At 41.0% G+C, this 243,130-nt stretch overlaps 8 protein-coding genes, 1 long non-coding RNA gene and 7 other non-coding genes across 37 annotated transcripts; 6 read left to right on the top strand and 10 right to left on the bottom strand.

Annotated features, from left to right (window-relative positions):
• Window positions 1-37,157: 37,157 nt before the first annotated feature.
• Window positions 37,158-91,393, bottom strand: LOC102077211 (inter-alpha-trypsin inhibitor heavy chain H3). 10 transcript variants are annotated; one of them, XM_025907439.1, is made up of 42 exons: window positions 90,947-91,051; window positions 90,269-90,806; window positions 90,036-90,065; window positions 89,757-89,780; window positions 88,825-88,979; window positions 88,568-88,672; window positions 88,307-88,469; window positions 86,622-86,732; window positions 86,375-86,503; window positions 86,156-86,269; window positions 57,313-57,481; window positions 57,076-57,201; window positions 56,782-56,963; window positions 53,797-53,982; window positions 53,537-53,676; window positions 53,205-53,365; window positions 52,845-52,871; window positions 52,681-52,743; window positions 52,364-52,390; window positions 52,208-52,261; window positions 51,012-51,148; window positions 50,295-50,330; window positions 50,130-50,153; window positions 47,965-48,119; window positions 47,777-47,881; window positions 47,519-47,681; window positions 47,256-47,366; window positions 47,021-47,146; window positions 46,683-46,799; window positions 46,431-46,599; window positions 42,160-42,285; window positions 41,473-41,654; window positions 41,161-41,343; window positions 40,453-40,592; window positions 40,156-40,316; window positions 40,027-40,056; window positions 39,830-39,874; window positions 39,126-39,254; window positions 38,441-38,642; window positions 38,094-38,269; window positions 37,861-37,972; window positions 37,158-37,745 (listed from the first exon to the last, which is right to left on the bottom strand). In XM_025907439.1, the coding sequence occupies exons 2-42, from the start codon at window positions 90,380-90,382 to the stop codon at window positions 37,607-37,609; spliced, it is 4,848 nt and encodes a 1,615-aa protein (XP_025763224.1). In that variant the 5' UTR covers window positions 90,383-90,806; window positions 90,947-91,051; the 3' UTR covers window positions 37,158-37,606. The 10 variants fall into 10 exon arrangements, with proteins under 10 accessions (XP_025763224.1, XP_025763225.1, XP_025763226.1 ...); XM_025907440.1 differs by lacking the exons at window positions 86,156-86,269; window positions 86,375-86,503; window positions 86,622-86,732; window positions 88,307-88,469; window positions 88,568-88,672 and adding exons at window positions 57,564-57,677; window positions 57,789-57,917; window positions 58,036-58,146; window positions 58,390-58,552; window positions 58,651-58,755; XM_025907441.1 differs by lacking the exon at window positions 89,757-89,780.
• LOC112846964 (uncharacterized) lies at window positions 68,976-73,089 on the bottom strand. The gene has a single exon (XM_025907444.1). The coding sequence runs from the start codon at window positions 73,075-73,077 to the stop codon at window positions 69,061-69,063; it is 4,017 nt and encodes a 1,338-aa protein (XP_025763229.1). The 5' UTR covers window positions 73,078-73,089; the 3' UTR covers window positions 68,976-69,060.
• A 5,094-nt stretch (window positions 91,394-96,487) lies between the features above and the next one.
• On the top strand, window positions 96,488-97,771 carry LOC112846965 (uncharacterized). Its single transcript, XR_003220199.1, has 2 exons — window positions 96,488-97,427; window positions 97,462-97,771. It is a non-coding gene; the product is annotated as an uncharacterized LOC112846965 (long non-coding RNA).
• Window positions 97,504-107,044, bottom strand: itih3a.1 (inter-alpha-trypsin inhibitor heavy chain 3a, tandem duplicate 1). The gene is made up of 22 exons (XM_019358679.2): window positions 106,860-107,044; window positions 106,625-106,654; window positions 106,350-106,373; window positions 106,055-106,209; window positions 105,798-105,902; window positions 105,537-105,699; window positions 104,905-105,015; window positions 104,658-104,786; window positions 104,441-104,554; window positions 104,190-104,358; window positions 103,954-104,079; window positions 103,660-103,841; window positions 101,450-101,635; window positions 101,190-101,329; window positions 100,857-101,017; window positions 100,009-100,035; window positions 99,854-99,916; window positions 99,295-99,408; window positions 98,907-99,108; window positions 98,357-98,529; window positions 98,003-98,114; window positions 97,504-97,884 (listed from the first exon to the last, which is right to left on the bottom strand). The coding sequence occupies exons 1-22, from the start codon at window positions 106,971-106,973 to the stop codon at window positions 97,746-97,748; spliced, it is 2,739 nt and encodes a 912-aa protein (XP_019214224.1). The 5' UTR covers window positions 106,974-107,044; the 3' UTR covers window positions 97,504-97,745.
• Window positions 107,045-108,271: 1,227 nt separating this feature from the next.
• stimate (STIM activating enhance) lies at window positions 108,272-124,614 on the bottom strand. The gene is given in 11 exon segments (XM_013270001.3): window positions 108,272-108,631; window positions 109,356-109,479; window positions 113,314-113,421; window positions 116,126-116,269; window positions 116,655-116,732; window positions 120,558-120,572; window positions 120,574-120,671; window positions 120,876-120,997; window positions 121,103-121,198; window positions 121,297-121,345; window positions 123,672-124,614. Coding segments are annotated over 11 exon segments (1,176 nt in total). The 5' UTR covers window positions 123,898-124,614; the 3' UTR covers window positions 108,272-108,515.
• Window positions 109,104-109,175, top strand: trnae-cuc (transfer RNA glutamic acid (anticodon CUC)). The gene has a single exon. It is a non-coding gene; the product is annotated as a tRNA-Glu (tRNA).
• Window positions 111,137-111,208, top strand: trnae-cuc (transfer RNA glutamic acid (anticodon CUC)). The gene has a single exon. It is a non-coding gene; the product is annotated as a tRNA-Glu (tRNA).
• On the bottom strand, window positions 113,895-113,967 carry trnar-acg (transfer RNA arginine (anticodon ACG)). The gene has a single exon. It is a non-coding gene; the product is annotated as a tRNA-Arg (tRNA).
• trnar-acg (transfer RNA arginine (anticodon ACG)) lies at window positions 114,850-114,922 on the bottom strand. The gene has a single exon. It is a non-coding gene; the product is annotated as a tRNA-Arg (tRNA).
• On the bottom strand, window positions 115,623-115,695 carry trnar-acg (transfer RNA arginine (anticodon ACG)). Its single transcript has one exon. It is a non-coding gene; the product is annotated as a tRNA-Arg (tRNA).
• An 852-nt stretch (window positions 124,615-125,466) lies between the features above and the next one.
• sfmbt1 (Scm like with four mbt domains 1) lies at window positions 125,467-146,608 on the bottom strand. 5 transcript variants are annotated; one of them, XM_013269998.3, is made up of 21 exons: window positions 146,440-146,608; window positions 141,283-141,343; window positions 139,845-139,939; window positions 138,723-138,966; window positions 137,954-138,042; window positions 135,828-136,080; window positions 134,997-135,094; window positions 134,714-134,815; window positions 133,115-133,274; window positions 132,889-132,971; window positions 132,108-132,255; window positions 131,514-131,627; window positions 131,286-131,328; window positions 131,121-131,185; window positions 130,874-131,013; window positions 129,586-129,695; window positions 129,044-129,234; window positions 127,449-127,627; window positions 127,137-127,361; window positions 126,584-126,712; window positions 125,467-126,398 (listed from the first exon to the last, which is right to left on the bottom strand). In XM_013269998.3, exons 2-21 carry the CDS (start codon window positions 141,305-141,307, stop codon window positions 126,258-126,260), a joined length of 2,634 nt encoding a protein of 877 aa, XP_013125452.1. In that variant the 5' UTR covers window positions 141,308-141,343; window positions 146,440-146,608; the 3' UTR covers window positions 125,467-126,257. The 5 variants fall into 5 exon arrangements, with proteins under 5 accessions (XP_013125452.1, XP_013125451.1, XP_013125454.1 ...); XM_013269997.3 differs by having other exon boundaries at window positions 131,121-131,188; window positions 146,440-146,606; XM_013270000.3 differs by having other exon boundaries at window positions 131,121-131,188; window positions 132,108-132,234; window positions 146,440-146,605.
• A 1,751-nt stretch (window positions 146,609-148,359) lies between these two features.
• On the bottom strand, window positions 148,360-168,251 carry LOC100706106 (protein kinase C delta type). 3 transcript variants are annotated; one of them, XM_005450256.4, is made up of 17 exons: window positions 168,154-168,251; window positions 158,073-158,203; window positions 157,601-157,876; window positions 155,439-155,607; window positions 154,564-154,595; window positions 154,309-154,394; window positions 153,775-153,904; window positions 153,530-153,630; window positions 153,348-153,432; window positions 152,607-152,743; window positions 151,647-151,820; window positions 150,959-151,050; window positions 150,760-150,822; window positions 150,461-150,599; window positions 150,061-150,249; window positions 149,838-149,966; window positions 148,360-149,679 (listed from the first exon to the last, which is right to left on the bottom strand). In XM_005450256.4, the coding sequence occupies exons 2-17, from the start codon at window positions 158,179-158,181 to the stop codon at window positions 149,521-149,523; spliced, it is 2,070 nt and encodes a 689-aa protein (XP_005450313.1). In that variant the 5' UTR covers window positions 158,182-158,203; window positions 168,154-168,251; the 3' UTR covers window positions 148,360-149,520. The 3 variants fall into 3 exon arrangements, with proteins under 3 accessions (XP_005450313.1, XP_005450312.1, XP_005450314.1); XM_005450255.4 differs by lacking the exon at window positions 168,154-168,251 and adding an exon at window positions 167,534-167,893; XM_005450257.4 differs by lacking the exon at window positions 168,154-168,251 and adding an exon at window positions 166,572-166,735.
• trnae-cuc (transfer RNA glutamic acid (anticodon CUC)) lies at window positions 157,174-157,245 on the top strand. Its single transcript has one exon. It is a non-coding gene; the product is annotated as a tRNA-Glu (tRNA).
• Window positions 168,252-176,016: 7,765 nt separating the features above from the next.
• Window positions 176,017-191,164, top strand: LOC109202191 (uncharacterized). 6 transcript variants are annotated; one of them, XM_025907438.1, is made up of 5 exons: window positions 177,204-177,606; window positions 177,774-177,941; window positions 178,057-178,152; window positions 178,605-178,722; window positions 189,849-191,164. In XM_025907438.1, exons 1-5 carry the CDS (start codon window positions 177,505-177,507, stop codon window positions 189,866-189,868), a joined length of 504 nt encoding a protein of 167 aa, XP_025763223.1. In that variant the 5' UTR covers window positions 177,204-177,504; the 3' UTR covers window positions 189,869-191,164. The 6 variants fall into 6 exon arrangements, 4 of the variants coding, with proteins under 4 accessions (XP_025763223.1, XP_019214227.1, XP_019214228.1 ...); XM_019358682.2 differs by lacking the exon at window positions 189,849-191,164 and adding an exon at window positions 181,860-181,922; XR_003220196.1 differs by lacking the exons at window positions 177,204-177,606; window positions 189,849-191,164 and adding an exon at window positions 176,017-176,485 and having other exon boundaries at window positions 178,605-178,868.
• Window positions 191,165-192,988: 1,824 nt separating this feature from the next.
• fgd5a (FYVE, RhoGEF and PH domain containing 5a) lies at window positions 192,989-228,830 on the bottom strand. Of its 2 annotated transcripts, none has more exons than XM_003442674.5 (21): window positions 228,497-228,830; window positions 223,999-226,768; window positions 215,963-216,077; window positions 215,018-215,076; window positions 214,573-214,603; window positions 211,647-211,798; window positions 210,962-211,118; window positions 202,915-203,005; window positions 202,460-202,510; window positions 202,263-202,321; window positions 201,453-201,524; window positions 201,182-201,250; window positions 198,676-198,759; window positions 198,504-198,583; window positions 198,286-198,382; window positions 197,791-197,928; window positions 197,528-197,630; window positions 197,282-197,418; window positions 196,687-196,815; window positions 196,210-196,364; window positions 192,989-194,471 (listed from the first exon to the last, which is right to left on the bottom strand). In XM_003442674.5, the coding sequence occupies exons 1-21, from the start codon at window positions 228,504-228,506 to the stop codon at window positions 194,435-194,437; spliced, it is 4,596 nt and encodes a 1,531-aa protein (XP_003442722.2). In that variant the 5' UTR covers window positions 228,507-228,830; the 3' UTR covers window positions 192,989-194,434. The 2 variants fall into 2 exon arrangements, with proteins under 2 accessions (XP_003442722.2, XP_005450316.1); XM_005450259.4 differs by having other exon boundaries at window positions 196,714-196,815; window positions 228,497-228,829.
• trnae-cuc (transfer RNA glutamic acid (anticodon CUC)) lies at window positions 197,022-197,093 on the top strand. Its single transcript has one exon. It is a non-coding gene; the product is annotated as a tRNA-Glu (tRNA).
• Window positions 228,831-243,130: the final 14,300 nt, after the last annotated feature.

Here is a 243,130-nt window from a genome sequence, read left to right as displayed (position 1 = left end):
TTACTAAGGTAATAACACAATGAAAATAAAATAATCTTGTATTATTGTCACAAAAAGTTGTGGATTGTTTCTTTATGCCCTGCTCGAGCTCCTTCTGCTGGTTCAGCTGGTTTTTCTCTTTGTGGCGTTCCAAACATGCATTGCCAGCAGGGAAGTTGTAGAGTCCCCTCTTACACACACTTTTTTCTACTTTATCTATCAGCTGTTATATTTTCAGATACTGATATATCCGAAACAACAACTAACCAATAGCTAATAATGCCCGACATATTGGTAGTTAGGCTCTACTTGTACTTATGTTAACCTTCTTAACATGAGTATCCAAATCTAACAGTATGTATATGACACAAATGAACAAAACATATAATTTCTCCCATTTAATTTAAGGCTGTAGCAACACCCTTCTGAGAACGATGTTATACATGTATTATCTCAACATATTCTCCATTTCTACTGCAAAGAGACAAACAGGAACAGAAACAGATTCATCCATCCATCTATTTATTTCCCTAACCGTTTGAATGAGTACATTTGAATCTAAGTTTAAGCAAGGAGATGCTCCTCATACATAAGCAGTCAAAGAAACCCATTTAGCATTCACGAGAAGCAAAAAGTAAGTTTTAAAACTGCTCAAACATCATTCAAATGAGCAGTAAATATTCAGCTTGTCAAATATTTCAAAACAGGAAGTGCGATTTGCTCTAATAATGTTAAATGATGCAACCGACACAAAAATATATCAGGGAATTCCCTGGTACTCTCTGTGTTCGCTGAGCAGAAAACTGACTCCCCTGCTATTTTTCAGCCTTTCATCTCACTCAAGCATCAGGTGCCAAATATCATGCAAGAAATGAGGCAGATCCCAATAAAGTGTCACATCTTCTCTGAATAAACCTGTAAGAAAGAGTAATGGAAACCCCACTCCAGCAGGAAGATGAAGGCGACATGTTTAAAGAGAACATGGTTTATCAAAATTAGCCAAGATGTGCACCCCTTCAAATCAAGTCTTACTAAAAATGATCATTAATTTACTTCTTATTTGGGAGTACTCAGGACTGACAAGTGCCATGCTCCACAGTGTTTATTGTGATTCTTTTTCAAGGATGGGCTTTTATAAAAAAAACAAAGAAAGAAAGAAAAAAAAGCAACAACAACAACAGAACATTAAAATATGTACCGCAAAAGCAGAAAATATCTCAGTAAATGGCTCCCATGACAATATGGTGGGTCATTCTTCAAAAACTGGGAACTCCCCTAATTCACAAAGGCAGCCATCACATCACTAAACCGCACTAAACCACCGTGTCCCACAGTGGCCCTGTTTGGTGATGAGTGAAGTATAGTAGCTTCTTAGATGAGCTTTTAAATGCAATAAACAGCCATCTGAAACCCATCAAACTCGAGTACTGACAGGTTTCTTACAGTAAAAAAAATGTTTTCCTGGAATATACGCCTGAAAAACTCAAAGTCAGGTGGTCATTTGGCCAGTTAGAACATGCTAGGTCAAATAAACAGACCCTGAGGCTGCCACAATGTCAGAGGGCAAAGCAGGAGTGCAGGAAATCCCTCCCACACTGACTAAATATATATTCTGCAAATATGTTTTTTCATGCATAAAATCACCAACGTGCAAAACACTAAACATATAGAACAGTGCGAAAGCCAGCATGCATATATGTGTAGAGTTTAATACTACTACTACTACTACTAATAATAATAGTAATAATAATGATGATGATGAATCTAAATCAAAAACTGAATATATGGTGACGTGGATAACCAAAGCACAGATGTAAACACACACCCGTGCACTCCCACAGTGAATCAGAATCTTTCTCACAGAGGTGGGACTGTGGGAACCATGCTGTCACTTCCTGTGCCCGCGGGCCTCAGCCAATCCCCATCAGATAAGAACCACATCTCTACCAATCAGAGCTGGTCCTCATCTTTACATGGCGGGACAGGGGACGCGATAAGGACATAACTTGCCAGGGAAAAAGTCTTGATCTCAATTGTACCCCTCCTTCCTCCTGACCCTCTCCCCCTCCGCTTCCCACCAAAATAGTTGTTTGGAGACAAGGTTTCTTTTTGTCTTTTGCTCATAATTACGCTCCCTTTCATCTGCCCCCCTGTTCCCCTTGACCCCTACACTGGGGTCAGTGGCCAGGATATCCCACTCTCCTCGGGCCAATAATGTGCCTTTTAGGGTGGATGAAGAGGGGCATTCATGCCAGGGCAGACAGGAGAGCAGCAAGGAGAGTAATCACTCCATCACATTCTGCCCTCGTCTGTCCCAGCTCCTGCCCAAACACCCAAACAGCCCGCCTCACCCCTTACATCAAAGACCTGGACCCAAACTGCACCCTCAGCTCCAGCACAGAGAGTGACTGTGTCACCAGGGAGAAACACAGCGGTTTAAAATGCAGTTGTGATCATCATGGAAAACCCCGTGAGATGTTTCACAAACACATCTGACGATACAGTTAGAAGATTGCTGCGATTCCAAGAATTAAACTCACATTCGCCTACATGGAAGAAAATCTTGCGTATACATACTGAAAGATAAACCTGCATAACAACACCGTCAGACAGATGTTTAATCAATAGATATCTTGGGGACTTTTCCATATGCTATGACTGGGGCAGTCACACAGAGCTTACGTCCATCTGCGCAGTTCCTGAGCAACTATCACAGGTGGTGGTCTGGCTTATGAGCTAGCCCCTAGATGCTGTCTGAGCCACACTAAACATAGTCAGGTTATGTCAACATTATGAATAAATCTAAAAGTAGAGTACGCCAAAGGAGTGTCACAGCGTCTGTCTGGTTCTACTTTACTGTAAAATGTTGGAGGGCCTTTCTTGACCCTGCATGCAAAGAATAATAATCAAAGCGTGGGGCAGTATCTTAAAACACGCCTCAAAAAGAGGCGAAGAATGACTGGAATTTTGCCAAAATGGTCCACTCAGTCAAAATCCCTGCAGCCTCTCTGACACAGATCAACTGCTACAATATGGCAGAGCTGACAAGTAATAGAGCTCAGACGTGAAAAACAAAGTTTGCTTGTCCCTACACTCTGGAGAACTGAAGCCAGTGTGTTAAATTCAATCTTTTAACGATTATATTTTTTTTAAATTTAAAGTTAGCAATTGAGATAGGCCATGAAGCTCTAACGTCATTCTCAGTGTGGCCTTATGTAGCCACAGGCCTGAATGGGCCTCAACTAGTCTTTCCACTGCCTCCCAGCCTTTAGACTTTTACTGTGATCAATAGCTGGATTAATTGCTGAAAGGGTGAGGGGAGGAGGAGACTGAGAAGAAGGAGGGGGAGGACTTCAGAGCCCCGGGCAAGGGAGGGTTTCAGAAAGTGGGGGTTAAGATGGTGCTGACAGGCAGGGAAAGCTGAAGAGATTTAAAAGGCAAGCAGAGGGGAGCTGAAGCTGGGAGCTGAAGAGGGAGCTTCTGCCTCCCCTCCACCCTACCCCACCCCAGGTCACCTGGCAGCGCGCAGGGCGGCGGGCGGTCAGATTAGGATCTGAGAAGGGGAGATAACGAGTTTATTGCCCCCTGGACGGGGCTGTTGGAGCCAAGGAAGGAGGAGGGCAGGCCAAGCAGGCTGGGCAGAATGCTGGTGGAGGCTGTTTCTGTTTGTTTTAACCTGGGGAGATAGATGCAGCCATGCAGGCTCTATATGAAAGCAGGGCAATAAAACACACAGTCGGCATGGTTAGAATACCAGCAGCAGCCCTCAAACAACAGTTACAGCAGCTCATCCATCACAGCCTCGACACAGATACTTGCATATGCACAACTGCTGGGAGACACACACACACACAAAATATAAGCTCTGTGTAAATCTCAAATCTTTTTCAGTGTGTTAGAAAATAAATACACAAATTGACTCAGTGGTCAGTGAATAAATGAGACTGGAAATAATTAACTGATGTCATAATTTGGGAATGCTGAGGGCCTGTTAGGACTTTCACCTCCTCATTGATCACCGGTGTGTACTTTTATCTTATCTCTTGACTTATTGGAAATGGGATAAGCCTGATCCTATTACAAGCAAACACAGAATAACATGTGAAATCTATATGTATTTCACACCGCTGTAATCTTTGGTCACTGAATTCTGCGCACGTACTGGGAGCCTGTATTAGCTTTGCGTGTCTGGCCCAGGCACTGGAGGAGAGATAAGGGGAGCGGATATGAGAAATATGAAAAATAGCACTGTGATAGGATGATCAGTGGGAATGAGCAATACGGGCTGCGGTGACAAATGGGACAGGGAGCCAAAGAGGAGAGCGATGCAAAACGGCGTCAGAGCCAAGGACAGAGTGATGTTCCAAGAGGAGTGGAGACAAAACATTTCAGCGTCTTAGTGCGAGCGGGTCAACAATAACCTCCTGATATCTGTCATTCAGTCATTTTCTCCGGGTTCTTATATTATTTAGCATTGAGTCATTTAGGAGAAAAAACACGGTAACGCAGGTGCTTCACAGACCACAATCTAAGAAAGTTTTCATTTTTTAATGAACACAAAATAGCTTTTTAATTAAACCACATTTAGCTGAGCAGTTTATTTCACCTTTTATGGACACTGTAAGATGTTTGAATTGCTTTAGGAAACAATCTAATTAGACAATTGAGGATGGACAGACATCCGCAGCATCAAGAGCAACGGGATGAATGGCGCTGATCTTCCTAAAATACACAACCACCCCCCCCCCCCCCCAAAAAAGCCCCCAAAGTTTCTCGCCGGCACTTGCTCACACTCGAAAGGATTTTGGGGCCCTGCGGAGCGGCACGTGAGCAGCCCTCTGTCAGCTGTGTTTGCAGTAAGGCAGGCGAGGGGCGCCCTGCATCTTCGAAAGAGAGTGGCGACCCAGGGAAATGGGAGAAAAGGGGGGTGGGGGGGGCGCTCTGTGGAAAGGCCAAGGCCCAGAGAGGAGAGAAAAGAGCAGCCACAAAACAGTTTCCCTCCAGAGAGACAGAGAAAGAGAGAGCAAGGGGCAGATAGACAGAGAGAGAGAGGAGGGGGTTGCTGGAACAATGCCCCTTCAGCTGCAGGTGCAATGGCTAAGGCGGTGCGTGTGTGACTGTGTGCGCAGGGAGCACTTTCTTTTTTGTGTTAATTGAGCTGATCTGTTGTCTTTTCTCTGCTGCAAGTTTAACTCACAGCTGATTAACATGTGGCCTTTCAGAGGATCTGTGTGTGCAGTGTGTGTGTGTCTGCATGTGTGCAGACACAGAGAATCAGCTGCACCGGCAGTAGGAGCGGAGTAATGACGCAGGGAGTGCAAACACAGGCGAACACGGAGCGTTAACTCGATTTGCACTTGTATGGAGCAAAGCGCAATGGTTAACACATCTGAATAAAGGCTTTATGCGCTACGTGTCACAATTGAAAGTGCGCATAGGCGTCGCCCAACCATTAGATTAAAAAGCATCCTCGCAGGATTAACAGGCTTTATACTTAAGAACAGTGAAACAAGAAGAGTGTATGAGGCAGTCAAGAGTGTGCTCACCTACACTAACTGCTACCAGTGCGTTTAACAGATATGTTACTATTATGAGAGTGTTTCACTTCCAACTTAAACAGAGGTTAAATAAAGCTTAAATAAAGAACTCCTCAATATTTTTGAGTTTGACTTGTAAACACGTTGGCGACTCAACTTAATGAGGCCTGTGGTCCTGACGCCGAGGCTCTCCCCCCGACGGCTGCCCCATGGTGAGAGATCCTCATATTCAGAGCCAACCACACTGGACGACCCTGTTTAGACAAGTGGTTCCTATCCTACGAGGTTTCGCAGCCTGAGGGCACGCCGGGGCCGGGCCTCAGTGCTAACGCTGTGCTCGAGAGGTGCCCGCTACCACCCACCAGCTTTCGAGATGGCCCTCACCCACAAAGTGAGAGCCCCAGGGCATGTAAGACAGCCCGATGAGGAAGAAACACAGAAACACATGTATGACCTTCAAGAAGACACTTGCTTCACAGCAGAGTGTGTCCCTTGCCCCCCCACCCCATCCCACACCTTGGCCCATCCTTTTCACAGGAGATTATTTGGGGAGAGAGAGGAGCAGAGGCTAAAGATGGGGGACTGCGATATGAAAGTGAGTGAACAAGGATGTTGAAGACAGAAACGGAGAGATTTTGCTCTCCACCCCTCTCTGCAGATATTACTGCTTAATTAAAAGGGCAGCATGTGCTAAGTATTATTCCAGCTGAGATCACTATCTCCAGCCTGTGTAATAAGATCTTCAGCAGGCTTACAGCTAAATTTTCAAGCAAATTTCCTTCCTATTCTTTGCCCTTATTTCCTCTTAGCCTATGTCTGTTTTGTGCTGTCGCTGCAGTCTTTTTTGCGTGCTTGTAGTACGCGTGTGTGTGTGTGTGTGTGTGTGTGCGCGCATGTGCCGAGCAGGGCTGTTTTGCATGTTAATTAATGTAATATTTTGTATACCACTCGGGAGCATGTAAGTGTTCTCTTGAATGTGTTCCAATTAAGAAACATCCCTCAGGCGCAAATCGGTTTGGACGCACTGAAACCGTATTTTTTACATATTTGGGAGACAGTTAAGAACGTGAAGAAAATACAGAGTTAGCTACGTGCCTCTAAAGTGTTGAGAAAGATGTTCGGTCCCTGCGGAGCGTTAAAGAGAAGCCTCCTTCTCCCTGACTGTCAGTCCCAAAGCCATGTCTCCCCGTCTCCATCTGCTCTATATCCTGATGATGATTCACGTCTGCTGCTAATGCTGTAAATCCAGAGATGGAGCCTGGCTTGGGTGTCAGGCTGCCTGCTTTTAAATGATCATCTCCAAAACCTTAAGAGTGAAACAGCATTTTGCAGCGCGATCAAAAACCTGCTCCTAACTCTACACTAAATAAACTATGAATTCTGTGTGCACAGAAATTTACGATAATATTAAGGGAGAACATACTGTGCCCTGATATTTTACACACACTCATATATAGACACACATGTAAACATGACTGCCAAGTCATTCGTGTATCATGGCCACTGGAGTGGTGGCCATGAGTCCCTTTTTTGCATTTATTTCCAAAAGAGTGGCTTTGGACTCGCATTCAATCATCTGGTAAATTAGTTTAATCCTGCAGCAAATCTGTCCCTCTCCTGGGACATTTCCAGAGGTGTCAATCGGAGATAAGGCCTGTGTGACAATAAAGCCAGGAGAGGAGGGGGTGTGTGTGTGCAGGTTTTTAAGTCTTCCATACATTTGGTGCTATTTGGTTTATGAGAGCAAAGAGGAGGATGGCATATTTTTCTTCTTTAAACTGTTAAAAATAACGAAAGCAATGTTGCTGAGAGTCACTGTACTGGATACATGGGCTAATTAAGTACTACAAACAGCTGCCACAAAGTAAAGACGTAAAGTTAATGTTTTTATGAAAACATTCATAGTTATTTGAAAATCTCAGATTGTGGCACAATACTCAGACACATTTCCACTTACAATAATTTAGGGCTTCTATTAAGGGTTTCTCATGCTTTAGTGTCCAGTGCTAACAGCTGGATCAGTGTTACATAGATGTTCATCAAAGGTATAAACTCACACACAAGTGCGTGCACACAAACTCTCTGTATGTCTCGTTTCCTTACACATGCAGACATACCTCTGCAGATCACTTCTGCCCTCTATTGACTGCAAACAGGACTGCAGCTGCACAAAGACGGTACAGACTTCTGTGGCTACCATATCCAAAAGTCAGGCAATAAAAAAAACCTATAAATGGGTGATTTTGGGAGCATGGAAAAATACTAGTAAAAAGAGAAAACTAGAATCTCTCTACAAATCTATGATTTATAGAGAGATTAGCTTTACAGCATTGAGATTTGTTGTTGGGAAATGATACTATCTTTACGAGACAGACAGGCAGCACACAAATTAATCTGTGAAATTAACTCGAAGACGGAGAAGTCTGAGGACACATTTTAAACAATTAAATAATATTATAATAAACATCAGAATCAGAAACAATGAACAATAATTTCACCATTTATTATACATTAATTACAGTAACACTCTAACTCATGCGGTCTCCAAAAAAGCCCCAAAAGTACTTCATTTTTTCATCACAACAAATAAGTACTCTGTGCAGTACCTGAATAGTCTTGGATAAATTAAAAATGTAGCAGCCCCTGAATTTCTCTTAAAAACAATCACATTTTCTGTAACTGAATTTTCCGTGGTAAAAAAAACCCCTCATTGGCTTTGACTTAAGTTTTATATAAAAGTGCACATCTAAACCATAAAAATACTTTGGATTCAGTTATTTGAATGTACTCTCTAAAACTGCGAGTTTCCACAAACGGTGGAAAGAGAGCTAATGTGCTGCAGCATGGCATAACACGGAGCACTGAGAGATTTAATGTGAGTCATTTTAACTTAAAAAAAAAGTGGGAAAGGAAACAAAAAGAGCAAAAGAGGAAACTTCAAAATGTTCTTTGAGGAAAATGAGATCACAGACTGCAATTATATAATTCTTGTCAAGTGATGGTGGCGATAGCCTAAGAGGAATGCGCGCACACACACACACACACACACGGATAAATTCCAGTGGGAGAATAGCCTTCTTGACTGCATTTTTAAATGCTGAAAAGTTAGGGAGGTCACATGGGGGTCAGGTACAGGAAGAGTATGTGTGTGTGTGTGTGTGTGTGTGTCAGGCCCTGAAAATCAGGGGGCCACCCCTGATAAAAGCACTTATTCTGATTTCCTCTTTTGGGTTTTGTTTTTGTCCATTTGGTCGCTCTCTTTCTAGTTCTGATGAAAGTCAAAAACCGAAGCGTTCCCAAGTTCCCTGATGGCAAGTTGAGATTTGAAGAGTGTGCCGTGCGTATGTGCTTGTGTGAGCTTTTTTCATGAGTGTGCAAATGTGTTTCGCTGTCTCGAGGCTTTACAAAAAAAAAATAAAAATGGGGGACAATCTTGATTTGGCTCCTTCACATGAATTACAACGCAACCGCATGATGAACACAAACATATATTAGAAGATGTCAGTAACGTGCTATAAACCGAGCATTCATGCTTTGGCCTAAATATCCCGCATGCTATGAATCTCCACATCTCCCAGTTTGCAAAACCCATTTACAGTGCTGGGATTGGAGTACAAAGGTTCTACTCTGAGCCCTTGTTATTCATCCACACAGACACTCACATACATATACTGTATACACACACACACAGACACACACACACACACAGAGTAGTGATGGGGCCTCGGGGTCTGCTACTATGTTCCCAGGGAGCCTCACTGGTCTGATGGAGGCACTTTGTCTGAAGCCGGGGCAGACTGCAGCAGACTCCAGAGGAGATGCCTATCAGCTTCTAGCTATGCTACGGCCTCGAGGAGAGAGGGAGGGTGAGAAAGAGGGAGAGAGAGACAAAGAGCGAGAAAGAAAGAGAGAGAGGGGTGGATACAGCAAAATGCACTGTATAAAAAAAGAACCAGCATCAGTCTGGAAGTTGGGTTGAAATAGTGCTCATTTAAATACCCCAGCATGACATTTTAAAAGCCGGCGTTTTTTTTGTTGTTTTTTTTTTTGCATGGGCCAGATATTGACATGGATGTTTTACTGCAGCAGGCAAACGATTGGAACGAATCCTCAATGGGCAAAGGAAGTTCAGGAGCTCAAATGCCCTCCATTGACAAAACTATAACAGCAGTGTGTGAGATGTTTCCGATAACAGCGGCAGTGGAGGCCATACGAGAGTGTTGGCAGGTAGAGTGATGTATGGTGAAGCTTTGGGAGACTCACCCCAGTGACACGCCAAAGGTCAACAAGGAGCAAGACCTCTCCAGGTGTGGCCGCTCGCCTCAGTGCCAAAGCAGACTCCATGCTTTCTTCATGCCCAACCCCCGCTTTTTTTATCCTCAGAAATGATCTCTGACAGTTTAAAATTATATGCAATTCACACGTCATCTTTCACACTGACAGGTATTGTAAGGTGGTGAGCGATGATAGGAACAACAAAAAGTGGATACAAGGATAAATGTAATTCCTTTCTGCCGTCTTTTTCCCCTAATCTCTTGCTCTCTCTCTGATTACCGAGGCGGTGCAGGGTTATGAATCGGGTGGGTTAGCTGACGTAGTGGTAGACAGATCTAATGCGTGCTGTCTGCTGCATGGCGACTTCTTAGTTAGAGCGTGAGGGTGAGGAGGGGAGAGCTGGAGGGACTCGCACCGTGACCCAAGGATCTCCACGGCCTCTGTCAGCGGAAAATTAGATTACAACGGTCGTACTAGGGGGTGACTGAGGTGGGGGCGTCAAGAAGTCTAAATATGGAGGGCTCAGTATGTCCATAATCACTTTATACAAGTTAGATGAACAAAAACGACTTATCTCCTCCTCGCTGTCCAGATTGCCTGTGCTGTGTATGTGTGAGTGTTAACCTCTGTGGTATCCAGACCAAAAAAAAAAAAAAAAGAGCACAGTGGAGCACAAATGTTAGTGATATGTCTGAATGGATGGTTTTGACACAGTAGCAGCCAAAACAGACCAATTTAGATGGTGCCATTCAAAATGTAGCCTTTTCTAAGAAACAAGTGCCAACACATGAAGCAGCATGTCTGCTTGAATTACCATTGGACACAATGAAATCATTAAAACCAAAGTGGAAAATTGATTTTGTGTTTCACAGAACTTTTCATAAACTTTTTTTTTTTTTTTTACCAGGTCACAGGATAGGTAGGGTTATGTGGCGGCATATGTGATGAAGGGGAGTAACAGCCTTCGCTTTGATAAGAATCATTTACATCCACAGTCAGGACCTGAAGATAATAGTCGACTCTATAAGAGAGAAAAAGAGAGAAATAAAAGGGGGGAAAAGGCAGGAAGGAAGAAGTCTGGTGGGCAGACACTGGGAGCAATCGAGGATGAATGGTGGCAGCAGACGGTGGCAGTGACAAGAAAAGAAAGGGAAAAAAACACAGGAGGGGCGTGATGGACAGAGACAGAGCAGAAAATTGAAGTACATGTAACATGACACAAATGGACAAAAGTATTTAGCTAATGATTTATTATGAAACAGGGCAGGCAGCCTTCCCCAGCTCAATCCCCCAGCATAGCCCAGGCCCTATTGTAGGGAGATGGAGAGGCAGATAAGCAGGGCTGTAATGGTAGTCAGATGGCAGGTGGGCTGGCCGAATCCGGGGTTAATCACTGCTAAGTGCTGTGGAGAAGGGAGGACATGGGGCCTGGCTGAAACACTGTATCCTGGGGGGCATTGGGAGGCCAGGTAAGTCAGCCCAGGTAACTCACCTCGACGGCTCAGGGAGACAGCTGGACCCTTGCGCTGGTTGGCTAATGGTGTTAACTCAGGAGACTCGCCACAATGATACGTTACATCAACACGCTCCCCTCCATCTCACTCTCTGTCTTGCTCTTTCAAACCATGTTAGGCTCTTTTGTACGTGCTCCATCCTGCCTTATTGCTTGGAGCATTTCCGAGTAACACAAGTGATTTAATCTGTCTGAGAGGAAGGAGGGAATTCTGGGTACCAGAGTAACAAAACAGAGAGGCCTGTGGGCCTTTAAATGGCAGCCTTCTGAAGTAAAGAGGAACAACTTTTAGCTGTTTTTATTTCACAGATGAATGAGTATCAAAGGATAACTTGATGCATATTACATTTTTATTTAAAACACGATGCAGACGATTGCAAATAGCGAAGACAGGCCAAAACCGGCATCACTATCTAAACCGTTAAATTTGGCCCCTCCAAAGTTATTTTCATTCATGTTTTTACTTAAAGTGCCCCCTGTTGGTAGATGTCGCCACGCTGAGCAGCACTAGCCTCGGGCATATATCAGCATAAATGAAAAAAAACAACAAGCAGACTCGACTGACACACCATGAAATGCAGGCCACAGTGCGTCTAAGCAGCAGATGACAAACTCATAATGAAGGCGGTAATTGGAACAACATTTCAGATCCATCGTGCACGTTTTGTTCTGATATCCCTGCCGCCATCGGGACCGTCTCCCAAATCATTCCCAAACGTCCGGCAAATCAAAACAAAACACTGGGAAAGGAACACAACTTTACAGAGCAGTGACTTCTGATGGGCCATTTCTGCTGGAGACTGAAGTCTGTGCGGAGGTGGGCCTCCTCACTAAGGCCTTAACATGAAACAGGCTGCTTACTCTGGGCTATGCTGAGCTGGAAACATTGAAGGCATCGGTGCACTGTTACTACAGCACACGAGCTGTTGTGTTTAGAAATAAAAGCTGCACAAAGGGAGTCCTTGCTGCATGCAATCTATCCTGGCGAAACAGGGATGTGAGGCGAACATGGACCTCCTCGATTTCCAGTCCGACACACACACACACACACACACAGTTCATTCTAAAACACAACTATCACTTGTGCAGCTTATTTCACAACCTCCTCCAATAAAATGGAGTCATCGTAAACAATAAATGAAGTCATCTTGTTTTAGACGAAGGAAAGAGGAGAGGTCAAGTTGAACAGAAAGCCTTAGTTAAATCATCTGCTTGTAGTAAACAGTTGAGAGGAACATCTATCAGCCAGGCACGTGCTGCTGACAGTATAATAATAAGGTAGCAAGAGCTGGAGCGTGCACTGAAAACAGATAAAGAAAGCCACTTCTCTCCAGAGACAGATGGAGAGAGAGAGGGAGAGAGAGATAGAGTGAATAAAGAAAGAGAGGACAAACAAAAAGAGAAAAGTAGCTCATCACCTTTTCTATCAGCATGGCGGGTGGTGTTGGCACGAGCGCACACAGTTTCACTGCACACCCTGTTCATAATCACAAGGTTACTGTTCATTGTTCCACACGACCCAGTGGACATGAGTGACAAGGTGGGCAGCCGGACTCTGCGCTACTGTGGGGATAATTACCTCATGACGACAAAGTGAACTTTGATGTAGAGTCTCCTGCTGTAATGCTTTAATGACCTTAGAGCTGGTATTTCTGTACTTCTCTGTATGTGTTTGCGTGGAAAAAGCATGCACATGCTCCACACACATACATAGGTGCTGTAAAAGAGGACACACACACACAGGGTCTCTCACGCACACACTCATACACACATACTAAGCTTGAGCTGCCAGTAGGCTTGATGTCAATCAAGTGGGTGTCTAATTAAAAGTAACAGGAGGAAGCTGCTGGGGACAGCAATCGCTATCGGACTCCCATTTTCATATGAATGGCCTTTTTTAATTAAACTCAACAGCTAATAAGCCTCAGTATCCAGACCATGTAGCAGTTTAACAGACAAAGAGCCACAAAGAAACACACACACACACAGAGGAGAATGGGGAATGAGAGGTAAAGACAGTAGGATGAATAATGAAGAGTCAGAAGCAGAGTGATGCATTGCCTTTGAACCTGTTGGCTCTCCTTTGTTTGTGGAGGCGCTTTGCCAGCAGCTATTGTTGTCAACAAAGTTTATTTAGCGCTGATGGTATTAAAGAACACAGTCCAACAGAATTTGTCTTTGCCATTAGACAGGAAGAAATGAAAGAGGGGTAAAAGCAAGAGCGCAGAGCACTATCACGTTCTCAGATGAAAAGGAGAGTCTACAAACAATTTGGGCACGTGTGTGTGAGTTATTCTGCCTCACAGCTGAAGGCTAATTCTAACCGTGTTTGAGTTAGGGTGACTGGATCAAACATAAAGCAGCATTAAAACGAAAACAGCTGTCTTTATTTAAGACGAGAGAGGCAAAACAATAAAGTGTTTCACTAAATTAATTTGGTCGTGATAAAACGAAACATTACAGAAGTAAACTGTCACAATAAAACACAATCGTATCCATCGGTGGATTTAGCAGCTATTGAAATAAAATGAAAAGCGTACGATTCAGCGGCGTGGTTTTATTCCTTACCATTGTAATGTTGGGATTTGCGCTGCCAAGCTCCTACAGTAACATTTACCAGCTCTAAATAACGCTTTGTTCATGGCCCAGACATAATTAATGCACTGATCCTCTTCTATAATATAATTAGCAAGCCACTCAAATCTGCAATTTTTGAAAAAAAAAAGACAGATTTACTTCTTCAGCATCCCTCGCTCTCACATCAACAACATGCCAGCAATCGTAGATAATCGCGCCAGGTTGCCAAGACGTGTATGAAGAGAGAATGGGGACAAAGGGCTAAATAAACGCGGCGTATGATTCCCATACTCCTAAGATTTCTCTGTGCAGGAGATTATGGTTTGGTTTTAACAAACACGACAAATCTCCATTTTCCCAACCTTTTACAGCAGATAAAGGGTCTTGGATCCCTTTTCCACACTAAATCCCAGATCAACTTCTCCTTAGCTATTCAAACCACCCAGCAGGTTGTTTCTAAAAAGGCTTGAAAGTGAGCAGAGAGATAGCCAGCCCTGGCATCTCAAATGAGCTCTCTCTGCGCCGCCGTGACGTACGCGCGACTCGCTAATTCTCCCTCTTTCTCACTTCTTCAGAAACTTTTAACATCATGACCCCGAGAAACATTTGCAAACTATAACAATAAAATTAACATGTAATGAGCAAAATAATTGCACATCAAACGCTGCTCGACGGTGGAGCGCGAGCTCGGAAGAAAGGGCCCAATTTACAGATTACATGGCTCATGACTACCGAAGTTCAAAACACAGAGAAATTGGTTGTGAAGTGAGAAAAAAGGGCCCTTCCAAAACGACTCCGAAGCATTCTTTAAACTTGTGTAATGGATACGCTGCGGGCAACTGGGCGAATTTACCATGCAAAGAATCTCCATTCTGCACGCAGCACTTCAAAGGAGAAAGGAACTGAGTTTCAGGGAGCCAGTGGGCACGGGGAGAGGGGGGAATGAACTCGGCGATGCACATTTGTCTCCTGGAGTGACAGAAATTGGCGGGGGGTGTTCAAAATGAGAGATTTAGCTGATCTAGGGCAGAGTAGTAGTTCAGTCAACACCACAGTGCTTCCCCAATCTTCAAAAACAGAAGAAAATCATAATACAGAGAACAAGAAATGCTGAGAAAGTTAAAATGGAAGGCAAATCAAAAGTCAGAGAGGATGGGAGAAATTTTTCTCTCCGCTGCTAGCAAGAAAAAGCAAGGGAGAGAGGGAGAGCGCAAACGAAAGACGGAGAGATAGAAGATAAAACGAAAGATGGCTCGGGCGTTGTATTTTTCTCTATCGGGCAGCGCTCTTTTATGTAGTGTTGGTAGAGGAAATAGAGGGGAGCGAGAGATTACATTAGCAATGATAAAGTGACCAACGCCATGCCGTGTCTTACCATCAGATACACACCACCACAGACTGCACCAAAAAACAGTGCAGAGATAAACCCTGGACTGCGGTGGACAGCTGATATCGCATACACATGTCTGATTTTGCCAAAATAAAAACCTGGTGTGAAAGGCTGGGGCTAAATTGTGTCAACGTGACTTTATACGTGTATACAGACACATACAGCTGTATTTTTTTTGTTGCTGTTAAAGGTTCTTGTCACTAAAAAATGCTGAAAGTAGGCCAAAAAAGCTGCATGCTAAAATTCTGAAAGGTCAAAAAGTAAAGAGCTTCCTCAACCAAACCAAACGTACCAAACCAAAGCGCTCAGAAGAGAAACTTCCCTCGGTCACAATGTTTCGTGCTCAGTTCTCCCATCGCCTCCACTTTCACCCCTCACTCGCTCCGTCTCTCCTCCATCCCCCCCTCTCTGTCTCACAAGGCTGTATCCTTCTCCCTTTCCTGGAGTCTTATCTGATGGGAGCTCTGCCACTGTTTGCATAAAACACTGTTTATAAGGGGTTGCATATGTTAAAACATTAAAGCGCACACTAGAGCACATGCGCACACACACACAACTAGTGCTGCGCGCAGACGAGTCGCGCTGTTATGAGCTTGCTAAAAAGCTGTGCCGCTGACATGGAAGGGATTTGTTCTTTGTACATATTATGGAGTACACAAAACAAAAATTACACTGAGCACAAAAGTTTAACAGCAGGCCATGCGAGTTACTAAACTCTCACCCGAATGCATTAATGATGTCATATCAGCTGTTTTGCTAATTTTGGAAGCAAATGCTCACTTTTTTTCTCAAATCAAAATCTTAATCGTGCAAGCATGGTTTAAATGTAACAAGTACACCAAGTTTACCTGAATACTAACATGGAAATCTGGGCTCTTAATTGATTTATCAATTATCAACATAAGGTTTTCTATTGATCAGCTAACGGGTTCAGCACTAAATGATCAATCCCAGAAATGGTTACTATATATGAAATAAATTCAGTATTTGTGTGTGCAATGTCATTTTTAAACAAAGACAGACGTATATGCGCGGCAAAGATGCCCATAATGCAACTGCTGTTCACTAATGATGATAGCAGCAATTCACGCCACTGTTAGGTCTTTCATGAGATTGGATGATCCATTCACACGATCATTATATCGAGCTTATTCTGCTCTCTTTGATAAAGTAGAGGCCAGTGATAATTGCTGTGGCTGCAGCTTACACAAACCATTAGTCTTTCCATCAGTCTCGCTTCATTTTCCATATTTTGCCCAGTGTGTCGGTCACTCGCCTATTGCACTCAATTAAAATTCCGCCATTTGTTTTCCCTCAAAATTAGGTTACTTCTGCAAATTTACACTAATTTACTTAACTTGCGCAAACGTCAGGCTCCAGCCGTTCAAAAAGCCCCGCTGTTTGTTTAACATGCAACTTGAACTCTGTGACTTTTTACGTCAGCCCTTCCTCCACCGGTTGCCTCTCTGTCTCCATCCCGCTCCCTTAAACCCACAAATGACCCATTAATGCTTCATGTAGCTTAAGCCAGAGGCACCTTCCCCTTGGTTTGAAACTGTGAACTAGAGGAGGTTTGATCAGTGAGTTGTATCAAAATATCGAGATGTGGTTTTGACTGATCCGCCACAGAACTTCTTGGGGAAGTTTTCTTCTCAGATCGCACCTCTAGAAAATGTCTCCCTGATCTCCCCGATGCCAACAATGGCTCTCTATGCTTCTCTCGGTCGTGTCAACACGTCTTTTCCTGTGTGGACAGAGCCCTTTAAACTGAACAACCAGGGAGTAAGGTTCCCAGGAAGCCGAGGAGTGAGAGTTGTGTATAGATTGGAAAGGGTGCTGTCAACAAAGTCGAGCCTTCTGCCCTGACTCGTGACCCGACTACTTCCGGGTCATGTCGCAATCGCCCTCCTGAAGGTTATTCAGAGTGCCAGCGGTGTTTCACATGACCTCCAACACATAACATTCCTCAGCACTAAAATCATGAAAAGCTTTTCCTTTCCCTCTCTCTCCTCTCTCTCACATATTGCACTTGTCCACTCTCTGTCTGCTTGTGTCACATCCGATCATGTCAGTCTAGCCACCAGACTGACTGAGATGTCAGCAATGCCTGTGTGATGTATGAACTTTAAGCTATGGGGGGGGGGTCTTAGTGTTAGCAGCTGAGTCATTGGGGTTAATGAAGATCGTAGCAAGCCTAAGGATCTTTCTTTGGGCACGCGTGACTGAAGATCATCATCATTAGAGCTGAGAGTTATCCAGCTATGAACTCATGATGAAGCAATGATCATGCTCATTTGTCATGTCTATGGGGTGTGTAACTCATTCACTCAATGAAAGTGTCATGCTTTGACACTAATAAATCTGATTACTTTGCTTTACAAGTGATATGCACTCAAACCACTTCACGATGGGCATAGAATGCACTCCTATAAACTGTGCCCTCAATAAAATTCTACTTTCACCAAATTCTGCTTTTATTTTTAAAGTGGTGGTTATGATGGTGCATTCATCCACTCCATTAACAAACATGATGTAAAAAAAAAAATTACAAAATTATAAAAAATGTAATGCAACACAGTACAGCAACCTTGATAGGTTGAATTTATTAGGTTTTCCAGGAGGTATTTTAAGCAAATTGAACCCAGACACTTCATATATAAGAGAAACAGATGCAAACATCTGCTACTGCCTTATTCAGTTAATCAAACAAAAACAAAATACTTCATCATCAGGTTTGAGTTGCTGGACTTCAGTACCAGCACCCAATGACATTTTTCTTCGTAACTTTTAGTCACTCTGAAATTAATTTTCTGTAACAAAATAAATGCATAATTCTGAATTGGAATGTTTAAAACAATTTAAATACCACACAAAAGTAAACTTTTCCTACCATTGTTGTCACAGCCAACTTTTTATTTCTGTATTTAGGTTGCTTTTTAAAAGTGTAGTCTTTTCAAGCTGCTGACAATTAACAAAAAACTCATTAGAAATCATTTTGATAATTAGGAGTGTGTGATATAGCCACAGAATTATATCACAAAATTTCAAGTAAGTTTTGGATAATTGTATTTTTGACAATATCGAAACAGCTACTGACTTTTTTTTTTGTTATTGTTGTGTGTTGATTTTATTGTTTGCACCAATAAATGCTGCATGTCGGTGCAAACAAACAAAGGCCGTCGTCTATCCTTTTTTTCCAGTGGGCTACTGTCGTTGACAATAGACTGGCTAATCTACTGCCACAGGCTGCTAGCAGCAGCATTATGGTGCAACAGTAACACAGCATAAGTTAAATTGCAGAACAAAAGTAGACTAAGTAGTGTTTTCTCTGGAAATTTTAATGAAAAATATCACATACATGCTCAGCGCTTCATCATGATAATGACATAAACTAAAGTAATGTAACTTTGTAACTCTTATTAGCCTGCACAATATTGTTATATAATAAAACTGAAAGTGAAAAATATTTTCCAACTGGGATATTTTATCTTGGGATGAGTTTTTTTTTACCTTTACACCTTTAGCAGGAGCAGTTTATCGCATATTTTTGTAAATGTCTATTTTTTTTACTAAATCATCATCAGGCTGACACAGGCTCTCGCTGTCAGACGTGTCTGGGCTTGTCTCGTGTGCTAGGGAACGTAACGTCATGGCAACTCTATCATCAGTACTGTGAAATGACACGTCTTATGACAGTATCGTGGCTGATATGATATGACACAGCCCTGCTAATAATAAATTCAATCTTTTAGTTAATTTTCAAGCAGAAATTCCAAACATCGTCTGGTCATAGTGACTTCAACAACAGATTTTTTATCTGCTTCATATCATTGGGTTTTGAACAGTGGTTCAGAAGGGCTTTCCAGGGCTTGTTAATATAATGATCAAAGCGTCCAAACAAAAATAAACCAATTTCTAACATCTGTGTCTTTAAAAAAAGCGTTGATTATAAATCCCAACTTTTTGATTTTTGTATATATTATGTAAATTCCATCATCCCCCTTGTGAATGCAATGTTCTGTTCTCTGTTTGTGTTTCTTTCACAGGTCACTTTCAATACACTTTGCTCGTATGCAACTTAACAGGCACCATAATTTGCTTCCATGTTGAAATACAGAGCAGGTTGCTGCTAGTGTTTTAAAAATATTCAGTATTCATACAACAGTACATATGCATGAAAACTAATTAAAGAGTAATAATAAACCTTGTATCAGCAGGTTAGGTGTGTACAAGCGTCTTCATTCTTAAAATCTAACTTTTTTCATTCTCATTTTATTGCAAACATGTCATAATATTATACTACATTTCATTCTATAAAATAGCCCACTTTGTCATTTACTGTAGTTTGAGACTCACAGAAAGCCTTTAAAGTTCTCAGTGAACCCCACGTTCTCATGCACAGGGAGTCATGTCTGGACCCTTAGGGCAGATCAGAGGTATTGAGGGTGGACTGAGGTCACGTGATGTGTTCCCACAATTTAGAAATTCTGCATCAACAACAGGAAGTAGACTTTAGCGATGGCCTAATGGACAGTCATTATGCTTTCTGGCCCTGTTCACTCTCATTTGTTCTTCTAGTGTGAGAACATAGAGCTTCTAGCCCCCCGGCATATAAAGACAGTGATATCTGCACTTTGTTCATTATGCTGCACAAGTGATAGCCCATTTTCTCATTTCTTGGCTTTTATTCATTTTAATTCATCCGCTAGTTGAGCCATTTCCCCGACCGTGCTGCTCTGCTCAGTCTCCAGGTCTCTACTCTATCTCTTAATTCCCCTGTGATTGGTGGAACTGAATGAAGCACCAAAGAAATAAAAAATGCATCTGCAAAGTTTCTACCGCTGCAAACTATTACTAAATTGTCCGTGTCTTTAAAGCCAAAAAAAAAAGAAAAAAGGAAAAAAAAAGCCATTCATTGTGTAAGGCTACACTGTGTTAAAGAATTTGGAGAAATGTGGAGAGGTGGCAGTGATGAAGGCGGGTAATCAAAGCACGCCTTTCCTCAAACACAAGACAACTTTTAATTCCTCCATTGTCTTTCTTCCAAAGTTAGATAACCCAGTATTGTTTGTTACAGCTGCTGACAGCGTTCTGTCTTCCTGTCTCAGCACCTGTCCACATGACTAAAATGGTCATGGATGGATAGAAGAAAGGCTGAAGCGCAGGCAATACGGCCGCAATTGTTAAAGTACGCTTGAGAGACAGCCAAAAGAGACAGACCCACCAAAGTGGGCCAAAAGAAAGCTAACTGAATGGTGTGCGCATGATGTGTGTGTGTTTAGGGGGCAGCGTGGATGGGAGATGTCAACATTTTCCTTCAGAGTGCCCATCTCCATTTGCATAATTTCCATTCCCCGCGGGCCACAAAGAAAGGACGGAGATGCTCATACAAAACCCAAATTGACGAGGGAACAATGGTGGCCTGAAGGGTCATTTTGCGGGGGGCTAAAATTTTCTAAATCAAGGTTTAATATTTTGTCAGGCTAATATTGGAAAGGCACTACTTTGCCAAAGCTCAATCATACCTCGGCTTTGTCTGATTCGACGAGCAAAATACTCTGAAGGTGAACAGTCGTCAAATATTCAAGAAATAAATAAAAAAAGAAAACAAAGCCTTTCATTTTTTTAATGTGACAGAATCGTACGATAGTGCTGCAAGACAAATATGAAAAGCATGTGAGAGCGCTCAGAGGATGGTGGGATGGTGGACGTATCAGTGATTAATGCTCATCCTTCCAAACTTGGGTTTCAAATGCATAATTCAGCAGAGAGGATCCCTGAAATCATGTAAAACGTTAGTTTGTATGGACAAATGTTCAACAAAGGTTTGGTTTAACTGAAAACAAAAAAATTGTTGCAGTTGCTCTATTGAAAGTTTTCTCCATTGGGTAAAAGGGTACATACAGCTGGCAGAGGGGCAGGTGTAGGGAGTGAGAGTGGATGATGTGAGGGCGAATGCGAGGGAGGGCAAGCAGGCAAAGATGGATGATGGATGGTGTTGATACAGAAGGCAGCAGCACTGCTTTATCTAGGCAGCACAAGGCAGACTTGCCGAGGTGATGGGTGGGCTGTCAGCCCTTTGTTTATGGACCACCGCCCATCTCCCATCTCCAATATGCCCCAAAAACTAAGATCATTCAAAAATACGCTACTACCTACCGCCTTTTGTCTCTCCATCTCCAACTGTCACCCTTTTTCATTTTATGTTCTGATAAATGGCGTGAGGGAAGTTTGTTTCAGACGTACAGAAAGAAAAAGAAGGACTCTATAACCGAGTCCATTCAATTTCTCTCCTTTGATTGGCAAATGTGGGGGGAGGAATAGAAATATTACATTCATTACGATCATTTTAACTTTTGATTATGGACTGTGTCCTCACACGTTTGAGTCGATGGAGGAGGGCAGAGAATAAAGAGAGACGGAGAGCAAAGGGAAGAAGTGAATCTAATCCAACCACATCCCCACGAGTTGCACGCTTCCAATTAACAACTGCTTGGTTTATCAGTCTCCAACGGGTGATTGCTGTTTTTAATCATTTTCTTTCTCTACACGTTTTTTCCCCTCCCTCCACTCTATCAGTTCTTCCCACTCTTATCATCTAACCCCCTCCCCGTGCTGTCTCGCTTCCCACCCCATCTCCGTTGAGCGCTGCCTCTATTTCATCGTTGTTCTCGGGGAGCTGCTCTCTCACGCTGAGTCCAACATTAAAGCCGCATCTGACTATAAAATAAAAACTTTGATGTGTGACTTAAAAACCTGCCTGCAGTTATTTCTCGACCACTGACGCAGCACCTTCCACTGTGAATTATCGCACAAAAGTGAATGAAACTCCGAAGCTATTGTGTGATGGAGACACAACACCTGAATAACAGGAAAAAAGAGCAGAGACCCGTGCACTGACCCACGGTATTAGGTAAAGTTTGAGTCTCGCCTGTTCTCCTGACTCATCTGGAAATGTAAGGCGCCTGTGGCCCTTTACAAACATCTCCCCTTTCAACTGCCTTTGTTAGTCTGATTGATTTGAAGACCTGAAATGTGCCTGTCACCCTGATCGATCTGTCCATTTCACATAGGGAGGGTGGGGTTATCCCTCCACCCGTTGGCATGGTAATAAATGGGGGCTGACAGGCAGGTGACGGAGCAGCAGTTATGGCTTCTTTAATTTACCCGACGCCTCACACTGACAGAGACTCATAACAAGGTGACACGGCGCGGTAATGGTTACGCTCAGTCACCTCTTGTCGGGCAGAGAGATGGGAGCCGGGGCGGAGGTGTATGATTTGTGTGGATTTGGTTCGTGTGGCGCTCGCTGATTCGACGCCGCTGCCTCTCCTCCCTCTGGTCAAGGTGTTATTGAGAGCGGAGCCGTTATCTCTGTCGATGAGGTCGCCCGCTGCCTCACTAACGGGAGCAGAGCAGCCACACCAATCCCCGCGAGCTCAGCAGTGTGTCTGGGTGGGTCGTTGCTAGCCACATCCTCCTGGGTGGGCCATAACTCATCCTCATATGGGGATAGGGCCTTATCTCAGTCCCCCTCCGCAGGCCTGCCCCTCGCCTGCTCTGTCTTGGGGAAAAGATTTTCTGGTGCCCCGGTGTGTGAGTTATAGTTGGGGTTAAGGTGACTGAATGGGCCTGTCTTTCTGGGTTGTCTCCGTGAATTTATGTCTGTGTGGGCAGAGGAATGTGGAGCTGCACGCGTGCACGGTGATCCTAAGATTTATTCATCATGCAAACACCCCTAAGTTGTGTATGCCTCTATTCTATGAGGTAAAACATTATTGTCACAAGTTATTCAATCATGTGAAGGGCATTGTTACAGTTACATCTGAGGGTCGTACCCCACCACCACCACCTCTGCATGCACATGCACACTCCCCTCACCCACCTACCCTATCCCCACCGCTTCTCTCTGTCATCTGGGCCTATCAATCAAAAATGTATTAAGTCCGGAGTCGGGGCCGATCAAAGGCAGAATTCCTGGGAGGAGAGCAGATAAGGCCTATCTCATTAATAAGTGCTTTACCATCGTAGGGGCCTGCGCGCCTCGCCACACCCAGCCTGCCTTCCTTTGATATCTAATTATCCATCCGTTTCATTCTGTCAGAGAGGGAGGAGAGGGACGACTCAGTGTCATCACAAGCAAAATACTGTTGCGCGCGCGTGTGTCTGCATGTATCAAGATACGGGCAAGGGGCTGCACCAAAACACTGTGACATGCGGCAAATCCAAACGTGCAGAGAGTGGCACATGTAAACAAATGCAAATAAGATGTTCTTGCAGAAGCGGCTGGGCCCGTGTTTGTACGGCACCCCTCCTGAAAAGCTGTCACGCATACAGTGTGAGCCTGAGATGGAGAGAGGGATCTGTTTTTCAAACTGTTATTCCAAGAGCCAATCGCTGCTTAGAAGTGGCTTACAGGCCTACCTTTTAACAATCTCTAGGAGCAATGGCTTCTCCAAAGAGCTGAGGAGGGATAAGGTTGTTGTGGGTGAGGAGAGAAACAAGACATTAAAACATCAAGGTAAGATATGGAGGGGAGGGGACAATGGGAGGAGGTTCAGGGGTTAAGAGGATTTTTTAAGAAACACTGGGTAAAGACCAATGGACAAAAGAAGAAGAAGAAATGAAGAAGGAAGGGAGAGGCAGACAGGAGAAATGAGAGAATGGGAATTGGGAGGGAGAGAAAGAGCAGGGCATTCTTTTCCCTCCTCTCCTTGGTTTTCTGTAAGAGTAGCTCAGGAAGATAAGGCTAAAAGGTCCGTCAGTCTGTTGTGGAACAATTCGTTCTGTGTCTCTCTCTCAAGATACTGCCTTTCTCTCTGTCTAATGGCACAACTCAGATTTCTAGCGATGCCTCTTGTGATATGGCTCATCTCTGGTGGCACGGTTTACTGACATCACTTGTCCAATACAATATAGTCCCCTGCAATAAAAGAACAAACCAGCCTGGAGTCTAATGTGACAGAAAAATTCTTAAAACACTTTGGGCTGTATCTCTTTAAAGAACAGCCCTTTGTTATAGCTAATATTCAAACCAGTGTCATTTATTGATATAAAGAAAGACTATTCAAAGCCACAATAAAGGGCTGAAATTATGTCTTCATTCAACCAAGCTGTTTAAACCCTCGTCCCTAATCGCTCAAAGCAGAGCTCGGAGACAAACACAAACCAAGGAGGATTTAGAAGAACAAAACCAACACAAAACACAGGCCCACGTGCCTAACAAAGACTCCAAAGTCTGCCTCCCATCCCATGTCCTGTTTTAAAAAGAGACCTTCATCTCTTGCTGTTCCTGTTATGAAGAGACTTTCTTCAAGGAGGCATGTCAAAGACATGGGTCACAATGTTTACAAAGACGACTTTTAATCCAGTCAGAGCATCCCCACAGCTTTTATTTCCTGTTTCATGGGATTAAAATTAAATGAAATATATTAAAACAAAATTAATTTATGGCTGAAAAACATTTTTTTTCCCAGTTTTAAGGTTTTAAAGACTGAGCGGAAATCTACAAAGGTAATAATTAGCCAAAGAAGTACATTAGTTTCAATTTTATTTTGCATTTTTCCAAAGAATTTCTAATGCGAGTCCAGAAAACAATGTAAGACAGTCTTTGAATATTATTCAAAAAGACTTCAAAAACTCTCAGTTTTTGGTTTTCTCTGTTTAACAGAAGTGACTTTCCCCATGCGATGTTAACACACCACTTTAAAAAAAATCAGTGTTTTTATATGGAACAAACCAAGAGCAAAGGAACAAACAAAAACTACAAAAAAAGATAAAAAGCCCCCCCTCCACACACAACCACACACACACACACACACACACACACACACACACACTCACCCTGCATCAGTAGACCTATGCCTTATGCATTACTTAAAAAAATGTATATTTATATAAGGTTCCCAAAGCTAGATGAAGTCTTTACGCTTGCCTCTATCAATGAAAGTTAGTGTCTCCAGACCAACAAGGAATAAATGGATTCACCATCATATTGTCAGTAATGGCGAATCTGAATTCTTTCAACACAACAGTTTGGTCTTTGAATTCTTTTTTGTTTTTTTTTAAATACTCCAAGAACATAGAGTTTGGGGCATAAAGGGATTTTCATATATGTATATTTACATGTACCTTTTTCATCCAGGCACTTAGCATACATCTCTGGAATATTAACAGGACACATAGCTCGACAGCAGTCATATACATTTGCATCAACCACTTGTACTGACACAGTTTAAATATTTTGTGTATCATCTGCTTTTTATTTTTTGCCTTTACTACATAGTCAAGTGAAGAAGAAACAAGAAAAAAGGGAAACAAACGGGCAGCACAGAGCTTTGGGTGAGGCGCAAACCGGGGCAGCTGCATTTAGCCTTGTAGCATATGGTCGCCTACTCAACCTGTGAGCCAAACCAGGACCTTGTTTTTTTATTTTAAAACAGGCATATGTCTGTGAAGGTTCTCAGTCATCCAGGTCATTGTAGTCCAAGTAGCTTGGAAAGAAAAGCATCAGGACTTCTTTAAATTTCCTTGAAGACGTTTCACATCTCATCCGAGAAGCTTCTTCAGTTCTAAGAGCAACAGGTGGAGAATCCTAGATTTTGCTCTCCACCAGTTGCTCTTAGAACTGAAGAAGCTTCTCGGATGAGATGTGAAACGTCTTCAAGGAAACTTAAAGAAGTCCAGATGCTTTTCTTTCCAAGCTACTTAGACTAAAACAGCCATAATTCCACTTTGTCCAAGTGATAGCTTCTCCCATATCTATCTTCCAATCACTTAATTATCCTGTGATTATTTATTAGGATACATAACTAATATCCCATAATACTTACACATATGTCCTCTCCGTAATTTCCTTAAGTGCTGATGATGGAATGCACATTACGTGTTTATTCTTTAAGAGCAGAATGAGAACATTATTTTAGCTGTAAATACTTGAAGAAGTGTTTCTTTTGAATTTTATATCTCTGAGACAATTGTCAAAGTTGTCTTAGAAAACTACCTAAAGGTGCATTTTGTGCCAGGTATAAACTGTTTATCACCCCAGATAGGTGTAAATTGGGACAATGAAGGTCTGTCAACTATATGTTTCTGTGCAGCATGCCAGACTGTAAATGTATTTTTAAAGAAAGGATCCATGGTAGATTTTAATTCTAGTCTTACCCAGGCTGCGGTAGTGTTGTACGGAAATAGTATCATGCTGAAGTCAGCTGGGCAGCCATTTAGCTCTCACAGGGCAAGTATAATAACCTAAGGTTGAGTCCAGGTTTCCTAATGCTCCATATGAACCAACTAAATAATCTTTTATAGTTACTATAAAACATTTTTAGTAGCAGCAATGGGATTGTTTGAAAATAATGCGGGAATTTAGACATAATAGTCATTTTTAATATATTTATACATTCATTAATGGAAATACAAGTATTTGTCCCGTTACAATTTCCTTTTTGCATATTTGTCCCACTTGACATGTTTCACATCATGAAACAAATGTTAATATTAGACAATGACAGCCTGAGTCAATGCAAAATGCAGTTTTAAATGAAAAACGAATCGCCCCTAAACTGGTTGTGCCGCTCTTGGCAGTGAGAAGGGTTCTATCAATAACAGCAAGTTATCCATGTCCTGAAGCTGCAAAGCAGCCAGATATAAAGGGGCTCAAACCTTCCAAGAAGTTCACCTTTTATCTCGTCAGTCCACAGAAGTTTTCACCAAAAGTCTTCGGGATTATCAAGATGTTTTCTGGCAAATGTTAAACCAGCCTGTTCTTTTTGGTAAGCAGTGGTTTTCATGGATGCCATTTTTGCCCAGTGTCTTTCTATTCATTGAATCATGAATGCTGACCTTAAATGAGGCAAGCTACGCCTGCAGTTTTTTAGACTTTGTTCTCCTGGATGAGTCATCGGTGTGCTTTTGGAGCCATTTTGTTAGGCTGGCCACTTGTGGGAAGGTTCATTATTCCATGTTCATTTGTAGATAATGGCTCTCATCAAAGCCTTAGAAATGGCTTTGTAACTTTTTCGAGACAGATCGATGTCAATGACTTTGTTTCACAGCTGGTTCTTCAGAATATGTCATGATGTGCTGTGTTTTGAGGTCTTTTAGATCTGTTTCTCACCTGGGTTTTCTTTTGTTGTCAGACTGTAGCATAGCGTGTTACTTTCCGAGATCTTTTGATCTACCTTACAGTTGAATCAGGATTTCCCTCTTGTCATCATTTAAAAACTACATTTTTTTAATTTAATTGTGTTATCTTTGCTAATATTAAATTTTTTTTGAATGGTCTTAAACATTTAAGTGTGACAGAAAATAACAGATCAGTAAACGCCCAATTATTTTTGCATTTTTTTAGATTAGTCAGAAAAGATATGACATAATCTGCAAATAAAGAAATGTGCCCTAAAATTGTGGAATTCTCGCCTTTTTGCACAAAGCTTTGTTGATCATCGTTTATTAGCTGGGGAGCTTCTGTGTAGATTACTACAAAGTATTCTAAGGATTTTTGTGTCAAATCCAATTTAAACTAATTGGTCTATATGATGAACATTCAGTTGGGGATTTATTTGGTTTTAATATGAGAGTTATTAAAGCTAATCTTAATGAATCTCAAAGAGTTGCTCTATCAAGGAACTCCTCATACGTATCAAGATAAGAGCTAGTGTATCATATTTGATCCATACAAATATTTCAATATAAACATTATGTTTTTTTAATTTGTCAAACGGTTCCATAAATGCTTTATTATTTTCTTTAAATATTTTCTGTTCTTTATTTCATGGTACAGGCTTTAAAGGGTTACATTTTTTTTTATAAAACTCTATCAGGTAGCCATTGTACTATCCAGTACTTCTTGTTCCTCCTCTGATAATGATGGCAGCTGTAGCTGGTCAAGAAATGCATTCTGATTTATATAATGACATATGAAAATATGTAAATGTATCATTTATCTATCCAGGATCCATCCCAAACTACCAGACACAGTTGTTATACTACTTACTGTTAGCTCAGCTTGGATTTCCTTTAACATCAAAGCGAACAATTTTCCAGCCTCTTCCCCCTTGCTCATAGAAGGCTTGATTGACCCACATTAAACTTTTAGCCACTTCGTCAGCTGTTAGTTTGTCATAACTGTCTCTGAGAATTAACACACCAGTTAATCAGTGGATAATCAGCTGCTCTCTGTCTCACTCACTCTCTCACTAACCCTCTCTGTTTCTGACCTGTTGTGAATCTGCCTGAGGGTTTGAATAACTGTCTGGTGCCAGGCTGCCTCACCCCAAAGGCCTTGTGGGAGATGAAGACGAGGTCAGCAGAGGTGTGGGGGAGCGTTTTTGGTGTGTGTTAATGTGTGCATGTGAAAGTGCATGTGCTTGACTGATGCAGTTCATATAGCCCGGACAGATAGAGAGAAGGAACGGAAGAAATGGGTAGTGTTTCACTGACAAGACATGGGAATAGGTGGAAAATGAGATGACTGTACACAGTCATGGAAGCTAGAACGTTTCATAAGCAGTAAAAAAATAGGTACCAAATCATTATTATATACTCATATTTGTTCTGAAAGCTAAGCAAAGCTAAAAGGAGTTTTGATAATTATTAATTATTACATAACACACTCAAGACACAAATGTGGCTGCAACCACAGCTAATCCTTTCACCTTGAATGGTGACTGGGTGTGAGAGAACACATCTGACCCACATGCACATGAAAGCGAGGTCAGCTCACTGGGATGAACCTCTGATAGAGCTCCAGGGTTGCCTACCTGGGTGGCAGTGTGCCTTGCCTATATCCGCGAATAAAAAAGTCTGGTTGTGATTTGGTTCCGCAGACACGAAGAGAGAGCAGAATCTTCCTTCACTTTCTTTTCATTTTTTTTTTTGTTCCCAGGATGCCTTGGCTAACGTGGGGTAGGAAGGGGTGACAGAGAGGTCAGGGGGGCTCCAGTCAACTGTGCCCGGAGGGGGAATCCTGGGGAGGGATAGTAGAATAGTAGGTGGGTGGATGGGTGCAGGGTGGAGAGATGGAGGGGTGGGGGTATCCCTCAGGAGCTTGGCCCCTCCCAAAACAAAACAAATAAACAGAGTGGTCCTCTGATCTAATCTGGCTCTAAATCTGCCCTCCAAACAGACTGCCTGGAAAGGCTGCTACGTGGGACAGCGGCTTGTCGTATCTTTTACAGCAACTTTAAAGTAGCACGACCACAGTGCTTTACAGGCTCTTATCACTGTGATTTTACAGTAAAGCCGAGGAAAACACGTTTACACTGATGCAGTTATGTAACCAGTGTAAACGTGAAGGGTACCTGCAATATTCTCCAAAGACGCGCTGTATGTTTGACTCAACTATTACCGCAGACACCTAGAGTGAATTCACTGACATTCAGTCATGTAGGATTACTTCCTGAGCTACTGCCTGAGAAAGCTCAGTGTTTGGCTCTTTAAATTCCTGCTCCAAACACTGCTTGTTTTTCTGTGTTTTGAAGCTTTGCTACAGTTTAGACTGTGGACTAAACTTCTCACTGTCTAACTGCTACCCCAACACAGCGTTAAACAAATTCCTCCTCCTTAGCCGAGCGCCTACCAATCCCAGCGTGGCGTTCTGTCAGCTGACCAGTGAGAAAAGATAAGGGTGAGATTAGACCAATCAGGGGTCAGGCTGAGGTTATCACAACCACTCCAAAACTAAAACAGATGGAGAACGGAGCGCAGCACAACTCAACATCTACTGTCAGACTCATATTTGTAGGCCATGTATTCTCTCGCTCTGCTGGACTGGAAGAATGTCAGGCTTAGTTTTGGTTTTGAATTCTGGGTCATGTTGCTTTAGCAAAAGTCAGAGGCATACGATACGACACATGATAAGATTTGTAAGTCCTACACAGTAGTTAAACCTCTGCATAGCTGCACTTACATACAGATGCACATAGATGCAAGGTTTCATCAAGTAAAATGTTAAAAGTAATCAATTGCTGTGACCCTGTGATGTCCACAACTCCCCTCAAGGGAGCAGAAATAAAAACGTGTCCAGTTTGGCTTGAACATCTCTTCTGTCGTCTGTCAGTCTGCTTGTGCCTTTTCCCCCTACTTTGTCTATTTTTGCATAATTGTTTGCTTATTTTCTTCATTATCTCAGCATCTGGAATTCAACTCCCTGCAGTGATAAACATTAGGCCCCTCTCAGTCTCTTTCTCCTTCCTTCTCTCTCCAAATCCTTGCACCTAGATCAGATGTAATTGTGATTAACAACGCTGTGACAAGAGGACACAAGACTTTCGTCACGATGGAAAAGCAAGCAAACAAACAAACACGATGAGATAAAATGGCGAAAATATGTTCGACATCTTATCACAGATGCTAACTGTTTCCGTATGCGAGGAGGAGGAGGGGAGGTGGCGGCCATGGAGAGGAGCGGAGCGGTGCACGTGAGGGAGTGAAAGAGGAACTTGAGAATATCCTCCCTGTGCCTTTGGCCTGCGCCTGACTTCAGAGCTAAGCCCGCTCTCAAGAGAAGGTCAACACCAGGTTCAACTTTTCACCTCGGCAGCCTGAGAGAACACACTAAATACCAAGGATTACACCAAGGTGCGCCGCAATATCGCCCAGCCTTCCAGGGCAATTCAGAACTGACCTTCCAGCCCATTTACAGAAAGAAAATGCATTTTGAGTATAAAATGTCTACTGCTATATGGTTAGATGCCCTTAAGCATATGAGCTCAAACAGCATTCATAAAAGCCGTAAAAATAAGCACAGAAATAAAAGTATTATTTCATTACATATGTCACATTCAGCCATGTAGACAGTCTACAGTCAGGAGTCAAGTCTTGTCCTTTATGATCTATATGTGAATGTGCACGTGTGTGCTGGTACAGCAATGTCAGCGCAAGTCAGGTGTAACCGAACCGACAGACAGACGGGCAGTCGGCCGGCTGGCGTCAGCAGCCACACGCCTGTCACGACACACCGCGCGGCAAGAAGTCACATACCGCAGCGCCCACACTGCGTGCACACAATAAGCTCTCAGTCTCTCGCATCACGCACCAGCGGCAGCAGCAATGTGAAATATTCACACGGGGACAAAAGGTGGAGAGACGGGTGGGCGAGGGGGGAAGACCTGCGAGGGGAGGATGGAGAAAATAGTTTAAGAAGATCAAGTTCAGAATGGAAAGAAGTGACAAGAAGTAATAACGTGACAAACACGGGAGATTTCAGAGAGATGCCATGTTGTGTGACTGAGGGCAGGCATTCTTATGTCTTCATGGTTTGTGTACAGTGAGGAAGAAAGGTTCATGAGGGAGAGATGCTTAACAGTAAAAGAAGTGAGATGTACATTGATGAGTAAAGAAAAGGACAATGCCACTATTTTTACTTCCATGATTTTCAGTAATAATCAACTTCTGCCTGAAGCAATTAGTCACAAGTCGTATAGAACACACAGAACACAAATCTAGCCTCGTATATGTGAGGATTTCCTGCTAGTCTCTCTTTTGCAGAGAGTTAACTGAATGTTTTCTTGATGGGAATTAATTATTTTATTTACACTCTTAGTTTAGGCTCTGTCAGTATAGGACAGGTGTGTGACAATTAACAGATTAATCAAAATCCCAATCAACAGATTAGGCATCACCAATCAAAATAAAAACTTTTTTTCTATTTTGCATGGAAAATTAGCCTTCTTCTTTAAAATATAATATCTATGCTACAATAAAATATGAAAATAATTGTACTGCTGTACATGAGAAACTGCAAAGATCACTCAGGAAACTGCTGTATGCAAGCCTGAGTACAGGGCCTGAATTTACAGATACTACATGTTTGAAGCTCTCCTGCACTCTAGTGGAGGACCAGGAGATCTACACTTTAACCCTGCTGCTGCTACCCAAACTCCTTGTTAAAACCGCCTTTAATTCAGATTGACCTGATGTTAGTGACCTCGTGGGGATCTGTGGGCCGAATGGCAAAGATATTAATATCAGCCATGTGTGAAGAAGTCACTCTGGCATTTTCTGCAACAACGGCCAAATAAAGTACTGGAGTGGGGCCCTCTGAAGCTATTGCCCACACTATGAGCCGTGGACATCTGGTGTTGATCAGCAAAGCTTACACTAACACATACATACAAAGAGATGGACACACATAGGCAAACACTTCTGCAAAGAACCCCCTTCAGAAAATCCCTCTCAACTCCTGAACTTCCGACATGACCTGAGTCAACACACTTGCCCTGGACCTGTTGGTGCACACACTGTGTAATAGGAGCTGGAGAGTTGTAACAGTACAAGGAGTTCTCACATCCTTCATACAAGTTTGCACAGCTATTCTTGTTAGTATATCACTTTGACTTCTATTCTCTGTGGCTAGCCAAACCCCAGTCCTAACCACCGGGGTTTTTCCCTGCTCAGAGTGTGCCTTTGGGGGGGGTCGAGTATGCATGTACGCACAACTGGTCAGTGTACTGTAAAGGTAATCAGTCTGTGTTAGCGTATTTAACTAAAATCCATGCATTTTTCTGTTATTTCTGACCACTTTATAAACAAAATTGTCTGTAATGCTTGAGTAAATGAAACCCCAATTAAAAATAATTTTATTATAATGCTGGAAATTTTACTTTGGCTCTGGCTGAAACTTATTTGAAGGACAATTAAAATAAAAATCCTTTACGCTAGAAAGACCCCGACCAGGACCCTAAATTACAGTTGGCCTCATTAGGAGCAGGGATTGGTCCCCAAGAGGACCACTGGCTCTGACGAGATCTGTTTTTATACTGGATAAGGTCCCAAAGACACAAACAAAACAAAACCGCGTAGACACACAAACACAATATATTTCAGGCTCACGGTGTCGGGGCAACTACAGCACCAAACCACCAATGCATGCAAAAACATACGACGAAACTGTGTGTGCAAGACTGTTAATAAGACAACTGTTGGAGTCACTACATTTCAAAGTGAACATCCTGATAGCTCAACATGTCCTGCAGCTTTTTACTAAAAATGTGTCCACTGTGTAGTAAATGCCATGCAGTGAAAGTTTCATTTTTCTTTTCCATCTTTGTTGCATGTACATATTTCAGATAAACAAACATTTCAATATTAGACACATAACCAGAGTAAATACAAATTGCTGTTTATAAATGATGATGTCATTTATTAAGGGATAAAAGCTATGAAACCTATGTGTGAAAAAGCAAATCCCCCCTAAACCTAATAACTGGTTGTGCCACTTTTGGAACTAAGAACTGCAATCAAGCATTTGTGATAACTGGCCAAAGGTCTTTCACATCACTGTTGAGGAATTTTGGACCACTCTTCTTTGCAGGATTATTTAATTGAGCCACATTAGGAGAGTCAAGTCTAAAAGGCCCGTTTAAGGTCATGCTAAAACATCTTAGTGCTGCTGCTTAAGCCACGGGTGCTTGAACTTCAGCACATGAACTGATTCCAGACATTTTCCATTGAGATTTTCTTGCAGAGAACAAAATTCATGGTTCCATCAATTACAGCAAGTAGTCCAGGTCTTGAAGCTGAAAAAAGCCCCATTCTATCACACTACCGTCACCATCTTTGACTGTTGGCTAGTTTTACACAAGATTCAACAGGACTTAAACCAGAAAGTTGAACTTCAAGGTGCCTTTAGGCAAATGTGAGCCATGCCTTTGTGTTCTCTTTGGTCAGGAGTGGTTTTCTCCTTGGACCTCTCCCATGGATGACATTTTTGTCCAGTCTCTTTCTTATTTGTGGATAATGGCTCTCACCATGGTTCACTGGAGTCCCAGAGCCTTAAAAATGGCCTCGTAACCTTTTCCTGACTGATAGATGTCAATGACTCTGGCATTATGTAATGGTTTTTGAGATCTTTATGCCTACTTTACTTTGTCAGACTGGTTCTATTTAAGTAATTTCTTGATTCAACAAGTCTGAATGTAATCAGGCCTGGGTGTGGCACACTTTTCTTTTGAACACACCTCTGCTCAGGTGAAGTTCTGTATGGAATTAAATAATATTGCCAAAGAAATTGTATTTCTATCCACCGGCTACCTAGATTAGGCCGACTAAAAATCACATTTACATTCAGTTTTGTCCAAACAAACAAACACAAGGTTTTCTAATTATGTGTCAGTGACCACAGGTATGTTCACTGTATCTGCGCTGTAAAGTCTTTCTAAAGGATATAGTTTTGATTATTTATGACAAAATAATACTAACTAAAGAAAAATCTGTAGTCATTGAGAGGTGATACAATTTTGAACTGATATTGTTACTGCATCCTTTGTGTTTTTTTCTGTTAGATGTCTGTCTCTCTCTCTCTCACACACACACACACACACACACACTATACAGCGTGATAACCATTTTGCAGTTTTGCTCGCTGAAGGTGTTTGTAAGGGTGGCCTACACCGCAGGGCTCTGGCCTACACACATAAGGCAATATTTATTTAAAAGTGAGGTCGTTATAATCTCTCCTAAAACAATTCAAAACTGAGTAAACATAAAGTGATTCTGGGTATTTATGAGGTGTGATATTAAGCATATAAAACACGTAAAGAAGACGTTCGTGCATTAGCATCTTATAAGCTAGTGACCAATTTGACCGTTCGCTTTTTTCTTTGTAACTGAAGGTACAGGTTTACCTGTTTGCCACCGTCTCTCCATGTTTGTTCATTTCAAAGTATTTCCACTGCACCTCATCTCTCTCTGTAGTAGCTCACTATTACACGATTGTCCCATTGTGAGTGGTGTATATATCTTTGACTTCCAGTTGGTGGCGCAGTCGCACGTTTATATGAGCCACTAATGATGAGTTGAACATGTTGCTGCGCTGATTTACTGACAGATGTAAATGATCAGCTCTCATTAATGTTAGTGCGTCCATCAGGACTTTGCTTACAATCACAGGTTGTGTTGAGGCTGAAAGTTTTTACTGAGGATGCATGACGTCAACGAATTTAGAAAAGTTATATAGATAGTGGTTTTTATCAAATGTGAAAACCTGAAGTCACTGAAATACAGTTATTGAAATGACGAGTTAGTCATCGTTTAATAAAAAAAATGTTTTTAAGTGCGTGAGCAGTTACAATGATGCATCTACTACTTACCAAGCACAACTCTGAATAATAATAATATTAATAATAATAATTTGCACGTACATAAACACATCCTTTCACGAAAAGTTAAGTTTCGCAATTTAACATCGTCAAGTTTAGTTTGAACTTACCAAAGACCATGTTGATCCTTTTTGCCATATTCAATAATCAGAGCCATAAAACATGAAAATCCTGATCGTGCCAGATGTGTGTGACACATTTCATAACTTTTCAAGCTTTCCAAACCCCACCACTTCACATTGCAGCCAGCCACAGAGGCAAAGATTCAGGATTTTATTTAATAAATTTTACACCAATATACATTTTCTTATAGAAACTGTATCACAAACTCTTTATTACTGGCTGAATAAAGGGAATTAGTGTAGACAGCTTGAGCTAGGAAATTAATAAAGCAATTAAGGTAATGTTATTCAACCAACAGCAGCCTTTTAAAGGAACGTTTTAAAAAGATTAAAAGATTTAATAATTGATAAAATTATAATGTTAATTATATTATGATAAAAAACTGGAGGATGTGCCCTCTGAAGTCTGAGAACTACTGCTTTAAAGTCATAACTAACTTTCCAAATATTTCTAAAAGGACAATCTGAACCAGTGGTCCTGTTACACGTATAACCCCAGACGATCACAATTTATCTGAGTTCTACACTGAAATGGAAAATCCCAACAAACACATAACAGAAACTCACATTAAAACACAACAGTGCCCCAAATCTTAACTAACCATCATTTATATTGTATATCTACATGTACAGCATTTTCAGGAAAATGTGTGTACTATTGCAAAGCAGTTACAAAAATAAAGCACATCGTTTTTTCAATAAGGAGAGATGACTTAGAAGAACTGAACATGATTTATTGAGATAGAGAAATTAATGTATTTTGTAACTCTGATGACCCATCAAGTAAGGAATCCCAGCAGATGACAGGATTTAGGACAGAGCCCCCTGGTGTCTACATGCTGGTGGTGGTGAAGATAAAGACTCAGGCTCGGACGGAGCTCTGACTAAGGTGTCTGTGAGGTGGAAATAGGACGAGGTAAACTTAGATTTGTGAAGCGCCTTTCAAGAAACCAAAGGATGCTTTACAAAAGAGTATCAAAAGACAAAAGTATATAAACGAGAGGTTAATGAGTTCCAGGAGGTGGGGGGCTGTCAAATTGTGGGGGACAGAAAGCGCACTCATGGTTGAAGACTTCAGAAACTATGTGTGGGCAGCAGGTCAGACAGGTACTGCAGGGCCAGGGCATTGAGGGATTTTTAAGTGAGAAAAATGATATCATAAGTAATGTGTGATGTGACCAGGAATCAATGGAAATTTATGAGGGTGGGGGTGATGTGTTCCCACAGCTTGGTGCATGTTAGAAGCCTAGCAGCTGAGTTTCTGGACATACTGGAGCCTGTCCAGGACTCCAGGACCTCACTGCAATAATCCAGCCAGGTGGTGAAAAAATCATGGATGAGGGTCTCTGCTACAGGTGCTCATCAGGTGACATTTCATTTATATGAGCCTGGAATGGAAGTGTGAAGCTCAAATTGTCACCCAGATTGTGAACTTCTGGGGATAGTAGGATGTGGCGACCGACTATGTCAGTGAGTAGATCACCAATCTTCGGGAGTACGGCTTTGAAGGCCACAACAATAAGTTCTGTTTTATTACTGTTGAGCTTGACTAGGTTAGATGACATCTGTGTTTTAATTGCAGCTGACATGACCAAACTCAGCCTGCTAACCGTGTGCCGTTCTCAAGTCCAATCTCTTTTTTTTTTTTATGCTGTCAGGGAGCACTTTTTTAAAAAGCAAAATATTTATTTAATTCCAAAAAAGCATAGAGAAATTAATGCAGTATGTCATATATGCAGACTATTCAGAAAGCTTTACCTGCCATGTTATTTGTGTCATCATTAAATCTGTCTTGACTCACACACTGTCATTGTGTGAGTCAAGCAAACTATCTCACTGATGCTGTTTGACTAAATAATATTTAGCAGGAGAGGTTCAGTTCGATTACACTCTGTAATGCCAGATGGACACAAACATACACTCAAAATATACTGTAGCGTGATATGCTTGCCTTGATATAAACATGCACTTGCTTTCAGTTTTTGCATGTGTGTCATTGTGAAATAGAAAACACCCAGTGACTCACTACAATGCTTTCTCATCACACACCACCCAGAGCATGTAAATCTACCCTGCAGCTCCCAGTGCAATGCTGATTGCACTTTGCGTTTTCAAATAGCTGTAAAAAGGTCTGACACGGTGTAGTCTGAGGCTGCTCCATCGATCAGGCCTCTTCCCTCGTTGTCAACAAACCAGCAGGCGATGCTTTCTCCATTCTTCAAATCCTTGTTGAAGTCCTTTTGCCAGTGTCTACAGAATATATAGATGGTTTTTTCAAAGATGATTTGCGCATACATGAAAGGAAACTCATTTTAAGCCTAAGTGAATATTATGCACACGTCTAAAATTTAAGGAGTCGCCTCGCCTTGTCACATTCAGCCTTTGCCCCTTCACGTACATGGTGGCATCCAGTTTCTCCTGGCCTTCACCTGGACGCAGGTCTGTCAGCTCAAACACAACCCCATGGTAGAACTGACCTGTAGGAAAATAGCTTATGTGACATCTTTTGTTTCTGTTTTAAGAATTAGTTTTTAGTAAAAACAAAAAAAGCTACACAGTCACTTTATTACTACATCAAAGCTTCTTGCAGTTTAATACCTAGCAGACCATGAACTGAAGCAGACAAGTGGTGGCTGTCCAGAGTGTAGAAACCCAGGTAGTCCTGGTGGTCGTGGCGTCTCTTCCAAACCTTTGTGTGTCGGATGACCCTGAATTTCACTGAGTGCCTTAGCGTCACTGTCAGACTGCAGTTTTTAACTAGCTTGAGCTCCATACTTGGTCAGAGGCATCCAAGTTGGAAAACACATGAAAAAAGGAAGGAAAAAACTAATGTCATTTGTAAACGTGTATCAAGTACATATAGTAATTAGTGGGACTGAAAAATGGTTTAAAATATTTAATAATTTCACCTTTACGCGTGTGTTTTGCCTGGGGATTTTACTCACTTGGCATCTCTGAGTGCGGTGGCATCAGACCACAGCAGCTTGACCTGCTTGTCACTGTAGAAAACAGAGATTTCCTGAACGCTCACATCCAGTCTCACCCCCAGTTTCTGATGTGTGATACCAAAATGGCCAAAGTAGGTGTTCATGTTACCATCCAGAGCAACTTTCTTCTTGCTAATTATTTGGCCATTCACCACAAAGCCTGAAATGAGGGAGGATAATGAATTTGGAAAATTTGAAAAAAGAAAATTCTCCCATTAGAACAAGTCCTTCAGTATCCTCTTGATGCATGCTCAATCATCCAGGTAAGTAAATCCCCAAAGTTTGATTCTGTTCATCTGGACGTTTTCAGTGAGAGAAATGTTTCGTCACTTATCCAAGTGACTTCTTCAGTCTCAGCTGACTGCAGGTTTCCCCAACCTTATAAACAGTACATTTGCATAATGACTGAAACCAGCCCACTGAAGGAACAATGGGCTGGGAGGTCAGTTCCTTGATCATTACAGTAGTGCTAGTTTTAGTCATTATGCAAATGCACCATTTATAAGATTGGGGAAACCTGCAGTCAGCTGAGACTGAAGAAGTCACTTGGATGAGTGACGAAACGTTTCTCCCACTGAAAACGTTACGTCCAGATGAACAGAATCAAACTTTGGGGAGTCCTTCAGTAAGACTCAAGACAGACCTGATTTGGGGTCTCTGACCAGACTGAAAATGGTTCCTGGTTTGTCGTTGATGTTGAAGCACAGAGCGTCGTTTTTATCTGGAAGCTCTATCATAAAATGAGGATCTCCATCAACTGCAGCAAGTAAGTCTGAAAAAAAGTATATCTGAGTAAAAAGCTAATTTAATTATTGAGCTGACAGGTGTGTTATAATAAAACCGAGTCTGCACCAACAGTAAAACTATCCTACCTGCCCTTATGACACCAGTGTACAGTCTGGTTTTTCAGAATTAAATGTTTTGAGTTAAATACACTTACTTGACATTTTATTAGGTACATCTTGGTAGTACGAGGTTGAACCCCACTTACCTTGAAAGCAGCCCTAATTCTTTGTGAAACATGTTAAACAAGGCTCTGGTAACAGTTCTCAGACATTTTGGCCCAAATTGACATACCATCACCCCATTAATACATTAGTATTACTAATATTGTAACATTGTATTTGATATGGCAGACCTCTTAAATAATGACGGTCAAAACATTCACAACTCCTGAGTTTCTTGAGTCTTCTATGAATGTTTTCATTAACTGTATAAGGAAGCTGTAATGCTTGCTTATTATAACAGCATGAAATGAAACCAACCTTACTTAAGCAAAAAAACAAGAAAAGAAAACCACCTGTCAACTGTTTAAGTCAGTAAAAATGTTACATATGAAACACTTACCATCAATTACAGGTGAGCCGACAGCAGGCGATGCATGGGCACCTGCTAAAAGCACAGTTTCCTTCATATGCATTGTGTAAGTCAGATAAGATAAGAAAGGCTTTACTTAACCCAGATTTGGGAAATTCTTCTCCTATAGCAGTTTAACAAAAAAGTAAATGAAAACACATTAAATTACATTCAAAGACTTCCCATACCCATGTGTCTTTCTGCTTGCTGTCGCTGGCCTGTAAAATAGGAAAGAAATGAAAAAGAAAAAGTTATTTTTGCCAAAGTGATGGGAGAAGAATGTTTCTGCTAATTTAATAAGCAGTGGATTCTCCTACTTTCAGTCATTTTATCAGCAATTAAAGAGCGATTAGCTCCATTCTCGTTTTCAGGCTTGGTGACCACCAAGGATGTGAGAGGGGTGACAAAGTTATACTTCAGAGACAGGTTCAGAGCCTTGGCTTCTATATTTCCTCTCTCCTCTTTAGTACTGAGGGCACTGGAAGAGAGACAGAGGACAAGAAGGACATGACTTTAATAATTTATTATGATGTATAACATAATGTTTAACAAAAAAAAAATCACCATCAATAAATTATCTGCACGGTAACAGAAAAATTTCCCCACGAACCAACCTGTTCTCCAGCTGCTGCTGGATGGTGAGGTAGGCCCACATACGCTCAATGAAATCCCCAAAAATGTACCCCTTTTCTGGGTACACTGTCTGCCAGTCAGTCACACTGGCCTTTCCCTGTGCCACAAAGTTCTCTTCAGACTTGATAAAAAGGAAAGATTAAATGACAGACATTATTCTGTGCAGCCACTCAACTTTTTTTTTTTTGCAAGCTGACATCAGCATGTTAATATTGTTTCAGATAATTACGTTTCTTTAAGGTAGGCTCTTTACCATACAATATAAAGTCTCTTGAACTGACTATTGTTGTGATTTGTTTGTGTTTGTGTTTCAGCAAAATTTAATTCATTAATTGAATTGAACACCACACACAGATTTGTTTTCATTTTAGTTTAAAGATGTTGATGTTCATGAAGCACTTACAGTTGGTAAAGTGGGTAGATATATGGTGGTAGGAACTTAGTACTAACTTTGTCATAGTTGTTTAAAGTATTTAAACAGATCTAATCTTATAAGCATAAGTGTTGTGCTTCACATAAGTATAAAGATGGATAAAAGCCACTAGCTTCATTTACAGTTCTTGAAATTCCATTTTCAGCCACAGTAAGACTGGATAATAAGGCTCATTTGTATGAGCACTATCATAGATCTGAAGTCAAACTCATGTTGTAAAGGAAATACTTTAATAATTTGCTCTCCCTTTTCTCACCCCGTGGGCAAACACTTCCACCGAGAAGTTGTCCATGTCATTTTCCTTCAGCTGACCAGCGACCACGATCTCTGAGCCGTTGAACAGCTGGCTGTAGTGGGTTTTGGTTAAGAAGTCTGTATTCTCTGAATAACGCAGATCCACCTCCAAGAGCAGAGGGCTGGACACTTCCTCATAGAAACCCTGCAACAAAGACACACAATGAAATTCTTGAACTAATTGTTGCCATTTATGTAAGGCACAAACTAGCATTTCTACGCTTGCATTAATTTTCATGTTACAGTCCTTAATGTTCTTATTTTCTTGCCTTACCTTGAGTTGAATGGCAGCATCTGAACCGTCAAAAATTCTACGGGCCACTCCTTTATTTTGCCTGCACATGACATCCAGGAAGGAGTAATCCACATCATTTCCAAATCCAAGACAGAACAGAGACATGCTTCCTCCAATAGCAGAAAACACATTCTGCTGGATTAGCTGGGGGCTGGTCACCCCTGCAGTCACAAACACAGTTACATATGAGCATGTATTAAAAAGCTTCCATTTCCAATGAAATTGTCGAGTTGGGTGTCAGCTTTACATAACAAATCAGTTCCATCTTACTCCCTAACATTGTTAATATTCATTTATCTGCTCTTATAAATGAGTAAATAAAATGCTGCAGGAGGCAGGTTCCTCCCGCGCTCTTAGCTCAGGGTGAGCTGGTGGTGGGCCCAGCAGTTGCTTCGCGGCCCTCCTCCTCCGGTGAGCAACTGCCGGGCACAAGCCGCTCCCACCCAAGGAGTTGGGATGGGTGCGGCAGCAGGCTGCGTCCTGGCTGGTCACAGGCCACGCCCCGCCACCTACCCCCATCGCCCGACTGAGGCCGCTGAGCCTGGCGGCCCTCACCCTGAGAGCCGGCACGGGCGCCGGAGCAGCCTGGACCCCTGTCTCTCCCTGCTGTCCCAGTCGTGGATCCACCACAATTTTCAACACACAGAATGTTTAAGATTGTCTCACCACTGTTTGGCATCCCGTCAGTCAGTAGAAAAATCATATCCATACTCCTCTCTGGAACTTTCTTTTCTTTCCTTTCTTTCTTCAGCAAACTAACCGCATCCAGTATAGCACTGTTGATGTTGGTGCCTGAAAAGCAATGATGCTTTGAGTAGAGTAACATGAAAATCTCATCATGTTCAAACTTTTACTTTAATCTTTTACTTGTTAAGCCTTGACCCAAAGATAATCTCATTTCTATTCTCTATGCAGTATGTCTTTCCATGAAGATTGGATTCAGTTTAGTTAGACTATAGCTCTGTACAAAAGTTCTCAAGACTTTTATTAACTCCTCTAAAGTTCTGAAATGAAAACACCACCTTGATTGTTTAATCTACACCAGTGGTTCCCAAACTTTTTCCAGCCACGTACCCCTTGAGACATGTCAGCCTCAGCCGCATACCCGCTGCTACCAGCGACTCTTAATTAGTGTCTATAAATACATTGCAATACCGCATGCATAAAATTAAATACTGCAGTCGATTATTTCTCACCACCAAATGAATTTATTAATATATTTTAGTAATGACAGAATTTAGTGTGTGTATAGTGTATCAAAAGATTTATTAGAATTCACCGTTTTGTTGAGAGCATAAAGGCCAGATATGAACTTTCATTAAACAGAACTTTATTTAATGTGATGGATGTGCTTGAGCAGAGGCACACAGCTCTTCAGTGTTTGGCTCAATTTGGGAAAGGCTGAGTCTTAAATCGTTTTCCACACAAAGTCTTGCTCTGTATTTTGTTTTCATGTTTGTTAAAGCAGAAAATCCCCTTTCGCATAAGTATGTGGTGGCGAAAGGCATCAGAGTCTTGACAGCGCGCTTAGCCAGCGCGGGCTGTTCAGTGCGCAGTCCTATCCAGAAATCCGCCAGGGTCTTTTGAGCGTGTTCAACTTTTAGAGATCCATCTGTGGCGATCTCAATCAGGCTCTCCTGGTCAGACGGTGATAACGAAGTAGGCACGGCGATGAACGGGTGACGTATCCAATCATTTGAGCCGTCCGTCTCTGGAAAGTATCGGCGTAACTGTGCCGCCAGCTCCTTAAGGTGCACGTTACATTCACGCTTTACACTTTTTGATAGTGTGAGATCATTTGAGCACAGAAAATCATGCAGCACGGGAAAGACTTAAGTGTTGTTTGTGTCCATGCAGTTCTTCCAAAGGTTTAACTTCTTTATCATGGCCTCAACTTTATCTTGAACATTGAATATAGTTGCAGAAACGCCTTGCAATCCGAGATTGAGCTCGTTCAGACGAGAAAATATATCACACAGATAAGCCAGGCACGTAAGGTACTCTTCATCATGCAAATGTTCAGACAGCTCAAAGGGATGGTTACTGAAGAAAACTTTAAGTTCATCCCTCAGCTCAAAGAAACGGGTCAGCACTTTCCCTCTAGATAGCCAGCGAACCTCTGTGTGGAGTAATAATGTCTCATGCTCGCTGCCCATCTCATGGCACAACGCAGCAAATAAGTGGGAGTTCAGCGGCCTGGCTTTCACAAAGTTAACCATTTTTACACTCGTGTCCAAAACATGTTTCAAACGGACAGGTATTCCCTTTACAGCAAGAGCCTCTCGGTAGATGCTGCAGTGTACCCAGGAGGCATCTGGCGCGACTGCTTGCACACGCGAAACCACACCTCCGTGTCTCCCAGTCATGGCCCGTGCGCCATCAGTACAGATGGCGACATATCTTTCCCACACGAGTCCGTGTGTTCATGAACGTCTCCAGCTTTTGAAAAATACCTGCGGCAGTTGTCCTTTCTTCCAGCGGTTTACAGAACCGCATGTCCTCCTTGATAGTTCCTTCATGAATGTAGCGCAAATATACGAGGAGATGCGCCAGGCCAGCCACATCCGTGGATTCATCCAGCTGTATTGCATAAAATTCACTGTGGCGTATGCGCAGAAGTAGCTGCTGTAAAACATTTTCTGATATTGCATTGATGCGCCGTAAGACAGTATTGTTTGAAATGGACTGTATCATCTTTTTTGCCTATTCCCCCAACATTGTCCCTACCATATCTAATGCAGCAGGGAGAATGAAGTCCTCCACAATGGTGTGGGGTTTGTTGGTTTTAGCCACTCTGTAACTGACCATGTAAGATGCTTGTAGTCTGTTTTTATTCATAAGATCTGGCACTTGAATACAGGTTTTACTTGTTGAAAGTGATTTTAGCTGTCCCTCAAAATATTCTCTTGGTTTATTTTTCAAACGGGGATGATTTGTCTCTAAATGTCTGTGCAAAAGTGAAGGTTTCATTGAGTTCTGAGACAATACTTTTGCACAAATAACACATTGTGGCCGGGAAAATCCACCAATATTTATACACGTGAACCCCAGCGAAATATAATTGTCATCATATTTGCGCTTCTTTCATGAGGTTGTATTACAGTCCAAGCTGACATGCTTTCTCCCACTTTGACGCTCCGCATCAGACACTTCATCACTTTCCACATGACTGGCTCCAGCTATGCTAGCCACTTGGCTAGGAACCACAGATACATCCGTGCTAGCATCCAAATCTGACGAACACATTGTTGTTGAACAATCACCTGTGCGGTCACTGGAAAATGTATCTTCAGATATGAGCTGATTGGTTGTTGTGGCCGGTGTCTCTGTGGTAGGGCCTTTTTTTCTTGTTAACCACTTGTCCATTTTCGTGCTGCACTGAATGCTTGGAGGCAACTTCAACTGTTAGGTGTCAGTCATTTGGGCAAGTCACGCCCATGTATTTTGTCAGAGCTATTTTTTTGCTGAACACCAGAGGGTGGCATATGGTCCATGTATTTAATAGCCACACAAAACTGCATTAGCCCAAATTTCAGCTTTTTAAATTTGTGATCCCCACTCCAACCCCGACCCTCGCGTACCCCCTACAGCCACTTGCGTACCCCCGAGGGTACGCGTACGCTAGTTTGGGAACTACTGGTTTAGAGGCATAAACCTTTAAAATGTAGCTCACAGATTTTCAATAGGGTTTAGGCTGGGGCTTTAGAAAGTTAGAAAGTTAATTTCAGAAGGTCATTGTTGGCCTGCTTCAAATATTTTCCTGTTGGAACACCCGATTGTGTCCAAGTTCAATCATTTAGCAGCTGATCTGAGGTGAAGTTGAAGAGTTTGGAGGTAATCCTGCTTCTTCATTATTTCACCGATGTTGTGCAATGCACATTTAGCAGCAACACAAAGAACATGATCACCATGCTTGACAGCCTGTTCGGTGTTCTTAGGTTTGAAAGCCTCACCTTTACTTCTCCAAATATTCTTCTCGTCATTGATATCAGATAGCTCAATCTTTGTCTTGTTTGACCATAAAACTTTTCCCCAAAGAACATCTGACTCGTCCATGTGGACTGCTGCCAATTTCATTTGAGATTAAAGATGTCGATTTTGGAGCTGGGGCGTCTTTCTTGGTCGGCACCCTCTCAGTCCTTGATAGTGACGGTGGTGTTCCAGCAGTCTCCAGTTCATTGTAGCCTTGCGCCTTTGTGGCTTCTGTGACGTTCCTCAATATCCTGATGAATTTCCTCCCATCTGAAGATGACAGTTTGGGTCTTCTTACAGACCTTGGCAAAAAACTTGTGCAATTGAAGTGATGATCTTGGAATCTGCAGTCGCTTAGAAATTGGTTCGAGAGACCTTCCCAATTTGTGTAACTCTACACAATCTTCGCTGAGTTCCTTGGATTTTTCCATTGTTCTGAGTATTGCTCAATCCAGTGAGGGATAGCAAACTTTTTTTTTTTTAATACTGGCAAAGAACTAATCAGTCATGATGACTAACAAGAAGTTAAAAGGTCTTGGCCTTGTCAAAACAAGATTTAAATGGGTGTATGTATACTTTTGCCCCAGTGTGGACTAAAGAAATTCATAAATAAATTAAAACTTGTCTATTTTTTTCATTAAAGTATGCCATACAATCAATCCACTCTGGAAAAAGAATAGTTCAGAGAAGTCATTAAAAGCCCAAAATTACCATGAAATTCATGCCCGTGATGACTATGTAAACGTCTGATTACAACTGTACATGTTTAGTGGCAACCTCACACTCAAAACTTGACAAAGTTGCTTGTTTTAGCTCCATAACAGTAACACAGCAGAATGATGCCAGTCTTGTTGTGCAGTTGTCAATGACCCAGAATTTTGCCATTTTTCACTCATTCAATAATGCAGATAATAAGCAGAATAAAGAAAAAAAAATCACTGTACATAAAATTCAGCAATACTTACTTCCACTGTCCTGTATTTTCTTTACATAGTCAATGGCGTCAGAAACATTTCTCTTTGTTGCTTTGGTAAGATAATCCTTCCAGTAACTAATCTTACGCTCAAACAGGAGGATACCAAAGTGGTCCTCTTCGTGAAGGTCTTGCAGAATGGCAACCATTGATTCTCGGGTCTTTATATGTTTACAAAACATATATGGAGATGAACACACTGTCATGCATATGGTATGTAATTTGCCTCTAATTAGTCCCCTACCTGTTCAATCTTTGCTCCATGCATCGATCCACTAGTGTCAATTACATACACCACATTCTTTGGGACTCTGGCCAGGTCAGGGGGAGAAAAGAAGTGCACAAAGTATCCATTTACTGCCTGAAGGGAAAGAGTACTTTGGGTTAAGATGAGCAAGGAAATGTATAGCAGACAAATACAGCTAGGGAAGTAAACGTAAGACTAAAAGCAAAATAATGATTGCAGCTTTCCGTTCTATAAATAAAACTGCTGTCTACAAGAGTGTGTTTGAGATCAGTCTGTGCTTTAGCTGAGATAAAGGCTGCTTGTGTGCTGCTTTAAGTTCTGTCTCATCAGCTGACCTGAACTTCCCCCAGGCTTGTTGCTCGTTTCACATCATACTTGATGATGAAATCTCCATTAATTAATGAGCCCTTACAACCTGGACATTTCTGTTGCTCCACTGTTGGTGAGAATGAGATGTGTGCCTGAGAAACAGAAAAGTTTAATTTCACTTTACATTATTGTACATATATCCTTTATACTTAAATACTACATTGTAAAAACACAAGGACATACATCTTGCCAAAATATCACCTTTGTGTCTGTGACAGTTTTCTCTACCAGAGGGATCAGCTCATTGGTGAGGAACGTTGCAGACGCCTCAACAAAAGCAATGCCTTGAGGCTCATAGATATCTGCCTCAATCTGTCACAACATCCATGGAAGTACATGAAGCATAAAAAAATATGAGGTCATTATGGCGTAAAGACTCACTATGTCAACGCAAGTTCCTTACAGAAACTACTTCAGACAGCCCATCATTAATCATCATGAAGAAAAATAAAAGTGAGTCCTACCTGAAACTCCTGCGCTGGTTGTTCTACTTTGACTCGGATCAAGATCTCATAACTGCCCAGTGTTCTCTGAAGGAGCTCCTCGTAGATCAGAATGAAAGACACACTGCTCTGGGCAGCAATGTTTACAGATACAGAAAACTTTTCCATCTTTCTTCCAGAAGCCCTGCAATGATAGATATGGATTACATTATTGCAGGTTGAGGGCGGAGGTTGGGATGTTTAATCTTATAACATTTTGAACATCTTATTCCAGTATACTTGACAAGTCCAGCAGTCTTCCCAGAGGAAACAGCCTTCTCATACTGCTCCTTGGCGCTCTCTTTCTCCTTCACCTCTCCAACATACACCTGACCATCAATTTCCCTGTGACCCACGAGGATATGTGTCAAAATTAAAGGAGGATGCGCTCTATGATCATTGTCAAAAATGCTGTACTATTGACTGACATGCTAAAGTTGGTGATGAAGGCCATCTTGGGCAACTCTACTTCAAAAAAGATTTCCTGGGATGAGTTCTCTTTGTTTAGCGCCTTGGAAGACATGACCGTGTGTGCAAAACGAGACGACACGGTGCAGGTGATTCGAATGCTTTGCACCTCCACCTTTTGAATAAATGGAAAATGTAATGTGCTGACAGAAAAAGATTTTTAGTGTAGTTCAAGAGAATTATTGTTGGGTCTGTCTGGCACAGACCCACCGCTGGAACGAGACAATTCTACTACAACAGCAAAAAGCATTGGACACCAAGCAGAGCTCTTTGTTTGATCTCTGGCACTGCTCTTTATTGTGGTTACATGAATATGCATAAGTTCATTAACATATGACATCTTACACAGGTATACATGTGAACAAAGAGTACCTTGTGTGTGTGTGTGTGTGTGTGTGTGTGTGTGTGTGTGTGTGTGTGTGTGTGTGTGTGTGTGTGTGTGTGTGGTCAAGATGTGACCCTGTGAAGACTCCCCAATGCTGGTTCCAGGAGTCCAGCGGTCCACCTAAACAAAGGGCTCTTATACTTAAACAGATATAGAGTAGGTGTCCTCCTATACCATAAATCAGTAAGAGAAGGTACGACCTCTCTCATGACCTTAAGATATGTGTGTATACCAGAGTGCTCTGGGAGGCACACAGAGTCTTTGCAGACTGCTAAGGATCAGACCTCTATCATTATGCAATCGATTATAAAACTCTAAGTATATATGAGTATATATTTCTAAGCATAAATGAACACCCACAATGTAAACCCAACAATTATAAATTTTACAACATCAACCAATTTAATAAAAGTACAAGAAAAATGAAAAAGTATTTGCCTCTTTTTTTCATATTTCTCACACTTACATGCTTCAGATCATGCAGTTTATAAATGATGATTTCATTTATTAAGGGAGAAAAAGTTATCAAAGTTATTAAATCCATTTGGCTCCCTACTCTGTCGCTCCTAATCCTAATAACTGGTTGCACCACCCTTGGCAGCACAAACTGGAATCAAGCATTTGTAATAAGTGGCAACGAGTCTCAAATCACCTCGCATGTGGAGGAATTTGGCCCACTCTTTTCTGAATTATTTTCATTCAGCCACACTGGAGGGTTTTTGAGCATGATCGGCCTGTATTGCTTTTTTTTGTTTGTTTGTTTGGTTTGGGTTTTTTTGAGCCATTTGGACTTGCTAATATATTTCAGATCATTGTCCTGCTGCATAACCCAGCTGTGCTTGAGCTCCACAGAATGAACTTTGTGATCTTCTGGATGAGTTGTTGATGGCTTTCGGGGTAAATTTGGTCAATTTGTGGATTTTGGCTCTCGCCATGGTTCACTGGAGTCCCAAAGCTTTAGAAATAGCTTTGTAACCCTTTCCAAACTGATAGATGTCACTGACTTTATTTCCCAGCCATTTCTTCAGATTATGGCATGATAATGTCATGGTTGTTTTTAAACTTTTTGCCTGCTTCACTTTGTCAGACCGGTTATACTTTTAGCGATTCCCTGATTCAACAGGTTTGATAGTAATCACACTTGGGTGTGGCTAGTGAAATTGAATACAGCTTTCCAACTAATGTAGTTAATTCATGATTTTACTTTTTCACATAAGGCCAAATAAGTTTGGTTACTTTTTACATTAATAAATTAAATCCTCATTTAAAAATTGGATGTTGTATTTATTCTTTTTCTAATAATAAAATTGGTTTGATGATCTGAAACATTTAAGAGTGACAAATATGCCAAAAAAGAAATTAGGAAGAGGCAAATACTTTAAATAAATAGAATAGAATAGAATAGAATAGAATTCAACTTTATTGTCATTGCACATGCACAGGTACAGGGCAACGAAATGCAGTTTGCATCCATCCAGAAAGTGCTTTAGTCGTGATATAGATATATTACAATATAATTTAGCAATAATAGAGATGTGTAAGACCTAAATGCATGTGTAAATGCATCCCAGTGGGCACCAGGGGGAGGGACAAGTGGGACAAGTGCAGCTGGAAGCGATAAACTTTACTGGAAGTATGGACTTAATTTTGGAAAAAGCTGGTAACACTACTGTAAGTTAGAAGCTATAAGTCATATTGACCAGAGTCTATTTTTGAAAATTGTCCGCCTCTGTTTCTTACATTTGCAGAGCTTGAACTTCTTTTCTGTAAAAAGAAAATTGATAAATATTTTCATGAACGTGTTTAGCAGGGTCAAAACATAAATGAATGACATATAAACAATGCACAGAATAAAGTATCAGCAAATGTGTCTACTTTCATAATTAGACACTGTGACATGAGTACCTTCATCGACCTGATGCCCACGGTTTCTTTGGTTTCCTGGAACACAGCACAGAACGACTGTAATGTTACTAAAAATTTAAAAAGATGACTGTAAAAAGATAAGTATAAAAAGTATGACCGTTTGTATCACCTACAGCATGCAATGACACCTCCGCATTGAATTCTCAGAGCTTTATTTTAAACCATGTACCAATTATGCCAATGTGAAAAATTGGTGCTTTTGAAATATTTAATCTCAACTAAAACAGCCTTCTCTACGCTCTGTAGAGGTTTTCCAGACACCGCGCTTCTAAAAGATTCTCAGATGTAAATGCAATAGTCACTCCCTGAGTTGTGACTCATGCTCTGTCCTGTATAAACTGAAGAAGTATTGTGCAATACTCAAGTGTATTTATTTTCAAAAATGAAAGTTGACATTGACTGGTTTTGCAGCCTAACTCCAGACTACAAGTCTCTGGAAAAACGTGAAAGCATGAAAGAAAACAAGACAATAAGCAAAGTTTGTAACGCTCACAATTTGAGTTACAGGTTAGAGTTATGTCTTTAAATAACTATGCCACTTCTTTCAAAAGAAATGTTTAGATATGACACCACAGTTTTTCCCAATTTTACTCTATTAAGGAATAATGGAAAAAAAAAAAGTATGGACTGAAAAAGAAAACAATAAAACAGGAGTCTCTTTACATCCAAAAAGTGTACATAGCTTATTTAAGATACCTGTGTTGGAGCATCTCTCCTGGAAATAACCAGAGCTCCATAGGTCTGAGCTAGAAGACTGATGTAGACACAAGCAGACAGTAGCAGGACTCTCCACACCACAGGCATGTCTGAGAATGCAACAGCGTTTCCCATAGCTGAAAACAAATGTGGAAGGAATTCTTAGCATTTGAGGAGTTTGTTCCTTCAATGAGACTCCACCCACACTATGGTTGAAGAAGAGGAGGGTTACTCTGCTCCCACAACTGTTTACTGGAATATTGTCCTGTAAATTAGTGTGTGTGACTTGCTTAAAATAGTGTGTGCCAGGGAGATTAGGAACACAAGGAAGCGAGTTAAAATGATCCAGTTCCAACTTGCCTATCCAGTGCCTGACTTGTGTGTGGGTGTGAAATTCATATTTTTTACGAAACCTTTACTTTTACAGTACTTACTCGCAGTTGTCTTTTAAATATGGAAATATGACCCATGAAAAAAGAAAGTAAATGTCAATAGCATGATGCTTGATAACATTTTAACCATGATTTTTAAGAAACTGGGGTTTTCACTTTTTAAGAATCATACAATTTTTAAAAAGTATTTTCATTTTGTGAAAAACCCTGTAAAACAAACTAAGCTATAACTTTGATTTGGCGCTATATTAATAAAATTAGCTTGTTTTGAATTATGGGAGAGTTCAGGTAGAAGAAGGTGGAGGAATTATACTCTTAAAGTTATTTACAACAGACAGACGGTTACATCAGAAAATCATTTACAATGAAATGTATTCCCCACTTCTGTGTAATCCTTTATTGTAAATGTAAATGTTATTATGAAGTGATCAGACAAAAGAGGGTTTTCAGGGAATACTGTTATGTTCAATGTCTATGCCATATGTCAGAACAAGATCTTGAGTGTGATTACAGTGATGGGTGGGTTCTTTTACATTTTGTGGGAAGACAATTGATTCTAATAATAGGTTACATACATTTTTGAGGTTGTCATTTTTAGCATCTATTTAGGGAAATAAAATAAAATAAATAAAAGAAAAGAGGCCTATAAACCACATAAAATATGAGTAAATCCATTTGCAATCTGAAGAAAAACAAAATAAATAATAAATATTGAAAAACAGCGTAATAAATCAATAAAGAGCCATCTTGAAGATAGAAATTGAGTATAGATAACTCTATATGAACTGTATATGATGTACTTACTAAAATTTATCGATCTTGACCGTGGATACGACTGCTCAAGTATATAACCATAATCTTTGAACAGGGAGAATAAAATCCAAATCAACACGAATACAACAAATTGACTTTGTCCCATAAATCTTTTTTGTGATTTATCGTAAAAAACATATAACTTACCCATTTCTTCATCCTGCCATTCTTGCTCTGTGAGAAAAAACAGACAGATATTCATTATCTGAGAGCAATGAAGAGCATTTCCACACATCTTTGGACCAGTTAGTGCAGTAGGACTTGAAATAATAATTAGCAATAATTTAAAGTGGCACCAAATTTAAAGTGAAGCAGTCACCAAGTCCTCCTATGTTTGTGAAAGATGCCATAGCATTTTATCTAATTAACTGTGCCTCTTAATGCAGATCTGTAAATATCAGCAAAGTCAGACGTCATAGCTGGAGCACAATCTATCCTATCTGAACTGTATATGATGTACTTACCAAAATAATCGTGTGCTGGCTGGTAATGCCGTGGATACGACTGCACGGATATATAATTATATGCTTTGAACAGGGAGAATAAAATACAAATCAACATGAATACAACAAATTGACTTTGTCTCATCAATCTCTTTTGTGATTTATTGTAAAAAAAAATCACTTACTAATTTTTTCAGCCTGCTGTCTTTCCTCTGTGAAAAAAAAACCAGACAGATAACCGTTTTAAACTGGAGCTCCAGGTTCTGCTGGTATACTTCACTAAAGAGGAATAATATGTGGAAAATGTAAACTCAGTCACCAGTTCTCTTTATGAATGAGCTGCAGCCATGCTTTGCTTTTCTGGTAAAGCTTGACTGCAGCCATTTCAAAGTGACACTTGACACACACACACAACCACACACACACACACAACCACACATAAACACATACACACCCCTCCGATTCATCATTCAATATAGTTTTTGTCTCTTTAAGAAAAGCCAGCCCAGTATTTTGCATTTTTAAACTCTGTTTTCTCCAGGTACCTTCAGTCAGCTTGTCAGCAATAAGAGTGCTGCTTGGTGAGTCTTCGGTTTCGGGCTTGGTAACAACCATGGATGTGAGAGGGGTGACAAAGCTGTACTGCAGGGACATATCCAGGGCCTTGGCTGTTGTGCTGGCTTTCTCATCTGGTGTACCGCTCTTGCTGCCAGAAGGAAAATATATGTATTACTACAGGGAAATCTATAAAAGAACATCAAATCATTAAAATGAGCGTCCTGGTAAAAGAACAAGTGTCATCAAGGACTAAATATCATACCATATTTCTTATGAGAACAATGTGCCTTAGCAGCCGAACTGATTGATTTAAACTGACCTCTTGTCCAGTAACTGCTGGATAGTGAGGTAGGCCCACAACCGCTCGGTAAAATCTCCAAAGATGTACTCCTCGTCTGGGTAAAAAACATCCCAGTCTGCGGCACTGACCTGACCCTGGACTCTGAAGTCTTCTTCGAGCTACAGGGGAAACAAAAGATAAAATGCATATAAATCAGAGTAAAACAAATAAAGAGAGGCTATATCTACTCAATATCTCAATGTTTCTGCCATTTCTTTTGTTTTTCTTATTTTCCTCACCCCCCGTCCAACCACTTCCACCAGGAAGTTGTCAAGGTCGTTGTCCATTAAATGACCAGCCACAACAATCTCTGTGCCATTAAAAAACTGGCTAAAGTGGCTGATGGTCAGAGAATCCACTGCATTGTCAGGATAGTGCATGTCCACCTCTAAAAGTAGAGGGCTGGCCACTTCATCATAGAAACCCTGAAATAAAAGCATACACACACTTTATCACTTTTGCTTATTCCAATTTTCTGTTATAAATTTAGAATGAAATAGTGACTACATATAATTCATAGGAATATGGCATAACTGCAGTGCTTTAAATGCAGATGTACCAAACATGAAATCAAAGAAAAAATGACAATGTCTGTCTGGCGCCGGAAATCAACCCACAGAAGAGGGGCCTGAAAGCAGAAGGTTCAGCCTCCCATTCTACTTTTAAATAACCCAGGAACCACAAGTAAGAGAGCTCTAAGTGCTCTACTGAGGTGCTAAATTACTATGAGGTCTTTAAGAGAAGGCGGGGCCTGAGTTTTAAGAACTTGTATGTGATGTAACAGGGAGCCAATAAAGAGAAGCCAGTACTGGAGAAACAGACTCTCTTTTTAGTCAGTACTCTCACTGCAACATTTTGGATCAACTGAAGTCTTTTAGAGAATTTTTTTAGAAGTTAGAAATGCATGAACTAGTTTTTCAACATTATTCTGAAACAGGATTTTTGAAATTTCAGAGATATTGCACAGATGCAAGAAAACAGTCCTGCATATTTGTTCAATATGGCTTTCAGACTTTTCTGCAGTTTAAGTAATTAGTGTGTGTTATCTGGCTTCACTGATAGATAAAGCTGGGTATCATCTGCATGGAAATGAAAAAGTATGCTATGCCTTCTTATTTTACTGCCTAAGGGAAGCATGTATAATGTAAACAAAATTGGTCCTAGCACAGAACCCTGGGGAACTCCATAATGAATCTTTGTTTGTGAAGAGGAGTCCCCATTTACATGACCAAATTAGAGTCTATTAGATAGACTTAATTTGAACCACTGCAGTGCAGTACGTTTAATGCCTACAGCATACTCTAATCACTGTAATAAAATATGGTCAACAGTGTCAAACATTGCACTGAGGTCTAGCAAGACACACATGAAGATTAGTCCAATGTCAAAGGGCATAAGAAGGTCACTTGTAGCCTTCACTAATGCCATTTCTGTACAGTGATGAGCTCTTAAAGCTGACCAATTTCGCTGCAGATGATCAGTTTTCATGTTTTTTGACAACTACTATTTCAAGAGTTTTTGAGATAAAAATAAGGTTGGAGATTGGCCTGTAATTTGCTTAGACATCTGGGTCAAGAGATGGCTTTTTGACCAATGGCTTCATTACTGCCAGCTTCAAAGTCTGCGCCTATCAATAGATAACTTGACCATATTTAAGATTGAAGCCTTAATTGATGGTAGAATTTCTTTAAGGAGTCTTTTAGAAATGGGGTCTAAGAGACACGCTGATGGTTTGGAGGAAGTGATTACTGAAGTCAAAAGATCAATTAGAGAGAAAGAGTAAATTAATATCAACAGTATTGTAATCGTTTTTCTGTAATTGTTACATTTGTATTTGTAAAGAAATTCATGAAGTTATGCCTGGTTACATTTAAAGCAATGCTTTGTTCAACAGAGCTCTGACTCTTTGTCATCCCTTCTAGAGTGCTGAAGAGAAATCTGAGGTTGTTCTTGTTTCCTGCAATCACCCATGAATAGTAAGATATTCTAGGTTTATGGAGAGCTTCTTTTTAAGAGCAACAAACTCTTTTTCCAGGCTAAATGAAGAACTTCTAAATTAGTGTTTAGCCATATTCCTCTCCTCTTCAGTTGGGTATGCATTTGTGAATTATACTAGGGTGTCAAGTATGTCTGTTTGAAGCCATTTTCAGGGGAGCCACAGTAGTCATATGCTATTAGAATCTAACACCATTAACGAGATGATCAACCTCTGTGAGAGTAGAGTTTGGGTAGCTGCTCTGCATTGTGTTGGTTAAAAGTCAGGCTTTCAAATGAAATTGAACTGTCTGTGTTGTTGTGGGCTGTATATATTATCTGAATGATTTTATATAATTTATAAGCAATCCTTTCACCACTATATGTGCTACCAGGTTAAGCTTTGCCTCACTGAAAGGACTGTGACAGTGGGTTCTGTCTCTGTGCGATGGGTCTCTCAGACGAATTTAAAAATAGAAAAACAGACACTGCTCTCTTTTTCATGTTGTTTTTTTATACGTTGGTGTTGCTGCCACAATAGAGGATTTCCTTGAAACACACATCACTGTTTGTAGTGTTACCCTCTACAACTGTAAAGTACTTGTATACGATGCTACGGTTTCTCACTCACTGCAGCATGTAGCTGCTTGTCGCTCACAGGCCAACTAAACACAGCAGGGCAAGGAAGAGGAGGGGTGGAGCAAAGTGCGCTGCAGGACAGGAGGGTGTTTGCTTTCAGATGCAACACACTTGACGTAAAGTGAAGAAACAAAGTAAAACATCAATCTGATAACACCACTGGTGTTTGTATCAATATTATCAATATTTGGATCAATCCACCCACCCAATATTTTTCTCGTCAACAAAGGAAAAGTAATTTAAACTATGGCTTGATGAACAAGACATTATGGACTTCCTGCTTACTGTTACTCAGCTGGCCTGATTTATTGGCTGCTCTGTACAATCTGCTGGGGGGCTGTTAACGATGGCCAAGCTATCGTTGCCCACATGGACTACTGGGCTCTGGCTAGCTGCAGGATTTTCAAGGGTCTGGAGCTGGGACTCCAACTCAGTGATCCTGGCTTCCAAAGCTACAAACAGGCTGCATTTATTATAAATATAATTTGCAGGTGATTTAGCAGAAATTATGCTTGGATAAAGCACACGAGGTTACACTGTGGAAGAAGTTATTATCTAAAGGTTTCTAAATAAGGGAGCTACACATATTAGTGTGGAAGAGGAACTCGCACCTGGAGCTGAACAACAGCATCTGAAGCTTCAAAGATTCTGCGGGCCAGGCCTTTGTTTTGTCTGCTCATCACATCCAGGAAGGAATAATCCACATCATTTCCAAATCCAAGACAGTACAGAGACATGTTTCCCCCAATAGCTGTACGCACATTCTCCTGGATCTTACCAATGTCTCTCTCTCCTACAAATGCATGCATGCAACACACAAAGATAAAAATGCTAAATGCAATGTAATGTTAAATGCTGAACAAACATAATCTGTCCTACAGTATGTTTGCACTCTACATACTTACCCACACTTGGCATTCCATCAGTCAGTAATATAATCATATCTGCACTTCTCTCTGGTAGCCTCTCCATCTGTCTGTCTTTGACCAGCATGTTTACAGCTTTCAACACTGCATCATTAATGTTGGTCCCTAAAAGGAAAACACAATTCATGTTTTAAAATGCATAAACTATTAATGTTTTTGTGCTGTTAGTTGTTTGGTTTTTTTTGTTTTGTTTGCTTGTTTTTTTGTATTTCTTACACCCTCTGCTATCTATTCTTCTGATGTAATCCATGGCTTCAATTATGTTTTCCTTTGTTGCTTTGGTAAGTGAATCCTTCCAGGTTTCAATAACAGAATCAAACCTGACGATGGCAAAGTGGTCGTCTTCATGGACTTGTTGAAGAATGGCCAGCATAGCTTCTCTTGTCTACAAAGAGTCAGAGAATGACGTGTGTCCACGTGAACTTTGACATATTAGAAGCACATCAGGGGTCAGAACAACTTCTTACCTGCACAATCTTTCTTCCACTCATTGATGTACTTGTATCAATCACAAAGACCACATTCTTTGGGAGTTTGGGTAATTCAGGAGCAAAGAAGTGCACAAAGTATCCATTTACAATCTGAAGAAGAGACACATTCCAAAAAGTAATGAATTTTAAAACAATAGCGTAAAAAATAAAAAAGAATTTGATTAAATTTGATGTTATTCAGCACTTGAAGCTTTCACTGACCTGTATGTCCCCAAGGTTCTTCTCTCGCTTCACATCATAGCTCACAATAAAATCTCCATCAATAAGTGTTCCATCACAACCTGGACACTTCCTCTGCTGCTCCATGGTTGGTGAGAAGGAGATATGCGCCTAAAAAGGGAATAATACATACACAATTATGATCCCAACTGAGATTCAACCATGCAATAAAATGCAGCGCAATAATCAGAAAGTTCATTATAGATGATCATCAATTGTATGAACGTACCTTTCTGTCTGTGACAGTTTTCTCCACCAGAGGGAGCAGCTCATTCGAGAGGAAGGTTGCATGGGCGTCAACATAAGAAATGCCCTGAGGCTCATAGATGTTTGTCACAATCTGTTTCCACAAAGGCAAACATGGAGACAGGAGATCATTTCTAATGTAAATCAGAAAATCAACCTAAGAGGGTTAAAATGTCTTAATGCATGCTCAATCATCCAGGTAAGGAAATCCCAAAAAGTTGATTTGTGGATTCTGTTCATGTGGACATAGCGTTTTTAGAGGGAGAAATGTTTCGTCACTCATCCAAGTGACTTCTTCAATCTCAGCTGACTACATGTTTGTCCAACCTGGATTCACCTGAAAGTCCTGAACCAGTGTTTTGGGTTTGACTCTGGTCAAAAGCTCATATCGGCCCAGTTTCCTCTGAAGGAGCTCCTCATATGTCAGGACAAAGGTCACGTTGCTTTCAGCTGCAATATTGACAGAGACTGAAAACTTCTCCATCTTTCTTCCAGAAGCCCTGGAAAAAACAACAACAAGAAAACAGCACAGAGACATCTGACAGCTGCTCCAGTGAATTTACACCACCTGTGTTTATGGTTCATTTGGACGACTCACTTGACGAGTCCAGCAGTCTGTCCAGAGGAAACAGCCTTCTCGTACTGTTTCTTAGCTTTTTCTTTCTCCTTCACCTCTCCGACATACACCTGACCCTCGATTTCCCTGTCAGGCACAAAGATGGAGATAGACATGAGGGATGTAAAGCACATAAATTGACACCATGATAGTGACAAATTCAGCTTTGGAGCACAGCTGTAAAATGAAGGACTGTCCTATAAAAACTGTCAGAATGATTAGAGAGGAAACAGACTAACATGCTGAAGTTTGTGATGAAAGCAGTCTTGGGCAGCTCCACTTCAAACAAGATTTCCTGTGACGAGCTTGCTTTGTTGAACGCCTTGGAGGTCATGACAGTGTGGGCAAAACAAGAGGTCACAGTGCAGTCCACTGTCACACTGTACACCTCCACCTGAGACAGAGAGACAGAAGGAAATGTAAGAAGATAAAAATGAGTTTCTCTCCACAAATCTGATTTTTTAATCTGAATTAAATCAACTATCACATGCCATGTGTAATGAATCAGCATACAAGAAAAGAGCTTTTATTTTCTGTTTAAAACACAATTGTTACTCTGCTCAGATCTTCACAACAGCAGCAGGTGTTGCATAAATGTACAATTTATAATCTCTCGACACTTTTTTAACACTCCTTGTTAGTATCACATCACTAAATTGAGCTGAGAGTATTTTACAAATTTTACCTGTGTGCTGTTCATCTGGATGGACTAGCTTAATATGTCCACCTGCTGTTTAAAGCAGTTTGCTTTCTCCTTTCATGGTGCAGCGTTGTTTTGGGGGGATTTTTTTTGCCAAACTGACCTTTGGTAACTCACATATTTGTTTATACGTTAATGAGCTCTAGTTTATATCAAGTTTAGTGTTTGAATTAAAAAAGCCTTTCAGAGTAATGAGAGGCTGTTATAACGAGTTTGCTCATTTGGGGAAAGTAAGAAGAAGACAGGAGAAATCTTTGCAGGTTAATCAGCAGCTTGGACACTACACTTTGATCACACTGCTTGTTTGGCAGCCATCACTTGAGGTCCCTGTGAGCTTATCCACACATCCCATAGAGAACAACAAGCAGGTTTCTCTCCATGAATCTGATCTGTTAATCTGAATTAAATCAATGATCTCCCATCACCATTATCATCACTGGGAATATGAATGGATACTTTTCTTACCATTGCTTCATTTGTACTTCTTCTCTGTAAGAAAAAAGGGCGATAGATTCAGTTCACACATAGTCTCTTTGTCTTAGTGAAAACACCTCATTAGGTTTAAATCACTGTTAAACTGCAGTTTCTGGTACTGCGTCATATCAGCTCAATTTCAACATAACACAGATCCCACCATTTTTAAGACATATCTACTGGTAAACTGATAAATACATAAATATATGGTGGAAATGTAGATCTTAGTGCTGCCTTATTATTTTTTAATGTGAATCGTTTGCAAAGTACCTGCAGTGATCTGGCAGCGCCTCTTCTTTCCTGAAATACACACACAGGATATTACAGAGATTACATGAAGCAAGTTGTAAGAAAAAGCTTACAAAAATCTCAGACACAGTTTGTGATTAAGTTTTGCTTTTTTGTTTTAAATTAAATTACAGGACTACTTTCTGAGGTCAGCGCTGTCAAAATCATACCACAATGTTTTTTCAGTTTCATATCACAAAAGTGTTTGACGTTACCTGTATGGCTTCATTGTGCCTGGAGATGACCAGAGCTCCCGAGGCTGAGCTGCTCAGCCAGAGGCAGACGCAGCCCCACAGCAGCAGCAGGCAAACACCCAACAGTCCAGACATGACCAAACCATTGACTGTAGAAAACATGGACGACGCGACCCCGCGTCCTACCATTGTGCAAAAATGAAGCCAAAGTACCCCGCTTGTGGAGGCTGCCATCTTGCAAATTTGGAGCCAGAGTCTGCGCAGTAGTGACTTGAGGTGGAGCGACTGTGTAACGCTCCCGCCCACACACCCGCTGGACGTCACCGCAAACACGCCCCCCTACACTTTTTACGTAGCCCGGCTGCTCGAGTTTTTTTGCTGGTTTACCGCGACTGACGACTCGTTTAATTAAGGTAAATACAACCATGTCACTGTTATAAAAAAGACACACAGCTTATCATCTTATAGTTCTAAAATCACTCTGTTGTTAATTCGTTAGTTAGATTAGCCGCTAGCATACGCACTGTGTTGGAGGCTTGTTGCTTGCTAGTTAGCGATGCTACACACCTGCTACTCTTAATAGTAGTGATGGGTAGATGGGGCCTCGTGAAGCGTTTCAGCACATTCCCCAAACTGTATCGACACTGTGTCGACACAGTTTTGCTGTTTTGCTCCATACTGACACCTGCTGGACCTTAAATATCATTGCAGGCAACTTACTTGAGACTCACAACAGACACTGATTCAATGACCTAGTCATACTTGTACACTGTAAGGTATTGTACTTTCCATGGAATCATTTTATATCTTTTATATTGCAAATATTGTAGACATCTTTAAAATATATTGTGAATGACATTAAGTGAAAATTAAAATGAAAGTATTGTGAATGTAATATTACCCATTTGACTCAGTTTATTATAAATTTCTATTCAGAAAAATAGGTTTATCCAATGTTTTTGCATTCAGTCTGTTGCGGGGGTTTTTTGGACACCATTTCCCCAGCTTTGGAAAACTCACAGGGACAGATGAAGCTGGGGTACACAAAAGCTGTAAAGCCAGGTGGAAAAGGTTCTGATAAGATGTCTTCCTATTCCCCCAGTACGTTAAAGGATCCTCTGATCTTGGAATGTTTCTCTCCGACACTCTCCACAATACTAAGGGGTTGGCAGTCCTTTATAATAAAATTCAGGACTGCCTGGTCCAGAGCAGTCTTCCTAGATGCTTGATTTGAAAATAATAAAACACATATTAATAAAAAAAATGATGATAAAGCTGTTCGGTGTCTATATAGGCCTACCAGTGTTCATTCTCGGTGAGTTTGTCTCCTCATTTTCATGTTTGGCTCTGTAATGCCTAAACACGGAGGAGGTGCTTTTGTTTGTGTAAGAAAGCAGAACAGATGCGACATTTGACCTGCATAAAATGAAATAAAAATTTACACTTCAAGTCACATTGCTGTTTTTCCTATTCTGATAGATTACACTGAAACAAAGACAGACAAACTATTACCTTATTTGCAGTTAAAAGATCAAAATGATCCCACACAGCAGAAACATTTCTTTTTCTTTCAGGCTCCATTTTATTATAGAGAGATGTGTATTTTTTTTTTTTTAATCTTTGCGAGAGTAATTTTGTGGGTTTTTTTGGTGGCGACTCATTCCGTTGGCAGATGCGGATGCGGTACCTTTTAAACACAGTTTGGTGCGTTGGCAATGAGCGATACAGCAGCTGTATCGATCACGTGACTTTTTCTTAAAGCGACGCACGCACCGATACAGGCATCGCTAGGTGAGCTTGATACATGCGTCGGTGCGTCAGTGTTGCAGGACCCATCACTACTTAATAGTCTTCAACACTTATGTTTTTTTTATCCATTTTTAGACAGCGATGAGATCAGCTGCACACTCTACAGAGGCCCAGAGTTACTGTTAATATCAAAAATATAATGCTGTCCTTTGAGATTTTAACATAAGACTGTGAGTGTAATGGATCTAAAACTGTTTAAATCTTCAGAGCCCTCTACAGCCTGGTAACATGGAGACTTTAAAAACATCAGCAGAACGTTTCAGTAGTGTAGTCTAATTTGTTCTTTTCATTTAATAATAGAGTCCATATAGCTAGGTTTCATTTGACGTAGACGTGACGTCGACGTAAAGCGCGAAATTTGACTGGCGGTCGGAAGTGAAAAAGATAAGCGCAAAATCACAGACAGACAGTACGCAAAATGCCTATGTCCTGTTGTGTTTACGGATGCTCCAGTAGGTCGACCAGAGAAACCGATAAACGGTATTTTAGGGTACCAAAAATAGCCCAACGAAGAGGAGAAAAATGGAAAATTCTAACCGAAAAACGTAGGAAAAAATGGATTTTAAATTTACGTTTACAGTCGGGAGGAGCAGAGTCTGCCAATGCCCGTGTCTGCAGCGACCACTTCGTCAGAGGTAATGTTATGTTTGCAAACGAACTTATTAGCATTAGGTTGTCGTTAAATTCTCGTTTACTTAGTGCTTTTAAGTTAGTAGTCTAATATTGACTTGATTGGGACTATAGGCTGCCCAAGTGCTTTGGATGACGAAGAGTCGGAGGACTGGGCTCCGACGGTCAATCTCGGCTACGAACGAAAACCCAGATCGGAATCAGTTCTCAAACGAGAGAAAAGAATGAAGCTTAAGGCAGAACAGCATCGATGTGCAGAGGCGATTTTGGATATGCAACAGACGGCTGAGAGCCCGGATTTGAGCCTAGTGACAGTGGAGAACCCCGAACTGCAGCTTCCAGCTGAGAATCCACAACCAGAAGACTTCAGTGTGAATGAGACATTCACTTATCCAGGTAAGATATTGTGCTGAGATGTAAAACAAACAAGAATCATGTCAAAGAGAAAAAGATGCCATTATCTGTAATGATTATGGTCCAAGTTACATATTACATGTTTGTGATTTTTTTAATCACAGAGTAAATCCATACCATTTTATTCAGAAAAAAAGAAAAAGTGGCACTTATTACCGTCAGGCACACACCACAGGTTTTTGTACACTGCTATGGTTCTTATATTGCCAGATTCCAGACAGTCTCCTTTCACAGATAAGTAAAGATATCCGTAATGTAAGGTTTCTGTGGTGAGAAACATATAAATATATTTTTTGTTTAGACGCAACATGTTTTTTTGTTGATTAAAAAAAATAATTACATTAAATTAACATAGTGAATTAAACACATTACACCAGATTCTAATAGCCCACTAAAAAACGGGGTCTAAAGTTGCACAATAGCTGCTCTCCTGACTCTCCACAGTGTCCTCCATGTTTACTTCCGCCCTCCACTCAAAAATCGCGCTGCCTCCGCACGTCATCAGAACCACGTGACCGCAACCCAACTATTGTATCAACAGCTACATTCACCCTGGAGAGAAACTAGTGAGGGAGACCATCAGGACCAAGCTGGGTTTCCTGGGTCCAGAGGTTTGGAGAAACTTCTTCCCTTTCTTTCATCACAGATGTCCTCTGCCAGATGTTCTGTTGACCCGCTGTAAGAGGCATCATTTAAGAAACACCAGGAAGACTGAAGCTCATCGCATTGATCAAGCAGGACTCATGATCTTCACCAGCAGCTCCCTCACAGGGAAATCTTCAGCACTCCTCCGTAGGCCCGCCCCAGGAGATGGATAAACCCAGCATTTCATGAACACTGTGATGGAGACCTTTGGTTTGTGTAATGTTATAAATACTCAAGATACTCCCCAGAGGCTCCGGACTTTTACATAAAGATATTATATTCAGTCCTGTAGAAAGTTATATATTTAAAAATATATGATCCTCTCTGGTTACTCTGGTATGAATAACTCTGAATCACTTTATGGTAAATAACACACTATGTGTAAAAAAACTGTGAAAAAATTCCAGATGACAAGTTTGTAGTTCAACATACAAGTGACGACCTTTGACCTTCATCAGGTTTTATTTAATTGTGTTAGAGAAAATTTCATATGCTCTTCATGCAGCTGAGTACATCAAGTGTTTAAAACGGAAGCTGTGCAGGTCTGAGATCAGCAGCTTTATGAAACACCAAACTGAGGTCCTGTTAATACTGATGTATAGTGACACAGTTACATGAGTGATTAATCCTTTTGTTTTTTTGTCTTTAACTTTATCAATAAAGCTGCAGCTTTCACTATAGTACGTGTGGTACTTTAACCTTTGCACTGTTTTCATCAGTTCATTTTACAGTTAACATGTTGGATGATCTGTCTGCTGTCACTGGGTGGTGCTGAGGTCTGAATCTGAGGGCAGCTCCTGTAATCACAAAGAGAACAGAACCATCAAACTCGGATATAAATTTTATCCCTCAAAATTGAAATAAAGCTGATTCTTCTGTCCTCACACACTCAGGATCTGAAGTTCTTCTCTTACATTTTTTTTCAGTATTACAGTACACTACATTACTTTAATCCATATTTCCTGATTAATGAGGAGTTACTGAAATACAAGCTTTTAAAAAAAATGTTACTGTCTTTACAGATGTGGCAAGAGACTGAAAACATGCTGTTGTTTGCACATATTTAATATTCAGCTCTGCACAAGAGCTGAAGCAGGGTGCAGCCTGTTGCTTTTACAGTATAATACTTGTAATAAAAGTACAGTAACAGTAATTAGTGACTGAGCAGCCCGGGGCGTTTCTCTTGATTTCTTTAGTAAATTCATTCACCTGCACAGCTAAACGAACCCTGACAGCCGAGTGCTCATCTTAACTAGCTAGGTCTCAGGACTGAGCTAAGGACGGTAGTTACGGATTAGCTTACAAACACGTTTAACTTACCGAAAAAGTGCAGCGGGGCCTCGGGTCCTTCTGTCGGGTAGTCCAGTTTTCTGAAGAACACCTCAGGCTGTCAGGTTAAAACACTCGGTCGTGTTTTCGTAGCGTAAACGCTGGGCGTCCTCTCAGAGCCTACGCTCTATCTGCTATTCGCGAACAGAGATACGCAAGTTTCTCCGTGACTGCAGCTGTCAGTCAAAGCTGTTATGATGACGTTTCACCCCAATTTAACATCACCGCGGTAGGAATTAGAATCAAACTTATGGGAAAGGAGACCTCTTGGACATCAATCAGCATGATGAGAACTATTGATAACAAAAGAAAGAATCTTTGGAAAAAAATTATCTAAGGAGAATTAATTTATTTTAGTCTGACCCCAGTCCCATCCGCTAACATGGAGGAGGCGGGGTTTATAACCTATACTGCAGCCAGACACCAGGGGGCGATAGAGACGTTTTGGCTTCATTTTTGGGGAGCTGTCGCGTCGTCCATGTTTTCTACAGTCAATAAATGTGAACGACGCGAGACCGCTCCCAATGGATTTTTTTTTTTCTTTTTCTCACCCTCTCTCTCGCACTTTTTTTTTCAGCTTCACTCTGCACGCGAGCCTTGTGCTTCGCGCTGGGCAGAGGGGGGAGGGGCGGTAGTTACACTCGCAGTAGCAGGAACAGAGCGGGAGAGAGAGAGAGAGAAAGAGAGCCAGGGACAACAACGTCACATCAGAAAGGTATAGTAATCATCCACAACTATTTTCAGTTGCGGATGATAAAGGATTCAGAAAGTGTATTCATGCAGGCCCACATGACAGAGAATATGCATGTTCTTTTTGTTTTCATATTTTAATTTATATTTAATTGTGTTGTGGTTTGCAGTGTTTTGTGTTGTTTCACTTTAAATTTGTTTGAAAGGAAAAAGCTGAAAATTGAAATAGTTAAAAGTTGAAATGTAAATAGTTGTTTTTTCTATTTATTTATTACATTTTATTTGGAGTGAATAAATAAAAGTTTATTTACGGTGGCCGCTAGAGACAAAGCACGTACAAACTCCAAAACACGTCCGAACTCCAGAACACGTAAAAACTCCGAAGCACGTACAAAACACAACATAAGTGCTCCAGGATGCTAAGCGCAGTGTTGAGCTTTTGTTCCCTAGTGGCTACGCAAGCCAGGAAGTACCAACGACCCGATTTGGTGTGTGGTAGTAACAGGTAAATTAACATTTTTTTTATTTATTTGAATATATATGAGTGCTTGTGTATAAATACACAAACAATACACAAATGCTTTCAATTGTGTAATTTAAGTGATCTAGGTCTTGATGCATTCTCAATCATCCAAGAAAGTAAATCTCCAAAAGTTGAATCTGTTCATCTGGACGTAGCGTTTTGTGGGAGAAACGTTTCGTCACTCATCCAAGTGACTTCTTCAGTCTCAGCTGGCTGCAGGTGTCTCCAATCTTATAAACAGTACATTTCTATAATGACTGAAACCAGCCCACTGAAGTGATCTAGGTAGCTCTGTTTTGGAAGGTCAGTTAACGCTGGAAATGTGTTTTGGAGTTTGTACATGCTTTGTCTCTAGGGGCCACCGTATATATTTATATATAAATAAAACAATTTTTTTACATTAGTAACTCCTTTTGTGCATAATATTATATTGTTGTTAATAATAAATTAATTAAAGCAACAAAACAACCTAAAGAGCCGGTTGTGAGCCGAAAGAGTCGGCTCTTTTTAGTGAGCCAAGCCGAAAGAGCCAGTTCTCTAAAAAGAGCCGGAAATCCCATCACTAGTATTGAGTGAAGCAGAAGGCGCATATAAATTTACTGCATGACAGTGACAAATTCAGCTTTGGAGCACAGTTGTGAAATGAAGGACTGTCCTATAAAAACTGTCAGAACGATTAGAGAGGAAACAGACTAACATGCTGAAGTTTGTGATGAAAGCAGTCTTGGGCAGCTCCACCTGAGACAGAGAGACAGAAAGATAGAAAACACCTCAGCATATGTCCATAAAGGACAGAGTCACTGTTTTTCAAGTCAGGCATATGTGAATATTGAAATGTGTTTTTCTGGATGCACTCATCCCTAAGCTTTATTTCTGTTGTTCGGCACTTTGGTCGGCCTTGTGCATTTTTAAAGTGCTGTATAAATAAACTATGATGATGAAGCTTCATAATGGTCCAGAAATGTTTGTGATGCCTCAAAGGCATTTATGTCATGTATTATTTATTTTTGCTTTAAAATAATTCATTTACATACATTTAAGTTATAAAGAACAGTAAAAAGGTTAAAAAATGTTAAATGAGAAGACTTTATTTTGAAGGCCAACTTGCCAATAACCGCACTTCCTGCTGGGGTTGATTTTTCTGTTTTTGACTCTTCCTGATTGCTCTGAGAGGGAGAGTGACATGCTGGTTATGCTCTGAGGCTTACCCACAGCCATCTTTGAAACATTGTTCAGGCAACGCCATAATTATATATATTTCATGACAAAGATGTTAAAAAAGCATAAATAACAGTAGTTGTTAAAAAAAAATACATTTTATTTGTAGCTCATTAAGGTCGATTGGTACGTGTTAAAAAGAGGCATTTGCTTTGATGATTATTACTGCTGCTCAAGTTAATACAAAGATGCAAAATCATATTTTGAGTTATTTCATAATGCAGCATTTATGTAAATCAGATTAGTTTTTCTATTTTGTATTTCTTTTCATCCACAGTTTTTACCACTTGTCAAATGAAGATTCTGAGAGTAAAAAGTCAGCTCTACAAACACCAAGCTAAACCTTTGTATTCATTGACAAAGGTTCCAAACATTGTGGAGGGCAGTGTGTGTGAACAAACATCCACAGTGATTAAATAAAAAATCAAATCCAGACACACATCTTCTCTCACTGACTCTCGCCTGACTGTAATGTGCTCGTTCAAGCCCAAAACACACTAGATTTTTACATTTTAGTTTTTAACTTCATGCGTCAGCATTGTTTTGGGAAATATTGATTAGATAGAAACAAAATGTTGGCATGTTTACGATGCCTGTTTCACATTTTCATTGCCCAGTTATAGCTCCCACTTTTACCAGTAGCTGAGATTACAGTTATAAAGAGAACTGATTTCATCTTATTGGTGCGGCCCTCAACAACAGTCCCAGTTTCTCATGTGCCCCGTTGGGAAAATTAATTGCCCATCCCTGTTTTGAAAGCGAAACACGAACAGTGTTTGAAACCATGAAAAAGGGACACATATTGGCCAATCTTGAGCACATCTTTAATGACTGTTTTGCACATATTTTAATACAAGGAAACACTGAGACAGTCTCCAAGTACTTGACACTGTTAAGTTTATTATGTATACAGCACTATTGTAACTCCCTCCAAGTTGAAAAACGAACACAAGGCGTTCTTGATTTTACTGGCATTTATTGCACACAGGTGCCACCAACGATGCCGTGAGAACTCATTGGCCGCATTAACTTGCAGGGGTTAATGAAAACACATCTTACAGTGTCACTTCTTTCCACAGCTGGAAAACTTCGTTGCATGCGTCTGCATAGCTCTACCACCGAGTGACAGAAGAAAGCATGCTGCCCTCTATCAAGTGTGGCGTGCAACTGAAAATACTGTCAACCCCAAAACAACAGACTGAACATTGGTTCCACCCTGGAAACATTCTGTAAACCATTTAAATGTGTATTTTTAAACCCAACAATGTATACATTAAATCTGATATATTAAAATTAAGTATTTTTAACTTATTTATTGCAACTTAAACCAATTATCTTAAACTGCATGACTGCTGCTGACGGCAGCCACACTCCCACCAAATCACTGGTGATTTTCAACTGAACCTCATTGCAAAGGAAAAAATAAGTGTAGATAGTCTCTTGGGCCAAACACAAGTTACAAAGACAGGAGTTCTGAACTATTCAGCTTCAAGTAGGGTAACTGTTTTGTGGATGGGTCTCTCAAGATACACTGGCTTATTAACTCTTTTTCCTTGGTCATCCAATGTCGCATCACTGATTAGCAGCTCGAGTTTCCTAATGATTCCATCCTCACTAGGGTACACCTTGGTTACCTTGGCCAACTTCCACTCATTTCTGGGTAGACTATTATCCATCAGCATCACAATGTCATTGATCTTGGCATTTCTCTGTGTTTTGCACCATTTTCCTCTCTGCTGAAGATTCAGCAAATATTCCCTTTTCCATCTGGTCCAAAATTCATTGGCCAGGTATTGCACCTTGCGCCATCTTTTTCGAAGATAAAGGTCTTCCTTCACAAACTCACCAGGTGGTGGTAAAACCACTGAAGACTTCATGGTCAGGATGTGATTTGGCGTAAGAGGCTGTGGACCAGTGGGATCATTCAACAGGTGAGTTGTTAAGGGCCTACTATTTATGATCGCCATGACTTCATAAAGGAAGGTACGCAAGGATGAAGTGTCAAGTCTTTTAGATGAATGATCCAGAATGGATGTCAAAACACTTCTAATCGTCCTGATCTGCCTTTCCCAGGCCCCACCCATATGGCTGGCAGATGCTGGGTTCATGACAAACTCACAACCTAGTTGTCTTAGGCTTTCTTGGTCCATTTTCTTTGCAGACTCCAAGAACTCTCGTCTTGCTCCAACAAAGTTGGTGCCCTGATCTGACCGAAGCTGTCGGACACTTCCACGTATGGCGATAAAGGTTCGAAGAGCATTAATAAAGGCATCACTGGTCATGTCGTCGAGAAGCTCTATATGCACAGCACGAGAGCACAGACATGTGAATAGCAGACCGTAGCGTTTAAGTTCCTTTCTTCCCTCCTTAACGTAAAACGGGCCAAAGCAGTCCATTCCACAATAGGAAAAGGGAGGCGATGTTTCAACTCTTTCACGCGGTAAATCTGCCATTCTTTGTACTTCAGCATTCCTTCTGAATTTCCTACATTTGACACACTTGTAGATGTAGGAAGACACTGCGTGACTACATCCTAATAGCCAAATGCCATTTGATCGCAGCTCATTCATAGTCATCCCACGTCCCTGGTGATGAACCTTTTGATGGAAGTGTTCAATCAGTAACCTTGATATGTGGGTTTTGCTCGGCAAGATCGCTGGATGTTTGATGTGTGGGTGTAAATCTGCATGCTTCAGCCGACCTCCCACTCTTAGCACACCCTTTTCATCCAAGAAGGGATTCAGTTTGTGCAGCCTATTTGCACGATCTCTTGTTATTGTCTCCTTCGATTTCAGATATTTGATTTCTTCGAAAAACAGCTCGCTTTGGACAGTAGCTATGATGAAAAGCTCTGCCTCTTTCCTCTCCTCAAGACTGGTGACTTCGTTTGTTCTGCACATCAGACCCTTGAGCTCTTTGACACATCGCATGAGTGGTGCAATGGCTTTAACTAGCCTTAACCAGTTTGAGAACCTTGAGAAATGATTGAGCAACGAATCTTCTGTGGTCAGTGTCTTATGGACAACAGTCTTACGAAGTTCTGGATCTTCAGCTCCCAACTCTCCCACCTTAATGTCATCAGCAGGAAGTTTATCCTGCCAGAGAAAATCTGGACCGGTGAACCAGTTGGAAGTAATTAGTCCCTTTGCTGTCAGACCCCGTGATGCATGGTCAGCAGGATTGTTCTCAGAAGTCACATATCTCCATTGGTCTGGATTGGAACCTTCTTGGATACGCTGAATGCGATTTGCCACAAATATGTGAAACCTTCTAGCATCGTTGTTGATGTATCCAAGAACAACCTTCGAATCTGTCCAGAAGAATTCTTTGGCTTGAACTTCCAACTCCCTTTTAAGCAGCTCACTCATTCGCACGGCAATAACTGCTGCTGATAGCTCAAGCCTGGGTACTGTGGTGACCTTTGTAGGAGTCACCCTGGCTTTGCCAATAACTAGAGAGCAGTGGACTTGGTTTGAGACACTGATTGCTCTCAAGTAAGAACATTCACCGTACCCTTTAACACTCGCATCTGAGAAATGATGCAGCTCATATCTTTCAACTTTCTCAAAACCTTCTGGAAGATGACAGCTCTGAATTTTGATGTCCGCCAGGTTCTTTAAATCTAACAGCCAAGACTCCCACCGTGGTTTGAGCTCTTCTGACAGTGGCTCATCCCATCCAACCTTGTCTTGACACATCTGTTGGAGTATTTGCTTTCCAACCAGAACAAATGGTGCCACAAAGCCAAGAGGGTCATAGATGGATGCCACAGTTGATAAGACTCCTCTTCTAGAAAGTGGGCGTTCTTCCACAATCACTCTAAAATGGAACTGGTCTGAAACAATGCACCATTTGATTCCCAGAGCTCTCTCAATTTGGGACTCACCAAGATCCAAGTCATGATTTCGTACTGAATCTGCACGTTCACTCTCTGGAATGGATGCAAGTACTTCATGATTGTTGGAAATGAATTTGTGAATTCGCAGTTTGCCAGCACTGCAGAGTTGCCTTGCTTCCTTTACTAACTTGATGGCTTCCTCCTTGGTTGCGACACTTGTGAGCCCATCGTCCACGTAAAAGTTTCGTTCAATGAACTGAATCGTGGTTTCACTGTAGTGACCATGTCCTTGGGCAGCAACATGTTTCAAGCCAAAGTTTGCACAACCAGGGGAAGAGGCAGCTCCAAATAGGTGCACTCGCATGCGATAGACTGATGATTGAGCCTGGAAGTTTCCATCGTCCCACCAGAGAAATCTCAAGTAGTCCTGGTCCTCTGCTTTGACGTGAAACTGATGGAACATACGCTCAATATCACACATTATAGCAACTTGTCCCTTGCGAAAGCGGCAGAGAACACCTATCAGGCTGTTCGTTAATTCTGGTCCAGTGAGAAGGTAATCATTTAATGACACGCCTTCATATCTTGCTGAACAGTCGAACACAACCCGTATTTTTCCTGGCTTGTGTGGGTGATACACCCCGTGATGAGGAATGTACCACACAGGACTGTTGTTAATTTCTCCTATTGGGACCTTTTCTGCATCCCCATTTGTTATGATTTCACTCATAAAGGTCGTGTAGTCCTTTTGGTATTGTTTGTCTTTTTCAAATCTTCCTTTCAAGCATCGAAGCCTGTGAACTGCACATACCTTATTGTCTGGGAGATTTGGTCGATCTTTCTTGAAGGGAAGTGGCATTTCACAGTGACCATCTGCTTTAATTTTGATTCCTTCTTCCATTATGGTTAGGAAACGCAAATCTTCCTGGGATAAATTAGCATCCTCCACTCTTCTCTCACTGAAGTCAGACTCAAGCATCCTCAGCACATCTGGTGGTGAAATGAACTCCTTAACTTGGGTTCGACATATGTATTTCACTTCATTTGTGAGCTTCTTAGATGTCTGGAGATGAGGTTTCACTGACTTCATGACAATCTTGTGACTGCTTCCTATAGCATCACCATAGTCGACACATGGGCTAACACAACCAACTATGCTCCAACCAAGATCTGTCCTTTGAGCAAATGGCTCATTGTCTTTACCTGGGACAACCTCTCGGGGTAGCAAAGCCTGTGGACAGTTGTATCCTATGAGAAGTCCTACATCACACTCAATCAATGGAGCAATTTCCTCAGCAAGATGCTCTAGGTGTGACCAAGCTCTTGCAGTTTTTGGTGTAGGAATGTGACTTAGATTGGCAGGGATGAACTCTCTTGAATAGGTTACAGGGAGAGAAATCTTCTTTGATGAATAGAAACCTCTCACCTGCAGTCCAACTAACCTTTGACTTGGGATGATTGTATTTCTGGATGAAAGTGTGGAGAGTTTTAACTGCACAGCTTCCCCTTTCATGTCCAGAGCTTCTGCCTTATCTTGCATAATGAATGTGGTATCGCTTTGGTTGTCAAGTAGTGCATATACAAGAATTTCATTCTCTGGGTTACTCGATGCAGATAACCAAACTGGGACAACTGTGGAGGAGTACATGCTGTCCATGCCTTGGACTACTCTGATGTAGCTTCATTTGATGGTTCAGGGGTGTGTTTGCACTCTGTTCTTTCCGTTGACATAGCATATTTTGAGTTTTTTTACATTTTCCCCATGCTCATCACTGCTTTTCTCTCTTCTGGTTGCTCTTTCGCGATCTTCATGTAAACATGTTGGGTGTTTTTCCTTACATGTTTCACAAACACACCTCCTTTTGCAGGTCCTTGAATGATGTCCTGGTTGTAAACATCCAAAACACAACTTCTTTGTCTGAACAAATTTAACACGTTCTGCAACTGGTTTTTCCTTGAATTTCCAGCATGTCTGAATACCATGATTGCATTTTTCACAAAAGGTGCATCTCTTGGGTTCTACATTCTCTTCCGATTTGCTCACAAACACCTTTGCACCAATGTTTTGTGTCTTTGTTGTCTTTATTTTTTCAACATCATTGGACTTCAGGGCATGAAGAGAGGTTACTGGATTGCAAGCTATTTTTGCTTCCTTTGTGATGAATTCCACAAACTGACTGAAAGTAGGAAACGCATTACACGTTTCTTCTATCTCAATCACCTTCCTATTCCAACTGGCCACCAGCCAATCTGGCAGTTTTGTTAGAAGTTTTTGATTTTCATCACAATCATTCAATACTTCCAGACTCTTAATCTGGGACATTGCAGCCTGGCAGCCTCTAAGAAAGTCTGAAAAATCCCTCAGCTCAACACTGTCTTTGGATCCAATTTTGGGCCATGCTGCAAGCTTATCCTTGAAAGCTTTAGCTATCACAAATGAGCTTCCAAATCTTTCTTCCAGGATATCCCATGCTGAGTTGTAAGCTGCATCCGTTCCTAATAGGAAATAACTTTCAATGGCCCTTTTTGCAGGTCCACCAACATATTTACGAAGGTAATAGACCCTTTCATTTACTGGAATGTTTTTCCTGCCTATTAGGGTTTGAAATGACATCTTCCAATCATTGTATCTTAGTGGATCTCCCATAAAGACAGACGGTTCAGGTGCTGGGAGACGGCTTACATTAATAGACTCTGCTATTGCTTCAGCGAGGACTGTGACACTATCTGCTTGGTGTATCACAGGATGCTCACGTGGACTCCTTATAGCTCCTGGAGATCTATGTTGCTGAGCTGCGTGGTTATGAAGTAACTCTGTTATTTCCTCATCTGAGCTTGCATCTTGTTCATAAACTTGGAACCGTGCTTTTGCCGCACTTAGCTTCTTAACAGTCTGTAAGCGCTCTATTTGTCTGCGCTTCTCTTCCAGTGCTTTCTTTCTTGCCACATTCTCTTCCTCTTGTAATGCAATCCTCTTTCTATCTTCTTCTTCAAGGCTTTCAAGTTCTTGTTGTTCACATTCTATCTCCTGCAGGACCTTTAGTGCAGCTTGTGTGGCAGCCAGCTCTGCTACGGCCTCTTGTCTCTTAATGGAGAAAAGGCTTGACTTTCGTGACTTTATGCTGGAACTGCTTGCAGAGCTTAAACTTCTTTGAGAGCCCTTACCTTTGCCTTGAGAAGCTGAAGATGAAAACACTGAACTAGACTTAGGCCAGACTAAATCCTCTGTCTGAACATCTTCGTTATCTTTATTCTGAAGATAAGTGGTTGCATTGTCCAAGATTATTTTAGATACCGCGTCACAGGTGTCTACTCTACGACGGATCTCACTGTCTGGGGAAGCACATTTGCGCAAATCTTCATATGTGTGTTTCACATTTGCTGATGCACAACTTAACTTACACATCAAATCCTTAACAACCTCAACAGAGGGGGCTCCCTTTATCATTTTCTTAGCTTGCTTGGTGGTTACTTTCCACTTATCATAGGTTGTAGTGAAACGATGCTGAAGTTTTCTTGACTTATCATCATGCAGTTGCTGAGCCTTTTCAGTAAGCTTTCGAGATCTCTGACCTCTTCGTGGCTCCTCTTCACGTGACTGCTGTACATTTGTGGCACTACTACCCTCAAGTAAGTCGCTATTCTTAGTTTCATATTCACTCATTTGATCCATTTTGCAATGTTTACTTATTACTTGGCACAAAATAAATTATAGCTATACCTTTAACAGACATGCGGTTTAACAACAGACCAGCTCAATTGCCTGAAATATTAATAGCTACAAGCTTAACCTTGCCTTTAGATGAACTTGTCCAAAACATTAACAATGGATAATACCTTCAAGATTTACAACACCTTAAACCTTAATAAAATATCTAAATGAATACCATCTTGAGTCGTATAAATATGGTGAACTTTTTCCAAAAACCAACAACACATACGACGCAGCACTTAATTCTACAACACTTCTAGCATCCAAATAGCACAAATAGGTAAAATGACTTCACCTATAAAAAATCTTAATTGGACAGAACCATGAACTTAGAAAGAAAATATGCAGAGCACCAGATTACTTAAAGTTTCAGTTCTTACAGTGTTCCTTTAAAGCAGTTGACAAAATTGATCCACTTCTTAACATTTAACTTGTTTTAAATGTATCACTTAAAGGATCATCCACGTAAACTTCAACTGCTTGCTGCTTAGGTTACTGGCGTATGCACAGTCTTATCTGTCTGATGCTAGAGTGCGATGAATTTCTTCTTACTCAGTGGATGAAAGGCACAGCTCCTCGTCTCCTCGCCTCATGTCGAGCAGACTGAATTCTCACTGTAACTCCCTCCAAGTTGAAAAACGAACACAAGGCGTTCTTGATTTTACTAGCATTTATTGCACACAGGTGCCACCAACGATGCCGTGAGAACTCATTGGCCGCATTAACTTGCAGGGGTTAATGAAAACACATCTTACAGTGTCACTTCTTTCCACAGCTGGAAAACTTCGTTGCATGCGTCTGCATAGCTCTACCACCGAGTGACAGAAGAAAGCATGCTGCCCTCTATCAAGTGTGGCGTGCAACTGAAAATACTGTCAACCCCAAAACAACAGACTGAACATTGGTTCCACCCTGGAAACATTCTGTAAACCATTTAAATGTGTATTTTTAAACCCAACAATGTATACATTAAATCTGATATATTAAAATTAAGTATTTTTAACTTATTTATTGCAACTTAAACCAATTATCTTAAACTGCATGACTGCTGCTGACGGCAGCCACAACTATGAATGAAAGCTGTCTTGTGTTGGTTGCTGGTTATTGGTGCTGTAAGTGTCTGCGGATTTGAATATTTATTTAAACGAATTGCATTGTGATGATTTCAGCAGCTGGTGCGGCTGTGTGGCCTCTTCTTAAACAGATTTAAAAAGGCCGGAAACAATGTAGTCTGTCACATGTCCGTCAATGAGGCCAGTCCCATTATTGTGAATGAACCAGCACGGAACATTTTCTCCGTTCTTCACATCGCCCCTGAAATCCCTCTGCCAGCCTCTGTGACAGAGAGAGATGTTTCATTTAGAAAATTCACACTGCGAGAGCACAGACACAGCAACAACACATTTAAAATTTATTTTGCATGCAAACACTTCCAGACTGAAGTCTTTAGTGTACCTGGTTACATTGAGCTCCTGTCCTTTCACATACATGGTGGCATCTGGTTTCTCTGGGACTTTTCCTGGATGCAAGTCTGCCACCTCATAGTTAATCCCATGATAGAACTGACCTGGAGGATGGTAAACCATTTAAATTATAAAAATATTTGAATTTGGACCCTTTCCAATACTGGGAATTTTAAATTATACCTAAATATTTTGAGTTTTGCTGTATTTGTTTTGCTCACACAAGAGATTATTGGTCCCATATTGTTGTTAAATATTATTTATTAATAATTGCATTAACATAGAAATATCTTAAAAATATCAGTGATAAACCACAAATTTAGAGAAGAAATGTGTCATGTTGTACCTAGCAGGCCATGAACACCAGGGGACAGGAGGTGACTGTCCAGGGTGTAGAAACCCAAGTAGTCCCGGTGGTACGGGTGCTTCTTCCACACTTTGTGAAGCAAAATCACAAACTTAACTGAATCTCTTAGTGTTACTGTTAGGCTGCGATCCTTGGTCACAAGAAGATCCACACTGTAGGAGAAAGAATAAAAATCAATCATAAGAGCTTGAAAAGAAGGCAGCCTGACTTCTTTAAGTTTCATGGAGACGTTTCATCTCACATCTAAGAAACGTCTTTGATTCAAAAACCAAAAGATGGAGAGTCCCAGGTATTTAAACCATAGTGAGGGCTGTGCCTTAGGAGGTGATCGTTGGCTCATGATTAATCATGCACATAGTCACATGAGCCAAAGTGTGAAAAAGGCCGTGGATCATTACCACCAGACCTGTTGACAGAAACCACTGTGAGACCTTGCCTCACCTGTAATGTGGCATATTGAGGTTACCTGACACAAGATGTTTTATATGGGGGGGTTGGTTGCTGTGACTTTAACAATGTAATCACTCACTTGGATCCTTTAATGGAGGCCGCGTCAGACCAATGCAGTTTGACCCATTTGCCGTCCTGGAACAGCGAGATGTCCTCAGTGCTCACCTCTAGCCTGACCCCAAGGGTCTGGTGGACAATGCCAAAACGCCAAAAATAGGTGTTTATTTTCCCATCAGGGGGAGTTTTCTTGTCTCCAATAATCTCACCATTCACCAAAATACCTGGAGACAGTGGGATCCAGTCAGTCACATGATGTCCGGACTTTCTGGCACATATTGCATAACTCATGTGTAAACTGAGGAAAAAATATCAGTACAAGTTTGGAGCTATAAAATTAGAAAAAGAACAAGGACGACACTAAGACTGCATTTCCTAAGTCTTAAGACATTTGTGTACACGGGTCTGACCTGAATTTGAGTCTCTGACCAGGTTGAAAATGGTTCCTGGTTTGTCATTGATGTTGAAACACAAAGCATCACCTCGGTCTGGTAGCTCTATCATGAAGTGAGGATCTCCATCCACTGCAGGGGCCCCAGAATACAGTGACAGGAATAAGTACATATTGCAGAAAAACACACAAGCAACATGACGTTCATGACGTTCCACCCATGAGAAGTCCACACTCATGGGTGGAACCACATCCATCTACTTCATTTTAGTTCCAGCTACATAATCTTAAGTGTTGTTGTCAGTGTTTTGAAACATTGATACTGTTTTGAGAAAAACAAATCTGTCCATCACAGGCTCTATATTAAAGATGGAGATAGTTTCTGGATCCAAAAAGAGAAGCAAATCTGGAGATGTCTTAAATCTGCTGTCACTCTTATGGCCAGCAGGGGGAGGCTTGTCAGGGTTTCAAAAATACAGTTATATGTATGAATATCTTTGGGAAATGGCACACGGTTTCAGTAATCTATTTCCTGACAAATTTATGATCTTAGTCATAATTTTAAGTCTAACTGAAAAAACATGGGGTTCATTTTGTAAACTGCCCCCATTAGAATAAAAAAGAATTCAAAAGCAGCATATTAAGAAAGGACTACAAGTGAGCCTTTCCTTACTCAGAGTCAATAACATTGCTCTCCTTAATGTTTCATCTGCATCTATCCATTTTTAAACAGAGTCTAAACATGTCCTCAAATTCAAAGAAATGGCATCTTTCTGGCATGCTGTTGAAAACATGCCAACAAAGCTAAAATTTAGATGAAGCCAAAATTATTCATTATCTGAGAGCAATGAAGAGCATTTCCACACATCTTTGGACCAGTTAGTGCAGTAGGACTTGAAATAATAATTAGCAATAATTTAAAGTGGCACCAAATTTAAAGTGAAGCAATCACCAAGTCCTCCTATGTTTGTAAAAGATGCCATAGCATTTTATCGAATTAACTGTGCCTCTTAATGCAGATCTGTAAATATCAGCAAAGTCAGACATCATACCTGGAGCACAATCTATCCTATCTGAACTGTATATGATGTACTTACCAAAATATGTGGGTGCTGGCTGGTAATGCCGTGGATACGACTGTGCGGGTATATAATTATATGCTTTGAACAGGGAGAATAAAATACAAATCAACATGAATACAACAAATTGACTTTGTCCCATAAATCTTTTTTGTGATTTATCGTAAAAATAAAAAAAAATCACTTACTCGTTTTTTCAGCCTGCTGTCTTTGCTCTGTGAGAAAAAACAGACAGGTAACAGTTTTAAACTGGAGCTCCAGGTTCTGCTGGTATACTTCACATTGTAAAAAAAAATCCTAATATAAAAGTATTTTACTGTGTATTTTACAGTTTTGTTCTGTTCTTCTAGAATATCATTAAATTTACATAAATAGACTGTGATTTCACATTTCAAATGTAAATTAACGTAAAATCACTGTAATGCAATAAAACATTATTTTCTTGTTTTTTAAATGTATTTGTCTGTACATATGCATATTTAGATTGTTAAAATACATTCACAAATGTATCATGATTTCATAAATATTTGTCCGTTATTTGAAAGATTGAACTGTTAAATTCAAATGTAATGCTATGGAAAAATATATAAAATGATTCACATGAACTTTTTTTTACATCAAATAATAATTATTATTATTGCTATTTAGGGCGATCGTGGCTCAAGAGTTGGCAGGTCGCCTTGTAATCAGAAGGTTGCCGGTTCGAGTCCCGGCTCGGACACTCTCGGTCGTTGTGTCCTTGGTCAAGACTCTTCACCTACCGCCTACTGGTGATGGCCAGAGGGGCCGATGGTGCGATATGGCAGCCTCGCTTCTGTCAGCCTGTCCCAGGGCATGCAACCCATTATTATTTAAACCAACTGTTAACTGTATATTTCTGTACATTTAAGTATTATTATTCATATTGCCACATTCATTGACCTTGTTTATAGGTAATTTCATTGTTTAATCACATTAACATGTTCCTAATTTAATGTTTAAAAGCACTTGGAAAAGGCAGAATCCCATGTAAAATTAGGGCAACAAACTGTATTGTCAGTACTGAAAATAACCGTATTTTTATGAGAAAGTTATTTTCTGGTATTATTTTGGCGCCCCAGCTGCCGGAATATTACTGTTTTTCTAGGATTTTTTTTAACAGTGCACTAAAGAGGAATAATATGTGGAAAATGTAAACTCAGTCACCAGTTCTCTTTATGAATGACCTGCAGCCATGCTTTGCTTTTCTGGTAAAGCTTAACTGCAGCCATTTCAAAGTGACACACACACACACACACACACACACACACACCTCCAATTCATCAATCAATATAGTTTTTGTCTCTTTAAGAAAAACCAGCCCCATATTTAAAATTTTTAAACTCTGTTTTCTCCAGGTACCTTCAGTCAGCTTGTCAGCAATAAGAGGGCTGCTTGTTGAGTCTTCGGTTTCGGGCTTGGTAACAACCATGGATGTGAGAGGGGTGACAAAGCTGTACTGCAGGGACATATCCAGGGCCTTGGCTGTTGTGTTGGCTTTCTCATCTGGTGTACCGCTCTTGCTGCCAGAAGGAAAATATATGTATTACTACAGGGAAATCTATAAAAGAACATCAAATCATTAAAATGAGCATCCTGGTAAAAGAACAAGTGTCATCAAAGACTATATATCATACCATATTTCTTATGAGAACAATGTGCCTTAGCAGCCGAACTGAACTGATTTAAACTGACCTCTTCTCCAGTAACTGCTGGATAGTGAGGTAGGCCCACAACCGCTCGGTAAAATCTCCAAAGATGTACTCCTCGTCTGGGTAAAAAACATCCCAGTCTGCGGCACTGACCTGACCCTGGACTCTGAAGTCTTCTTCGAGCTACAGGGGAAACAAAAGATAAAATCCATATAAATCAGAGTAAAACAAATAAATATAGGCTATATCTACTCAATATCTCAATGTTTCTGCCATTTCTTTTGTTTTTCCTTTTTTCCTCACCCCCTGTCCAACCACTTCCACCAAGAAGTTGTCAAGGTCGTTGTCCATTAAATGACCAGCCACAACAATCTCTGTGCCATTAAACAACTGGCTAAAGTGGCTGGTGGTCAGAGAATCCACTGCATTGTCAGGATAATGCATGTCCACCTCTAAAAGTAGAGGGCTGGCCACTTCGTCGTAGAAACCCTGAAATAAATACACACACTTTATCACATTTGCATGTTCCAATTTTCTATTGTAAACTCAGCATGAAATAGTGACAGCATATAATTCATAGGAATAGGACATAACTGCAGTGCTTTAAATGAAAATCTAAGAAATCATGACAATGTCTGTCTGGCGCCGGAAATCGAACCCACAGAAGAGAAGCCTGAAAACTGAAGGCGAGAGAGCGAGGGATATGAAGGTTTTGCCTCCCACTCTACTTTTAAATAACCTGGGAACCACAAGTAAGAGAGCAAAGTGCTGTTGAGGTGCTACATTACTTCTTTTATGCTCTTTAAGAGAAGGTGGGACCTGAGTATTTAACACCATGTATGTGAAGATAGAATTTGATTTGGGATGCAACTCTGGTAATTGGTGATTCTGTTCTCAGACATGTGAAGCTAGAGACACCGGCAACCATAGTCAATTGTCTTCCCGGGTCCAGAGCAGGCGACATTGAAATTTAAGGGTAAACGTAAATACAGTAAGATCATAATTCACGTCGGCAGTAATGACACCCGGTTACGCCAATCGGAGGTCACTAAAATCAATATTGAATCGGTGTGTAACTTTGCCAAAACAATGTCGGACTCTGTAGTTTTCTCTGGTCCCCTCCCCAATCAGACCAGGAGTGACATGTTTAGCCGCATGTTCTCCTTAAATTGCTGGCTGTCTGAGTGGTGTCCCAGAAACGATGTGGGCTTCATAGATAATTGGCAAACCTTCTGGAGGAAACCTGGTCTTGTTAGGAGAGACGGCATCCATCCCACTTTGGATGGAGCAGCTCTCATTTCTAGAAATATGGACAAATTTATTAAACCCCCCAAAATATGACTATCCAGAGTTGGGACCAGGAAGCAGAGTTGCAGTCTTACACGCCTCTCTGCAGCTTCTCTCCTCCTGCTACCCCCCCAAAAACCCATCTCCATAGAGACTGTGTCAGCTCCCAAAAAGACAAAAAATAAACTAAAAACCAGCAATAAACAATTTAAACATAAAAAATCAAAAAGAAAGAACGATACAGTATCCACATCTGAACCAAAGAGTAAAACAGTGAAATGTGGATTATTAAATATTAGGTCTCTCTCCTCCAAGTCTCTGTTAGTACATGACTTAATAATTGATCAACAAATCGATTTACTCTGCCTTACAGAAACCTGGTTGCAGCCGGATGATTATGTTAGTTTAAATGAATCAACACCCCCGAGTCATTCTAACTATCAGAAACCTCGAAGCACAGGCCAAGGGGGCGGTGTGGCAGCAATTTTTCACACCAGCCTATTAATCAACCAAAGACCAAGACAGACTTTTAATTCATTTGAAAGCCTGATGCTTAGCCTCGTCCACCCCAGCTGTAAAACTCAGAAACCAGTCTTACTTGTTATCATCTATCGTCCACCTGGGCCTTACACAGAGTTTCTCTCTGATTTCTCAGACTTTTTATCTGATTTAGTGCTCAGCTCAGATAAAATAATTATTGTGGGTGATTTTAACATCCATGTAGATGCTAAAAATGACAGCCTCAACATCGCATTTAATCTGTTATTAGACTCAATTGGCTTCTCTCAAAATGTAAAAGAACCCACCCACCACTTTAACCACACTCTAGATCTTGTTTTAACGTATGGCATAGAAACTGAACATTTAACAGTGTTTCCTGAAAACCCTCTGCTGTCTGATCATTTCCTGATAACATTTACATTTACAATAATTGATTACACAGCAGTGGAGAGTCGACTTTATCACAGTAGATGTCTTTCTGAAAGTGCTGTAACTAAGTTTAAGAATATAATCCACCCACTGTTATCATCTTCAATGCCCTGTACCAACATAGAGCAGAGCAGCTATCTGAACGCTACTCCAACAGAGGTCGATTATCTTGTTAATAATTTTACCTCCTCACTACGTACGACTCTGGATACTGTAGCTCCTGTGAAAACTAAGGCCTCAAATCCGAAGTACCTGACTCCGTGGTATAATTCTCAAACACGTAGCCTAAAGCAGATAACTCGTAAGCTGGAGAGGAAATGGCGTGTCACAAATTTAGAGGATCATCATTTAGCCTGGAGAAATAGTTTGCTGCTTTATAAGAAAGCCCTCCGCAAAGCCAGAACATCTTACTATTCGTCACTGATTGAAGAAAATAAGAACAACCCCAGGTTTCTCTTCAGCACTGTAGCCAGGCTGACAAAAAGTCAGAGCTCTACTGAGCAAACAATCCCTTTAACATTAACTAGTAATGACTTCATGAACTTCTTCACAAATAAAATTTTTATCATTAGAGAAAAAATTACCAATAATCATCCCACAGATGTAATATTATCTACAGCTACCTTTAGTACCATCGATGTTAAGTTAGACTCTTTTTCTCCAATTGATCTTTCTGAGTTAACTTCAATAATTAATTCCTCCAAACCATCAACGTGTCTTTTAGACCCCATTCCTACAAAACTGCTCAAAGAAGTCCTGCCATTAATTAATGCTTCAATCTTAAATATGATCAACCTATCTCTAATAATCGGTTATGTACCACAGGCCTTCAAGGTGGCTGTAGTTAAACCTTTACTTAAAAAGCCATCTCTAGACCCAGCTGTCTTAGCTAATTATAGGCCAATCTCCAACCTTCCTTTCATATCAAACATCCTTGAAAGAGTAGTTGTCAAACAGCTAACAGATCATCTGCAGAGGAATGGCTTATTTGAAGAGTTTCAGTCAGGTTTCAGAGCTCATCACAGCACAGAAACAGCTTTAGTGAAGGTTACAAATGATCTTCTTATGGCCTCTGACAGTGGACTCATCTCTGTGCTTGTCCTGCTAGACCTCAGTGCTGCGTTCGATACTGTTGACCATAATATCCTATTAGAGCGATTAGAACATGCTGTAGGTATTACAGGTACTGCACTGCAGTGGTTTGTATCATATCTATCTAATAGACTCCAATTTGTACATGTAAATGGAGAGTCCTCTTCAGACACTAAGGTCAATTATGGAGTTCCACAGGGTTCGGTGCTAGGACCAATTCTATTTACATTATACATGCTTCCCTTAGGCAGCATCATTAGAAGACATAGCATAAATTTTCACTGCTATGCAGATGACACGCAGCTCTATCTATCCATGAAGCCAGATAACACACACCAATTAGTTAAACTGCAGGAATGCCTTAAAGACATAAAGACCTGGATGGCCGCTAACTTTCTGCTTCTTAATTCAGATAAAACTGAGGTTATTGTACTCGGCCCTGAAAATCTTAGAAATATGGTATCTAACCAGATTCTTACTCTGGATGGCATTACCTTGGCCTCCAGCAATGCTGTGAGGAACCTTGGAGTCATTTTTGACCAGGATATATCCTTCAACGCACATATTAAACAAATATGTAAGACTGCTTTCTTCCATTTGCGCAACATCTCTAAAATTAAAAATATCCTGTCTCAGAGTGATGCTGAAAAACTAGTTCATGCATTCATTACTTCCAGGCTGGACTACTGTAATTCATTATTATCAGGATGTCCTAAACACTCGCTGAAAAGCCTTCAGCTAATCCAAAATGCTGCAGCAAGAGTCCTGACAGGGACTAGAAAGAGAGAGCAGATTTCTCCTGTTTTGGCTTCCCTTCATTGGCTTCCTGTTAAATCCAGAATTGAATTCAAAATCCTGCTCCTCACATACAAGGTCTTAAATAATCAGGCCCCATCTTATCTTAATGACCTTGTAGTACCATATCACCCTATTAGAGCACTTCACTCTCGCTCTGCAGGCCTACTTGCTGTTCCTAGAGTATTTAAAAGTAGAATGGGAGGCAGAGCCTTCAGTTTTCAGGCACCTCTTCTGTGGAACCAGCTTCCAGTTTGGATTCGGGAGACAGACACTATCTCTACTTTCAAGATTAGGCTTAAAACTTTCCTTTTTGCTAAAGCATACAGTTAGGGCTGGACCTGATTTATTGGCTACTCTGTACAAACCGCCCGGGGAGGCAGTTAACGATGGCTAAGCCCACATGGACTACAGGGCTCTGGCTAGCTGCAGGATTTTCAAGGGTCTGGAGCTGGGACTCCAACTCAGTGATCCAGACTTCTAAAGCTACAAACAGGCTGCATTTATTATAATTATAATTTGCAGGTGATTAAGCAGAAAGTGTGCTTTGAATAAAGCACACGAGGTTACACTGTGGAAGAAGTTATTATCTAAAGGTTTCTAAATAAGGGAGCTACACAGATTAGTGTGGAAGAGGAACTCGCACCTGGAGCTGAACAACAGCATCTGAAGCTTCAAAGATTCTGCGGGCCAGGCCTTTGTTTTGTCTGCTCATCACATCCAGGAAGGAATAATCCACATCATTTCCAAATCCAAGACAGTACAGAGACATGTTTCCCCCAATAGCTGTACGCACATTCTCCTGGATCTTACCAATGTTACTCTCTCCTACAAATGCATGCATGCAACACACAAAGATAAAAATGCTAAATGCAATGTAATGTTAAATGTTAAATGCTGAACAAACATAATCTGTCCTACAGCATGTTTGCACTCTACATACTTACCCTCATTTGGCATTCCATCAGTCAGTAATATAATCATATCTGCACTTCTCTCTGGTAGCCTCTCCATCTGTCTGTCTTTGACCAGCATGTTTACAGCTTTCAACACTGCATCATTAACATTGGTCACTAAAAGTAAAATACAACTGATTTTTTAAAATGCATAAACTATTAATGTTATTTGTGCTGTTAGTTGTTTGTTTGTTTGTTTTTTTGCTTTGTTTGCTTGTTTTTTTGTATTTCTTACTTCCTCTGCTATTTATTCTTCTGATGTAATCCATGGCTTCAGTTATGTTTTCCTTTGTTGCTTTGGTAAGTGAATCCTTCCAGGTTTCAATAACAGAATCAAACAGGATGATGGCAAAATGGTCGTCTTCATGGACTTGTTGAAGAATGGCCAGCATAGCTTCTCTTGTCTACAAAGAGTCAGAGAATGACGTGTGTCCACGTGAACTTTGACATATTAGAAGCACATCAGGGGTCAGAACAACTTCTTACCTGCACAATCTTTCTTCCACTCATTGATCCACTTATATCAATCACAAAGACCACATTCTTTGGGAGTTTGGGTAATTCAGGAGCAAAGAAGTGCACAAAGTATCCATTTACAATCTGAAGAAGAGACACATTCCAAAAAGTAATGAATTTTAAAACAATAGCGTAAAAAATAAAAAAGATTAAATTTGATCTTCTTCAGCACTTGGAGCTTTCACTGACCTGTATGTCCCCAAGGTTCTTCTCTCGCTTCACATCATAGCTGACAATAAAATCTCCATCAATAAGTGTTCCATCACAACCTGGACACTTCCTCTGCTGCTCCATGGTTGGTGAGAAGGAGATATGTGCCTAAAAAGGGAATAATACATACACAATTATGATCCCAACTGAGATTCAACCATGCAATAAAATGCAGCGCAATAATCAGAAAGTTCATTATAGATGATCATCAATTGTATGAAGGTACCTTTCTGTCTGTGACAGTTTTCTCCACCAGAGGGAGCAGCTCATTCGAGAGGAAGGTTGCATGGGCGTCAACATAAGAAATGCCCTGAGGCTCATAGATGTTTGTCACAATCTGTTTCCACAAAGGCAAACATGGAGAGAGGAGATCATTTCTAATGTAAATCAGGAAATCAACCTAAGAGGGTTAAAATGTCTTGATGCATGCTTAATCATCCAGGTAAGGAAATCCCAAAAAGTTGATTCTGTTCATCTGGATGTACTGTTTTCAGTGCAAGAAACATTTTGTCACTCATCCAAGTCACTTCTTCAGTCTCAGCTGACTGCATGTTTGTCCAACCTTATAAACAGTACCTTTGCACAATAACTGAAAGTAGCCAAAGGAGTTTGCAAAGAAGAGCGTCTGGACTTCTTTAAGTTGCTTGAAGACGTTTCACCTCTCATCCGAGAAGCTTCTTCAGTTCTAAGGTCAAATGGCCGAGAGTCCCAGATTTAAACCCAGTGGGAGTATCCCCCCAAGGAGGGACAAAGGACCCCCTGGTGATCCTCTAATCACATGCGCCAAGGTGTGAAAGCGGGTGTGGGACCTAATCAGCCAAGGTTTCGGGTGAGCTCATTGTGAAACCTGGCCCCACCTTGTCATGTGAATTCCTGAGGTCAGATGGCCCAGGATGTGAGTGGGCGTTAAGTCGTCTGGGGAGGGAACTCAAAACTGGATTATAGATGGCAGACAGTTGGTGTCGTAAACCACCGCCTCTGTTCAAAGATGGTCGCTCACAGTGGACATAGATGGCCTCTTTCACTCCTCTTTCAAACCATCTGTCCTCTCTGTCCAATATGTGAACATTGGCATCCTCGAAAGAGTGACCTTTATCCTTAAGATGCAGGTGGACTGCTGAGTCTTGTCCTGTGGAGGTGGCTCTTCTATGTTGTGCCATGCGCTTGTGAAGTGGCTGTTTGGTCTCTCCAATGTAGAGGTCTGGGCATTCCTCGCTGCACTGTACAGCATACACCACGTTGTTCAGTCTGTGTTTTGGAGTTTTGTCTTTCGGGTGAACCAGTTTCTGTCTGAGTGTGTTGCTGGGTCTGAAGTACACTGGGATGTCGTGCTTGGAGAAAACTCTCCTGAGTTTCTCTGATACACCGGCTACATAGGGGATGACAATGTTGTTGCGTCTGTCTTTCTTATCCTCCCTCGCTGGTGTCTGATCTTCTTTTCTGTGCCTCTTTGCTGACTTTATGAACGCCCAGTTAGGATAACCACATGTTTTCAGTGCTTCCTTTACGTGTGTGTGTTCCTTCTTTATCCCTTCAGGCTTAGAGGGAACATGTTCTGCCCGGTGGTGTAGGGTCCTAATTACTCCAAGTTTGTGTTCCAGAGGGTGATGGGAGTACTGAAAGTAGCCCACTGAATGAACAACGGGCTGTGAGGTCAGTTCCTTGATCATTAATATGCAAATTGTCATGACCATTGATCAGCAACCACTTATCAAAGACCATTGATCACTGATCAGTGAATGACCTCACAGCCTCACATTGTTCATTCAGTGGGCTAATTTCAGTTATTGTGCAAAGATACATTTTGATGAGTGACAAAATGTTTCTCCCACTGAAAGCACTACAGCCAGATACAAAGAATACATTTTTTGGGACACCCTAAGTAGAAAATCTAATCAAACATGGATTCACCTGAAAGTCCTGAACCAGTGTTTTGGGTTTGACTCTGGTCAAAAGCTCATATCGGCCCAGTTTCCTCTGAAGGAGCTCCTCATATGTCAGGACAAAGGTCACGTTGCTTTCAGCTGCAATATTGACAGAGACTGAAAACTTCTCCATCTTTCTTCCAGAAGCCCTGGGAAAAACAACAACAAGAAAACAGCACAGAGACATCTGACAGCTGCTCCAGTGAATTTACACCATCTGTGTTTGTGGTTCATTTGGACGACTCACTTGACGAGTCCAGCAGTCTGTCCAGAGGAAACAGCCTTCTCGTACTGTTTCTTAGCTTTCTCTTTCTCCTTCACCTCTCCAACATAAACCTGACCCTCAATTTCCCTGTGAGGCACAAAGATGGTGATAGACATGAGGGATGTAAAGCACATGAATTGACTGCATGATAGTGACAAATTCAGCTTTGGAGCACAGCTGTAAAATGAAGGACTGTCCTATATAAACTGTCAGAACGATTAGAGAGGAAACAGACTAACATGCTGAAGTTTGTGATGAAAGCAGTTTTGGGCAGCTCCACTTCAAACAAGATTTCCTGTGACGAGTTTGCTTTGTTGAACGCCTTGGAGGTCATGACAGTGTGGGCAAAACGAGAGGTCACAGTGCAGTCCACTGTCACACTGTACACCTCCACCTGAGACAGAGAGACAGAAGGAAATGTAAGAAGATAAAAATGAGTTTCTCTGCATGAATCTGATTTTTTAATCTGAATTAAATCAACTATCACATGCCATGTGTAATGAATCAGCATATAAGAAAAGAGCTGCCCTTTTATTTTCTGTTTAAAACACAATTGTTACTCTGCTCAGATCTTCACAACAGCAGCAGGTGTTGCATAAATGTACAATTTATAATCTCTCGACACTTTTTTAACACTCCTTCTTAGTATCACATCACTAAATTGAGCTGAGAGTATTTTACAAATTTTACCTGTGTGCTGTTCATCTGGATGGACTAGCTTAATATGTCCACCTGCTGTTTAAAGGAGTTTGCTTTCTCCTTTCATGGTGCAGCGTTGTTTTGGGGGGATTTTTTTTTGCCAAACTGACCTTTGGTAACTCACATATTTGTTTATACGTTAATGATCTCTAGTTTATATCAAGTGTAGTGTTTGAATTAAAAAAGCCTTTCAGAGTAATGAGAGGCTGTTATAACGAGTTTGCTCATTTGGGGAAAGTAAGAAGAAGACAGGAGAAATCTTTGCAGGTTAATCAGCAGCTTGGACACTACACTTTGATCACACTGCTTGTTTGGCAGCCATCACTTGAGGTCCCTGTGAGCTTATCCACACATCCCATAGAGAACAACAAGCAGGTTTCTCTCCATGAATCTGATCTGTTAATCTGAATTAAATCAATGATCTCCCATCACCATTATCATCACCGGGAATATGAATGGATACTTTTCTTACCATTGCTTCATTTGTACTTCTTCTCTGTAAGAAAAAAGGGCGATAGATTCAGTTCACACATAGTCTCTTTGTCTTAGTGAAAACACCTCATTAGGTTTAAATCACTGTTAAACTGCAGTTTCTGGTACTGCGTCATATCAGCTCAATTTCAACATAACACAGATCCCACCATTTTTAAGACATATCTACTGGTAAACTGATAAATACATAAATATATGGTGGAAATGTAGATCTTAGTGCTGCCTTATTATTTTTTAATGTGAATCGTTTGCAAAGTACCTGCAGTGATCTGGCAGCGCCTCTTCTTTCCTGAAATACACACACAGGATATTACAGAGATTACATGAAGCAAGTTGTAAGAAAAAGCTTACAAAAAACTCAGACACAGTTTGTGATTAAGTTTTGCTTTTTTGTTTTAAATTAAATTACAGGACTACTTTCTGAGGTCAGCGCTGTCAAAATCATACCACAATGTTTTTTCAGTTTCATATCACAAAAATGTTTGACGTTACCTGTATGGCTTCATTGTGCCTGGAGATGACCAGAGCTCCCGAGGCTGAGCTGCTCAGCCAGAGGCAGGCGCAGCCCCACAGCAGCAGCAGGCGAACACCCAACAGTCCAGACATGCCCAAACTCTGACTGAACACTGGCTGACTTCAGTGCAGAGCAAAACTCTCAGTGCCCTGTGGGAGGGACACGTATGTGTGTATTTTCCTATATTGACCAGCTGCCCTGAGCTCAGTGTCCAGGAGGCTGTGAGGTGGCTGTGAACCACAAAGATAATATTTGCTAGATTGTGGATGTTTGGAAGAGTGAAACCAATCAATACTTATTTAAACACTTAGCAAAGTGACAATAAAATCGACACCAGTGGTTTCAAGATTAAGAAAGAAATCTGAAAAAGTTGATTCTGTTCATCTGGACGTAACGTTTTCAGTGGGAGAAACGTTTCATCACTCATCCAAGTGACTTCTTCAGTCTCAGCTGACTGCAGGTTTGTCCAACCATATTGACAGAGACTGAAAACTACAGTGCTTTCTTCCAGAAGCCCTGTAAACAAATAAAAACAAATAAAAAAAAATAAAAACACAACAACAACAACAACAACAAAAAGACTATCACACTGTCACACATTAACAGCTCCAGTTAATTTGTACAGTCTGTGTTTGTGGTTCATTTGGACGGCTCACTTGACGAGTCCAGCTGTCTGTCCAGAGGAAACAGCCTTCTCGTACTGTTTCTTAGCTTTCTCTTTCTCCTTCACCTCTCCCACATACACCTGACCCTCAATTTCCCTGTGAGGCACAAAGATGGTGACAGACATGAGGGATGTAAAGCACATAAATTTACTGCATGACAGTGACAAATTCAGCTTTGGAGCACAGTAGTGAAATGAAGGACTGTCCTATATAAACTGTCAGAACGATTAGAGAGGAAACAGACTAACATGCTGAAGTTTGTGATGAAAGCAGTTTTGGGCAGCTCCACTTCAAAAAAGATTTCCTGTGACGAGTTTGCTTTGTTGAACGCCTTGGAGGTCATGACAGTGTGGGCAAAACGAGAGGTCACAGTGCAGTCCACTGTCACACTGTACACCTCCACCTGAGACAGAGAGACAGAAAACACCTTAGCAGATGTACATAAAGGACAGAGTCACTGTCCTTTATCCTCTTAAGCCCCAAGCCTACCTGATCTCCTGCTGTTTGCCCCCGTATCAGGGGGCGTTGGGGCTTAACATCTGCACAGGCATATGTGAATACTGAAAATGTGTTTTTCTGGATGCACTCATCCCTAAGCTTTATTTCTGTTGTTTGGCACTTTGGTCAGCCTTGTGCGTTTTTAAAGTGCTACAGTGGCTTGCAAAAGTATTCGGCCCCCTTGAACTTTTCCACATTTTGTCACATTACAGCCACAAACATGGATCAATTTTATTGGAATTCCACATGAAAGACCAATACAAATTGGTGTACACGTGAGAAGTGGAACGAAAATCATACATGATTTCAAACATTTTTTACAAATAAATAACTGAAAAGTGGGGTGTGCGTAATTATTCACCCCCCTTTGATCTGAGTGCAGTCAGTTGCCCATAGACATTGCCTGATGAGTGCTAATGACTAAATAGAGTGCACCTGTGTGTAATCTAATGTCAGTACGAGTACAGCTGCTCTGTGACGGCCTCAGAGGTTGACCGGATTGAAACCAAATGCAAAAAAGTTGTTAATGTTATGAGGTGAGTAGCTGGGAGGGGTTGGGGAGCGAGCTCTTCTGCTTTGAAAAGACTTTACCAGGCATTAATTAGATCTCAAAGTCAAGTCAAAGTCAACTTTATTTGTCAATTCTGCCATATGTACAGGACATACAGAGAATAGAAATTTCGTTACTCTCAAACCCTAGATGAACATTTAAATATAAGAGAGTGATTAAAAATGCAAGTAAAATAATTAAAATAATTTAAAAAAGTAAAATTTGAATAAATACAGTACAATTTTACATATACCAAAAAAGCTATACAATATACCATATACAATATTCAGGTAACGGTAAATGACATTGAGTGTAAACCAGGCAAGGTAGTGCAAATAGGCAAATAGTGCAAATGGAGATTTGGTAATGTACGGTAGGAGATAGTGTAACAACAAAGTCTTATGAGGTAGTGGCAGTCCAATGCTCCACAAGGTGACTAATAACTGGTGCAGGCCAGTGAGTGAGTCAGAGAGTGTGTGTGTGTGTGTGTGTGTGTGACAGAGTTCAGTGAGACCGTGGAGGAGAGAGGGGAGAGGGGGCAGAATCGGGAGGGAGTTAAGCTTCCTGACAGCCTGATGGATGAAGCTGTCCTTCAGTCTGCTGGTCCTGGCCTGGAGACTCCGCAGTCTCCTCCCTGACGGCAGCAGCTTGAAGAAGCTTTGCATTGGGTGCGTGGGATCAGCCGCTATGCAGAGGGCTTTTTTAGTGAGACGGGTGCTGTAAATGTCCTGGAGGGAGGGGAGAGAGACACCAATGATCCTCTCTGCAGCTCTCACTATGCGTTGGAGGGTTCTATGACAGGACGCATTGCAGGCTCCAAACCACACAGTGATGCAGCTCGACAGGATGCTCTCGATGGTGCCTCTGTAGAAAGTGTACATGATGGGGGCTGGTGCTCCTGCTCTTCTTAGTTTGCGGAGAAAGAAGAGACGCTGCTGTGATTTCTTGGCCAGTGCTGTGGTGTTGTACGTCCAGGAGAGATCTGTCTTCAATTATGGGTGTGTGGCATATGGTTCAGCAGCTCCTTCTGTGTTGAGACGTTTGGATGTTCTGCAATCGGAGATTAGAGTGTGCTGTAGAACTTTTAAAATGTCTCCTGTCAGTGCCCTACAGGTGGAGATGGGAGAAATGCCCCTAGATCTTAGGAGGAAGCAAGTATCGGTGAATTAATGGGTTCGTCTTGGTGGTCATGGTGACGCACATCCCACAAAGGAGGTACTTTTGGAATGCTGGGAGTATGGAAGGAGTCAGAAGGATCATGGGCTAAGGAGTGTCATGTGTATGACCTTAAAATCTGTCCTGCAGTAGTGTTCCCTGTGGTTCCTCCATGGTTATTGGAGACCCCTCCTGTGGACTGGTACTTGCTGGATCTGAAGAGAAAATTGAAAGGAAGAGTCGATCTTGTTTCAGCATTTCATTTTCAAAGCTCGAATGAATACCCTGAGTGTATTCATGTGTTCACGGATGGTGCTAAAAGTCCAGATACTGGAATTACAGGGTTTGGAATAGCAGTTCCGTCAAAAAATATTGAAATAAACAGACGCACTTCGGATGGACTGGCAGTGTACACGGTTGAAATGGTAGCAATTTTGGTGGCATTGAAATGGGTAGAGTGTTCAAAAATCAGGCAGGTGGTAGTATGTTCTGACTCGGCAGCTGTTCTTTCAAGTCTACAATCATTTTGTTCGAAGACAAGGCAGGGTATGCTGTATACTATTCTGGAGACTATAAGCAGAATAAGGTGTTGTGGTGGCAATATTCACTTTCTTTGGGTGCCAGCTCATGTAGGAATCAGTGGAAATGAAAAGGTGGATAGGTTGGCAAAAGGAGCGTTGACTAAAAATAGGACTGAGATGGAAATTAAAAGCAGCGGATCTGAAGCCAAAGGTATTGTTTGGAGGCAGGTTGTTCAGGAGTGGCAGAAGCGGTGGGATTCAGGGAGTAAGGGCAGGCACTTGTATCATTTTAGGAAGGAGGTGGCAGGGTGTAGGTTGTATAGGGGTAATAGGAGAGAAGAGGTGGTCACTGCCAGGCTTAGACTGGGACATTGTGCATTAAATAAAACACTACAGATGATAGGAGAACATGAGACGGGGCTTTGTGGAGTGTGCCAGGAGGAGGAGGAGACAGTAGAGCATGTAATACTGCAGTGCAAGGGTTATGATGTGGAGAGGAAAGTTCTGCAGAATAGATTGAAGGAGCGGGGAATTGGGGAATTTAATCTGAAGAGTGTGTTGGAGGGTAGTAGGGCACAGGTGAGGGAACTGGTGGGGTTTCTGAAGGTTATAGGTGTTTATGAAAGAGTGTAAGGTGGGGGTTTTTGGGGGGTTTTTTTTTGGTTTTTTTGGATACAGATAGTAATCTCACTGTCTGACCCATACTCCGGAACAGTAGGAGGCGGTAATGCTCCTTTACGTTGGTTGCCAACCGCCGTTAAACACAAAGAAGAAGAAGAAGAAGAAGGCCTCAGAGGTTGTCTAAGAGAATATTGGGAGCAACAACACCATGAAGTCCAAAGAACACACCAGACAGGTCAGGGATAAAGTTATTGAGAAATTTAAAGCAGGCTTAGGCTACAAAAAGATTTCCCAAGCCTTGAACATCCCACGGAGCACTGTTCAAGCGATCATTCAGAAATGGAAGGAGTATGGCACAACTGTAAACCTACCAAGACAAGGCCGTCCACCTAAACTCACAGGCCGAACAAGGAGAGCGCTGATCAGAAATGCAGCCAAGAGTCCCATGGTGACTCTGGACGAGCTGCAGAGATCTACAGCTCAGGTGGGGGAATCTGTCCATAGGACAACTATTAGTCATGCACTGCACAAAGTTGGCCTTTATGGAAGAGTGGCAAGAAGAAAGCCATTGTTAACAGAAAACCATAAGAAGTCCTGTTTGCAGTTTGCCACAAGCCATGTGGGGGACACAGCAAACATGTGGAAGAAGGTGCTCTGCTCAGATGTGACCAAAATGGAACTTTTTGGCCAAAATGCAAAACGCTATGTGTGGCGGAAAACTAACACTGCACATCACTCTGAACACACCATCCCCACTGTCAAATATGGTGGTGGCAGCATCATGCTCTGGGGGTGCTTCTCTTCAGCAGGGACAGGGAAGCTGGTCAGAGTTGATGGGAAGATGGATGGAGCCAAATACAGGGCAATCTTGGAAGAAAACCTCTTGGAGTCTGCAAAAGACTTGAGACTGGGGCGGAGGTTCACCTTCCAGCAGGACAACGACCTTAAACATAAAGCCAGGGCAACAATGGAATGGATTAAAACAAAACATATCCATGTGTTAGAATGGCCCAGTCAAAGTCCAGATCTAAATCCAATCGAGAATCTGTGGCAAGATCTGAAAACTGCTGTTCACAAACACTGTCCATCTAATCTGACTGAGCTGGAGCTGTTTTGCAAAGAAGAATGGGCAAGGATTTCAGTCTCTAGATGTGCAAAGCTGGTAGAGACATACCCTAAAAGACTGGCAGCTGAAATTGCAGCAAAAGGTGGTTCTACAAAGTATTGACTCAGGGGGCTGAATAATTACGCACACCCCACTTTTCAGTTATTTATTTGTAAAAAATGTTTGGAATCATGTATGATTTTCATTCCACTTCTCATGTGTGCACCACTTTGTATTGGTCTTTCACGTGGAATTCCAATAAAATTGATTCATGTTTGTGGCTGTAATGTGACAAAATGTGGAAAATACTCGAATACTTTTGCAAGCCACTGTATATAAATAAACTATGATGATGAAGCTTCATACCGGTCCAAAAATGTTTGTGATGCCTCAAAGGCATTTATGTCATTTATCTTTTATTTTTGCTTTAAAATAATTCATTTACATACATTTAAGTAATAAAGAACAGTGAAAAGGTTAAAAAATGTTAAATGAGAAGACTTTATTTTGAAGGCCAACTTGCCAATAACCGCACTTCCTGCTGGGTTACCTGTATTGGTTGATTTTTCTGTTTTTGACTCTTCCTGGTTGCTCTGAGAGGGAGAGTGACATGCTGGTTATGCTCTGAGGCTTACCCACAGCCATCTTTGAAACAATGTTCAGGCAACGCCATAAGTGTATATATTTCATGACAAAGATGTTAACACAGCATAAATAACAGTAGTTGTTAAAAAAAAAAAAAACTACATTTTATTTGTAGTTCATACAGGTCGATTTGTACGTGTTAAAAAGAGGCATTTGCTTTGATGATCATTACTGCTGCTCAAGTTAACACAAAGATGCAAAATCATATTTTGAGTTATTTCATAATGCAGCATTTATGTAAATCAGATTAGTTTTTCTATTTTGTATTTCTTTTCAACTACAGTTTTTACCACTTGTCAAATGAAGATTCTGAGAGTAAAAAGTCAACTCTACAAACACCAAGCTAATCCTTTGTATTCATTGACAAAGGTTTAGCTTGGTGTTTAATCAGAGTTGCTACACTCTGCAACAGAACACTATAATGATTATTTCTTAATGGGACTTTCAGAAGAAGTCGTGACAAAAAAAACCCATACATTTCTCCACATTTTTTGTGACACTTTTATTCATACTCTGCTTTTCTACTTTTTATCATGCCAAAAGTAACTTGTACCTGAGTGGTGGACATGGTGAAGGCCGCATTATAACATGGGCATGCATGGCTGCCAGTGGAACCAGGCCACTAGTGTTTATTGATGATGTGACTGCAAAAGTAACCACACCTGACTTTCTAAAGAAATTGTACATTCTTCAATGGCCAAGTCAGTCACCTGATCTCAAGTCCACCCAATGTTAAATACAAACCATAATGCAGAGAGACCCACAAACAAGCAGCAACTGTAGGTGGCAACAGTAAAGGCCTAGCAGAGCATCTTAAGGGAGGAAGCACAACATTTAGTGATGTCCATGGTTTAATCAAATATTACATTTTTTTACATTCACATTTAAATTGATGTAAACGTTTTTTCATTAATTTTGATCTTCTCAGACTTGGGGACTATGTATAAAAACTAGATGTAATCCTTAAACAGTGTACTTAGGCAAAATTGCAAAAAATGTTTCTTTGTTCCAAACATCGTGGAGGGCAGTGTGTGTGAACAAACATCCTTAAATAAAAAATCAAATCCAGGCACACATCTTCTCTCACTGACTCTCGCCTGACTGTAATGCGCTTCTTCAAGCCCAAAACACACTAGATTTTTAAATATATGTTTTTAAAATTTTCTTCAGCATCGTTTTGAGAAATATGGATTAGATAGAAACAAAATGTTGGCATGTTTACGATGCCTGTTTCACATTTTCATTGCCCACTTATAACACCCACTTTTACCAGTAGCTGAGATTACAGTTATAAAGAGAACTGCGGCCCTCAACAGCAGTCCCAGTTTCTCATGTACCCCGTTGGGAAAATTAATTGCCCATCCCTGTTTTGAAAGTGTCAAAGTTAAATACATTTTCCAGTAAATAGGAGGAAACACGAACAGTGTTTGAAACCATGAAAAAGGGACACATATTGGCCAATCTTGAGCACATCTTTAATGACTGTTTTGCACATATTTTAATGCAAGGAAACACTGAGACAGTCTCCAAGTACTTGACACTGTTAAGTTTATTATGTATACAGCACTATGAATGAAAGCTGTCTTGTGTTGGTTGCTGGTTATTGGTGCTGTAAGTGTCTGCGGATTTGAATATTTATTTAAACGAATTGCATTGTGATGATTTCAGCAGCTGGTGCGGCTGTGTGGCCTCTTCTTAAACAGATTTAAAAAGGCCGGAAACAATGTAGTCTGTCACATGTCCGTCAATGAGGCCAGTCCCATTATTGTGAATGAACCAGCACGGAACATTTTCTCCGTTCTTCACATCGCCCCTGAAATCCCTCTGCCAGCCTCTGTGACAGAGAGATGTTTCATTTAGAAAATTCACACTGCGAGAGCACAGACACAGCAACAACACATTTAAAATTCATTTTGCATGCAAACACTTCCAGACTGAAGTCTTTAGTGTACCTGGTTACATTGAGCTCCTGTCCTTTCACGTACATGGTGGCATCTGGTTTCTCTGGGACTTTTCCTGGATGCAAGTCTGCCACCTCATAGTTAATCCCATGATAGAACTGACCTGGAGGATGGTAAACCATTTAAATTATAAAAATATTTGAATTTGGACCCTTTCTAACAAAGGTAATTTTAAATTATACCTAAATATTTTGAGTTTTGCTGTATTTGTTTTGCTCACACAAGAGATTATTGGTCCCATATTGTTGTTAAATATTATTTATTAATAATTGCATTAACATAGAAATATCTTAAAAATATCAGTGATAAACCACAAATTTAGAGAAGAAATGTGTCATGTTGTACCTAGCAGGCCATGAACACCAGGGGACAGGAGGTGACTGTCCAGGGTGTAGAAACCCAAGTAGTCCCGGTGGTACGGGTGCTTCTTCCACACTTTGTGAAGCAAAATCACAAACTTAACTGAATCTCTTAGTGTTACTGTTAGGCTGCGATCCTTGGTCACAAGAAGATCCACACTGTAGGAGAAAGAATAAAAATCAATCATAAGAGCTTGAAAAGAAGGCAGCCTGACTTCTTTAAGTTTCATGGAGACGTTTCATCTCACATCTAAGAAACGTCTTTGATTCAAAAACCAAAAGATGGAGAGTCCCAGGTATTTAAACCACAGTGAGGGCTGTGCCTTAGGAGGTGATCGTTGGCTCATGATTAATCATGCACATAATCACATGAGCCAAAGTGTGAAAAAGGCCGTGGATCATTACCACCAGACCTGTTGAGAGAAACCACTGTGAGACCTTGCCTCACCTGTAATGTGGCATATTGAGGTTACCTGACACAAGATGTTTTATATGGGGGGGTTGGTTGCTGTGACTTTAACAATGTAATCACTCACTTGGATCCTTTAATGGAGGCCGCGTCAGACCAAAGCAGTTTGACCCATTTGCCGTCCTGGAACAGCGAGATGTCCTCAGTGCTCACCTCTAGCCTGACCCCAAGGGTCTGGTGGACAATGCCAAAACGCCAAAAATAGGTGTTTATTTTCCCATCAGGGGGAGTTTTCTTGTCTCCAATAATCTCACCATTCACCAAAATACCTGGAGACAGTGGGATCCAGTCAGTCACATGATGTCCGGACTTTCTGGCACATATTGCATAACTCATGTGTAAACTGAGGAAAAAATATCAGTACAAGTTTGGAGCTATAAAATTAGAAAAAGAACAAGGACGACACTAAGACTGCATTTCCTAAGTCTTAAGACATTTGTGTACACGGGTCTGACCTGAATTTGAGTCTCTGACCAGGTTGAAAATGGTTCCTGGTTTGTCATTGATGTTGAAACACAAAGCATCACCTCGGTCTGGTAGCTCTATCATGAAGTGAGGATCTCCATCCACTGCAGGGGCCCCAGAATACAGTGACAGGAATAAATACATATTGCAGAAAAACACACAAGCAACATGACGTTCATGACGTTCCACCCATGAGAAGTCCACACTCATGGGTGGAACCACATCCATCTACTTCATTTTAGTTCCAGCTACATAATCTTAAGTGTTGTTGTCAGTGTTTTGAAACACTGATACTGTTTTGAGAAAAACAAATCTGTCCATCACAGGCTCTATATTAAAGATGGAGATAGTTTCTGGGTCCAAAAAGAGAAGCAAATGGAGATATCTTAAATCTGCTGTCACTCTTATGGCCAGCAGGGGGAGGCTTGTCAGGGTTTCAAAAATACAATTATATGTATGAATATCTTTGGGAAATGGCAATATCAGCAAAGTCAGACATCATACCTGGAGCACAATCTATCCTATCTGAACTGTATATGATGTACTTACCAAAATATGTGGGTCGTGGCTGGTAATGCTGTGGATACGACTGCGCGGGTATATAATTATATCCTTTGAACAGGGAGAATAAAATACAAATCAACAAATTGACTGTATCCCATAAATCTTTTTTGTGATTTATCGTAAAAAAAAAAATCACTTACCCATTTTTTCAGCCTGCTGTCTTTGCTCTGTAAGAAAAAACAGACAGATAACTGTTTTAAACTGGAGCTCCAGCTTCTGCTGGTATACTTCACTAAAGAGGAATAATATGTGGAAAATGTAAACTCAGTCACCAGTTCTCTTTATGAATGAGCTGCAGCCATGCTTTGCTTTTGTGGTAAAGCTTGACTGCAGCCATTTCAAAGTGACACTTGACACACACACACACACACACACACACACACACACACACACACACACACACACACAAGGTACATGTGCTTGAAGACGTTTCACCTCTCATCCGAGAAGCTTCTTCAGTTCTAAGGGTCAATGGTGGAGAGTCCCAAATAGGGACAAAAGGACCCCCTGATGATCCTCTACCTAATCACATGAGCCAAGGTGTGAAAGCGGGTGTGGGTCCCAATCAGCCAGGGTTTCGGGTGAGCTCGTTGTGAAACCTGGCCCCACCCTATCATGTGAATTCCTGAGGTCAGATGGCCCAGGATGTGAGTGGGCGTTAAGGCGTCTGGGAAGGGATCTCAAAACTGGATTATAGATGGCAGACAGTTGGTGTCATAAACCACCACCTCTGTTCAAAGATGGTCGCTCACAGTGGACGTAAATGGCTTCTCCCACTGGGTTTAAATCTGGGACTCTCCACCATTGACCCTTAGAACTGAAGAAGCTTCTCGGATGAGAGGTGAAACGTCTTCAAGCAACTTAAAGAAGTCCAGACGCTTTTCTTTCCAAGCTCCTTAGACTACGATGACCTGGATGACTGAGAACCTTCACAGACATACAACCAGTCCAGTGTTTTACATTTTTAAACTCTGTTTTCTCCAGGTACCTTCAGTCAGCTTGTCAGCAATAAGAGGGCTGCTTGTTGAGTCTTCGGTTTCGGGCTTGGTAACAACCATGGATGTGAGAGGGGTGACAAAGCTGTACTGCAGGGACATATCCAGGGCCTTGGCTGTTGTGTTGGCTTTCTCATCTGGTGTACCGCTCTTGCTGCCAGAAGGAAAATATATGTATTACTACAGGGAAATCTATAAAAGAACATCAAATCATTAAAATGAGCGTCCTGGTAAAAGAACAAGTGTCATCAAGGACTATATATCATACCATATTTCTTATGAGAACAATGTGCCTTAGCAATCGAACTGAACTGATTTAAACTGACCTCTTCTCCAGTAACTGCTGGATAGTGAGGTAGGCCCACAACCGCTCAGTAAAATCTCCAAAGATGTACTCCTCGTCTGGGTAAAAAACATCCCAGTCTGCGGCACTGACCTGACCCTGGACTCTGAAGTCTTCTTCGAGCTACAGGGGAAACAAAAGATAAAATCCATATAAATCAGAGTAAAACAAATAAATATAGGCTATATCTACTCAATATCTCAATGTTTCTGCCATTTCTTTTGTTTTTCCTTTTTTCCTCACCCCCTGTCCAACCACTTCCACCAAGAAGTTGTCAAGGTCGTTGTCCATTAAATGACCAGCCACAACAATCTCTGTGCCATTAAACAACTGGCTAAAGTGGCTGGTGGTCAGAGAATCCACTGCATTGTCAGGATAATGCATGTCCACCTCTAAAAGTAGAGGGCTGGCCACTTCGTCGTAGAAACCCTGAAATAAATACACACACTTTATCACATTTGCATGTTCCAATTTTCTATTGTAAACTCAGCATGAAATAGTGACAGCATATAATTCATAGGAATAGGACATAACTGCAGTGCTTTAAATGAAAATCTAAGAAATCATGACAATGTCTGTCTGGCTCCTGAAATCGAACCCACAGAAGAGAAGCCTGAAAACTGAAGGTTTTGCCTCCCACTCTACTTTTAAATAACCTGGGAACCACAAGTAAGAGAGCAAAGTGCTGTTGAGGTGCTACATTACTTCTTTTATGCTCTTTAAGAGAAGGTGGGACCTGAGTATTTAACACCTTGTATGTGAAGATTGAATTTGATTTGGGATGCAACAGGGAGCCAATAAAGAAAAGCCAGTATGGGAGAAATACATTCTCTGTTTTTAGTCAGTACTCTCAGTGCAACATTTTGGATTAACTGAAGGCTTTTAGTGAGATTTTTTAGAAGTTAGAAATCCATGAACTCGTTTTTCAACATCATTCTGAAACACGATAGTTGTAATTTCAGAGATATTGCGAAGATGCAAGAAAACAGTCCTACATGTTTGTTGAATATGCACATTTAAGGACATATCCTGGTCAAAAACAACTATGGGTTTAGGTTTTTTTCTGCAGCTGAAGTAATTAGTGTGTGTTATCTGGCTTCACTAATAGATAAAGCTTGCTATCATCTGCATAGAACTGAAAATGTATGCTATGCCTTCTTATTTTACTGCCTAAGGGAAGCATGTATAATGTAAACAGAAATGGTCCGAGCACAGAACCCTGTGGAACTCCATAATTAATCTTTGTGAAGAGGATTCCCCATTTACATGGCCAAATTAGAGTCTTTTAGATAGACTTAATTTAAATCATTCCAGTGCAGTACATATGAAACCCAAAGCTTCTTTCAAAAGCAACAAACTCGTTTTGAGTTATAATGGGGTGTGAGGTACTTCTGATTGGAGGCTATTTTCAGGGGAGCAGTCAGTGGCGGTTTTTGATATGGGCGACATGGGCCGTTGCCCAGAGCAGTAGTTTAAGATGACATAGAAACAAGATGCTATACACCATATAGCATCTTATATAATGCTATAATGCTATATAAATTGTGTTGATAGGCCAAGTAAAACCAGAGTCAGGATTAAAAAATGATAAAAGTCATGATAAGAAAAAAAATACTGTAGTGTAGTCAATAGTTTTGTTTTGTGTGTCAGAACAATGAGGCGACTGGTGAATGTCATAGTTGCTGCCAAAAAGCCACCAAAGGCAGACTGCAGTGTAAACGCTGTCTCCAGGTGGAAAATAGGAGTGATACATCTCCTGCTGTCATGCCTGCATGTATCAGGCTTGTGATGTGCTCCTTTATCTTATAGTGGATATGATTATTCTTTGGAGTGGCACAAATAATTTGTGCTGAAAAGAATGATACCAAACAAGGCAAGATAAATAATTTTTAAAGGTGAACTGTAGAGGTAAAATAACAACAATTATACCCTCGACCCAAGGGGTTAGACATTTTTTTTCAAAGTTACACAATAGTTACTTTTCCCAGCAATTAGTTACTTCTATAATATTGTAACTCAGTTAGTAACTCAGTTACTTTTGAAGAAGTAACTAGTAACTATAACTAATTACTTTTTGAAAGTAACTTGCCCAACACTGCAGGGGAGCCAGAAACAGGGTGCAGGGGACCAAACTCTACTCTCAACCTCTGTGAGAGTAGAGTTTAGGTAGCTGCTCTGCATTGTGTTGGCTAAGAGTCAGGCTTTCAAATGAATTCAAACTGTCTGGGTTGTTGTGGGCTGTTGTGGGCTGTATATATTATCTGAATGGGACACCTAAGAGGAGAAGGGGGTAGAGCAAAGTGCACCGCAGGAGAGGAGAGGTGTTTGCATAGATATATTTGTTTTCAGATGAAACACACTCAACCTTTTAATGAAGAAACAAATTATTATTATTATCTAAAGGTTTCTAAATAAGGAAGCTACACAGATTAGTGTGGAAGAGGAACTCGCACCTGGAGCTGAGCAACAGCATCTGAAGCTTCAAAGATTCTGCGAGCCAGGCCTTTGTTTTGTCTGCTCATCACATCCAGGAAGGAATAATCCACATCATTTCCAAATCCAAGACAGTACAGAGACATGTTTCCCCCAATAGCTGTAAGCACATTCTCCTGGATCTTACCAATGTTGCTCACTCCTACAAATGCATGCATGCAACACACAAAGATAAAAATGCTAAATGCAATGTAATGTTAAATGCTGAACAAACATAATCTGTCCTACAGTATGTTTGCACTCTACATACTTACCCACACTTGGCATTCCATCAGTCAGTAATATAATCATATCTGCACTTCTCTCTGGTAGCCTCTCCATCTGTCTGTCTTTGACCAGCATGTTTACAGCGGTCAACACTGCATCATTAATATTGGTCCCTAAAAGGAAAACACAATTCATGTTTTAAAATGCATAAACTATTAATGTTTTTGTGCTGTTAGTTGTTTGGTTTTTTTGTTTTGTTTGCTTGTTTTTTTGTATTTCTTACACCCTCTGCTATATAATCTTCTGATGTAATCCATGGCTTCAGTTATGTTTTCCTTTGTTGCTTTGGTAAGTGAATCCTTCCAGGTTTCAATAACAGTATCAAACCTGACGATGGCAAAGTGGTCGTCTTCATGGACTTGTTGAAGAATGGCCAGCATAGCGTCTCTTGTCTACAAAGAGTCAGAGAATGATGTGTGTCCACGTGAACTTTGACATATTAGAAGCACATCAGGGGTCAGAACAACTTCTTACCTGCTCCATCTTTCTTCCTCTCATTGATGAACTTGTATCAATCACAAAGACCACATTCTTTGGGAGTTTGGGTAATTCAGGAGCAAAGAAGTGCACAAAGTATCCATTTACAATCTGAAGAAGAGACACATTCCAAAAAGTAATGAATTTTAAAACAACAGTGTAATAAATCACTTTTTCAATTTGATCTTCTTCAGCACTTGGAGCTTTCACTGACCTGTATGTCCCCAAGGTTCTTCTCTCGCTTCACATCATAGCTGACAATAAAATCTCCATCAATAAGTGTTCCATCACAACCTGGACACTTCCTCTGCTGCTCCATGGTTGGTGAGAAGGAAATATGCGCCTAAAAAGGGAATAATACATACACAATTATGATCCCAACTGAGATTCAACCATGCAATAAAATGCAGCGCAATAATCAGAAAGTTCATTATAGATGATCATCAATTGTATGAAGGTACCTTTCTGTCTGTGACAGTTTTCTCCACCAGAGGGAGCAGCTCATTCGAGAGGAAGGTTGCATGGGCGTCAACATAAGAAATGCCCTGAGGCTCATAGATGTTTGTCACAATCTGTTTCCACAAAGGCAAACATAGAGAGAGGAGATCATTTCTAATGTAAATCAGGAAATCAACCTAAGAGGGTTAAAATGTCTTAATGCATGCTGAATCATCCAGGTAAGGAAATCCCAAAAAGTTGATTCTCTTCATCTGGATGTACTGTTTTCAGTGCAAGAAACATTTTGTCACTCATCCAAGTCACTTCTTCAGTCTCAGCTGACTGCATGTTTGTCCAACCTTATAAACAGTACCTTTGCACAATAACTGAAAGTAGCCCACTGAATGAACAACGGGCTGTGAGGTCAGTTCCTTGATCATTAATATGCAAATTGTCATGACCATTGATCAGCAACCACTTATCAAAGACCATTGATCACTGATCAGTGAATGACCTCACAGCCCATTGTTCATTCAGTGGGCTAATTTCAGTTATTGTGCAAAGATACTTTTTGATGAGTGACAAAATGTTTCTCCCACTGAAAGCACTACAGCCAGATACAAGGAATAGAAAATCTAATCAAACATGGATTCACCTGAAAGTCCTGAACCAGTGTTTTGGGTTTGACTCTGGTCAAAAGCTCATATCGGCCCAGTTTCCTCTGAAGGAGCTCCTCATATGTCAGGACAAAGGTCACGTTGCTTTCAGCTGCAATATTGACAGAGACTGAAAACTTCTCCATCTTTCTTCCAGAAGCCCTGGGAAAAACAACAACAAGAAAACAGCACAGAGACATCTGACAGCTGCTCCAGTGAATTTACACCATCTGTGTTTATGGTTCATCTGGACGACTCACTTGACGAGTCCAGCAGTCTGTCCAGAGGAAACAGCCTTCTCGTACTGTTTCTTAGCTTTCTCTTTCTCCTTCACCTCTCCCACATACACCTGACCCTCGATTTCCCTGTGAGGCACAAAGATGGAGATAGACATGAGGGATGTAAAGCACATAAATTGACACCATGATAGTGACAAATTCAGCTTTGGAGCACAGCTGTGAAATGAAGGACTGTCCTATAAAAACAGTTAGAACGATTAGAGAGGAAACAGACTAACATGCTGAAGTTTGTGATGAAAGCAGTCTTGGGCAGCTCCACTTCAAAAAAGATTTCCTGTGACGAGTTTGCTTTGTTGAACGCCTTGGAGGTCATGACAGTGTGGGCAAAACGAGAGGTCACAGTGCAGTCCACTGTCACACTGTACACCTCCACCTGAGACAGAGAGACAGAAGGAAATGTAAGAAGATAAAAATGGGTTTCTCTCTATGAATCTGATTTTTTAATCTGAATTAAATCAATTATCTCTCATCACCATTATCATCACCAGGAATATGAATGGATACATTTCTTACCATTACTTCATTTGTACTTCTTTTCTGTTGGAAAAAAAAGGGGTTGATTTACATTAAAAAATTATAAGGCTGCACTAAGCTCTTAATTTCCACTGCATATTTATATTGTTATTGGTTTACCAGCAGATATATCTTTAAATATAGTGTGATTTGTGTTATGTTGAAGTTGAGCTGTTATGACGCAGTATCAGAAACTGATGTTTAGCAGTGATTAAAAACTAATGAGCTGTTTTCACTAAGACAAAGAGACTATGTGTGAATAATTTGCCAAGTACCTGCAGTGATCTGGCAGCGCCTCTTCTTTCCTGAAATACACACACAGGATATTACAGAGATTACATGAAGTAAGTTGTAAGAAAAAGCTTACAAAAAACTCAGACACAGTTTGTGTTTAAGGGTTTTGGGTTTAAAAAAAAAGAAAATCATAGGACTACTTTTCTGAGGTCAGTGCTGTCAAAATCATGCCACAAAGTTATTTCAATTTCATATCACAAGAATGTTTGACGTTACCTGTATGGCTTCATTGTGCCTGAAGATGACCAGAGCTCCCGAGGCTGAGCTGCTCAGCCAGAGGCAGGCGCAGCCCCACAGCAGCAGCAGGCGAACACCCAACAGTCCAGACATGACCAAACTCTGACTGAACACTGGCTGACTTCAGTGCAGAGCAAAACTCTCAGTGCCCTGTGGGAGGGACACGTATGTGTGTGTTTTCTTATATTGGTCAACTGCCCTGAGCTCAATGTCCAGGAAGCTGTGAGTACTGTGAACCACAAAGATAATATTTGCTAGCTTGTGGAAATTTGGGAGAGTGAGTCCAATCGACACTTATTTAAACACTTAGCAAAGTGACAATAAAATTGACACCCATCGTTTCAAGATCAAGAAAGTAATCCGAAAAAGTTGATTCTGTTCATCTGGACGTAATGTTTTCAGTGGGGAAACGTTTCGTTACTCATCCAAGTGACTTCTTCAGTCTCAGCTGACTGCATGTTCGTCCAAACTTTATTTTTTACAGGCCTGAGGTCTGGAGACTGGCTAGGCCACTCCAAGATCTTCCACATCCCATCTTCATTGTTTTGGCTGAAGGAAGGAAGTACTTGTGTGGGACTTTACTTGTCCATTGGCTCTTCAGTGCCATGATATCGTCCTGTATCCATAGCAAAAAAACAGCCCCACATCATAATGGTTTACTGTTGTTTGGGTTATCTGTCATAAAGCTCCAGACTGAGGAAGCCAATATTCAGACTGGGTTGGAAGGGATCAAATACATATTTCTAAAGTAAGTGTAGGGCGGTGATATAGGAGACTGATATTTTTAATATTGGTCTACAGTCTTTTTATGCTCTTGGAATTAAAAAGTGAAGACCTGTCAGAAACTACAAGAGGCTTTTTATCATTTCTCATCATCAGCATTTATGTAAAGATGTGTTTGTCATTAAGCCCAGAAACATAAGTAGACATAATCTCCACAGACAGCAAACTAGATTTTTGTCTGCTTATTTGTTGTGTTGCAATTTTGGCAAACAACTATTGATGTTGGCTGTTCTCTACTCCAGACCTAGCTAGATCTGGTAACTCATTTTGTGGCACTATGTTGACCAACCCCCACATTTCTATTTGTTCACTAGTTAGGGATCAGTGTTTAAAATACAACAAATGAACATTTATTTTTTTTGATATTTAGGGAAGGCCTCTGAAAATCTAGAGATTTGTTAACACATAACTTTAAAAGAAAGAGATTTACAGTCCTGTACAATAATAAAACATCGGGACTTATCACACATTTCTATTTTGGTGCAGATGTGGACATTTGCATTAAAAACATTTGTTCATGTGGAGGGTTTTTTTTACTTTTACAATCAATCCTAAATAATTGGGTTACAATAAGCAGATTATAACATGTTGAAATAAAAGTCTTAAGGTTGCTTGTCACAGTGAGAGTTTATTTCGGAAAATGCTGAACACGAGTAAAAAAAAAACAACATTTTTTCACAATATATAATCATAGCAATGAACCACATTCATCTGTCTTCAATTAATCTTTCTTAAATTTTTCATTAAAGCAGGAAGAAGCACACACTTAAAAGTCTCTGAGTCTGAAGCACAAAGCCAACAGTGTGCATGTTTATCCTGTGCTATTTGTTTGGTTTTAGGTTGCAGTGTGCTTCACTTGCTGAACACACTGGCTCCAGGAGCTTTGGCAGCTGTGGGCTGGTCCAGCACGGTCTCCTTTCCTGTCCTCACACCACTGAACACAGATGGAGCAACTTTGCCCGCGCGTTCTGATCGCAGAATGAGACAGAGACACAGGACATATGTCAGAAAAACACTCTGTTTGTGGCACTTCTTCGATTCATAGTTGAGAATTTGACATTCATAATTTTAATCAGGCACTTCTTAGTAACAGGCACCAACCCCAAAGGAGCACTAATCATTCAACGTCATGTCCAAGTAAGCTGCTGTTAAACCATATCAGACTCTGCGGTGTTTGGAGTGTGGACATCTAGTACACTTATATGGATGTGAATGTGTGCAATGTTTGTGAGATAGTGCTGTCGTAGGACTTGGGGTTTTCTCTGTACTTACTTCTTCATAGAGTCCAATGTCAGTGTTTGAAGAGGCTATAAAAATGTCCCTCCACTCACTCCGACACACACCATTGGTGAATTATTATCAAGAAAACTACCCGAAACACGGGGAAGTCATCGGCACTGTGTCCTTTAAAAATCATATGTGTTTTTGTAGTTGTAGTTCTCCCTGGTGGTCTAGTGGTTAGGATTCGGCGCTCTCACCGCCGCGGCCCGGGTTCGATTCCCGGTCAGGGAACGAGTCTTTTTAGTTTTTTTTTTTTTTTTTTTAAAGAATCGGACACGAATACAACACAAATCAGCTAGTCTGTTTTTACTAGAGATACATAGTCATGTTTACAGTCTATGCGCCCATGACTTCATACTTGTAAGTCCAGGAAGACATAATGTCTTTGCAGATAGCAAAGACTTTACTCACCACACTCCACCATGACCTCATAGGTCTTACTCTTAACCTCGCCCTTCAGTCCCAGTTTACTGCGGGCTCCTTTCAGGTCCTCCTCCTTCATCGGTGGGCGCTTCTTCTTTTTTACCTCGCCTGGCTACAGTAAAGAAAATAAGGGCAAATAAAACGTATGTGGCTCTTTGGTTAAGCGTGGATTCATTGTGTATTCATTTGCTGTATGTGAGGTGATGTAACGTACCTGTGACATGGCTGTTATTGGTGCTCTGATCCCGCAGACAGTGTAATTGATTTGTTGGTTGTTATTCTGTTGTGTGTGTGTCTCTGTCCCCCAGACATTATATATAGTCCCGTGTCAGACTGCAGTGAGTCAGTCAGGCCCCCCCCTGCCATCGGTTCCACTGCCTGTTGTCACAGTGTATTATTAGGTGTGACGTGAAGGATAGTACAGCTGGAATGGGGCTCCCATCGTTAACGATAAGCTTACAGGCCAACAGCTGACAATTTTAGGACACAACACGAGTGGCAGAAGGCTACACCTCCTCCTCCGGTTAACCCTGCGCTCACATCCTCTTTTGAAAATGTCTCTGTAGGGCTTTGCACTACATTAAACTAGTGTTCACCACCCAGCAGTACCGCCTTGTAGAGGCAGTTCTTGGGAATCTGCTTACTCAGTTCTATAACTTGATTTAGGCAAGAGGGTGTTTCTTGTTGGGATGTCGTAAAAAGCATTTTCAGCCAGTTAACAAATTAACCATCAAAATAAGGGCTGGACCAGTAAGAGCCGCCCAAATGTCAATCTGGACCAGTTGTGTTTTCAGTACGCATTCTTAACTTAATATCTTAATATCTTGACTTAATATCATATTACTTTATGCACTCGATCCGGATTGTTTTAAATGCGTTTACACTTTTCTTTTAGCCTGAAACAAGTAAGCAAACAGTTCAGGCACTATTACTCATTAGACTTGGCATCAGTGTTTAAATTCAAGGTGTGAGCTGTGGGATGATGGAAACACCGACTCATCACTGTTTTAACTCAGTGACACAGAGTAAGACTCGTTACTGTTTGTATGTGATTGTTACCCATTTAGAGCAGTCAAAGCAGTTATAGGACTTTTAGCCATCATTTGGATTACCCATTTGTGCAGATGATGATTATAATGATTATTAAGACTTTCCCCATCTCATTACGCATGTATGTTTATGTTGGCCCGTTAAATATATCCTTCACCCTTAAACATTTTGGAGCTCCATCATTAGCATTTAAAACCACAACACTTAAAATATCAAATGATGTGTTTTTGAGCAGAACATGGTACTTACGGTGAAAGCAATAAATAGACAAAAAGACAAAAGGTGCCTTTTAAATCAAGCTGTTGATCCAACATGTCGGGAACTTTAAAGAGCCCCTAAGAATGGCTCCTGATGCTTAATTACTGCATGTGTATTTGCTGAAAGCAGATCTATTTCTGGGAACACAATCATTACCGGTCAACTCTGATAAGGAATGCGCTACCCCTAGTGGTAAACAGCAAGCAATCCCCACAATTAAAGAGATGCTGAAATCATCCTATGAATCACAGTGTTGTAATTTTGTTGTATAAACACGGCATTAAAAAAACAAATGCAGATATCAATGAATATCTTTGAATCTCACTTTTATAAAATAAATACAAAGTTTGAAAGTCAAGGTATGAAAAAACACTCTTGGGATGAACATCATTTCCCCCCTTTGTTTTTTTAACATAAATGCGTTTACACATGTTATGACGTCACATCATACTCCCTTTCAATCCCTGGTGGTCTAGTGGTTAGGATTCGGCGCTCTCACCGCCGCGGCCCGGGTTCGATTCCCGGTCAGGGAACACCTTTTCTCTGCCACAACAGAAAGTTAATTCACTACTTTCACTCTGTATCATACCGTTTATTTGAAAAGCATTTATATGATAACTTATTTCCATCAGATGTTTTTCATCAAGTAGCTCTGTAAAATACTAAAGCCCTCTTTGTCCTAGTTCAGCTGACAGTTACCATGACTTCTGCACTGTCCTGTACTTTCTCCTTTTTAAAAATGTTCCTTACCAACATGCCAAAAACATCAGAATGAAATCATCAGCAGCACCGTAATCATTGTAGTTTAAGTCACGCCTTTTACTTTAAACAGGACCAGCAGTCACACATATATTCAGCACATGCCAGTTTATATACACACTAGAGTGTGTGTGTGTGTGTTAAATCACACACACAAACACGCCCTTTCTCTCAGCTGCCTGGTCTGCACTTACTGTTTACAGTTTAGAGGTCTATGTACGTCACATTCTTAACATTAGAGCCTACTGGATGGTGCTTCATGCCTGAGGGGTGTACTACAAAGTGAGATTAGTGGCTTAGAAAGCTATGTTGAGCTTAAACTCAGAGTTTTGTGTCACAAATGTGTCGCCTTTTTTAGCTTGCAAAATTGCCATAGTAACTTATGCTCAACACATAAACTGGACAGGAGCAGGTTATGTTCCGAGTTTCAGTTTAAAATCAGCCGAAGTCTCACATTTTCAGTTACAGCATGTGTTAAGTGCAATGTAGATTCTATGCTAGGGGAATGTATTTAATTTGTGCAAGTTGTTAAGCTGTATCTTAATAAACCACTGAATGAAGTGCAAACTGCACCACATTTTTACTGGAATTTGCATGTACTAATAAGATGATACTAACACAAGGAAAGCCTGGCTGTGTTAAAACTGTCTTCGTAGTATACCCCTCTGGAGATCTCCAGCTCTGCTTAAAATAGTCAAAACCAAACCAAACCAAAACAAAAAATAAAATGACTGCTGGTAATTTAACTGAGGCACATTGCTGGAACTACAAAACAAAAACACAACAATAACAAAATAAAAAAACAACAACAAAAAAACCCACACATTAGAACGGGGAAAGGCGAAAGCTGAGAAAAATGGGAAATTGTGCAAGAACCTGTTCCCATATTTACTTTCTCCATTTAAGTCAAAGTATGAAAAAACACTTTTGGGATGAGCATACTCACCTTTTTTGGCCCGAAAGTAAAACACTCAAAACTTTAAAAAAAAAAAAAAAAGTACATTCAAAGACTAAAACATAAAGTCAGAGCACATCAGTAAAAGAGTCAGACATGTTGCAGTCGTTTGCTTACAGAAAAAACAGTGGCTGAGCTGACATTAGAAGGATGCTGCAGTGCAGCGCTTGCAGTCTTACAGGTTCAACAGTTCAAAAGAGACTTCAGATGTCTTTGTTAAAAGAAATGGAAGATTGCTGCAAGAGTTAATGTGCTCCATTCGACTAAAGTAACATCACATACAAGATATACGGTAGTTAAGTGTGTTGCAAAGTTTTGAGAGTCAATACAGTGATTCAAAACCTGACGTAATGCTCCTCTTAAAGTTGAAGGGTGTGCAATTGTACACACCGTCACAGACACACGTATAACACGGGCCATGGTGGGGCATCTACATGTGACGACAACAGGACAGACGTTCACGTGGAATGAACACAAGGAATACATCTTTTTTTTTGTTTGCTCAGTTTTGGGGGTTTTTTGGGGGGAGGGGGGACGACACTTAGGAAGGATATGAAATGTAACCCACTACATCATATCTGGCTCTGCTGGAGCCAGTTCAGTTTCCCCATTACATTAAAGATTTAACAGTAAGTTTACTGTTTTTGCCAGTGTCCTGAAACACAAAAATCACATCGTGAGAGTCATGTTTAAAATGAAACAATGATTAAAAAAAAAAAAGAAAGAAAAGAAAAATGGTCAACTGCTAAAAAACGTTCATATAGCTGTCCTCCAGGAGCCAATGGTAAAGGGGCTTCAGATACAGTGTATTATTTTGTAATTGAAGGTCACTGATTGAAGGCAACATCACACAATCTGTAGGGGAATGGGGAATGTATGCGGACTTTTTGATCCTAACAGTAAAGCTAGGCACGCAGGTCAGACAGGGATCCCCATGCGAAGCTTCTTCTTTTTCACCATCTTCACACCAGTGAGTCGACGGACATCGTCTTCATCAGACTCATCCATTTCATCATCTGCTGAGAAAAGGATCTGAGGAAGACGAAGGAGAGACAGAGACATATCAGACCTCAAAGGTTAGACGGGGTTAACGGTTACATTTTAAAAAAAGACAAACAAAAAAAACAAGAAAAAAAAAGATCCACGATGACTGCCATCATCATTATCATGTTGACTCCCAGGTGCACTGTTTACTCTAAAGTGCTTGATCACAGAATAGAGATAAACACAGAAATATTTCTTTTTATATTTGCCCTCCAGATGTTTTACAGCTCGTTCCCATAAAAGCACAGTCACAACTAAACAACTGTTTTTTAAACAACTTTTAAACAACTGTTTAAAATGCCAATGCCTGTCTGCACCATTTCATAATCAACCCCTGCAAATTTTGTATTTTAACATGTGGAAAAGGAAACAACAACAACAAAAAAAAGAGACTTTACTCTCCCAACAAAGTCACTCAGTACTAGTGTCAATCTAACCCCAGAAAGAAAAATGAAAAGTTACGAGCCAGCCAGGAGTCGAACCTAGAATCTTCTGATCCGTAGTCAGACGCGTTATCCATTGCGCCACTGGCCCCATGGTTCAACTACTTGTGCCCTGCGTGCAAGGTCCAGGTGTTTCTCAGAAAGCTAAACTGCACTGCTGTGACCTTTGACGCTTTCAAAATCCACTTGATGTTGTTTCACAATGTAAACACATCCTAACAGAAGCTGGAGTAAACACTACAACACTACAAATAAACTTGAGGGCAAAGATGACTGCGTTAAAGGGGACAAGAAACGCTACACATTAACAGCCAATTACTGCTAAAGAGACAGACAGTGAAAGTGGACAGTATATTCTCGGTTTCGTAACATAAAACTCATTGTTGCAGCCATTCACAAATGTGAATCCCCTTAAAATGATTTTTGGTTTTAGTGTCTGTATTTTCCTCTGAGTTATTGATTCTGTTACCTCCATGTCAGTGGTTGAGAGCAGTACTCTATCGTGTAAATTAGCCTTTATATGGGCAGTGTTTCATGTCCCCTTTAAGGAGATTTGTTGTATTTTACATAAAGAGGATTCTGGAGAGTGATTAAATACTGGACTTGTGGAGGTCTGTGCAACCTCATAAATATAACTATAGTTATTAATAATTACATCTGTGACTGTTAACTCAACTGCACTGTTGCTCATTTTCACACCATGTAGTAACTGTTATACTAAAGGCCCACATATGTTCATGTCGGTCACAAAATGCCCTAAAATCTCTCCATAGAAAAGGTTACAAACCTCTGAATCCTAAAAGCTAGTTATTGTAGCTTTATTTAATGAAGTTATGCTGTAATTCTACTATAGCGTTAAGTAGGTCAGAGAAAATGTATTCATAGTATGACTGTTCTCATCTTATGCAAGAATAACAATAATTGCTTCTATTATTTCAACCAAATCAAGGCAACCCAGAAAATAAAACATATACGAGCCAGCCAGGAGTCGAACCTAGAATCTTCTGATCCGTAGTCAGACGCGTTATCCATTGCGCCACTGGCCCGCAGTGGAATGCAGTGCCCCCCTACAGGAATACATGCGTCTTACTACAGCTCAGCCCATCCCCCACAGTCTATTGCTCTGCTGACTGCATGTTGTACTCAAGAAGGAAGTAACACAAAGCTGGCGTTTGTCAACGCTGCATGACTGCTACAGTGTTAAATTGCCTCAAAAGATAAGCCTGATATTGCTTTGAGATCAAATACACATACATCAAATACATACAAATCTGTGACAATGCACATGAACTTATAAACAACCACCAATTTTACAGGCCAAAAGTCATTTCAAAGGATAATAATATGTGTATTGATTTCTGAGTCCTTGCTAAGATAATATGAAAATAATCTTCTTTTATTGTCACAACAAGTTGTGTTTTACTCATTTATACTCTGCCCTACTGTTCTTGGACCAGCTGGTTGTTGACTTTGTGGCATGTTTCTAATAGCAAAGTTGCTGAGTGCCCTCTGATGAACAAACATTGCAAAGACTATTTCTCCCATGTACCCTTTACTTTTAAATTTCCATTTAACAACTGTTTAAAATGCTACTACCTGTCTGCATCATTTCATTTTCCTAATCAACACCTGCTAAAGAAAACAAGAACCCCCCCCCTCAAAAAAAAAGAATAACTTCCAGCAAAGGACAACAGTCACTGAGTACTACTGTCAATCTAACCCCGGAAAGAAAAAAAAATAAAGTGACGAGCCAGCCAGGAGTCGAACCTAGAATCTTCTGATCCGTAGTCAGACGCGTTATCCATTGCGCCACTGGCCCGCTGCAGAATGAAGTGGCCGCCTACACATATGTGCGTCTCCAAAAAGGTTAACCCATCCCCCACAACTCTGTGGTATAGTAACAGCATGCGCTCCAAAGGTAGCAGCACACAAAAAGAGGCCATGAAAAAACTGCTGCCACTATACTTCAGGACTAGAAAGACAAAGGTGTGTGTATGTGTATGTGTATATACGTATATACACACACACACACACACACACACACACACACACACACACACACACACACACACACATATATATATATAAAATATAAAATGTGCTGTACCACTTTTTATTAGGTTTGAGCTCAAAAGAGGATTACTGGGTTAAAAAAAAAGAGAGAGACACACAGATGGACTGAAGAAATGAAAATGGTATGTGTCAGTTGAATCTGTCTCCTTTAGCATTAGCTTTCCAGTTAGACTTACCTCTGACTCAGAGTCATCATGGGAAAGAGCTCTTCTGTATCGCACCTTGCCGTTCCCCCGTGAGTCCTCTTCCCTCTCTTCAAGCTTTGCTTTTGTCCTGTGCTTCTTCATTAGGAAATTATCTACTACCCAGAACATTAGGGCCTAAATGACACAGAAAATACAGGTGAATGATTTCTCTACAGAACTGATTCAACCAAAACTAGAGAAACAGCTTTTACCTTTGTGTGCAAGCAATACAATGGACACTGATGATTTTGGTAACCAATGACAATGTCTCACTGCACGTTAGTGACACAATATTATCCCAATACTTCACTCACTTCATTCATGTTATTGTGACTTGTAACATTTTTTGATCTGCTGAGTAACATATATTGTGATTTATCACATTGTTTCAACTACAAACTAGGTCCTCAAAATTAAACCATTTTTCTCCCACCCCTGCTAGACATGTAATATTGGTTTTGCAGGAGATGTAAAAATCAGACAAGAAAAGAAAAGAAAGATAAGATAAAAGCAGACTTACATTTACGAAAAATGGAACGATGAGCATAACGATGGCCAGTTCCAGGGCAGGATTGTGTATAGGCTTGAGGAGTGCCAGCTGCCACACAAACAAACACAACAAGCACAAATATAATGTTGCACTTAGTGACAGCATTAACTTTTGATGGTTAAACATGCAGCCCATAATATTATTGTACACTGACATTATTATAGTGTTAAGTGCACAAAACAGTATTCAGTGGACCTGTAAATGTGTCATATGTTTTCAGCATGATGTAAACCGTGTACAGTTAATAAAGCCCACCTCTCACTATTCAGTGTGAAAAGTGGCCAAGAAAATATTCAATCAGTCCAGTGTGGCCTTCCACACACGTTATTCTGGGTATAACATGTGGCTCAGGGGGGGTTGAGAAGCGTATCCGCAACCGGAAGGTTGCCGGTTTGATCCCCGGGCTCTCTGTCCTGGTCGTTGTGTCCTTGGGCAAGACACTTTACCCTACCGCCTACTGGTGTTGGCCAGAGGGGCCGATGGCGCGATACGGCAGCCGCGCTTCTGTCAGCCTGCCCCAGGGCAGCTGTGGCTACAACAGTAGCTTGCCTCCACCAGTGTGTGAATGTGAGAGTGAATGAATAGTGGTGTTGAAAAGCGCTATATGAAATCCAATCCATTATTATATTGGTATTTTAAAAAAAAAAAAAAAAAAAAAAAAAAAAAATCATACCACATGGGACATTTAGACAAACAAAACAACAACAAACAAGCTTTATTTGTCACATCATACAGAGTACAACATATCATGAAATGCTTGTGTCTGAGCTGCGGACAGGCTGCAGACGTAGCCACACCATTCCAGGGCTTGGTTTTAGCATGGGGGGTATAGCCAGGACTCTTACTGGATACCGGGCGGGAATCGCAAGTTCAATTCCCGCCCGGTATCCTGATTTATATCAGTATACTGGTACATCTGGCACCACTACAGGTTTTAGACAGTTAAAAAAAAAGAAAGAATAAACGTGAGATCCATAGCAAACTCTGGCAGGTAAATCTAACATGTCACAGGTTGACCACAAGTGGCACAGTCTTATGAGATGCAGTCAAGAGCAACCTTAGTGTTGTTGTAAACAGTACATCTTTAAATATAACATGAATAATATCAATAAAGAAATGGCCTTGTAACTTGCATTATGTGGTGATATATTAATTAATAATGAGCTCATGTTGCTTATTTGAGTGAGTCATGTGGAGCTGGTATGGCCAGTTAAAGGATGCTGGTCAAAAGAAACCTTCAAAGAGAAAGCAGAGGTTTTGTACACCATCGATCCTTATAAAGACTATGCAAAGAAACAAAGCGATTTGAAATACTTCCACCACATGCCTCTGTTAAAGTCCAAGTTAAAAAAACAAAAACAAAAACAAAAGAAAACAGCCCTAGTGGTCTTGTGGTCCGAATTTGGCACTAACTGGTGTGGCACAGGTTCAAATCCTGGTAAAGGAATGCCCCTACAGGTGTTTTGAGATTTAAGCAAAAGTCATATTCTCTGCCTTATAACATAAAACTGTGTGTAGGCAGTGTATTATCCTGAGGAAATCAGGAGCCCGGTTCAGAAAACCTCAGTTTCTGGTCACATAAAGTTGACTTTAAAAATGTGCAAATAAAAAAATTAAAAAAATATTTAAAAAAAGCTGTACTTTTTGTGCACAGTCCTGCAGAATATTAATATGGACAAACCGAGTAAATCTGTAGAAAAAGGGTCCATGCCACAGCATCTGGAAACTGCCCCCCCCAATTAAAATCGTGTCAATTAAACTTTGTTTCATTCAAAGTCAACCTGGGTTTATCCAGCCTGGATACGAATAAGTTCACATTAAAGAAACAGTGACCTATTACAAAAGGACGGGTCTGTTATACTCAAGCGAAATATAAGCAAATGTGTGGAATTTAAGAAAATAACAGGCTGAATGGAAAACAGCTGCTGCAAATAGAAAGGAAAGAAAGAGAGGAAAGCTGGCAAATCTGCAGACTGCATAGTATGCATGGTTAGGCATCAATGAGGCATAACTATGCCTCGGTTATATCTGACTACAATAACAGCAGTATTACCGTTAAATTAACGTGTTGCAGATAAACAACCTTTTATTTTTATTTTTTAGCTGTAACCCCGTGGTTTTAGACCATTATTTCATGCACAGGCTAAAGTTAAAATTACTGTTACTTTAATCGGACACAAAACCACAGAACAACTAAATCTTTTAAATAAAAGAGGCAAAGACACCGAAAGATGCTCTCCCACCTTGGAGATGTGCTCTGCTAGCTAGCACATTAACGCTGCTGTTATTCGGTGAAAACTGGAGGAGAGGCCACATTTTTACCTCACTGCCGTAACGACACTTTACTCTGAAGGCTGTGTTTTTTCTTTCCCGACAAGAACAACTTTTCTACCCATGTATCGAAGTTGTCAACGACCGACACCCACGCTAACACGAGGGAAAGGCGGATCCCGCACGTAATTTGCGTAGCTTACGTAGTCACCGCATGGCCTGAGGTGCGTTCATTCCCCCCCAACACTGAGGTCTCAAATAATCAGTGCGCCACAATTGCTAAAGTACAACACAACATGAAAAATTGTCTCTGGAGGCCCAGTGGTTAGGAATGAATGCTTTCAGTGCCCCTGGGTCAAGTCCAGCAGGGGAATGAATGCAATAGTTTCTCAAATAAATGCAAGCTGCACCCTGGGCCAGGAACAACTGCTGCTCACACCACACAGACTCTTTGAAAACATCTGCAGAGCCAACAAAGGTAGTACTGAAGAACCCAGAGTGAAGTTAAACCCAAGTGTACACTAACCCCAGTCAAGCTGCCAGAGGCTGGCCTTCAGCAGGTAACAAACACAGTGATGAATTACAGACTCTGTTTCTAATGTTGCAATATTAAAAATCACAGTTAAGTGCTCACTGGACAACTTGCTTGGCTCTCAGCTTTGTGCTCATACTGAAACACTCAAAGAAAGATGCTGTGTGTCCTCATCATTTGTGAGATTAATTTAATTATTAAATGGTAATTATGTAAGTGTATTTCTCAATGTGAAAGTAAAACTGTTACTAGCGTAACAAAATACTTTCTCCAGGGAGTACTTAAAAATATAAATCATTAGTTACAAATGCCTTTGATTTATGACTCAGAAAATGCTGTTTCAGTGTGCCTTATTGTATACACAGTGATGTAGGACCAAGGTTATTATTGTTAAATATAACTAAATAAAACCTGAAACTAGATCTGAAAAAAAAAAAAAAAAAAAAAAAAAACAATTTAGTTAATTTGAAAAAACTTAAAACAATTTTGTGAACTTGGAAAACTTAACTAAACTAAAATAAAATATAGCACAAAATTTGTATTTGTTAGATTGGTTAAAAAAAAATAATTAAAAATTAAAAGTTGCTTCATGAGGTTTAATATATTTACTGAGACTTGATGTCGACAACACTGTGAGTGAACTGCTTTCAAAAAGTTTTTTTTTTAAATATCTGTACTGATTTTCCTAGATCTTACCACTGACATATGCCCTCCAAGACTGAAATTAACATTAATTAAACTAAAACATTTTCAAAAAACTAAACTGAAACAAGCAAACTCACTCTGGAAACTAGCTGAACCTAAACTGAATTCTAGAAATTACAAAAATATAATAACTCTCTATAACCATGCTTTACTGTATTTACACAAGTTCTCTGGGCATCATCTTTGTGTACTAAACTTCCCAAATTACTCTTAAACAAACTAGCACAACGCCCACCAAAACGTTCAGTTGTAGAAAACAAGACCAGAGCAGCATGCTGAGTGAGAGGCAGGGCTGACCCGTGTAAAGTGAATTTACCTCACATGTATAGTGTGGTCATGTACGAAAAACACACTCTTCTACTGACCTGCTTCCACTGGGGGGATGAGGAGGACCAACATGATAAGGACTTTCTCAAACATCATGATGAGAATGTAGAGGATACACTGCCCCAGCCACGCTGTGCACTGCACTGGCTCTCCTGGGGAGACAGATGATTGTTTAAAACCATGATTATGTATTTCACATGTATATAGTACAGAAATATTAGATGTCACTGCTTTGGTGTTACATAATTGCCAAAAGAACAAAGTAAAGCATTGAAAGGGTAGGAAATGGCACTGCAGCACTATAATAGCAAGGGCAGCTACTGCCCTCCACTGGACATCGCAGGCACTGTCCTCACCGTATTCTCCAAAACGCAGAGAGTCCCATTGCCTCCATTCTACAATAGCACTGACGGCTCTTACCCCTGCATAGATCAGCAACATGCCCAGAGAAGCATCTAACAAGAAATTAATGAGGTATCTGGAGGGAAAAGGGAAAATTAATGTGAACTGAATGTCTACAAAGTTAAATGATCTTCATTTTAAAAAGATTACTCTGATTTATCAGAGACATCCAAATACTCACAATGAGCAGGGATCCTCCTCTGTGAGGTCCGACAAATAGACATTAGCAAAGTGGATGAAGAGCATCCCAATTGCCTGTTTTGAGGTGTCCAGAAACCTGCAGATACACGCTTACGTTACTTCCAAGGCACTCCAGTGGGTCTCATGCGGTTTCTTTGCACAGAAATTAATTTGGCGCTGGCTCCATTCCCTTACCAGATCTTCCAGGGTCTCCTCTCATGTTTGGGCTCCCTGAAGCGCTTCACTGAAGAGGAAAGAGAGTGCCACACAGATAGTGGGATTTTACAACAAATCACTCTTGCAAATAGAGTTGCACACATTCAAACATTCTCTCTTGTTTTCATTAAACCAAGTTACAACCCTGCTCTCAGCCATCAAAGCTCCAGTGAGCATTTTATTGCTTTCGTAGATGGATACTGGTTCATTCTAACTAAGACTCTTGCCTTCGTTGCCCTGATATCAGTCAATTAAGTGAACAAGCGAGAAATCAAAGAGTTTCTAATCAAGCTGACATGAAACTACTAGCTATGAGAGTTTAAGTGAAAGGGAATGGATGCTTCTTTCAAAATGATGAAAAGGGAGAGAATCAATAAATCAGTGTTAGAAGGAAAACTGTTCATCTAGTCTGACCAATTTAAAGATACATGAAATAAAGTGATACAAATTAAGCTATTAGTGAAAGTGTTTGCTAAGCACTACTGCTGGGTAACAAACACTAAAGCCACTGTATGTATGCATCGGTGTGACTGTTATTCTAGGAAGCAATCTGCTTCACTCAAGTCTTCACTTTACGGCTACATCATGGAAAGTGGACATCAAACTACTTCACTTTTGTAAACTTAAACTAAATGTTGTTGTTGCGCTGTCCAAATATATACTGAGGGCTACTTTTTACGGAAAACTATGAGTCTCCGACCTGTGACTCAAACCACACCCCACTTACAGCTGGGTGTGATGTGAAGGCAGACAGAGGCCTCTGCTTCCTCCTTCTGCCCAGAAAAAAAAAAAACTACTCACTGCTGCGAGGCTGCTGAGCCACATAAAACTAAGGCTTCTCTCATTAGGTCACACAGCTGCTAGTTTGGTGCCAGACACTGGCTGAACCCAATCTTCTGTGCCAGTGTTTCCTTGTCTGTGTTTATGGACATTTGCCTGCCCATCTCTAATGTAAAGCCACCTTAGCCTGAGGTGTAAAAAGGACATTTTTACAGTCTGTCCACATGGAGAGGTAAAAGAAGATGAGCTTAATGACAACAAGCAACTACAGACAATCTAGCAATAGTCTCGTGCTGCAGTAGGTGTCACCAAGATGACATTTAGCCATTACGAGACAAGCACAGCCAAAGAAAAAAGAAAAACTAGATATACTTTTGCGCTACAATCTATGTTGACTACATAAGGCAGCATGTTTCCCATTAGGAAGGGCCCTCATCTTCATCAAATTAAAATACAATGATCATTATAAATGCAACCTTGAAACAAGATTGGTCCAGGCCTGGGTTAATGATGACTGCCACCGGTGGTGTTGACCAAGACGGTGCTGTTGGAAACTATGCTACTGCTGAAAACAAATGAGGAGGAGAGGGGAGAGGAATGTTGTTGGACTCTGCACCATTGCACATATTATCATCTGTGTCATGTTGCAATTGTACATCTGTTCTGTTTACATTAAGAGCTTATGTGAATAAAGCTAATTCTGATTGTGATCCTGAGGTCGTGAGAAGAACACAGAATGTTTACAGATGTAGAGAAGAGGGACATGCACAGAGGCGAGGGATAGGGTGAGACAGAGGCAGGTGATCCAGTGTGGCAACTCCTAAAGAACTGAAAGAAGAAGTGTGTTTTGAAAACTCAGTGATACTGCAGTTTCCTAATCCTATTTAAGATGGTCTCTCTAAATAGTTTATTGAAAAAAAATAATAAGATGATCTCTGCTTCTGAAATCCATATATGCTAGTTGAGACAAAGAAACCTCATTAGTGGCTGTTACTGTGAAGCACCTACAGGATATATAAAGAGTGACCATCACTTGAGATACAGCACTTTACTCAAAAACATATTCTGAATCTACTTAGGACAGTTTTCTATCTGCACATCACCGAATCAAAAGAAAGCAACATTTTGTATCTTTCCTCCCCACTGCGATTGCTTCCTCAACTGACTGCCAAACAGAAATGTATGTGAAAACTACAGCAGCATCCAAACAAAGTCATTTTCATTTATTTTTGCAAAGCGCAGCAGTATATGGAGTACATGCAGCACGAAAGGTCAAATGTGCCACTAAATGCAGAGAGGAAGTATCTTTTTTTTTTTTTATTATTATCAACACAGCCAAAAAAGCCCCAACAAGTGATTCCAATTGGTATGCTGTTACAGTGAAGTGAAACCCCTGCATTTAGATTTACACGTATTAATGTCGTTTGTCTGGCTCTGTATAGATTTACCTCAACCCTCCCAGCTGAAATCAATATCACATTTGATTATCGGAGTGTTGCCATTGGATGATACCCGCTTACATCAGCAGCTGGTGTCAGATATCTGATACACAGCAGAGCATTAGCCATACTTACACATGAGCGTGCTGAAAGCCATCACAGCGAGAAGACCTTGCAGGAAGATCCCAAAGTGGTTCATCAAGGCGCCGTTCTCGCACCCCCTGTTATTGGGATCTGGTGTCGGTACAGAAGACACCGATGTATTGGTAGGAGACACCGCGGGCATTCCTGCTCCTGCCGGACCGGCCAGTGCCACCTCTCCGTGCTGGGACAGCATGTTGACCCCGCTTGCTGCAGCCATGGGACAGAAGATCTGGACGTGACTAATTAATAAAGTGAAGAAAAGCAGCAGCAGCCGCTCGGACCCAGTTCTGTTGCGTAGTTGCCGGTCAGCTAATCGATACGCTAAGCAGGACAGTCTTCGGTGAAAGATGGTGACATCCTCTCCATTGAAAGCTCGCACTCATTCTCCTGCTTCAGACATCCATACAGCCATAGCTTCTTTGTCACTGGGGAAGTGAAGCCGTCGGCGGTGGAAGTTGCAGCGACGAATAGCGTGGTCCCAAATGAGCCGTGTACACAGTTTAAAACGGCAATGCAACATTAAAAAAAAGAAGCTAGTTTAAAGGTACACACACACAGTAGAGCAAACACTTCCTAGGTCGACCTGGAATCTTCTAATCTGGGAACTAACATCAGCAACAAACATACTCCCGGCTAAACTGCACTATAAACTGCAGGTGTTTAACGCGTTATGCGGACATGTCAGCCACTCGGAGGTAAATTTCAATTGATGGGAAACCGTCCACCGTCAAAGGAGACCTAGCGACTGAGGTGCTGCTATCGTTATCTACCTAGCTAGCCTCGAAGCGAACTACTGAGTTCAGTTAAGGAAAAGCTTTCAGGCAAAGTTATACTTCCTGCAAGGTTTAAAGCGGCGCGTGCACCGGCGTCTCGTGACAGTCGCGCACGGTACCAGCTCGTGTGTTTAAAAAGAACAAAAAAATAAGTGTCAAGAACTGCAGGTCACAGCTCGCGTCTCTCACCCAGCTGCTTCCCCTGCCCGGCAGTGCCCACTCATGTTGACAGACGCTGGCTCACGTGACGTGCACGTAGCCACAAAGTGCATGCCGGGAAATGAGGAACAAACACGAGTCGCATAAAAAGTCGTTGTTCAGCTTTTATTGCAGTGTTGTCTTTAAATAGCAGTGATAATAATCTTCAAACGAAGGCATGTGCTATTGTTCTGAGCACAAGGGAACTACGAGAAAATTAGTAAACACAAACATCACACAAAATGAAGCACGTTACATCAAACCGCACGACACGGACTGAAAAAAAAAAAAAAAACGAGGGGTAAAACGACTTACAAAAGCATGTTAAGAGTATCATCTTGCTTTAAAACTGCCAATTTCATTTAGCATTAGCAATTAAAATAACCCATTGCTGTTAAAATGTTTTTATCAACTGTAGCTAAACTGACTCGCATCATATACCCAATATTGCAAAGTTTAGACCTGTTCTGTGCAAATATGTTTGGGCATTTACACATATGCACAAAGACGATTTTTTTTTCTTTCAAATCACCCTGTTGCACTAGAAGATATTTGAATATGTACACTATATACAGACATGCACGTGTCATAATTGCATACCACCATGTAGTGCATGGTTTTGCTTGTGCTTGCAGTACAAAATCCTTCCACATATTGAGACTTAAACCAGAGAGCCTTAGTCTCTTAAGATCGAGGCCCCATTTTAGATTAAGCATACAAATTTGGCATAAAGTATTCCATCTTAGTACTAGCAACAGATCTTGACATACATGTTGCATGTTTAAAATAAAATCTAATGCAATCCCTGCAATGACTCAAACTATCACTTCACAGCTGGGTATCAGACTCTTTGCATCGTCTAGTTTGATTTCTGAAGAAACGATTACTGTTTTTTGTTTAACTAATACACCAAAATACATTTTTGAAGACACTTTAAATATTCTCCACAGAAGTCACCAGATCAGAAGGGAGTTAATCTCACTTATTACTTAGTGAGATTATTACTTACTTATCCCATAGTATTACATTTTAAAAGCTTTCATCCTGTGGTATTGCCCTGTCAAAAAGGTAAGTAGACTGAAAAGTATAACTAAATAGAACAAAAGTTCTAGAAGTGGTGCTGCGTCACTTTTTAAGTGGGGTAAGAAAAGGGGAGAGAAAAAAAAAAAAAAAAAAAAACTGGTTCACAACACTCCGAAGATACAAATGAGTCAAACAGCATTAATTAAAATAGATACAGAAACCAAGCTTTTTTTCTTTTTCTTTTTTTTTTTTAAACCTAAAGCAAGTCCTTGGTGATGGTTTGTTTTGATGTCAAAATATGTTGAATTTAAGGAATTTATACTTATGTGTCTTTACATTTATTTGTGCCATCAAACAGCCACAAGTTCCTTCCTTTGAGTCTTCTACTTTCTCAGCTGTCTTTCCCCCTCCCCAAGGATCAAGAAATGTTGCTTCGTCTATCTCATGTCCACGCAGGTTGTGGAATAGGAAGGATTCTAAACGATGTCCAGTGTTAAGGGGGGGGGGACAAAAAACATTGTTTTTGAATGGATTAACACACAGAACAGGGTGCAGTCACATCCCACATCTGGTCCCCCGTCAGCTACGTAGCAAACTGCTGATAAAATGCCAGCTTGACCCGCTCGATGTGGTGACAGAGCTTGATGGCCGGTCCCAGCTTCAGGTCCATACACTCTTGCACTGTCGGGAGGTTCAGCAGCAGCAGCGCCTGTCCGTCAATTTCCTGCCGACACACGAGTTCATGTGAGATGCAATTTCTATATATAGCTTGTTTTTGGCTTAACACGCGAGAAATGTTAAAATGTTTCCATTTCTAACCATGGATACAGTACAAGTGTATAATGCACTTATTGCGCTGAAGTAGAGTGAGCTCTTATCCCACGGCCATTAAGTCTGAGTATTTCATACCTGATCCAAGAAAATCCTCGCAAGAGGCGCACAGTCAGTGGTCCTGATGAAGCGAACCACATCAGTAACGCTCCACTCCAGGGGGCTGGTATCCAAACACAGTTTCTGAGGAGGCTCAGCTTTTGGCGTCTACAAACACACAGACAGTGTGAGTCAGACAGACTGAGATTTCCCTGCCAAAGAGGAAAGGCTCGCAGCTCATTTTAACCCTTGCAATTGATGCTGAGATGGGTACCAGACCTAAACATTTCATTAAAGAAATAATAGCTGTGTAAAAGCAGTAAAAGGTCAAAGTCAAACAGCCACTGGAGACATTTTTGTTTCTTTGAAGCAGCATAATGGGACAGAGCGTAATGCGGCAGAAACACCTTTTAAAATGTTACTAAAATGGAAATGTTAGAAAGAAGAAGGCATTTATTTAGAGTGCAACTGAAGGGGCAGAGCGCAGAACAAGTGGAAAATCTTTGTGAACCTGCTGAGTATTAATTACAGATACACTGCTTGGAAACATAATTAGAAATATTGCAAAGCTCCTCTCTGTAATTTTCATCACCTTTGGTGAAGGGGGGCGGTTCTCATCATCAGAGAACGAGGGGGAGCGGGGTTTCCGGCGTCTGCGTGTCGGCCTGGGAGTCGCCGGCGGGGAAGGGGACGGTGTGGTGGGCTGAGATTTCCCGACTGACTGCTCTGAATCGTCCTGGAGATCGTCCTGCATCTCAGAGCCAGAGTCTTCACTCAGGGAGTCATCTTCATCTAAATCTTCCTCCTCCCCACTGCCCTGTGAGCAAAAGGATGACAAGCGGTCATTTCACACAGTTTGTTTAACCTAAAGCTTAATGCAGAAGTAACATGAGTTCTGGGGTACCTGTGGAGAGCCGGCAGGTGTGTTGTCAACAGAAGCTGATGAGCGTCTCTTTTTATGGACAAAGAGCTGCTTCCTCCTCTTCCTCCTCCGCCCCCTTCTTTTCACTCCAGCATCCAGATTAGTTTGGCCTCCAGGTGGACGACCAACACGTTTACTCTTCTTCTTTCCATAGTAATATGCTGATGGTAAAACAAAAAACCTGTGGTGTCATTATCATATTGCGCCTGGCATGTCTTATAGACTTGAATACACCACTGAAACAGATGGATATTAATCTGGCTCTAATGCTTGTATTCTTAAACGCTCTCTATAAGAAAAGCACTGATAAACAGGCTGTTCGGTAGGTCTGAATGAGATGAAAAAAGAGAAAGCATAATCATTTGTCTGTTGCTATTGAATTGCATCAGTTAACCACAACACTGTGATGCAGCTGCAGTAAACATATCAGCAAATCTGTGGGTTTGTGCTTTAAAAAAAAAAAAGTTTTACACAAGATCAAAGAGGCCAACCCTGACACATTTTCTACCAACTCTGTGTGCTCACTGAATACCCACTAAGCCAAAGGTTACTGCAACAACAAAAAGAAATGCTGTAGCCCTTTGTTCTATTTCTCAGAATATTCACATTCAAGGCAGTGTTTGCATATGCACGGATCGTTTCTATTCACGAGCTACACAAATGAAAAGAACTGAAGGCGAATAAGCTTTGGGCAAAATGAGAACAAGTTATGGAGACATGAGAGTGCCATAAAAACAGAAAATTGTAAAAGGAAAAAAAAAATAATCAAAAATTCAAAAAAAAAAAAATACATTCACAAAAATGTCTAAATATAAAAATAAAAATATATACTTAATTAAAATCTCTAAATACCTACATTTCCATATAAATGACAAGTTTTTATATAATAAAAAAACGAAACACATCTGCAAAAACAAACTGCCCCAAAAGGTGGCAGACAAAAGAGGAGGAGACATGCACTGACCAGAACACACAATAATATTATTTTGGAGTGCAAAACCTCTTTAGTAGACAACTATGGAGCTCCACACATAACAAACAGATCATGAAAAGTAAAATTAATCCTATCACATTTAATACATGTGTTTTGAGACTTCTATAATTTTGAAAACATTAGAAATTTCTGGTAATTATTTCATGGTTGGGGCTTTTAAGGTTTACATGGCCACCACAATGCTGAGCATGTATTACAAACACTGGTTGGAAACGTTAGACATTCCGTATCACTTCTGTAATGACGTTCCTTTTCCTGATTCAAACGCCACCATATTCACAGTCTTTCAAATGCCAAATGCTGTCAGTTACAGAAACACGTTCTACTGCATTTCCACTGTATCACTGCATGATCTGAGTCTTTTATTAGTTGCGTAATGTCCAGATTGCACATATACTTTCTAATTCAATTAGAAATCTGTTAGTTTTCTAATTGCTTCTCAAAGAGTTTATAACAGCTGATCAACAAATACAAAGATTTCTAAGCTATTATAAATGAATATCAGAGGTTGTTTATATTGCCTCTCTAACTATATAAACAAACACTTCAGATGAAATGAGAAATAATCTTAAGTCTCAATGACCTGTTTGCCACCTACTGTATTTGGTCTTGGTGAGGACAGAGCAGTTCTCTGAGCAGTGCTCCAGAACCATGCGAGGTCCAAACAGGTTCGGGCAGCACTCTAACTTAATGCAGGTTTTCCTGCAGAAGTCTGCCACACGGTCTGCTGTACGGACTATTTCCACGGTGGCCCGGTAGCTCTTTCCCTTGTACCTGATGTTTAAAGAAAAGCAATTGTAAATGTGATTAATTTTCCACAAAGTGCTGGGCTGGAAAAAATTTCAGTTATTCAAAACCAAAACCGCTTCAATATGTAATCTAACAAGATCTCTCCTTACAGAAACCTAGATGCTATCATCTAATTCACCACTTTACTGAAGTATTAGTGGGTTGCCCCGATTCCGGTATGAATATACCCATGTCTGTACCTATTTGTGCTTTAAGTACACTTTTAAACCAGTTTTCCTGTCAAATATGCCAGCTGTGAGCACTTGTTCTATTGCTACAGGTTCTTCTGAAGAACTGAGTATTTTGAGTGAAGGATTAAATGACGCTTCTCCTCACTTTGCTTTGAGTGTCTCTCCATGGCCCTGCCAGCGGCTCTCCTGGTCCAGCTGCAGCTCTCTCAGCACACGGCTGGGCTTGTAGGCCGAGTTTATCAGCAGAGTCAATACCTGGAGACGAGATGAAAACGATGAAAAGAATTAGTTATTTTATACTTTAGTAGCACTATGTGTTTTCTCTTAACATCAAAAAGCCATAATCAGCCTGAGACAAGATTTTTGCTGTACAGTATAACATTGTGTTGTTAACTAATAGGCATAATGTCACTAGTTTCTGAGGAAACACAACGAGCTGAACAATTTCAGAACCTAGCCGTGCTATACAGTGCTTTGGGTGAAATCCTAACTTGATCATACTAACAACCTCACAGTGGCAAAGCTGCCACCTTTAATTTGGCATTTACATTTGCAGTGTTCAGTATGACAGTTTAGGACATTGCTAACATTGACTAATTTGCACAAAAGAAAGATGTAACAGCCTTTCAAGGACATTTCTGGAAGTGAATTCCTTATTCATTTTCTCCATTAACATAAAAAAAAAAAAAAAAAAATCCTTGTACCAAGTTTGAAGCCTTGAACCAGCTACGAGGTGAATCATGACAATAAAAAGAAAAAAATAAAGAAAAATAGAAAAGAGGCCAGGCACAAGACTGTGTAGATAATTACTTTTACTGGTGAAAGAATTATTAATCCCATAACCCACTGAAAATCCCAGATTCCACAGCAAATTACTTCCTGAGCCTTGAATGCCAAGTGTCCATTTTTTAATGTAGATGGATGGCTGGACATTTAGTAGTCTGTGTTGTGTATATGTAGTAAAGTACAGCATAGTTGCATGGTTATGGGTACAGTGATTTATTCCTGACTGTAATAACCGCTCTCACAGTTTCTGAAGTTTGGTGTTCTGGCATTTGGTGGGGTTTAAACATTTCCATGGTAACAGCAACCTCCACCAATCAGAGTCATTACTGTTTTGATTGAGGATTGTGGGTAAAGTAGTTCCACACCATCACAATAAAAGATGTTTCTGTTAAAACAAGGCTGATATACATGCAGACTTGTGGTTTCCATAGAAACACTTTCCGGCGTTCCATAATGCTGTAGCTTGTCCTAAGTCTGCTTTGGATGTTTACAGCTTTATGGCTCATGATCAAAATCTCTATGGAGAATATAGATGGGATTTTTACTTCTGGAACGCAGTTTTGTTGATATTTGGTCATATAATATGTTTTGTATATAAAAAATGGCTAAAATATCTGACATGTCACCAGCTGACCAAGCCCTCTCACCTCTTTGAGCACGAGGACGCAGTTTCCAGGGCCGATGAACTGAGGCAGCTCAGCGATGCGTCCCTTGTTAAGGTAGGGCCCTGAGAAACAGCGGTGGTTGAAGTAGATCTTGGGACAGCAGTATTTCCCGTTGCCCTGCCCTGCACACGTTCACACAAGAAAATATATATGATGGAACCACCACAGTAGATAAACAGCAAACTGAACATAATATGTAGGGTCTTAAAAACTGATCAGACAAACTGACCTGTCTCCGACTGGTTTGCTATCTGCTGCTTGACAGTGTCAGGTGATGAAGACTTGGGGGGAGTTCTGCTGTAAAAGGATGAAAATTAAATGAGATGTTGAAAGGCTGTTGAGCTTAGTCCACTTTACCACCAATCACACACCCCACCCCTCCTCTCATACTCACTGTTTCTCTGGCTGCACCACAGCAATCTTCTTTTCTTTCTCAACTGAAAAACAAGGAGAGATTAACGTGTGCCCGGATGCACTGCTTTTCATTGCTATTTATTCCAACGTCAGGATAAAATGAAGATCATATTTTGTTTCTATTTGTGTTCTTAGTAACAGGCTTACTCAAGCTGCTGGGTAACCACCACTACCATGAAACTCTACAATGGTGAGTCATGTTGTATACCTGAGGGCTTAATAGGGTAGACAAGTGGATAGCCATTTGTCTCACACCAGCTGACAGGAAATATATCGAGTGAGTCCACATGAACTATCAGCTCTGGCATGGGCTGCTTTAGACCTGCAAGAATACAGACATGGGCGCACACACACACACTCTTTAAACTCTTTAAAGAAATCCCTTCCAATGTCAAAAAAATAAAAATCAGACATTAAACTCCTTCTTTTAAAACGAAAGATTATTTTCAGAATAGAATAGAATAGAATAGAACAGAACAGAACAGAACAGGCTTTTGTTGTGATTGCACATGTACAACTAAATTGTGGGTGCTCCACATCAACTGTCCATGGAATAAAAATATAAATAGTAGGACAGCAAGAATAAATAACAGACAAGAGGAGTATATACAAAACAGGAGGAAGGCACACTACAGAAAGGCACAAATTAACTTTGCCTTCTGCATAATTAGCTGCAATTTTTTTTTTTGCTGCCATTCAAATACTATGTCAGCGTTTTCTTCTTAAAACAGCAGAAGAAAGACTGTGCACATTGTAATTGTTCATTTGAATCCATCTACTAAAGTTTCAGTAGTCATCTCACCTTCAAGGCTCAGCCAAATGTATTGCCCTTTGACCCGGGTGACTGTGGCCACGTGAATGTTCTCAGGTGACAGTGGGTTGACAGCCTCTAGTTTCATGGCCTCTTTGAAGCTGTGCTCACACTGTTCCTGGGAGGTAAACAGAGAGAGCTGTTTCACGGTGAGGGAGGATGGCTGATGGTTAGTTTCTGTGAAATTTGTCCATTAGGAAAACATAACATGCTGAGTCTCCCGTAAAACGCAAGAGAAGTCACAGTGGGTCACCTGCTCTACAACCCCATTACACTGTCGAGACACATTTCATCACTGGTATCCAAATATGCCGTCAGTCACATGGCTAAACTGAAAAGTGTAATTTCTCATATTTGGTCATTTATGACAGGCAAAAGGGGCAAAAACAGAAAAAGCAATGACACAATCAAGGAAAACTAATATTTCCACTGTTTGTTATCTTTGTTATCTTCGCTGCCTGCAGTCTCTCTCAAAACTATATCAGAAAAATGTTTTATTTAACTATTTTCTCCCCATTCCTCAAATTTTTAACTTAGCCTAATTTTTAGATGCACCATCATGTATATAAACAAAATTATTTTATTTAAACTCAATTCATATAAAACAAACAAACAAACAAGCAAAAAACCCTCAATTCAGAAGCATGAATAAATAGTGAGACCCAAGTTTTTCTTTTTTCTTTTAATCATTATTTGTCTGGTCAGTAATCTGCAAGACAGATGGTTTAAAAAAAAAAACAAAAAGAAAAAAAAAGAAAAAAGGTTTACTTACAGTTGGGAAGCAATGTTGAGGAGCGGCTTCAGCTTCACACTGTTTCAGGTAGTCTGCCCAGTCAAAGTCTGGACCCTGGTATCCTGTGCATGATACAATAAACACCAACAAGAGAAGGAAATAAGGCAATTTAGAGAGAAAGCAAGACTGCACAAGCAATCTCACTACTGTTATCATGAACTGTCTGATTTCAAGTTGTCAAAAAGTGATAAGTGACAGAACAAACCTGGTGGGGGGCTGAGTGGGAGCCCGTTTTTGAGGCTCCACTGAGCAGGGAAGATCCCCGGACTGTCTCTGTGACAAAGGAAGGATCGCCCAGCACTGTCTGACTCCTCAATATCACAAAGGTTGTCCATTGTCACCAGGAAGTACTGCTCGTTATACACCTGGAATATACAACACCGAACCCAGAGACTGTCAGATGTTTTTATCTTGTAGTCACACTGAGCTGGTTGAGTTTTTAGCAATTTAGCATTTCTAATACGATCTATTGTTTCAGCCATATTTAAGCACGTTGGATAAACATTTTTTAACTGAATGAAGACAGCACAGCATTGATACTCTGGGTGCTTTGTGCGGGGGCCCATATATATACACATACACATATGTATATATACATATACACATAAGTAAGTGGGCTTGTTTTAAAAAAACAAACAAACAATCAAACAGAAACACTGAGATTTTTAGCATGACACCTTGAAACACTCAACAGCATGATTGCTTGGGGGGATGAACCGGATCCTGTGTATTTCAACTTTTCATTAACTATACTACTGTTAACTAAATAAAGGGGTAAATCAACTGGATTCCAAGTGTCAGAAGACTCACACGCACAGAGTTTCCTACAAAGAGGAGCTGTGGCTTGTTAAATTGCAGCTCTGCACCGGGGCTGCTGTCTGCAACATCCTGCATTTATAAAGTGTAAAGAAATTATGCACACGGTTTGTTGGCTTTGCGAGCGATGTTACAGCTGCTATGATGGGCTGATAGAGCAGAGCAGCCACACTTCTGTGTAAAAAGATCAACCTTTTCACAAGTTAGAACCTGCTGCCCAAGATGCTGCAGAACACGTTGCAGTGATGAGTCACTTTCACATATAATTTAAACACTGGAACTCGAAAGTCTGCTCCTGATCTGATAAAATTTAAGTTACTTTCTTCCCTGTACGCAGGTTTGCAGACGTGAGTAAACGAGGGGCCATTAGCTGTGCTTAGCAGAAAAGCAGAAAAAGCCCATCATCAAAGCAGGCCGTTTTCTTAGGAATCTACTGTAGAGAAATATTTAGCATTTTTTTGTGCTGTTAAAATGTGACATTATTTCACATACAAATATTAAAGTAAAATGGCATCGCTGCCCAACTCAAGCTAACTACAAGGAAGCTCTCATTCTGGCATATGAAACGGTTTGTGTCGTTACATTTGGCTGCATCCCCGGTGTCTGAAGAGGAAAGACTGAGAATATGGCAATAATAATGATAATAATAATGATAATAATAATAATAATAATAATAATAGTAATAGTGTATTGAATTGTTTTCACACTCTGCACATATAACAATAAAAAAATAAAAGCAGTGCTGAGCTGATTAAAAAATGATTGATTATTGACTGTGTTACATATATTGTTGTAACATATAAAGAAAATCATGATTAAGAATAGTACATAGTTTAAAACTGCGCGTTTTCTATTTCCTGCTCTGAAATACAAAGTGGATGTCAAGCCAATAACTCGCTGTAAGTTGAGTTTCACTACAGTATGATAGCAAAGAAGCAGGAGCAAAACTGAGCACAGAAGACACAGATTTAATGGGAAATTCCGTTACCCTGGTGACAGTTGCAGGCCTGATGGAAATGGGAGCAGCAGGGTCAACAGCTTCCAGTTTCATCCCTTCTTTGAAACAATGAGCAGCAATGGCAGGTTGATCCTGAGACAAACAAACACTTGTATGAAGAGCCATTTCCAAAAGCCTTGGTCTTAAAAATCTTTCAGCACCCGATTTGGAGAATGTCGCTTTCAGTTAAGCATAAATATCAAATGTTAACTCGTGAATAAACAGAGGAATGTTCTGGTCAGGAAGAACAAATAAAGAGCACAGTTGACCGTACTTTAGTTAACTCTGCAGTCAGAGCTTCATCCTGAGGCAGGTCACTGATCCTCTGTCTCACCTCCTCCCACTCTTCCTCCGTCCGCAGACCTAACAGATCTGAAACAAAGACCAAACAGCTGTTAAAGATAACTGTGGTAATGTTTGATTCTCAAGGGCATGCTTTTGAATTTGACTAAATAAACACAAAGTATAAAGCGGTACTTGGTAAAACACAGCCTGTGTGTCAGCTTGGTCTATAGCTAGACCTTTAAAAAGTTCCCCCCAGTTAATTAAACAAGGGAAGAAGAAAAAAAATCAATGTCGCTCTCCACAATGTTGCAACCACAAAACAGAAACTTCTTATCACAGGATATTGGACTCCAGACAGAAATTAAATGGCTGAAATCAAATTACTGCTTTTGAAAAAAAAAATACAATAAAAACATCTTACGAAGAAGAAAAAGTAATCTAAAAAGATCTAATTCACTCCTTTTACTAACATTATCCTGTATCTGAGCTATAAAAAGGATGGTATTAAAATAAATGAAGACTTTTGGTGGTAGCAGTGATCTATCAAATCCTGCATGGAAAATTAATTTCAAGGTCTAGCGGGAAGTACTGAGAAGTTTTTTTGCTGGGCTAGTGTATACGATACTGGCACAGTGTATATGAAAATAATAGAATTACACTTGATAATTAAAATGCATTCATATGGATCGTCCACGTGTCCTTTCTTCTAAACTGTCACTAATGCATGCAATGGCACTTTGCTCAGAAACCTATAGATGAAGAAGAAAGGAACTTCCTTTACTTCTGGAAATAAAACCTGACCCATGTCGATGCCACTGACCTGAAGGAGGCTTGAGGGTGCAGTCGTGCTCTTTGGCCCAGCCAGGTGGGTGTAGGCGTGGGTGGAGATAAAAGAGCCAGAGAGTTGCGGGTGTGTCTGGGAGACCCTCTGTGCCTATAAGCCGCAGTTTCAACCTTCCTCCGACATTCTCCTCCACCTCAGCAGCCCAGGCCAGCCCCGGGTCACTGCTATCCTGGAGCTCCACGTAGCAGCCTGCACATAGGAGCTCCACTGGGTCTCTGCCACGCTGGGGCTGGAAGGGGGCCAGGAGTGGTAAATGGAAAGCCCATAGCACACTAACACAAACACACATGAACACACGCCTAGACAAGGAGAGGAATTTGCAGTGGAGAGAATGCGCTGCATGGCTAAGTGGCAGAACTGAAGCACGGTGACTGAAAGCTAACTAATGGATGTGAAGAATTTCACAGGCTGCTCCTACAGTGTATTTGCTTCCAGCAGCACATCGTTCATGGTGTAAACAAAAGCTCAGAGCCTTGTGTTTTGTATACTTCAGACTTCAGCAGATAAAAACGTATTTAGTTCAAGCTGAGATGTATTCTAATGTCAATTTTTCTATTTTGCCTCTTAGAGATATAAATCTAGACTTAAAATACAGATAGGAAAATACAAATAACTAAGTAGCAACAGTGATGAGTGCAATATCATTAGAATTTAAAGCAATTCATCTCTAACAACTGCCTTATTTCTGTGCCTGTTTCCTATCGTAAACACTCAAAACATTCAGAGATACTATATTGAGAATACAGGCCCCAAAGTAGAAAATCAATGCAGCAATCTGATACTGAGAGTTCACAAAGATGCAAAGGGATAGAGGAAGATCAGGGGGGAAAAATGAGTGGAACACATTTCCACAGTAATCAGAAGTTACAAAATAAGCCAAGAACCACTTGTACAAAAAGAACTTTAAAAGAAGACTTGGCACAGAGTTTTTGAGTAGAAATGAGATGCTCTGCAACAGCTCAGACAGTGTGAAGGACGCTGTGCTAATGTCAGCTTTTATGGATACCAGCCAAGAAAAAAAAATTCCCCTGCTTGCTCTTTGGCATAAAATTAAAAGATTAAAATGTGCTAAAGTGCACAAAAAAGCCTTACTAATAATGGAAGCACATTCTTTGATCAGATGAGACACAAGATAAATTTGTTCAGATGGTTTCCAGCATGGCTGGCGTGATCCTGGCCAAGAGTGCCACAGTGAAACCAAAGTTCTGACCGCGAATCAAGGGAGGTGAGAGTGTGATATGGGGCTGCATGAGGCAAAGTCTGTTTGGGATGACATTTATAGATGAACGCCTGTGGATACACTGAAACACTGGTTGATAGGTTTTACATAATATTTGCAGGAGAGACATTTTCTAGCTTAATAACACTCAAAGGCAAACTGGCCAAAATGTGTAAAAAAAAAAAAAAAAAAAAAAAAAAAAAAAAATCACAGAAAGAGTTGACAGAAGAGGAAAATGTGGATGTCACAAAGGTAGCAGAGCACCTTAGCTGTGCTAGCAAAGCACAGCTAAAAAAAAAAAAGTCTCTGAAGGATGGCATTTCTCCACAAAAACTGGAATTGTCCATGTTGAGAGAGTCTGGCATCAGACATGAAGGCAGAAAAGCTAAGAAGTGGGGGGGAAAAAAGAGGAAAAGGAAGAAAGACACTGATTTCTGCTGCTTTAAATTCCTTCTGCTGGGCCTGAATTTTAATATAGCTAATCTAATTTGTTACTTTGTAATTTGGAATAAGCTCTAATATTACTCTCAAAGGTAAGTCAAATATTGAGAGAGGATCTCCTCTCGGCTGCTCCCTTTAGGGGTCGTCACAGCTGAACACCTGGCTCCGTCTCTCCACATCCCTGGCAGCTCTATCTTCAACATCCCTTCCCTAATATATCCACAATTCCTCAACTGCCCATCTAATATGAGAGAATGCAACTTGTAATTATCCGACATTTAAGTGAAATGGCACATGGGAGTGCACAGTGTGTGCCGTAAATTTGCCCTGATAGAGGAGATTGTTGTTGGCACGGGTGGGTACCGAAATGCCGAAAGCTAACGCCCCACCCTGGGTGTGAGTAGCCTTTTGGAAGGACAGCTGCTTCCTTCCCCTGCCTTACCAATTCCAGCAGGCTGGCAGGCGCACTGCACTCCTCAGCCAAGGCCTTTTCCAGCAAAGCCTCCCAGTCCTGATGCTTCTCACGCACACCTGAGGTGGATGATTCACACACACCGTTTAGTTTATTAACCAAACAAGCTGGTGGTCTTTAGCATTACACACATCCCCATTCTAATTTTTCCCTCACACAGCTGCTTTGAAGCATCACATTAATTATAAAACAGAAAAAAAAAATACTAGAGGGATCATATACTGAAGGTGAGATGTTATCTTATCAAACTTTCATCTGTGTCATCTACCACATCCCATAATGTCAAATCAAGTCTTTTGTTTTGTAATGTTTTCTGTTTATACACACAAGTATCAAGTTTTTTTTAAAATCTCCATTAATTTAAAAAATGCACAAGAAAAAAGTGAATTTCCTTCAGTGTTTCGCCTACCCATTTTGTGGGAAATCTATTTTTCATGAAGCTAGAACGTCAGAAGGGAAACCCCAGTGTTTCACCTGTGGGCAACTGTGCCAGCAGCACATCAGGAGAACAGAAATATTCATTACCTAAATCTAACTGATGAACAAAAGTCCAATTACCCAGTTGAGTTCCAACATTAAATTACATTTTAGCATGAAAGAAAAAACCCAAAAACTGTGCATTGTCTCTGCAGAACTCTCTCCATTTAAAAGACAGAAAGGTTACTTGACTTTGATTTATGAGATCCGTCAGCTCTAACTATGCATCCCACAAACAATGCCAACCCCAGCAGTGCCTCACCTTCAGGGGGCCTCATTGTCTTGTCGTGCTGCCGGCTCCAACCCAAAGGGTGGAGGTCTGCCGTCATGATGTCACACCAGAAGTCTGCACGGCGGTCATCCTGGTATCCCTCGTAACGTAAAAGCAGCAGCTGTCCACATGTGGTGATGATGTTTGCCACCCAGTAAGGGCTGTCGGCTTCAGAGCGCACACATACCTCCAGCTTCATGCCTGGAGTCAGCCCTGTCTGCAGGCCCTGGTCCACCTGAGGGGAGAACGGAAAACAGGAGATCAAATCAACATAAGAGAAAAGACTTTCTATTCTATTGGTTTTCATCCTAAATAAATCTACCTACCAGCTTTCAGCTTAAGTAACATGGGTTAAAACACTTAGTTTTATGAGAGAACACAAGGACTCTCCAATTGTTTGCTACAAGTAACTTATCCAGAGAACATAGGGTTGGGTTAGGTCTCTTTAACATGAGCACAAAGCACATGGAAATATTTAGTCATGTACTCCACTGGATTGCAAAGAACGTGGTCAAATTTCTTTGGATTACTTCAAAACCTGACCCACATTTTTCCTCAACATCTCCAAACTTTTTCAATACATTTTGCATATTACAGCTAGTCAAATCAAAACGGCCTCAGAAAAACAGCGCTGCAGTACGGACTGCCCGTATGTGAGGCACATGTTTGTAATTAGTTAATAAAATTAACAAGAGTTACTATGAAAAAGGGTTTAATTTTCACTCATATTACTTGCTTTGGTTATCTGACTACACAATAACTTAAGTTGCGCCTATACAGGAAGTAATTTGTAACGATGTAACAGCCAGAGCCAACTTTACACTAGTCAGGAAAGAAAAAAGTGACAGTGGTGACTCTGTTGTTACTACAAAAGAAACATTCAGACATGGTGCGGACTGCTTGTTTTCCTCATTCTATGCCTTCTAGCACATAAATGAAAACACCATATGGGCATGCTAGTAAGTTTAAAAACATCAATTTAAATTTTAATATGAAGTTTGACTCCACCAGTCTCTCTAAAGACTTTACACAGAAGCTTGGTAATTCATCATAAATAGCTAGCACAAGCTTATCCAGAAATGCGTGTAAGCTGTCAAGGTTGTCGACACCCACATGTTTGAAGCTGTGATGGGGCACAGCCACGGCTTCAGTCTCCTCCAGGTAATCATCCCAGTTAAAGTCAGGAACATCCTGAGCAGAGTCTCCATCTGGAATGCAAACACATTTTTCTTCATCAACCTGCTTTCTAGCATTTTGTTTTAAATGGTAAATGGCCTGTATTTGTATAGTACTTTACTTAGTCCCTAAGGACCCCAAAGCGCTTTACACTAGATTCAGTCATTCACACACACATTTTTTTTGTTTTTTTCCTATTTATTTTGAGTAGAGTCCTTGTAGCTTGTAGCCTTAACTTTCTTGTAAGGATGGTTTTTTGTTGTTTGTTGAGTCACTTAACAGCAAGCATTAAAGATAACTACTGGAACTCAAGGGATGAAGTAGTGCTGTGTCTACGTATTAGCAAGGAACCAATTTAAATGGGGCCTTTGTTACTAGTAGCCTGTTGCAAAAATGCATACAGGAAAGGAGGTCCAACAGTGAATGTCTGCATCCATCTGTAAAACATGATGGAGGTTCTGTCATAGTGTGGGACTGCATTTCAACCACTGGTGTTGGGCAGCTATCAAAATTGTTGAAAAACTTCTTACTGGAAAAAGCTTCATTTTTCAGCAATGACAAAGATCCCAAACACACTGCCAGTGCAGTAAACTGGATAGCACTTGGGCAGAAAAACCATATCAGTCATGGATTGGCCCGGACCTCAGCGTGGGATCATCACGAAAGATTAAAAGTCAGCCAACATCCAAAGAGCTTTGAATCCCCTTCAAGAAGCACAGTTATTAAAGCTTTCGTATTTTCTAACTAGTTTCTGTTTCTATTTCGTTTTGACTTTCTGTTTTCAATTCAGTTTAAGTAAGTTTCCAGAGTGGGCTTGTTTGTTTCACTTTAGTTTTTATTGTTTGAAAATTATCGGTTTTCTGTTTAATTTTCATTAGTTTCAGTGTTTTTACGTATTATGTATGGAAGGCACATGTCAGGCACAAGTAAAATCAACAAATAATACAGAACTTTTTAAAAGCAATTGACTCGCAGACAAGTCTCAATAAACATTTCCATAACAAATATTGCCTACTGACAAAGACTAAAACTAAGGATATTTCTATATTTTTATTTGAATTTAGTTTGTTTTCCAAATTCACACAATTGGTTCGGTTAATTTTCTATTTTTTTAGTTAATTAAAATGTGCCCCTTTTCCACCTCTAATATTTCCTCATTTTTTTCCTCATATTTACATTAATTTTTGCCCATGTTTAAATGAATCGCTGCATCTATTAACACTTATCTAGCTCAATATAAAGCAATGAGGGGTCACTCCAGACTTTTGTGTAGCCAAACTGTTATTTTAAATATCAGCGATGGTTTTGAATTTCATAATCAAAACCTCCCTAAACTTTTTGTCTTTCACACATTTGTTAACAGAATTGTTCTTACCAGACACCAGTGTCTCCTGGCTCATGCTGGTGCCCTCGCGGCCAACTAGGACTCCAAAACTCTGGCAGAAGAGAGAATGAAACAGAAATGAAAACAGTGCGCTCATCCAGGCTCCCAATAGTCATCTGTGGCACACCACTGTTACGCCTATACCTTTATTTTAACACCATCTATATCATTATGCATATCAGTGTGTAAGCCACTCGCCATAGAGAATAGAAAGCATCACAATGGCAGGCAGAGTAACCTGCATTACTGGGTCATACAGCGGACATAAGACAAAGAAAATTCAACAGCATTAATTTGCAAACTGTGCTTCAAAACAAAAAAAATGAATTTGCATTAGTTTGAATCCCTGAGCCATTCGAAAATCAAGGACTGCTGCCTCTTGATAATAGGGCTGCCAGTGTCTTTAGAGAAGATCCAATATTAATATTCAAAGTGCTTCTATCTGGTCCCGGACTTACCACCTAAGTAACGCACCAGATGGTACGATAGCTGGAAAATATATGTAGCTATGCTAATATCATCCAACCTCACCTCTCTACTTGTGAAACTCATTTGGGTTCTTCTTTTTAAAACCACAGTCATATGCCTTTTCCTGCCCAATGTGAAAACACAAACGCATGAATGTGGACTCGCACGTCAAACTCGGACACATGAAACCCAACCCAGAGCATTGTGGGAGCCAGATGAAATAAGTTAATACAACAAGAGAAGTGGCATGAATGAGAAAGAGCGGAGCGCTGGGCGTGACGATGGTGGAGAGCACGCTGTATGGGATGCTGGGTAGAGCTTGTCTGTCACTGCAGCTCCATTCAGGCACCCTGTCAGCCCGTCTTTGTCACAGCTGATGTCTCTATTAAAACTAAGGCCGCCATCAGAAGCTACCCCCTCCCGACCGCCGGACTACCACTGCGACCCCCGTGCTCCGCCGGGACCAGTGCTGCCTTTCACCCGCGACCCTGTCCCTTACTCTCTCTGCCTTTATCCCCCTCCCTCCAGCACATATACAAACACACAGCAGAGGACCTCATTGTCCTGGGGGGGCCGGGGGGTTACACACTCCTCACACCAGAGTGGAAAAGGAGTAGTATAGATAGGAGCAGAGCTACAGGCCTTTAGTAAAAAAGCTATATTCCAAGGGGTCCTAGGGGCTTTATTCTAAACTGATATCTCTTTTTTTATTCAGTACTTAATTAAAATTAACATTTTGATACAACAGATAAAGAAAAACAGAACCCTAAAAAGGGTCTCACAAGCTCAAACCATGAAAATGCATTATGTCCATTACCATCCATAATGAAATCACACAAATGTACCACCCACTTTATGTAAACAGTCTATTTTTCTCCTTTTCTTGAGAAACCTGCATCTCTAGAGCACTCTTTCCATCACAAAGATTTCTTTAACTATGTCCATTCAGTGCTTAGGGACTGGAGCCTCAGATTTCTTTGTATTTCTTTGTAACCAGAAATAAGCACAATTTTACACAGATCCCAGGCTGTTCTAACAACTACGCTTTCACTTATTACACAGAAAGACCGTCAGACCTGGGAATCATTAGACACTTCATATCCAAATATCTTTTAGACCGCTATATTTTTCCTTTAATTATTTGATTATTATTGTTATTTTTTTAAATATCAGAATTTTTGGACCAATAGTCACTAAGCTAAGGGAGTGATTGACATTCTTGTGGCTGCAGCATTTCTAGCACTTCTGCAATAAAGACATTACGTTTTTCTCAGTTTCTTCAAGTTCAGCGATTAATGATGTGTGCTCAGCAATGAGTCCTCCTGTGAGGAGTCTCTCTTCAATTGCTTCATTTTTCCCTCCAAGCACGCGAGCACAATACTATGATAATTTTGTTCACACATGAAGGATTTTCGGGTAACATTTACGTTCTGACAACGTGAGTTTGCATCAAAAGTTCCTCATGCTTTCTGGTCACTGGGACCCCTTAGAGGAGAAAATTTTTCAAGCACTCGCTCAGAATCCTAACCCTGATTATGCAAATACGTTCCACTAATTATACCCTAAAAGCCACAGGAACTATTTTGTTCTAAAACTGTTCAATGTAATGACTTGAAAATTGACATTTTTCAATGTAACCATGTTTTACCACTTACATATTTTTTTTTTCACATTATAGTCATTTTGCTCATTTTGCTCAAACTGCAGTTAAAAGTCAACCTGACAGGATTAAAGCTCACCTTGGCTGTTTTCATGGCTTTATTCGCTAGCACCTGAAGACACGATATATTTTAAAGTCTTGTCACTTCAATTGCTAAAATATTTTGCAAACTAAGGGCTATGGTTTTTCTAAGAACTGCTACTCTGTACTGTAGTCTGAATAACTTCCCTATTACCTTCTTGGCACAACTTGTTTCCTTTAGCCCCTAACGCTGCTGAGATTTGTGAGGTTTCTGTATTGCCTTTCCTATCTTTCCATCTTGTTTGCTAGAAATAGAAGCATCTACATACTTGGAATCTTACTTGAGCTGTGTAAAAATACACCCACAAGCAAGGCAGAGACATCCAAATTCATGTCATTCCCATTCTCTTTTGTGCCTACATGAAAGACCCAAACCTAAATAGGGTCATGTCTAGTGCTGATTTTAAAAGCATCATAGGGAACGTGGTGACGGAGACGTGTGGATGTTTTTCTTGAGAGCACCAGTTTTTAAGTATACTGTATATAATTATGTAGATCTTGTATTTTATGGTACTTGTTGCATTTTTTTATAGATCTTTTGGAGTTTGTATGGCTGCTACCTTGGCCAGATTTGGTCTCAATGGAATTTTCAGGTTAAATAAATACATTTGACAAAAGTCAAACAGCATAAAACTGAATCATGCTTTCTTGAACAAATAAGAGGACATCAGCGTTTGAGAATCACTATGAGTGGAACATGGATAAGTTTCCCAGGCAGTTGGTTATATCACAGGGAATTATTTGAGTCCATGAGGTGTAACTTTCTGCAGCACTTTTGCTGTGTAACTGCCACAGCAGACAGGAAGAAAAGCAACTTCCCCTGTTTCATATAAAGTAAAGTGGTCTGTGTGGACCACAGCTCTGCCTGAATCTTTCTACACCCAAGACTCTGACTGAACCTGAAAGAGAAAGGGCCAAATGCACACACACCCCCAACTGACATCCACACTACATCCTCTTTACAAGCACTCACCGAATCATACTCTCATCAGCACTTAGCATGCCACTGAGCGTTCTCAATAATGCCTTTCAGGGCCTCTGACGTCTCGGGGAGGGAAACACAAACTAACAAAAAAGGTCTTTACATGTTGTGTGGCTTTTCTAGAACACTATCTGCTTTCGATACAATTAAATTAGTCACTTCCCCAAGCACTATTAAATGCCATCCACCAGTGACTGAAAATGCATTTCTACAGTTAGCAGCCCACACTCTGACCTACACAAAACCTAAAACGTATCTGTTGCATTTGGTATAAATTTACACCTGTAATACTATCAAATCTTTCGTGGTTTGTTTGCAAACCAAACAGAGTTCTGTTGGTGGTGTTCACAGCAATGAAATGTGACAAATAAAAAAATAATAATAAAAAAATCACCAGCAACACAGCCATCTGGAAACTGTGACAGCCCACCATGCTGTAAATAACACACTGTGTTAATAAGAGCATTTTATGTGGTAAAAAAATAAACTGTGTACAATGAAATCTGAGGTTATGTTAAATGCCAGGAGGTGTTGCAGTAGAATAATTTCACATCACAAACAGAATGATCCTCTACTGAGTCTACAGAGGCAGAACTGTCTGACTGATAGCTCTTGGCTCATGACACGAAAGCCACACGGTTTATAGGTCAATAATAATAGCACAATAGGTAAGCGAGAATAGTTTTGGTTTTAGGCGAAACCCCCTTTAAAGGGCTAGCACATAAGGTTGAAACTCCATGTCATTCTTGATAACGCATCTTAAAATGATACCATAAAATTCACAACAGCAGCCTTTTTTGTTTTTCTTCAGACACCACCCCCCATCCCCAAACACACACCTTTCACCTTCCGAGGCGATTTAAATAGCTTCAGACACCCTAACATCTTCAATGTGGATTTAATGGTTGGAAACAAAAGCCCAACAAATAAGAGTTGGCCTGCTCCCGTAAATTACTGCGACATCTCAGCGAAACCTGCGACAACTTCACATCCAAAGAAGAAGAAAAATAAAGAAGAAGAAAAAGAAGGAGGAAGAGGCTAAAAATGGAAAAGACCAATTTCCACAGTACAGCACGCTTAAATAACACCTATTTCCTTCAGGTGCTCCATTTAGTTTCAGTAAAGGCTGCTCGTTGCACAGCGGCACGTCAAGCCGAGCAAGCGCTGCCAGCCAGCGGATCACTCAAGTTGCACAATAGGGAAGTTAAGGGGGCTGATGAATAATAGGGTGCATTAAGTGAACGGTGAATCTGACGGGAAAACGCGGACATTTCGAGCATCATCTCGTTTATCCGCGTTAAAAAGCTGGAGGAATTTAAAAGAGAGAGAGAAAGAGGGATGGGGGGCAGTTAGTTTATGCAGCCTGCTTGGTGGTAGCAACACAAATCGGATGAGGTCGTGCAACCTTCATTATGCAAGACTTGAACGGTACAAATATACGGAGTTAACCGAGGGCACATCCGTGGACACTTCCACACGGTCCTTGAACTGTAACTAGCTTACGATTGCGCCGCTTGTTCCGACTAACCGCAGCATTCAGAGAGGGAGAGAGAGATGGGCCATCAACGCAATGGCTTTGCAGAGAGAGAGAGACTACAGCGCCAACGGTCTAACTTTCACACTGAGCGGAACATGATACAGACAGCCGGAGAAATGTGCTCAATTTCCGTGTAATAAATTAAAAAACGCGAGGGTAAGCGTGTAACGGCCGTGCGGGACTCCTTGGACACATGGTTTAAAACCGCCTGTGACCGAGTCAAGTTACTGAACGTCACGGCTTGAGCAATAAGAGCAGGCTGACGAGCAATAAGGGCGCTTACACTCGACCGAACCCGACTCATCTTTTTGAGAGACGGGAAAAAAGACGAATGCGCCACCCCAGCACAAAACACCGCTAGGAATTTGTGCGCAACAACACGGACCAAGTGAATATTTAGTCGCAAAATCGGCCCCTTACCGCTAAGTAGTTTTTCCAAGTCGCTTTTTAGATGCCGTTCCTCTCCGCCTGCTCTCTCTCAGCAGCGTTAGCGTAGCGCGAATAAAAAGCAGAGGCCCCGGTGGGACGTTTCAAAATAAAACCGCCTTCACGAGCCACCGCTTTACAGCCGTTGCCCGAGGAACGAGCGGGGCTTTTGCTGTGACGAGGATTAATCCGCGGATACTTCCGGCTTCGCTCCGGCAGCGTGCCGTTAGCTTAACGCAGTTCTCGTTCACGACCTCATTCCAATATGGCACGAGCGGCCACTGCGCATGTTCTGCCGCCTATATGCCTCTGAGCCTGGCTACATCACACTGACTTCCATCTTCACATACACAATAAAAATGACACACAACAGGAGTGAAGACTCAAATCTATGACACAAAAATAAAAGAAAAAAAAGCTAAATGTTTGCTATGTTGGTGCAGAAGGGGAGGGTCAGCCTCACCAGCCGTTAAAGGGCTTTTTTTTTATACCCGACGGAATCAACACTTAGTTAATGGCTAAGCCAGAATTAATTGCACGTATAATCGACACAATTTCGATAAGTGGAATAGGTTTCTTTTTCTGCTACAAAAGAAAAACAGTTCATTCTGTATTGAAGTAGGCTATCGGTTGTGTTATTGAAGATGACCTCGAGTTGGTTTATTTCCATTCACTGTAATATCTGTTAAGTAAATGAAATAAGCTCACACACAATGCCTGACATACGTCCCGTACTTTTAAAATATACAATCACACTGAAGGATACAATTCTACGCATCTTTGCTGCCAGGGTACTCAAAAGCTGCGCAAGGATGCCAAGCCGTTTTTGTTTTTTGTGGGGGTTTTTTTTTTTTTATTTGGGTTTTTTTTTGGTAGAGAGGGCGGGAGAAACTGCTGGAAATATACGCTGACACTGAGTGCGGCGCACAAAGTCCACCTATTTTGTGTAAGAAAGGCGCTTTCCTTAGGAAACAAGTGTATACCTCGCTTCGATAAACCCGTCCTCAGTTCTTCAAGCCTCACCCGGTATCTAAAACACATTTTGGATCATATAAAGGCAACTGCCTCATATAATCCCCCACAATAGACCAGCCTTATGGATGCCCACAAATATTTTTAAAAGCGTGTATTTTTTCTTGTTCAGGTAGAAACAATACAGTAAATGTTGGCCACAGAGTAGCGATCGGATCTTGCACAAACAGTCGAAACAATCGCAGAGCCGTGAATAAATTTAAGTGACGGGGACTGGGGGAGGGGGGCGTTTATTTTCAAAATTTTTCTGGTGATTTTTATTCCAGTGTGGAGCTGCCTTGCACTAAAAGCTTTCGACTAGACGAGAAGGAATTTGGGTTTCCCCAAACAAATCTGCTGCTGAATGAGAAAGTATTTGTGAACCGTGCCCCATTTTTCAATTTATCTTTTTGATCGTGTTATTTTTAATTTGTCATCTAGGTTGGATGTTTTTTCTTTTTAAAATGGCCAGCAACTTTAACGCTGCATTAGGCTTGAGGCTGTTTGCATAGAGAGGCAAATCTCCGAACAAGTTGAACACGTTTGCCTCCCACTGCAGCTTTCAGTTTCCTGTGTCTTGTTTGCTATTTGTCCACAGTCTGCACTAAGACTTAAACCACCGAAATGCGTCGGGGCGGGGGACAGAGGACGAGGACAGGTCATAAAAAGGCGAGCGCGCTGCATGAACGTCTCTTCGCCTTTTTTTTTTTTTCACCCCCAAGGCACGTTAAGCTGTAATAAAAACACCTGATCGCTAGGTGGCGGTAAATTACCACAGGTTTTTTCCTAACACAATGCCAGTAGTACAGAGGTGCACGTGAACCAAGTAAACGTTTTTTTAACCTATACCAAAAATAACTGGGATGCAAAATGGATTTAAAGCAGAAGAAAAGGTATGACGTCTCAGGAGTTTACAGTATATTTATTCAGAATCAAATGTAAAAGATGAGGAGAGTAAAAAATAAGTCCACCCATAACTTACAGAAAGCTCATAGTAACATACATTTTAATCTTCCATATACAGCAATATTATTTTCATTTTAAAATTCCTGCATTCAAGTAATATAAGACATATTAAAGATCTGTGCTTACAGTGACCCCCCCCCCCCCATAAAAGCACATCCTTCAGCACATAAAGGCATGGTACCGAACGGCTGCTGCAAGTCTTTCATGAAATCTCTTGCAAGCCCAGAGAAAAACATAATGCTATGTGCGTAACAAGTGTTTGCACTGTGCTTGAGTCTGAGGTAAAGAATGAGGTTTAACACCAGTGTTGCATAAATAACACAAGAAAAGTGGGTATCATGGGCATCTTTTTAAAGTGGATGTGACACTGTGGGTAATGCATGTCTAGTTTCTAAACAAGAGTGCAGTCAGTGAGGGAAAATTTCAATTCTAGCATTTAAAAAAATAATAATAATTTCAGCTAGACTTAAATTCACGGCACCTTTACCTGGACCAGCTGAGAATTTGTACACCAACAGCTAATGCTACTGGCTACAGAGGCACCATTTACATACAAAAATACTTGCACGCACCCACAGGCTCTTATGCATGCACCACACACACTCTGTCTTTCACACAAACACAAACACGGCTTGACTAAGTGATGCTAGGTGTATTAATTTCTATGACTAAACAAAGGTGCTGCATTTCTCTCTGTGAATAAAAATTTATGATACAGTACACTAAATAATACATACAGATTCAAAGTGTGATCACGTGGAAAAGGGAAAGGAAAGTGCCCAAAGACTGAATATATTCTACTACACACACCCGTCCCCAGACTGATAATGGTAACACTGGTTTCTGAAGAAACTCCCTTAATTTCCAGACACTCTTTTATACACCTGTACAGTTTGATAGTTGAGATATGATTACACTTTTAGCTTCCAACAACATCTTGGTTTTATTTGATCTTTTCCTCTTTTGGGGAACTGAAAAAACAAAACAAAAGAAAACTTCATTGTCAAGCTCAGGCCCTCCACCACATGAAGACAAAGGGAACTCGGTAAGAAGCTTGCTGGAAGTGATGAGCCATCTGAGGATGCCGTTTTTACTTTCTTATTTGGTTATTTTGGGTTCCAGTTTGGGGTTGATGAAGGAAAAACCAGCGAAAGCTGCCTGGTCCATAGAATCAATGAGGTTTTTGTCAGCATGGGAGAGACGCGGCTTCTCATTCAGGAACTCACGATCAAAGTTGCTGTGGTCACTGGGGGATTTCTGTTGGTGGGAGGTTAGGCATTTAGTCAGGTTAAAGTAAAAAAGAAAAAAAAAAGATGAGGTATCTGATATCACAGAGGCAAGCAATTATATTTAATGACAGCTCTAATTAATAGCTGTGAATTAATGTTATGAAAACCAAAATTTTAGGCCCATACCACTTTAGGCTTGAAAGGAGGCTCCACTTGTCTCCTCTCCAGTGCTGCCCAGTTAATGTTTTTGAAGAATGCGTGTCCTCGGATGTCCCCCACAACACCCAATCTGCGAGTGGGATCTCGCTCAAACAACTGAAATAATAACAGAACACAATAGATCTCATTATTCAACTATAATTCCATAATACACATGTTTGCCTTGTAATTTATTAATTTATATTTTTACCAGTTCAAGCAGGCTCTTGGACTCCTTGGAGATCCACCGAGGGTAGTGAGGAACGTCCGACCTGATGGATTCAAAGAGCTCATCCTCATCGTCACCTTGGAAAGGCGACTGACCAATTAGCATCTCATACACCAGGACACCAAAAGACCACCAGTCCACTGAGAATGTGTACTTCTGTCCACACAGGATCTGAGATAAGAGACAAAATCAGAACCATGGAAGAAGAATGAGGAAATGTGATGTCTGGAGTGTTCTGTTCTTGTTACACAGTATTACAAAGAGACTGCAAACAAATGATTCAGGTTGCCACCTGAATGGCATACAGATTGTGGCTTTTATAAAAAGATGAAAGATTTTGATGGAAAAGTAAGGTATTGGACCCTTAGCTGGGCAAACTAACCTCCGGTGCGATATAATCTGGTGTCCCACAGAATGTGCTCGCTTTGACATCTCCAAAGACATTCTCTTTGCACATGCCAAAGTCTGCTATCTTTATGTGTCCGTCCTTGTCCAGCATCACATTGTCCAGCTTCAGGTCTCTGTAAACAGATATAGGACGATATTTAAACAATGTAGGACTGTCACCGTAAATTCAGTTTGAAGCCATGTAATCTAAAACAAAATTTCAGTTTGCTCTGCTGCAGTAGCAGACTGAATGCAAAGAATGCAGGAAGGAGTAGAGAGGCTGTGGGATTTTACCTGTAGATAATTCCCTTTGAGTGGAGGAATTGCAGTCCCACTATAATCTCAGCAGCATAGAATCTAAAAGTTGAGGAAATAACACAGTTTTAGTACGATTTAAGACCCAATGACGCTGAAAATGATAAGTGATACAACACTTGTAGCTTTTTTTTCCCTTTTCTCCTTTTTTTAAAACACTGTATCCCCATGTACTCACGTAGCTCTGTTGAGATCAAATCGGCCCTTGTCTTGGATGTGAAACATCAAGTCACCTCCATTCAAGTACTCCATTACAAAGAAGAGGTGCTCCTGTGCAAATAATACATTATTGTAAGTTAACCAGCAGACGTAAAGGAGATATGGAGAGCGGGGTAAGTTGCTCACACTAATCCATTTTCTCGGTACACCGAGAGTCCACACTAATCTGACAATTAAGAAGCTCCAAAAACCTTAATGACCGAGTGTTAATATAAAACTCTTTTAAGTCTTGACAGGCAGAAAAAGTGACTTTTTAAAATAATTATATAGATGCCAAGGCTTGCTGCCTGAATGGCTCTCATCAGTTATTACTTACTTACTACCTATCGCATGGCACTAAATTTAATACAGTGAATGAATTACAGGCATTACAGGTGTTGCTTTCTATGCCCGTAGCTGTTGTGCAGATAAATTCAATATTTTACTACTGCTGTGTGTTCCTTTGAACTGAACTGCTGTTAAAACCTTCATCTTGACAGATACAGTGTTTATTTTAAAACAAACTGAAAGAATTGAATTGTTGAGGATGCAGCCTTTAATGACAGCTTGGAACTGTGACTCTTATTGCTGCAGCCTGGAAGACTCCCCATCAGAGAACATGTTTTATGAACTTTACTAGCAGAGGTGTTTAGCATGTGTGCACTTACTTTTGACTGGAATGTGGCATAGAGATGAGTGAGAAAAGGGTTGTTCCAGGCGAGGGAAAGGACTCTTTTCTCCACCATGGTGCACTCCACATCGTCATCCATGAGAACGACGTCCTTCTTCAGGACCTTCACAGCAAAGTACAGGCCCTGTCCCTTCAGCTCTGCAAGCATCACCTGGGGTGTCAGAACCGCATTACTGTCAGTAACATCATCAGGGTAATCACACCTGCTTCATTAACTAGAGTATAACAAAACAAAATGAGCTATGTTTTTGCATCTCTGTGTAGACGTTTCACTTCAGTGCAGAGCCCACAATGCCCACACTGGGACTGGATATAAATACATTTGCCTTCTCCTTTTCTTGTAAATCATTCTGTGTGTTAAATGCTGCCTGGCATTTGTGGTGACAGATGAACAACTTCTTATTGCGCTTGAAAGCAGTCAAATGCTCCCATTGCAGAGTGAAGGAAGTCATTTCAGAAGCAGCGGGGGGGGTTGTACAGATCTTATAAGCTAGGCTAAAGATCAAAAGTGGGGTAAACTACATCTGCCATGTAAATCAAAATGTGCTTTAGTTATACACTTAAATTAACAAAAAAAATTAGCACATGAGATTTTTTCCCCTCATGAAAGTGATTTCCTTTCAGAGGTTCCCTTCATCTGAATTTAAACATCTTCACTTTTCCTTAGTAATGTCACTTTTAATGGTTTTATCTCCTAAAACATGTGAATTTTTACTTTGTATACAGTTTTTTCAAAATATTTTACTCCCATTACCAACATAATAGTTCATAGTTTACCTACATCAGCAAAAGTTCCCATGTGGACAATTAAAGGACTATTTTGAGTTTACTTTCTTAAGCAAACATTTCTTTTCACATGCAAGTCTGTGTAACATTATGGTGCCTTACAGTCCATGATAAAGACTTAAAGATTTAAAGACAGCAACATGGAGCATACCTTGCCAAAGCTGCCTTTTCCCAGAACCTTGTGGAATGTTAGCTGGCTGAGCGAGAGGCGTGCCTGGGAAACTGTAGTTGGGGTTGGGGTTGGGGCAGGGCTAGGGCTAGGGCTAGGGCTCTTCCCATTGCCACCTGCTGTAAATGCACATTTGCAAACTTTAAGTAAATGAGTATGCAAACCTGTAAACAAACATGCATGCAAACTGAAACAGCAAAAAGGTCCTTTTTAAAAAAAAAAAAAAAAAAACCGTTTGATAATAAAGACATAATTAATAAGGAATAAATAATGAAAGAATGATGCTTTCCCTATTTTTTGTCATTGTGTATGTATATATATATGCTGTTTCAACACTGCATATTTAAATATGCCCAACATTCAAATAATGACATTATTATATTTGCAAGCAATAGCTTTGATCCAAAACCTAGAGCTTCAGATTTGCTGTAGACCGTGTTTTCTTACTCTTGTTTCTTAATTATGTTATTTAGGGGGTGTATTGTTAATATGGCCATCTCAGGGACACAGCTCTGACCGTGAGCACAGCAGCTTCTCCCACCTGCTGTTCAAACCTGTTTGCAAAAGTTTGCTTAAACAGCATCTGGCCTTAAAAGCAGAGGAGGTAAAACTGCATAACGCAAACAAAGCTTCACTCAGGTCTAGTAATAGGTCCCCTAAAGTTGATATACCATTTTAGAAAAACTTTGTATTACAGTCAGTGCTACAATGAAAGCCTCTCACCACTAGGGTCCACTGTTGCATTTCTGACATCTTGGTAGATTCCAATATCTGGTGCAGGGGTGTCACCAGATTTCTTCACAGATTTCTATGGAGAAAAAGAAGTTTGGCAACAGATTCTTTCATATTTTTAATGAGCTTTTCTTAGCTTTTTAATACAATGTCCACCCAATGACTGTGCAAACCTGGGAGACTTGAGACAAAGCCTCTGCTAGTAGTTTCTGGTTGATTCCACAAAGATTGCCCACTTTGCTTGTGCAGCCACTATGTACGTTCATGCCACAGTCTGGTCAGTGGAGTCAACAATGGAACGGCCCAAGCGAAGGAAAAGATTCAGAGAGAAAATGTCAGCAGAAAATATATGAATAAAAACAAAAATTAAAAAAAACAACAACAAAACAAACAAAGAAACTCAACACATCAGACTTACCTTCACATTTCAGGCCCTGCTTGTACAGACCCCACAGTAGACTTCCACAGTGGTCACAGAAGGTGGGGCTCTTGTAGTTGTAAGTTTTAAAGCGATGTGGCATGTCAATATTGAAACGTTCTTTCTGGAACTACAGACACAAAGAAGAGCATTAAACCCAGAGAATGCTGGTACCTGACGATTAAAACACGCAAGATTATATGTTTCGCCTGATTAAGCTGCTTTTGAGTAGACGGTAAAAGTCACACAGAACTACAGACAATAACCAAAAGTTTCAACTGATTAACACTGAATCCAATACTGATGATGTTTGTAGGTTTGGGTGGATGTGTTTGGATCAGTATTCATTTGAGTCAAAGATATGTGGTTGTGTAAAGACAAAAAAAAATGTACAGTGTTAAAATGACTATTTAGTTGACATAATAGTGTGTAACTGATAAATTACTAAAAGATAAAATCCAAAATAATCCTCAATTTCTTGATAAAAAGAAACCAGCAGTGTGACTGTACTCTTCCTTACACAACTTCGCTCACCATAGTCTCACGACTGTTGGTCGCTGTTCGAGTGCACTTGCCAATGATTTTCTCGCTGCATTTCCTGTGGATTGCTGCATTGCATTCTGTGTGAAATAAATAAATAAATCAATAAATACTGTGTTAACTGTGAGACTGAAATATTAACAGTCCATTCACTTGCAACTTTGATGGTTCCCCTTTTCCTGGAGGTGAAAGGTGTTTATGTGTAAGTCTGACACCACATGAATTGGTAACAGTCAAAGAAACACTCACGTTTGCATTTGTATCCTTGCTTGTTGAGCCCCCTGCATGGGAAAAAAGGGAGAAGGTAAATGGCTGAGATATATCCAATGTAGAGAATATATTCAAATATTCTCTGCTAATACTGTAAAAGAGTAATGTACAAGGGATGATTTTAATTGTAGGACTGCTGATGATAGTGATATACTTTAGATCGTGTGGCGATAACTAGATTTCTCCCCCCCCCCATCTTAGATTGAAACTCTATGTGTGTAAAAATACCAGCGTCATACATATACAACAGACTCAACAAACATCAGACTTCCTCCTCCCTGTTTTACAAGATATAGATAATGCTGAAGTTTGAGTACAAGGAGGAGTTTGGTTCACAGATTAGTGCTGCTGACACTGATATAACAGCCTTGTGGGATTTCCCTAGGAGGTGACTCATTCTCACAATAGCACTCTTACAGGGGGGTTTTTTTCCCTTCATTCCCTTAAACTGCTCTATTAAGCAAAACAAAATAACCAATGTTTTAAGAAAGACATTTGAAAGCATGGACTAGAATTATCAAAGTTGTACCAGTGAAATAAAACACACACGCACACGCACACACACACACACACACACACACACACACACACACACACACACACACACGCACACACACACACGCACACACACACACACACACACACACACAGCAAAGCAGAAAAGCAAGCAAACAGACAGGCAAACTAGCTGCCTCTGGATTAGTCATGCTCAAACAAAGTGGAAGGAAAAACATTCATAGCCTCACTCTGAGACTCTACTAAGATTAAAAAAAAAAAAAAAATACACCAGTGAAAAAGATTTAATAATAATAGTGGCAGCTGCCATCTAACAAAGAGGGACTTTTGGATCTCACCAGAGAAAGTCTCTACAGACAGAGCAGAAGGTGGGCTGGTGGAAGAAGGTGGAGGTGAACTCATGGTTCTTGATGACAAGAACCTTGGGCTGCTTGACTGCACCCCTCCTCTTGTTCAGGGTCATTAAGCCGTCTTCAGAAGGAGCCTTCGCTGTCGGCTTAGCAGCCACTGTGGGGAGAGATAGAGTTACCAATCAAATAATTGCATTTCCATTAAATTTTAGAAACATAATTTCTGTCAAGCGTTACCTAAATTCACAAACAGTTTGGCTGATAAACCTTGAATGTTGCTACTGTGGATTTGATCATAGATCAGTAACTGTAACCGAAAACTATTTGTTAAGAATACCTTATGAGCTAAGGAAAGGGGAGACATGAGCCGCTGCCACTGCTGAATGGGGGCTAAAAACTGCAAAATGCCTCCCTGGATTAGCTGCTCTAACTGATGCAAATCAAATGGGTGGGGGTCAAAAGTCAATCAGAGAAGACAGCGAAAGAGGCGTGAGAGTGGTAAACAAAGACATGACAGAAACTATGGAAGAGATAGGGAGGGTATGTGGGTGGATGGGAGGTGGCATTTTGGGACAATTCAGAAAAGAAGCCGCCTTAAAGACAACAGAACAGACGGGGAAAGTAGGAAGAGTGATGAGGTGAGGGAGAAACTTTTTTCTTATCTGCCAGTCTACTGACAGATGTTTGTTTGGACAGCACTTTGGTAAGTTGAGCCAAGAAAGTGGGAGCGAGCGAGAGGAAAAGAGAATGACAGAGGGGGCAGATACTGCTGAGGACTGTTCACAAGTGCCTAAAAATACTCCGGGCTGCTTTTCAGGAAACTTACGGAGGGTGTTGGAAGGAGACAAGATGCAGAGTATGGAGTTTTCATTATAATGACCCAGTAACAGCAAACCCAGACTGTGCCACTCCCACACTGAAACTCTTACACAGAACGCAGTTTGGAAATACCACGAAATGTTTGTTGTGTTAACAGTGACTATGCGGGCTGGCCTCGCCATCCGGACCAACGCGGTACCTGAATGCAGCATGAAGGCAGCCAGTGCTCTGCTATTGCTATTATAATTATCATCATTATTATCATCATTATTATTATTATTATCATTATTATTATCATTATTATTATTATTATTATAAGAATGTTATTCAATATATTTAAATGGGCTTCATAGACTGACAATCCTGCAGTGTTTTTTTATTTTTATTTAGGCCACAGACATCTACAACATGAGACAAAAACAATGAATACAGTGTAGGTGTTTGTTTACCCCAGTTCTTAGTAAACTCACTAGTGCGGTATATTAAGAAAAACAAACATTCACAATCCTTGTCAGAAATACTTGAACTGCAGCCACAGGCTAAATTTGTAATGACACCGGAGGATTAGTTTTATTCTGCAATGGTTTCATGGCACACCTAGTCAGCTGACCAGACCAGTGTGAGGTGTGAAACCAGCATGCAGATGAATCATCAACAGCCTGAGGCATACAGATTATTTCAAGGTACTTTAGAAGCATGTCTTTTCCACAAACCTCATAAACACATGTCAGGTATAAACACATGTAAGCTGTGGCTGGTTGTAGAAAAAGAAGGAAAGTGAAGCATTTCTACCAGTAGAGGGTGATGTATAGCAAACAGAGTAGACAGATGGGAAAATGGTGGTGAGGGACGGGAGTGGGTTACTGTTGCCACAAAAGATCTCGACTTTCACTGAGCTCACATCTCCCTGGTGGTCTAGTGGTTAGGATTCGGCGCTCTCACCGCCGCGGCCCGGGTTCGATTCCCGGTCAGGGAAAACTGTTTTCTACAATCTGTAACATATATATTTCTTAAATGTAAACCTACTTTAGGTAACAGACACTCTGATAAAGTTGGAACCATTTTCCGCTATTTCACATTAGACAACAGCATGTAGAATTCTATGTGCTTTATAATCATGCCTGAAATGGGCTGGACTCAACTGGAGTAAAGGTGATGTCACATGTTTCCATGCACCAATATCACTATCTGAATCTGAAGGTGACACCTGTTTGGGCACATGTTTATGTTTCCAGAAAGCCACTGATAATGATCAAAAGACCTTGCATGTTTTCTCTCCCCCAAGAAGAATAGAAAACTAGTGTTTGTAAACTAAACTTGAATCACATTACCTGCATCACCATCCTCCAAAAAAAACTGCACAGCCATCTGAATCTTCCCAGAAGGCTGCAGGTCCACCCAGAACTCAGCACGACCGCTGCCTCTAGACTTGGATTTGCAGCGCTCTGCCAGCACAGACACGCCCATTGTGGCCTTGGCCAATGGCTCCTCAGTACTCTGCATAAGAACAACTTCTAGGACACGCCCCTCCTTGATATGAGCATCAAAATTGGATTTCCAGGGGGGGTACATGGTGGGCTTCCTCTGGACCAGGGTCTTCCCTCTCTCTGTGAAAGAACATTGACATCATCATCATCATCGCTGCATTAAGGAATGGTTATAGCACAAAGATGTTTGTTAAGAATCAGTTTGCTTGTGGACTTTTGAGGGCAGTAGATAGGGACAGTCAAACTGATGTTGTAACGTCTCCTTGTCAACTGTTCCACTTCTTGCACAAGCACAAACACGTGCAACTGTACATACCTGTGTCGATAGACTCTTTTATCCTGATGGCACAGATGGGAGCATCAGAAAGAGGAGGCAGCGCGCCCACATCGTAATTACTGAGGGTGATACGCAGGAAGGGTGGCATGGTGACCACTCACCAAAGGCTCCTGGAGAGAAAAAAAAAAAAAAAAAAAAAAAAAAAAAAAGACTGATTTAAGCCACTCTGTGTGAGAGCAAGAGACAAAGATCTCTCTCTAGAAAGTCTAGACAGAGATCTTTGTCTCTTGCTCTCACACACACACACACTCACACATTGCTCAAGTTCTGTGTGTAAAACAAGAAGGAAGAGGGTAACAGCGGCTAGCAGCATCCTGCAGAGGAAGTAGTGGTTTTCTACTTCATACATAAGTTTGGAAACTACCGGCCAGTAATGAGGGAAGAAGTAACAGAATGTCAATCCTAAACTGTACTCTAGAGAGGCAGACAGCGAGAGAACATTTTTAAACACAAATATATAATTTCAGCCCTGTTGCGATTTCTTTTCAGCAGATGTCACCATCTGTTGCTCTGTTCTTTAAAAGGCTCCATAACTGTCAACACCAACAACAGCCCTGCTATTTGTGAGTGGACAAATCTGGAGCGCTTTTAATGTTTTATTGGGGGAGCTTGTGTTTATCCAGCATGTTAGCGCTACTGGCTGAAGTTCTGGGGCCTGTAGGTGAGTTGCATAACAAAATGTTCAAACAAATGCATGTCTCCTTTTTCACTAATCTCATCTCTTCTGTCTAATACTTCTATCTAGTGTAGTCTAGTAAAATGAATGCTTCTGAATCCATCTATATGAATTTTACATTTCCCAAGTTCCTAAAACTGTTGTTGTAACAAGACAAGTCATCTACTTATTAAAGCTCCATTTCGTGTGCTAAAATAAACCCATTTTTCAGATGTTGTGTTATAGTGGAAGAAAAATTCCTCCCTTCATTTTCAAAGCATAAAAATGAAACCAGAAACTTCCAAAGAATCCACCTCATAGCTTCACTGACCACTTTGGTTGAATTAGGCTTCCTATGTGTTTGTGCACATATTGCTTCTAGTCTACACAACCTGTTATCAAGTCCCTTTTATCCATCTGGACAGAATAATAAGAAGTGTGAAAGGATTTCAGTGTTAATGCATAAAGCTATTTTCAACTGTTTTGCACTGGAGATGTCATTCCTGTCACAAAATCTAAAGAGGATGCTGGTCTGCAGCTACAATTGAGCCAGCAATCTTTCACTTGCCAAGTGGTCAACCACTATACTTTCAGTGTTAATGAATGCTTTCCCCAAAAGATGTGATGAATTCTACATAAATATGAGCAGACACACCACCCCAAAGTAATTGTAAATAAAGTTTTTCAACACCCAGGACACCAGAACCTGCTGGAAAGATTGTATCTGGATGGATGTTCCACTACTAAAAGGATTTTTTGCCTCGTATCAACTGCTGAACACTTTCTTTGGAAGATTTTTTTTAGCGGACAACAGCTCTCCTTTACAGTAACTGGCTTGTACCTGCGTGTTCAGTTGTAGGACACAAACTCCAATATTTCAGTGGTCTTTGATAGAAAACACAACGTTTGTGACATATCCATCAAGGGCCCTTAAAAAAAAAAAACTACAAAAAAAATAAAATTTTAGAAATTTAGGAGCTAGATACACGAAGGTATATTTAGTAGATGGAAATTACTATTAATGTCTATATTTAAGAAATTACATATCTGATAACATCAGATTTTACTTGCATAATTCAGCTGCTCTATGAAAACATTTCTCAATAACAGGAAGTAATCTCAAAATGCGGACTTCTTCTTCTTCTCACGCTTAAGCATGAATCTGTACATGAGAGTCACAGAAATGACATGCCGCCTTTGTGTGTCTAAATTATCTGTCACTCATAAGAAGACAAGGTTTGTTCGTGTTCACGTTCCCTTCACTTTGCTGAATGAAACATGCTCTGAGGTGCCAACTGAAGAACCTGGTATGTGCTTTTAATGTATGTATAAGCATGCTGCTCAGGCTGCTAAAAGGTAGACTAGATGCTATTTTGAGCTCAGGCTGGAAGTAAGATCACATCTTGTGTTCGCTGGGGTGACACTCAGAATTTAGTGTGAGAGAACACAGGAGAGTTTTTTTGAACTATAATAAAGGGATGTGTAGTATTTGGGAGGCAGTGATGTCCTACACAGACAGGCCTTGTGATTTGGAGGTCAAGGCTTGAAATCCAAAACAAACAGTCTGGGTGAGGAAATGAATAACTAACAGTGATGTCTCAGAAATCGTCTCCAAGGTGCTCTTTCATTGCCAACTTCTTCAACAGACAGAAATTAATCAGTAACCAGCACATACAGGCCCCTTTCACAGCCTTGGGCACCTTAAATGTTTATATAGTTATGAAATAATACCATCGGGCAGACACCGATCTGAAGATTGCTAAACAAATGACTGTTTCTGACTGTGGTCAAGACTGCTCTAAAATGAGAGGAGAGCTCTTGAAAGTTCCTATACATGTACTCACACAGGCTGGCATACAGGAATATGAAGAAAAAACACATAAACACTTACTGGGAATATATACTTTTCCAGTTTTATCAGGACTTTACACACGCTTTTTCCAATGTACACATGCAGAGACATTATGTGCAAAAGAAGGCCTTGTTTCCCCAGAGAAAGTGGAAAAAGTGAGCATATGCAATTGGGGAAGGGGTGGGTAGGGGAAAAGAGCAAGAGAGAGAAAGAGAGGGAGAAAAAAAAAAACAGACAACACACTGACAGACATGCCACTGGACATGAGGGGGAAACCAGAGTCGCCCTCACTAGACTGACTCATACAATAGAATCAACCTCCAGTGAAACAGATACTGTATGTACATCTGTCAGTGTGCGTCTTTGAAGAGAGAAAGTTACTCTTAAATAAGTCTTTAGTACTTTTGGAGAGTCAGAAGATGTAAGGCTGGGCTGCATACCTGTACTGTCTCTCTTAACTTCAAAATGCTCTTAAGAACTAATTAGAAGGATTACCGGTATGAGGAACACAAGAAAACAAAAAGATGCTGGTAACTAGGGCTTTAGCTACCACTTGGCTTGGGAATTGGGAAGCATTTCTCTTCCAATAATCACACACGGTGATTCATGTCAAAGTAAGAACAAATACAGAAACAGCTAACCCTGTAATACGCACAACAGCAAAAAACACACATTTCGGTATTAAACAGTACAAGAAAACCAGTGGCACAATGGCCCTTACTTGAAATGACGTAAAACAAATATTCTATTTTTATGCACTGAGTTAACGTGACATAGTCCTGGAGAGGGACATGCGTGACTGCCTACAAAAGATGGGCCGTCACTGAGTTCATGCTCAGCGATGCACCACAGACAAGTCAAAGGTTTGGTATGAAGTGAATTTGTGGAGATGGGGAAGAAATGACCAAGCCGGTCTAGCAGGCTGGGGATTAACCTTTGATTGGCAGGTCTGAACAAAGACGGGTAATTTGAGAGATAAACAACAGTGGAAACAACATACAAGAATCAGAAATACGGTCTAAGATATTACTGGCATTGTTTAAATCCTTGTCCTGCTTCCCTCTTGCTACATAGTTACAAGGAAGATTTATTTGTTTAAAAAAAAAACAAAACAAAAAAAAAAACCACAACAACAACAACAACAACAACAACAACAAGTGATGTTGTCCACATAAGGTTAGCAGTTTAGAACTTGTAGACTAATATGAACTGTCTCTCAATATTAGAATATTTTAGCAGGCTCGACAAGCCAGCCTATTCGTTTTTTCAAATGGGAAGAGAGTTTAATTTAGTAAAGTTAGTTACCTGATCCTAACCCAGTTGGCTCCATCCCCTCAGACAAAGCATAAGGATGCTGGATGAATAAAAGGCAATTAGAGCCTCTAGCATCAATAAGTGTCTGTTGATATCTAAAGGTTGTAGACTTCAGACAATCACTGACTGCAAGAAGCTAAAGCCACTTCATTTGGTAGTCAATAAAAATTCTCTTGAGATGTTAATTTAAAGACCATTTTAATTGTTGCCACAAACACAGTTTAATTTTAAAGTCACTGTGCAAGTGCAAGAAAATTGGTACTCTAGAGATACTTTGAGTGCACTTAATGCCCATATTTTATATATACACATATATACAGTATGGGAATGGGATGATCCCAAAACAGCTGTGTAAGTTTTTATGTTTTACTTTAGAAGACTTTCCACACTTAAGGTACTTTTGGATTTCAAATGGGTGAAAAATGGGCAGGTGTAACTAACATAAATAAACATGACTCAGCTGAAGCGATCTAAAAATAACCCTGTAAGCCAGCACGGCTACGGTGAAGACCCTGAACTACATCACTTAAATGGAATGTAACCATTGTTAATGCTGACATTACATCACCTTATCGCCAGTGACACGTCAAAATGTCCACAAAACAAAAGATCTGGCAGATTTAAATACACCAGCATTCTCGGCTTACATACTGAGGGCTTTTTTATTTCCACAGAAGATGTTTGAACATGTCACAGGGGGAAAAGCACAGGTGGAGAACTAGAATTACTGGCTCTTGGTTGTATGACGCTGCCAACAAGTCAAGTTGCAGCTGACATCTACATCTGCACAGACTTATACAGAAAACAGGGATCTGGAACAATTTGTTTTAAGTGCCTTTATGCTCAGCCAAGAAAACAAATCTGTGAGGACATATCTTAGATGTGGGAGTAGACAACACTTAAAGGAGAAGAAGTGAACTGAAGAATAACATTTTAACCCAGCAGCACACTATCCTATGTACAGTGCAATATTGTGATCATGATTTCTTCAGTTTGAGCTCAAAAAAGAAAAAGAAAACAGAAAAAGACCACATCTCCTGTGAGATCACGATGACAATGACCTCTGACCTCCAGGTTCTAATCAGTTCATCACGGAAAACAACGTCATTTTCGCCATATGTTAAGAAACTTCCTCAAGGCATTCCTGATTTATATCATGTTAACGAGGACGGGGAGGATGGGAGATTCCCGTGACTGTGACCTTGACCTTTGACTGAAAATTATTTCATTCTTCAGTTTTCTTCATGCTGCTTTGGTTTCATGGTTCTGCACTGTGCAGGCCTGCTCACTGTTGGTGTTTACTGAGACTCTAATTTAGATTTGAGCCATCATTAACAATCACTGACAGCTGAGCTACAAGATTGATATGTGTAAGAAATGCTGAAAATGCATCTGCAGTATATTCAGTATGCCTTTGAGCTTCATACATCATGTGTTTGTTTACTTAAAAATAAAAACAAAAGTAAAATGTGGCTGTTTCTCACAGACACTTTGTCTGCCTTTGTGCCAAAAGATGACCCAGAGCAATGAAAACTAGCCTAACAGGATTCTATATACAAGCCAATGAAGAGTGTGGATGCAGGCAACAGAACAACCTGTTCTGGAAATGATCAGTCAGCCAGTGCATGTCAAAAGAATTCCAACATTAATGAAGATAACTCAAACAGCTGACAGGTAATATCATTAAAACCACAGTGAGAGGATGTCAGGTTTAGTTGCTGGTTCTATTCCAGGGCATATGATGCTTACATGAAGTAGATTTGGCACGTTCCCATACTGCATGCAACATATACAGTTAGAATTATTGGGAAATCTACCACAGCGTAAAAAAAATGAAAAGGAAGAAAATCTGCCCTGTGAGAAACTTTGGCTCTTGTGTCCTTCCACTTTGTCTGTACACAGTTACTTCAATGCACAACACGCACTGAAAGAGAAAGAGAGGGGGATGCAAGACTGAATGGGAATGCAGTCTGCACACATGCACTGCAGACCTGAACTTTTCTAGGCATTACCCAGCAAAGGTGTATGGTTGAACACTAATGTCCTAAGCAGCCAGGCGAGACATTAAATATCCTAAACCAAATAGAGTATGTCCGTAGTGAGAATGTGGCTGATGTGAACGATCTCCTGCTGTGTTCATTCACATCATCATTTACACACAGTGTCAATGTGTGACACGATTCCTAACATTTTCCAGAGATCATGTATGAAAAAGGCTACGGACAGACCCAGAAGAGTCTTGCTAATGGAGTTGGTCGAGCCGGTGCCCTGGTACATGAGAAATGAACAAACACAAATTATTATGAGCCTCTAATTTCATAGTCAGCGTCAGTCCTAGAGCAAATAACCTGGTGTGTGCGTGTGCGTGTGGCTGTGTATGTAAACATCCATTATTAATCACAAAATGGCACTTAATGCTGGCTGAAAGACAGAGAGAAAAAACCCTCTCCACACTGGAAGTCAAACAGTGATCATGGAAAAGTGCTGTTCCTAGCTGCTACACCACATTTGATTTAAGAGCAGGAAACTTTGAACCTCTCAGCAAAAACGAATTCCTATTTTCTGTTTAAATTACAAGCCGTCAGACGTTTTAAGTCAAATTGTAGATCCAGCTCTGCATCCTGCATGCACAAAGACAACCATGTAGCATTTTCTGTGGATAAACTGAGTAAACTTTCAGGAGAGTCAGACAGGGATTACTGACTTTTGGTCATTCATTATGATGGCAGTACTGACAGCTTACTGCCCACGTACAAATTTAGCAACTAGTTACAAATGAATGACACGGTAGATTAAAAAAACGGTATGCCAAAAAACTAGGCAGGAGTAGTAGCGCAAGGTTTCAAAATCTGCAGCTGAGGAAAGGTGAGTGGTGGATACAAATATAAAGGGACAGACAGAACCAAAACCAATACCTTCCTTGGTGGAGGTAATTACATTACATGACATAGGTAAACCTCTGAACCTAATCAATCACTTGATTTCCTTTTTCAACCTCAGTTTTGACAGAAAACTTCATCAATTCCACATACCTCACCTTAATCCACAAGTCTTTCATTGAGGCACGGTGGCATGCATTATTACCGCATTACCTTCTGGAAAGCACACAAGTGTGCTCACATAAGCACATATTAATAACCTTGAACAAAGGGGCCTTTAATGAATTTCAGCAGAGTGTGGCTTGAAGAAAAATCAAAGCCTTCCTTTCTTTCACTAACCTGGGTTAATAGCTAACACCCCTTTCCCAAACACTGTCTCTCTCACACACACACACAGGTAATGCTAACAGAGAGGTTATACTGTGATGTTAAATTCTGCCCGACTTTCCCGTCTATCACAAACTCACAAAACACACATGCACCACCAATCAGGTTAAATTAGGACAGGGGAGAAAAGTGAGAAAGATTTGGAGAGATGAACTGATGTTACCGCTGCAAGGTCAGAGACATACAAATCGCTGCAGTGAAGCACCCATGCCTGTGATCACTCTGGATCTGGGAACTGCGTCAATCAAATCAGTACAAGCTGGTATTAAATGCTTGAGGAACAGTACATGTGAACTTAAAACTTTAGTGCAACTGTAAAATTGAGGGGGGGGGTTGTTACTTATTTCAGAGGAACACTGAGCTCGTTGGCACAGTTTCCAAACTGCTACCACAGTGAGGACAGAATCCTGCCGCTGTCTGCGTACGTGTGCAAGAGTGGTCTCTCCACATGCATTAAAAGCGGTGTCCATTTCTGCCCCTCCCACAGTTTACAAAGCCTTGGTTAAGTCGAGCAAAATAGCATCAGAGCAAGGGGATTGTGATGTGTGTCTGAGAGACAAGAGGGACACGGCCAAGGGCAAGTAATGAGCCAAACTATCATCACCCGCAGATGATTTAGCAAAATTTGAGCCCAATGCCTGCGATTCTTTCTCTTTCATTGTTTACTTGTGTGTGTGTGTGTGTGTGGGGGGGGGGGGGGGGGGGGGACACTGCATGTGTCCTATTAAAAAGGTCCACATCATATGTGAGTGTGAGGTGACGCACTAATCAGATTACACTTTCCAAGTGTGCCATATTATCTAAATTTTCTAGTTACTTCTCAAACATAGCTGGGTTGGTAATTAAGTGGTTTAAGCTGTTTAAATGTAACCAGCTCTTAGATACTGTCTTTAAACAACGTTTTAGTTATTCATACACAATGAATACGCCCTGAACACTGTCAGGCTTACGTGAATCTGTAATGTTTGCGAGTTTCATGCAATCGGTAGGATCAGTGCTGCTCCTCACTGAGCAGATGTCCCAACCGCGTCCTCCAAGCAGCTCATGATGCCACAAGCCAATATTGACAAACCAGTAACTGCAGGCAGTTGCAGTCAGATAATGTTACCTGCAGCCTCCGCAACACAAGAGGTTTGTTTTGCAGTGAGTGACACAAGACTTTTGCAAGCAATGGATGGAATATTTCAACATGGGATAATGGGTTTAGTGTTGCCGGTCAGATAAGAAGTTGTGTTACTGAGAAGGCCGAGTTTTTACAGCCGCAGGAACAAAGGGTAATCCTCACACAGACACATCCCCACGAACCAAATTGAGCCATCATATGTACTCTGGTTTATGCTGTCATGTCAAAGCCACATGTGATTCTGGCAACAAAAAAGAAGTTACATTACCGCAGGATGACTAACAGCAATGACAGCCGCCTAACGTGAGGGAGGACCTTTGATATTTCGAGCTGGTGGACTTTAGTCTCAGCTGAACAATACAATCCGGCTTCGGTACAAGTTAAACCGCTTCGGCAGACAACTGCTGTTTGTAGTGACGGTGACACTGTCAGCGGTCTGTCCAGCCACACCAAAAACCAGAAGAAAGAACCTGCGATTAAATGGAAATCTCCTAAACACTCACCCAGTACTGTACCGCTTATGTCACTATGATAGCTGCAGAACTCAGTTTTATGACGTTTAAAATAATAATTAACAGCACTTGCATATAAACAGTGGTAATAATAGCTATGAAAATATGGCGTTTATGACACTTTTACACACATGAATTAGGCCTATACTAATGATTACGAGTGTACCCCATTTAAACCGTCCCTTTAGCTTCTGCAGCAGGTGGATTTGATATAACGAGAAAAGGCCCTGTCCCTGCTTTTCACTATTATACGGGTTAACTTTTGTGCCAACTTGTAGTAGTTACTCGGAGGACCTATAAGCTTGTTTCCTGGGTTATTACCTAGCTCACTGATACAAGCTATTGCCACAGTACGCGAACCTGCAGCAATGATGATACATGGCTTAAAGTTTGCCGGGCTAAGTGACAAAAACATGATAAAACACAGAGATAGAGGCTTTCTGCGACAGCAGCATGCCTCTTTCTCGAAACCACACAGCCTTAACCATCAATTTACGGCTAAACAATCGAGGTTTGTAGTCACCAAGTGAGACTAAACACCAGCCAGAGTCGTGCCAAGGCAAACGCTGGCGACTCCTGACTCCCAGTATCTACACTGCAAGCGAGGAAGGACTGTTGTCTCGGTGTTGTTAAACACCGAGCTCAAGCTTCTTCATCTTCTTCTTCTTTTTAACGCAATTAAGTTTTTGTTGCTTTATAAAAAAAAAATGCGACTTACCTCGTTAGCCTGACTCTAGGTTTCTTTTTTTAAGTTTTTCTTTTCTTTTCCCGGAGCTTCGACTTTAAAAGCTTGAATGGTTTTAAGGAAGTGTTCAAGTCCGCTGCTGTTACTCGAGGCTCTCCCTCTCTGGTTGTCTGCCAGCTTTTGTGTGTCGCGGCTCTTAGAGGTGCGCGCGGCGCAGGGGCGATTGCGTGACGTCAAACAGGTGCATTCCCGGAGACACGAGCACGAGCGAATCTGTGATTGCCATAAACCCATTCAGGCGTGTTCACATGTTCATTTACAAACCGAGCGCGGTCGCTTTGCAAGACTGGACCGGCAGCATTTGAAATCTGACCTCCCTCACGGGGAAACCGGCTTTTCTCAGCGCCTGCGTCTTCCCATAATTCACCCTGTATTTAACAACACCTTGACCTGAACCTGACGCACGGTGTCAGGCGATAAAAGCGGAAAGGCAAAACAAGGAAGCGAGGGAGCTTTTGAACAGGTGCTGATTAAACCTCTTTATGTGAAAAATATGAATTTGGTAGATCAATGGAACCGGGATATTAGGGCACCGTGGACTCTCAGTACTCAGGTCAAGTCAAACAGCCATGCGTTTCCACATCAGGCCTTACCACAGCACCTCCACGATCCCATTTCTCTCTCGGCCTACACAAAGCCTGCTGGTCCACGTGGTGTTGAGTCATTAGCCCCACCTACCAAAACTGCACTGCTATAAGAGAGAATGGATTAGTAAATTTAGTAAATCTGTTTCGGGTCCAAAAGGGCTATTTATAGCCACAACAATAGGTATAGCAGTGTCATGCTGGTATACCTACTGTTGAATGACAGATTACTGAGAAGACCAAGCAGCTATTCAGCACTCAATCCTTATGAAAAACATGTCAGTTAAAACAGAGATGAGGGATATTATGATTTTTAAAGGGCAGGATAGCACATTATAATATGGTTGGATTTAAATCACTCTATTATAATCTTATAGGATATGTTATGTAGCTTAGAGTGATTTAAATTCAACTGTGTGATAGGATTTTAATATCAAAGAAAGTTTTATCACGCTTGTCATCAGTCAAAACAGACACACAAATCTCTTATAAAAGAAAAGGAACTTCTTCAGATTGTCACAGGAAAAGATGACTTTCCACTACTCTTACTTCCTGGAAAACTGTTTATCTTCACCAATGACCTCATGCTGCACCAGTGTTGTAATAAAAAAGAAAGAAAGAAAAAAAAATTCTCCCAACAAAACTATTATGGACTTTTGATCAGTCATTCCTGCCTGCCCTTCCAATTACGTTAACCTGCCTCTTAGTCATAATGGTGAATATGTACTTGAGCCACACCTCCCTCTGTTTTGTAACAGCCAGAATTCAGGTTTAACAGGAACTACATCAAAATGGGGAAGCAAGATTTTCTTCTCGACATGAACAAGCAACAATTAAAAAACAATGTCACCATCACCACCCTCAGAGAGAGGCAATGTAGGTCAGAGTGCTGCACGGTTTTCTGATATATTACAAGTCAAGTGATGTTTGTGAAGGTCTGCCCAGTACACTGGAAAAGGTGGGGGTGAAAAATCAACAAGCGATTTAAAGTTGAAATCAGAAACAGCATTATTGACTGTGGGAATTCCACTTCGGCTACAGTCTGTGTGGGTTATGCAAGTTCACAGAAAAAACAAAAAAAGAAACAGTAGAAGCATGTTATGAGACAGCAAATGTTTGCCTACGAAGGCTTCAGATTTTATGTGTGAATTAGCCATATAAGCAGGCTGGGGACCCAGACGGTTCCTGTTGTGGTAGCCATTTCTGCAATCCCAGCTGAGCCAGTGCAAACACTGCAGTGAGTAATGAGAAGAACAGACAAGAGGGGCGGTGGGAGTGAAGGGAGGGACGAAAAAACAGTCCCTAAAAAAGGAGAGAAATGGTCCTTTCATCAAGAGACATGCCACAGACTAAATCTGCCTTTCTCTAACTGTCCTCATTTCCATCCCCTTTTTTCTCCTTATTTTTTTTCTCTCTGTTCTCTACATGCTCTTTTGCCTTTTTTCAGATTTCAAGATTGAAAAGTGTGTGCTTGTTAACACAAAGAGCTGTCAACTGTTGCTTCATTTAAATGACCTTGATGTAAACGGGGCCAGTTTTTGTGCACAGACGTGGCAACATGAAGTCGTCAAAAACATCACGTTAGGGTTTGGGTTATTTCTAAAAAAAGCAGTGCCACTGTTGCAATAAGGTTTTTTTTATCATCACTGTGTGAAAAAAAACAAAACAGAAGCACATCTACAAGTGTTTTGTCTTGTCTGTGGTTAAAATGTGCCAGTTGCGAAAGCAGACAACACGCACAGCTTGAAGATCAGTGAGGTTTTGCATCCATTAGTGTACTCAGCTGCCCCTGTCATTCATGCCCATTCTCTGTTGTGTAACAAATTCTATGCTCTAACGTGACTATTAGACAAGAAAAAAATGTAGACGGAGCACCTGCCCTTCGAAAAAACCCCTCAAATGTTTTTTTCCACTGTGCCTACAGTATTGCACCAAGACAGGAATTTCAGATGCCAGCATGGAAAGTTGCTAATCTGCCTACAATGCCTACAATGATGTCAGTGTACTCTTCTGAGACAAACAACTCTCCCTATTGACATTCTACATACAGCAGTAATAGCAGCACTGCATTGATCTGATTTTTGTGTTCTTTTACTATTTTTAGAGCTCCTTTTCTTACAATTTTGCAGAGACTCCAGAAATTGAAACATATTGATTAAAATGCACCAGCAGTTACTTGAGGAAAGGTCTGCTGAATGAGTTTGTGCGCGTCAGAAGCTGCAGGACGTGAGTTTGGGTCCGAGAGGTGGGAACAAGGTGACTTTTACTCTCAGATCTTTAAAGGGAATGAACAACTGTCATCGCTTTCATTGCTGCTCTCACTTCTCTCTTTCTTTTGTTACTTCAAGTTAAGTATTGGGTCATTGAGGCTCCTGGGATCGTGTATCTAGAGCAACCCCAATCTTCCTACTTTCTGTTCTGCCTATTTGACTCTTCAGCTTTATTCATTTGATTGAAAATAACCTTTCATTCTTGATCTCCATATCCAGTAACCGTGTCCTCAGCAGACACTGTCCCCTGTTCTCATACTTCCTTATTATCAATATTGACAACCTGATAAAATTATTAAACAGCAGATTAAATGACTGCTTTGAGTCATTAAAGGATCCGTTTCCAGCTGATATAAACTTAGAGCAAAAAGTAAGGAAATCGATTATTTCTTTGTTGTAACAATATTTCTCGGCAATAGACCTTATACTGTTGAAAGCCTGTGTATTTCCCCTTAAATGGTGTCACATCTGTAAGGAAGATGCACATGTGGGTGTGGGTTGAGCAGCAGAGTTGTGGAGTGTTCCCATAAAAAAACTTGCTAAATTTTCTCTGCCAAACAGCTTATTCTCTGCTTGACTCTTGTTTGTTGTTGTTTATTGGATTGGATTGTTGAAGTCTAAAGAGACAAGATGTACAAGACAATACATTTAACAATTTATTCATTTATCAGACAGCCTCAGTTGCACGTGGAAGAAACATACACAGGCACAACAGTAGCCAGTGTGGTTGTGTTGGTTACTCTGGCATGCCTAAGCTGATCCCACAAGTGTTCCGTGGGTTTGAGTTCAGGACTGAGGGCAGGGCATTCCATCTTCACTCCCAAATTCTGGAGGTATTCCCCGATAAACTCCAGTCTCTGGGAGTGAGAGATGTCATCTTGAAGGATAGAGTTCCGTCTCAAACTGTGGAGATACGGGATTGCCACTGATTGCAGATCTCATCTCAATTTTCTGTGGATTGAGATTTCCTCTAATGTTGACCTTGTTTTTCCAGTGAGCCAGATGCCACCCCACACCATCACATTCCCTTCACCAAAAGCTGTTACCCTATAAGTGCAGCAATCAGCTTAGTGTTCTCCACATCTTGTCCACAATTTGACTGTCACAGACAGAATCCGGACTCATCACTGAACGTAACATTCCTCAACATTTTCAGGTTCCAGTGCACACTTTGCTGACCCCAGCACAATGGTAAAGGGCAGGCCTAGGACAAGGGAGATTGTGTGTGCGCAGTCTGTTTTCTGTCTGGATTGTCCTGCAAACTCTGACTGCAAATCTGTAGAGGACTGCCTATCCTTCCTAAGTGCTGACAGGGTGAGGAAACAGTTATCTTTTTGGAACTCCCAATTCATGGTGTGTCTCTGAGATCTCCCATTATATGGAAATTTGATGGTACTAGGGCGCACTCCAATGCTGTAACCTGGTTTTGTAGACTACCAGCTTATAGATACCTTATGGGATGGGCACTATTCAGATCAGAGAAATGTGGTATGTTTGGAGTAAACAGCAACTGACTGTTGTGGAAGCGTCTAAGCTAACAGGTGCTGACGATCAGGCTCCATTCAGGCACCTGATTGTCAGCACGTGGAATACAAGAGCCTCAAAATAAGAGTCAGTAGCAGAAAACCCTGATTGGCAGAGAACATTTGGCAAGTTTCTCATGGGTGTGACCAAAAATACATTTTCCTTATAAATGTGGCACCATTTAAGGGGGAAAAACAGTATAAGGTTTACTGACGAGAAGGAATTATCAACCAAACACAAGTTTCCTTACCTTTTGTGTTTATTAAAACTTTTTAGTTCAGAAAGCTGATCTGTTTTAACTCATGTTCATTATTAACATTGCAGATGCTGAAAATGAAACAGGCTGAAATATTTCGCACTGTTTCCTTAAAAGCAGTCATAGTTTTTCTATTTGGTTGGACGCTGGAGTCGGTTGTGTTGGTTTTGTGGAAGTCCATGAACTGTAATGGATACCAGTGAAAAGCCTGAGAAAGAATGATGCTGGTAGTAGCATGTTCTCTATTTGGCCAAATGCCATCTCCAACATACACAAAGCCTAATTACACAATGATTGCCTGAACCTATTCTTGTTAAAAGATGAAAAACTCAAAGGCACGTTTCAGCAGTGGATCTGTGTGAAATCAGCAACTTGGGAAAAGGAATCAAAATGTGGGCTATTGATTCTAAAAACAGAAATCGTAACAAGGTTCAACATTTACTAAAACCGCAATTCAATCATCTGAGAATCTTTACTCATGAAATTATAACGGTTAGATGAATTTATATGCAGTCATTTACTGATCAATGATCAAAGGGGAGATTTATGCCACAAAGAAGATTGTCATGAAAAGTAGGTGGCATCTGATCTCCTGTAACCTGTTGAGCTAAGCTGTCTTTCCAGCTCCGCTCTCTGATTTAAAAAACTTATGTTGTCAAAGTTATTTGATTGCAAATGTATTTTGGAAATCTCGCCATGCATTTTTCAATGTCAGCAGTGCGAAAACCTGCACTGATCTGACCTAATTTCTTCCTCATCCTGATTCCTGACCTTGGAAGGGAGAGAAATATATTTTTGTTTTGTTTTTGTTTGTCTTCTTGTTTTATTTAATTCCTTGTGGGATTTGGATCCAACAAGTAAAGAATGCATATTATGCACACACACAAACACACATGCAGCTATTACCCATTTCTTGTATTCTTGAATAAAGACATTGATTTGACACATTTAAAATGCAGTCAGTTGTTTTTATTGTTATATTATTAAGAAAAAAGAAAAGGTGGGGGTGGGGGGATGTAAAGAAGAGCGTAAAGGAAAGGGAGAGAGGAGAGAAAACCCCAACAATCCCCTCTGAGCAAGCACTAGGCGACAGTGGATAGGAAAAACTCCCTTTAAAGGAAGAAACCTATGACAGAACCAGGCTCTAGAGGGGCAGTCAACTGTCGGGACTGGTTGGGGGTGAGTGTGAAAAAGGGGGGGGGGGATGGGAGAGGTGTTAGGTGTTAAGGGGGGGGGGGGGATTAAGCTGGAACAGAGGTGGAGGAAGACGAGGTGACATCGGCAGCATGAAAAGCAGGATTGTTCTTCCTCCGGAAGAAGCGGAAGCGTTTTTTCTTTTTTTCCAGCTGCTTTTCCACGAGCACTTTTTTCTCGAGGATGAGGATTTTCAACTCCTCGATTGTTTCGGTATTTTGCTGCTCCAGTTTATTGCATTTTTTCTCCACTTCTTCTAATTCAGCTTGTTTTTCTTCCAGCCTTTCTTTCAGCACTTTAGATGTTGCCTCCTGTTTTTGCAGTTTTTCATTTTCTCCTTCCAGCTCAGATGCTTTGTACTTCATTTTGTTGTAAAGTTCTTGCAGATTTCGGTTTTTCCTCTCAAACTCCTGGAGAAGAAGTTTTTCTTCTTTCTGCTTTATGGTCAGCTGTTCTTTCTCTTGAAGCAGCTCTTGATATTTGTGCAGTGTCTCATCGAACTGCAGCATCCTTTCTTTTCCCTCCATGTGCTTTCTGTCCAGCTGCTTTTTCTCTTGGAGGATTTCTTTATTTTGTCGCAGAGCTTCATCAAGCTTTCCTTGCAAGCTTTCATTTTGTTGCTCGATGCTCTGAAGCTTGCAATCCATTTCCTTTTGTTTGATCTCTTGTTCCCTTTTCTCTTGAAGAAGCTTCTCATTTGTTTGCAGTGTGTCACCAAGCCTTTTTTTCTCGATACTGTACATTAACTCCATGTCTAGGAGATTGCGGTCCATCCCTCTCTTCTTCATGTCCTCATGTTTCTTCCCTTGGACAAGTTTTTTATTTTGTCGCAGAGCTTCATCAAGCTTTCCTTGCAAGCTTTCATTGTGTTGCTTGATGCTCTGAAGCTTGCGATCCATTTCTTTTTGTTTGATCTCCTGTTGCCTTTTCTCTTGTAGAAGCTTTTCATTTGCTTGCAGTGTGTCACCAAGCCTTTTTTTCTCGATACTGTACATTAACTCCACGTCTAGGAGATTGCGGTCCATCCCTCTCTTCTTCGTGCCCTCTAGTTTCTTCTCTTGGATGAGTTTTTTATTTTGCTGCAGAGCTTGATCAAGCTTTCTTTGAAGCTCCTGGTTCTTTTTGTCCATGTCCCGGAGATCCTGTTGTTTCTCCTCAATAATAGCTTCCTTTTCTTGAAGCTGGTAGGACAACTTTTTTAATTCAGCCCTGTTTCTCTCATTTTCCTCCATCAATAACTTAACCTTCTCTGCGTTCGTGAGCATTTCATCCTCCATTTCTTCCAAGTGCTTTTCCTCTATTTCTACTTGGTCACACCAAGGAAGAGAGGAGAGGTAAGGGTCTAGTGGCTGATCCCAGGGAACAGCGTTGGGGTCAACTTCTTGTCCCTTTGGATATTCTGTTTGAGACATGTTGAGTCTGGAAACAGTGACTATGCAAAGGATCCAAATATTTCAAAAGGCTTTTCTGGCGAACGGTTCAATGCTGCAAAGATTGCTGCGAGAAACGGACTAAAAGTCATTGCGTTTCACCGCTATTTATGGGTTTTAAGGATCAAAGGACCAAAGGATCAAAGTGGTGGTAAGATTCTACATGTGCGTGACGTCATGATTCTGTAAGGCAATGAGGTTGTCACATGATATTTTTGGAGGAGGACATTTTTCAACTTGGACAAATTATCAGTAAAGTTTCAATCTCTGTTATTTTCCCCAAAAAACGTGTTGTCGCAATAATGTTTTCTACGGTCATTGGTGCCAACAGATGGCAGCAGTTTAAAGTTGGCTCTGCCCAGGCTGCTACCATAGAAGAAAAATGTAGACCAATAGTACTTTAAGGATTTCCGTGGATCGTTTCCGTGTACATCTTAGCATTGCGCTAGCTGTCAAGCGAAAAGTTTAGCTCCGTACAGCCATATTTTCAGAGTAAAAAAAGGTTTAAACTCACTCAGATCATGGTGAGAATTTCAAAAAACATTTATTTACTTTGAAGCCTACACTGTAAGACCGAATAGTAATCGTTTGATAAATGAAATCAGAATCAGAATCGTGTTTATTGGCCAAGTATATGTGCAGACAAATACAAGGAATTTGGTTCCGGTAGATGGTGGCTATCAAGCACAGCAATGTAAAACACACACACACACACACACACACACACACGTCTATATATACATTACACATGCATACACATACATACACAAAGCTGTGTAAACCAACTATAAATAACTAAACTTATGTACATAAAATACAGAAATGAAATGAGGTGGAATGAATACTACAAAATGTACATAAGGTGCAGTTGCAGTCTGGCAGTGGGGAGCAGTGTGACAGGTCAACTGTTTAGAAGGGAGATGGCGAGGGGAAAGAAACTGTTCCTGTGTCGGGTGGTCCTGGTCTGCAGGCTTCTGTACCGTCTGCCAGAGGGCAGCAGGTCAAAAAGTCTGTGTCCAGGGTGTGAGGGGTCTGTGATGATTTTCCCTGCCCGTTTCCTGGTTCTTGAGAGGTACAGATCCTGGATGGAGGGCAGGGGGGCGCCGATGATCCTTTCTGCTGCCCGTACAGTCCGCTGCAGTCTGCTCCTGTCCTGTTTAGTGGCTGCACCATACCAGACTGTGATGGGTTCCAACTACTTAAAAACCTGTTATAAGTTAATACACCTTTATTTTTTTGAGTAGTTTGAACAAGTTTGTTTTTTCAAGTTATCAGTACTTGAATATATTGATTAGTTTCTGACATTGCCCTCAAATAATTTGAGTTTTAAGACTGACGTCACTTACGTGCCTACGTACGTAAGTACTTTCATGCGCCACCTGTTTCTTTATGAAGTGCTGGCAACCATCTTGGATTCATCGCTTGGAGTGCGAATGCCCGCTCATTACCACGAAAGAAACTTGTGGAACGTTAATATCCGAACAGAAATAAAAACATTTGTGAAGGTTTTTTTTTTTTTTTTTGCGCTGCATTGCCTTTGACGCTGGATAAAGGAGGACGTGCTGTGGTATTTTACGGACTTTTGAACTGGAACAGCTAACGCTCTGCACTTGGCTAGCTGCATTTACTGCCTTTGCAGCAATTTTGTCTTCAGGAGCGCTTTTGTGGTAAGTTTTATTTTTTCTGAAACTATAGTTCTCCTTTGTAATATGGCTTTTTATCGTCATAAATGTACAAGTGTAGCAGGCATTTAAGAATTACATGCATGAGTCGTTTTATCCATGTCGCCTTGGCCCCAAAGTGTTTTGCATGAATTATGCTAATAAGCTCACATTTAGTATAACACATTATTAGTCCCAGCAGAGGCGCTGCTCGTACTTTTCTAATCTCTTACTATTTTAAAAGAAGTCTTTAGAAGGCGTTTCTGGATTTGCAGATTATAAACTGCCTTGTGGTTAAATTGTTTAATCAATATGCACTGCTGCGCTGCTTCACACTTAGCGCATACATGGATATTGACTTTGGCTAACCCATTTGCTAATTGGTGGATCTTGAAACTAACGTTTAGTTCTCTGGAGTTGTACATATTAAAACTGGGGCAGCAAAATCGTAGGCACAGGACACACTTACAAAAGCAGTGATTAATCATTACATAATTAGGCGGTAGAACTTGGTTTAGTTGCAAATAAATGTAGAAGCTTCTGAACTGTAAAATTGTTGTGCCTGGTCTATTTTAGGTTAACTTAAGGGTGAATCCATCAAATATATTTACCAAACAGTTATTTTTTCGTTTTATTTTATTCTGATGCCCAGTGTTCATTAGTGAAAGACTTGGTGTTTTTTTTGTTGTTGTTGTTGTTGTTGTTTTTTTTTGTTGTTGTTTTTTTTGTATTTTTGCTTTCTTATGTTATATTGAAATGAGGTGAAGTTATTGTATTGTTGTTACTTCTCCCCTGGCATGAACATAACAGTAAAACACAGAAGACAAGACAGACTACACAGAGAACAGAAAAGACACATAACCAAGGAGACACAGATGAAACATAACTAGCCCAGAACTCAACTAAACCTTAACTAATAGTAAATTTTCAGGGGTGAAGATGCTGTTTACCTTGACCAGCTAAGACTACACATTGTAGATGAAGTCGAGAAAAGTGAAAAGAATCCTGTCCTCATTACAAAGCTGATGCACACAACTTTGGCCTTGCGATGCAAAGAGATCATCAATGATGACCTACCAGTAGGTCAGATCCTGGATCGCTGGCCTACTCTGAAATCCCAGTCCCACGTAAGAATGTATATAGATGTATCTAACAAGATGTATTTTATATCAACTTCTGTTATCTGGCCTGTCTGAACAAATGATGCCTTTGGAGTGTAAGGATTGTGATGTATTTTGCAAAGATTTATAGACTAATTGAAACTTGTAAACATAAATATATCCTGTGTGTTCAGATCTGTGCAGAATTCCACAGGATTACGAACCTCGACCTGAAGAACCACTTTTATGATGTGTTGGACCAACATGCTCCCCGGCTCCAGAGCTTATTCAGAAAGAAAGCTGTTTGCACAGGGACCGTATCTGATGTCCTGTCTCAGCTCTTCAGAAGCTATAATCTCCAGGTTAGTGGGTTTTTGTCTTGTTTTTTGAGCTTTATTTAATTTGATAAATTTTTCAATTTTAACTACCATTCTTGACTAGGTAAGCCAATAATTTAAAGATTTTCTTGTGATGTAGAAACAAGCTGATATCCATGCCCAACGTGCTGGTGTGCTTCATGCCCTCCCTGCCTATTTGTACGAAGACACCTCTACCTTCATCAAAACTTGGGATGTAAGTTTTGGACAAAATTGTGAACAATATCTTAGTAACATCCTTGTTTTGATTTCACAAAACATTGTGACACTTTGACAGTGTGAGAAGCATCTCCATGCTTGGGATCTGTCTACAACAGTGTCCATGTCACATAATGGGAAACACTACATGGTTTTAATGTGTGTAGACCTTCTATAATGTTCCTAGCTCAACCACATCACTGTACAAATGAAAAAAATATATAACTCCTATTGACTTTCTGTTGTTATTGCTACGAAGAGGTATGACTTTGCTTTACTAAAAGTACTATTTTTGTCAGTTTATTTTTCTCAAATCTTTGGTGGGTTGTGGCTTTTTTGTTGTTCAAACAATTGGTTTCTGAGCTAGTAATAATCCAGAAATGTGACTTGTACAGATGAAACTAAGAGAAATAGGAATGCACTAACATGTAGTAATTTTGTTTTCTGTAGATGATGCATACTGATAGACCAGATATTAGTGAAGTGCCACTTGGACTCCTCCTGATCAGAGCCAATTCCAGCGATGCAACATTCTTCTGCCCTGAGAAGACTGCAGTTTTGGTCGAGGGTAACATGATCATTGATTTCACCAACCTGGCTGATGCATTTCTAGTAATATTTGGATTGACCTACGCCCTGCACCTAAGCAACCCAAAATGTTTGGCCAACATTTTTGACTTTATTCAGAAAGTTTTGATGGGTGGGAAGTTGGGAAGGGTGGGAAGTTGAAGCCCAAAGTCCTGAGTCTTAAAAATGATCTTTTGGCAGCAGAATAAAGTCCAGGATTCCTACACAGCCCTCAAGTGCCTGTTAAAGCAAGTAATTCAGTTTATCATGTTTCCAAGTCTGGATAAGTTTAAAAAAAAAAAGAGAGAGAGAGAGAGAATAGAATAGAATAAAGAAATCTTTGCAGACTCTGTTTCATACTTCATTATCTAAAAGCCACATCCAAAGTAAAAGGGGTGATTTTTCTTTTCTTTTTTCCCATCATCACTTATGTTTTAGTTGATATTGATTGTGTTTTTAGTCAGATAACTGTAAATCCATACACAAAATGAAGGACAATCTCACTACATTTCTGGCTTCTAGGTGGGATCTTGAATGTAACTTAAGGAACGTTCCTCCTGAACTACTCATAACTGACATAAGGCCCTAAGGAGGTTTATAACACTGTTTTATGTTTGTAAAGAAGTATTTTTCTATTTAAAGTTTTATTGCTCTGTTGTTGAGACTGTGATTGCACTCTACAAATGTGCATTTTGCATAACCACAGGATTGGCATATTAAAGAGGTTACCAATTATATTTCAGTGTATTAGCTGCACTATACGGTAATTTACTTTCATTCAGTTTTCCCACCTAATAATGCAGGATTTTCTTTTCCTTTTGTTTTTTAATAAAAAGGCCATACTCATGTGTTAATCAAATCTGAATACTCTTAAAACATGTTGTGAAATTCTTTATTTCTAATATTGTAACCTTGTGCCAAAACTGGACATTTCTGACATTATTCCCTATAAAATGTGGTGGATTTATGTCTTTGGGCTTTTTGTCAGAAAAGCTATGTGTTAAAGTAACTCAATAAATTTGTAACTTGAATTTATATTTTCTGTCTTATGCTTTTACAAGTGTAATTATTTTGGGCACATTTTTTTTTTTAATATAAAATTCAAAACACCGTAGATTTGGATATTACAAGAGTTTGTATTTTAAATTTTTGAGTTGTATTAGCTTAAAATGGTTAACATTTTGAAACTAAATATTAATTCCTACAAGTTACTTGAGCTAGATTTGTACTTGAAACTCAAAATATGAAGTAGAGAGTACTAAACCAAAAATGTGGATATAACATAAAAACATTTATCAATGGTACTTAAAAATATTTATCTAAAGCTAATAAATAAAGTGTGTTTATTTAACTTTTATTTTTAAGTTTTAGTTACTTAAAATATTTTATGTAATCAGTTTCACCAAAGGTTTTGAGTTAAATTAACTTATTGGGTTTTACAGTGTATGATGTGGAAAAGTTAGCAAGCGTAATTTTTCCCATTTTGTAATACACGGGTGCTTATATCCGGGAAATGTTAATCTTTTCTAAGGTCCATGGGTTTATCCAACAAGCAGCTAAGTCACTGTTATATCTCGAATTCTGTGCGCAACATCTTAATGCAAGAAAACCCAAAACAAAGCAAAGGAAACAAAAACAAAAAAAACACAGATGCACTTTTAAGCTCTTTCTGCGTTCACTGCCTCTGCAAGTGTCAGACTTCCTAACTTTAGCTGATGCTAACCAACATTAGCACTTATTTTCCATCCTTCTTTTCCTATCAGCTTTTTTATAATTGATGACACATTTCCTAATTTTCAGTGTGAAACAAGTTGCCAGCAGCATCATTATAGTGCAAAAGTAGTGACCCACCATAAATTAAATGTAAGCACAAAAGTAGCCAGCAGTCTGCACAATATTGACACATATTAAAACTGAGGAATATTTTGTACTTGTACTGTTTTATCGTGACTCCAGTTTTTACCTGGGTGCTTAAAGCTCTTCTTTACCCTCATGTAACACCAACAGTAATTTCCAACCACTGTTTCCTGTTCCTGTCAGTCAAACGAACAGGCAAAAAACGTCTTCTATAAACGGGAATAATTTCAGTTTATCGGATTAGGAGTCATCTAACCTAGTGTTGGTATTACACTGCTGTTTAGTGGCCGTTTATCAATGCCCAAGTACGCGAGTACGTACTCGCGTTCTCGGTGAGTACGTACTCGCAGAGAACGCACGGGAGTACGTACCCGCCGAGAACGCGAGCACGGACTCGCGATATGTACAATTGGAACACCTGCGTACGTGATGATGTCACAGGTCCGGAGTTTTTACTGCCGTCCCCTCTTAATTTAACTGTGAGTAACATGTTATGAAGCTTAACTTTAATCACAGCCAAACCGGTTTACTCAGGAACAAATAAAACACTGAAATAAACCAAACATTAACATTTAGAAGTGATCTAAGTGACTTATATATCATTTTTAACCTCAGTAGTGAAACCTCTAATAATAAAAATAGTGTACATGTACATACGTGTACATACCTTAATAAAAACAAGCAGGTGAGATGTTAGAACGCTTTTATTTCTATTCTAGTGGACACTCAATACTATAGACAGCTGCTGGGGTTTCTTTAACCTGAGTAGTGAGAAGTCCGCGAGCGGGGGGGGGGTGAAAACGATGTGCCGGGAGTCCGCTGTTGAGTCTTGGACGAAATGCATTCTGGGATATATAGCTGTCCCAAGTCCACACCGATGCATGCTCGATAAAACGGGCGGGTCGAGAACACATCCAGGACTTTTTCGCGTTCTCGGCTTGATGCGTACTTCGAATTGGAACAGTACTTGGTCTCCGACTGATGACGTATCACGAGTACGCATATTGATAAACGCCCAGTGTCTCTCTAATCTCGGTGTCACCAAAATATCCGCCCTGCATGTCAAACATTGAGAGAACTTGAAACAGTAACATAACTTAGCCGCTTACGTTAGCTTGTGCTAATGTTTTGTTTGCCAGTTAATTGACTTTGAATAGCTTTATTTCAAAAGTATCTTAAAAATTTCTCAGCCACTTAGCTGTGTTAACTGTGCATGCTGTAAAGATCACAAGGCATGCTTGGATCATTTTTATAATCAGCCTCTCTTTTTTTTCACCACAGGCTTTGCCATCATAAATTGATCAGTTTACAACCAGCAACCGGACACCTAAACCTCAGACGACATCCAGGGGCAGTGTGAACAAACACGTCTTTAATAAATGGGATGCAAGATGGATTATAGAGGGCCACCCCCTCGCCAGACAACCAAGTGCTGTCCCTGTCAACAGCCAGTGTGAGAAAGACTCTCGCTAAAGTCAACCCACACAAAGCTGCTGGACCAGACAAGTCGGACGTGTGCTCAGAGCCTGTGCTGACCAAAGACAGCTACAGCCCCAGAGCTCAAAGACTACTGTCCAGTAGCACTTACTCCAATCATCATGAAGTGCTTCAAGCGACTCGTCCTGACTTACATCACGAACCAGCCCCCCAAACTGGACCCACAGTTTGCATACAACTTGTACCAATTAACGGACGATGCGATCTCATTGGCTCTCCACCTAGCCCTATCACACCTGGGTCAATGCCCAGAGGATTATGCGGACCAAAGAGCACGCTATTGGCAGCTCTCCACCCAGTCTACAGGATATTTACACCTGCATTGGGAAAGCCACTAGAATCATAGCTGACCCGCATTACCCCTCCCACCAACTGTTTACTCCTGTTCCATTCAGAAGACGACTCTGCGGCATCAGGAGCAGGTCGCCGTGATTGTCCAATAGCATTTTCCCCCCAGCAGTCTGGCTCCTGAACACCATGCTGCCCTCCTCCACACTGGACTCTCTTCACCACACACTTCTTGGACTACATAACACTCTCCTCTAACTCCCAATACTTGCACTATTCTGTATTGCACTGTTTGACTCTGTGTATTGTATTTATTCTGTGTACTATTGTATTTATTTATTCTCATTCTCATTGTTTTCTGTTTTTACTCTCTTTATTCAAGTACAATATTATTGTACTTTTAGTTTATCTTCTTGATGCATTCTCAATCATCCAGGAAAGTAAATCTCCAAAAGTTGAATCTGTTCATCTGGACGTAGCGTTTTGTGGGAGAAACGTTTCGTCACTCATCCAAGTGACTTCTTCAGTCTCAGCTGACTGCAGGTTTCCCCAAACCTTATAAACAGTACATTTGCATAATGACTGAAACCAGCCCACTGAAGGAACAATGGGCTGTGAGGTCAGTTCCTTAATCATAATTATGCAAATTCCCATGACCATTGATCAACAATCACTGACCAAAACCCACTGATCAAAGAACACTGATCAATGGCCATGAGTACCATTCACAGAGAGTTGGGGAATGGCTGCAATCACAGCATTGTAAGATGGCGAAAGATGTACCCTTAGGCCCCCTCCTCGATTCAGAGATGGTCTTTCCCTTTTCACGTAAATGGCCTCCTTGACTCCGCGCTCAAACCAGCGTTCTTCCCTGTCCAGGATGTGTACATCCTCATCGTTGAAAGAGTGTCCACTGGCCTGTAGGTGTAAATAAACTGCAGAGTAACCTGGTTTTGTAGACTACCAGCTTATAGATACCTTATGGGATGGGCACTATTCAGATCAGAGAAATGTGGTATGTTTGGAGCAAACAGCAACTGACTGTTGTGGAAGCGTCTAAGCTAACAGGTGCTGACGATCAGGCTCCATTCAGGCACCTGATTGTCAGCACGTGGAATACAAGAGCCTCAAAATAAGAGTCAGTAGCAGAAAACCCTGATTGGCAGAGAACATTTGGCAAGTTTCTCATGGGTGTGACCAAAAATACATTTTCCTTATAAATGTGGCACCATTTAAGGGGGAAAAACAGTATAAGGTTTACTGACGAGAAGGAATTATCAACCAAACACAAGTTTCCTTACCTTTTGTGTTTATTAAAACTTTTTAGTTCAGAAAGCTGATCTGTTTTAACTCATGTTCATTATTAACATTGCAGATGCTGAAAATGAAACGGGCTGAAATATTTCGCACTGTTTCCTTAAAAGCAGTCATAGTTTTTCTATTTGGTTGGTCGCTGGAGTCGGTTGTGTTGGTTTTGTGGAAGTCCATGAACTGTAATGGATACCAGTGAAAAGCCTGAGAAAGAATGATGCTGGTAGTAGCATGTTCTCTATTTGGCCAAATGCCATCTCCAACATACACAAAGCCTAATTACACAATGATTGCCTGAACCTATTCTTGTTAAAAGATGAAAAACTCAAAGGCACGTTTCAGCAGTGGATCTGTGTGAAATCAGCAACTTTGGAAAAGGAATCAAAATGTGGGCTATTGATTCTAAAAACAGAAATCGTAACAAGGTTCAACATTTACTAAAACCGCAATTCAATCATCTGAGAATCTTTACTCATGAAATTATAACGGTTAGATGAATTTATATGCAGTCATTTACTGATCAATGATCAAAGGGGAGATTTATGCCACAAAGAAGATTGTCATGAAAAGTAGGTGGCATCTGATCTCCTGTAACCTGTTGAGCTAAGCTGTCTTTCCAGCTCCGCTCTCTGATTTAAAAAACTTATGTTGTCAAAGTTATTTGATTGCAAATGTATTTTGGAAATCTCGCCATGCATTTTTCAATGTCAGCAGTGCGAAAACCTGCACTGATCTGACCTAATTTCTTCCTCATCCTGATTCCTGACCTTGGAAGGGAGAGAAATATATTTTTGTTTTGTTTTTGTTTGTCTTCTTGTTTTATTTAATTCCTTGTGGGATTTGGATCCAACAAGTAAAGAATGCATATTATGCACACACACAAACACACATGCAGCTATTACCCATTTCTTGTATTCTTGAATAAAGACATTGATTTGACACATTTAAAATGCAGCTAATTGTTTTTATTGTTCTATTATTAAGAAAAAAGAAAAGGTGGGGGTGGGGGGATGTAAAGAAGAGCGTAAAGGAAAGGGAGAGAGGAGAGAAAACCCCAACAATCCCCTCTGAGCAAGCACTAGGCGACAGTGGATAGGAAAAACTCCCTTTAAAGGAAGAAACCTATGACAGAACCAGGCTCTAGAGGGGGCAGTCAACTGTCGGGACCGGTTGGGGGGTGAGTGTGAAAAAAGAGGGGGGGGAGTAAAGGGGAAGAAAGGAGGTAAAGAGATAGAGGAGAGAAAACCCAACAATCCCTCTGAGCAAGCACTAGGCGACAGTGGATAGGAAAAACTCCCTTTAAAGGAAGAAACCTATGACAGAACCAGGCTCTAGAGGGGGCAGTCAACTGTCGGGACTGGTTGGGGGGTGAGTGTGAAAAGGGGGGGGGGATGGGAGAGGTGTTAGGTGTTAAAGGGGGGAGATTAAGCTGGAACAGAGGTGGAGGAAGACGAGGTGACATCGGCAGCATGAAAAGCAGGATTGTTCTTCCTCCGGAAGAAGCGGAAGCGTTTTTTCTTTTTTTCCAGCTGCTTTTCCACGAGCACTTTTTTCTCGAGGATGAGGATTTTCAACTCCTCGATTGTTTCGGTATTTTGCTGCTCCAGTTTATTGCATTTTTTCTCCACTTCTTCTAATTCAGCTTGTTTTTCTTCCAGCCTTTCTTTCAGCACTTTAGATGTTGCCTCCTGTTTTTGCAGTTTTTCATTTTCTCCTTCCAGCTCAGATGCTTTGTACTTCATTTTGTTGTAAAGTTCTTGCAGATTTCGGTTTTTCCTCTCAAACTCCTGGAGAAGAAGTTTTTCTTCTTTCTGCTTTATGGTCAGCTGTTCTTTCTCTTGAAGCAGCTCTTGATATTTGTGCAGTGTCTCATCGAACTGCAGCATCCTTTCTTTTCCCTCCATGTGCTTTCTGTCCAGCTGCTTTTTCTCTTGGAGGATTTCTTTATTTTGTCGCAGAGCTTCATCAAGCTTTCCTTGCAAGCTTTCATTTTGTTGCTCGATGCTCTGAAGCTTGCAATCCATTTCCTTTTGTTTGATCTCTTGTTCCCTTTTCTCTTGAAGAAGCTTCTCATTTGTTTGCAGTGTGTCACCAAGCCTTTTTTTCTCGATACTGTACATTAACTCCATGTCTAGGAGATTGCGGTCCATCCCTCTCTTCTTCATGTCCTCATGTTTCTTCCCTTGGACAAGTTTTTTATTTTGTCGCAGAGCTTCATCAAGCTTTCCTTGCAAGCTTTCATTGTGTTGCTTGATGCTCTGAAGCTTGCGATCCATTTCTTTTTGTTTGATCTCCTGTTGCCTTTTCTCTTGTAGAAGCTTTTCATTTGCTTGCAGTGTGTCACCAAGCCTTTTTTTCTCGATACTGTACATTAACTCCACGTCTAGGAGATTGCGGTCCATCCCTCTCTTCTTCGTGCCCTCTAGTTTCTTCTCTTGGACGAGTTTTTTATTTTGCTGCAGAGCTTGATCAAGCTTTCTTTGAAGCTCCTGGTTCTTTTTGTCCATGTCCCGGAGATCCTGTTGTTTCTCCTCAATAATAGCTTCCTTTTCTTGAAGCTGGTAGGACAACTTTTTTAATTCAGCCCTGTTTCTCTCATTTTCCTCCATCAATAACTTAACCTTCTCTGCGTTCGTGAGCATTTCATCCTCCATTTCTTCCAAGTGCTTTTCCTCTATTTCTACTTGGTCACACCAAGGAAGAGAGGAGAGGTAAGGGTCTAGTGGCTGATCCCAGGGAACAGCGTTGGGGTCAACTTCTTGTCCCTTTGGATATTCTGTTTGAGACATGTTGAGTCTGGAAACAGTGACTATGCAAAGGATCCAAATATTTCAAAAGGCTTTTCTGGCGAACGGTTCAATGCTGCAAAGATTGCTGCGAGAAACGGACTAAAAGTCATTGCGTTTCACCGCTATTTATGGGTTTTAAGGATCAAAGGACCAAAGGATCAAAGTGGTGGTAAGATTCTACATGTGCGTGACGTCATGATTCTGTAAGGCAATGAGGTTGTCACATGATATTTTTGGAGGAGGACATTTTTCAACTTGGACAAATTATCAGTAAAGTTTCAATCTCTGTTATTTTCCCCAAAAAACGTGTTGTCGCAATAATGTTTTCTACGGTCATTGGTGCCAACAGATGGCAGCAGTTTAAAGTTGGCTCTGCCCAGGCTGCTACCATAGAAGAAAAATGTAGACCAATAGTACTTTAAGGATTTCCGTGGATGTTTCCGTGTAAATCTTAGCATTGCGCTAGCTGTCAAGCGAAAAGTTTAGCTCCGTACAGCCATATTTTCAGAGTAAAAAAAGGTTTAAACTCACTCAGATCATGGTGAGAATTTCAAAAAACATTTATTTACTTTGAAGCCTACACTGTAAGACCGAATAGTAATCGTTTGATAAATGAAATGAGTTCCAACTACTTAAAAACCTGTTATAAGTTAATACACCTTTATTTTTTTGAGTAGTTTGAACAAGTTTGTTTTTTCAAGTTATCAGTACTTGAATATATTGATTAGTTTCTGACATTGCCCTCAAATAATTTGAGTTTTAAGACTGACGTCACTTACGTGCCTACGTACGTACGTACTTTCATGCACCACCTGTTTCTTTATGAAGTGCTGGCAACCATCTTGGATTCATCGCTTGGAGTGCGAATGCCCGCTCATTACCACGAAAGAAACTTGTGGAACGTTAATATCCGAACAGAAATAAAAACATTTGTGAAGGTTTTTTTTTTTTGCGCTGCATTGCCTTTGACGCTGGATAAAGGAGGACGTGCTGTGGTATTTTACGGACTTTTGAACTGGAACAGCTAACGCTCTGCACTTGGCTAGCTGCATTTACCGCCTTTGCAGCAATTTTGTCTTCAGGAGCACTTTTGTGGTAAGTTTTATTTTTTCTGAAACTATAGTTCTCCTTTGTAATATGGCTTTTTATCGTCATAAATGTACAAGTGTAGCAGGCATTTAAGAATTACATGCATGAGTCGTTTTATCCATGTCGCCTTGGCCCCAAAGTGTTTTGCATGAATTATGCTAATAAGCTCACATTTAGTATAACACATTATTAGTCCCAGCAGAGGCGCTGCTCGTACTTTTCTAATCTCTTACTATTTTAAAAGAAGTCTTTAGAAGGCGTTTCTGGATTTGCAGATTATAAACTGCCTTGTGGTTAAATTGTTTAATCAATATGCACTGCTGCGCTGCTTCACACTTAGCGCATACATGGATATTGACTTTGGCTAACCCATTTGCTAATTGGTGGATCTTGAAACTAACGTTTAGTTCTCTGGAGTTGTACATATTAAAACTGGGGCAGCAAAATCGTAGGCACAGGACACACTTACAAAAGCAGTGATTAATCATTACATAATTAGGCGGTAGAACTTGGTTTAGTTGCAAATAAATGTAGAAGCTTCTGAACTGTAAAATTGTTGTGCCTGGTCTATTTTAGGTTAACTTAAGGGTGAATCCATCAAATATATTTACCAAACAGTTATTTTTTCGTTTTATTTTATTCTGATGCCCAGTGTTCATTAGTGAAAGACTTGGTGTTTTTTTGTTGTTGTTGTTGTTGTTTTTTTTTGTTGTTGTTTTTTTTGTATTTTTGCTTTCTTATGTTATATTGAAATGAGGTGAAGTTATTGTATTGTTGTTACTTCTCCCCTGGCATGAACATAACAGTAAAACACAGAAGACAAGACAGACTACACAGAGAACAGAAAAGACACATAACCAAGGAGACACAGATGAAACATAACTAGCCCAGAACTCAACTAAACCTTAACTAATAGTAAATTTTCAGGGGTGAAGATGCTGTTTACCTTGACCAGCTAAGACTACACATTGTAGATGAAGTCGAGAAAAGTGAAAAGAATCCTGTCCTCATTACAAAGCTGATGCACACAACTTTGGCCTTGCGATGCAAAGAGATCATCAATGATGACCTACCAGTAGGTCAGATCCTGGATCGCTGGCCTACTCTGAAATCCTAGTCCCACGTAAGAATGTATATAGATGTATCTAACAAGATGTATTTTATATCAACTTCTGTTATCTGGCCTGTCTGAACAAATGATGCCTTTGGAGTGTAAGGATTGTGATGTATTTTGCAAAGATTTATAGACTAATTGAAACTTGTAAACATAAATATATCCTGTGTGTTCAGATCTGTGCAGAATTCCACAGGATTACGAACCTCGACCTGAAGAACCACTTTTATGATGTGTTGGACCAACATGCTCCCCGGCTCCAGAGCTTATTCAGAAAGAAAGCTGTTTGCACAGGGACCGTATCTGATGTCCTGTCTCAGCTCTTCAGAAGCTATAATCTCCAGGTTAGTGGGTTTTTGTCTTGTTTTTTGAGCTTTATTTAATTTGATAAATTTTTCAATTTTAACTACCATTCTTGACTAGGTAAGCCAATAATTTAAAGATTTTCTTGTGATGTAGGAACAAGCTGATATCCATGCCCAACGTGCTGGTGTGCTTCATGCCCTCCCTGCCTATTTGTACGAAGACACCTCTACCTTCATCAAAACTTGGGATGTAAGTTTTGGACAAAATTGTGAACAATATCTTAGTAACATCCTTGTTTTGATTTCACAAAACATTGTGACACTTTGACAGTGTGAGAAGCATCTCCATGCTTGGGATCTGTCTACAACAGTGTCCATGTCACATAATGGGAAACACTACATGTTTTTAATGTGTGTAGACCTTCTATAATGTTCCTAGCTCAACCACATCACTGTACAAATGAAAAAAATGTATAACTCCTATTGACTTTCTGTTGTTATTGCTACGAAGAGGTATGACTTTGCTTTACTAAAAGTACTATTTTTGTCAGTTTATTTTTCTCAAATCTTTGGTGGGTTGTGGCTTTTTTGTTGTTCAAACAATTGGTTTCTGAGCTAGTAATAATCCAGAAATGTGACTTGTACAGATGAAACTAAGAGAAATAGGAATGCACTAACATGTAGTAAGGAGCTTGCTATAGCAAGCTTGTTAGCTTGTGCTAATGTTTTGTTTGCCAGTTAATTGACTTTGAATAGCTTTATTTCAAAAGTATCTTAAAAATTTCTCAGCCACTTAGCTGTGTTAACTGTGCATGCTGTAAAGATCACAAGGCATGCTTGGATCATTTTTATAATCAGCCTCTTTTTTTCACCACAGGCTTTGCCATCATAAATTGATCAGTTTACAACCAGCAACCGGACACCTAAACCTCAGAGGCCACCTCAGACGACATCCAGGGGCAGTGTGAACAAACACGTCTTTAAATGGGATGCAAGATGGATTATAGAGGGCCACCCCCTCGCCAGACAACCAAGTGCTGTCCCTGTCAACAGCCAGTGTGAGAAAGACTCGCTAAAGTCAACCCACACAAAGCTGCTGGACCAGACAAGTCGGACGTGTGCTCAGAGCCTGTGCTGACCAAAGACAGCTACAGCCCCAGAGCTCAAAGACTACTGTCCAGTAGCACTTACTCCAATCATCATGAAGTGCTTCAAGCGACTCGTCCTGACTTACATCAAGAACCAGCCCCCCAAACTGGACCCACAGTTTGCATACAACTTGTACCAATTAACGGACGATGCGATCTCATTGGCTCTCCACCTAGCCCTATCACACCTGGGTCAATGCCCAGAGGATTATGCGGACCAAAGAGCACGCTATTGGCAGCTCTCCACCCAGTCTACAGGATATTTACACCTGCATTGGGAAAGCCACTAGAATCATAGCTGACCCGCATTACCCCTCCCACCAACTGTTTACTCCTGTTCCATCCAGAAGACGACTCTGCGGCATCAGGAGCAGGTCGCCGTGATTGTCCAATAGCATTTTCCCCCCAGCAGTCTGGCTCCTGAACACCATGCTGCCCTCCTCCACACTGGACTCTCTTCACCACACACTTCTTGGACTACATAACACTCTCCTCTAACTCCCAATACTTGCACTATTCTGTATTGCACTGTTTGACTCTGTCTGTGTATTGTATTTATTCTGTGTACTATTGTATTTCTTTATTCTCATTCTCATTGTTTTCTATTTTTACTCTTTATTCAAGTACAATATTATTGTACTTTTAGTTTATCTTATTTCTGTATAGATGTATGTATGTATGTATGTATGTATATTTGAATTTTTTCATTTTTATTTTTTCGTTTTATTTTTACAGTGTGGACCTTTGATCCAGAAGGACCACATTTTGTCCCACTGTATACTTGAGTGCATATTGTTGGGTTGATAATAAAACTGTACCTGACTTGTCTTAAAGTTGCTGCTAACTGCTGGTTCTGTAAACAACTCAATCATAGAATGATTGCCACATCAAACTAAAAGAAATGCCTGAATCCTAAATTATGGATGTCCTATTGTGGTGATCTAAAATGTAACACTAAATGTAATTCTGAATGTTTTCTTTTGTGTATTTTCTTTTACATCCTAAAAATAAAAATAAATCAAAACCATGATCAACTTGAGGACTGTTCAGTGTTTAGTGGTTCAATGAGCAAATCCCGGCTATTATGTGATTGGAGGTCTCCCGAACAGGGTGGCTCATCCGCTTTAAAGGCATCTCTAAAATGTAAAAGTGAGGACAAGTGAAGATTTGCCAAGTAAAATAGGATTTGCAGACATTTGATCATTCAGTCACATGGCACTAACTCTTAGATAAGTGCCTAGGCGTAGAGGAGTTCTCCAGAAACTTTGTGGGATCTTGAGTTTAAACTTCATATCTACTATTCTCACCAGACAGCCAGCAGGGAAAGGTTTGCAATCAAGAGATAAGCTGAGAGCTCAGTGTCAACATTAGTGGGCCTGTATTAAGGAGAAAACATCTATTCCAATAGAATAGCTGGGGTCTAACAGGAGAGCAGTCATGTCATAAAGATCAGATCATTTGCAACTATTTTTTTGAACATGACAGCGAGCTCATTGTACTCAAGTGGTCTCCATAGTCACCATCACAGTCCACTTAGCACCCTTGGGATGGTGTGGAATGGGAGATTTGCATTAGTGGTTGCTATGATGTTAATATGGAGCAAAATCTCGAAGGAATGTTTCAAGCAACTTCATCTATGCCATTGAGAATCATACTGCACGGCTAAGCTCAGAAGCCAAAATTTAATGCTTTAAATAGGATGCAAGGTATGCAAATTATCACATGATCAGGCTCCTCAGATGCTTAGTCACCCTTAAGATGACTGTACTCAGAAACATGATGAGCAGCCAGTGATGAGTATAAAGGGCTCTTTGTAAATCCCCATTTCGGCAAACAGCTTTTTCTTCTCTGGGGATCGACATGTGGAATATCTGGATTTTGACTGAGATCATTAACACCTGAAACTCTGAGTAATGCAATTATGGATGATCTGCTGCTTTCTATTCAATGGTTTTCTTGTGACTTGCCAACTTTGTTGTTGTTCAGTTGTGAGCTTTTGCTCTCTATCTATACCTGTATTGTGCAAACTGTGTGTTGTACTACGTCTGCTGTGTTTGCAGTTGAGTTTCATGTATTTTAAAGTCCACGGGCCTTTGCAAATAAGCTAAGACTATAAATTCTGTGGTGTGTTTCTGGCACACGCTTATCCCGATACACAATAAAACAATAAAATGAATCCCCTTTCTTTCTTTCTTTCTCTTTTAAAACTTTATATTAAAAGCAAAATATGTCCATTCATATCAGTGGGCTGACAACTAAACAGTCCCTTCATTAACAGTACTATGCAAGTCCACTTTCATTGATTATTAAATCTTATTTTCACTTCTCTCCTTTTAAACTTAACACCAGCTATTTCCTCATGCTCACACAGACAATAAACAGGATGTAGGCTGGCTAAAGTTCATATTAGACCAGTTTGACACGATGTAGTGCTGCCCCCTTCTGGATTAAAGGGTCACTTAACCAAGCTGTATTTTTCCAGCACCACAGGCAATAGAGAAGGATAGGTACATTGTGTTCTCATTTCTCCATCACCCCGGTATTTATCACCAGTAGGAGATAAGCACAGCGTGAACATCAGTACAAAAAACACACAATGCATAGCAACAAGACGGGAATAAATCCTAATAATACAACAGACGATTCTGTCGGAGAGAAGAGGATAAAGTGCACAGCCATTTCTGAGCATCCAGTGCTGTTGTGCTTGTAACTATCCTCAGCAAAGCCAGAACCACACACACATACAAAAAGTTACTATGCTATTGCAGTGGGTATCATTTTACAGTCGCTCGTTATTGTTGATACTGAATTTTAATGCAAAAAAGAAACAAGCCTGCAGCACAGCACGGCACAGCGAACGCCCACTAAGTAAGCATTTTTAATGTAGTTTATTTTTTTATATGCATCTATATACATAAACATTTACAATGGAGTATATGCTATAGAGGTACAACCATAGTAAAACAGTAGGTGTGAGCTATAGGAAATGGGTAGAAAAGCTGAACAGTACTCAAACATGTGCTTTTGATGTCATGCTGCTTGTCTGATGATGGATCTTCATTCTGAAAGGAACAGATAATGCCATTGGATGGGTTATTTAAGAGAAACTCTGCATCAGATTACGAGTGAAATCCTGTGGCACGAGTGGCTGAGATCACTCTAATACTGTGAGGATGCAGGTAGTTTGACAGTGGCATTTTAAAGAAGCTTTTGTTTAATAAAGCAGCCAAAGTATGATTATATCTAGCAGCATATATATACAGCATTAAAAAGGCCCTCATAAAAATGGCACAATAACATATTCTTATGTGAGTGCACAGTAACTGAACTGTTCAAAAATACTATAAGGTTAAAGTATATGTAAGAACAGATTAAAAAGCAAGGTCCCTCCGTACAGTACTGTGATAACATAAAGAATGAGGCACATTCATCACTTGCAAAATGCATTGCATTCAACAGGAAGAAAGCAACTGGCACTTCAGAGCTGTGTGAAAAATTTCTAAAAGACTTTTAAAAAATACAAAGTATCTTCAAAAATGTTCATCCTTTGACAAACGCTTTAGAGCGGACGGCGTGCCGAGGGTCATTTCTTCGCTTTGCAGATTCAACACAAGAGTAAGACTGTGTAAAACTCCACAAGAACAATAATGTACACATACTATGATGATTAAAACGAACCCTTATTGGGGACATCGTGAAGCACAATTTTTATACAGATAAATCATATAACTCACTCAATATCTGCAGTGTATACTTCACAATATATATTCAGAATACCAAGTATCTCTCCGTTCCCCCTTTACAAGATATGCATACTACCCTGAAGCAAAAGTTACTTTTCATGTCTTTGAAGTTACCTCAAAACTGTGTCATGCATAACTGCAAAGAAAGTGATATGAAAGGACGTCTCCTGCAGAAGACAAAGAGTGGTTTAACAGTCCAGTGGAAACTCGGGTAAAATACGCCAGAAAAGCAAAAAAAACCAAAAAACAAAACGGAAAAAGTGCAGACATCTGTGGTGTGGCACTGAAAAAGATGCAAACAGAAGAAATAATTTTTTTCTCTCAGGTGATGTATTTAAGGTATCTGAGCTGCTCCTGAAGGCTCTTGTGAACTCCGACTCGAGGATTCTGCTGCTCTTCTCCATACAGCAGAATTCCTCTGAGGAAAAATCTCCCAGGTGTTTGAATTGTCACTTAATATCCCACAAAAGGCCTGATGTGATGAATCCTTACTGATGGACTGAGTTCACATGCAGCAGGTAGCTTTGTTGCAGTCACAGAGTGGATGCGTTATTTATTTAACTTAGCAGGTGCTATAAAATAGTGGCCTCCTCCATGGCATTGACCCATCTGAAACACAAAGCAGTGGAGCATTAGACCTCAACTCATTGCTGTTTTTTTTTGACTGGATTTGAAAGTCAGCTTATGTCACAGATCAGAGGTCAAGGTCACCCAGTGTTTTTCTGTTTTCTCATAAATATGATACATATGAATATTAACCACTTTGTTTTTCGTGGAGTATAATCAACAAATTAAATCTTACAAAACAGATCATAAAACTCAACGGCTTTCTTTGTCTTTTTTATTTAACAGGTTTGTATGATCTGCACTCATTGTGTACACCTTCTGCTCATTCTCTGTATTAGCTTATTTAGATTTCTCAATAGACGACTTTACTGTGAAACACTAAAAACACTCCATGATTCAGCAGCTTTTAGAGCCATCTTTATCAGCAAAAACTTGAGGTAATCATGCATGACTTTATCACTCTCCACATCATTGTGGAGGAATTTTGCCCACTTTTCTTTACAGAGTTTCTTCAGTTGATCGAGGCTTACTGGCATTCATATATGCACAGCTCTCTTAAGGTCCCACCAGAGCATTTCAATCAGGTTGACGTCTGCGCTCTTGCAACACACAGATTCTTTCCTTTTTCAGTCATTCTGCTGTAGATTTGCTACTATGCTTGAGATCATTGTCCTATTGCATGACCCAATCTCAATTAAGGTTTGCCTGTTACTCCCAGGACAAAACTTCTGCTTTCACAGAGGTGCTCACGCCTGCTGATGATCCTTTAATCAAGCACATTTGACAAGCAGCGTCCCCAATAGCTACTTACCCTCTTAATAAGGGTAAGCTTACTATTTCACACGACTGTATAAATCCAGCGGTGCTCCAAATAACATTCACGCTTTGTTCAATAAGAATATGAACTTTAAAAGTCAAAAAAAGGCTCTTTTATTCTCGTGACACACTTATATTTAACTTTAAGAAGAAAAAAAGGGATGCAAATCTTCGTCAGGGAGTCAGAACAGATTTCACGGAGCGCGGTGAGAATAAATCCATTTTATTTGCTATTTAAAAGAAAGTGCCTTGGAGTTATTTTTCTTTTTATGTCATCCCACGAGCCCCTCAAAGCAATCCAGTTTAAATCTTGGAAGACCTCCTGCTCAAATACTTTTCAAAAATAAATATATATGCACTCTTTTGAAATGTTTTTACAAGCAAAAAAAACCCAACAACCTACAAAACAGGGTTGATAGTAAGTCACAAGTGAATTCAAATAAATTGTCATGGCCCATTATAATAATTGATGCCTTTTGTAAATCTCAAAGTCAGTTGGAAGAGAAACGCATCCACTTTAACAAACACAGCCTGCCACCTCCACTCTTTGCCAGTAAAATGGGGATGCTGCAAACTGCCACATTAGAAACATGTGCATTAATAAGCTTGCTGTCATCTTTCACAGAGTCACACATTCTACCAAAACAGATCAGCAATAGAGGACATAAATGCAGATAAACGAGTGAAAACATCAACAGAAGACAGGAGACTTGTTAACGCTCAGTACAGCAATCTTACACGAGAAAGCGAGAATGCATGGAGAGTACATTATGCTGCACTGCAGGAGATCAGCTGCTCACTGCCTGCTGTCTAACATACCACACATGCCTTGCTACAGCTCCCTGGTGGTCTAGTGATTAAGATTTAGCGCTCTTGTTGCCGTAGTCTGGCTATGATTCCTAGTCAGAGAATGTGCTTTTAAAAGACACTCCATGAATGTGCTTGTAAAAGCATTTGCACTGACCTGCGAGCAGTGTTTTGATCATCTGCTTTGAAGCTGTAGTAGAGTGTTTTCTTGTGGTACAAATGGAATACGTTACTGCTTTCTTCTCCCTCTGGCCTCTCAGTCAGCTTGACGGTGAAGCCCTGCAGAGGCAGACTCTCTGAAGCCACTTTATCCTGAAGGAAGCAGGCACAAGTTAAAAATGCCAATCTGGCTGTCAGCAGCAACAACAACTTAATAAGTTGCTCGTGCTTTGTGGAAAACAAAAGAAAAAAGAAAGAGAGAGGGAGAGAGAGAGAGAGCACAGAGATTCCCTTTATTAGTCAATAAGTGTTCTGCTCATGAGGCTGAAAAAGTTAAAAAAGTGGATATGTAGTTAAATAGCTGTCATGCACTTGAGAAGAGCTGGATAAAGGCAGTAAGAATATTTCTTTGCTTGAGTGGCGATAATGTGTGAATGTGTTTGGGGCTGGTGTGGGAGACTCTGTGCCCCCTCACCTCACTGGCTGTGAAGGTGTAGAGCACCTTGTCTTTGAGGAGGAACCACAGTCGCTTCCACTTCCTTTTGCTCTTCTTCCTGCGCTGCAAACTCCCACTCATGGTGGAGCCCTCCACACCAAGTGACACCTGCAGATAATTGTAATTTAAAAGACATTCAGACTCCTGAAACTCTAATGACAGGGACTATGAGTCAGCTGTTTGTCACAGCTGTAAAGACAAATGAAAGGGTACAAAGTAGTGTGAACCCTAGTGGCAGTTTTTGTGCACTGCAGTAAGCAGCTGGACTGGATTCCAGTGATGCCAGTACACACAGACACCCCCATTCACACAGCTCCCTGGTGGTCTAGTGGTTAGGATTCGGCGCTCTCACCGCCGCGGCCCGGGTTCGATTCCCGGTCAGGGAATAACCTTTACTTTCCCAAATAAAACAAGGGAATGTGGGATATGAATGTTCTTAAAAAGTTTGCCTAAATATCACATGTTACTTTGGTAATAATCATAACATTATGTGTGATATGACTACTCTCTTGCTTATAAAATAGTTATCAGGGTTTGAAAAAAGGGTAGAGATAACAGGCAGCTAGTAGTTCACCTGGGTCAGAGGGGATATGCTCTTCCGGGACTTCCACAGACTAGGGGGCTGCAGACTCTGGAAGACAGCAGAGAGGGGACGACTGGCCCGGTGAGTCCGAGGGCTGGAGTTATCACAGGCAGCTGACACACTTCCACCTGCAGGCAAATGCAAACTCATTACCTTATCGAAGTAAACAACCGGAAATAATAAGGTTTACATTGTACAGTGAGTTTTGAAACAGGCACCAGGAAAGCTAAGCTTCACCTCTTTTCCTGAGCTCGGCATAGCAGTGATCGCACACTTTAGCCAGTCTGTCTTTGAGGTACTTCAGAGGGTATCTGTTTCTGGAACAAGCCCGGCACACCACCTGCGCGGACACAACCAGAACATCAGTGACATCGTAATGTATCTACAGTGAAAATCTCCAAACTAACAGTAAGGTATGGTAAGATTATGTCCCCAATATCCCCAAACAAGTTTACAGCTACAACAACCAAGTTTGAGTGAGAGCAAACTTTGGGTCTGACCTTGCCACACGCATTGCAGTGGTGTCGTCTGAGAGTGAGGCTGAAGTCGGAGGTGCAGTTCATGCACATCATCACATGAGAAACTGGCACGAGGACAGGTGCAGCCTCACCCAGGGCCATCCACAATTTCTCACGGGCCTGATTGGACAATGATGTTGAGATGTTACAGCACGAATAAAGCTCGCTTTTTCAGAATTCAGCTCTTAACCCTGTAAAGCCTGAACCAACCAAAATAATTGCCAGAAAAGTCTTTTTGCTTTCAAAGCTGAGAGAGTTTATTGGAACTTATGACAAATACATATCATAGGAGTTGGACTGCAAGTTATTGCCAGCAATAGTAAGTAGATAAGGCTTATAAATGGTAATTTATTTAAAAAGTGAATCATCAAACCCTTCCCTTATCTAATTCTTTGCCATACTTTCTTACTATGACTCAGATGAAAGTTCTCTTCTATGAGAAATCCTATTGTGTTACACTGAAGTTATTTTTCCTACCTCACTGCAGGGCCCGCCAAATGTGCAGAGTCCAGCCGCGTGGTCCGCTATGGCTCGACTTAGCGTGTGGAACCAGTCCTCCCTTTCTCCAACAGAACTGAAGAGAAATACAGAAATACAACACACCTGATGCCCCTGATGCCCCTGACTGAATGTGTAGATTTCTTTGGAAATGACAGCCATTGTTCACATCAGAATTCTGAATGTCAGCGGCTCACCTGGCAGAGAGTGTAATAGTGATGTCGGACACCTCAATCTTAAGACAGTTCAGCACATCGCCCAGCGTGGGTTTGCTCACCTGTGTGTGACAAACAAGACCAGATCACAGTGCAGTAAAAAGCAAAAAGCAAAAAACGTGTATATGAAACTTGGAAGGACAAGTTAATGTACCTTCATCCCTGATAGAGACAGTGTGTTCTTGAGCCTGTATTTCCCATCCTGCTGAGGGTAGGTGTACAGCATTATGTCGTTCATCTGAAGGAGAAAAAGGAAAGAAAATATAAGAGGTATAGAAAGATTTCACTGTTTGAGATATAATGGCTACTTTCAGCTGCTCTCTTATTCTCACAACATTTATATGGTGGACTGAAACTACCAACATTTAAAAAAAACCCAGAAACAATAAATTCATTCATAATATTTTTTATTAACTGATTTATTTGTTGACTAAGCTTTTGATTTATTGTAGATTTTTACAGTTTCTCCTCCTGATGAGAAAATTATTTACTCGGAATGTAATACCACCTGCTAACACAAGGTGGTAGTGTTATATAAACTTAAGCACCATGGCTGCCCAAAACAGCACTGAGGGTAGAGCTGGTTAAGGACTGGGTTGCGTTTTCACAGCACTCTCACCCCTGTGCATCCTGTCAGCACAGAATTCCCATGTATGCACACAACAAAATCAGCCATCACTGTAAGGAAAATGTTTATTTTCCTGTCAAACTTGAGGTTTTTGAATCCCCTGAATTCACCAAGAGTCTATTGTGTTCTCACAACACAGACAAAAGAAATGACATCATCGGTCACACCTTATGTGTGCTCTAAACATCCGCTGGGGCCTTATAGGCAGCATCCAGGAATTCTCCACCCTGCTCTGGACTCCGGGCCTCCCCTCGCCTTCACAGCCTTCTCAGGCTACGCTGAGAACCAGAGCTGGGTGGAACTGGCCACCTTCACCACAACAACAACACAAACAGCAGCAGTAACGCATTTCATTGGACGACTGGCTGGAGACAAAACACTGCATGATAGCCAAGCCCGAGCCCTGCCTACGACCTCTGTGCTCGAGCCGCCGCAGCTCTTCTGCTCCACCCTGCACCGCTCATTTACTCATTCCACAGAAATCCAAGCAAGCGCCAAGTTAACAGATTTCACAGACGTGACCCACGAGACGCAAATTATATCCACTTGAGCAACCAAGACATTTACTTTTTTCAACAGTGGCATTTCATCTCTTCCTCTAAAAGCATCACCTCCTTTACCTGCCCCTTTTACTCGTTTCCCTCTGACATCTCCCTAGATCTCCATCCTCCCTCTTAATCCCTCCTCTCACTCACTCAGCCTGCTTTTCTTTCTTTTGTGAGCCCTGGCTTGTGACATGGGTGCAGCTTCTCTCTGTCACAGAGGTGGTTGATTGCTTTCATCGGCGCCGTTTGTACTTCAGTTTCTTTAAAGTCCCATAAATAACACCTGAACCTCTGGAGCTGTCGGCTTCAAGGGAGCAAATAGCTTTATATTCCTAATAGCCTACAAGTATCAACCACTAACATTTTCAAGCTAGAGCTTATCAGTTTAGAAACAGCAAGAGACTGATGGAAGAGAACAAAATGAAAAACATGATTCAATCCTGAGTGTCTCAAATGTTACATGCTACTCGGAAAACCCTATGGCAAATATGCTGCCCATGGAAATTCATAGCATGAGACAGCACTGATTGCACATGAAACAATAGATGGGACTTCTCTATTTCACATTATGTGTTTGTGTAGCACCACCACCCCTCCTCCCTGCATTCTACAGGGTGTCTGGCCTTCACTTCGCTGTCAGTCCCCTCCCAATACACAGGAAGTCGGCATCCAGTGACCCACACCAAACATCCTGTAAGGAAGTGGGGCCCTGGAAAACAAGTCCTGGGAGGGGAGGAGGGGAGAGGAGGAGAGTGGAGAGGGAGGCCCTTGGCTAGATGGGTGTGGTGTTTAGTCGAGGTCTTACAGCCTTGGCCTTGTGCCCCCCCACCCTTCCCCACAAACCTCACCTAACTTGCGGCACTACCCTGTCCAACATTCCTCCACATTTTCTGCAGACCACGCCAGCATTTATTTTAATATTACCTAAATAACACAGCAGGTGTTTTCTGTCCACGTGCTGTCCATCCTTACCTTGTTTAAAACCACACGAGTTTCTTTTGAACTCTGAGATGGCACTTTCCAAAGATACTGAATACACGAGGCTTTGTTTTGGTAAATGTGTGTAAAATAAGGCAAAAAGCACTTGAAACAAAGGTCAAGCTATAGACAAAAGTTTAATTAAGTCACTCCGGATAAATAGTAAATATGCTACTTTGAATAAAGATTGGCGCCCAACTGATTTATTGGTGAGGCAAAACTATTGGCTGATATTAGATATTTACCAGTCTTTCAGCAGAGGTTAATAAGGCTCATACATAAAAAGAAGAGATGGGAGAAACAACCTTCCACCATGTTACGAGTGTTCACATTGCACAGTTTGTCCACCACATTTTCTTTAATCTTTCCTATAATTAGCCTTTTTTAAAGATAAGCTAGGCTAATCACAGCTAATATTAGACCATTTCAAACTACTGAAGAAACAAAATAGTGAAATACTTTTAAGCTTTAACACCAGTAGTACTAAGTATCCGATGTAATGCCATTACCAGAAACAGGTGCCGAGGTTGCCTACTTTTCCTGGAGACCTTCATGAGTGTGCCCTCTTTGACAAACATCTGCCAAAAGAAACAGTTTCAAAGCTTTGCATGTTAGGTTGTTGTAATGTTGTAAACTAATCCTTACAACATTACGTAAACACATGACCAGTCTTTTTATGCTTTCAAAGTGACCTCAGACGTCTGGCATTCAGATTTTGGTGTTGCTTTGTTTTTGACAGTGCAGCAGTAACGTTGTCAGACAGAACTACACGATGCTCACCCTTCCAGGTTTCAGAAGGTCCCGCTTCCCTTTCACGCTGTATTCTATGTGGACCAGACGCAACAAGTTTTCCTGCAGAAGAAGAGAAGCAGGAAGTTAGAAAGAGAGATTATCTAGTGACTGATGGCAGAGAAGACAGAACTGAACCATCCCTGTTTCTCTGTATCTGCCATCCTTCACATTTTTAGTATCACATCCCTTTCCGCCTCCCTCCCTTCCATGCCCAAAGAGAGAGATGTGCTACCACCGTCTGTCAGTTTGTGTATGTATGTGTGTGTGTCGGGGTTTGTGCACAAATGAGAACAAAAAGTGTGATAAATAGAGGAGGTAAGCCAAAGATCCACATGGGAGCTCGGCAGTGAGAGGGAGTTTGTCAGTTCATTCACAAACCCTTCCCTCCCTTATAATTATCTCCATGAAGAGTTCACATTTGGGAGTTGTGGTTTTTTTTTTTTTTTTGGGGGGGGGGGGGGGGGTCATATTCACCCTTTACACTGCTCCCTTTGTAATAAACACCTGGGACTTTCTGATGACATCATCTTTCCTTGCCTCTTGCGTAAATCAACAAGCTAAATGCCAAAAAAGAGGAATAGAGCTCCCCTTCACTCCTGCAAGTCGTTTGGAAGAAGGATTCACGGGGGAGAAAAACCTCAGCTGTCTAATCTTGTCACGCTTGAAAATTGTTCTTTCATTGCCACGTAGAATAAAGACGCAGCAACCGCAACGCTGGGCTGTGAATATGTCAAACTCAACAGGGGCTACACAGTCTGAATGTAAACTCGCGGGGTGTATCCTGACTCAGAGACTCACCCCCTGTTTCAGATTGTCGTTGGCCTGGTCGGCTACCTCGGACACAATCACCAAGGCAGCTGCAACACAAACAGAGAAAGAAAAAGAGAGAGTGTTGGACTTGGAACCCTCTCATTGGCTCTGACACAACAGCTAGGCCCCGATACAGCTGCGTGCAAGTGTGCACGCGTGTGTCAGCACAAAGCATGCAGATTTACCCTGAGTGTCCTCGTATTCTTTGGAATCAGGAGAGAGGTTGTTCAGGTAATCTGGAGAAATTAAAAGAGAAGATATGAAAACAAGACGAGGTAAAACAAGATTAAATCTGAATTTGCAGGTGTGAAGCATCTACAGTTGTCTGGCCATAACTAGTGGTACAAATGAAATTGTATCTTTAAGTCAAAGTTTTGCAAAAATACACACTGTTGAAAATGAGTGAGGCTGAGTGTCCTGTGATGACACTGAAGAGCGGATGGGCCCCAGACAGCCCCAGCCCAGTATAACTCCTGGGATGCGCAACACTATGCTGAGTGGCTACTGTTAGCTGATGTCAGCAAACCTGGCTGGTTAAGCTGCTACATGATTGCTCCAAGTGGAAACAACAGCTCATGTTAAGCATAAATAACACTTTGTCTTACAATTAAATATGTGCGTATGTGCGTTTATGTGTTACCTGTGAGTAGCATGCGGTATTGAAGCACTCTCACTATAACCTGCAGCAGCTGGTGTTTCAGTGGGACTTCTGCTTCTTCTGGGCTTCTTGTCTGCACAGACACACACACATTGGAAATTTTAGAGGCTTGTAAAAGATCATCCATGACTAGTCTACGTGGAAAGGTTTTTATTACAGGGTTCGTACGCTTTTTTTCAGGGTCAAATTCAAGCACCTTTTAAGCACTTTCAAGGTCCCTTTTTAAGCTTTTCCAGCACCCTCCCCCCCCGCCAAAAAAAAAGAATGCATGTTTCAATTTGCATCACCTCAGTTCAATTTATCTAAATTCAGACAAAATTTAAAATACAAGTAGAAAGTGATATTTTTGACTGTAAAAACCAAAAGCATGTTTAACGAATCATTTTCATAACTTGAAATGCAAATAGAAATTGGACATTTAAAAAAAAAAATATGAACAAGTTTTGCAAACAACAAAGTTATATGGTACTATTTACCTAAAAATGCAGCCAAGGCTCAGACGTTTTTTTATATAACCATTCAAAACTATTTACAGAACAATCAGGTGCTCTTTGTCAAATAAGAAGGCACATGAAATTATTTATGCAACTCCAAAAAATAGTTTGTGTCCACTATAACAGATGAGAACAGCACAGGGATCAATCCTGCAGGTCTGACAGCAGGTGTACCACTCAGCGTTTACACTGCAACCTGCCTTTGGTGGCTTTTTTGCAGCAACTGTGACGTTCACTAGTAGAACTGACACACAAAACAGCTACACTACACACTAACTACACAAGACAACACACTAACTTGAGACTACAAACACGATGAACATCACAAATCTCTTACGTATCAAAACTCTCTCTCTCTTTTTCGCTCACTCGCTCTCTCTTCCCTCTCTTCCCAACAACCAAATACTACATGTTGCCGTATCATTTTTTGATTGGAAAAATGTACCATGTCGACCACCAATAGGGAAGGAGTGTTTTTTCTTTTTTCACTCACAAGCAAAGCGTGTTTGCTAGCGCTCTCCATAAAAAACGCCGTTTTTACCGTTTCTTCCTGTAGTAAACGCCACTGTTTTATTCAGAATATACCCCCCAAAACATCGGTTTTACGTGACCTATCAACACACTTTAAAAACTGGTATATAGTTTGAAGTCCGCACGTTCGACCCAAGTTGAAATGGAGACTCTGGGTCCGTCGACCCCAGAGGGTTAATCAGAAAACCTTAAGTTGGCTAGTTATGTATCGGGCTAATGTTTAAAGCTTTCACTTGAGTAAATTAACTCATATTACTGCTAAGTAATGTTAGCTAAGTTCACAGCATATTCCGTAATAGCGCTGCCATACTGCATCACACTCAGTGCATTTCAATCATTTCTCCAGCGAGTTTGATAGCTAGCAAAATAATCAGAATTTAAAAAAAATAGCATGTGTAACGTACACATACTGGAAAATTATTTACCTGCACTCACCTATCATGCGACTGGAGAACGCAAACTCCGCCATTGTTGTTTTCCATCAAACACTCATTAAAACAGCAACCTACAGGTATGTTAGCGCACTCATCCCCGACTGTCCGAGGGAGGGGCGGGGTCACATATTGAAACAGACGCAAGGCAGCCCAGGCGGGGAAATTTTGCTTTTGCTTTTTGCGACTCATTTTATTTCTCTATCTTACGGAAACGTAGAGCTGCCACCCAGGCAAAAGAAAAAAAGAAGTATATCACGTTATAACGTGAAAAGTTTATTGTTCTAACAAGATACTTTTCACGTTTGTACAATATACTATCATGTTTGTACAATATACTTTTCACGTTTGAACAATATAATATCACGTTATTACAATATGCATAAATATCACGTTCGTACAATATATTTATATTGTACGAACGTGATATTTATATTGTACGAACGTGATATTTATATTGTAATAACGTGATATTTATGCATATTGTAATAACGTGATATTATATTGTTCAAACGTGAAAAGTATATTGTACAAACATGATAGTATATTGTACAAACGTGAAAAGTATCTTGTTAGAACAATAAACTTTTCACGTTATAACGTGATATACTTCTTTTTTTCTTTTGCCTGGGTGGCAGCTCTACGCTTCCGTACTATCTGATAAGAAAACAATTCAATCAGATAGCTATTTATTGTGAATGAAATACAGTTACATTTTCAAGCACTTTTAAGCACCATATCTGAAATTCAAGCACTTTTCAAACCTTGAAAAGACAACATTAGAATTCAAGCATTTTCAAGGATTTCAAGCACCCGTACGAACCCTGTTATTAGGGCTCATTTGCTGAATTGTACACTGCAGACATATTATTTCTGCAGAACAAAATTATTGTGAAATTAAATACCTTCTCCCACAAAAGATCTCACCCACAGAAGAGTGCAACGGTGCCCCTGAGCTACACACAAAGAGCCGCTTCTCTGGCTCCCAAATAAGGTTAACCACTATAAGTCGGTGTTGCAAGTCAAGGGCACAAGTGACCAAAGGAAACCTATCGGACGGGATGACCTTAACACATCTTTTCCACCAGTGTATAAAAACCTGAAGCGACTCCCATTCTTCTGCTCGGTGCAGTCATTTGCAGGTGAAAGGGGACAAAAAGTGGCACAATCAGAGAGCGCTTTAGAAAATCAATCAGGATCTAATTGTCTCTGACAGGTATTTATGCCCTAAGCAGTGGAAAAGCAGTGGGGGTCTGTGTACTGTCTGTGTACACACACACACACACACACACACACAGTTTTTTTTCTAATCCAATGAAGTCCCATCCTTCATTAGCGAGGCACAGATAGCACCCTGCGGGAAACAGCATCTTCATCTTATTTACACCACACAAACGCATACACACCCGTGCACACACGGGAGCCTACGCAGACACAAACACGAGCTCTATCATCCAGTTTCAGACGCATTCACACGTGCGTGCAGTGTGCAAATGATGGATCCCTTCTCACGTACACCCAGGCCATGGTTGGTGATGAGATAACGCTGATTGGGGCTCTAAAAGGGGAGGGATGCGATATGACTTAAACACACCGCTTTGTCTTCATTATCTGGATTGCAGGAGTCAAAAAGTAACAGAAAGCTGAGGCCTCTTCTAATGACGTCCACTCACCTTCTCTTTAGGTTTCCGTGTATGAAGGTGTGTTTTTTTTTTTACCCCTCAGCTTCAGCATTTACTTTTCTGCCTTCCTACTTTCCTCCTCTCTCACTGATCACTGCATGATGCATTGAGAACAATAATAACTAGCTCTCCATTCTGTTTTCAGAGCATCCGCTCCACTCAAGTGTTGCTTGTAAATTGTCATCCAATTGACACTTGTAAAGAGGAAGTAGCTTTCGAGAGATGGTAATTAGCCTGCAGTTTGTTTGGGTGAGACCAAACGAAGGGGGAGAGAGGAGCGAATGTGTGATGCATTGTGCTGGCAAATAAACACGTCCACAGAAACGCAGAGATAAAAAAAAAAACAACCCACACCTCTCACACTCTGTCACGGCCAGCTGATTTGCTGCCTGCACACAGAACTGATCTAATTGGGGAGTTGTAAAGGAGGCTGTGGCTCTAATTAGCTTCTGTCTGCCTCATTGCCCAGCTGCCTTTACAAGGATTTCACTCCATCGCTCTCTCTTCCCCCTATCGCTCTCTGTCCACCTGCTGCACAGCCTCCCACTGTCCCCCAAGGCTTCTGGCACAGGAGGAAACACGCAGCATTTACACACATCTACGCTACCGCATGAATACTAATCCAACCCGAAGTGCTGTGGAAGGAGATTTCTGAAGTGTTTGCAGTTGAATGACATCCATGCAATTTGTGAATGACAATCGCCCTGCAAAGACAATCAGACACACACATGCAGGGACACAAATCCGTTTGAAAATGGGTAACACACAAGCACACCACACTGTGTTGGCTCACGTGGTAAACGAGCAACACTGGCCATCCAGAGGAGACTGTAATCCTGTAAGGGTCGAGCAGTGATCTGATCAGGGTCTGTGGCTACTTTATCACTGTCATCACCACATCCACAATGAAATTGCTAGCACTTATGCTGCAGCACTTTGGCTTGTGGCATTAAAAAAGCAATTGGCCGGGAGAGTGGAAAAAAGGAAATAGAGGTGTTGAGGGGAGGTAAGCGCTGAAAATAGCCAGGTCTAATGAAGATTGACTATTTTTAAATGCAGAAAAAAGAACAGCAAGCTGTGAGTACAAGTACCCAAGTCAATGTTTGTGCTTTTTTGTAGGTATAATGACTTGAGATGTGCCACAAAACCAGTATTAAACAACAGCACAGCATCTCTCAGGCGCAGGTACAGTGTGCCTATATGATTGTCTTTGCTCTCCCTTAGCCCTCTTTCCTCCTGATTACAGTGGGGTCACAATCACCATGTAACTCCCAAAGCAGTCCTTTGGTACAGCACAGCATTCATCACCCACACATAATGCCCTGGTGTGGGACTGTGGGAAGGACAGACTCCAGGTTACATGCTTATATGCAGTGTTGGGTAAGTTACTTTAAATTAGTAACTTAGTTACATTACTAGTTACTTCTATCAAAAGTAACTCAGTTACTTCAAGTTACTCGTTACTTTCAGAGTAACTAGTTACTAGGGAAAGTAACTTTGGTTTTACTCAGAATTCTCTTGTTAATGTGTTGCTTCCGTAACTGGATACCCAGCCAGACTGCCAGTCTTCTATCTTGCTTACATGCCACAAGTGCACTGTGCCTTTGATTGTACTCAGAACTTGGAAATTCTGCCTTCTGAATAGGAAGATGTAGGTAACACCAGACTGCAGATGAGCTGCATACAGAGCTGGACTGGGACAAAACAATCGTCCCGGGCATTTTGACTAGAGACCGGCCCACCATTATAGGAAAAATCATAAAGCCTTTGAATGAAAACAAACGCTGTTGTGACAGTGATGTACACTGTTCTGATGGTATATATGTATCAATCTATCAATTGTTTGTTGTAAGACTCAGATAATTATTTTTTTAAAAGCGAGATATTTTAAATGAGAATAATAAAGAAAAATATTTCTTTGTGCCCCCCTTTCCCTGTTAATGCCCTACCTGGCCCCCTGGCAACACTTTGCTAGACCCGCCCCTGCACAGTTACCAGCTGTCAGCTACATAGAAAAGGATGCTGGTGTTATTTGTCTCTCAGAAACAGCTCATAACTTCCCTTCAACTCATTCATGTCACCTAAAAGGTAAACCTGTTTCTACATCACCTGTTCAGCTCTGATGATTCAGTAAGGACATCTCCTGGTTTCATCTGCATGTTTCCCTCTCACCAGATAACCAAACCGACATCATGACCAGCAGCTTTACAGCTGTGGCTCCAGCAAACATCAGCTGATACTAGAAATTAATATTAAATAAATTCTAACAACAGTTGATCAAGCTTAAACGTGCTGCTGTTGTTTAACGCGACATCCGCTGGTTTCCTCTTTCTGGCGCAAAGTGGGCGATAAACAAACAAGAGAGAAAAGCCGATCAGCTGATCATTGATCAGTTTCGTGATTGAAGTAGAAACAGGAGAGAATGAGAGAAGAAGAGGCAGCTGTGCAGCTTCAGCTTTGTGTCTTTTTCATTGTAGCTGAAGTCCGGGACAAACTGTGTTCCTTTTCACCTCAGTACGAAACGCGTAATATTTTCTCTGAATACCAGACGATTCTGTTTTTTACGGGACGGTTGGCAACTCTAATAATTAACCGTATGAACAAAATAAAGTTCAACATCAGTAACATAGCACCCACCCAGCTGTATAGAAACTCCGTCATGCTAGCTAGCACGCAGTCATCATAACGAAAATAAACTCCACCTAAACTTGGTTTATATCTGACTCCGATAGACTGCAGGTCATAACTTCTTACCTGAAGTTCAGTTCACCTGACACGCGGACCGGCGGCCGCTTCGGGTCTCTCCTCTTGCCTCCCTTTTCCGTCATCCACCTGCTGGCCTCCACCACTTGCTAATGTTACTGAATCTGTGGAAGCTCCGATAGCCACCACACGAAGTAACGAGTAACGAGCCTATCTAAATTCCAGTAACGAGTAACGCGTTCCTGGTTTTGGCATAATAACTAGTTACCGTGCTCGTTACCACAATAATAACGTAGTTACTGTAACGCGTTACTTAATAACGCGTTAGTCCCAACACTGCTTATATGTAATAAGGGAAAAGTAAATGCAGGTTGAATATATAGTGACAGCTGGAGCGATCCTCCCAGGAGAATTTAATAGCGACTGCCACTCCGGGTGATACTTTTGGAGATGTAAGGCCAACCCCACACAAATCATTCAGACCAATCAAGCCATTCATGGCATATATTCTGGGGTAGCAGCAGTTTATGATGTGAGAAAAGGAGCTTATAGCGCCTTCATGTTGAGGCACGTAATTGACTTTGATCAAGGTTATTTAGAGCCGAGCTTGTCCAAGTGTGGAAACATGTCGTAAGATTACGAAAGGTCGGTGTTTACTGTCCGTGGCTGCGAGTCATTTCTCACCTCCGCTCCCCTCTATTTATATTTGATCTGACAGAGCCAAAGTTTTTCTTTCTGGGAAGAGGCAGCTGCTGTTGAATATTCATGAGCGAAGACAGTTGGTGCCTTGTCCATTCGTTTTTCTTATCAAACCAGAAATGCTCGGAACCATTGTGTCAGGCACTCACGGCGAATCAGCACACGGCATGGAGCTGGTGTCGCGTGCATTTGGTTACAGAGGAGCTGAGCTGAATAGGTAACATGAATGAGCCCGGGCAGTGCTTCCTAATGATCTGTACACTGATGAAACCAGAGGCAGATGAGGCTTATATAAAGACTCAATCATTTTGAGTTGGTAGACTTTCTACTCAGGTCACCTGTGTGCTGCTTCACATTGGTTTAAGCTCAGTAAACAGTTCCGCGCAACACACAGCAGCACAGAGATGAGAATGCTGTGTCTGTGGGTTTATCTATAGGCTTTCTTAATATCCCGCGTCTTACTCAAAATATGTCAGTCGTGTTGTTACCCGCTCAAGCTGTACATGTTCATATTCAGCAGGAGCACAACGTACGGATTATTAAGCGGACCATGCGCACAATTTTTTGACCACAGTGATGGAATTACACCACAGACCCTATTAGACTGAGCCTTTGCTGATCCCTTCACCCAAATCCAACCTCCTGGATGAAGAGACTCACGCTGGCAAAACAATGAGTATTTGCTTTGGAGTGGGTATAGAATATGCGAGCATGGTAGCAGAAAGGTCAGTTAGATGAAGAGGAGAGGGGATAGAGGGGGTTCAGAAAGGCCAGCATCTCCCTGTGGAAGCTGGGTGACAAAAATAAAAGCTGAGAGCTGTAAAGTAAGCACCAGGGGAAATCCTAGGTTTGATTTCTGCACCCTGATTTACTTTCCCTCCATGAGTGTTTAAAGTAAACCTGAGATTTTACTTCATTTTATGTTTTTTAAAAAAAATTGGATAATTTTTAGTGAAGGCAGCACGGTGACAAGGTGGTTAGCACTGTTGCCTCACAGTAAGAAGTTCAATAAGTTCAATTTCACCATCAGGCCAAGGTCTTTCTGAGTGGAGTTTGCATGTTCTCCCAGTGTTTGTGTGGGTTCTCCCTGGGTGCTCCGGCTTCCTCCCACAGTCCATAGACATGCACTTAGTGGGGATAGGTTAATTGGAAAACACTAAATTGCCCATAGGTGTGAATGTGAGCGCGAATGGTTGACTATGTGTTAGCCCTGCGACAGACTGGAGACCTGTCCAGGGTGTACCCTGCCTCTCGCCCTAAGACAGCTGGGATAGGCTCCGGCACCCCCCGCGACCCTGAAAAGGATAAGTGGAAGTGAATGGATGGATGGATGGGATCATTTTTATCATTCGCTGTTTCTGAACCCAAGCTTGCAGAAACAAGACAACAAAGGAAAAATTGCAACAGAAAGAGAAAGTTGGCAGGAAGCACAACAAAGAGCTGTCTTTACTATGTGTATGCATTTTAGTCAGTCTGTTCAGTGTCTTACCTCAAACGTCTTGACGATTTTAGCAAAAGCCGGGTTTTTCCTGCAGCTCTCCTCGAGCAAAGACATGCTGCGGTCGTACTCAGAGATGTAGGTGTCAAACGCGCTGAAGTTGTCCCGACGTGACAAGATCACATCTGCAACTTTTGGACTCTCCTCCCTTCACAGTGGAGAAAATCAGCGATTAAGTGCATGCTCTTTAATCACTCCAAGTCATTTTCTTGTTAAAGAAAGAGTCCCACACAAACATCCAAAGTCTGTCAGCTGAGCTCAAACTCAACATGAACTTTATTCCAGCAGCACTTCAGTTACTCAAGCCACACATTTCTCATCGGGATGTTTGAAAACCTTTAACGAGCAATTGTCATTATTAATATATCCGTTGTAGTTGCAACTTAAATTTAGAGTATCGACATGAGCCGTCATCGCTCTTTCCATCTTGGCTAAAGAAATGAATGTAGTTTTTTTTTCCAGAAATCAGGACACAGCAGACCGTAGAAGAGCATAGATCTATGCTTAGCAGCAGGTAACAGGTACTACCTTTGGTTGAGGAAGGACCCCTTTGTAATGAAACGATTATAATCTGCCTTTTAAAGTGGAGTTTGAATGTTTCAGAGTGATTATTAGAGTCTCAGTGGACAGTAAATTAACACCACCGTAAAAGTTTTTACAGTTTCTCTCTTCTTACCATTGACTAATACGCTCTTCCAGCTCAGTAAAGATGCTGCTGTGCAGGGTGTACATCTCAGGCAGCACTCCCAGTATTTCCCCCAGCCTCTGCTCCTCCAGCACTGGGTCTCCCTCCTCATCCACCGCCTCAGTCACTGCTGACCTAAAGTCCTGCATAAGAGAGGGAAAACAGGATTAGTGAGAAGAGCGTTTTTCGGTTGTTGTTCTTTTATTTAAGAAGACAAATGTATGGAGCAAAAGGGGGGGGAAGGAATGGAGGAATTTGTCAAGAGGCTTGAAGAAGGAAGTAGGTAGTTGCGGGGAAGGGGTGTGAGTAGGCAGGAGAAATGAAAGGTACAGAGGAATGAGGAACCAGGAGAAAAATGGAAGGAAGGTCAGATCCTCCTTAACATCCTTCCTGCTGCCCTCCCCTCGTATCATCTCATTACTTTGGTCTTTGTCCAGGCATTCAGGAAAAGTGGCCTTGCTTGCACAAGAGCTGTGCTCCAGGTGCTGTTGCGTAATGACCTTACTTAATGATACACTCTTATTCTGTACATAGCTCATAGCTTTTAATTTCTCAGCGTACACTAATATACAGTGAATTAGGGTCCCTTAAATCCATTCGCTCACATAAATAGTGTGCAATATCTAGTTATAGCTGCGGCGTCAGTGACTAAAAGGATGAATATGAGGAGTTATGGCAGGGAAAACTAAGATCAGAGGTAATTTATCTACTCAGCGAATAAGCACAAAAAGTTAAAGGAAGTAGGTGAATCATTTGGAGCTGCCAACACTGGTTAAAAAATATCAGTTTCCTCCATAAGCAAAGCTTTGTGTGAAACTACTGTCTATAAAGGTGAGGTGAGTCTGTGAGGTAGAAGTGCATCAATTCCCGTTCTGGGTAAAGCGGAGCCATAAAACAAACAGAGATGTCCCACAGACCCGTGAGATAACGTGGTGACACCGGGCGCTTCGCTACACGCCGTCCATCACACACAATCGATCTTGGCGCGAGTTAACATTCATCACTTCTCACACCTGCTTTTATGGTTCAGGTCAAATTCCTCAACTCGCACACAAACACACACACCCTCCCTCAGATCCATGGATGAATGAGCTTTACCCAGCTGTTTTTTTTTTTTTTTGCCCATTAACTTGCCACCTTCTCCCGATTTTCCTCACGTAAAGCAGGTCAACAAGCACCACGTTAAGCACTCGGCTGAGCAGCCAGTCATGCTCGGTGATAATTCGGCACAGAGAATCTGTTCAGAGGTCAGCAGGTCATAAATGAGAAAAAATGTATAAAAATAATGATAATAATAATAAGCCTGAGCTTCATATGCTGAAGCAGTCATGGGGGAAAGTCATAGAAGAGGAGCACAGCCTCCCTTCCTATGTGGAGGCACGGTCCTGGAAATTCTTTGTGTTCTTGTTATTCCTTATCAAACAATGGAACAATAGCTCATGTGTGCCTCTCACTTTACGCTGCGCCTTGTTTTTTTTCCCAGACTGTGTGTTTGTGCATGTTGTGCCGCTGGAGCGTTCCGCGGCTGGAATATCTCTGTTTCATTCTAATTATGAGATCAGCCTGCATAAAAACAGTGACTGATATCTCAAAAGACCTCATTTCTGAAGTCTGAAGAATAACAAGACCCCCATGCATTATGCAAATGATTAAAAACCTGAAAAGCCTCAATGTCACCTTTCAAAGGTGTCAGAAAAGGTGGTGTGGTGACACTGAGGAGGAATGCGAGGTTACTCTGTGTCTATTAAATGGCAATTTCTGGTAACATAATAATAATTTACACAGAAGAAAAATGTTCATTAATTACTTGCTGAAACGTCTCATCGCTGATGCACTGATGTCCAGCATATGTCTCTGCCTGCACTTTGCCACACATCAGCTAATTAGCATGACTGAAGATCATGATGAGACTGCAGATATATGATTATGAGTGGGGCCCATTGCATAATATTTATATTAGTTGCTGTTTAATGGCATCAAATTAGCCATTACACAAAGCTGCTACGGTGCACTCACGGCAGGCGTTCATAAATCATGGTGAAGGGCCACACATAAGAAATTCAGGTTATGACCTTATTCAAGGTTAGAAGGTACAGGCTGACTGATGGGCTTCCCCGGCTTCAATGACTCTACCTGTCAGATTTGTACTGGCAACCATCACCTTAATAGCCACTTCTCCACACCGTGTTTTCACTTCTAATGCAAGAGTTCTTTAAAAAAAAAAAAAAGCGAATTAAATAAAAGTTGTCACTGAAGGTCATTTTAGGTGTCAAATATCCTTCTTTGTTTGTACCTCTGCGGGGATGTGCTCTTGTTATGACAGGCAGTGAGTGAGAAACGATGGGAAGAGGTGACAACAGTTGGCTGCGATGCGTGGCCGCCCTCTGGCTCATCACGGCTCACTTTCAAATCCTCTGTCCAACAATAACTTTACTTGTTCCTCTAATGAGAGGGAAATTCTCCACTGGATGACACAACACGGTCACGAGGAACTCGAGGTGTGCGCAAAATATAAAAAAGGACCCTCCTGCTTTGTTTTTTTGTTTTTTTTCGTGACCTTCGGGTGGCAGGTTGCCATTCGAGGGTGGGCGTGCGCACGCACACAGTGTCAGATGAGTAAGGACACAAGGACGGCATCATTAGGAACGCTGCGTCATCTTACAACTGACCACGCCAGAGTACTACATGTCAACTTTGTCAGAACCAGGAAGTAGATCTTGCTGCAACAACACTGATAAACCTGAACGGACCCATACAAAGGTGGAGGGGGGTGAGGGGGTGAGAAAAAGGAGACAGAGACTGGGGAGCAGACACACAGGATATGATGTTATCGAGACAGTTTAATAGGCCTTCAAGCAGGAGACATTTTAAGCCCATGTGACACTTTTGTGGCGTGTGCCGGTGAATGTCCTCTTACCTCCTGAAGGTGCTTTAGGGCGCTGATGTGTCTGCAAAACAAGAAGAGAAGAGGAGCATTAGATCTAATTAAACTGCGGGGAGGAATTTACAACCTTCTACACAACTAAGTTCTTTTTTTTCATGGGACTCATTTAATTATTTAAATTATGCATGATGGAAAAACTACATCAGTGGAATGGTTAAGTGGGCAGCAGGGCAGGAGCGAGACTGGTGAAAGACACTTGTGTAATTGGCTGTCAGTTACTCTGCATGCAGCTTGATGAACGAGGGAGAAGAAGGGGGGATGCAGTTAGATGGAAATGGAGAGCAAAACGGGGGTGGGGGCATAAAAATAACAATATTGTATTAAAAAATAAATTAGATGTCGATAGAGGGCGATGCTTATGATGACGTGGAAGAGATTTGGCTGAAATTGGAGGAATCCACAAGTGCGGGCAACTCACAGTCTCTCTGAGTCGACGAGCTCTTTGGCGATGTAGAACGCTCGGGATCGGCCATCAATCTGCGTGACAGGGAGGGAGAACGGCGGGAGACGAATGAACACGGTGCATGTTTAAAGGCTCTCTGTGGACACTTACTGCTCTCCAACGCTAATGCGCAGCCAAGCCACGCGGCAGCCGAGGAGACCGACAAAAACTCAGATCCACTGTTTTGTAGATTCCTGCTGTCAAAATAAGACTGATTATTTCATTACGCCGCAGCGCAGACATGAAGGTTTCCTCAAAATGCGTGACTTTTAAATTCAGATGCATTATGTATGAGAGCCTGTGTGTGTGGTGACAACAGTGCTGCCCATTGATTTAGAAGCTAATCAAAGGGCCTCAAAACATCCGAGCCAAAGCATAACATTGGAGCCTTTTAGGGATTTACCGGTACAGCTCCTGTGCTTGTCAGCCTTATTTTTGTTCCAGCGTGCGGCATTTCACAAATACTGCATTAAATCCTCATTTCCTTGAAATAAAACCAAAACAAAATGCAGTTAAATGAATCTGTTCCTGGGGCCAACAACTAAAACCTCGCTTTTCCCCTTTCCTCGTTGCATTCTCCTCTCATTTATTGTGGCTTTTCTTTGAAGAAAGGGAGAACAAGGAAATGAGAGTCACATAACGAGAGCAGGGGGCTGATGCAATTGTGATAGCAGCAGGATGGGTGGGGTCTGCCTTTGAGCTACTGTAAAATGTCTGTTTTCTACTGTACAGAAATTGTTTACCCCTCATTTTTCAGTTTTACTTTTATTAAAGGTCTGATAATCCAAATCTAGCACTGTCAACAAAATAAAGCAGGATTTCAGTTGTTCATCTAGAGTTACTAAACCAGTTAGCAGCTCATGGGGCTAAATAAACCACTTTCTCTCTCGCGTTCACTCGTTTTCGCATCCCACCACTCACCTGTCGTTCATAACCCTGCTCCACAGCCCCCTCTTCCTCCTCAGAGGTACGCCCGTGGTCCTCATCCGCTGACAGCCCAGCAGAGACGGGGATTGGGAAAGGCTCTGTGTAGGCACTGCCAGGGGGAGAAAAAAGTATGAAAGCAGCAAAACAGCACTGGTAATGAAATATGACATATGAAATATCTAGTTCGATGAGAGGCTTTATCATTAGAGCAAATCTTAAACTGTGTTGCTTTAACTAGGAAGATGCTGGATATATTCAACTGGGATTTCAAGGCAGCACAGAGGACACATTTAGCACATTTACTGTAAAAGCCACCATATTCTAATGGGGCTTCCTTTAAAACACTAAGGATTACTGCAAACTCCCTGTAATTGTTGGTTTTTCTTTTTCCTGTGTGCATCTCTAAGCATTTCTGTCCTCATATGGAGCCCTCCAGAGGCATAGTGTAATCCCTTTCCTGATTTGTGCTCCTCACAGATGGCACGTTTGTGTATGTGCGCCGGTAATCCTTTAGTGAGCTTCTATACCTGAGAGGGGCACGTTGTAGGTCACTTCACATGTAATCCCTTTAAATGCAACCTTTGCTAATTATTAATGCCCTCTGGCCCATTAAGACTCATTCAGTATCCTAACAGTCACACTGTCAGTAAGATACCTGAGTAACAGTTACTGGCAGAGCAGCAGTATGACATGTATAGGACAGGTATAATAGGTGCTGTGAGCACTGCCTGTGCTCTGATGAAACACAGATTACTACACTTTAAATTCTAACTCATGTCAGTAAGCTCTACTTAATATTAAAGAAAAAGCACCTCAATATACATGAGTTTAAGTGACTAGAAAATAAATCAGTTCACAAAATATACTCTCACACTATTAGTAGAGCCAAGATCTCATTTTTGTCACAGTCACTGAGCCTCATACATTACATGACTACAAGAACACAGCTTTAATTAGCACTAAAACAATGACCCTGAATGTGAACACTCGCTGGGACTCACTAATAGCTACAGGAGTCTCGGTCATGGTGGCCTAAACAAACCTCAGTGCTGTTCTTGGCAAACACTGGAAATTATATTACATTACTCAACAATTACAGCATAGTAAAGTTCATAATTTTAACGCAAACATGATCAGTTTTTACTCCTAGCAATTACTGGTAATGACTCAAGGTGGAATATAAGTAAGAGCTGTTTTGCATTTAGGTTGCATTTTATTATTTTAACCATTATACTGAAAATAAAATGATAAAAATCATAACTGGGGTAAAGTTTACCTTCAGAGCTTTGTGACGGAAGCTTAGCGCTGGTAAACATCTTCAAATATTTTCATTTCTTAGACCTAAAAGTTTAAAAATGGTGTGTCTGAACAACTGTCACACCACAACCCATCAACTACCTTTTTGCTCCTTATTACCTCACTTGACCTCATAGAGTAAAAGTAGGATGGCAACCTCCTTGTGACTAGGAAAAACTGATGGTTGCCTGGTGATCACACTGAATTATTGTGTTGTTTGAGATAGATGTAAGCAGTTACAAGGTCCAACTGCTCACCCAGAGGTTGAGGCATGGTCAGCCTCTGGGTGTAATCACAAGGCGACTGCACTGGTTGCCTGGTTGAGTAAGTATTCAGTCAGTTTCAATCAAACTCTGGTTTAGTTTTCTCGTTGGTGCAGTCTGTTTGTGCAGATGTGAACACAGTAATCGCACTTGGGTGCGGACCAAAACAATCGCACTGAGACCCTTTGGTGGAGGTGGTCTTGGTGCAGTTCCAAATGAACTCCAGAGCGATTTGTTTATGATGTGAACACGATCGAACCTTCAGTCGAACCAACTACCAGGTGTGCGCTGCAAGCATAGCTAAAAAACTTCCCATAGCCATAAATACTTTGTATTCTGGGATGCAGCAAGGCACTATACGTGTGCACAGGTCTGGAAAGGATAGCAACTAGGTATGAAATGAAAATAAATTCTCCATATGTTCTCCAATAGTACAAAACACAGCACCTTCTTCCTGTATTTACTTGTGTTGCTCCCGCCCCAGACATATCTGTCCAATAAGTGGACTAAATATGCTCACATGGTTTGTAGTGATTCATTTTGGTTCGCTTGGAGCTCGCTTGGCTTTTTCTCTGTGTGAAAAGAAATCAAATCATAGCGGGAAAGCTACAAGTTTACAAATTCACCAGCCTACTGGGACCAGAGTAAATGAACTACAGATGTGAAAACGTGCCTCTTTACACTGGAGGACTTGACTCAACTGGTTGCCAACTGCTTGTATTCTGGTTATATTCCCATGTAACAACAAGGTTGCTGATTTGCTGTTAAATCACTGTTGTGAAGCAACTACATCAAATCTGTGGAGGAATTTCTGTTTCAGATCTATCTATTTTCTGTCTTATTGCCATTTTACTGCTGTCTTAGTGCACCAAAGTTGCTTCAAGACAGTAGCTGACTGGGAGTGATCGCAGATCTGCCTCCTGTCTTTGAAGCACCAATTTCAAGTTCATTGGGCATAGTAATTAAACCAGTAATACATAAAACGGTAATCTCTAACTGCTGTTTTCCCTAGTGTGACTATAAGAAAAAGCACATCAGCCACAAAGCTCTGGAGACAAACTTCTCCCCCCAGCATTGTGTGATTGTCCACATTTACCTGACCTGACTAGATACAGTGTGAAACACGCAGTTCAAATCCTGCTGTGAGACAGAAAAAAACCTCCTTTAATCTAACTATCAAGTAATATTTAATCTGTGATTCTTAAATGACATTGAGTGTGAATCATTGTCTGACCCTCTGTGACCTTTAATTGAACCTGTTGGAGAAAATGTAAATGACCTGATCTTTCCTTGTACCTTTTCCTCATTTCTTGCATTTGCTGCTTTTGTTTGGTCTGCTGTTTGTTCTTGGTGTGGCATGCCATTTACACGGCCTGCTGCCAATCCTCCCACAGACCTGAGGTTCATTAGTCTGCAATATTTCTTGCCAGGCTGTTCCCTCCAGTCTCTGCCAGACTTATGTGCTACTAAAGTTAAGTCCAAGTAGACATTCACAAGTGTTAATAGTTATCGCTAGCTGACCTTGTGTCTCTGTGCATCCGGTTCTTGACCTCTCTGTTTGTCTGCCTGCCTCACTCAGGTCTCCACTCACACTACTGTTTTCTTCACCCCACCAAATACAAGCATGATCCTCCTTCAGTGACACAGTGAAGGAGGAATGCATGTGAGATACATTCTCACATGCATTCCTTTAATCAGTGTTTTTATTGATGCCTCGAACAGCCCTCAGCGCAAACTGAGAGTAGACCAAAGGTTAAAAGAGGTATCCCCCTGGACTTCATCTCCGTTCACTTACACATACTCAATCACTCACACACACACGTGCACACACAGACACCAATTGACCTCACTGGTTTGGCTGGTGAAAGCACCTCCAGCCCGGTGACCTTAGAGAAGACAGGTCAGACTGGATTGCGTGGGTGATGCTGTGAAGAAAGAGAGGTGGGGGAATGGGTAGCTCCTAAGCTCAAAGTGAGATCAATTACTTCAAACATCCAAGACAAACTTTCACCTTCAACCTTGAACAGCAGAACAATCTTTGTAAACAAACCTTCGGTGTGTGTTATGGATGCTTTACACTGGCCAAATTCAAGTGCTGTTTCCCAAACAAGAAAATATGAAAGGCCCACGCACACGCACACACACACACACACACACACACGCACACACACACACACACAATGACTGCTGCTTTAAAATATACTAACATTTTAAAAACAGCCCATTTTGCCCTATTTTTCCACTCAACGGTGACATGCCAAATTTAAACTTCAACCAACTAAACACATAAATGCCATTACCATATTTAAATCAGCAAATATGAGTTTTGTAATATACTAATTCATTAGGCCTTTCACAAGACCATTAAGGCAATGCTATTATGCCAGCCGACTGCAATGTCCCCTGGTAATGCGACAAAGTTAAATCTACTGTGTCAAATTCCGAGGAAGACACAATGGCTCTCTGCTAAACGGCCGATATTCCACCAATCTGCTGCGAATTTGGCGATGCTTGTAATATGTAATTCAATTGAGCTAAACGCTGAGTGTTAAAGTATATATTTGGACCAATGAGACAGGCCTTTTCCCTCTCCTAATGGCACTATTACAAGAAATAGGACCAAAGGAAAAGGTTCATTAGCTTGCTAACTATTGAAGACTGGGATACTAATGGGAGGATTAAGAGTGTGGGAGCAGTGCTAAATAGCTGTTTTTCTGTTTTTAGAGAGGACGATTACATATAGCCTGTGGCTGTTGTGTAGCTGAAACTGTGAGAAGAAGACTTGCTGTTTTGCTGCTGCCTTGCCTGTGATGTGATCAATAGGTTGAGGTTATTAATATTTCCACATCGTGATTGGTTACAATTCATTCCATCCGTATATTGAACAGCATTATAACTCCTGTTCACTTCTGGTTGATTTATCCTTAATGCTGTTACACTTTGGGCCAAGATGCTGAGAGTCTGGGGATGGTCTTGATAAACTGGAACAACAATAACATCGGACCTGACATTCCTGACTGCACCACACCTCGTTCTGCTATTCAAGGGAAAGTCTGCGAGCCTCCACCCCACCTCGGTGACCCCCTTCTTCCCACTTCGTTCTATCTGTCCTCCCCTCTCTCCACCTTGCTGCCTCCCACCAGAGCCCAGCCCTCCTCCTGCATTTCCTGTAAACAGGCTGGTGGGAAGCTCCTAGGCTGGACACTTCCTCCCCGGGGATGACCTGGCAATGACCTCAGAGTGACTGGCACCAAGCCTGGCCAAACCAGTGACACACCCTGTCCACCACCTCGCTACACAGCCACCACCCAGTACAACAATGTACTTAAGATGTCTCCCTCATCACTACTAACACTAACATAACAGTGGGTGGAGGAGCTGTTTCAGAGGCCATGCCAAGGCTTTGTCATCACTCTGAGGAGGTTCACGTTGAACCGTTTGAAGTGAAAATGATGCCAAAAGATAAACCACAGATGCACAATTCTGCCTGTGTCACTGAGCTCGGCACAGTGGAAACCTTTTGCTGTGTGCATAGTGTGGGCAACATATTTGCATTACTGCTGTAAACCCACCTGAAAGTGCTTTGAGGTACCTGAAGGGACACTTTATGCTTTGTAATTTGAGCACAGTCCTAAATCCTGGACTTTCCTTGCTAAAATGCTTGTTTTCCAGCTCTCATTTGTTACTGCATGGGCTACTTGGCAAACATTATTCTGCTGAGGCTGCACACTCAGCATGAGATTCATCTTTGATAAAGCACACAGAGCCGTAACTTAGTATGCGTGCACATATGCATATACACACCACTTACAAACAAACATCTTGTATAGGGCTTGGAATAAATCATTAGTGCACCTTTTTCATATCTATTGTACACTATGGTAGCTTGCTAATGAACATGTCTCATTGCTTTGCCTGAATGCCTGTGTTAAAGTAGCGTCTGAATGCTGCTGAACATTAATCACATGCGTGGAAACAAGCCAAGCCTGTAAGTTCTCCTTAAAATGCATGTCTGCGACTGCAGGCATGGTCCTTTTGTGTGCAGTGCTCTGGGGCCACTTGGCCATTTTCCTCACCACAAAAACACACTTTTTCCTCTGTGGGTCTACAACCACATTGACTGTTGAATCTTTCCTCAATAAATCACTGCCTCTGTCGGCTTGGTGGCCTGGGACAGTGGCAAGTGTCAAGATTTGAAAAGAGTTTTGGGCAAGATGTACACATACACGCAGACAAAAGCACCCACACCAACTATACAGGACTTTATTACTGTGGGCAGTAAAACACACACACATGCGGTATATACACTCTGACATGTATGGATACACTAAAGAGTGACCCTGGCAATAGATGCCTCTCCGGGGGAACGAAGAATAGGCAAGGTGACTGGACAGATAGGCTTCTTGCATCCTTGTGAGTGCTGTGAGACCTCTGGCACACAATGAGCCACATTGATAGCATCATCAGGAGATAAAAAGCCACGGGAAAGGGCTTGAAACGAAAATGATTTAAAATGATGTTGAAATATGTATATAAATATGTATGCTTGTATGGTGAATATTAACAGCTGCATACCTGGAGAAGAAGCTTTGTGTGGCTAACTGTTACGAAGGACAAAATTTGCTAATAAACCTATTAAACAAACTGTAGATTAGATCATTAAATTAAAAAAAGCAAAGGACGCTGCCAGAAATAAGGGCAAATTGAGGCGGAAGCATTCTGTCCCAGGATCATCTTAAACATTTCACAGAGCTCTCGGTAATGACCCATCTCTTTGACCACACAGAAGTCATCAAACACGACTCTTTTATTAAGACTGGGGAAACACTGAGGCCTGCAGTGGCTGAAGCTGTGCCACAGGCTGGGGTAATTTGGCCCAGTCTGATCTCGGTGATTCCTCACTCTATCACGCACTGCAGTAAACCCTGCTGCCCCTCAAGGGTCCAATGAAAGAGGAGCACTCAGGAGAGAGCTACTTTAATAAAAGCCCTCCTGAACTTAACTATCAGTGTCAGGTACAGGAGAGCAATTACACCACAACTGTTCTCGCTCTCTTTTTCCTGTTCCTACTGCCCCCACCCACCACCTCACTTGATCGCTATTCTCTTTGTTTTCTTACTGATCAGCTCCTTTTAGTCACACCTCCCCTCCCCTCACGCTCTCACACTTTCTTTAGTCTTCCCCACTTCTTATGTGTGAAAAAACCCCTCCTCTCAATTTTTGCACTTTTAATTGCATCCATAATGACTTTCTCTAATGTGTGTAACCTGCACTCTGCCAGCTACGCAATTGCCATTACCTGTTCTATCTACTCAGACTTGCAGAAGAAACAGCAGCACCACCAGATGTGACCTCTAAATCCACCAAATGGAAAACCAGGAGTAAGCTCTCCCATAAGCATTGTCTTTCTTCCCAAAGCCAGTGATGCCTGACATAGCAGGCTGCTCATCTCTCACGCACAATGTCTGTCAGCTGTTCTAGGGTTAAGCCTGGACTCTTGCATGTATTGCGCTGCCCCTAACAACTCGAGCTTTACTCACTTTAAAACTGATTCCAGTGACAGATGCACTCTCTTGTTTTGCAGACTGCAAAATGAACAGGCAGAATAAGCTTTGTTTCTAGAGTTTAAAATGTCCAAGTATAAAAAGACTGGCTGGAAATCAACAGCTGATCCTAAACAACATCCGCTAAAGGGGGATTATAATAAAGATATACAAGATAAGGCTGCAATCCAAGTCAAGCTGTTGGACAGCTAATGGATTAGCTAATTAATTTGACTAGATGAGTAAGCACTAATCATCTGTCGTTGGCTGGCACTCGCAGAGTAGTTTTTTGTAGTGTATTAAGGCCAGTGCACTCCAATTCATAGCATATGGAGATTACTTCATTTTCTTTAGCCCAGATGTTGGGATGCAGCTTTAGCCCCAGTGCAGTACAGAAAGATGTGATATCATTTGTGGTGCTCACAGCCATAAAAAACAAAACAAACACTGATAGTTGTGTGTATTGGTCTATATCTGGGATTCTCAAGGTACACCCACCAGGCAGGTAGCGCTCCTCTGTAACATACACTAAGGTACATTTCATTTATCGTTGTTGGCAGAAAATGAGAAAGGAAGCTTTTTGATTGAAATTCTTTAAGCCTCGTTCATGGTTAAAAACCTATAAATCAGCTACCAACAGAGGAACCAGGTCTGACCAAATACGTTTCATATAATAACCAAATATTTTTTGTGAATTTTTCTGGCTGTATAAACTAGGCACTCAGTTACCGAACCTTTAATAACTTTGGTCTATATTGTGTAGCACTTGTGTGTTCATCTTTCTATGACTGTATGTATTTAATAAGATGCCACTATAGATGTTAGGGTGTGAGGTAACATCTTTTTTAGAGCTCAGATGAAACAAACTTTTCAAAATCTTGGTTTTTAAACTAAATCATTTGAAGAGAAACTGGATTTTTAATCTTACCTTTCACTGTCCGATTTCGATGGCTGGGGTTTGCTGTCAATCCCAGGGAAACTGTTCATATCCACATAGCCATCATTCTCATTGCAGGGGACTGTTGAACGGTTTGGATCCTCAAAAAACTCGGTAACAGTGTGGGATCTAGTGGGTCTGCCTGGGATCTGGATGTTCTCATAGTCTGAGCTCATGGCTGGGATGTTTTCGTAGTCTGAGGTATCTGCACTGGGGAACGAGATGGAGCGGGGTTTGGTCAAAGGCAGCGGCATGGCAGAGCGGCGAGAGCGCTCCTCGAAGGACTCCACTCTAGAGACGCTCCTGCCATAAGCTTTGGGGTCTCCTTTCCTCCTGTGCTGGTCTTTATAAAGGAGAAAGGTGGATGGGAGGTCTGAAGGACGCTGCTGAGGTTTCACAATGCGGGACTGGGACTGAGGAGAGCTGCCAGTGCTTCTCCGATCAAGCTCGATGACTCTCACTGGACCGTGGTGGCTTGACTCAGAAGAAGAACGCGAAGAGCGGACACTTCCATCACTGAATCCCTTTGAATCTGTCTTCTTCTTGAACTTCAGTGCTAGAAAGCGCTTAAAGGAGGACTTCTTCTTCTTCGGTAGGTCACTGGGTTCGTGTTGGATGAGGAGGGATGGGGAACTCTTGGTAACTGGTCTTTTAGTGATGTAAGCCAGCTCAAATGGTGGAGGGATGTCCACTAGAGAAGTTGGTGTGGAAATACCACTGGAGGACTGATGGCTACGCTGGGAGAAACTTCCAGAAGAAGTTATCATACATGGAAGGGAAAGGGTGTCATCCTTTCTCTTCATCCTGATTTCATCTTTCAATGATTGACTCATCTCAATTGGGCTGCTCAAGGACATGTTTGGGCCATCTGCAGACCGCGAGTATAACAAGAAGCGGCGAGACTTCATAGATGGAATCACACAGTTTACACCTGCTTGCTGGGGGTGGCTGGTAGACTCACTGTTCTTGTCCAAGGACACCGAGTAGTAGTCATGGGTCTGGTATTCCGTCCCTGTCTCCTCTGGTACCGTTTCCGGGACATAACCAGGAACTTTCCCAGAATAGGATCGTGATCGAGTGACTATTGTCTTTCGATCAAGTGTCACAAAATTCTCCCCTTCTGAGTCAAACCCTGCCTCTTCATAAATATGCTCTTCGCTATCGGAGTCTGTGTCTTCATAATAAGGCACAATATGGCAGTCCAGTTCCTCTATGTCTTCTTCAAAGGCCTCAGTCGTGTGGGCAAACACCACCCTGTTGGTTAGCTCTGGGGTTCGGCCCAGGTCTAGGTCAGCTGGCACTGTGATATTACACAACCTGAGACGAGGCTGGCAGCTTTTTCTTTGGCTGCGCAGAGCCTGCTCTCTTTTGGCGTTTCTTTCTTTTGCACTTTTTACTCGGAAATGTTTCTTTTCCTCTGCTTCCTCTTCATCATCATCACCTATCTCGATGTAATCCTCTGATGAGACGCACTCTAACTGCTCAAGGTCATCGTCTTTAGGGCAGAGTGAATCATCAATGTTTGCATACTCATCTGCTGACTCGCTGTCCTTTGCTTTGTCTTTGTGCTCGTTTGACTGTTCAGTGGCCTCATCGATGTGCCCCAGTTCTGAAAGCGCCTGCTTATCCTCCAACTTGTCCACATCATCTGATGACACATAGTAAGGTTCCTGGTTAGAAGCATAGCCCGTTGTGTGCTCTTCATCTGTGGTAGAAGGTTTCCCATCAGTGTCATCCTGATTCCACTCAGGGTCAGCAGTGTCAGTCACATCTCCCGGAACAGCTTGTATGACAGAGTAAGGCCCAAACACATCCTCCGTGCTGGATGTGAATCGGAAACAGCCGGAAGGATCCTTGGTTGCCCGTTCTGGTTGCCAGACCTCGGTGTCCCCTGTTTCAGCTGGGTCGCATGACTCACATGTATCACTAGCATCATCTGTGGGACCAATCACATCGTAGGGATATTCCTCAGTTACAGTTGGAAGCATGCTGAATCCAAAGGCAAAACCTCCACCTGCCAGTTCATTCTCATTTGTAAGTGAGTCATGGTGCAGATGCTCGTCGCTTTCTTCACTGACTTCCTCCTTCGGTTCGCTAATGTTGAGTGACTGGGTTTGATCAGTATCTGATTCCTCTAAAGTTTCATCTGAGTGTTCTGCAGGCTCACAAAGTATTTCAGTCTTTTCAGTTAATCTCTGCTCCTCTTCTTCTTCATCCTCCTCTCCTGCTTCTTCCTCTGTTTCAGTCTGAGAAGGTGCTGGTGTATTCTCATCATCATCAGTGCGACTGCCACCTTCAGGGGAGTTCAAGTCAGTGTCATCATTTTCATTCTCAGTAGTGTCTACAGTGGAACTATCATCTGCTTTGACCGTGTCGTCAGAGCCAGTGCTGTCTACATCACCGTTATTATCTAATATTTCTTCTTCATTTTCTGATTCCTTTTTAGTTTCTGTCTCTATTGTGTCCCCTTTGTCATTATCCCCTTCCTCTGCCTCACTTTTCTCCTCTTGGTCCTGATTCTCCATTTCATGGAGCTCTTCAGTCTCTCCATCAGAGTGAGCCACATCTCCATTACTCAGACTCTGCTGAGCACAGGGCTCCCCCTGTGGGTAAGGCTCATACAGGGGTCTGGGCTTGGGGGCGACAGGAGGTTTTGGACCTTGGACAGTGGGACAAGGCCTCGACATTAGCTTGGACTGCACTTTGATGGTGAGATGACTGCGGACCTTTGGTCGAGGGACTTGCAGTGGATTTTGAAAATCTGTACAGAGAAAGTGAGAACATTTAAAGCAATTAGTGACACGCAAATAATATTTGCCATACTTTGCAAGCTTGCGCAGGGATAAAATATGTGGCTTCTGCTGCTGTGTACACTGCTAAGAGGAAACCTTGTCGACTGTAGTAGGCAGTGACACGCAGAAAGCTGCAGGGGACACAATCAGCAGGAAAAATAACAGAGCCACAGGGTACTTAGAGAAGGAACAATAACATTTCCCATCTAGGAAATGACACATGCAGATTGGTCAGTTAAAGCAGGATTAGATAATGATGGGCTGATTATGGTGAAAACTTTTCAACTAAATTCATAAGAATTCCTCACACTGCCATATATGTATTTAAACAATCTCATAAGACATGATTAAGGTAGTTATACCTATAATAACTTTATTTTTTTTACTATTAAAATGAAGTAGGTGTTAAATTGTGTTAAGTCAGTGAAGAGAAATGCTTGTGAAATTTATAATTCTAATGAAACACACCCATACTTAACAAAGTGTGTATACACCCCTGGTCTCTTCCTGTTATTTAGTACCTGCCCTGACGCACATCCTATTAAACCCTGTGTGCACCCTGGTTATCTCTTAGTGTTCCCTCTGTGTGTGTGTGTGTGTGTGCCAGTGCACTCTCCGTCTCGTTCATAGCATATTCTTCCAACACTGTGACTTTTTTTCAGTAATGAAAAAAAAAAGAATTCCAGGTTCATTAATCAGGCCAGCCAAGACAACATGAAGGACTCCACGCAGGATAGGGAAAGGACATTAACTACACCCCCCCAATCATTCCTCCATAAACCTCTTTAGGAGTACATATTTTCACAACACAAATGTACTTCCTTCTCGCCATTCTTCCCAAGCACCCAGAAACACAAGCGCATATGTAAGCACACACAGTTTTTCTTTTCTTTTTTTTCCTGAAAGAGTGTGTCAAAGAACAATAAAAGAGGGAGAGAAAAAAACAAGGATCCCAGTCTGACAAAGCAACCGACTGCAAACAACAGGATATGGATTACGCAACAAGAATTCAATTAGAACAAATGCTTGAAAAACAAAGGAAGAGATAGACACTGGGACCTTGACAGTGCCAAACTCTCAGGATATGATTTCAGACTGAGTCCTCATTATGAATACCAACCATGAAAATCACACCAAACCAGCCTAAAATCTAAAGCGAGGTTGCTGTCATATAGAAACTGATAATCACTGTTGAGATTCTGTTTGAAATTTTTCACTTAAACTGCACCCGGTTACTAACTTTCTTTCTTTTTTTCTTTCTTTCTTGAAGGCTAAACCTTTCAGGACAGGTGACCTTTTATCCAGAACAATTGCTTTGTGCACTTTCATAGAGATGGATTATAATCCTAATTCCAAATCTAATACTAATCCTATCAGGACATTTTTTCCTGGTGGAGCCCTCCACTGGGAACTGACCACTCGAAAAGTGTTATAAACAGATAATTCACATGAAAAAAAGATCAGTAGATGTGTGACCAAACTATCAAACTAACTAAAATGTAACGGACCAGATCATTTCCAGTCATACAATGAAAATCATCCTGTAACGTGCAAAGCAAGAAGGTGCAATATAACTCCAGGCACCACAAACCAGATTCACAGTTTAACACTCTTGCATTAACACACTTTTCATCATGTAAAACCAAAAGTTGCTTTTCTGGTGTCTTCACGCAAAGCTTATATATTTCACAACCAACCTGCGTTCATTCTTGGACATCATCATACACGGTAAGCGAAAGTTATCCTCATTTTTGCCCACACGCCGATCGTGCCTCTCCAAATGACGCGGAAACTTAATCCAAACGCATCGCCGGAGAATCAAGTTGTGGAGGAAGAGGAGCAGAACATGTCATCTTTATCTTCTCCAGTGGTGGTCGACTTGTGCAAGGTGCCTCTTCTCGCAGAATGAGCAGCTGAGCTTTGAGCTCGAGTGCTGATGCTACAGCGGACGCTGCTGTGTGGAAACGGGAGGTGCTGCCTGGCGCTTCCTGAGGCAGGATTACAGAGCGCAGCGCGGACTCGAGGCGCGAATGAGCCCCACTTAAAATATGCACTGCACACCAATTTCTCTCAGCTACTGTAGAAGTTTTGGCATTGACGAATCAGTGTACTTCACCACACGAGTGGCCGTCCTTTGCTCCACATATGCGTGTAAATGTTGCCATACAGACCAGCAGGGTCAGATGGAGTTGAGAGAGATTTGTTCAGTAAATATGAAACTATAAGCCACAATTCATCTTCAGCGCCGTATCGTCCCGATGGACAGCTTTAAATCTGCAGCTACATTTTTATTGTTTTTTGCATGGAAAACAACATCTGTTCTTTGTGTGTGTGCGTGTGTGAGGTGTCTTTTCATTGACATGTAACTGATGACAGTTGGAAGATCCACAAAGTTAGATAAGCTGTTCAGCTGTGTCGCTGCATACTTGCCGTGCTTGGAGCATCACTGGATTATCTAGTCAGAAATGAAGCAGTTTTTGTCCAGTGTGTTTTGCTCATGGAGCATTTCCTGAACTAGAACAGTGCATAGAAAGGCTCCTAAAAGCAGTTTCCAAAAACAGTTTCTCTAGGACACCAAAGCTTTCGCTATTGGCTGGGCTTCCTGGCCCGGCATCTGTGGCATGATTGAATGAATGCAACCCTTTAAAAACCTCTCTTCATAACAGGAAACTGCTCTCCCAGTTTCCTGCACAACAGGCACCACTTCCTTAGCAACAGATGGGAAAGGTTGGTAATGTTAACCCCTTAGGTAACCTCCAACAAACATGATTGACGGGTGCTCTGCAGAGCACGATGGTTCGAGGAATAGAAAAACTTCAAACAGCTTAAAAGTGGGGCTCATGGTGGGATTCCAAGGACACCTTGTCCAACATGGGGAGACTGGGACCGTAGCCCACTTAGGGGTCTCTGAATTGACAGCTCCCAATGCTGGTCAAATGCCCACAGTTAGAATAGGAGTAGCTCACCTCTTTCTCCCTGCTTTTCTACCCACTTGAAGGTCAAACAAAGCGGCATACCTCAGGGATTTCTACAGCGCAGTTGAAGTGGATAGTGATAGAGCAGAGAAGCACAATGAAAGAATCATCTAGTGTATCACCACAGGGCTCTGGTCTTCACTGCTGCGCTGGCGTACAGACCCATACATTATACACACTGGAAAATTCCCATTCCAGATGGTTTGGTGCAGAAGGGACCAGACTTTGCTGCAGGTGCAAAGAGAGTGTTCATGTCATAATGACTCCATGTTATCTTTGCTCTTCTGGGTCGTCTAATTAAGAAATATAAAATAAAATTGGTGTTTGCTATTATACAATTCCTGAATTATTAACTTTATCACCATAGAGGATGTTAAATATGAGATTATTTCACTTGGAAATGTGACCGCAGCATTTGCTGCAGTAATTAAACTCTTTATTTGTGTATGATGCTGACTAATGTATTTTGCAGTACGGTACAGCAAAACAATTTGATCACTGTGACTCAGTTGTTCCGCTTCCAATTGTTAGATTGTGATACTGTAAAAAAAACACATAAATAAAACTATTGTGGTATGCTGAAGCCAAGATATTTTTTTGTCAGTAGTAGCACATTTATAGCTGCCATAAAGCAACCTTTTGTTTTTCAATTGGATGACTAAAGATAGCTCCAGTCTGGTCTTTTGGCAGTGCCAATGTGCCACTCTCAAGAGTATTTTATTCACAATTGGTGCGTATGACCTTTTTTTTTGTGCTTTCATTTGAGCAAAATATGTTTTGCTTTTGCTGGGTGTGCAAATAGAACCTGTCAAGAGTATTGTGTCATGCTCTTGCAGAAAAGAATGGCTTCAGTAGTAAATATCCCCCCCAGATGTGGCACAGACGGTCAAAACATGTTTTTGGATGGAGGACACAAATTTCCTGGACAGCCTGTGGCTGTGCACTGCGCTCTGTCACCCCACCTGGACCATGGCTTGACTGAAAGAGAGAAGGGGGCAACGGTGATATTATTGAGAAAAACACGCTGTAGTAGCAGAAAAACAAACTGACTTGATCTCTCTCCGCACTCGCCAGCGCACCCAACACCAAACAGGAAAGGGATTGGGGAAAGGGGTCAGCAACTTGTTCCCAGAGCTGAGACAATCCATAACACCTGCTTTACAAGCAACTTACTAGGCTCAGCGGATGGTTTGAATGCATTTATTCCTCTGAGAGAGCTGCGAGATATCACAGTTTAATGCAGCTGGTTGCTAGAAAGCACACGTGTGACACAGATATGTGTGTCAACGAAAGAGAAACTTTTGCACGGAATAATTTTCAAAGAAAGCAGAGCAGTGAATTAAGCGGCTGTGCAGTCAAACTGCAGTGCATTATTGATTAATGTGATGCTTGAGAACAATCAGGCAGAGGTCTTTCACCCTTTAAAGCGACCTCTAACACCTTTATAATTGGAAGGCAAAGCGTTTGACTCCTGCAGCAGATCGAACAATCATCGACGTGTTTTATTGATCCCCAGCTGTGAACCAGTAAGGACAACAGTGCTCTTCAGAGACTTTTGAATAGACTCTGATTTCGAGACTTCACAGCAGACGAGGTGAATATGACAGGATAACAGACTTCATTACAAAACGCGAGGGGAGATTGCTTCAGGATTATATTTCTTTTTTCAAACAACTGTGGCAAGACAAAGAAAAACCAATCATGATTCATTATTAAAAATGAGCACATCAACATGTCTTGAAGACATCTTGAAATTTTTATGCCTAAAATACAAACAAAAAACATTTTTTGCAATCTGAAAGAAAACCCTGCTGTCAGCAGTGTTTCCTCCAACTCTTCCAACAAGGCAGAGCCCATCTCCAAACTCCCTCCACTAATTTTGCTTGCACACACAGATACATATATATATATATATATATATGGCTATACTGCATGTATAAATGCAGCTGAGCTTTACAATAAACAGACAGACCCTGGGCATCAGCACAAAAAAGCAGCAAATACAGGTTTCATTCCCCAAAGGGCCTTTAGGAGTCTACAACACATCAATCAGACTTCCTCGTATCATCGCTGACATCTGAACAATAAAGTACATTATATCAAATTTAGGAATATTCAAGCTCTGTTACTGTTTCAGATCCGTCCCCGCCCACTGTAAATTTCATGCTCTCGTAAGCACTTTGTAAAAATGCCACATAAGTTTTCCAAATCATGATTGAGTGGTGCGTCAGTGGCGAATTAGGTCATGCTATCTTTCAGAAGGTCTGTTTGTGTTAAGTCTAGGCTACTCAAAGATAAAGTGAAAGCACTGTTGCATTCCCAAAAAAAACAAAGTATTATTGCTCTGTAGTAAAAGGCCGTGGCTCTGGAACAATAGCTGTCATATTGTCGTTAATTAGCCTGAAACCCAGAGACTAGGCCAGACCCTGATAATGGATGAATTTGTTATTCTTTTTTCTATATTGCAGTGGAGACAACCAACCAAGCTGCACCGCAAAAACAGTGCACCGCTCAAGGAGTTCTATAAAAAGGAGCATCTTTGTCCTCAGAGGCCTTTCATTGTGACAGACTGATGAGTTATTGTCTTTATCTCTGCAGGTTCTTACCGAATTATATATTTCCCTAATCTGTGCAGCGTGCTTTTGTTTATCGCTTTAATAGCGCTCAACACTGAGGTCCCATGTGGCAATAATAACATGAATTCCCTGGATGGGATCCGCTCTGAGCATGTAGAGGCGCGTGTGTGCATGTACTGTGCGTGTTCATGCAATTATGTGGCGTACATGTCTCCACACGAGCACGCATGTGTTGTGTGCTATCCACTGTGACCGGTCTGCTTGTGTATGCCACTAAAGGAACTGGAGAGAAAACAATAGGATCGTGAAAAAAAGTCCCGAGCCAGAATTTACTCTTCCTGTGAGTGTTTTCACATTTCTCAGCCAAAGGAGACTGGGAGGATGCAGATACTCCTGCTAGTGAAACACACGTCTTTGGCAGAGCTTTTATATAGTCTCACGCAAGTCTGGACGAAGGTGCAAGCACATTGTCCATTGAGTTATGCAACAACGTGGAACACAAGAAAGGATTTCATTTAACCCCATGGACAGGAGTCAGATGTATTAGAATGGCCGTCATTAGCTAGAGTGCCTCCACTCCAGTTTATTTTTGACAATACGTCAAAGCTGCAAATGAAAATATCATGCTTGAGGCTGCTTGAAGCTGTCGCATAAATAAGGAGACACATCCTGTTCAATGGCAGCACTAACACATACGTCAAATCTCTGATAAATATAAATGAGCACTATTCATTCCAAGCAAACGCCTGCTCATAAACTTTTTGTTTCAACAACAATGGTAGCCACACATGCACGTTACAGCAACAACATATAACATATCAGCGGGGCTTTCCACTTTCTTCTGACAATGCACCTTTCAAGATATTGTCCTGGTGTGCAGATACGAGTGACCGATGTCTGCGTGCAAGTGTGTGTGCGCTCAGCGTTCCATTATCCAGATAGTTGCATCAGAGTGTGTGGAAAACACAGATGGCTGTTGCTTTTGCTTCTTGTGTGACCTTTTACACAAAGATAACAGAGTGGTCTCTTATCCCCACGACCCCTCCCCCTCTTCCCCGAGCCCCCCAAAAAACAGCGAGGCCTGGCAGCTCAGACAGAGGACTTCCTCCCTTCGAGCTGTCTGATAGAACAATATCAACAGCCAGCGCCACAACCTTCCTTTTGTGTCTCCAGTAGGCTTTTGTTTTGGAATAATTAAGTCCTTTCTAATCACGATGGGTCCCTAACTGACAGGATATGAGAGATCTAGAGTACATTAAAACAAGATTAGGTTCAGGTAATGATGTACGATGCATTTAAACTATCTGGTCATATATAGCCTACATGTATTTTTCACCGGCATTAGACACACTGTTCCTATCGTGCAGAGCACTGCCGTAAGCTTAAGAGCCTGAAACTGATATAAGATTGTTTCATAAAAGTTGTATTGCACTTTTCCTCTTATAATTTGTAGTTTTTTAAAAAGAAATGGCACTTAAATATCACTTTATTCTAATTAATACTATTAACACTATAAGCTACATTTATCCATAGATTCATAAATCACTTTAAGCACTTTCTCTCACACACACTCACACTGCCATGGATGTATCTGTGACAATTCAGCATCCAGGATTTTGCCCACTTCAACGTGAAAACTGAGCAACAGTTTTCTCATTTACCATCTTTTACCAAACATCAGCTGATGGAGATATCAGATTTATTTATGCAGTTACTCCAAGTCTACTCATCATAGTTTGCATCAGGCAACTTTTGCTCTCTAAAGGAATTTCGTGAGGGTTATTTTGCCCTTTTTTCACTGCAAACTGATGCACAACTTCCCTTCATATCACTGTGATGCTCCCATTTCTTCCCTGGAGCACTGGCATTTATCTGGAAACACAAGGTGACTACACCAGAGCTTGTTACCATGTAGACTTGAATTGAGAAAAAACTTGACTTTGAGTCTTCTTTGTTTTTCAATCCTAATAACGTCCTCTTTTATGCTGTTTTTTTTACTTTTTCTTTGTTCTTCGTTTTATATCTTTCTCATGAACAAACACCCAAGGGGCAAGAGCGGTTTAGCTGTCCTGTCTCTGGTCAAACATTTTGCTGAGGTGGTTTCAGCTGGGGCTTTCTGTGTATTCTCACACACAGAGAGAGCCTCGGGGGATGAGGGCGTGTTGGAGGGGGGTGCACAGGATGCTTCATATACAAACTGGAGGGTTTTCGACGACATCAGCACAAACAAAGCACGCTCAATTTTCAATTATGGAACACCGCAAAACCAGTAAAGTGTAGAATATGCAGGAGCATATATATGTGATCATGTTAAAATCATAACAGCAGCGCATAGGTCACAGCATTGGCTCAGCAGTTTGGTTAAATGAATGATTATGAAAAAAGAATCTTTTGCAAATTGTGTCTAAAACTAATTTGCAACAGCAAAAATCCTTTTAATTACAAAGTTAGTGTAATTTGATCTTTTTTTTTTTAGCTGGAACAGAAAATGTTGCTAATTTATGCATTTCACAAGCTGCAAGAATATCAATACTGAAAATGCAGATATAACGCTCAATGATAAACTTTTGAAACTATAAATAACTGGTGAGACCACAGCACTCTGCAGTGTTTTATGAATCATAAAGATTGTGGCTTGGCTTAATTCCGAAAACATCCACAGCAACCGGACACACTGTTTATTTGCATTAATCTTAAACAGGTTATGATTCTTTCCATATGCATTAGCCTTTATCTAACAAAACAAACAAACATTTGTGTGCCAAAATCAAACCACAGACCACAATCCAGTCACTGACTATGTTGCCATCTAAGCATAATTGGAAGTACAGCTTAAAAGACTGTAAATTTTGGCTATAGGGTGACTGTTGGTGACAAACAGATGAAGGAGAGTACACTTAAAAGAACATTATCTGAAAGTGATATCTGCCCCAGGTGACAGGTGTCAGTCAGCAGCTATTGCTACTATATAGTGTTTCCATAGCAACATGGAGGTCAAAAGGGTGAACTTTGATACAAAGAACCACATTCGATCGTTACTGTCGTCACAACGCATTGGCTTGGTGATATTGTGCTGTCATTATTTGGAGCAATGAAAATCCTTCTTGCACGTTCTCCTGGGACTCACTTCTCTCCTCACCCCTCATTGACCCAGTGGCCATTGTCTGCAATGCCCACACACTTGAGCGTGGTCTAAGCTCTGCTGTGTTGTATCGCCTTATGAATCCAGCACTGTGGCGCCGGAGCAATAACAAAGATTTAGATGTCAGGTGATGGAGCCACTTTAGGCTTAAGTAGGTAATAAAGATGTATCGCTGTAAAAAAAAAGTGTCTCCGTGTCAAGAACGTAAAGGCTGAAATATCTGTTTTTAATTCATGTGTCTGTGTGTGTGCGTAGGCAAACAGATATTTTATCTATTGTTTCATTGTCCTCTAATGAGGTTAAGTGGCACCTAGATGCAGAGCACAGCTGAGGTCATTGCCAGACAGCCAGACAGAATAATTCGGAGCATTCATATATGTCACTTTTTGAATTCAGTTGTACTTGTGTCCTTAAGAAGCCGAATTCAACCCAAAGTACTGAGTAGTAAATGTGCAAAAGTCTCCAGCAAACCCTCTTTCCTTTAAAATTTTGGTTCCAAGGAGCCATACATCTTGAATTTTTTGAAGTGGGCTCCATCAAAAGGCCTCCAGGCTTTATGAAGGCCTTCCAAAGTTCTTCTTTTAACATTGGCTGCTTTATAACTCATTTTCAGTCCAGTGCCTATACCAGACCGTTTTTAGAGGAATGTTTCTATTTTTCATTGTTTAACACTGACCTATGAACCATTCAAATATTAAAAAAGAAACCTAACTCAAGGGATGAACCACTCTACACATAACAGACAACTTAGCAAATAACCAATTTTCAAATTGTATATTTAGGTGGCCTGTTGCAAAAACACATCATTTGTTCCCAATTTTTTGAATCTATAAAAAATGCCAAAGATAACACAGTTCGACAGGCAAACGATCAACAAACAGCCATTAGCCAAACTCTTGGCATGTCTTGGCATGGTCTGCAGCAGAGCCATTGTTAAGAAGGGAAATGGGGATAAAAGGCTGAGGTATGCCAAATTACACAAGAACTGGACTGAAAATCAGTGGAAACACATCTTATGGGGTGAAATTTTGGGTTCAAAGTCATCAGCTGTTGCCAGTATGTCAATGGGAGTTTCAACAGTGAGTGTCTACAGCCAACTGTAAAACACAGTGGAGGCTCTGTCATGGTTTGGGACTGTATTTCAGTCAGTGGTGTTGAGGATCTTGTCAAAACTGAGGAATTATGAACACAGAAAAGTGCCATCAGACTTTAAACCACCATGTAATACCATCTGGAAAGCATATGTTTGGATTACAATGATCCCAAACACACTGCCAGTGCAGTAAAAGCATATCTGGAGAGAAAAAGACGCAATGGAGCACACAATTAGTCAAGGATTGGCCTCCTCTGACCCCAGACGTTAACATTACTCAAGCAGTGTGGGATCATCTTGGCAGACAATAGAACAAAAGGAAGGCAATATCCAAAAACCTGAAGGCTGTTACAACTGTTTCTATGTGTATTTGCGCATTTTTCAATCATCCATCACCTATTTCCCATTTTGCTTGCAAAAAGAAGTCACGAGTGGCTCAAGACTTTTGCACAGCACTGTATCTAACTGAAATACATTTTGTAATGGAAGCGACACCCAGACCAAACTAAAATGACTGAATGAAATGTGGGCGATCACATTAGATATAGTTCTTTTTCAGGGCACAAAGCTGTCATTATCATCATCAGAGACTGAGTGAAAAAGCCATTTGTGTATAGCTTGTATCCTACATTAAAACGATTCAGCCTTGGAGTGAGTTGTGTAAGACGTCACTGTTGTAAGTCATAATATTTGAATGTTCCTATCATATGTATCATTTCAAAATGTAGCTTCAAGAGTATCAGTATCAAAAAATTTAATTACTTATCAATTTTTTTTACATTAAAATGAAAGTGATAAAAAAAGTAACATTTAGAAAAGTACAAGCATCAGTGCTCTTTCCATTGTAGCAGCCATAGGTCCCCACTGTGAGAAAATCTGTGTCTTCAAGCAGTATACACATTTTATGAGCTCCATTAAAAAGTTTGTGCTAACACCGACATAAAGAGGCCATAAAATGCACAATATCATCCTTGGGGCAACCCTTGCTATTGGATTCCTGTTTTCTCAGGATGGACACATGCTTATTGTGCTAAACCAAACCTTGCTCTCTTTAACACCTTTCAGCACTTTTCCCCTTCCTGCCTTTGGGATGTGTATTTGTGTGTGTACATGCGGGGAAGCGGCCCACATTTTATCTACAGCGGCACTTTTCATTACTCTCATAAGGTGAGGTCAAAGGGTCAGGTCTTACAGCGTGGGTGCACAAGTATTGTCAGTGAAATGAGATGTAATATGTGGCAGAGTAGCTTTTATATATATATATATATATAAAAGTGGCTTTGTGGCAGACACTGAGCCGAGCAGATGGTGACAGGCAGGGAAATGAAGCTTTAGGTGACAGCTGAGATGGAGCAAGAGATGTCTCAGTCAGATAGATAACAGCAAACAGCAGAGCCGCTGATCCCTGCAGAGACCGTCAGCAGAGCGAAACATAAATCACAAGACGGACACATTTACACTTGTAGGCTACGTGGTGACCAGACAGACGAACAGAAATTTTCATCAGAGACGTGCTTTGAACATTTGAGATATCAAATTTGATGATATTAAAGCAAACTTCTAAAACACATTTCCTTTTATGCAGCTGTGACCACCGTCCTAACCTGCGGAGGACAAGCATGTCACAATCTCATCTCAGATGTGCATCCATTACTGTGTGGAATTATAATGGGACAGAGTCACTACAAGGGCAGAGTCAAACACTAACATGATTATGGTAATGACTGCCAACAGCTACTCCTCCAAGTGCAAGGGAGATGGCACTGAAAAAGCCAATTCCTAACAATTAATCAAAACACATAAGTAGACTTAATGTCATTGACTTTCACTCTTGGCAGACAAGTGATTGGTGAATATTGTTGATACCTCTAAAGCTATTCAATCACTGTGATGCAGGGGGTTGGAGGTGGAGGAATTTGGCAGGCTATGATACATCATGTCAACATTTACCTTACACTTTGTAAGCAAATGTAATTAGCCAGTATCACAGTTTCTCAGGTCTCTTGCATGTAAAACGGTTGGTTGCATTTCGGATTTAACTGACCCAAGGTGTTCCTGCTGTGATGACAAACTGCAATTTTCCTCTAACGTGATGTGGAAAATTGCTGAAATTATGCTTTTAACCGTGTAAAGCAGGAGGGCAGCGAGAAGCTTTGACAGTGGAGAAATAGAGGCTAAATAAACTTGAGTCCTCAGCTATGCTAACAGCTCAGTGAGCGCTACCTATAGAATGTATATGAAAGATGAATGAAGCCACCATGAAATCAACCACTGATTCCTGCACTCCACCTCTTTGTCCAGAAGTGAGGCCTAGCGTGCAACTGTCGGCTACAGATGCCTGTGTCAGCACACTGCTCAGTCAAAGCCCAACTTTAGGCCTTAGCAAAAATCCAAATGGATGAGTTATTTAAGCATCTCCTTAGGAGTTATTAGTTATTAAAGAGGAAACTATTCCCTGAGGTTAAGACCTTTTTATATCACTTTGTACACTTGCTATTAATGCTGTTAGCTTGGACATTTTAACATGGGAATTTCTGGGGACTGACTTATTTTTAGAGCCAGTCCCATGTGACCAAGGATCTGCAGCTTTGCCACTTAAGCAGTGGTTTAATTTTTCAGTTCTGGGAACTGACGCTTGACTTTCAGTCATGCTAGCAGCCCTGTGAAGTTGCACATGCACAGCTAAGCTTTGAGCTAAATGCTAACATGGCAGCAAAGATAATCTGTCCACATGTTGTTTATCTTAGTTTCGAATGACCAGAAGGGATGGAAATTATTAGAAATAGATTAGTAAGAGAGGCAAAGATGAGATGGTTTAGACATGCTGAGTTGAGGGACTGTGGATATACTGGACAAAGAAAGCTGAAGATGGAGCTACCAGGCAGGAGGAAAAGTGAAAGACCACAGAAAAGATTGGATGTAGTGACGGAGGACATGCAGAGGGTTGGTGTGATAGAAGAGGAGGCTAAGGATGGTGTGAGACAGGGGGAGGTTATCTGATATAGCTACACCTTAAGAGAGAAGCTAAAAGAAAATAAAAATTTATCTTCTTCGTTTGTGCTTCTAGGTTTATCTTTGCTTCTAGTCCTTGGTTCCTTGTGATTTTAGTTTCTTTCTATGTCCAGTCCTTAGTCTAAGTCTCATTCTGCGTCTCCTGTCTTGTGTGTGTGATGTTCAGTTTTCTTTCTCCAGCTGTGTTCCCCAGGTGTGTCCACTCTGCCCCAATCTCCTCGTGTATTTATTGTCTGCCTCTCCCTTGGCTCTTAGTCGTGTTCTCCCTGATTGTAGGTGATGTTTCTGTTTATCTGTTTTCTTTCGAGTCAGTATATCATGTCCTGTTACTATTTACTTTTGCATTTTACTTTTTCTTACCGTTTTTACCAGCAATGAAACTGTGATTTCATTGCTGGAGTTTTGTTCTGTTTAGCCGAGTCCTGCATTCTTGGTTGCCACACACTTGCTTAAATGACAATTTGCTGAACACAAAATACAGCAAAGGCAATGTTAATGTCTATTTGGTAATAACCTTGGGATCAAGTGAAGTGAGATGGACCAGTGTCAGCAGTAATGCAGGCATGTACTTGTCTTCTGAACACGAGCTGAGTCAAAAGGTGAAGCTTTCAATTTACCAATCTAAATTTCAGCCCTCACCTATAACCATAAGATTAGAGTACTGATCGAAAATGTAGGGTTACAAAGATGTGGCAGAGTCAGCATTAGACTTTGCATTAGGCTCTACAGATGACTCTGCCACAGAGTCAACCGTAGACTCAGCATTAGAAATAGTGTGAGGCACTTGGACATCCAGACAAAGCTCCCTGTACAGGTATTCCACATTGCTGAAAGGAGCCAATTGAGGTGGTTTGGGAATATGGTCAGGATGCCTGCTGCCCACCTTCCTTTGAAGGTTTGGAGATTATAGATCGCATCTGGCCTTGGGGTCCCCCAGGAGTATCTCAAAAGGGGTGACAAGTTCAAGTGGAAGATGATGGATAGATGGATGCTCAGTGAGAAACCAAAGAAATCTTGATGATGGTATTAAAGGTTAGAGAATGAGCAAAGAAAATACATTCCATTTAAAGGAGGACACGAATGCTGATGCTATTAATATAGCATTATAAAAATGTCTTGTACACAAGGAGCTTTTATCCTAAAACTGGGCTTATCTGAGTCAAGTATGAAGCCTATGAAAGCAACACTTTCCTGGCATGCCATCCTTCTGATTGGGTCTTCCACTGCTCACTAGAGCAGCAGTTACCTACACTGGGTGTAAAATGCCTTTGAGCCACCTTTTTTTTTCACAGGAACATCCCACCTCAGCACATACGCTTGGTGATCTGTGTGATCAGTCGAACATATGCTTGAATGCAAGTGTTCAGTACTTTGTCCACAGAGACAGATGGTGCTGTCTCTTTTTCACACCCCCTTTCTCTCCCAATCTCCCCCTTCGCCTTCTTTGAAAAAAAAAAATACATGGCTTTGATTTATGTTCTCCACCCATTAGCAACTTTCTCTTTTACCCCCTTTCTTTTTAATTGCCACAGTATTTTAGTCTGTCACCACTTTCTCTTTAGGCTTTTGGGTAGGAAATAATAGGAGAAAGAGCTACTATTTGTAAGGTTACAATAAAGCTGTTGTAGTATGTAGCTGCAGGCTTTGAATTTAGTGATAAAGCCTATCTTGTGCTTTTCTACCTGAAGCTGCACCTGAGGGCAAGACTGGCATCTAAAAGGATTTTATATATATATAAATATATATATATGTTTCATATAAAGTACCCTAAATATCTTGAGGGATGTTTCTGTTTATCTTGCTGGTGTCAAGTTATTGAAAACTCTAAAACCACACTAAACAGTAATCTTTTTCCTTTAGCTTCATTTATGTTTCTGTCACTTTCCTCATAGCACATGCTGTAATACTTCAACCGCAATACTGCCATGGGGGATGTACAACCAAGACACATATGGCTCTTATCAAACAGTATCTGTATTTCAGCGAAGGCCTATCACCACTGCGTTATCTCAAGAAAAATATGATACTGGAACAACTGATCTCGTCAGATTTATTATCATTTATTTGGAGGCATGCACAATATGTTTTTCTTCTGAAATGACACTAGAGATCACTTTTCTAGACATTCTTTGCCTTCAAGACAGCTGGAAGCACGACTTCAAATGCTGCCGATAGTCCAGGGGCAGGTTAAATAGAAAAAAACCCCATACAGTATGTGATGTGTGCGACCACATCCGAAGAGAACAAAATTTACTAATCTTGCAGGATGGTCAGTGTGTCGTGGATTTGGTTTGCTCAAGTGGTCTTCAAGTGGGTGATGGTTTGCGTTTATTAGAACTGAGGGAATGGCTTAGTCCTGATGGAGTCGTATCGATCCTCCGTCAACATCCCACATGCTAAATCCTCATCTTGACAGCTCTGATTGAACACTTTACAGATATTTGCCTGTGGGTTGTGTGTGACAGTTCTATGTTAGAAGTACAAATTGACTACAGCACTTCTGCATTTGTGGTCAGGCTTTCGTCCAGGTCTTAGGGGCTGAGAGGAGGTTGTGTGGCCTCCATCTTAGTGCAAATGTGATATTGTCTCAGTCTAGTCTGACTGCCATTGCATGTCTGATATTGTGAAGTCTTGGCTTTGTGAAGAAGACTGTGATTTTTTTACTGATGGATTCAAACTGGAAGCTAAACCAGGCACTACAGTCATGAAGTTCAGTTACATACTGTAGTGTGCTGAACCATTAATTAGTGTTGATATGTTTTTCCACATTGGTATTTCAATGAGAAGCTTGCTAGTGCTTATCAAACAAGCTAATAATGTGCATGTTACGGTCTCCAAAATATAGCATAGTACTAACAACAACCATCTGTCCCCCGCTGTGTTAATAGATTCCTTCACTTTGAAGACAAGTAAATTAACTGTAGGGAGACAAAATAAGAAACACAAAAAGCAAATAGATACACTAAAAACTAAGGGGCCTGCCCTAGGCTGTTCATAAATTGTTTGCAATGAAATCTGTGCACTTGTGTCAATTGCCTTTTTTTTCCCTACATACCTGTGTGCACAAGCTGTTTGTTGTGTAAATGAGTTAGACTCCCAGCAGGAGTCTTTTCCTAGTATCTGATTCAGTGAGCTTGCACGTACACATTAAGTAATGCTGGTTTTGCAATAGTGGTTGCTCCAGAAATGCATCCACCAGGACATTTTAGGAACAAAAACAAATGTGGGTTGACGTTTTTAAACCATAAATTTTGTATACGTCTTATTGTCTTCTCTTCAGGGTAGCACTTAGTTATCTGTTTCTATCCTTACGTTTTATGCCCGTTGTTTATTACTTTCTCTTTTCAAGAGACAAACAACTGTTGGCAACTCGTAAACTAGATTTTCAATAAAAAAAGTTATCCAACTCCCCCAGTGGCAGAAGATTTCAAGGGCTTCATTTATAATCAAGCATTCTGGTGACTTTGTGTCGACTGTTATGATCACTGGCAGAACCATTATCTACTTCTACAGAGAGATATAAACTTAATGAG

This window comes from Oreochromis niloticus, linkage group LG5 (genome assembly GCF_001858045.2).
Source record: "Oreochromis niloticus isolate F11D_XX linkage group LG5, O_niloticus_UMD_NMBU, whole genome shotgun sequence".
Lineage (NCBI taxonomy): Eukaryota > Metazoa > Chordata > Actinopteri > Cichliformes > Cichlidae > Oreochromis > Oreochromis niloticus.
This window is presented reverse-complemented; position numbering and strand designations above follow the sequence as displayed.

Excerpts from the sequence above, each read along its gene's own strand:
- LOC112846964 (XM_025907444.1), bottom strand. The coding sequence starts at position 73,077 with ATGGACAGCATGTACTCCTCCACAGTTGTCCCAGTTTGGTTATCTGCA.
- itih3a.1 (XM_019358679.2), bottom strand. The coding sequence starts at position 106,973 with ATGTCTGGACTGTTGGGTGTTCGCCTGCTGCTGCTGTGGGGCTGCGCC. Across the intron at positions 104,359-104,440 it reads GAGGAAGAAAGATGGAGCAG|ACAAGAGACGCTATGCTGGC; the intron begins GTAAGAAGTTGT and ends GACTCTTTGTAG. Across the intron at positions 98,115-98,356 it reads TGGTGTTCATGGCCTGCTAG|GTCAGTTCTATCATGGGATT; the intron begins GTACAACATGAC and ends ACCATCCTCCAG.
- sfmbt1 (XM_013269997.3), bottom strand. The coding sequence starts at position 141,307 with ATGAGCCAGGAGACACTGGTGTCTG. Across the intron at positions 138,043-138,722 it reads GACAATGAGGCCCCCTGAAG|GTGTGCGTGAGAAGCATCAG; the intron begins GTGAGGCACTGC and ends CATCCACCTCAG. Across the intron at positions 129,696-130,873 it reads GCGTCCTCGTGCTCAAAGAG|GTATTGACTCTGCTGATAAA; the intron begins GTGAGAGGGCTT and ends TCTCGTCTCCAG.
- LOC102077211 (XM_019358674.2), bottom strand. The coding sequence starts at position 60,558 with ATGGCAGCCTCCACAAGCGGGGTACTTTGGCTTCATTTTTGCACAATG. Across the intron at positions 52,744-52,844 it reads ACAGCAGGCTGAAAAAATTA|CATATAATTATATATCCGTG; the intron begins GTAAGTGATTTT and ends CCCTGTTCAAAG. Across the intron at positions 38,270-38,440 it reads ACCGCACTCAGAGATGCCAA|TATGGAGCTCAAGCTAGTTA; the intron begins GTGAGTAAAATC and ends CCTCTGACCAAG.
- LOC100706106 (XM_005450256.4), bottom strand. The coding sequence starts at position 158,181 with ATGCCACCCTTCCTGCGTATCACCCTCAGTAATTACGATGTGGGCGCG. Across the intron at positions 150,823-150,958 it reads TTTGATCTCAACAGAGCTAC|ATTCTATGCTGCTGAGATTA; the intron begins GTGAGTACATGG and ends CTCAACTTTTAG. Across the intron at positions 150,250-150,460 it reads CAGATTATATCGCACCGGAG|ATCCTGTGTGGACAGAAGTA; the intron begins GTTAGTTTGCCC and ends CTCTTATCTCAG.
- fgd5a (XM_003442674.5), bottom strand. Across the intron at positions 198,584-198,675 it reads TGTCTCTATCAGGGATGAAG|GTGAGCAAACCCACGCTGGG; the intron begins GTACATTAACTT and ends TGTCACACACAG. Across the intron at positions 196,816-197,281 it reads GCATATCCCCTCTGACCCAG|GTGTCACTTGGTGTGGAGGG; the intron begins GTGAACTACTAG and ends AATTATCTGCAG.
- LOC109202191 (XM_019358681.2), top strand. The coding sequence starts at position 177,505 with ATGCACACAACTTTGGCCTTGCGATGCAAAGAGATCATCAATGATGAC. Across the intron at positions 177,607-177,773 it reads CTCTGAAATCCCAGTCCCAC|ATCTGTGCAGAATTCCACAG; the intron begins GTAAGAATGTAT and ends CTGTGTGTTCAG. Across the intron at positions 178,153-178,604 it reads CCTTCATCAAAACTTGGGAT|ATGATGCATACTGATAGACC; the intron begins GTAAGTTTTGGA and ends TGTTTTCTGTAG.